Source organism: Phaseolus vulgaris, chromosome 5 (assembly GCF_051622355.1).
Source record: "Phaseolus vulgaris cultivar YP4 chromosome 5, ASM5162235v1, whole genome shotgun sequence".
Lineage (NCBI taxonomy): Eukaryota > Viridiplantae > Streptophyta > Magnoliopsida > Fabales > Fabaceae > Phaseolus > Phaseolus vulgaris.
Window position 1 is genome coordinate 36,894,296 of NC_143502.1, and position 288,358 is coordinate 37,182,653.

At 30.3% G+C, this 288,358-nt stretch overlaps 21 protein-coding genes across 49 annotated transcripts in view; 10 read left to right on the top strand and 11 right to left on the bottom strand.

The window, feature by feature from the left end:
* LOC137835575 (fasciclin-like arabinogalactan protein 15) overlaps window positions 1–1,659 on the top strand; it is a 3,848-nt gene extending 2,189 nt beyond the window's left edge. Inside the window, exons 2-3 of the mRNA XM_068644141.2 lie at window positions 972–1,091; window positions 1,289–1,659. Of these exons, the coding sequence (XP_068500242.1) occupies window positions 972–1,045 (74 nt within the window). The 3' untranslated portion in view covers window positions 1,046–1,091; window positions 1,289–1,659. The remainder of the gene's footprint in view (window positions 1–971; window positions 1,092–1,288) is intronic.
* Window positions 1,660–23,366: 21,707 nt separating this feature from the next.
* LOC137835576 (putative axial regulator YABBY 2) lies at window positions 23,367–32,421 on the top strand. Of its 8 annotated transcripts, none has more exons than XM_068644149.2 (7): window positions 23,367–23,710; window positions 23,891–24,040; window positions 25,884–26,003; window positions 26,147–26,255; window positions 27,158–27,206; window positions 28,263–28,338; window positions 31,990–32,421. In XM_068644149.2, the coding sequence occupies exons 2-7, from the start codon at window positions 23,969–23,971 to the stop codon at window positions 32,092–32,094; spliced, it is 531 nt and encodes a 176-aa protein (XP_068500250.2). In that variant the 5' UTR covers window positions 23,367–23,710; window positions 23,891–23,968; the 3' UTR covers window positions 32,095–32,421. The 8 variants fall into 8 exon arrangements, with proteins under 8 accessions (XP_068500250.2, XP_068500245.2, XP_068500247.2 ...); XM_068644144.2 differs by having other exon boundaries at window positions 23,403–23,710; window positions 26,120–26,255; XM_068644146.2 differs by having other exon boundaries at window positions 23,431–23,710; window positions 26,141–26,255.
* A 5,047-nt stretch (window positions 32,422–37,468) lies between these two features.
* Window positions 37,469–50,948, bottom strand: UBP8 (ubiquitin-specific protease 8). 3 transcript variants are annotated; one of them, XM_068644151.2, is made up of 13 exons: window positions 50,720–50,948; window positions 50,127–50,378; window positions 48,865–49,006; window positions 45,224–45,283; window positions 44,769–44,861; window positions 42,721–43,056; window positions 42,428–42,568; window positions 42,148–42,318; window positions 40,937–41,200; window positions 40,665–40,813; window positions 39,674–40,204; window positions 38,794–39,064; window positions 37,469–38,404 (listed from the first exon to the last, which is right to left on the bottom strand). In XM_068644151.2, the coding sequence occupies exons 1-13, from the start codon at window positions 50,803–50,805 to the stop codon at window positions 38,282–38,284; spliced, it is 2,619 nt and encodes an 872-aa protein (XP_068500252.2). In that variant the 5' UTR covers window positions 50,806–50,948; the 3' UTR covers window positions 37,469–38,281. The 3 variants fall into 3 exon arrangements, with proteins under 3 accessions (XP_068500252.2, XP_090158412.1, XP_090158413.1); XM_090302286.1 differs by lacking the exons at window positions 44,769–44,861; window positions 45,224–45,283; window positions 48,865–49,006; window positions 50,127–50,378; window positions 50,720–50,948 and adding an exon at window positions 43,239–43,466; XM_090302287.1 differs by lacking the exons at window positions 42,721–43,056; window positions 44,769–44,861; window positions 45,224–45,283; ... (1 more) ...; window positions 50,127–50,378; window positions 50,720–50,948 and having other exon boundaries at window positions 42,148–42,281; window positions 42,372–42,565.
* A 7,191-nt stretch (window positions 50,949–58,139) lies between these two features.
* Window positions 58,140–59,153, bottom strand: LOC137834385 (uncharacterized). The gene is made up of 2 exons (XM_090302947.1): window positions 58,221–59,153; window positions 58,140–58,145 (listed from the first exon to the last, which is right to left on the bottom strand). The coding sequence occupies exons 1-2, from the start codon at window positions 59,151–59,153 to the stop codon at window positions 58,140–58,142; spliced, it is 939 nt and encodes a 312-aa protein (XP_090159073.1).
* A 174-nt stretch (window positions 59,154–59,327) lies between these two features.
* Window positions 59,328–59,735, bottom strand: LOC150027606 (PKS-NRPS hybrid synthetase cheA-like). The gene has a single exon (XM_090302949.1). The coding sequence runs from the start codon at window positions 59,733–59,735 to the stop codon at window positions 59,328–59,330; it is 408 nt and encodes a 135-aa protein (XP_090159075.1).
* A 1,526-nt stretch (window positions 59,736–61,261) lies between these two features.
* On the bottom strand, window positions 61,262–62,232 carry LOC137834382 (uncharacterized). The gene is made up of 2 exons (XM_068642438.2): window positions 62,080–62,232; window positions 61,262–62,009 (listed from the first exon to the last, which is right to left on the bottom strand). Exons 1-2 carry the CDS (start codon window positions 62,230–62,232, stop codon window positions 61,503–61,505), a joined length of 660 nt encoding a protein of 219 aa, XP_068498539.2. The 3' UTR covers window positions 61,262–61,502.
* Window positions 62,233–64,982: 2,750 nt separating this feature from the next.
* On the bottom strand, window positions 64,983–67,858 carry LOC137835579 (uncharacterized). Of its 2 annotated transcripts, none has more exons than XM_068644152.2 (4): window positions 67,678–67,858; window positions 67,295–67,393; window positions 66,489–66,649; window positions 64,983–65,283 (listed from the first exon to the last, which is right to left on the bottom strand). In XM_068644152.2, exons 1-4 carry the CDS (start codon window positions 67,775–67,777, stop codon window positions 65,176–65,178), a joined length of 468 nt encoding a protein of 155 aa, XP_068500253.2. In that variant the 5' UTR covers window positions 67,778–67,858; the 3' UTR covers window positions 64,983–65,175. The 2 variants fall into 2 exon arrangements, with proteins under 2 accessions (XP_068500253.2, XP_090158739.1); XM_090302613.1 differs by having other exon boundaries at window positions 67,295–67,504.
* A 14,228-nt stretch (window positions 67,859–82,086) lies between these two features.
* Window positions 82,087–85,600, top strand: LOC137835582 (Protein kinase superfamily protein). Of its 2 annotated transcripts, none has more exons than XM_068644156.2 (7): window positions 82,087–82,420; window positions 82,549–82,813; window positions 83,119–83,171; window positions 83,260–83,327; window positions 84,677–84,766; window positions 84,903–84,963; window positions 85,058–85,600. In XM_068644156.2, exons 1-7 carry the CDS (start codon window positions 82,357–82,359, stop codon window positions 85,360–85,362), a joined length of 906 nt encoding a protein of 301 aa, XP_068500257.1. In that variant the 5' UTR covers window positions 82,087–82,356; the 3' UTR covers window positions 85,363–85,600. The 2 variants fall into 2 exon arrangements, 1 of the variants encoding a protein (XP_068500257.1); XR_016520960.1 differs by having other exon boundaries at window positions 82,108–82,420; window positions 83,558–84,766; window positions 85,058–85,387.
* A 4,684-nt stretch (window positions 85,601–90,284) lies between these two features.
* On the bottom strand, window positions 90,285–92,602 carry LOC137835584 (dnaJ protein homolog). The gene is made up of 6 exons (XM_068644157.2): window positions 92,284–92,602; window positions 91,808–91,976; window positions 91,576–91,714; window positions 91,189–91,465; window positions 90,898–91,096; window positions 90,285–90,810 (listed from the first exon to the last, which is right to left on the bottom strand). Exons 1-6 carry the CDS (start codon window positions 92,431–92,433, stop codon window positions 90,488–90,490), a joined length of 1,257 nt encoding a protein of 418 aa, XP_068500258.1. The 5' UTR covers window positions 92,434–92,602; the 3' UTR covers window positions 90,285–90,487.
* A 4,459-nt stretch (window positions 92,603–97,061) lies between these two features.
* IQD5 (IQ-domain 5) lies at window positions 97,062–104,220 on the top strand. Of its 8 annotated transcripts, none has more exons than XM_068644159.2 (7): window positions 97,062–97,561; window positions 98,538–98,656; window positions 99,528–99,764; window positions 100,186–100,413; window positions 101,796–101,909; window positions 102,473–102,962; window positions 103,707–104,220. In XM_068644159.2, exons 2-7 carry the CDS (start codon window positions 98,573–98,575, stop codon window positions 103,844–103,846), a joined length of 1,293 nt encoding a protein of 430 aa, XP_068500260.2. In that variant the 5' UTR covers window positions 97,062–97,561; window positions 98,538–98,572; the 3' UTR covers window positions 103,847–104,220. The 8 variants fall into 8 exon arrangements, 4 of the variants coding, with proteins under 4 accessions (XP_068500260.2, XP_068500259.2, XP_068500263.2 ...); XR_016520880.1 differs by having other exon boundaries at window positions 97,279–97,561; window positions 102,436–102,962; window positions 103,704–104,220; XR_016520879.1 differs by having other exon boundaries at window positions 97,284–97,561; window positions 102,436–102,962.
* Window positions 104,221–105,728: 1,508 nt separating this feature from the next.
* LOC137835586 (Core-2/I-branching beta-1,6-N-acetylglucosaminyltransferase family protein) lies at window positions 105,729–108,856 on the top strand. Of its 2 annotated transcripts, none has more exons than XM_068644163.2 (2): window positions 105,729–107,412; window positions 108,401–108,856. In XM_068644163.2, exon 1 carries the CDS (start codon window positions 106,302–106,304, stop codon window positions 107,397–107,399), a length of 1,098 nt encoding a protein of 365 aa, XP_068500264.2. In that variant the 5' UTR covers window positions 105,729–106,301; the 3' UTR covers window positions 107,400–107,412; window positions 108,401–108,856. The 2 variants fall into 2 exon arrangements, with proteins under 2 accessions (XP_068500264.2, XP_090158537.1); XM_090302411.1 differs by having other exon boundaries at window positions 105,783–107,412; window positions 108,398–108,856.
* A 4,388-nt stretch (window positions 108,857–113,244) lies between these two features.
* On the bottom strand, window positions 113,245–117,549 carry LOC137835587 (Outer membrane OMP85 family protein). 2 transcript variants are annotated; one of them, XM_068644164.1, is made up of 11 exons: window positions 117,296–117,549; window positions 117,126–117,192; window positions 116,986–117,021; window positions 116,677–116,821; window positions 116,090–116,248; window positions 115,887–115,957; window positions 115,730–115,808; window positions 115,473–115,588; window positions 115,142–115,289; window positions 114,406–114,475; window positions 113,245–113,747 (listed from the first exon to the last, which is right to left on the bottom strand). In XM_068644164.1, the coding sequence occupies exons 1-11, from the start codon at window positions 117,327–117,329 to the stop codon at window positions 113,590–113,592; spliced, it is 1,083 nt and encodes a 360-aa protein (XP_068500265.1). In that variant the 5' UTR covers window positions 117,330–117,549; the 3' UTR covers window positions 113,245–113,589. The 2 variants fall into 2 exon arrangements, with proteins under 2 accessions (XP_068500265.1, XP_068500266.1); XM_068644165.1 differs by lacking the exon at window positions 116,986–117,021 and having other exon boundaries at window positions 117,296–117,519.
* Window positions 117,550–123,823: 6,274 nt separating this feature from the next.
* On the top strand, window positions 123,824–133,381 carry EMB2820 (Cytidine/deoxycytidylate deaminase family protein). Of its 7 annotated transcripts, none has more exons than XM_068644170.2 (11): window positions 123,932–124,063; window positions 127,983–128,048; window positions 128,172–128,273; window positions 128,365–128,416; window positions 128,498–128,571; window positions 129,124–129,245; window positions 130,191–130,273; window positions 131,148–131,244; window positions 131,456–131,905; window positions 132,532–132,644; window positions 132,969–133,381. In XM_068644170.2, exons 3-11 carry the CDS (start codon window positions 128,204–128,206, stop codon window positions 133,144–133,146), a joined length of 1,239 nt encoding a protein of 412 aa, XP_068500271.1. In that variant the 5' UTR covers window positions 123,932–124,063; window positions 127,983–128,048; window positions 128,172–128,203; the 3' UTR covers window positions 133,147–133,381. The 7 variants fall into 7 exon arrangements, with proteins under 7 accessions (XP_068500269.1, XP_068500271.1, XP_068500268.1 ...); XM_068644169.2 differs by lacking the exon at window positions 123,932–124,063 and adding an exon at window positions 124,733–124,866; XM_068644168.2 differs by lacking the exon at window positions 127,983–128,048 and having other exon boundaries at window positions 123,824–124,063.
* LOC150027607 (pentatricopeptide repeat-containing protein At3g18970-like) lies at window positions 125,670–127,067 on the top strand. Its single transcript, XM_090302430.1, has one exon. The coding sequence runs from the start codon at window positions 125,670–125,672 to the stop codon at window positions 127,065–127,067; it is 1,398 nt and encodes a 465-aa protein (XP_090158556.1).
* Window positions 133,382–142,125: 8,744 nt separating the features above from the next.
* LOC137835590 (serine/threonine-protein phosphatase BSL3) lies at window positions 142,126–153,991 on the top strand. The gene is made up of 21 exons (XM_068644173.2): window positions 142,126–143,371; window positions 144,881–144,941; window positions 145,048–145,126; window positions 145,221–145,300; window positions 145,388–145,482; window positions 145,582–145,681; window positions 146,521–146,590; window positions 147,266–147,367; window positions 147,452–147,533; window positions 147,709–147,888; window positions 148,828–149,101; window positions 149,183–149,420; window positions 149,520–149,690; window positions 149,981–150,219; window positions 151,879–151,963; window positions 152,052–152,150; window positions 152,227–152,426; window positions 152,507–152,582; window positions 152,840–152,975; window positions 153,059–153,198; window positions 153,339–153,991. Exons 1-21 carry the CDS (start codon window positions 142,972–142,974, stop codon window positions 153,420–153,422), a joined length of 2,991 nt encoding a protein of 996 aa, XP_068500274.2. The 5' UTR covers window positions 142,126–142,971; the 3' UTR covers window positions 153,423–153,991.
* Window positions 153,992–154,247: 256 nt separating this feature from the next.
* Window positions 154,248–159,176, bottom strand: LOC137835591 (Chaperone DnaJ-domain superfamily protein). The gene is made up of 9 exons (XM_068644175.2): window positions 158,784–159,176; window positions 157,811–157,901; window positions 157,669–157,729; window positions 156,456–156,533; window positions 156,045–156,118; window positions 155,676–155,789; window positions 155,453–155,560; window positions 154,667–154,705; window positions 154,248–154,578 (listed from the first exon to the last, which is right to left on the bottom strand). The coding sequence occupies exons 1-9, from the start codon at window positions 158,882–158,884 to the stop codon at window positions 154,492–154,494; spliced, it is 753 nt and encodes a 250-aa protein (XP_068500276.2). The 5' UTR covers window positions 158,885–159,176; the 3' UTR covers window positions 154,248–154,491.
* A 3,596-nt stretch (window positions 159,177–162,772) lies between these two features.
* LOC137835592 (FAF-like protein (DUF3049)) lies at window positions 162,773–164,666 on the bottom strand. Its single transcript, XM_068644176.2, has 2 exons — window positions 164,533–164,666; window positions 162,773–164,333 (listed from the first exon to the last, which is right to left on the bottom strand). Exon 2 carries the CDS (start codon window positions 164,289–164,291, stop codon window positions 163,020–163,022), a length of 1,272 nt encoding a protein of 423 aa, XP_068500277.2. The 5' UTR covers window positions 164,292–164,333; window positions 164,533–164,666; the 3' UTR covers window positions 162,773–163,019.
* A 20,847-nt stretch (window positions 164,667–185,513) lies between these two features.
* Window positions 185,514–188,884, top strand: LOC137835594 (pentatricopeptide repeat-containing protein At3g18970). Of its 2 annotated transcripts, XM_090302531.1 has the most exons (3): window positions 185,514–185,733; window positions 186,494–188,535; window positions 188,631–188,884. In XM_090302531.1, the coding sequence occupies exon 2, from the start codon at window positions 186,874–186,876 to the stop codon at window positions 188,302–188,304; it is 1,431 nt and encodes a 476-aa protein (XP_090158657.1). In that variant the 5' UTR covers window positions 185,514–185,733; window positions 186,494–186,873; the 3' UTR covers window positions 188,305–188,535; window positions 188,631–188,884. The 2 variants fall into 2 exon arrangements, with proteins under 2 accessions (XP_090158657.1, XP_090158656.1); XM_090302530.1 differs by having other exon boundaries at window positions 185,539–188,535.
* A 6,343-nt stretch (window positions 188,885–195,227) lies between these two features.
* LOC137835593 (E3 ubiquitin-protein ligase PUB23) lies at window positions 195,228–197,545 on the top strand. The gene has a single exon (XM_068644177.2). It carries the CDS (start codon window positions 196,134–196,136, stop codon window positions 197,343–197,345), a length of 1,212 nt encoding a protein of 403 aa, XP_068500278.2. The 5' UTR covers window positions 195,228–196,133; the 3' UTR covers window positions 197,346–197,545.
* Window positions 197,546–212,001: 14,456 nt separating this feature from the next.
* LOC137835595 (E3 ubiquitin-protein ligase PUB23) lies at window positions 212,002–213,656 on the bottom strand. The gene has a single exon (XM_068644179.2). It carries the CDS (start codon window positions 213,427–213,429, stop codon window positions 212,188–212,190), a length of 1,242 nt encoding a protein of 413 aa, XP_068500280.2. The 5' UTR covers window positions 213,430–213,656; the 3' UTR covers window positions 212,002–212,187.
* Window positions 213,657–219,872: 6,216 nt separating this feature from the next.
* Window positions 219,873–224,958, bottom strand: LOC137835596 (BEL1-like homeodomain protein 1). Of its 2 annotated transcripts, none has more exons than XM_090302277.1 (5): window positions 224,652–224,958; window positions 223,224–224,105; window positions 222,173–222,546; window positions 222,012–222,072; window positions 219,873–221,099 (listed from the first exon to the last, which is right to left on the bottom strand). In XM_090302277.1, the coding sequence occupies exons 2-5, from the start codon at window positions 224,055–224,057 to the stop codon at window positions 220,263–220,265; spliced, it is 2,106 nt and encodes a 701-aa protein (XP_090158403.1). In that variant the 5' UTR covers window positions 224,058–224,105; window positions 224,652–224,958; the 3' UTR covers window positions 219,873–220,262. The 2 variants fall into 2 exon arrangements, with proteins under 2 accessions (XP_090158403.1, XP_090158404.1); XM_090302278.1 differs by having other exon boundaries at window positions 224,404–224,882.
* Window positions 224,959–288,358: the final 63,400 nt, after the last annotated feature.

Here is a 288,358-nt window from a genome sequence, read left to right on the forward strand (position 1 = left end):
ACTGATTATTTGTTTGGTTCCATCTTCAAATTTTAACGCCTGCTCGAGTTAGTAGTATTCAGGAGGCTCAAAAGTTAACTGTGTTGTTAGAAGGCATGCAACAGTTTGAATGGCAACAGAGACATAATTTTGGATATAGAATTGATTTTAAGTTAAAGCAACTTTAAGGAACTTTGGTGTAACATAAAAATAACCGAGTTTTACTACTAATTTATTATTAGAATGAAAATATCCATAAATAAATCACATCCTATCAAAATCAATTATATTAAAAATCTATTTTGCACACACTCCCAAATTGTTTGATTCTTGTTAGACAAATGCAGGGATTGGGAATTGGAACTACTTCACGTTATGATGGGAGAACTGTATTATTTTCTAGTTGTTACATTTCATGCCATGCTAAACTTTTTTTACTTTTGCCGTTTGCTATATTGTATGTTTACATGTGTGAGGTGAAGTTTCCGAAAGGTGAAATGGAAATTCTTAAAAGAAATTAAGGTTTTTTTTTGTCTTGACTTTAAATAAGAAAAAGGGTTGAGAAACCCAGTGGCGGGGTTAGTGAATGTATTAGAGTTTTCTGAATTGCCTTTGATGTGACTTTTTGGAGTGGAGTAAAACGTAGCTGGTGCTGATGAAGGTGTAAAGGAAAATGTGGAATGTTGATAAAATTGGCTTGCGTAGCTTTGGCATCTTTCCAGTCAAATCAATGGCCATGTGCTGTGACCGTGTACATTTTCCTATCTTTCCTTTTAAGAAAAAAATGCTTGTGACTCTGAGCTCGACCTACATCCTTAATATATCAAAATGTAAATTCTGTTGTCAAATGATTCTTTTGTTTTTCTGGGGGTATGTTATTTATACATCTCTTTTCACATGCTAATCCGAATAAAGCAACTGTTTATTTAAGGTTTGGTTATTATTTTTGTCGGTCATACCTTGTAACTGATTTCGTGAAATGTCACTTGCAGGAAAATTACAGGAAACAGCATGCTGGATGCTCGGAGCCTTTGGACAACATTCTAGATTCACCACTTGCCAATGAAGAAGCCCACTTTTTTCTGGCTTTCCCGAATCCTGAAAAGAATTATGTGAGATTACAACTTATTATCTCACTAGATTAATTATCTTTTCAATAGGACCCCATTTGTTGGAATGGTGATAGCATATATAATTGGACAAACTATTTGTTTCTCTTTATTATTTCCCTAATCACAATTGTGCTGACATTTTAGTTTTCTTTCTGCATATGTCTATTTACACACTGCTTGCACATGCTTTGATGCAGATCCAGTGGAAATCTCTTCAATGTAAAAAGTCAAAAAGGAAGGCCATGTTTTGCTTGAATGGGATGTTGCCAGCTGCTTTGGGTGTGATTTTCCCACATTTTTGTTTTGCTCTTTTTTGTTCACTATTTTCTTTTGTGCATTTGGGTCCTAGACGTCTTCATACCATATAGTGCATATATGTACTTAGATGCAGCTACTTCAATTTCATAGTTGGTTTGTTGTGTTGCTTGGATGACAAAGTTTTGTGTAACTAATTAGGGAATCCCTGTTAGACATGTGCCCTTTCAATAAGTAATTCCACGGAAGAAATGGAAATACAACAATAAAATGATTCTTTCTTTACTGTAATATGACATTCCTTGCCTGGCAACTGATATTTTTCTGTTCTCACTTTCTTCCTTTTCTATCTGTGTGGGAGACCACGATATATCTCTGCACATTCTTAATCAATATGGGAGTTATATCCTCGTGCTAAATAACAGCTAACCAAAAGACTAAAAGTGATTCGTCCAAGTCTTAAAAGGGATTCAAAACTCTTTATTTGCTCCCAGAAAAGCTGAACAAACAGCTCAACCGCTACTATTTTTATAAATATACTTCTATGAGATTGTAATATAATAAAGGAAAAAGTTGGAAATGAAAAAATGTGATTTCTTAAACAGAATTCTCGGTAAACTGCGATTCGCCCTGAGTGACTTCTGTTGAAAGAATGCAATGTTTTTTTATCATGTCAAGTTATGAACTGCCATAAAAGGCATAAGAGCACTTCCCATCTAAAGTTTATAGTATTTATATATTAATATATGCAGAAGTTTACCTTCCGGGCTATACTTGGTAACTACCCCATGGAACCTTCCTCCAATTTGAAACATGTATGGAATCCTTATTGGTGTAGGTAGCTTGAGTATAAGTTTTCTTATTGGAACAGTTTTCTTTTACACAACCTTTTTTTTATCTACATATACATTCACTTCGCAATGCTTTCCATAATAAAATATTTAATAATAATAATAAATAAAATAAAATATTATAATAAAATAATAATTCATGAAGCTAAGAAAAATGAGAGTCTCAAGTTATGATTACTCATTCTTATTTTTGGGTAGAGGGCACTCCTTCTACAATAGCCACCCAAAAGTCACCATTTCCATAAGGCTAATTCTCCCAGCAGATCATTTATTACCCATCATTTATTTTTAAACCCAAAATTGTCCTTGTTATCTTTTCTAGATTTTCACATTTAGAATAATTTTTTCTCTCTTGATTTTAGCATATGAAATACAAGACACATCTTAGTTCTGAATTTGTATATCCAAAACTGTCTTACTTGTATTACATATATAAATATTTGAAAAAATAAGAATAAAATAGACATTTTTTGTACAAAAAGAATTAGCCTTTTCATAAGGTCTCACATTGGCCCAAAAATAGGGCAGCTTCTTTTAGCCACTACTTACCTAACCAATACAATAAAAGGTAGGCTGATTCTCCTGCGCCCAACTCATTTTAACTGGCACCCAATCACATATAAGAAAAAGACAAAATTACCCTTAATGAATTTCAGAATACTTGAAGTGTGATATGCACTTCTTCTTCCTTTGTGCGTGAAGCAGCTCCCGCAGCCACTGTGAGCCACCTCCTTCTCCATTCGTTTGAAGCCACCTTGAGCCACCTTCTTCTCCATTTGTTTGCAACCACCGTGACCTTCATTATCGCAGGCAGCCGCGACGGAGAGCTTTTGAAGTCGGAGAAGGAACCATCATCGAAGGAACCATCAAGGTACGACATGCCTACCGGATATTTTTATCCGTAATTCGCTATTGCGTTCTGCATAAATTTTTCCGTAATTCATTATTGCATTCTGGATATTTTTATCTGTAGGTGATTAGTGGCTTTCGAATATTTTTATTCGTAATGGAGTTTTGACTTGCGGATATTTTTATCCATAATACACTTTTGACTTGCGGATATTTTTATCTGTAATACATTTTATTCGTATTGGAAAATTTGACTTCTGGATATTAATATCCGTAGTGAAAAAAATAGACCTTCGGATTTTGATATCCGGGATCAGCTCGAACAAAAACTAGAAACGACAGAAAATTGATTACTTACCTCATTAACTTGGCAAACGAAGCTTACATTGAATGTCTGTGCACAACAATGAATGTAATCTCCTCTTTTGCAGCTCAAAGCAAAGCTTCACACAACAATGAACTTCCTCTATCTTACCATACAATATTTTTTAAAGTGAAGAAGACAAGGGCATGATGGAATTTTAAAAAATTTGTTGGGTGCCAGTCACAATTGATCGGGTGCAGGAAGCGATTGATTAAAAGTTAAAGCCAAGAAAGATATTGTCTGAAGAAGGGTGATATTTTCACATCTATAAAACCAAAGACATCCTTTTAACAATTTATAATATTAATATTTTAATAAGACTCTTTTTAACATTTTCCTTTTTTAAATAACATTAGCACGATCTTGGGGGAAGGATTTGCAGCAAAAGTAGAAAGATATCCTAGAGTTATATAATTTGGACAGTCAAATATTTAAATACTATTTATTTTTATTTAATAATTTTTTATATATTGATAATATGACATTATTTATATTTTTTTAACAGGATATTTACATCTTAAATGGATGACACTTAGGAGTTGGAGGAGAATATGAGAATTTTGAAGATCAATATCAACATAATGACAAAAGCAACCCAGAAACTAGAGAACAGAGTGTTTAACATCTCTAATCTAAAGATCTTTTTCAGGCATTCTTTTTTCATATATCAAAGACCTCAGTGACTGCATCATCTTGAGATGCACAGTTGGCTTAAATCCCATCAACCCAGGATGCCATGCCAACTGTTTAAGCGCAAAATCCAGATATTGTAGCCATTACTCAATTACAACTACTACATCTCAAGAACTCATTACTCAATCACAAATACTAAAACTGTTCTCTTATAAAAAGTGACGGAAAGAACTTGTGCCTGCTATGATCGGTTGGTCACTCTTCTTCCTTCCACAAAGATCAACAACTCCATTTCCTTCTAGTCAACTCTCGTTTTTTTAATTCAGTCAAACTCTCAATCGATAGGACACTTGCAAAAGGTGTTCTGACAATCGAGTAAGTGTTCAATATTTAGTGTTTGGTATAATTAATGCACGATAGTAACAAATATTCTTATCAAAACTTGTGATTATTTATATGATTATTATGGATCCATTATTAACCAGATCCGTAATGTTTTGAAGTGATACTAATGTTTTGAAGTTAGATTCAAATTAATCAAAGTGTTTCATATTTGAATTCTATAATTACAATAAAATCCAATATAAATCTTAACTTATTTTGAAAAGTATAATTTTATCTTGTTGTCAAATGAAATTTTAAGAAATGCATTGTATTAATAGGGGTGTAAAAGTTACTTATAGAGTCTATTAATTATTAATCATATTAGTCTTCTCTACTCGACTTTAGGTTTGATGGACTCTATATTGTTATCTCCTATTAAAAGGAAAAACAATTTATCTAAAGAGTTTGTTATTAACTAGAATCTTAACAAAAAAATAAAAGAATATCTTTTTGTGGTATTTGAAATCAGTTGAAGAAAAATTTAAAAATTAAACAATATTATTAATTAAGATTTAGAAGATAAGAGATAATATTATATATTTTTGTGGTACTTGAAATCATTTGAAAAGAATTTTAAGAGTTAAATAATATAAGTTGAATTAGAAGATAAGAGATAACACTATATCTCTTCGTGGTACTTACAATTGAGGAGAATGTTAAAGATTAAATGATATTACTTAAGATTTAGAAGATAATTGATAACTGATAAGGACTTCTAAATACATCCTAATGAACAAGAGGACACAACTTCTATGTTATGGTTACCTTGATGTCATTGACATCCATCATGGGACAAGGTAAAAATATTTCTGCCTCTACAAGATAGTACCGTCATGATTCGTATCCATTTGAGTCATGAATAACCAAATCTTCAATCAACAAAATCTAAAGAATCTCTTCCTTTACTTCTCCTTTAGCATTTTGATAGAAATTTCTTTTATCGAGACTTATGAATACATGAGTTATTATGAACAAGATGACTCAACTTGTATGTTTTAGTTTGAGATTATTTAAACTTTGAACTCAAATGTGTTTATTTTTCACTTTTTTTTTCTCCTTTTCTCAATTTGTGCATGTCATTATTTTTCACTATTTAAACTTTTTCTCTTTTGCGTTTTGAATGAGTTTAAGAATATAAATGTTGTTTTAAAGCTTTTTCTTCTTTCACCTCGTAATTTCTTCTTTTCATAATATTTGAAATTATACAATTTAAAATTATATTTCAGATATATTATAACAATATATGTGGATTATTTTTTCATAATGTGGGAGTGTGAGAAGTAAATACAGAGGTGGAGAAAGAAATAGCCTTCTAAATATGCTACAATGCTAATCATGGTATTTTTAACTAGTGTAGCACAAGCAAGCTAAAAACATGGCAATTGCTTTCTGCAACCAATGATTTAGAACCTACATCCAATGACTTTTTAAAATTTCAGAATTATCCTTCATTCTGATATTGAAAATCTAAAATTGAAAAATACATTTTAAAAGGGAAATCTGGAATAGATTTTTTGGGTGGAAAAGAAATTACAGAATAGAATTAAAAAACTAAAATCTCATTATGAAAAGTCAAATCCAAAATACAAATAATATATTCCAAAAAAAAAAGATTTTAGAAAACAAAATCCAGAAACATATTCCAAAAAAAAAAAATTTAAAAACAAAAATCCAGAAATATATTATGGAAAGACTATTTTGAAAAGTTGTTCCAGAAAGTCTAATCAATAAAGGTATTCTAAAAATCCAAATCTAGAACACATTTTGCTCTACATCCTTAAAAACTAAAGAATATATTTTGATCATTTCGCATCAGGTTTAAAATCATTTGGTGCAGGAAGCAATTGCAAAAAATCATTGAGAAACGAAATTGGGCTTAGCCCAACCCTAGGTACAATTCGTCATGCATCTTTCAACCAAAAACAGAAATCTCAAAAAAAAGTAAAGTCTCAGGTGAAGGTTTATTTCTATTTTTTATCAATATTTAATATAACATTAATCACCCCATGTGTATTAATTTAATGATAAGATAGTCTCGAATGAGCCAGTTCAGATGAGCCAGTCTTCAGACTTGGCTAACGTTATGTGGAGTACAATTTGGATTTGGGTTGTGAGTGAAATCTGGAATCACAAAAATTTTATCGTTTTCAAAACGGGTGTGACTAATGTGTCAGCAGTGTTTGCAATGATGCAAGTACAAAATCTCGTTTTTGCTTCGTTTCGTATTCTAATTGGTGTTTGGAACCTTTGACGTGCATGATGGTTTTTTTTAAGTTTTTTAGGTTTTTAGTTTGGTTAATGCTTTTGTTAGTTAGGTTGACGATTCTAGTTAGAAGTTAGTTTTTGTGTAATTTTGTATAAAGATTGAACCACCCTAAAATAGTTCTTATTTATTTATTGTTTATTGCTGATAAAAAAAATCTCCAATAAATCTCCTAAATCTAGACTTAACCTCAGATGGCAAACCAACCAACCAGAAAGAAATTAAATATTTCTCTCATAGGTCACAAAATCTTAATGTGATTTCCACACTAAAATTGTTATATCGGTTTCTTCACATATAAATAGTACTGGTTTAGTCCATACAACTATTAATAATTCCATACATCTTAATTTGATATATAAATAACATATTTTTAATTTAGTCCATATTATTAATATAATCTCTTTTTACATGTAGGAAATATAGTTAAGACATATAAAAACTAAAATCAAGAATGTGTAGAAGAGTGCTTTATGTTAATTAATTACAACAAAAACTGACACAATCCCCCTTTTTACCCTCTGTCTCTTAATGATTAATATAGGGAAAAAAAAACTAAATGAATAATGCTTACATTATGGAAAACTGATGTAATAAGTTTTAATGTATAAAATCTAAATTGAGGATTTGATTTTTTTTATCATAAAAGAAAGCATGAAATAATATAAGACATTTTAGGAATGTTTTACAATGAAACAAATTATTTATATACATAGTCCAATAAAATCAGAAATCATAGAAACATATATACATTTTTTTTATCAGCAAGAAATAATAAATAAATATGAATCATTTAAAGGGGTGACACAATCCTTATAAAAAAAATAAAAAAGAAAAATAAGATAGGGTCTCACTCCTAAAACCTATCACAAACTCCTAACAAAATCTACCAACAATTCTTTATCCCAAAAACAACAAAAAAAGTTTGTCCTTAGCAACATAGCATAACATCACATCAAACACCGAAATACACACAGACATAACCAGCTCACAAAACATTAACCTCAAAAAGTATATCAACTCTTTTTTAAAATTCCCTTTACAAAAAGCACAACACCTTAAAATACGCAAATACAACAATAACAACGTACATAACTTTTGCACAACACATTTACTCCTCTAAAGAATCTCTTTATTCTAATGTAAGAAGCAAATACTCTTATTACATAATCTTCTTACTCCAACTAAAGAGACAGACTGCTTACAACTAATCTGCAGAAACACATAACTTCTTCCTTCAAAGATTTAACAATACATATCAAGTAAAGGAAAACACGTAGACTTCTTACATCAAAATCTAGTCTATCACGAATCTCCTATATATTCAATACCTACTTTACAATTTGAAAGAAGTTGCAAGCACAACTCAAATAAAGAGAGCAATCCATAATGGCCACATTTATTCCCTTATGTGGGATAGTGTTACATAGAATGAGTTTGTACCCTAAGGCACCTCTGGTTGTTAAGTACACTCCAATCTAGATAAATGGCAAGTTCCCAAGTCCCCCCAAAGAAAGTTTATGGGAATCATTTGGTCTCTTGTGAAAGAAGTTTCTATTCTATCAAAGAAGTCACTTATTCTCTTGGCAAAATTAAAAAAAAAAAAAGTCATGTGGTAAGAAGGGATGACACAAAGGCAACAATTAATGAGGCTCATCCTTCCACTGCAAAAATATTCCCTCCATTCCTTTGAGTCTCTCTACTTTGTCCACAATACTCTCAAAATCCCTAAAGCATGTTTAGTCTCATATCACACACCCCAAGTGTTTCCCAATGCTTCCCCAATGATCAACACCAAGAATCTCACTTTGCCATTCCTTAACTCATGACATGGAACATTTTCTTTCCACCCAACTATACATTCCACACTTATCAATGTTCTCAAACCAAAAAATATCACCAAAACACTCTATAATTTGCAGTTTATAACATTAGGGTTAGCTATCAGCACTGTGTCGTCAGCATGAAGTATGAATGATAAATGAATACCTAATGCATTTTCTGTCTGGATTACATCCCACTAATTATCAGCATTGCCACAATTCCTAATGCAATATTGTTTGTTTTGGTATACATTATTTCATATTTGTGGGGGATTGATAGGTGATGATTGTATGAATTTGATTAAGGTAATTTCTGATCCTTTGGAAAGAGAAAATGAAGTGTGAGATGAGGAAAAAGTATAAATTTATGGAAATTGTTTGGTAAATTATTAATTTATTCTTATATGTATTATTTAATTTTTTTAAATGATTCTATTTATTTGATTTTTTTTATAATTATTATTAAAAATTAATAAATAATATTTTTAAGAAATAATTTATTTTCATTTAATCAACTAATTATTTAATCAAAAAAATTATATTTTAAAAAATATATTTAAGGACAATTTTGATATTATACTTTAAAAAATGAGCCATCAATTTTCATTATTTCAGTCAAATAAATTATGAATAAATTTTCTATTAAAATCTACTCTTTCATTCAGCTTGTCTCCAAATTACTGCAAATCAATCCTTAATCACATCGATCCCTCAACCAAAGAAATGATGACACAAAATCTTCAAGACAAACACACCCTTAAAGATAAGGAAAATGTACTTAATTCATATAACTCAATGATTAAGACATAAAGAAAGATTATCTTGTCCTAAATACAAATCAAGGCTATTTATGAGTTTTCAATATAAAGACGTTATTTTGGATTAATGACTTGAACCTTTGATTATACATGGAGGTGTATCCAGTGATCTTAAGTTCTTAAATTAGGAAACATTGATATGTGACTAGGGACAAAGTTTTGTAAGTAGAGTGATACAAATGAGAAGTTGAAAGTTGAAATGATGAGTAACAGAATTAAGGAGAAGTGATTAAGAGATGGAGGAAAAAGAAATTTATGGTGAGAATTATTGTATTTATGGTGTAAAGTGAAGTAGGGAAAATGGATTTGAAAAGACACGAAGCGTGTTTTGAGGAAGGATGGCATAATGTATGGCATCTTTTTGACAAAATGATGTGGCTTCAGTTATTATTCTACCATTTTTTAAGGCTGTTTCTACATTTTTGTGGGCAACTATTTTCAGAAATTATACAAAAACACCTGTACTTTTCTGTCTTAGCCAAAACTTTCCTTCCATCTCTTTCGGATTTTACAACAGAACATAAATTATGTATTTTCTTTTACTTTTTTCTTTTCCCTTTATTTTCTGGTCTAATTTGCTTTTCCATTTACTTTACTTTTTTTACACATCTATCTTTTATTGGTTACATTTTTTAATTTTAGTTATTATAAAAAAAAATTAACGATGTGATCTCACAAAAAAACAAGATGTCATTTTGGGTTCTCACTAAGATAACTTTTAAAACGAATACTTTTTATTGGGATTAAAATATTGAAGTCAATTAGTTTTTGCTTATAAAATTGTCCCTCTATCTCATTACTGAAGTGAAAAATAAAATACTCAATTTTGTTATGGAATGCATACTTAAGGCATTAACAGTTATAGATTTTTGGTTTGGTACTGCCAATGTTGATTTTGATCAACAAAGGGATTTGTTGTTGATTGTTGGAAGCAAACTGCAGCATCAGAGATAAAGAAAGCTTCCACCACTAAATTTTCACCACTAAATTAGACAAGTTTTTTATTATACTTATTATTATTAATACAATTTATACATATTATTATTAATATAATTTATACATATTATTATTATTAATAATTATTATTATATTAATAATAATAATATAAATTATATTCATATTATTAATATTCATTCATATTATTAATATTTATTCATATTATTAATATTATTAATAATATTTTTAATGTTATTAATAATATTGTTTATATTATTAGTATTATAAAATATTATTAGTATAATTAGTATTATTAATATTATTAGTATTATTAGTATTATTAATAATAATAAGTATAATAAAAATCATAATAATACTAAATAATTTGTTTGTTGTAGTGGTTAAATTTTCCTTTGGTTACTGAAAGAATCTGGGTTTGAATTCCATCTATTGCAAAATTTATTTTATGGTGTCAAAGTTAATTCTCGCTTCATTCATGACGCCAAAATTACATATGGAAAAAATCCGTATGTAATATCTATTTACATACAGAATAGAATCCGTATATAATTCGTGTTTTTCTCGTAGTGTTTTAACATGATTTTGTGAGTCTGGACGTGACAAGATATTTTGTTTTGTATTTGTAAACGTGATTGTAGACTTTTGGTTATAGTATGATTTATTTTGTATGTATTATTTTGAATAAAGACTGGTTGAAAGAACCAGATAGGGTAGTAGGGTTTTTCTTTTAGTGTGGTTTGTCATTCCTTTCAATTGAGGTTTGGTTTAGAAGTTTGTAGAGCCTGTAGATTGTATGTTGGTCAGGTGCTAAGCTGGTTGGCTTTGGCCAATTATTGTATAACAGCTGAGACACTCCTAAAGTGTCTGTATAAGGGTTGGAACACCCCTGAAGTGTCTCATTTTATTTTATTTATTATTTACTGATAAAAAAAGAATATTTTTCTCAGAGGTGAGACTTTAGTAAAAAGATAACTAAAATGGTGAGGATTAATTTTTAATGAATATTTTTATTTTTGTATTTAGGATGTATATGATTATTTTTTTGAATTTATTAAAACTATTTTATAAAAATATTTTTTTCCAAAATAATAAGAATAAGGGAAATAAGATGAGATACTACAAAATACCATCATGAATAGAAAAAAAAATGAAAGTGGAACAACTCAATGTTTTAGGTTCTTATTTTAAAAACTGGAAAAAAAGGTATTTCTTTACTTTTTCTAAAATTTACTTGGATAAAACGAGTTTTTTATGTATAATTTTTTTTAAATATTAAACGCATTTTAAGAATAAATACAAAGAAAGCATTACGGACCATTTGCTTTGGAAAAACTATCTTTTATTTTTATTTTTGTTTTTAATTATAGTTACAAAAATGTAAAAGAAAAATATTTATATTATATTTTAAAATATTTGTGCAGGAAATAGTAAAAACAGATTTTTATTTTCTCAACACTATATACAGTTTTTTGAAGACAGAATGAACCATGTAATAAATTTATAATTAAAAGTAAAGAAAATGAAAGCAGAACCTTAATCTTTCCACAAGGTTTGATTAAATTGTATTATGGCTATCTTTTTCTTTTAAAGTTCAAGGGAAAGTTTTGCATGGGGTTTTCTTTTTTTCATGGTGTAAAAACAGATAAGTTGAAAATATTTGAAAAGGTTGTATATAAAATCTATAACTTTTGTTTATTGAAATTAGTCTATTTTTTTATGAAAACTTTCCTAATAGTGGTTATTAAAGTTGATAGTTTGTCATCTACTAATACTATTATGATTTGTAAAGTGAAATACAATTTTGTCTTATTACATGAATTCAATTGACTTTTCGTGTTTTTCTTCACTCACAAGTCTTTTCACATTTTTCTCCCATATATGTGTTATCATTTTTTCGCTAATGTATAAATTCAAACAATCTACACTTATTCATAACTTGTTTTTTCTTTTTAGATTGATGTCTTGATCTCATGCTATGTATATTTTCGATTAAAAACAAGTTATTTGTTTTAGGTTGGTCAGGTGTTTGTTTTGTTGTTTGTGAGGGGATGTTGTCTTTTGTTATGTTGAGTTGAATGTTAGGTATTTAAGATGTATAAGGATTTGACCACCCCTGAAATGATTTTTATTTATTTATTTTTTTCTTGTTGATAAAAAAAGTCCATAATGGTCAAATGATTCTTATTAGAATTCATGAATTTTTTACATGCATTATAAAGTGAAAGACAACGTCGTCTTATCACATAAGTTCAATTGACTTTTTCTATCTTTCTTTGCTCACAAGTCTCTCCACACTTTTCACACATATATTGTTACCATTTCTTTGCTAATAAATAGATTCAAACTACCCACAATCTTTTACATCTATATCTATAAATAGTATTCAACCAAATACAAACACAACTTAAATCACACATTTTATACTATAATGTTGCTGTCAAAGCAAAAACTATTCCTCAGTGGATGTGTTTTTTTCCTTTTACAAAACTGGTGCATTAATCGTTGGTGCTATTTAACACTGCCCCTTGCATTGTTTATGGAAAATTCTCACTGGCTCTAATGTGGGTTTTAGACAACTTTCTTTTAGTGATATCGATTGTGGCGTGCATATGAATTTCACTGTTGCCTCCACTTTATATATTTTTTACTATTAAAAATTAAAATTAAGATTTATCTGTATAAATTTAAAGAATAAAAATATATAACTTTTTATATATACGTTAATTTATAGAAATTATTTCATATAATTTCTTTTCCCTTAACCTTTAATTTAAATATAAATTAATTTTAACTCAAAAAATAACATTTTTCATTTTTTATTTTTCTTTTAAAAAATTAAAAAATGTACTTAGATACTATGATGTGACGAGAAAAGAAAAAGGATTTGGTTAAAATTTTGGCAATTTCAATAAAGATCAGTAAAATTACACGCCACCTAGTCACCTATATATAGATATTTGATTTTTTAACTCATTAGATATTTATTAATTTAACATAATATAAAGTGGATTTTAAACCTAATTCAAGTCGACATGGGATCTCCAACACACCCCTCACACCGAGAGTGACAACAGCTCGTGCTGATAAACCCAACAAATACTTGTTAGGATAGGCTCGAAATGACTTTGATATCATGTTACGAATTGGACTTTAAGCCTAACTCAACCCCATAAAACCGGCTCATAGGAATATTGAGGATTGCATCCACTTATATATAATGAAAGATTATAATCTCTAGTCGATGTGAGATTTCCAACATAACAATTATTTATTAATAATAAAAATTGTATTAAATATTAATAATTTTTAATTTATAAAATTATGTTTAATTATTTAATTAATTTAATAATTAATTATTTTTATTTAATGATTTTTTTATAAAGAAATAAAAAAAAAAGTTAATTTTGGAAATTAAGATGGTAAACGATCTACGTCAGAGAAGTTATCTTTTGAGGGAACTTTTTGCATGCATGTGGCCACTTCCATAAAAAAGTAACATTATCTTGAACACTAGGCTACAGAACATCAATTCCTGTTGGTCCCCTGGTATCTACTTCTAAAACAAAAGAAATCAACCATCCAACACATTCATAAATCTACAACTTTCTTCCCTTAGATCTCACCTGCTTCATTGCTATTTTCAATCTATCAATTCCTTATCACAATTTCTCCTCTATTAATTCCTCCTCTTTTTTGTTAATGTTACTGTATTTTAATTCAATTCTTTTTTATGTTTTTTGTGCCTATGAATTTGATTGTTGTAATCATATATATATGATATTTGATGTTAAAGGAAGATCTGCAAGGTAAAATTTAAATTTAGAAACTCTAAATTCAACCTAAGGATTCATGAAAGTAAGTTTAGTGGTGTATTATATCGAAGGTCTAGCTAACAGATTTACAAAGAAACCAGACAAACTCGTCATGTTAATTCAATGACTAGTAAAGGTATGTGTGAAACAATATACTTAAACTATTTAATTTGTCTGCTTTCTATTAGTAATAAAGGTATGTACTGAAAAATATATTTAAACTATATTTTGGTGATTTTTAGGAATATTTGTAAGATTAAGGGAAAGAGAAAAAATGTTATGTTTTAAAAATTACTTTAAATTAATAATTTCTTTTATATATATATATATGAATTGGAGTATGGTTGAGATAGAGTTGTTGGAGTTTTTAAGCTTTATTACAGTTTTGTCTTTAAAGGGAATGTGAGATTATATTTTGGTCGTGGAACAATAAATCAATCATCGTATCATTCGAGATATTATCTGTTTGGAACTTTTTTATCTCCGTCACAATTTTGTCCTTAAAAGACACGTCGGCGGATTAAGATAGAAATGTGTATTTAAATTGTCATTGAGATCGACTCCTAAGTGATTGACCTCAACTCCTAAGCGATTTGTAACTGTATTTTGAGTGTATTGAAACCATACTTTTTTTTTATGATAAAAAAAGTATTGAAAGTATATTTTAAAGAAAGTACTCCTAACAATTTTTTTTTAATTTTAAAACATTGTATATAAGAATGTTTTGACTTAGTAATTTTTTTTTTCAAAAGGCTTTTCTTAGTTTGAAATTTGATATATTTATATCACCAAGAAAAGTTATATCACTAGAATTTAAAAAGAATGAAGAAAAAACTTGACAAAACTATATATGAATTTTCAAAACTCCTTAATTTTTTTAAAATATTCAAAATGATAATAGTCGATAAAAATAATAAATTTTGGGTTATCATGTTTTTATTCTTTACTAAAAATTAGGGTATTTGTTTTCTTATAAAAAAATAATTAATAAAGTTTGGATAACACTACACGAAAATCATGAAATAGAAACCAATTTTTAGATACTAAAATAATTAGTTACAATAGTAACTAAATTAGAGACCATTTTAGAAACTAAACAAAAAATTGGTTTCTAAATTAGTTTCTATTATTGTTAAATAGTTTCTAAATTGGTATCTAATTAGCAACTAAAGTTTTAACTACCAATTATTTAGTTTCTAAATTTGGTCTCTAAAACCTTGGTTGCTAATTAAATATCAATTTAGAAACTATTTAACAATAATAGAAACTAATTTAGAAACCAAAATTTCTTTTACTTTCTAAAATGGTCTCTAATTTAGTTACTATTGCAACTAATTATTTTGGTCTCTAAAAATTGGTTTCTATTTCATGATTTTCTTATAGTGTAAAGAAAAATAAAGCAATGCTAGATCTTTGATTATAGCTAGTTGTATATTAATATTTTCTACTTTTTTATTTAAAATTATTGTTTTTGTTATCTAATAAGATTGAATGAGAATTTTTCTCACTACAATAAAATAATTAAATAATAACTAAATGTAGAGAAAAGATAATAATTAATCACTATATTGACTAACACTACAAGAAAATCATGAAATAGAAACTAATTTTTAGATATAAAAAATAATTAGTTGTTATAGTGACTAAATTATAGACCATTTTAGAGACTAACAAATTTTGGTTTCTAAATTAGTTTCTATTATGGATAAATGGTTTCTAAATTGATATTTAATTAGCAACCAAGGTTTTTGCTACCAAATTTAGAAACTAAATAATTGGTAATTAAAACCTTGGTAACTAATTAGATACCAATTTAGAAACCATTTAACAATCATAGAAACTAATTTATAAACAAATTTTTTTAGTTTCTAAAATAGTCTTTAATTTAATTACTATAACAACTAATTATTTTTTGTCTCTAAAATTGGTTTCTATTTCATGTTTTGCTTGTAGTGTAAATTAGATACTATTTTAAAAATTAAAAAAATATATTAATATTTAAAGTAGTTTCTATTATTAATAAAAATTTATAAAATAATTTCTAAATTGATATCTAAACTAATTATCAATGTTTTAGTTACTAATATTTTAGATTCTAAATTAGTCTTTAAGCGACTAATAAAGACTAATTTAGAATCTAAAGTAGTTAGTAGATAAAATCTTGGTAGCTAATGATTAAATGTCAATTAAGATACTATTTTATAAATTTTTATTAAAAATAAAAACTAGTAAGTTTAGATATCAAATATTTTTTTAGTTTATAAGATGGTTTCTAATTTAGTTAAATAGTAACTAATTATTTTAGTCATTAAAATTGGTTTCTATTTAGTAATTTGTTTGTAGTGTCGGTTGATTTAATTTAAATAATGAAATTAGTATTCTTTACAAAAATATTATCAAATAATATGTCTACATCATCTTCAAAGGAACGAGAAATAAAAGTTATGTATGATAAGTATAAGTATATATAAGTATATAATATATATATATATATATATAAGAAAATCATTAAATAGAAATTAATTTATAGATTAAAATAATTAGTCACTATATTGATTAAATTAGAGACCATTTTATAAACTAAAAAATTATTGATATCTAAAATAGTTTATATTATTAATAAAAATTTATAAAGTAGTTTCTAAATTGGTATATGTTCTCGCCAGCTGACCTTGGTCGAGCTTGGAAGTGGGTTCCAAGTTGAAGTGACTTTGCTTGATATTGTTGAACCGAGATGTTAGTGCTTTGTGACGAGGGGAGATCCACCTGTTGATCACACTTCAACGATCAAGTAAGTGAACTATGACTTACCTTTAATCATGGTCTTAACCTCTTTTATAGACATTCCTTCAACAATTTCATCAACAAGAATATAATTTCATCAACAAGAATATTTTGTTAGGATATGCCTATATTTTTTTGAGTTCATGCAACTTTTATCTTTAATTGTTTTTATTTACATAAAATATATTCGTCTGACTAATTCGGGTATTCTTTACATCATTTTACTTTAATTATCTTCTTAACATGGGTTGTTAGCTGCTTGGACCAACCTCACATCACATCATTAGGCTTATGTTTTATCCTAGGCTGAGCTAAGTATTTTTCAAATGGGCCTGACCAATCGAGTTATCATACTAAAGTGTTCGAGACTGAATTCCCGAGCACTCCCGACCAGTACAGTATCTAACTATTATTTACCAAAGTTTTAGTTACTAACTACTTATGTTCTAAATTAATCTCTACTGGTATTTTAGAGACTAACTTATAATCTAAAATATTAGTAGATAAAACTTATAATTTATATACCAATTTAAAAATTATTTTATAATATTTTATTAATAATAGAAACCACATTACTTACCAATAATTTTTTAATTTCTAAATTAGTATCTAATTTAGTCAATACAAAATATTATATATATATATATAAATCTTAGTCATTCTAAATAAATACCAAGATACTAATTTATAATATTTACAAATTACCATTAAATTCTATTTTTGTATTCATAAAAATTGAATACACGTTAAAAAACTATTTGCAACGATAACTCTCACTACAAGCAAATCATGAAATAAAAACTAATTTTTAGAGACCAAAATAATTAGTTGTAATAGTAACTAAATAGAGACCATTTTAGAAACTAAAAAAGAAATTGGTTTCTAAATTAGTTTCTATTATTATTAAATAGTTTCTAAATTGTTATCTAATTAGCAACCAAGGTTTTAGAAACCAAATTTAGAAACTAAATAATTGGTAGTTAAAACCTTGGTTGCTAATTAAATATCAATTTAGAAACTATTTAACAATAATAGAAATTAATTTAGAAACCAATTTTTTATTTAGTTTCTAAAATGGTCTCTAATTTAGTTACTATTGCAACTAATTATTTTGGTATCTAAATATTGGTTTCTATTTCATGATTTTCTTGTAGTGTCTTGAGATTATTACAAATCTTAATACATTTGATTAAGTTTAATTGACATGAAATTAAGAAATGATATAATTAACCATATATAATTCTATGATCATGAGATGAACCAATAGTTATATCAGCACAACTCAATCCTAAAAAAATAGAACAGACCATCTATTTAAACCTGTTGATTTCTATTGTGGTGAACTTAAGGCCTAATTAAGAGACTCTCTTAATCATTTATTTTAGTTATTTCCTCTTTTAATTTTGCTTTATTTTTTTGTTACTAACTTTTTTATAAGACGAGGGATATATTAATGAAATATAGAGTACAAAAGAGTACTTCAGCCCTACTCAATCTAAATTATTTTTTGCTTAATCTGATTATCCCTTTCGAAACATCATCTTTTATGCTATTTGCTATGCTGTGTATTTTTTTTCAGAAAAAAAAAATATATAATAGAGACATTTTAGAAATAGCTAAACCTTAATACAAGAAGCTACCTTAAATTATATTTCTCGCAAAATCCTTAGGCAAGCAAAAAATACATAAAACATAAAAACAACCAACCATAAAATTGTATCACTAAAACCCCACTACTGATAAAATAAAGCCAAGAAAACCATTTACATAGTATTTTTTTATAGATCTCATACATACAAACAGTTTAAGATATCAATCAAAGTACGAAAAACTTGCTAAGCAGACTTTGGTAGTTATCAATAACCAAACCTTTACATGTACAATTGTGAAGATTTCAATATAGTCTATCATATCACTTTTAAAGATCTTCTTGTTTTTATATTTCCACTCTTGTTCTTATATTTCCACAATTCACCTATAATTGTTATCCACACTCAAACTCCAAATCTAATTAATAATATTGTTCACTCCAATACATCTTAAAATTTAAAAAATACTTTTTTTCTCCCAATATTATTCACTCAACATGCTTTTTGTGTGTACTTGTAACACATCAATATCACATAGTCTAAATTCAATTTATGTTGAACTGAAACATAGTTGGTTTCTGCACTGTAATATGATTGAAATAGAGACACCCTATCAAGATGATTTCATGAATCAATTATTAATTAAACTTATAAATATGGCCATTTTGTGGTAGGATTATATTAATTAGAACAGAGCCACTGATAAGGTCTTATCCAAATGGTATAAGGCACATTAATTATACACAAGCAAACAACAAAATGCTCTTTAGATTCTATTTCATTTTTACAAAAATCATACCTAATTGAGGTCACAATCATGGGAAGAAACTCTTAGATTTCATTTTGAAGGTATATTATTATATCTATAATTATGGACCAAGCAAAGAGCTAAATTGTTTGAACTGCTAGACTTGACCAAAGGATCATGTCTTTGAATGAGATTGTATGATGCCTTCGAAGAATAATTCCCTAAAGTATCCATCTTCTAATTTTTTTATAAGTATAAAGAATATATTAAATAGGAATACTTGTTTTACATTCAAATGCTATACAAATGTAGATTTGAAAAAAATTCTGAATCAATCTATTTAAAACAATCTCTCTAATTTTGTACCATTTTAATAGATGAGTCATCTCCATTCAAACCCAAGAATATCTGCATTAAGTATTTATTTTGTTCTCTAATCTTTCAACCATTCAAATAACTTTGTGACATTTGAAGTTATATATATTGCCACTTCTCCACTACAATCATTGCTAGCTACAACATACCTTTTCCTCCTTCCCCACTAAGATAAGGAATAATGTAAGAAAGTTTGTGTATTATTTTCCCCAACCCAATTATCTAACAAAAAAATCTTTCATTTTTGTTTCCTTAATTAATTATTTTACTAGTGATCAACTTTCTAAGCAAACCTTTATTCCTGAAATATGTATTTTCAGTTTTGCGTCCCTCAATCATGTTGACTACTTTTTGAAGAATTTGTTGTTCCTCTCCCTATGGCCTTCATTTCACATACTTTGCTACTAATTCCTATTCCATAAAAGTTCCTTTTCAACCAGTACCCTGCTCTCTTTCTCATTTCCTTAGTAGCCTTAAATTCAAAAGTTCTACCACTTTCACACCCTGCCCTTTTTCCATATACCCTTTTTCCAATTTACCTTCCATCACCTTTGATTTGCTGCAACTAAATGTTGATTGTTTTGCTTCGTTTTCCTATTCTAATTGGTATTTGAAATCTTGTATGAGATTGGTCTTTTGAAGCTGTTTTTTCAAGAGTAGTACGGACAGAGTTTTTTAGTTAGTTTAGTGGTATTTGTTTGAAGTTAACTTTTGTGTACTATGCATAAGGGTTGAACCATCTTGAAGTGGTTTCCATTTATTTATATTTTATTGTTGATAAAAAAAAACATTTTGAATGTTAATAAGAAAATGAATTATATCTTTAAAGTTTTTATGTTTTTTTTCTAACCTTGAATAAAAAAAATATTAAAATCGTATTAAACACTTGCTCGATTGCATTTTTACCCATTTCCTATATCTTTGGAGTTTTGTATGGAAAAAAAAAATAATAAAAGACAAAAGAGTATAGAAATTGAGAACAGTGATACAAGCTCTGAAAGAAATATGCTTGTTTTTCCAAGAGAATAACTTGTTCCTCATAACTACAAAAGGTTTACAAGTGCTTACTCATCTATGCTTAGCTAAAGGCAAAGACACTACTAGAAAGGAAGATCACTAATTTTGCAATTAAAAAAAGTAACCTTTTCTGCCACTTCTTTTGACTTTTTATTATCATATTTAATGCAAACTACTCCTCTAGAAGTTTATCTTTAACCCTTATTCACACCATATCACATACTGAAATTAATTAGAAATTTCAATATACTCTTCCCCAATCTTGTATTTCATAGTCAAGTTTAATCTTGCCATGGTCTCGTGATTTCGTTAAGATCGTCTACCACTCAGTACATATGTTTCAAACATTAATTTTTAGAAAACTTAGAAAAATCTCAAAGAAAATAATGAATTACGCTAAAGTAAAAAAAGAATATAAGAATAAAACATCTTATTTATTTGTTTGAGTAAAGAGATTCGACATTTGACCATCCAGTTGTCGTGATAACATCTCTTATGGAAGGGGGAAAATGCTTCATTCCAGAATCATAGCCTTCAGCGTGTTCTCATCACACCTACAAAAATTGTTCATTAATTCATAGTAATTTATATATTTACACATTGCACTCTACAAATTAAAAGAAAAATGTTAGAACTAATTCCCTTGTAAGTTCTGACACATACATAATAATATCAAATTCATGCTTTGCATCCCTATAGCAAATTTCTATTGCTACATTTGGATCGTCCCAAATGGAGAAAATGTTTGAGATTGCAGATATATATATATATATATATATATATATAGAGAGAGAGAGAGAGAGAGAGAGAGAGAGAGAGAGAGAGAGAGAGAGAGAGAGAGAGAGACTTAACTTGACTCAACAGTTCTAAAATTCTTGCATGACTCAGTATCCTAGGCTTATTGAATAAAATTCTCACAAGTGTTTCTAAAATGTAATCAATTTTAAGTGGATAAATATAAATAGCTCTCATAGACACTTCTGTTGAATAATATTATATATATATATATATATATATATATTTCGAATTAATTAAGCTAACGAACTATAATGATATATTATATCAAAATATGATAAACTGTTATTATTATTATTATTATTATTCTTTTAAGAAAGTATATTTGCTAATCATAATTTTTTAATGACCTGTATAGTTTGACTTCCTTATTTAATATGCTTTTAATTTTAAAAACTTTTAGCCTAACTATTTAATTAATATGTTTGACTTTACCTATGTTTGATGTGATTTAGGGGAAAGCCTCTTATTAGAAAATATTATTAATTGTACAAACAATATTCAAAATAAATCGTAAGAGAAAGGCAAATAGTGCAGCTTACTCGTCCAGCTTCTTGCTCATCAGCTTCTGCTAGAATAGTTCAATAAGAATATATACTTCAAATTAATACAAATAAGGTCTTTGTATGCATTTTCACTAGAAAAATTAAACCTTTTATGTTAGTTTTATAAATGTCTTAAAATTAATATAACAAATTTAAATATCATCATAAATTAAAAATTTTATCGATAAACATTTCTCTTCTGAACGCCTTGGATTTTTCAAATATTGTGTCTGGAATGAAACTGTATAAACATGACCTGACCAAGGTGGGTGGAAATGCAGTGTACGTACACAGAGCAAGCCACATTTCAAAGTTTCAGTTTCATCAAGTCATAGCTTCTTTCCTAAATAACATTTTTTTTCTGTTTAACTAAATTTGATTTAAAAGTCCCTTTTATTTAAAAATGTTCATCAAGTGTTACATTATCTTTGTTATTTAGAAGTTATATTTGTTGATTGAGTTCTCTTATTCTTAATTTTAATTTAAACGATTTTTCATCTCATAGTGATACCTAAAATTTTTGATTTGTATGTATTCGACTAAAAACTGTTTGAAAAATTTAGATTTGTTCAATTTTTTTAAGATCTTTGAGGGAAGCTAGCTATTATGATAGTTTTATGTTAGGAACTTTCCAGTGTTTTATATAGGAATTGAACCACCTTAAACTATATTTATTTTTTTTTTTTTGGATAAAAGAAAAAAAAAATTGATAATTTGTTGTACATTTACGTATGTAAAGAAGTAGAGACAACTTTTTTTGTAAATACCTAAATATGTTTGGATTATTTGTAATGTTTTAAATTTTTTTAGGAAATTATGTTAATATCATAATCTATTTAAACATATCTAGTTTTACATTTATTTATTATTTTTTTTACAGAAAAAACCTGAAGAACTGTGAGGAAAAATATGAATGTCCCACGTGTAAGATGGTCACAGGAAAAAATATGAATATGCACAGTAAAATGTCTATTCACTTTGTGCTAAAAAAAAGATGTGCATTCACTTTGCAAATAGTACAGCGCAATTGAAACCCCGAGGCAGAAGAAAAGCCAATTTACAATCCTTGCTATTTCCACAGTCCTTCGACGTCATTATTATTACTAACCTTTGTTGACTTACTGTGTAATTAACACTCAGAATTTGATTTAGACTTGAAGAAGTTGAGGTAGCAGAGATTGTGAAATCAGAATAGACTTGAAAAAGGTTTATTGAAAAGAAGGGGGAAAAAGTGGTAACAAAAACTAGTGATGAACAATATCAATGTAACCAATAACTAAATAGATTTGATAGAAATAAAAATAGTAAGTAAGGGGTTGAATAAGAAGTAGTAATAGAAAGAAAAAAATGAAGTAAAATTGAGTAGTAAAGTAATAGAAAAGAGAAAAGAGAAAAGAGAAGAGAGTAGTAGATAGGTATTTTGTCTGTGATGATCTGATCTGATAGGATGTTAAACATTCTGAGCATTAATATCTCGCCCCCCTCGTCCGCTACAGAAAGGCAGAGAGGTTAGAGAGAATGGGTGACTCCCACCCACTCATTTTCACAATCATAACACATCCAACCCCGCACACCTTCTTTCCCCACTCTCTGCTTCTCTGTCTTTCACAAACGCGCACATAAAAACACACACACCAAACATTTTCACACTTCCCATAATCCATCTTTTCTTCATAATTCTAAACTGTCACTAATCCCACTCAACTTCACTGGTTTTCCCCGACCAGAATAGTCCCATCCTAACCATTCAGATTTTTGTACACCTCTTCTCTCTCTCTCTCTCTCTCACTCACACAAACACACACTCTCTCTCCGCATTAAAAAAATAATAATAATACCAAAGTTTCTTTTCTTTATTTAACCTTTATGATTCTCTGTCTTATATTCTTCTGGGTCTTCTGTAAATCCTTGATCTAGCTTCTTCGCTTTGTTTTCAGTCAAGGAATTCTCCTCTCTGATCTGCCTATAAATCTACTAAGCAAAAACGAAGGACAGTCACAATTTTTTTTAAAAAAATGTCAATGGACATGATGGCAACCGAACGTGTTTGTTATGTTCACTGCAACTTCTGCAACACCACTCTAGCGGTACAGTTTCTGAATTCTCTCTTTTCTCTCTCTCTCTTTTTCCCTGAATTCTTCTAAGCTTGTTTGTTGTTATTATACCATGTGTTTCACCAGCTAATAATTTGTCGATACCGGTTTTCTGTATCTCTTGAATCGAGATCATGAAAGCAAAGAATTGAAGAAGGGTCACTTCCCCAAGGAGTTGAAATTGAAATCCATCATTGAAGTGAATTTCTTGGCTGGAATGTACTTAGATCAAGAATTAGTTGACTCCCATCTTATATTTTATGGGAAAGTGTAACTGGGTTTTTGTCCATAACCTCTATTTTTTGTGATAAAAAGTTCAGCTTTGGTTCTCGTGAGTAATAGCAGAAGACAATTATTAAACTAGAAACCCAGAAGCTTTCAATAATTGTAAGGCACAGACTGATTTTGAAAGGTGAAAGGCAATTTGTAAGCCTGAATGAGATGTTTTTCAAACAAAACGCATATACCCAAAACAAAATTTGAGGGCTGTGAAAAGGTAGGGCTACTCCCAGGAGTTAGGGTTCTTGGAATATAAGGAGCCCTTTCCCCTCTTTTTTATTCTTTTCATTTAATTTTTCATTAGGATATATATAGCATCGTATGATCTCACTTGCTATATATGTTATGTTGTATAAAAAGTCAACCGTTGTCTTAATTTATCAGTTCTTTTTGTTTCTTGTTTTCTTTGTGAGAAGTACTAAAAGCTCATAAAATGAAATCTATACAAATCTATGTGGTGATTTCTCTTTCCTCAGTCCACTTCGCTTGATTCCTTTTCACTGAGGAGTGATGAGGTTGAAGGTGGTGTATTCTGTTCATCATGATTTGCCAGTGAAGCGTCATTTTTTGATGATCAAGGTTTTTTCACAATTTCAGACTTGTTGCTACCTTTTAAGTACTGAGACAGTGTCCTCTCTTTCTTTCTACAAGAACTTGTGGCGATTATGACGTCCAGACAAATCCATTTACGCACCAGAAAATGCCATGCTCTCTCTCTCTCTCTTTTTTTCCTTTACCTTTCTCTCCTTTCATCATAATATCTCTGTTGAGTTACTCCTTTTGAGAAAGCATTATCTTTCTTTCTTTCTCTACTCCGATCTTGACACTGCACAAGGAGCAGTAAATTTAATCTGCTTCATGATGGTGATCACTTTTCTTTAATCATATCTGTTTGGTAGCAGTAGTGGTTAACGGTGTTTTTGTGTTTTAATTTCATTTTCATGGTTTCCGTTCCAGTCATGTCATTTTCATCTTTCTCTTTCTCTTTCTCTCTTTCCTCCTCGATCACTATGAGCTACAATGTCTATCTTTTTTTATCTTACCTTGCAGTGTCAGCAAAAAAGTGAATGGAGACATTGTGAGAGTGCTAACTTTTAAATTTGCTATGTCAGTTGCTCAGCTTCCTGCTAACATGTAGTATTCAATATGCTAGCTGCACTAACTTGCTCTCGCTCATAATGAAAGAGAAAAGAATCTCTCTCTCTCAACCTCACCAACCAATTTGTTTTCTTATTGCAATGCTGGTGCTTCGAACCACCTTTCCATTGAATGTGATAGCTTCAATTCTCCAATATATATAAATACTTTAACATCGACAAGTGTGAAGCTCTGAAACTATAATTTGGTTATGGCGATGGTCCAAACATTTATGTACGAAACAATTTAAAGCACTCAGAATTCCAATTCATTTTACATACCCTTCTTCAATTCCCTTGTGTTTCTAAGAGAGACACATTAAAATTACATATTCAGCTTACTTAGTTTCTAGATAATGCCTAGTGAAATTGAAAGTGATAATATTTGTTTGCCTTTTGCATTCGAAAATGGGTTTTGGCAGGTTAGTGTTCCATGCAGCAGTTTGCTCACCATAGTTACAGTTAGATGTGGACACTGTGCCAATCTGCTATCAGTTAACATGGGAGCATCACTTCAACCTTTTCCTTCTCAAGAAACTCAGGTACATAGTTCAAAACCCTCCTGATAATCTTTCATTATTTTCATCTTCTTCATTTTGCACTCTTTTTGCTGAGTAACTTCTGGACTTCACATATTTGTGTGTGTGTTTTCTCTTAGCATTTTTCTACCGTTGCTAAGTTACAGAGACAGCACCTAAGTGTTCAAGAAGCATGCAGCAAGGAACTGGGATCATCATCAAAATGCAAATCATTTGAGTCCGACCATGAGCAACCTAGGATTCCTCCCATTCGTCGTGAGTCACACACTCTATTTTTTATCTCATTAATTCTTGTTTAGCTTTAGGCATACATAAATACATAAGTTAATTTGAATGAACAACATGGGTCCTATAGCTAGGCCAGCCTGAAGTTTTCCGTTATACTCTCTCAGAAGGTTTGAGAACACAAAGATTTTGAAACTACGTTATGCCACAACTGGCACAAGTTAATTAATGTAACCAAGCAGAACACTATATGCCATCATTGAGGCCACATTGTTAAGCTCAGTTTTTCATGAGAGTGGGCGTCCATCTTTCTGAGTATCAAGTTTTTTGTGGTACAAAGATACCCAATTTGGCCTATATTTTCTTCATCTCTATTTAAGTGTCCCCAACCAGATGGTGACCTTTCGCAACAAATTGACCCATCCTTAATTGACTGCAATCATGTTGTGCCCTAGCTACATATACATCTCAACACTATGCTTACAAATATGCAAATTCATTGTACATTTTACAGCTACAAAGTTACAACTTTTTAGTTATGTTTATCATAATCACTTAATTAATCAATCAGTTAACACGTGCACAGTATGTGGCTTAAAATATACACACCTTTTCGTGTCAGATTATTGATTTGATTAGTCATAATTAAACTGAGCATAGGTAAGAATTTTCATCTTGTCCTCTCATGATATGATTGATATTCATAGTGGTACTTCATAACTTTTGGGAGAATTGAATTTGTCACTGCAACAGTTTGTCCAACAATGGGGCCAGCTCTTTTAAAAGTTCTTCCTCAACCTGATTTTGATTTTTAGAAGATCTCATTTAGTGTTAACTAATTTAATTGCTAATTTATGGTGAATATATATATAGTTACAGTTTATGCAATCTTTTTGAGTACCATAAACTAAAAAAATTCTTGATCCATACAGCTCCAGAGAAGAGACAGCGTGTTCCTTCTGCTTATAATCGGTTCATTAAGTAAGTGATCTATGAATTTACAATAAATTTCCTTTCATTTACCATCTACTATTTTGTATAATGTATATCCACAATTATATTTAGTGTATAGAAATTTGTTAATGATTAAAATTAAAAATAAAAAACTAGTTGAATATAAGAATTAATCATAATGACGATTCATGATTAAATAATATGATTGTTGGACTGATGGAAAATTGGACGAAATCATAAATACATACATTTGAAATAACTTATAGTATATATATATATATATATATGTATATATATATGTATATATATACATATATATATATACATATATATATGTATATATATATATGTATATATATATATGTATATATATGTATGTATATATATATGTATATATATATATGTATATATATATATATATATATATATGTATATATATATAACATATATTTCCATCATTTTACTTTTCATTTATCTTTAATGATGGTTTACAAATTAAAAAAAAGTTATATATTAAATTAGTTTTTTAACTTCTTAATATTCCCTATTTTCTTTTTCCTTTATGATAAATATGTAAAATATTGGAAATTAGGTAAAATTAAGAACATGTTTAAAAGTAATATTTTTTAAACTTTTTAAAAGATAGGTACTAAAATTTCTTAAAAAATGAACAAATAAAGAAAATGAAGGGAGTAACTTCATTTTAAAAGCAAAAAACATGTTATGGTTTAACAATCAGTGCATGCCATTGTTTTTATAGCTTAATTTTTTTTTAAAAAGGTAACTACTATACATATAACAAGTTATAATTTTAATTAGATCTGTTGAAATATTTTTTCTCAAAAAAGTTGAAAGCATATTAATATACTCCTATTATTTTCTAAAAGTATTTTTTTAGTAAATTATAACTTGAATTTGTTAAATTACTTAAAGATATTTATAATCATATTTTTTTGGAAATATATAAAATATAAGTGATGAACAATCACCATATTTAGGTATATATGTGTGCATTAGATAAGATATTGTGGTTGTTTGTTTGAAAAGATGTGCAATGTATTATATAAATAATTGTGATTGCAGAGAGGAAATACAAAGAATTAAGGCTAGTAATCCAGATATCAGTCACAGGGAAGCTTTTAGCACGGCTGCGAAAAACGTGAGTTGAAGCTTTATCAGTATTTTCCTTTTTCCATTTTTGCATATGCATTCTGGTATATGAATGCATGCAAGTTTTGCATCTCTTGTTTCCCCTCACATGTGATGATTGCACAATAAAAAATGAGTTTGTCGTTTATATTAACATGGTGAACATTGAAATCCAATGCCCTCTCAATTATTGTAGAAACATTACCAATAAAGCCAATGCCTCCTTTCTCTTGGAGGCTACACCTTTATATCAAACTTGGCTGTGCAGTAATGGCATATCATCATCTTCTTCTACGGCTTCATACAATCACTCTTCCTCTTATTTTTCAACAATTAATTCACCAACATGCATGTAGAACTCACAAAATACTTCTCCAAAATCATAAATAAACAAACTGTTTCAAGCTAATATCATGTTTAATCTATAACACAATTTCAGTGTCAGTGTCAGTTCTGCATAAAGTTTGCATAAGCTTAAGTTCATTTTGTTAATAGTTAACTTGAACTTTAAATATAATTTGATTTGTTGTTTCATGACTTGCTGTGTTACGTGATTATTGAATAAAACCACATTTTAGTCTTTATAATAAGATTATAAATCTTAGTTATTTTAAACTCCTATAACATGAAATGTTTACCTTACTCTTTGATTTAACAAAACAAAAACATTTTTTAGTCATGTTTTCGTTTATTTATTTTACTGTCATTTTATTCGCAAAAAAATAACTAAAAGTAAAAGACCTACTATAACTCGAGAGGGAATCAAATAGTACGAAAACTTAAAATATGAAATTGAACTTAAAAATATTAGTTACAATTAATGAGATAAGTTGTTTTTACAGCATTTTTATGCGTTTAGTTCATCAAACTTACTTATTAATATAAGCTTAGTGTTTTGAAGGATGATATGAGTCATAGATGAAAAAAATGGTAAGTGAAAATAACTGAAGCATGAGAAGCAATATAATTATGATTTTGTTTTCTGTCTTTTTGAAGACTCTTGATTCTTCACTCTCTCTGCCTTTTTCCTTCTGTTTCACTGACATGTCTCGTATCCTGGACTTTCCTAATTCAAGTCTACAATGTAGGTGTAGGTATATAGTATGTAATATAAAAGGGTTGTAAAACCAAACCCTTTATCCTTCTTAAACTTGTACCATTTTCTCTTTTAACACCAGTCTTTAAAACTCAGAAATAAAATGGGAAAAGTGATCTGAGATGAGAGGTGTTTTTTCTTTTATCAGTAGAGATGAGAGGTTGATATGTGTGAGAAGTAGGCAATTACCATTTAGATATTCCGATAACTCAAATTTACGAAATTTGTTTGAGACTTTCAATAATTATTTATGTGAGTTACACTAAATTATGAGTGAACACAATAGATTGAATAAATTTTTAATTTTTATAAAAGTTGGTTTTAAATGATTCTGATTTTTTTATCAGTAAAAAAAAATTATTTTAAAAAATTATTTTGAGTCTAATTTAAGTTATAAGATTAGTTTGTAAAGTAGGATTTACACTTATTTATATATTTTGAATTTGTTTTATCTCTCATTTAGGTGTGATATCAAATAATTTATGCATTATGAAAAAAATGATTTTTTTTAGAAAAATATAAATAAAATGGCTTGGGTTATAAGAGAGAAGGATATGAGATGATATTATTGCATGGAGGTATGACTTTGTTGAAATTTTGATTTTCAATGTGTAAAAATAAGTTTTACAACGAAAAGGGCACACATTTTAGACATACAAGATTATGAATCTAAATAGCTTGAAGTTATGAATAGATGGATTATTGTGCTGTCAGTTAATTTTTGGTATGTGAACCACTTGGATTTTAAACTTTTAATTTGTAATATTATAGTCAATAGTTTCAGTTCAAACTTTAACTTTATAAAGGTTAAAGCTAAGATGAGTAACACCAATGATCTTTTCTCATTGATATACATTGATTCTGCAGCTTATTTCTTTTTAATTTTTTTTCATTTGGCCATATATAAGACTTTTATATATGAATTACAGTATCTAGTTAATAAAAAAATTCTTTAAAAGGGGATCCAGTTTAAACTCATTATCATAGTTTCAATTTTGAATTTTTCACATATTTTTTCTATTTACATATATTATATTTTTCATACGATTTAATCTATTATATATTTTTTTTTATCTTATTCATTTTTGTCTCTCTTCCTGTTCCTCCTCTCACTTATTGCACATCCCATGACACAACAGTGTACAAATCATCAATATTTTTAAAATTTGATTAAAATGAATTGATAGCATTTTGTTTCCATTGTCATTATTCTATTATAACTTTTTATTTATCAAAAAGATTTATGACTTTTGTTATTAGTTATTTTTAAGATTTATACACATTTACTAATATTAAAATATTTTATAATTTATAAATAATATAAATTTCACACTTTATAAACTGATGATTTTATGAAATTAAGTTAGAATTCACTTTTGAAATGCGTTTAATACAGGAAAAATGAGACAAGCCAAAAATGAAAAATGTTGAGATCATTATTTTTACAAAACAACAAAGAAACTAATAGTGAACTAGAGATGCAATAAAAATAATGAATTTAATAGTAATGGATGTTCCTAGTTTTTATAGGATACCTACGAACCCTCTAATTGACTTCTGGATATATCAGCATTTTGGTAGGGCTTCTGTAGAGTATATACACACATTCACAAACCTCTATCATCATTTTGCACGGCACAAACACATTATTTCGCATGTCTACTATTAGAAAAACATTTTCTTTATCATATATATATATATATATATATATATATATATATATATAATAGGAAATAGTTTAGTACTCTAACTCATGCATACCTATATCTATATACAACTAAAATACTTGCATAAAATATATAGTTTATACTGATACAGTCAAAAAATCGCAGAATAGAAAATGTAAGACCACACACATTTCCCACCCAAACAGATCTCAGAAGATTCCAAATATTGTAAAGAGAATTTCTTTGAAAGCTGATTTGTATCATATAATTTCTCTTTTGCAATATGAGATCTATAGGTGAAATATAGCAGAATTTATCAAACCTCTTGCTCAAACCAGAACATGTAAATTCAGCAGCATAGGTTTGTGATTCTATTTCAATATTTTATTTTGTATGCACGTATTCTTATGAGTCCAACACTTCCACTCTGATATGCATTAAGAGGCCGTAGTCTGCAACATGCGATTCCATTTTATGCTTTCCTCCAAATATATAACTCCCGAGCATTGAAACAAGCTCTGCACAATATCAATTGGTAGGCCACAAATATAAAGCCGGGTAACAGAAAATGAGAGAGACTTGAACTTGTCATGAAATTGTTGACAGGTTAACAACATGTTTGGTTTCAGTTTTCAATTAATATTAAATGTTACCTCTTTTACAACTTCAAATAAAAAGAACCGTGATTTGAACAATACAATTTCAAAAGCAAAATGTTATTTTTGTTTTCTGTTGTAATGTGTTCATGTTATGAATACTTTTTAAAAATCTTATACCTATATTATAGGGTCTTATTACATACAATAGGGTTTGTTTGAACTGGTATACTAATTGTGGTTTGAAGCACAATAGCTTGATTTGTTTTTCCTTTCTGATATTGTGAATATATATTATGCAGTGGGCACATTTCCCTCACATTCACTTTGGGTTAAAGCTGGATGGCAATAAGCAAGCAAAGTTGGACCAGGGAGATGGTACTCAAAAGTCTAACGGATTTTACTGATTACATATATATAAATGGAAGTTTATTATTATGAGATGTTTTTTTCTGTGCTTGACCTAAATCAGTGAAAAATGAGGTTGATGAAATTTCCCAATCATACAACTGGATGGGAGAGTCTCCAGAAAATTGACCTCAGCCTCTCACCCATGTTTTAATATCATATACTATAACGTTTGTGTTTCCCTTTTCTAGTTGTTATGATATGATTGCTATTCTTGTGATTGCATTAATTACTATGTTGAACTTAGGCACTTAAGTAAACAAACATTGTAAGTTTCATTCTCCTTTTGTTTTGTAATAATCTATATATCTTTCTCTTTTGGGTGATTGAGTCTCTACACATCAAAGGACGATTGCAACATTTTATTCTTTTCATGATAAGCGATCGATGAAACACACCATGTGTCACTCTCTCATCCTCCAAGAGGACCACTTTAACAGTGCTTTTCATCTTTGAGATGTTGCCATTTGACCCTTCTTTCGGAAAATGGTGCTTCATCCAGAGGAACAGTCTTTTATCCACCATGTTATTTCATGAGGGTTTTCTCTCTCTCTCTCTCTTTTCTTAGAGTGTTCTTCATACCTTGGAGTGTTGCGCTGTGGGGCTATCTGAACATTACGATTCTACCACCAAATAGCTGGAATTGTTCATTTTTTTTCTCTTCCTATCTTTGATTGATTCTTTTCTTGTTCTTCCTGGACCGTCTTGTTCAGTTAATGCAGTGCAGCCTTCTGAAAGAAACACCACACAGTGCAGGGTTGCATGCATGTCATACTCTGTCACGTTCTCAGAACATTTTTTTTTAATCTTTTTATGAAAAGGAACTATATAGAAGAGAGTGGTTAACGAAAAAACCCCAGGTTCCCTTGATTAAACCCTAAATTCATAGCATCAACCGAGTTTCATAAGGAGAAAAACCAGCTTCATGCCAACAACACTATTGACTGAAATGAAAAGTTCAAGAGACAATTATTTGATCCCAGAATAGAATCTTATAGAAACTTCTTGATTTTCACCCTAATATACAGAATTATTAATAAACTTTAATTTATGTATAGCTATTTAAGCATATGTTTATTTTATTAAGAAGGGTAAAAACAAGTTGGAGGGCCTAATAAAAAATGCACACAAAAAAATGGCACTCTTTAAAAGAGATCCTCCACAAAGACCATAATCTTTACAGAAAGATTACGAGACAAGTCAATATAGATAGAGTGTATATTTATTTATTTACTTGTATCTCATGTATATGTAGTAAGGAAAATAAAAAAAACTTCAAAATTCTTTGCATATTTATGGTCTCTATCCAACCTATTCTAACCAAAAAAATGCTCAAGATTTTTAAAAATTCATTTCAGTTAAGCTGGATAAGTTTCATCTCATATCAGTCTGCTTATAAAATATTATATTTATTAAAATATTTATAAATATTATATGATAGCATAGAATAATTGTTTAAGCATTTCAATATCAAGTATTATATGTTTGTTTTTTTTATAAAAAAAGTAAAATAAATAAATTGGGACATTTAAGGATGTCCCAATATATATAAAAAAAAATAAGTGAGGTTTTTCTAGGTTGGAATTTTTTTGAAATTAAAATCTTTGGAGCGTCTATACCTTAATTAATATATTTTTTCTCATATTTTTTAATTTTTAGTAAAAAAGGTTTAGCCTTTCTCATTTTTAGTAACTTTATAGACATCCTACTACCTATACACTTGAATATAAACAAAATTAATTATTTTCGAAAAGGTTATTTAATATTTTTGTTTTCATACAAAAAAGATTTTGTTTATCATCGGTTACATTTATTGAAAATGATGTTTAAGGTTAAAGATATATATATATATATATATATATATATATATATATAGAGAGAGAGAGAGAGAGAGAGAGAGAGAGATTATTCGTTATGATTTTATTTTGTTTATCTTATGCCCTGAAAAGTATAAAAGTTCATCATTTTACTGAACATACTTTTATAGAAATGTTAGTAATACACTCTCTAGTTTTATGAATATACTTATTAGTTAAAGTTTAATAGAAAAAAATACAAAATTAAATGAAAAATGAAAAATAAATCCTATTAAAATTGTAATTCTAATCAATTTCAGTCAACAATAGACAAATATGATGAGAAGAGTATGTTTCTAATATTTCTTAATAAGGATAGGTATCAATTTATATAACTTAATACAAATTGCAATAACAAAAAAATATAATAAAGGTTTGGATTGATTTCGGATATTATATTAAAACTAATCCAATATAAACGCAACCAAATTCTCTTATATATTAAAAAATATTAAATAAGTAATTACATAATTATGCATGAACTAGATATTTGTTTTTTATTATGTGTTTTCTTTTTTGGGAAATTGTAAAATTATTTTAACTTATAATTCCGACGTATTTTATGAACTATATTGAGTTTTATTATGTTAGATGACATATCTTTTTATTTTTCATTAATTTTTATGGTTCATTATTTATTTGAAGTCGTGTTTTAATTTGTGCATCACACAGAATTAATATTTATTTTATTTATTTAAAATTTCATACTACATAGATTATATTATATATTTTTTCAATAATAAATAAATAAAATAAAATAAGACATTTTAGAGATGTCACAACTCTTATACAGACACTTCAAATGTATCTTAACCCTTATAAAGATACTTCAAAAGTGTGTAAGTATCCTAAAACTCTTATAGAGACCCTTCAAATGTATCTTAACCCTTATAAAGACACTTCAAAAGTGTGTAACCCTTATTCAAACAAAAGTCATAACTATATTATAATTAACGTTTATAATTATAAAATATTTTAACAATACTGAGTGAATAAAAAAAAATTGTTTAAAAAATGTTATAACCTTTATGAAGTGTGTTGGAGATTCCATCGACCAGAAATTAGAACATTTTATTGTATAAAAATAGGTACAAACTTCACTCCTATGAACCAGTTTTATGAGGTTGAGTTAAGCTTAAAGTTTATTTTGTGATATAAAGAGTTATGAATGTTGTAGATAGGTCGGGGGCAGAATGCACACGGAGTTGGTTGTTCTGAGGAATCCATGGAATGGAAAAATGGTTCAGAAATGTTGACAAGACGTATGTTTAACACAGTGGTCTGAGTGGGATATTGTGTTGTATGTATGCATATATGGTCAAAACGCGCATGCTTTGCTTTGTGCAAAATCCGACTATTTTGTGATGCCCTCAATCACTGTCTCCGAATCATCATACTCATCTCCTTTATTCAAGGGATCATCATCATGCACCACCTTCATTTTCACAAATCTTACTGGCACCAATTCATTCTACATCTACAACTTTCTATAATACATTATTCTTTGCTTTATTAGTTAGGGAGGGTTTATGTGGTAATAAGTTTTAAAGAATTGTAGTTGATTAGTTTGATGAAAAGGGAGGAATTTGATTTGCATGTTAATGTGAAAGTTGGATTTGAATGGTGGTTGAGATGAATGTTAAGATGGGATGAATGAGGAAGAGAGTGGGGAAGAAGAGAGAGATTGTCCGGTGGGATAAGGTTAAAAGGGGAGAATCTGAAACGTCAAATCAAATAGGTTGGTGGGTTAATTGGATGCATGTGTGAGTGTGTGTGGGATGGATCTTGTCTGAAAGAAAGATAGGCATATAGATACATGGGTGACTTGACTTTACCTTGGTTTGCACAAAACAATAAATGAATGTTTCTGACCCAATTCCCACTGTCATTTCACCTATCGCCGTTGCTAATTTCCCACTACCGCCATCTCCAATTTAACTATCATAATCTCACGCTCACATTAAACAAATGGATCATGAAACAAACAATAATAAAGTCGATTATTTGCAAAAATTATGACATTATTTAATATAATTAAAATTGAAATGTTATAAATATTTACCACGGATCTTCATGTTTTACTTTATCTCCTCTCTTTTTCACACAAATAAAATCATGTAATATACTCTTGTGAAGAATAATATCTCTCTTGTTGTCTTCTATGTATGCGTTCAAGAAAAGAAAAGAATAATGAAAGTTTCAAAATATCATACCAAGCATAATAACAAATATGGAGTGCGGATGAAGCAGATGCGTGTGATTTCTGAAAAATTAAGTAAAAAATAAAAACTTACCTTGTTTTTTAATTTACATCGTGAACTCATGCTCCATCTCATCACAAATTATACAATTCTTTTTAGAAATTCACCTAAGTTCACTACTAATGGACACATTTTTGTGAACATTTTGGTTGTGGTGTGCAACAAAAGATTTTGGAGGTGGGAAATTTCAAATTTTTTTTTTTTATTTTCTCAAAGTTTCTAGTAACTTGAGATAAAAAAAAAATACTATCTAACGGTATGTTTTTCTAACTATTCAAAACATAAAAGAAGAAAAATTAAAATCAAAACAAAAAATACGAATTACGTATTAATAACTGCACATTTATATTTAGGTATACTCAGTTTTATTTATAACATAATTATATCGATAATTTATTTTATATTTACGTGTTTCTTTATTATAGTACAATAAATAATTAAAATAATAATATTCATGCTAATCTCTTGTATGAAATTCTTGTAACAAAATTACACAGATCAATATAAATAAGCAAGCCAGTTTAAATTATTGAATTTGTTTATATTTAAGTTCCCCAAATATAGCCTCTCTTTTTTTTACCTATATTTGAGTTCAGAGTGAGAATTTTATCCCAGTTAAATATCATGAATTTATTTATGATGTAAAGATATGAAAGTCTGAACAAAGACAAAGACATAAATAAAAATACGAAAAGCTTTCTAGAAATGTAAATAACCTTATTAAAAGGATGATAAAACTTTGAGATGGTATATTGTATAAAGGAGAAGAAGTAGTTGTGTAGGAAATAAGGGTCCTGGTAAAGGGTAGAGGATGTTTACAAGTAAGGACGTAAATGGTGATGAATTAGCAGAATTTGAAAAGGCAGTGGTCCTGGTTATGCATGCGTAAGGCTGCCTCAAGTACTATGGTACTACAACAATCAATCAAAGGGATCTGGCACGTCTTACACTAAATTGCAAACCAAGGAAGCGTGGTCCATCCTGCTCAGAACTAACAACTGTCAGACATTATTACGGGATTACTCCAATCCACCGTAGTTCATTTCTTCAAAATATATCTATAATGCACTATCCATCTCAATATCGGAATCAAATTCACCAACTTAGTTTCTACCAATTGCATTCTTTTCTTCTGTGTTCTTTTCCACCTGGAATTGTAGAATTTTTTATCCAAGACCACCACCATTTTAGGTCCTTCACTAGTAATCATCTTCTAACACATGACATCAGGTCCCACAGTCACATTACTAAGAGAAACATTTAAATGAGGTACAGCTAATATTCAAACACAAATTTTGTGAACTAGGAAAAATTATTCTCTGTACTTGTGCTATCCTAATAATAGTGTATCAAGAACTTCGAACTATTGCAATAAAATACCAAGCCCGTTAAAAATAATTTCTTTCCAAAACAACTCTTACATATGTGAATTTCTAACAGACCACATTCTGGTCACCATAACAGAAAAAAGAAAATCAATTTGCTGAGGCAAACCTGTTGAATAATCAATCAGTCTTCACTAAATGAGCAAAATAGAAACAAAGAATATAATTGGACGTAAAATTAATTCACAGGCTTTGGTCTAACTCTCTTTAGAATAGATTTCTCTTTACAGGGTTAAACAGCTGTAAACACTATGCTTTCATCTCTCAGGTATGTCCCTCTCCTCTTAAAATGTTACTATGTTATAGTCTTCCTTCCTTTGTACTGCCTGAAGTTTTAAAGTTTCCATTGCTTGCCTTACTGAAACTCCAGTTAGTCTAAAACTTCTAAATGAGTAAATAACAAAAGAATGCTACCTTGTTAAGTATACTTGTAAGACTATAGAAAAGGGGCGGTTCATTACTTAAGCACCCTATTGTGGGGTGTGAAGAGGCTCGGATGCACATAATCTTAATTTGATGCGCAGAGACTATTTCCGCAACTAAATCCTCTGACCACCAGGCCACAATGCAATAATCTTACCTTTGTGCCAAAGTTTACCCGCTGTGTGTAAGACTATGGCGGCAATAATGTTAATAAATGGTATCAAGCTTCAAAAGGCTGTTCCGAACTATATGCTACGCTCATTATGTTGATACTTCAAAATTTCTTCTGTAGAAAAGAACATAGGCAGCTGAAGACTTTATCTTCTCCTTGCTGATGGGATTAACATGACTATCATCAAAGTCATACCACTGATCACCACCTCGCTACATGAAATACAGAAAAGCAGAAAAAATGGATGAACATTAAGAAATTGCAATGAGAGCGCTTTTTAAACAATTTACAGATAATAAAAACCTTCCACAATTTCATAATGATCATATTGATGTCAATCATATCCAATCAAAATTTCACCATCTACAACTAGTAAGCCGTTGGATAGAGGTCCAAAATTCAATCCATAATCCTCATGACAGTAATGATGAGAGTTGTTTGAGTTCTCAAACCATTTCTAAGGTTTACGGGCTTTAATGTGCTCTATAATGTTCTTAAACTCAAATCATTTCAAATATTTCAAAACCATTTCTGATATCCCAAATTATAAACTTAAAAAATAAAGAAAATAATAAGTATTAAAAAAACGAACAGCACTTACATGGACAAATGCAGTATAGTGCCCACCTCCCATGCTTCCATAATGGTTACTGACAGCATAAAGTGTGTAATGGTAAGACTCACCATTCCCGTGGCTAATATAAGCTGACAAGTCGAGATTATCTAAGGGGAAGTCAACACATGTCTCCAGCTTGTTTTTCAAGTACCGACTGTATTGAAACCTCTTGAGATGAATGACCAAAATTTCAGGCAGTCTCCAAAGATCTAACTTCTTACTAGCTTGACGGTGTTTTTTACAGCCAGGACAGTACCTGACATTACAGAAAACTGCTTCTTAGAGAATAGAAAGACGAGAAGATAAGTAATTTAAGAGAAGAATGGGTATGTTCCAAGTGATAACCCTTGTGTATAGAACTTCATAGAACAGAATAGTTGTGTGAAATCTTGGCATAGAAGTATTTTCTGATGGAAAACAAAAGTTTAGAAAAAATATTTCCTAGCTGTGTTTATAAGATTAAAATTAGGAAAACTGACAGCTGCTCTAACTTGTACTAATTGACCCAGGAAAAACTTGGAGAAAAGATTAACATTGAGATTTAAGATAGATGCAAACAAAACTTTAAACTGAAATCCAAATCATTACAAAAAAAAGGCTGTCCCTAATCAGTCTTTAATAAGACACTATTTAGGGTTTGAACTTTAATGGCATTAAGTATCCAACCCTAACCTGCAAATAGGATAATTTAGTGATGGTTATGCTGAATTCATATCAGTTATGAGCTGAATAAAAATGCTGAGCCACTGTGAGACCCGAACTAAAATTATTTGGAAAAGCTTAAATACATAGTAATCTAATTTAAAATATCTTCCACATTTGACATATTAACATGCTTGAAGGCAATAAAAAATAGCTAACTAACCACATGTCTTCTGGTCCAAGAGGTTCTTCTTGTAAGAATGCTTCAAGACACTTGTATAGAGAAACTGACTCTTGAGGTCTCTTTGCTAAAAAACCAGACTTGAAAACCTCAGGCAATGAACTACAAAGCTGTGTATCATATTTCTTAATCTGTTCTTCTGACCAACAAACAAGCACGTGCAATAGCTTCAACTCTCCATTTATTGCTAGAGGCTCGTTCATTGGTATCTTGGAATTCTTGATAGTCCCCTTTTCGTCTGTATGGTAAAACTCCATTCCTCCATCTGAAGGAGTGTCTAACTTATTCACATTTGAACCTAAACTAGGAGTTGTGACCTCCATTTCTGCAACTTCAGTTTCCTTAGACATGAGACAGTTTTCTAAGGCCTCTTCAATTGGATTTTGAAATGGATGGAACCATTTCAGATACAAATTGCGGAGATCAGATCCATTTGTAACATTACAAAACCTAGCTACAACAGGAATTCCAAAGGCCTTCCAATTCAGAGTTTGCTTCCCATAGACAAACTGCCTGAAAAAATTATATCAAACAGAAACTTTATTAAAAGGAAATCACTAGTGACAATAAAGAACCTCATTTAAAACAAGTATATGGATGTGAGCAAGTCTGTGACAGTGAGTATTAAATCCCTGCTGAATCCAAGCAGCATGTTGTAGGGATTGAGACTAGGAAAAAATTATGAAATCATGCAGCCCATCCGTTACTGCATATCCTTTTATTCTTATAAAAGGCTTTATAAATTGGAAATCGCATATTCCACCGACTTAATTTAGAACCTCAATGTAAGAAAGAAAAGAAAGGAGGAGGGCTCCCCTCCAGTCCATATATGTAAGACAGGAAAAGTATATAATAAATAACTACCGAATTCCAATAAGCATTATGATAGATATTCAAAACACTTAAAAATAATAATAAAGAAACGTTCTTACTAAAGAAAATCAATCTTATTACCACAAATATATTGACTTACTCCTCCATGTGCTGGTTTATGAAGACAACCAAAGGACCGTCAGTGTTATTTTTCAAAAATCGGTATGCAACTAATTTGTCAGCATCTCTTATTAAGGATAATGAATCGGTAGGATCTTCAAGAAATCGTATAATGCAATTGTTGTATACCTGTACCAGAGCAATAGCATCAGACATGTGGTTTTCTACAGGATTAAAATGTATCAACAAAGAAACTAAAAATGGAGGGAAGTGACTTCAAATGAGTTTAAACAAATATTAAAGAAAATAAACCTCAGCTACTAATAAGGTCTCATCAGTCCCCAAAGAGCATGCAATGCTAAGAGCACGGGTCAGGTCCTCAAATCTTCCATTTTTTGGAACAGAAATAGTATATGGTGATAATGGAGACATTTTATCACCACTGCCACTAACAACAGTTATAGTCATTGTCCGCATTGTTGTTGAAGGTAGAGGTAATGACAAGTACATGAACGGATCAAATGTTACAGAGACCTTCCTACAAATAGGACAAACTAATGTTGATTTATACTGACCCTGCATAAAATGACGAATGCAATCCATAAGGTAAAGAGAGTTACCATAAGAAAAAAATATTAAAATAGCTCTCATGAACATGGAAAGGACCCCAAATTTCATCTTCAAATGAATTAGAAAAAAAAAAAATAGCAATTTAACTAGGAGATGTATCACTCAATCTAGAAGGATTTCTTATTATTCTAACTCCCTTCACAAATAAATGCTATTGCGAATTACAAGTCTAGGACAAACTTTTCCATAAGACTTTCTAGGAGAGGAAAACAAGAATACAAAAATGAAATAAACTTCTCCATTAGCCAAAATTAGCTTATGCACAAGTTAATAAAGAAGAATTTAGAGAAGTTCAATAAGAGAGCTTTTACAAATTAGTTAATGCATAAGCTAATTTCAGTTTATGGAGAAGCTAATTTAATTTTTTGTTCTTATTTTTCTCTTCTAAAAGTATTTATGGAGAAGTTTGTGCAAACAGACCTTAAATAATTTGTTGGACTATTAACATTATCGACCAACTATGGAAGGTCCAATGGTAATTGTCCATGCTCCTTCATCTCACATGAAACCAGTATCTTCACAATCTTTAACACAATACGTGAGAATTTTTTTTTAAACAATTTCTTTATATTAGATTTTCTGCCCAAATAATGATATGTCTGAATTCATTAAAATTCTCTTAGCAATATTATAGACACGAATCAGGCTGTAATATCCAGAACTTGTGAATTTGGCATAACAGACATAATAACCTGTTACTTATAGTTATAACCAATTGGTTAAAATAGTAGTTTGAACTCTAACTAATTGCTTTTATTAAACTCAAATGCTCAAGGAAATCACTAATTTTCCATCAAAGTTTTTAAAAATAACTACTTAAGAAACTGAATTCTTCACATCATGTGAGTGCATGTAATTAACTCTACATTGCATACAATGAGATGAATACATACTTGGCATACATCAACAATGACAGAATCATTGCGAGCCAAATGATTATGCCAATATTCATCAGCAACCTCTTCATCTGGTCGACCATCTCCATCCTTTACTTCAACATAAGGCTTACATTTAACACGATTCAGATCTTCATGAAGACCATCCAACAAAAAAGCAAGAAGTTCCTATTAAGATGCATGAATATAGTTGACAATGTTAGGGAACACGAGACACCAACCTTTTAAAGCCAAAAATGTTAGCAAAAAAGAGAACGAAAGGGCCAAATGCACCCACTTGAGAATCATGCTGATTAAACCCACTGAACTGGGGGGCAAATCTAGCAAGTTTTGATTTGAATACCCTTGGTGCCACAGGACTTGCTCCAGGTGCCCATAACTTCCTGAGTAAATCTCCAAACGCTAAAGCTATCTCACCCTGACAAAGAAGCATATACCAAGAAAATAAAATAGTGGAAGACAACACAGGTATTGAAGTTTCCATGTCCCAACCAATGGCAACCATAAAAAACTTTAAGATATAAAAAATATTAAATTATTATGAGCTGTTTGAAATGAATTATTACATACATTCATGCCCAAAGGGTTTTCATGATTGATTTCACTAACATAATCTTCCAGAAAATAATCAACGAGCTTTGGTGTATGTGCTAAGCATTGGAGGGAACTGTTCATGAAGCAAGTATTTCCCAGGTTTTGTAATCCAGTTAATCCCAAGGAACCAGCTTCACCGGGGCCTAAAGAGAAGGTCAAAGAATTGGCATGCATACAATCAGAATTCGCACTGTCAAAAGAGCCATTCATCTTCAGTGAAGCACTGCCAGAAAAATTTGCCATCTCATCTTTTTTCCCTTCCCTGCATCTAATTGAGTCTGACAACCCATAAACTTGCAACTCCAAAAGAATCTGTATATCATGCAAAGTTGACATTAATATGGCACATAAGGAAATCCAATCAACAATGACAACAAAAGCCTTATCTCACTGAAAGCTAATTTCATATAACCAATATTTCAGAAGTTCAAATCACTTATGATAAATTTTAGTGAAAGCGACATTCAATCTAGACAAAGTAAATGATAACTCACAAAGAATCACAGAAATTTAAGTTATCTTCAGCGAAGACAACAACAACAATAGCCTCTATCCCATTCGACGACATCAACTATTCGTGGATCACACAATGGGACTTGGTTATTCTTAGGAAGCTTACAACTTCCGAGATATTATTGAAGAAGCTATCATTATCTTTAAGTTCCAAGAAATTATGCTTTTTTCCCAAATCATTCAACCCTAAGGTTCTTGCATCAACAAACCTAGGGAAAAGAGTCAAATCTCAGCAAGAAAATTCTGAGGACAAAAACTTCTTCATCATAAAAAACTTGTGAAAATATAGGAGAAAAGATTTTTTTTTTCTGTGCATAAGGAAATAGGCTGCATCTTCAGAAGGCCACTAAACATTTGCTCCGGGCTGAAAACTAATATCTGATCACATAAGCAATATCATGAATGAACACTCTACAGTTTATGCGACACACAAAATAAATAACATAGGAAGTATAGCAATACTGATATCATGTCCCAAACTATCAATAGAGCAATACCTGATATTGACCGAACCATACAAACATGATAACGTTTTACTAAAATTATAGAAGTCATGTAAACAAGTAAAGGACCCCAAACAAGAAACACAGTGCATTTCATGTAGAGGAGAACTTGTCTTAGGGGTGTCAAAGTAAGCCAACCCAGCTCACACAAGTTGGCTAATCATGAGTTGAGCTAAAAACGAGTCAACTCAACTTAGCTCACTTTTTGGTGAGCTAGAAATTTTGTAACCAAACTCGACCTATCACAGGTTGGTGGGTTAGGTAGGTTGGCTCACTTAAACAAGTTTTGCTCTCCCAACTTGTTACACGTATTTATTGTAATACAATCAAAGTGGATTGACTCGACCCACCTATCTATAGCAATACAAGGTGTTCACTTATTTAACCAAGCATTAACCACAATTAAGAAGTGATATTATAAAGATAGTAAATAAATATCAAAATATTAACTTATATAATTGGGCACACAAATAAATTAAGCATCCAAATCATTCAAACATTATTGAACAACATTCTAATCTTAAAAAATACCGAAGTGATAACCTACAAAATTAAAATTAGAAAATAATTATAATGAAAAAATCATAAACGGTTGATGTTGGTGGCTTATGGGTAAACCCACCTCCAACTTCGCACAAACCCATTTCACCAGCTGGTTAAGAGAGCCAAGTTCAATTTGGCCCACATTTAGAAGACTAAACCAAATCTGACTCAAACCCGTGGTGAATCAAATTAGCTCACTGGTTTGAACCCATTTTGGCACCCCTTGTGTAGTACTAGTCTAAACCTCAAAATAGCCATTAAAGTATCTAACAGTCTTAATATGCAAAAACCATAATCTTTGAAGTATGCTAAGTAGCTATGGCACATAAAATACATATGCTCATCCCTAACACTGGGAAAATGGAATAGTTTGTGATCAAAATATAATCTAAAACTGTGAATATAAAATATAAAGACATACAAGCATAAACAAACCAATTTTAAACAAGACATAATACTACACACCTCCTGATCAGACTGCCTTTGACAGTCAACTGGGATCTGGGTTTTGTCACTCATAAAAAATGTTATCTGACCTGAATAGTCCCAAATGCATAACTGTGCAATAACAGGTAGGAAAATGTCAATTTCTATAAGTAAGAGTTGAATTGCATGTGTGTAAAACATTGGAAGGGACCCACTTAATAACATTTTCTAGAATAAAAATTTGAAAAAGTTAACTGTTCATTCATGTCATATCCTTACAAATGCATATCGAATTTTAGATAAATTGAACATAACCAGGTATGTAATTTTACAAAAAAAATGGACTTGATCTATTTATTGTCAACTCTTAATCCAACTGTTGGATTATGGGATTTACAGTGTATAAAGAGTTATTAGGAGGAATTAGACAAAACTTACAGTAAGTGGATCCCTTCACAGACATAACTATAGCTGTAAAAAGAATATTCTATTACCATATCTGAATCCACACTGAACATTTTGCAGGCTCTTTTAAAAAGCTCAACTGCGTTGTCCTAAAAGGAAGGGAATAAATGGGAACAACAGATTAGAATTTGAATAAGATGATAATGAACAAATAAGTATCACAATTCCTTAATGATTTTGAATATAAAAGCACTTGTATTAAATCAAATTATTGTGTGTGTGTGTGGAGGTATCCTGTTACTCTAAGAGTAACTTTAAGAGAACTCTTGATCCTCATCCTTCATCTCTTTCAATCTAACAAATTACACATTTCCTCCAATGGATACACAAGACCTTGTAATGGACCACCTATATACATAGGATACTTTCCCCAATCAACATCGCAATACCCAGAAATTTCATACTGCTCTACCCTTATGAAACAGCTCCGGTCCTAGGGTTATCTTGAGATAAAGTCTCAAATGTTGTTAAACTCGAGGATCGTAAGAGGATTGGAAAAGAGATAAAAAATCATAACTTGAGGATCGTAACTCGACTTGTAAGAGTTAGTGGTATATGAAAAACAAAATATGTGATACGAAAAATAATATTCAATGTATAAAACAACTAAACTATATTAAAATTCATAAAATTGATGCATAAAATAATTAATAAACTAATAAATATTTAATACAAATAAACCTTCCACAAAAATCCTTTATATTAGTAAACAGTAGTGATGCCTTTATAAAACAAGGCAGCAGGAGCAGAATAGATAAGAGAAAATAAAGGAGGAGCAGAACAGAAAAGAGAAAATAAAGGAGGAGCAGAGTAGATAACAGAAAATAAAAGCAAGGAGCAAAACAGAGAAAATAATGACAGAAACCGCAGTGTGCGCGAGCACCGGCGAATGTGAGAACTTGCTAACACAAGCAGTGGCGAGAGCAAGTGGTGGCGAGGGCGACGACGGCGAGAGGGTGCAAGCGGTGGCGAGCGAGACGAGTAGGAGGATCGAGACGGTCCAACGGTCCTCTAACTCACTGAGCAGCACGCCTACTCACTCCAACCCACGCAAGTGACAATCCGTCGTCCGAGCCAACTCGCCTTTTCCTCCAAACTCGTTGAATCATACGAGTTTGCGAGTATACTCGCGATCTTAGCAACATTGACGATCTCTCTTTCAATATGGTTGAGTCTACTCGTACCTTTCTAATAAATTGAACTCACTAGAGATAATTTCAATGGTTAAGACGACCATCATTAGACACTTGTGGAAGAACAACATTGCTTACTAGAGTTGTCTTGCCAAAATACAGAGATTCCTTAGCTTTAAAAGAACATATCAAAGAAAGAAAAAAATGAGTTTTGTCGTGAAAAATGCTATTTTCAAAGGAGAGACATGCAACCCAATGTAAAAGGGCAAAACAGGGGCAGGTCTGGAACTGCCACCTCAAGGAGACTCTGGCGAAGCAAGCGGCAGCGGAATCACAAGGCACGCGAAGCCCACTCACATAGCAAGAAGACATAGGTGTAGGCACGTGGCTACTCAGATGGCAGTTTGACTCTAGCAGCTGACAGATTGAAGGACAGCAAATCCACTAGTGTGATTGACGATATGATTGGAGGCTCCAAGAGCGACAACGACAGTGGAAAAGGCAGTGATAGAAACGGTGGGCATGAAACACAAATTTGGTGCACTTCAGGAAACCCTAAAAAGGGGATCCACAACTAAGACGACAATGAAGATATGCAGAAGCAAAGCCCCCAAGACCAGGAGGCTCTAGTACCAACTTGAAAGAGATTAAACAGTATCAGAAAAAAGATTTTATTGAATTGAATCAATGAAACAGTATATCAACCTCGATACATAAAAAAATTTAACTCTAAAGTAAGGATTACAAAGAGATCTCTAGATTCTTCCAATAGAACACTTGAAATTAATTACAATATCCTATTGTAGCTTATCAAAAAAAATTCTTCTAAATCAATAGATACATTTGATAGCTGTTACAAAAAGTTTGTTTAGACTTGGAGGAGACAACAAGTACAAAACATGTGCAACCAAAGATCTGACAAGAGACATTATGTAATAATGTTCTTGTGGTCAAATGATTGAATGAGGAATTGTATTTAAAGTTTTAAAACTGTAGATTGAGCTTGAACAACAAAACAGACCATGGCATAATGGTATTGCTTGAAAGATGTCAACTTTTCAGCTGAACCATGTAAGCACTGAATATTGTTGTCAAAGATATTTTGAGCCTTCCTACAAAAAGAATTACAGGTTTTGATTCAAGGTTCCTAAAATGTTGAGCTCTACATATTGCCACAACAAAACACAAAGTTGGAAATCAAGCTTTTTCCACTACTCTTGACTATCTTTCTCTAAATCACATTACCTCTGAACAAGGAAACATAGTTTCACATAAGCTGATCAAGATAGATGGTTTTTGCCTTTGAATTTCATTGATGTTATGGTTGGGGAGTTCCAGAAATGGAAAAAAGGACCAGAATGAGTCATGTTCGAACAAAGAGAAAACTAAACGCAAGGGAGAATGAGAACTTAGACCTATGTTCAATGCAAAGAAGAGACGGATGGCGAGGCAGTTTCTGCCTCTGGGACAGCTAAAATGAGTCAAGCTTGATGATGCAAACTGACTTGAGGTCCACTATAAAAGTTGTCAATGGTAGTGACAGTCATAGTATCCGAACAATGATTGCAATAATAGAGCGGGATTAGAACCCACTCTTTACCAACTTAAATCTTAAGTTTTAGAGAGAAAAGCTTGAGTTTTTCACACAGTAACATATGTATGTGTGTGTATGTGTGTGTGTGTGTGTAACAAAAGTCAAAAGGGTACATTGTGATAGCATGTGCAATTGTTCCACCTGCCAAATGGCTACAGCAGGCAAAGATAAAGAAAGACTAACCCATTACAAGAGATATATATTTAACAAAAACCCTTTGATTAAAAAATAAATAAAGGACGAGGAAGAGGAGTAAACTCAATCACTCCTATATGTATGTATGTATATATATATATGTGTGTGTGTGTGTGTGCGCGCGCGCGCGCGTATCATATCATTTTTAACAATGTCTTAATAAAAATGAAATTCTTAGACCCATCCAAAAACTATGATGCACCTAACCAAGACATAATAAACAACAATATATGGCAAATGTTCAGTTGGGAAATATTTTCCACCTCAAATCTCTCTTTAAATGACTATAGAACAAAAGTGATGGAAGACATATAAATTATTATCTAAATCCTCAGTATCCCGCAAAAAAAAATATTTATCAAAGTTGACTAAATTATGGACTAGGCCCAAGAGAGTGTGCAACTTGTGTTGCCTTGCACAGGGTGATGGAGAATAACGTTGGAAACTTTGAAATAAACAATGAACAGGCACACATTTAAATAGGAGCTGAGGAGGCACACCTAGGTAAACTACTAAAGTATTGTTCACTTGCCTCTTTTCTCCACATATTTGGGGAGAAATTCTAAAGGGTGGGACTCACCTTTCTTTGAAAAATTGTATGCTATTCTAGGGTGACAAACAGACCAACGTCCCTAATTTCCTCTTATTTCTACTGTCTTCCTTCCCTTTCATGGCCATTTTCACTATACCAACACAACATAAAAGAAATTGGAGAGGAAAAAAACCAAGCCAAGAGAGAGAGAGAGACCTTTTTGCTTATTCTTACTCCAACTGAATTTGTTTCCCTCTGAACAGAAAGTCTGAGTTGTAAAGGATATACATCTGCCATATCACTGTCAGTGGCTGAAAAGCCTTTGTCATCCTTCGCTACATTTTTTGAATCACTATGCCTACATGAAATATCAAAGCACGTGATGATGCAGACATGAACAATCTAAATATTCTAGATGTCAGAAAACTTTCATCAGTAGCATCATCAAAAATGAACTATTTTAATTTCAAATTCACATTAAAAAAAACTTGCACGTTATAAAATCTCAGATCTACTTATTACGGAACATGCAATGCAAGTAACCACTTGAAATTCTTTACAAGATACATAAGTTAATAAAACAAAGAGAAAGGAGTAATATGACCTAAAATTATGAATCAATGCATTGAATTATGAATCATTAATATGCTAGTTACTTTTAAGCTCAGGCTTACATGACCTATATAGCATGGTTACCATGAAGGGGGACTTGTTTAGCATATAACGGCCAAGAGAGCAACTTTGATTCAAAATCCGTGGACTGAGCTATTGATACGGTAATATCTAATGGTTATCAAACAACAGCTACGATAGAATATTAAAACCACTAGACCTCTCCTCCATAACATCCTTCGTTAAAGGTGCAAGTCCGGTAAACAAGTAAGTTTTCTTCATGTGGCACTAAGTATACTTAATCTTGCTCCTTCGAAAAGAAGTCCTTCGCTAATATGAAATGTCTGCTTAGACATGTTCAAAGGTTATGGACAACACTCTGCCAGGTGCAAACCGCTTCCCAAGAACTTGTAAACCCTCACAGAAACTCCAACTATCTTGCATCAAATCTAGCATACTTCTGGTAAAAAACCCAATTTGCTCAAACAATTAATTGACTTGTATACTATAAACTCAAGCATAAAAAAGAGGTAGAACTCATTTGCCACGGAAACAGAAAAATCAATGATGACTATGTCCAAGACTTGAAATTCTTTAAGTTCAGCAGGCAACGTGATTACTCGACTATGGAATATGGAGTGAGAAAAACTGTTAAAACTATTAAGCATAAATAAACAGCACAAAGCTGAGCCATAAATGTTCAAAGCTAGAAGAATTTCACACAACACAAAGCACAACACCAACTATCTAAAATTCAAAAAGCCATGGGACCCAAACCTAGGTTGAAGTAGAAAAAAAAAGTTGCATCGGTGCACATTCTAACCTAAACATCATACATTTTAAGCCACCTATCCATCTTTACTCACCACTTGAGTGCCTTCAACCACATATCTCCAGATACTAAAGCAAAATCCCGTCCAGATACACCAACTTCGCCATTTTCACGAATGTGCTGCAAATCCTCCTCTCTCCGAAGACTGAACACAAGATCCGAGTTGAAGATGGTATTGATAATCTTCATAGGACCAGCATAGGACGAACCAGGAAAAGAGGCATACGCAATTCCCTTCTTCTTATCCGAATCCGCAGGCATTGAATCCTGAGCATCCTTCCACCACCTGAAACACACGGAATCAACCACCAACGCTCTTCACGCATTCAATCTCAATCAAACAATGCAGACAAGCTCGGATCACAGCAAAATCCACACGAGGCACAAAAAATCAACACGCCAGCCAGTTCGATTATTCCACGAAAAACATTAAAAATACATAAAACGATAAAATCGAATTCAGCTTCGCCTCGATCGGTCCAACCCTAAAGGTGCATTGTTAGTTCTGTTGCTTCGGATTACGGAGATTCACAGTGAGGAAATGGAGTTACAGATTTAGGGAAAAGTTAAATAAGGCGCGAATTGAATTGAAGTGAGAAATGAGTGGAATCTTGAAAGGGGAGAGACCTGTGAGGAACGAAATAGACTCGCTGGTCCTTATGTGAGTCTGGTCGCTGAGAGTTATCGGAGCTATCTTCGGAGGCACAGTCCATTGCAGAGAGAGAGATTCAGAATTCGCTTCAAAATTCTGCAGATTATTTATAGAGCGAGAGAAAGCAGAAAATGAGAGAATTGCAGAGAAAGAAGTAACAAGTGGAGCTTTTGTGGGAAGAGAAGACAAGGATGCAAATGACAATACTATTACAGGATAGGGAGGGAAAAATATATCTACTTTCGTAAATTTTCAACTTATTTACTGCCCCTCGTTTTATTATTTTCGGAAAATGTTCCAACTATTAATATTCATTCATTTTACCAATTTAATTTATAACGCCAACTTATTTACAATAAACTATTAGTATTCATTATTTCTCTATTATAATCATAAATGCAGCATTTATTTACAAGATTTTTTAATAGTAAATTCCCACAAATTCTTTTCATAAGTATATATTCCCTTCATTCAACGGGAAATGTGTTTCAATTTTGTATATTTGTGGCTGGATTTAATTAAATTTTTATCAAAATATGAATCAAATATTAAATAACAAATTGTTTAATTTGTTTCCGTTTAAATTCAGTATAAAATTTGAACCCAGCTAATATTTTGGAATTATATTTTATTTTTAATTTTTAACTTTATAAGATTGTTATAAAAGAATTACAAAACAATTGTAAAATACTTTTTATGGTTGTTAAATATTTTACGATGAAAAAAAGTCAACTAAAGAGATTGTGAATTATTTTTATGATTATTGTTTTTTTTTTTTCACAAGCTTAACTTTCTTTTATATTTATAAAAAAAGTTACTTAATCTTATAGTAAAAATTAAAATACAAAATTTGTTATTCTATTTTAATAAATATAAATATATAATCATTAATAAATAGATATACTAGTTACTTTTTTCTTACAAACAAAAATTGTGGAGTAATTTATTCATCTACTTCAAATGATAGCAACACCATTACGTGATAATATATCCTAAAAAAATTTAAAAAATCATATTTTAGTTTCTTATTAATTTTCAAAAAAAAATTATCAGTCCATATGTAAATATCCTTAATTTTAATAATCTAAAAAGTTCCAAAAAGATGTGTACTTTCTAATAAAAAAATCTTAATTTGTTTTCAAATTATTACTCTTTATAAGTCTAGTTAGGTAAAAATATTTAGGTAAGTTATATTGTATTCTTATTAAGACATGTGAAAAAAAAAAAAAAAAAACTCTGGTCAATGGGGATGAAATAAATACTAAAGTAAATATAATTTGAAAAATTTTATTGTTTACGAATTTAATTTATAAATTATTTTAAAAAATTATTAAAAATATTATCCATAAAACTGCTGAAGTAGTCATTGAAAATGTCATTAGTTTTATAAAATAATGTAATTTACTGTTAGATAACAGTGTAAGAAATTATATTGTCAGTATATTTAAATGTCAGTGTCCCCATTTTTCAAATATTATTCAATAGTGTTTGTATCTTTATTCAATAATTTTTAAAAAGTTAATTTAAGTTCATGAAGTAAAATAATTTACATAAATTTAATAAGATACGGCCACTTTAGTATCCCTTAAAATAATATAAAAAAAATATTAACTGCTATTTTTACACACTGCAAATATTTGTTAGAAAATAACTTAGGTTACTTTTGAATTGACTTAAAAACATGAATGAATTAAGATAGAATAAATTATAATAAAATATAAAATTTCTTTTTAAAATAATTTAAATGAAATAAAATCATTTTTATATCTTATCCTTGTTTTAAAAATACTGAAAGAAAAATCACCATTTTTTCAATGGTAAAATAAATAAAAGGAGACAGTCAACACATTAAAAAAGTCATTCTAATTATGAAATTAATTATTATGTACGGTTGGTGAAGAGACGTTTACATCATTGATTAAAAATACTTAAATAAAACTATGCATTGTGTAACGGTAACATTTTAACTAAATTCTTACACAATATTTCATTTACTAATTAAAAAAAATTTATATAGTAATGAAATCTATTTAATGGGATAAATTTACTATCTTCTTTACCTTTCATTTTTTAATATTGTACAAGGCTTTTGAAAAATATAATAAAGCACAATATTGTGGCAATAACATTTCAATCTTAACTAAGTCTACACATATAAATCGAATTTAAATGGACAATCTTTGAATTAAGATTGCTCCAAAAGAAATATAGAAAGAAATATTTGATATGAAGAATTCAAAATTTTATTTAAGTAAATCTTGAAATTTGTAAATTTAAATAATTAAATTATTTGTATAAATTTCTAAAATTTTAGCTTCTTTTTGTTTATTAAAGTAACATATTTTATCATACAAAATTTTAAATTTCTATAAAATGAAGAACTCTCTAAAAATTATTCATCAAAACACATTAAAAGAATGTAAAAAAAAATTAATATTATCTTTAATTTTAAAAATGAGAGATAAATAAAATAAAAATATATTAAAATGACAAACCTAAAAGAGAAAAATAGAAAGCAATTATCATAATATACAAAGACGTTGTGAATTGACACATCTTATCATGATAAAATTGAATAAATATTTTAAATAGGATGTAAAAAATTGTTCTAGTAAGTTTTGAAAAGGAAAACGGATCCAAAAAATGCTGTGGCACGAGACTGTGACAGATAAAATGATGGTTGTGGGTCTGAAGAAAACCCTAATGGTAGCAGCTTGCACTATTTTATTACTGTAAAGTTGGCGCTTCACTCATTTCTTCACGTGATGAACCAATCTCATGTGTTGATATACTTTTCATCATGTGCCTCTTATGTTATTAGTATCCTAATCCTATAACAATCCCCAATTATCTTGTTGGTTTTATCAAACAAAATTAATACCAAATGGAGTATTACGGTATCATACGCAACCGGAACCCCATTAAAAACATTGACCGCATACCTTTCAAATGATGAAATTGACATCACTTTTAAAAATCCAAAAATATATTCTTAATACTATTATAAATAACATAATGGAAAGTAAGTTAATCCGATAAATTATCTTAATTTAGGTATAGTATTAGAGGTTTACTATAATCATATAAATATATATGTCAATTAAGATAAGTGTATATATTAAACAATATTTATTATTTTCACCTATCTCATACTGGATTATGACGATATTAGAGTGAGTCAAGTCAAGTCAAGTCTAAATGGCATGCAGAGAGTTCAATCGTAACAACAAAAATGAAACATCCTTCTTTTTCTCAAGTTTTTCAAACTCGACGAATCAAATATGTTGAGGGTCTTTCATAGATAGGGGTAGAATCAAAGAGGTTTTTATTCCTAAGAAGACTAATTGACGGGGCAGAAGATTTGATTTTGTTCACTTCTTACACGGTTAAACAAGGTGGGATCTCCTCTATTAAGTCTCTAAACTCCTCGATTATTGAGTCCTTCGACTCTTTGTCTTTTTGTTCTTTCAATATCTCAATGTCTTGGTGGTGGGTACCTGCAAATATACTTTGACACTCAAGTCAATGATGATATGTCAAATTCACAAATATTGTGGTTATAGATTCAATACATTTTTCCTTTAAGGTCCGTTTGTATCAAGGAGTGGAAAAGCGCTTACTCCCTGAACACATAGGAAAGTTGGAAAACCAAACCAAAACATTAAGAAAAACACGAAAATCGAAATACTTTTGGCACTCAAAACTTTCTTTGCAGAAGTGCGAAGAAAATGTATATGTACATATATATATATATATATATATATATATTTAATTAATTTACATTTCTATCCATTTATTTTAAATTCAAATTATTTTTATTTTTATTTAAAATAAAATTATAATTTAAATATAATTAAAATTATAAAAAAATAAATTATTATAAATAACATAATTAATCATATTATAAATATAATAAATTATAAATATAAATAATAATAAAAATAAATATTTTTTGATAATAAGAAATAAATTTATATAATAATTATATTAATTAAAAGAGTAAAGATAAAAATAATAATGTTATTTAATATAAAATAAGTTTTTATCAAATATTTATAATTATAAATATTTAAATAATATTTTAATTAAAAATAATTATAATTTATAAATAAATAAATCAAATTAATTTTTTAATAATTTTTAAATATAAGGATAAATTTGTAAACTTACATTTTTATCAATTAAAAATAATATTATTTCAATCACACCTATCACATCACTCACAAACTTTTCTTACATTTTCCACTCTATTTACCTTAATCCAAACACTTACACTTTCCCTTCAAATCATCTCAAATTCACTTTTTCATTTTCACTCCCTAATCCAAACAAAACATTAAGGTCGTCTCATGAAGGCCCAATCATCTTCTTAATCCTATTTAAAGAATGATTAGTTTATTATGCTTTGGGCACATTCTCCTTACACCTAACACATTTTAACTGGCACCCAATCACCTATTAGTAAAAGACAAATATACCCTTAATGAATTTCAAAATAGTATAATTGTGATATGCACCCAATTTCCTGCACCAACCCTATTCTTCTCTTCTTCCATTCCATTGTGCGTGAAGCAATGCCGCAGCCACCGTGTTGTCCAACCACCGTGAGCAACCTTGTTGTCCAACCACCGTGAGCCACGTTCTTCTCCATTCTTCTGCAGCCACCGTGACCTTCATTATCGCAGGCAGAGCAGCAGAGCTTCTGAAGTCAAAGGTACGACATGCTTCCGATTTTTTTTATCCGTAAGTGAGTTGTAACTTGCGGATATTTTTATCCGTAAGTGAGTTGTGACTTGCGGATATTTTTATCCATAAGTGAGTTTTGAGTTGTGGATATTTTTGTCCGTAAGTGAGTTGTGACTTACGAATTTTTTTGTCCGTAAGAAGTTGAAGTGGATGATGAAGGCTATCCAGGAGGGCCATTGGATAAGTCCTTACTCGTTAATTATGAACATCATGTAGCCAGACAGTTGTGGAATGGTTTGATAAGTAATGAAAGATAATTTTTTGAATTTAGTATGTATCTATTTATTGATGATATATGTTGATTATTGTAGGATTGTGGTGAGTTGAAGGTGGTTTCACATGGGAGGAAGATAAATAAGTTAGGAGAACCTCATGAACGCATACAAGCTGTTGTAGAATTGTCTGGCTTAGGTGGTTTGCTTCATGCTAGTTGTGAGAGTTTAGACCGAGGACTGCTGTGTGCTTTTGTAGAGAGGTGGCATGCAGAGACAAACAGTTTTCACTTACCGGTTGGGGAGATGACCATCACTCTTGATGATGTGTCTAATTTGTTGCATTTACCCATTGTCGGTCATTTTTACACGCAGGAAACCTTAGATTCAGATTCGGCGAATGATTTATTGGTAGAATCCCTCCGTGTTGATCGTGCACTTGCATCTGAAGAAACAAGACACTGTCGGGGAGCTCATGTGCGCTTGAGTTGGCTAAGGTATGAAGACGCATGCTCAAGGAGGCAGTGGACTGTGGCTGCCAGAGCATACTTACTTCACCTTGTCGGTTGCACTATTTTTGCGGACAAGAGTGCTACATCAGTCAGTGTCTTTTATCTTGGATTTTTTGTTGATTTGAGGCTTACCGGGGGATATTCTTGGACAGTAGTTGCCCTAACTCACATGTATTAGCAGCTAGGAGATTATAGTTATGCAAACACTAAGCAACTAGCTGGTTAAGCGACATTGCTGCAGGGGTGGATTTATGAGCACTTCCCGTCTATAGGGATGAGACGTATGCAAGCATTGTATTCTGAAGATCAATCTCGGTGTAGGTTGTATGATGCTGGAAAAGGTACTTCAATTGTTGTTGTTCGATCACAGTTGGATATATTGACACCAGTTTCCATTCGGTTTTGTCCATACAACGAGCATAGGGAAGAACGTCCATTCGAGTGGATTTCCTTGTTCTGTGGTTATTTGAGACTTGGAAATTGGACACAGTTGCACATGCCAGAATGTGTTCTGCGTCAGTATGGCTATACACATATCATCCCTTGCAACCCATCTGTACTTGGACATGGTCATCCGGATACAAATGAAATGGATCGTCGATGGTTACATTTCAATGATTATGTCATAAATGACTATGCCATAGCACCTCATCCTGGCGCTTGCATTCAAGAGTACATGGCTTGGTTTAGATCTGTATCACATCTATATGTGATTAATACGGATGAGGATGACCGTCCTGTACCGGTACCCTCAGATGCACGTGATCACGAAGCAGTGCCAAGTCATCCTGAGGAGTGACATCATGCTCTGGTATGCTTCTAACCTTGTTAACGTATTAATTTGTATTATTTTTTTCTAATAGTATGCCATTCATGCTTGTAGGGTATTTGTCGTAGAATTACAGAGACATTGCAACCATTACTTGATCATGGCGATGTCGTGGAGGGCAGCCCTGTTTGGGAAGGCATACAAGCAACCATTATGTTAGCACGAGGAGCGACTGATGAAAGAGTTGTTTATGTCAGGAGACATGCACGTAGGAATGATTGACAATGTATTAGGATAATGTATTAGGATTTCTTTTTATGTAATATTTTTATCCATGACAATGTATTTGAACCTTATCTATATGTTTCAATATGAATTTTATAATTGAACCTTATCGGTTTTTGCTTCATGTTACTTCTGTTTTAGTAGACACCTCACTCACTTCCGGACATTGACATCCGTAGACACCTCACACACTTCCGGATTTTTTTATCTGCACGCGCAAATGTGACTTATGGATATTTTTATCCGTAGCCTACTGCTTGAGTTCCGGATATTAATATCCGCAAGCACTTCACTGACTTTCGGATATGGCCATCCGTATGCTCCTCATAATTGTGTAGGACAACTCCAAAATCTATTCAACATTGCTAATGTACTGAATACATAACCATTTCAAATATACTAAATACATAACCATTGCAAATGTACATTCAATTACGCTAAACATGCATCTATTACAAATGTTATGATTACAAATATCGTCTAATGGACATTAGTTGGGTATAAACTTGTATCTGGCTAGTGTAGTATGTTGACCAAGTTTGGCCGCCGGATAACGATGTGATGCCCACAATATATCCGTAGGTGGAATTGGACAACCATCTTTGAGCTTGACCTATAAAGGTAATAAATATAAGGTACATAAATCTTAATTTAGCACATAAATCTTGATTGGTTTAGTTTATACCTGCACAAAATGATTTCCGTGGGCATGCCCAATTGCAATGATTCGGTGATGACGGAAGTTACTTGGTGCTTGGGTTCTTAAAGGAAAAATACTCAATGATTGTAACATGGACAAAGAAACAAGAATGACATTATATCGATTTGCAATAACATATCCCATGTCTGGAATTGTCATCCACTTATTTGTTCATGCCTGCAAGTACAATTGAGAAACAAAGTTAAATAAAGAAATGCAATGTAAAAATGAAATGGTGTGAGTGGTTTGTACCATAGACATGTGTTCCACTAGAAGTGACTTCTTCAAGTATTCATATCTATCATCACCACCAAAGAGTTGAACATATTCTTGTCTCCATTCACTTAGTTCTTTTAACAAATTCATTCGAACAACAACCCATGACTTCTCTCCCATTCCCAATTGGGCAGCAACAACACGGTAGCTACAATGGCCATCAGCCTTAAAGTCAACAACATCAACAATATATGGATGATACCCTATAGGGAACTGATCAAGGAAAGGAATACATTTTGCTGGTACAATTTCTGGTAAGCTTTCTTCATTAGATTTTTTGCTTGCGCACCTATCATGTTGTGAGTGTAAGAAATCCACATGTTTAAAATAAGAAGGGATTTGCTTAGTTGATCTCATGAATTTGGTAGGACGAGACATCTTTACAGCACCTTTTGTTTTCACCTTATGATCTGGTGCGTAAATAGATGTCTTCTCTGGAAAGGCAATCTCCTGCAATTTACTTTTGATGTTAACCTTACCTGCAACATCCAACTCTTTAAACCGCTTCGCGATGACCTCAAACTCTTTATCAATTGACAACTCAGATGAAGATTCTTCAGTTGCAATGTCTTCAAAGCTTAAACGAGTCCACATCACATGTACTGATTTAAGTGGTATGCTACCAACACCAAATGAAGCCAATTGACACGCACAAGGAAGACCATGAGTACATGTAAGACTACATCCACACCTACTTTTATCAAACCCCACTGATTTAACCCTATCAAGCTCTTCCGAAATAAGGTTCAAAGCATACTTAGACACAAAACCTAACAATTTTTTGTAAGTTGTAACCTTAAACCGATGTCCAACCACATGCAAATTCTTTTGGAATGAAGCTTTGATTGCATTATGTTGTAAAATAATCATCTTATTGATGGAATCCCAACAGAAACATAAATCCCCCATCGAATTCTGAAGAACTCTCTTTAGGCTCTAGTGTGCCGCCTCAACTCTGTTACTTGTTGTGTTTCCTAAGTGCATCACCTTATCTATCCATGCCTTGACAAATTTTTCTTTATGTGGACGTAACCATGTATTCATCACATAATCAACAAATATAGGCCATGGAGAACAGACAACTCAAAGAGCATTGACACGATCTTCGAAGGCCTCAACAATATCACAATCCACAACAGATCCCCACACTTCCATTACTTGATCCCATGCCTCTCTTGGATGCACCAACATTTTACATTTTGCTTTCACATTTTTATCAATGTGAAACCGACAAAGCAAATTATAAGCTTCGGGAAACACCATTCTAATTGCATTCATTAAGGCAACATCTCTATCACATACCACCACCCTAGGGCATGAATCAACTCTCAAAAACAACCCTTTAAGTCTGTCAAGGGCCCAAAAAAAATTATTTTCCTTTTCTGCTGCTAGTAAACAAAATGCAACGGAGAAAGTCAAACATGTAGACGTAATCCCAACAACCTCAAGTAACAGCATCCTATACTTGTTCGCCTTGTACGTACTATCCATTAATATGACAATATTAAATGAGTTCACCAGTTTTACTGAATCTGGGTGTGTCCAAAATATATCTTGCACAATATTAGAGACCTCATTGTTGAAGATGGTTGCTGGTCCTTCAAGATTGTGTTTGATGAAGACTTCAATGTACATTTCATTTGTATTTTGCTTTGCTTTAAGTGTGTCTTAGGTAGTGCTTAGAGGTTGTCTAACAGTGGGTTTTTTGCTGAGTAACTCACCTCATAACCACTGGCCATGTGATAAGAACAAACATAAGTTTTCTTAAACTGTTTTTCACATGTTTTACAAAAAACACGTTTACTGCATAAAAATAAATCTGTTCTTTTCTAAATAAACAGATTCTTTTTTACACTGATGCCTTGGCTAAGTCTTGTAAAAATTAGATTTTGTGCATCATGTATTTTGACTAAGTCTTCGATCTTTCAAAACGACTGAGTTTTAAACAGTTAAACTTTCTCTGTTTTCGTTTTGAAAAATAAATCTGTTCATCTGTAAATGAATAGATTCTTTTTGTCTCTGGTGCCATGTCAAGCTTAAACGATTTTCAGTTTTATCTCAGCACCAGAATGGTTGACTAAGTCTCATCACTTAACAAATTCTCTAACTGTTTTTTGAAAATAAATCTGTTCATTTTATTTTCAATCTGTTCATTTTATAACAGCTTTAACTGTTTTTCAAAAATCTGTTATAAGTTGGTTTTCTATAAAATGCAAACTTGTTTCTGAGTTTAATATTCATTCAATAGTTCATACATTTGTAAAAACAAGTTTTACAGCAGAGAATCAAAAGTTTACAAAGGATTAGCATTTGTTCTTCAAAGATTTCAAAAATCACAAAGTGCTTGTTCTTGGTTTTGGTTCCAAAAGCTTGGTGTGAGGTGCAGCTACTGTTCTAGCAATCTTGCCTACTGGTTTAAGGCAGATCTTAGTATCCTCAATCAGGTGTAGTCGTTTCACTTCTCATTTCTTGTAATAGTTTGGTTGAACACTCTTCTTGATAGGTGTTCTTGAAGAGTGGGTGTGTGTGTGCTGAAATAGGTTTTTTCAGCAAGAGTACCTAAGTTCTTGTAGGTTTCAAGAACAGTGGGAATTGTACTTGATTGTACTGTGTTTTAGTGATTTCCACCTGGTGTTGGTGAAGACTGGATGTAGCTCAGTTGAGTGAACCAGTATAACTGCTTGTGTTCATTCTCTCTCACTCTCTGCAATTTCGTTTATGCATAATTGATAAAACAGCAAAGAAATAAATCTGTTCAATTGAAAATAAATCTGTTCTTTCTGGGCGCTGTGCACATTGTTCTTAATTTCTGGAAAACTGTCTGGTTTCAATAAGAACACTGATAATCTGTTAAAGGCTAATAAAACAGGTTGTATGTGATAGATTGTCTCACAAATTGTCAAGCCCTTAACTGAACCTAAATCACATTAAGTGGAATTAAGGTTTGCTGTTTTCTGTGTTTCACTGTTTTTCAATCTGATATCTGTGTGTGTGCATCTGGAAAATCTATCTGCATAATCTTGTGATTAACCTTGCTGTATTAAAAGCTTTTCAAACAAAAACAGTGCTGAAATAAATCTGTTCATTTTTACATAAATCGATTTATTTTCTGTAAAACTGTGTTAAACACTGTTTCTGCGAGAAAGTTTTAAAAGGTCAATTCACCCCCCCTCTTGAACTTTGGCACTATTAAACCCAACACTCATCACACCTACACCAATGCACGTATCTGTCTCGCTCCAGTAACAACATCAGTTGCTACATTTCTGTTCTATGACCTTTTTGTGATCTTCGGTGAACAGTGATTGCATTATAAACCTGCTTAATAGTTGTCACATTCTTCTCATTTCTCTCTTTCATGGTTAGTAAAATATTTCTTGGCTTCACCGAAGTTTTACTCATATCCTCAACCATAACCTTTTCCTCTATACTTAACCTTCCAGCATACGGATGACCCACCATTGTCTCTGCCAAGTCATGATTGTGAGAACCACAAATTAATTCAACCATCCACCCTTGACCACCTTTGACTGGTTTGCCTCGCAATCTGAAAGGACACTCACACTTCCTACTTCCAGTTTGACTGACATCTACTTCTTTTTTATACCGTCTATATTTACCTCCTCTCTCACAACCTAACAATACATAGGTCATCCTTCCTCGTTGGCCCGTCCATGTATCTGACCTTAATATAACAATGACAAACCCATAACTATAGCCAACACTTCTCGCCCACTCTAACAGCTCATCTCGATCACGAAATACCTACAATAACATATGCCAAATTTAAAAATAATTCATAAAAAAAACATTCACAACCCAACATTGACCATACCTCATTTGTAGAAAATGCCTCACTACATTCATGTGCCTTGTGTTCATTATCTAATGCGTTATAACTTATTGACTGCTCTAGATCAACATCATCTAATCCATCCCACACATCAATCTCCCCTAAAACTCCCATGTATGACTCTATTGTATCCATTCGGATGTTGAAAAAAATGAACACTTAGCTTCCGGATAAATAAATCCATAACCAAAAAAATATCAACAGTTAGCTTCTGAATATATATATCCGGATTGCATAAACTAGTTCCAGATATTTTCATCCGTAAGGCAATGATGAACTACGGATATCAGCGTCCGGAAGCAACGAGCCACAGTTCCAGATATTAATATCCGTATTGAAAATTTTGACTTCCAGATATTAATATCCGTAAGAAAAAAACAGATTTCCGGATACCGATATCCAGGACCAGCTGAGCTCGAACAAAAACCAGAAACTGAACGAAAATGCCTGAAAATGGATGACTTACCTCATTAACTTGACAAACGAAGCTTACACTGAATGTTCGTGCACAACAATGAATGTAACCTCCTCTTTTGCAGCTCAAAGCAAAGCTTCACACATCCATGAACTTCCTTTTCCTCACCATTCAATGTTTTCATAAGTGAAGAAGACAAGGGCATTGTAGGATTTTTAAAAATATGTCGGGTACGAGTCACAATTGATCGGGTGCAGGAAGCAATTGCCTGTGCTTTGTCCCTCTATGCCGAATGACCAACATGACGGGTAGTTATTAAGTACTTGACAATACAGAGGACGTGATTCGGCATGTATAGGTGATGTATTTTTTATCTTCTTGTTTGTTTTCCTTTCACCAAATATGAAAAATCATATTCAATAATTGAAACTATTGCAAAATAAATATTTATAAAAAAATAATTTTTTACATATGCACATAATAAAACTAAAACTATTAAAATTAGATAAATGGTAGCTAAAAACTTAGTAACTATTTAGATGTCAATTTATAAATTAATTTATAATTTTCTATTAATAATAGAAATTACTTTAGATATCAATAATTTTTTAGTTTTTAAAATAATATCTAATTTAGTCAATATAGTAACTAAATATTTTTTTTCTATAATTAGTTTATATTTAATTATTTTCTTGTAATGATAATTGTTTATTCAATTATTATTTCCTTTTAAAATTTCTTTTAACTCCCCATATTTTCTTCCTTTTATAGGTCTAGAATAAGTTCAAATTATTCCTGAGTTGGAAATATTTTGGATTGTATAAATTAAAAATTTATTTTAAATTGCGCAATCCATAATTTAAAAAATTATTATGAATTGTATAATCTGAATATTTATTATGTTGTACAATATTTGGATCCAAAAATATATTTAAGATTATGAAATATGAAATAAAAAATCTTAAATATATTTTTAAATCCAAAAGTATATTTAAAACCATAGAGGAAGAATAACTTTCTCTTAGTCTAGTGTGCATACAAAACCTACTTGCAATGAAGGCTTTAAAATGCAAAGGCGCATATTCCTTCACAATATTGAGACCATTCATAATCATTGTTAGAATTTCTGGTTGGGCACTAGAGAGAGAGAAGACAAAATTAGAGTCATAAATATAAATAAGGTTTTTTCACACAAAGCTTTAATAATAATTAATTTTAAATGAATATTTATTTAAGGATGTTGTTGGAAGACCCTTGAGGTGCAATTAACTTCGTCAATATCAATTGATTAATATGAATTCTAACAAATATGTGTGTTATTATGTTAAGTCCTCATTGTTATTGTTTGAGTGGTGGTATGTGTGTTTTCGGGAAAAGTTTCATGTGAATTTAATTCATTTACTAAAAAAAAGAGTTTAAATCTAAGTTGGAGCATTTTCAATATAGAATATTTTGTATGTATACTCATACATTACATGACTTCTTACACTTAAAGCAACTCATTTTCTGTAATGGTGGAATCGAATATTTGCACCTTACAATAATGGTTAAACAATTATAATGGTGTAGTTTCTTCATTTTTTTTTCTTTTTATCTACAACAATAATTGTACTTTTATAGGTAAAGGGGCCTAGATAATACATGTGACTGGGTGTACAATTACTCATGTGTCATTAATCCTCTATTTGCTTCCTTCAAGACTCTTTCCTTAAATGTTCATACTTGATAATGGATAACTTGTAAAAGGCACTCCAATGCTTAAGTAAGTACTCTTGTAAAGAGTATATTCTGGTAAATGGTAAAAATATATCTGGTTCATGTGTAAAGAGCTTTATTTATAGCACAGGTTATGGGCTCTGCCTATGATGGACTCTGTCCATGATGGGCCAAATATCAGTTATTAACTGACTTGCATCGTGGTCCCTTATTAATAAGAATGAACACCCTTTAGTTAATCAGTTATTTAGTTGCTTCGTCGGAAAAACCTCCCGCATATTTTGGGATATTAATTATGAGTCATTAAGTGCGGTTGTAACTGTCATCACTATCTTTTATATCTATATCTTTTATTGTGTGTCTTGATACATTCTTTCACTCGATCAGTGACCAAAATCGAGATCGACTTATCTGGTACCAACCGGTACAATAATTATGTTTTCTTAAGTATTTCTTTCTCATAATATATCTATCAAATATAATATTTTCAAAATATAACTCAAATATTATATAAATAACTTATCATCCACAAATCATTTAATAACGATAATAACCTACCAATTCAATTATTTTTTATATTATTTGAGAATTTTTTTTATCATTGAAATCTTAGTGAAAGAGTGGATTTATTTTCTTATGTCTGTTTTTTCGTGAAAAAATATAAAAGGAAATGGAGGGTCATTAAACTCATATTTACTCTTATGATTTACATTATTATACCTTTAACGCATTGAAACTTCATCTACACATAGACTTTCATTCATTAAATTCTTACTTATTTTTCATTAGAGTTGAAGTCATTCCTAATTGTTGTCCACAACTTCACTCATAGAAGCTTAAGATTTCATCTTATTAACAAGAGTTTGGCCAAAGATGATATATCTTCGGTTAGAACTTAGAACAACCAGAGATAGTTGTCAAAGTAGCTAAGTAGAACAATGGCCACTTCAGATATTGGACACCAAAAATCCCCAACCGATTTTTAAATTAAAGGTGATGCATGTTAATGGCTTGTTCTTTTCATTTTTTAGTGTCATCTCCACGGTGTAGGTGCCCTGTAAACATTACAGACAAGGAATTGATCTCAGGTCTCAGTATACTGTTCCATATTCAAAAAGTAGAAAAGGTTTACATCCCAGTAAACTGCTATCGTAGAAAAAGCATGCTTGAAACAAAAACAGAAGTACATAAAAGTTTTACATCAACAAAACAGGTAATAAAATTGATGAAAAGCCAAGTCCAAGATCAAGAAGAGAATATCAAGAATAGACAAGTCGTCCTTAAAATTAGGGTAGCTACAAATAAGTCCTTAAGAGGATATAATGCAAACTTGACTAAGATACCACAGACACACAAAGAAAGAGTAGATAGGTCTGACACTACATCATAATTAGTAATTGAGTATATAAGAGATTTGATGTCACCTTCAACTCAAAACCTCTTAAAACCTTAAGATGGTGAATTTGTAGATTTTTCTCTTTATATATTATTCATCTCACTCATCTCCACCTAATGTGAGACTTCTAACTCTATACTTCAATTCCTCTCGATCTTCCCCTCAATTGTAAGTCCGTATCACACATTGCAAACTCTCCTTCGAAATCCAAGTTATCTATCCACGAGTCCCTTTCTTGTATAGTTGGGTTGGCTTTTGCAAAAGCTAGCTTGGGTGGTTATTAGGATAGAACTCTAAGGATTTGATTCATAAGCGCAAAAGCAAGGCGTTACACACAAAAACACCAACTCTAAGAGTTGTCCATTTTACTGGATTGATTTTACCTGTCAGTTTAAATTACTATTGATACATAACCGGATACCAAAGGGCAATTACAGATTTTTACAACTCTACACTAGCTAGCTTCATGAAATTCCATAAATTATATAAGATTCAGAAGCATATTAGATAGAACAGAAGGAAAGAATAATACAATATCAAATACGTTTAATCAGATAACTAATGTAATCACATGTTAAGTTTTTCAGCTTATATAAACCTACATGTATGGGCACATCACATACTTTGCACTAAAGGGTGCAAAATGAGTTTGGAAGATGAGATGAGAGACCAAGAACATGCATTGCTGCTAAACAATATCTCTACTGCTCGACAGAAGATTAATCTCTTTGTCTTACTCTATAATTGCAAAGTTATATGTTAAGGGCCTCTTCATAGATGTCAATGGAGACTTCATTCATGATAGGGTATGATTATTTATAGGCTTCATAGCTAAAAGCTTATATTTGGTAAACTGAAACTAACCGGTGGGGCAAATGCAGGTAATTTTTGGGTGTGAGCAACCACAAAACTGCCAGTAGCAACAGGACAAGATACTTCCTCACAAAAATCATGGATTTCTTTATGGACAACAAAGCCAAAGTATGCAACTATAATTACCCACTTTCCTCCATAAATAGCTTCACCTGCATTCAAGATAGACAGCAAATCTATTCACAATCAACTAAAAATAATTACAATAAACCATCAATTTCATATCTAATGTATTACTCTCTCCTAAATAGTCCTTGAAGTAAACAAATTATATAACTAATCCCTCGAGTACTAAAAACAATACTGAATAGTCTCCTAAGCATTAAAGATTCCTTCAAATTGGTTTAGTTAAGTAGGGATTAAATGGACATTAAACACTTCAAGAGTGTTGATATGTTCTCAACCCTGCACCAGATTACAATTTAATCTGGAAACAGAAATAACTTTTTGCTGAAATGTGAATTCCATATGAAAAGATGGAGCAATTTCAAAATTGCATTGTGACACATCATAGTTGTAAACGGTTGTGCTCAATTGTGAAAGTAACATTTTACTTTACATAAATCCTTGAGAAACTAGATTGATTGATGGTTTACTCAAATAATTAAGTGACGTATTAAAATGCTACATAAGATAAGTATACCATGATTTCGTCTATCCCTGTAATCACCACACGGGGTTATAAATATAAGTACAGTTTGTTAACATAAAACACTTGGTCCCTGCATGAAAGAAAAATCGAATTTGGGGGGGAAAAGAAAACAAAATGAAATAAAGATACAGAAGATAGGGTTTACCAGTAGCAGCTGAAATTTTAAAGGTGACAGGCCTAGCACGTACAACAGGGTCTGGTGTGATTTCAACTCCAGACACCTTTACATCATAGTTCACATCAGCTGCATAAATTTTCAATGGAAAATTAAACACAAAAAGAAAGTCACTAAAGTTCAACGAGACCATATCATGAGTAACTGGGCGCAATTAGCTGTGAATTCATTATGCATAACCTGTGCATGACATAAAAAACAGAACAGAATTTATCAACAAATTGAATCCGATTAAAATTTATCCCCACAAATAAAGTTTAGAATTTTAATCTGGAGGACCAATGTGATGAGCTAAAAAATCAGAATTGCAGGATAAATTTTCAAAGAGAATAAAAGGGAGAGTGAGGAAGTACCGCAGTATCCGAAGGTAGTAGCTTGAGCGTGGGCAAATGAAAGGGTAAGGATGAATAAGCATAAAAGATGGTTGAGCTTTGGGTGAAGCTGAGACTCCATGGAAAAGGTTTTCGAAAGACAGGGAACAATGTACCAGGATGCATCCCGTTCTCATATGACTTGTTTGGTTGGATAAAAATTGGAGGGGGAGAATGGATACACATATTATTTAATTGATAAAAATTAGTAAGGTGGAAAGAATTAGAACTTTGTATTTTAATTTTTAAGAAATTATTTTTTTATTTTTCATACTTTTTACTCACTTTATTTTCTTTAATTTTTTCACTACATAAACATGGAATACTTTAGTTGGGATTACCATGTCAACACAACTCACCACTCCAATCATAGATAGTATGGAGAAACAAAACTCTTAGGGTGTGTTTGGATTAGAGGGTGTGGGGGAGTGGAAAGTTGAGGGTGAGTGGGAGTGGAAGTGTGAAGAAAATTGAGGTTGTTTGGATTGGGGTATGTTAGGGTGGATGTGTGAAGAAAATTTATTGGAAATTGTGAATGATGTGATAGTTGTGAGAGTATTTTAATATATTTTGAATAGTAAAATTTGTAAGATTACAATTTTACTCTTTATATAAAAAAAGAATAAAGAATGATTAATCCTATTTCATATTTTAGTTAATTATCATTTAAAATTAAAGTATAATTATATTATTTAACATTTTATTAATTAAGAATTATTTTTTATTTAAGTTAATTTATTTACATAATTTTAATATTATAAATGATTTTATAAATTATGTTATGTTATATATATACAAATATATATAAAATTAATTTTAATAATAATTTCCATTATTATGAATAACAAAATGAATATATTTTAAAAAGAAAATAGAAATTTAGAATATAACATTAATATTAAGTAGGTGTCAAAATATATAATATAAAGTCATTACATGAAGAACATAATAGTGTTAATAACATTTGAATCCTCCTAGTGGAGACCTTCAAACGGTTTTCTAGAAGACATATCTTATTCCGTTGTATGATAATAATTTCATCTTTTTCATCGGCAACGTCTTCAATGCACCATTTGAAAAAATTACAGCCTAGAACCATGTCACTTCTAATCTGTTTTGAAGAAAACAATAAAATTGAACAATGAATAAGTTTAAAATAACATTCTTAAGTTTATTTGAAACCTAATTGAATAAATTTTACCTTGTAGTTGGGACAACCCTAAAAAAAATTTCCAGCATTTTTTTGTGTTGTCGCTATTCTCAAAACAGCAAATTGTCCACGATCACAAATAGGATCAACGAAGGCACCTGTGGTCCCAGTAGCATGGGTAAAAGTACCACGTTTTTGCACACTACAACCAGTACAACTAGATGACGACGTGTTGTGATACGCAGACATTAATGACACTTAACCAATGTTGTCGAAGTAATAAGATGGTAAAAAGTTGCATTAAAAACAATATGATTATGTAAATAAGTAGCATGAAAAGTAGCATAAAACCTTAACAATAACAATGTCAACGTCAAAAATAACAAACACAATTCATCAATGTTCAACATGAAACTTAGAAATAAAAATAACAATGACAATAACATAATAATAACACACTCAATGGCCTTAATGACGTCGAATGTCAGCCAGAGTAACCTCCATTATGTCCATTCGGGTATTCATCTTTTCTATGTCGGACAAAATTTGATTTAACAATTCCCTTTGAGTGGGGTTTTCCTCCTCAGGTTGACCACCTTCATCATCTTGTGGTGACAATTCATCCTCTTCATCATTTTTTTCGTTTGCATGTTGTGGTCTACCAAGTTGCCATATGCCATTGACCTGGAATATATTTAATTTTTTCATACTTTTTTTGCCAAAGTAATGATTCCAGCCTAGCATTGTTGTTTGTTCATTGGACAAGTCAAAGCCATACACCTGCAAGATCCTCGTTATCAAATTTGCATATGGGAGAGGCATCTTGTTATCCCGGCATTTGATGATCTGTTGCATTATGTAATGAGGCCAATTAATGCGTACATTATTCTTGATTAACCACATCATGAAAATATCTTCATTCAGCAGTTGTGCATAATTGCTTCCTCGAGGGCACAAGATATGCACCCATGTGTAATGCAACAGTCGGTCATTCATCTTCAGACTACCGACATTTTTCAGATTTTGACCATCAACATCTTCACGAATCATGGTGGATAGTGCTAGTGCTCGATCAAAATTCACTTCCTCAGGGATCGTCCCGAGGGTTAACTTAAGACCGTCATACTGTAGATGAGCAATGGTCATCCAATCCACTTCTTTGATGTGTATCATTTTTTCGCAAATCTCAACGGCAAGGTGACCAGCAGGTGTGAATTTTGCATTTGTATAAAAAACCCTTACCAAATCCTCATAATACGGAAGATTAATTCCGAGGAAAGGTTGTAAACCTTGCCAATTCAGAAGATTTTGGAATTCAAATCCTGGTCCAGCAAAAAATGGAGTATGCATCACTTTTGGTGGTAATACTGCTCTTGCGTGAAAGTTCTTTTCAAAAACCACCATTTGACGCCTGATACTGAAGTATCTTGAATAATCAAGAACTTCTGGAATCCTCATTGGTGGAGGAGGAACGTCAACATCTTCTGCTGTAATCATGTTCACGAGCATGGGTGGTGCTTGGTTGGACATCTTGTTCTAACAATTCATTATCTACTTCTTCAAGCAGAGACTCATCATTGTCGATCCTGCGTAGAAAGTTATGCAGAATACAACAAGCTAAAACAATTTTTGTCATAGTATCCACATCATAATGTGGCTCAGTCCCACTGGCTATAATTGGAAAACGTTTTTTAAGCACCCCAAAGGTTCTCTCAATTACGTTCCTAAGTGATGAATGTCGATGATTAAACAACTCTTTTGCATTTTGTGGCCCTCTTCGCGAATATTCTTTCAAATGGTATCTCACCCCGCGATAAGGTGTTATTATATTTCGTTTTAACATAAAACCTGCATCACCAAGATAGTATTTTCCTACAAAGATTGTGGAAAACTGGGTTAGTATATATTACTACAACCTTTTAATTGTTTTGCACACCCAATCCCCTATAACTAACCTTCTGGAATAACCAAAGGATCGCCTCGTACCAAAACATCTTTCAATATCCTTGAATCGGAGGCAGTTCCTTCCCAACCGGCTAAGACATATGTGAACTTCATGTCAAAGTCACAGGCTGCAAATATGTTTTGGGTTGGCCAATCTTTTCTCCCTCGAAAACGAGGCGCATCAGCACGTGCAACCTTAGCACGTACATGACTCCCATCTATGGCCCCTAAACAATCCTAATGTAAACAAAAATTCATAACTTTAATTAACCACAAACTACAGAAGACATTACACATAATTTCAAGTAATGTTTTTATCAACAAACCTTAAAGTAGGGGAAAAATCGACTGTTGTTAAGGATGTGTGGTTCTACAACCGTTCCATTTGGTTGAATTAAGAATTCCCCCTCCAACCTTAAAATGGCACTCAAAACATTATGAAAGTGACGGGAAACTGTTTCTCCAGACCGATGGAAAAAGAATGACACACTTCGATTCTTCACATTATGCCCAATAATGTGCAGAAATTTCGCTACTTGTTCTTCCACGGTTGATTGATATGCATCTTTAACAAGTCCAGTTCCCCGTATTCGTTCACATAATTGAATGAAAGCTTTCGGTCCCATGCGAATAATGTGACGAGATTGTTCAGTGTGAACCAAGTACTCCATCAATTCTTGTCTACGACGCTCTTTTCGTGGTTGGGACTCACTGATACAGTTGCTTGTAGTAGGCATTGTGTGTAACAATTTCAATCCAAAAGCAATCATACAAAGAATCATGACTGATGCACCTTCATTATTTTTTTTTATTTGTTCTTCGATTTGTGAAATTAAGTTCATGTTCGCCGCAACAAGATCGTCATAAACTGCAACTGTTTCCTCAAAGTTTACCATCTTTGCCTCGTCATAATTTCTTTCCGAAGTCATACCGAACGCGGTTACCGTATCGGTGTAAAAGTACACCAATACAGTTACCCTAAAACGTACTTTTAATTAATTTTAATAAAAAAATTAATCAAAATTACTATATCATTCAATAACATAATTTAATCAAACAACAAATAAATATAAACAAATAAAATAAAATAAAACCTAAAATTTCTATTTCTACTTCTAAAAATATTCATTTTAAATACATATATTTTTATTTGGATTCTGTACACTTATTTATCTTTGTAATAATTTATTATCAATCTAAAATAAAAATTTTCTGACAATTTAAATTACTATAACATTTTTTATTAACATTTAATTCTAACACCAATAATTTATGTGAAATACAAATTAAAAAAAAAAAAAAACTCAAAATGATATTTCTACTTTAAAGTTTTACTGTTATTTTTAATTAATACAACATTTTTATAATTTTTTTATTATAACATTAATAAATTATGTTTAATTTACAAAAATGAAAACCCTATCACAATATTTTTAAATCTGTTTCATAAACAATTTATTTTAAAATAAATAATTACTTTCTACATTTATAATTAAAATATCAATTAAAAATAGCACTTCTAAAATATCAATTACTTTTTAAAAAACCTACAAATTTCTATTTCCACTTGTTAAAATATTCATTTTAAATACATATATTTTTTTCTTATAACAATTAAATCTTATAACAAAAATTACAAAAATATTTTTTTAAATCTTTTCAACTAATAACATTAATAATTTATGTCCAATTTAAAAAAATATTAACCATACAGAATACAAATATTCATTTAAAAAATTATCTATTCTCTTATAAACAATTAAATTAAATGTTAAAAAAAATTAACTTTGTATATTTATTATTATACAATATTTATTATTAAAAATTCATATTTCTTATGTAATGTTTTTCTGACTTTTTAAATTAGTATATCATTTTTTTTATAACATTTAATTCTAACACCAATAATTAATGTGAAATACAAATTTTTAAAACATTTTTTTAATTTTTTTAATTATAACATTAATAAATTATGATAAATTTACAAAATTGAAAACCCTATAAATTTTTTTAAAAAAAATTGAATTTTATTCTGTCTAAATTAAATTTTGTAAATCTTTTTTATAAACAATTCAATTTTAAATAAATAATAACTTTGTACATTTCATACAAAAATTTAAAAATTCACTTGTCTTTAATCACCTAAACTTTAAAAAAATTTGTTTCCATTCTGAAAATCATTCATTTCATACAAATAAATATTTTTTTTAAATCTTAAAAAAATTATAACTATCTACAAAAATTAAAACACCCAATCAAATAATAACAATAGTTTACTAACTCCTTAAAATAATTAACTAAACTAAAGTCTAAACAAATTATATTACAACCAACCAACAATAATTTAGTAACTCCTTAACATAATTAACTAAAATAAATTCTAAACAAATTATATTACAAAACCATAATCATCCAATCATAAATATAAAACAGAAATAAAAAAAAATAACTTTACATAAAAAAAATTAAAAACCTAAAGACAAGCAACAACAACAGCACAAGCAGCACAATAGGATGACTTAGGATGAAGAACACTGCCTGAAAATCACATAATTTTTTTTTCAGAAACATAGAATTCCAAAAAAATATAGAACATAATCGATTATGCTCTCAGTTATGCACAGAGGATAATCGATTATCCAGGGATAATCGATTATGTGTGTAGGCAAAAATACACCATAATCGATTATGGCACACAATAATCGACTATGGCCCATTTTCAACACACCAGATAATCGATTATGCCTGTAAACTTTTACAGATAATCGATTATGTGTGTAGGCAAAAATACACCATAATCGATTATGGAACACAATAATCGATTATGGCCCATTTTCAACACACCAGATAATCGATTATGCCTGTAAACTTTTACAGATAATCGATTATGTTCGTTGAAAAATCGATTATCTGTCCCATAATCGATTATCTGACTTGTTATAATTAAGGCATAATCGATTATGCACCATTCCAGACTTTAGCTCTCACCTCAGATGAACCCAGATCAACCCAGATTAACACAGATGAATCACAAGAACAACCCCAGGACGTGAGATGAACAAGGTATACTAACAGAAACGAAGATGGCTTATAGGAATCTCTCCAACCACACTACAATGCACTCTCAGATGGCTCGGTTGCTTTCGTTTTCTGTGAATGGAGGAAGGAACTTCATGCTGTTATATAGTCACGCCCACCTACCTCACCCACTCACCCACCACTGCATTCACTCTCCATTCACTCTCCTTTCACAGATTCACACAGAGTCAAACGATTCCTGAGCCAAGTCAGGAATCTCATGGCTTCATGTGGCATGCATGCGCAGGGGCACTGTTTCTTGATTCCAGCAAAAGCAAGGGTAACTTTGTAACTTGCTTCGGATGACTTGGCACTCCCCATCTACAATGCAACTTTCTCTTCTTCTTTGCGCAGATAAACAATTCACTCAACTTTCTGCTCCCCTCCACACTCACCCGCACCATGCATGGATCCAAACGGGGTGCTGTTGTGACATCCGTCGTCGCCAACAGTGGCACCCCTGGATCCAAACGAAGCCTTAATATAATATTATTCGTGAACCCTATTTATGAATTTTTTCTAAGAAGTATTTATGTTTGATTATTTTATTGAAAGGTTTGATAATGGGTTTTTGGTAAAAAAATTGTATAATTTATTTTTGTATTTATTAGAATAGAAAATAAATTAAATAAAAATTTGGGTAATTCGTATCTCGTTGATACGTTTTCTATTCTATAGAAGTTGTCATAATACAATAAGATTTCAGGCTAGTTTAAATGAGATAAAGAAGTTGTGTTAGGTTAAAACAACTTTGATGAAAAAAATGTGGCTAAGTGAAATTGTCTTTTTAGAACACGACTTTGATTAAGATGAATTAATATTTAATTAAATTTGTGAGGATGTGACACGACTTCTGTTCAAAATAAAAACAACTAAAGTCGTGCATAAGTGTGACAATTTCCGTTGTTTTTATTTTACATTGAAGTCATGTCATACTCACACGACTTTTTCACTGAATTTTTTTTAGGAAGTGTGTTTAATAGAGTTGTGTTGATTAAAAATGAATGGAAATGTAAAAAAAGAGTGTAAAAATTAATAATTTACAGAAAGTAATCAAGTATTTAAAATTTGTGTATAAGAATATATGAAGTAAAGAATTGATGTATTAAATTATTTTGTTCTATGTGTATTTGTGTTTGTTGAATGAAAAAAAGGTACAAGTAAACAAAGTAAATAAAGAAGGAGAGTATTAAATGAAGTATAAAAAAAGTACATTGAAAATAAATCTAGATCATAACATTGTTGATATTACATAGACTGAAATTAACTATCTATGAGACAATGTGATCTTCTTTTTCTTTGCCTTCGAGGTCATCCTTGTGAATCATGTTCGGTATTAGGAGGCGACGATAGTGGATTATCATCACTATATTCTGGTTGGTTGTCCTCAGGTGGATTATCGGACTCGTGCGAAGACATTGTGGGTCGATAACAATGCATTGACGATACTGGATGGAATGTGGATGGTGTCATCATAATGGAAGTGTCAAATATATTTGATGGACCTGAAAAAATATTTTTCTAAGATGGAAAGTGGTGTAAGTAGACAAAACTTGTTTGAACAAAAAATAGGAAACATGTTGTGGTGATAGTCCATATAGTCGAACATCTCAATTGGTTGAGGAAAAGTCTATTGTCGAGCATTTGAAGAAGACTAGATGAGATAGCTATGTTGAGTTTTGAATGAGATTGTTCAATTTATTATACCGTGTCGTACTTAATGATGGAAAAAAAATGTTAGTTTAGTTTGAATAATAGTACACTAATATAAAAGAATTAAGAAATGAACTTACATCATCGATGATGATGTTAGTTGTAAATGCATTATGCAACGAGTAGTATGTCCAATATGTTATTGTGTGTACGTATTATCATGTAAGTAATCGTTTTTTTATAACTAAATTCTTTCAATTACACAACTACTCTCATTCATTTCACATTGTTATTCACGTTATTGTGAATTTCTTAGGTTGAAAGGAAAATGATTTTAATAATATTTATTATCGGACATATCCAAATATATTAAGTGTAAAAACTTGCATCAAGAACTCAAAAAAACCACGACACACTAAATAATAATTGTAGAATTAAAAAGAACGAACTATAAGAGGAGAAAATAATTAGTAAAAAAAAAAGTGGACAAAGATATTTATGTGGAATGGAGAAAGAAAATAATACATACTACTTGGAGAGCTTCCCAATGTTACTTGAATTAGCAAGACATTACAATACCCAATTGGAAAAATAACTTTTTCTCTAAAAAAATCATTTCCTTTCATTCAAGTTCAATGTGAAAATATAAAGGATGGAGGGTCATGTTTATAAAGGATGGAGGGTCATGTTTATAAATATGTAGGCTAAACAAAAAAAAGAAAAAATTCAAATTATTCCCATGTACTTCTTCTCCATGTATACCTCAAATAAATTATCTAAATAATGTATTTTGATTTAACTTACTTTTTAATTTAACATATGTTAAACATGTTTTAGTCTTACTCTATATACTTTATACGTGCTTTATTTATACGTGACTATGTATATTTATGCAATGAGTTTACAAAAGTAATTTAAAATGCTCTTTATTTTCTTTATCTTTTATTATTGGTATCTCTTAATTTATTGAACTTAATAGAATCAAATACAATAATGATTATTTGGACATATTTCATAATTAAAGTTAAATTTTACTTGTAATAAAAGAAAATTATAAATGTACCATAAACATGTATGTAAATTTAATAAAGATATTGGTTATCATTCTATACATTTATCACAATTTAGATGAAGTTTGCATATGAACTTTAGTTGGATCCAAATTTAATTTGGATAATAGAGTAACCAATTTAAAGTTACTTTACAGTTTTTTAAAGCTTTTGAAAATGGGAAGTTACATTTAATGCATATTATAAGGATTTATAGTACGGGTATATAGAATTCAATGAGGTGCAAGCAAACCTCTAAACTAGACGTAGACTATTTCTTCCTGCACCTCCTTAACTTCTTCTATCACCCCATACAAAATGTAAAAATATTTTTTGTATTCTTCTTGTGCCACTCTCCTAAAGTAGTTTCTGAATTATGTAATCCGGACACGCATTTAAAAAAAGATTTTCTCATTATGTAATCCAAACACTAAAAACGACTTCCGGACTATATAATCCAGAAACTAATTACGTATATGAAAAAAGAGTTTTAGATTATGTAATTTAGAAGTTAATTACTAATACTTCCAGATTATATAATCCAAAAGATTATAAAGGGGTATATTTAGAAATATAAAAATTTATGAAAGTAAGAGAAGAATATATGGAATTACACGAAGAAACAGCCTTAGACGTAACATGTTTCTCTTACCTATGTATGTACCCTCCGGTTTTCAAGAAAGAAAAATAAATACTTTTTGAATATCTAATATAGTATATTTAATATCAATGATAATATATATATATATATATATATATATATATTTGATTTTAATTTTTTTTTAAAATAAAATCTTAACAGAATTTCAAATTTTAAAACGAATAATAATTAAAATGTAATGATTAATTTTAATATATAAGAAACCCACTTTCTTCTGCATAAAGAATTAATTGGCATGGAGGCTTAAGATTAGGGTAGGTGGTGAGTTTTTTAACTTGAAGGTGGATACAATATAAAAGGTGTTGGTGAGTTGGATGGTGTAGGAGAAGTTGACATTAATGGAGTTGCATAGCATTAGACCAATTCAATTCACCAATAACACATAATCTAAGGAAGTAAAGTAATAATAAAACTCTAATAATTTTTTTTTAATTATTAGGTACTAAGTATAAAAAGAACACCAACATAATGGAGTTATTTAAAATTATAATTTTTATACAAGTTGTGCTTTTGTGTTGACCCTACTAAATATGACGAGTATTTGTGTTTTAAATATAAAAGAAGTAGTGAAAATAAGTTTTTAAAATATTAATATTGAAAAATATTTTAATGTATTGATAAATTAAATTAAGTGTTTTCATTGTTGTATGATTTATGTTAAAAGTATATTAAAGAATATTTGTCTCGCAAATAAGTTATGCAGCTGTTGTGATATATATATATATATATATATATATATATATATATATATATATATATATATTGTTTAATTTAAGAGAGTAGGTCTAAATTATTTTAAAACTCCTTAACTGTGTTGGGCTGGCATATGCTGTGGACCATTTTGTTTCCAATAAATAATTTATTGCTGAACTAATACACTAAAATTCAATTGAAATTTAAACGAAGGATAATATTTACAGATTTAAAATCTTCCAGAATGTTAGAAATAATTAATGAAATATGCGTAAAAATGCTAAATGAAAGCCTAAGAAAGCCACATAATATTTTTTTGCATAATTTCACTTTTATGTCTCAAATTTTAGTCTATATGCAATTTTTTTCCTTAATTCTAATTGATTGTATTTAATACTCTAGTTTTTTTTTCAATATTTAAATAAGAATCCTATATCATTCTAGTATATTAAATGATGTATTAAACTGTATAGATTAATAAACGAAAACTGTAGAAAATATTAAATAAACATAAAAATATAAGGGAAGTCTTTTTTTTTATCTTCCATATTTTTTTTTTATCGTAATATTTACTTTATATTCTATTTAAAATAGAAGAAACTTTTTTTTCATCAAAATTCGTGAGTTAACCTAAATTAAGAAATCATTCGACTGGATTAATCATATTATTAAATTGACGATTTAGCTGCTGCTAAACAGTAGTGACCTAGAAGTTGTGCTGAATTTTGTGAAATTTATGTAATTGTTTAAAAGTAGAGTCTTAAGTTGGATAATATGTTGACTCACACTATAAATGAAGTAGCTATGAACCCTATTTAAACATGTAAATAGTTCCAACAACCTCCATAAAAAAGAGTAAGAAAAACATATCAAATACTTTTAGTTTAAATTCTTTCCAATATACTTTACTATAATTATTAATACATACAAAAAATAATAATTATGTCATCATTTTTAATTAGACAATTTTAATATTTAATAAATAAAAAGTAATTTATTTAATAAAATAAATAATTGAATAATTTCTCTTTATTTTAAAGTAATTAAATTAGTTATCTTTTTAAAAATTAACAGTTATATATGTAATAATTTACCTTTTAATATATATAGCTTATTATTTAATAAATAAAAAGTAAATGTTTAAGTCAATACAATTTATTAGGTTGTAATATATTTTTTAATGTGTTTAAAGAATATTTTATACATTTATCTGATAAGAAATATTATTATTTACTTAATAAAATAAGTAATTGAATATTTCCTTTATTTAAAATTAATTAAATAACTCTCTTTTTTTTAAATAACATCTACAGAAGTTTTAATTGTGTCACATATTTGCCTTTCTATAAAACATAAAGAGCCATAACATCTAAAGGTAATACATCTATAGCATAATATTAAGCTTTCCAAGTATGCTCCAACTTTAAGTGCATGTTATGAAATACATGTTGGTGTGTTTTTTCCCAAATATTGTAACACTTAGGGAGAAGTATAAGTAGATTATTAAAATATTATAAATTAAATTTTGGTGATAAAAGTGCACTATTGACATGAATTTACTCTCAAAGCAATAATTTGAGAGGAAACATCTATGATTAACAAATATGCTTTGAAGATATTAGATTGATTATTAAAGGATATTCTAGATTGTGATATTCCATTTGAGATTAAAAATAATGATATAAGGAGGAGAATTTTGTTAAGTACGTCACTTGTTCAAAAAAGTAAAGACATAAACGATTTTCACATGTATTGAGTAACACAAAGGTATTGCATTTACAACAAAATATGTGATCATTACAATATCACAATTTTGTTGAATATCTCGTGCGCATTGGAGATGAGATTGAACCTACACATCTTGATGACATGGTAAAAATAACCCATGACTAGCAATATCATGGGAAGAAGATGATTGAATACAATAACTTATATATAAACATGTACCTATATAGGCGAAGTGGACCTATATAGTACCTGAAACTAGTTGTACAATTGTTGACATGTCGGTGATCTCCTAGCTCCTCCCTTCAAGTTTCCTTCCTCAAATGTTGGTGCTCGGTCGGGGGGTTGACCTGAAAAAGTTACTCCGACAATCAAGTAAGTACTATGTGTAAAGAGTGTATATTTGTAAACTGATAAGAACATACCTTACACCTTACCTTTGTAAAAAGGTTTATTTATAGTGTTAGTCGTGGACCCTTGTTATAATGGACTGAATATCAGTTGTCCACTGATATGTAGCGGGATCCCTAATTTATAGGGAGATATATTGGTATATGAGTATGTTGGTATATTTGAAGAATATCGTAATATCTTTTAGTTAATCAGTATTTAGCTGATTTCTCATAGATGTCATCTGCATAATCAAGATATGATTATTTGTAACTGTCATTGTTGTCATTTATTAAGTATCTTAAAGTGAATGCAGTTAGTCGGTCACCGAGGTCGAGTGACTGACTTGTCTGGTACCAACGGTACAAAACATATCCCCAGTTAGAATTTCATAAATGATATGCCTTTTATGTGGTTCAAAGAATCATATTAACTTAAAAAATGCAGATGTTCAAAAAATTAATGACATAATTATCAATATTTTTTTTATTGAACAACATAAATTGTTTGCATTTAATGAGGTTAAAGGAGACACACATCATTTATACAAATAAGAGTGCCTCCGCCTCATTGCTCTAGTTGGCTTACCACCCTATTTTAAAGGTTAAAATAGGTGTATTATTAATGTTGTTGCGAAACATAAACCCTAAATATGTTATGTAATGAACAAGATTATTGTGTCGTGGGTTCTAAATGAAGATGTTGGATAAAAAGGTCCTTCTTACCAAAATTAAACATAAAACAATAAAAAGTGGTGGTCTCCCTTTGTGCTTATTAGGAAACAATTTACCATGAAGTTAAGTTTTGCAACAACTATAAATAAATCACTAGGACAAATTATACCCAATGTTTGAATTTACCTTCCACTTCATGTTTTTAAGCATGGTTAACTATATGTTGCTGACAATAATCTTCATTAAAGAAGAACACTTTGAAAAAGAAGATGAAACTTTTGCCAAAAATATTGTTTATAAAAAAATTGTCATATCAAAATCACGTATTATCCTCTTAGTTTATTTGTGACATATAAATATATGTATGTCTTAGTATTTTATTTAATTATACATATTTTTCAAAATAAATAAAAAATCCGATATTTATCTACATAAATAGATAGTTATCAATATATGTATATATTTTTTATTTATTTTATAATTTTTAATAATTAATATTCTTACATAGTAAATTGAATTTGTAAGACAATAAAAACACTTGAAAGATAATAACCAATCACTCAATTTATAAATTATATTTTCTACTGACATAATATAAATTCATTTATTATAATATACTAATAATAATAAATTTTAATTTTTATATTACATAGATTTTACTTTTTTATATTACATAGAAACTCAAATAGATCCTGAATACTACAATTCCACTTAAAAAAAATTATTGTTACAAAATCATAAGAATATAAAATAGTGTTTTTTTCTTTAGAATAAAAATATATATTAAAATTTCTAATGAGATTTATAAATTTACTTATATATTAATTTAATAATATTACAATTATTAAAAATTTATAATATAATATTCATAACAAAGGAAACATAACAAACTTTTAAAAAATATTTAAAAAATGGAATTTTCATTAGTCATTATATAGATGATATGTCATTTTGAATTTATTTATTTTAATGAAATAAGTAATTGAATCTTTTTTTATTTTTTAAATAATAGTTATATAGTTTTTAATATTATTTTTACAAAATTATGTATATATATATATATATATTAATGTAATAAAGAAGTGAATACACGTATTAGGAAACCCTGTACTTTCGCTATTATTAGTAAAATGTTTTAAGTGATGAAATGGTTCTTATTAAAAATGTTGATGATATGTTTTTAATTTCTTTTTATTATTTATTAAAATTTATTCAAAATCATATAATTATTAGTAAAATTATTGAATAAAAAATGAGATTCATACATTATATAACTTTTAATTATTTGCAATTAATAATAGAGAACATCGTTCGAGATAAAAAAAAAAAAAAAAAAGAGCTAGTTTTTGTTTACTCTTACTCTGACTAAAAACTGAATTAAGAAAGAAACTGATTGTATTAGATTCCCGTTATTAGTTTTGGGCGGTGACGTTGACGCACGTTGAATCCGTTCCACAGTTCTGTTATCGGCTATGTGTCTCACAACGCGCTTTTTCTCTCTCCTCAAGACCAAAGGTAACAGGATTCCGCAGATTCGTTTTCATAAAAAGTCCGTGCTTCCCGTTTGGCAAACACCTACAAAGCGAATGGAAGTTGACGGTGTTACATCTCCTCTTAACTCCGTTATCCTAGACCAACATCTCCATGGATCCCTTCATCCACAGGCTCCGTCGCCACCTTCTCACATGGCTTCACCGATCTCGCTCCGGTAATCACAATTCTCACTCCACACTCCTTCTTCTCAATCACTCCTCTCTCAATTTCACCCAATTTCAATTCAATTATCAAATTGAACTCCACGCTCGAAGTTCTCCATCGCTGTCTTCAATTCTTCAGGTTCAGTGCTTTTTGTTCGGAGAGTTTCGTATAAAGATGTTCGAAGAGCAACGGATGGCTTCCTCAGAGTTATTTATAGCAATTCCAATGTTTCTGCGTATGCTGCCAGGTTTGAAGAGAGTGGCAGCGTTTGTTTGGTGAGAGAAGTGAAAGGCTTCGATGAAGGAAGCGATCATTTCTACAGACACGTGCAGTTCTTGGGACGCTTGCGACATCGCCACCTTCTCTCGCTTAAGGGTTTTTCCGTCGGCCGCAATCGCAAGAGGTTCGTTGACCATGCTCTGTTTTCTCATTGTGATTTATAAAAAGAAATGTAGGTCTTAAATTGTGATCATAATTTTTTCTTGTTTCTTGATATTATGTAAAATTAGGATCAATAGCCATGGACCGCTTTTTTATAAATCTTGAAAAATGTGATATATTTTGTCTTCTTGATTTAATTTTTCAACATGTACTTGTTGAATTCTCTTGTGTAAGAAGTGGATGTGGATCATTGGTATAGTTAGTGTTCTCGGTATTGGTGTGGAATAGTATAGCAATTTTGTGATTCTTTTTTGGACATCTCTTCAGATTGCTCATATTTGACAACATAGAAAATGGAAGCTTGAAGGATCATCTAAATGGTAAATTTAGAAAGCTGAGAAAAAAATGTTTTTGAGGAGCTTCTCAATTAAAAGTTTTGATTTTGTTTCAATGATTGGGTGTTGGCAGACCCTTTGAAGACTCCCTTAAATTGGAGAACGAGGTTACAGATAGCCAATGGCGTTGTGGCTGCACTGGTAAGTTCTGCAAACTAAAGCATGTCTGAGACCATAATAGCCTAATATTTTCCGCATGAAATTGCGATCTTATTAAATTTTCATGGAAATGAATTTGAAGAACCTGAAATTCTTATGTGTTGTTGAGTTTTTAAAATTGATTGTTGATGCGGGGAAAACTCATGATAACTTACATAGTCACATGGCAAAGTGAATATTGGAAACTCGCTCACTTTGTTCTCCATACACAGGGAAGAAGTTAGCTTCTGTGTGGATTCAATTGGCGATCAGTGTCCTTTAGTATTTCTGCTAACTACTAAAAATATGACGTGAGACTTCTGACTATTGTCATGGTCAACAAGGTTAAACCAACACAGTTGAACAGGTAAAACGACGGATCGTAATAGAGTCATGTTGAATGAACTCATGATCCCATAACTTCGGGAGAAGAAATACTTTTTTATAAATATTTTTTTATTAGGAAACAACACACATTAGAGAGGAAGGTCTCCACTCGTTGCTTATCCTGACTATTACTATTGCTTTAACCATAATAAAATTAAAAAAACAACACACATTAGAGGTTAGAACTGTATTAAAAACATAGAACTCTTCTAATTGGTAACACACTGACACTGTATAGAGTATGGGGTTCTAGTATTGGAAGGACAGGTTGAAGTATTATAAGCGGGTTTTTTACCAAATTGGAGCAATTTTTTCGCTTATTACCAAATGAGATCTTTTTTAAAGTTGGAGAAGTGTGATTACTTTGAACTCTAAACGACTTCTTCACAATGGAAAACTTTTCCTTGTATAGTACTGGCAACGTGACACTCCCCAACTTTAAAAAGCTATTACATTTTGGTAATAAAGGGCAAAAATTGTCCCATGTCAAAAACTCCTTATAAGCTTTGAACGGCAACTCTGTAAAGCCCAAATAAACGGGGACAATTGCTCAATGCTAAGATCACGAAATTCTTTGTTGCATAAGTAGCAAGTTGCACAAATGGTGTTCTCACTTCTACCTGAACTTACATTGTGATGGCTATGAAAGTTATGCTTAACGAATCATACGTGCTAAAGTCAAGTAGGGTGATAGTTATACTCTCCTTTGGTGCTTTAATCTAAAGCCTTGAAGGAGTGAAAGAGTGAAGAATACGAAGTAGAGATGGACAGCAATGAGACAGGATAAAAACACTGCGATAATAAGAAGGGTGAGCAGAAAAACAAAAGTATTAGCGAAGAACATTGTGGTTCCAACAATAATTGCTTGATGAAAAACAATTTTTTTCATATTTGGCTGAAAGATTAAGAGTCTCTTTTCGGGCATGGTTATCTGATTTTTGTCCATATGTTGATTCTGTAAGCAGGAATATTTGTTTCTCTTCAGTGAACCACCTGTATGTCATGTCTCTATCACCTCAAGCAATATTATGTTAGATGAGAACTTCACAGCCAAAGTAAGGAAATAGTTCCCTTTCTTACTGTAAACTCTTGCCTTCTTTATATTATATCTCGTTTCAGATTGACATGCCAAGGGCAAATAAAACACTGGTTTAGAATCGTATTAAATTAGATTGAATTCTGCAATTACAGCTATCTGATTTTGGCCTTCTTCCATCCGGTGGAAATTCTATTATGTTGCCATATTCAGAAGGTCACTTCTTGTAAACTACTCTTACAAGTTTCATCAAAATCAAATTTGAAATTTGTTACTTCTCATTTTTGCTCACCATGGTCGTCTATTTCAGATTGCTTGAAGCAGAAAAGTTGTAGGATTATATTTCAACTTGGAGTGCTAATACTGGAACTGGTCACGGGTCAGTCTTCAGAGATGGAAGGTTCCGATTTAATTGAATGGATCCAAGAATCACGATTTTACAATTCCATTGATAAGATGATAGACCCTGATCTTGGTAACAATTATGACTGTACGGAGCTTAAAAGTCTTCTCGCTGTGGCAAAACTATGTATCAAATCATGGGACAAGCCCTCATTTACAATTCCTCAGTTATTCCGGCATCTCCAAAAGAAGATTGATATTACTCACGAATAGAACTGTTATCTGATTTGCTTGAAAACCTTGTGGATTCTTGGGAGAATATTTACCACTCCCTTGTGTGCATGCTTTCACTTTTCGTGTCGGTTTTGATAACTGCGGTGATGTTCATTTGAAATTACATCAAGAGAGAAAAAAAAATGTTAGTAGACTATTTTTATAAGAAGCTGTAGTGTGAAATTCAATGTAAGCTCTAACTTATATTATAAAATAAAAGGAAGGAAGTTTAGATAAATACATTTCCTTAAAAAAGTAAGATTTTTTTTTTTTTATAAATATACATCAAATTAAATAAATAAATAAAATAGCAAATATAAAAAAATTGAGAATAATAAAATATTGTTAACTGATTGAAAATGAAAACGTCGCCTATAAAAAGAAAATTCTATTAATTTGACAAAAAAATAGATAAGTATTTTTATAATTACTCAATACATTAATTACAAAACAAAAAATATTTAAAACACTAGGTAATTATTTTTTATTATTTTTTAATATGTTTATTACCTCCTATTTTTATTTAATTTCGAATTGAAAAAAAAAAACTCCCAAAAATATTCTTTATTTTTCTTTTTATGTTTTATTTACTTCTCAAGTAACTTTCATCAATGATGTCGCGTAAATGTAAATAATTATTATTAACTTTTTTTTAAGGGAGAATTCATAGCACTTAGCGTATTATTTTAGCATGTTTTATAATAATTTAAAGTATATTTAAGATTATTGTATTGTAATCTTATAAAAGAAAGAGAAATTGCCATAAAATTTTCTCTCAAAAATTAAGGTTATTTTTTAATATAAATTAAATTAAGTAAATTAGTGAACATACAAAAATTAAAATTAATATAACATTGATAATCAATAATTAAAAAATAGAAATGTCTCGTTTAAAAATGAAATTGCATCAATTTAGCGTAAAAGTTATGTTAGTATTTTTATTAATCACTTGATACATTAAACATAAAAACAACAATAGATCAAATTGCTCAAAAAATATATATTTAGAAATTAGTGTTGATAGTTGTCGCAATTTTAAGTATGAGAAAAAAATGAATTCAATTGTCAATACTAGTGTAAATTCAATGTATACTACTAATTTAGGAAATTAATGTATTTTAAAATATTTTACAGTACTCCATTGTATATTTGAGAAATTAATTTATAAAATTATTGTATTTTAAAGTAGCTAAAAAAAAGATGAGCTTTTTATTGGAAATTATGTTAGAAAAAAGAAAAGAAAAAACAATAGGTAATGCAAAAAACACATTATAATTTTTTTCATATTCTTGTAAATTAATATTGAAAACTATTCATAGGATTTGTTTTACCTGTGAAAATGGGGGAAAACATCCCCGTAAAAGTTGAAAAAATTTGTATGTTTACAATGTCTAAGCTAACATTTTCTTCTTATACACTCTTAGTTTTAGGTCTTTTAATTTTTTTTTAAATTAAGATTATTTTAAATACTAATTTGATTATATGTCTTGATTTTTTTTAAAAAATTACATTTTTTGGTAAAAAACTGAAATATTTATTTATTTGTCTTGCTTTTTCAATTCTAATGAATTTCTTTCATAATTTTTAGTTCAGATGCTAGAATATTTAATAGTATAATATTTGTAATTGAGTATTAAAACTAAAATTTACATTAGACTTCCTCCAATTATTGTAAATCTTTTAAACTAATTTCTTTTATTCTTTACTAGTGGGAACACAGACATGTGAGTGCTTGTGTATCCGCATTTTTCATTTTTACTATTTATATATTCATATAATTTTAATAAATATTAAATTATATGAGAAGATATGTAAATTATCTAAATGCACCATTGATAATAGTTTTATTAAGATTTTATGTTAATTTTTTTATATTTTCATTTTATTGTTTTTGAATATTAAATTTTGATTTAACTTGGTGTTTATCTTGAACTTTGTAAGGTTATCAAGATTAAAATTAAGGTTTAAAAAAAATGGACCAGCAAACTATGTCAAAACATAATGCAAATGCTTGTATGTTGGAAGTGGTAGAATCTATCACCATATCAATTGAATCCACATCTTCCATGAGAAAGAAGTTGAAAAAAATAAAATAATAAACTAAATACAAATTATCAAACTTCCAACTTATGTAATATCTAATAGATCAAAGCATCAGTAGACATAAAAACTTTGCCCGCAAAGCTGGGCTTAGGATTCATACAAAAATATAAAAAAAAATTAAGAAAACAATAGAAACAAAAATGTACAAATCCTATAACAATGAGACACGTCTCTACTTCGAACACTTTGGAAAGTGCGAGAAGGAGGAAACAATGGTGGTTGTTGTTGTACAGTGGTGATTGAAGAGGGACTAAGATAGGTGAGAGTAGGAGAAGAACATAGAGTGTGAAGGAAGAGGGTTCAAAATGTGTCAAAATTTATGAGCATTTTTTTTTCTTTGGATGCAACTGGTGAAAACTACTCCTTATAAGGAAGTAAAAGAAAGTGGTAACCGCTCAACTACTCCTTATAAGGGAGTGAATGTAACTGGTGAAAACTACTCCTTCGTAAGAAAGTGAATGTAAATGGTAACGGTGAAAACTACTGAAGAAAGTGGTAACTAATAATGAAATGGTTCACATTTCCTAATATTTATTTCTCTCTCATAAATCAAACACTCCCTCTCATTATGCAATTAATTTTCAAAATAAATTATCTCTTTCAATTCAAACGTTGCTCCATTTATTTCAAATATTTTATTTAATTTATTTCTCTCATACAATAGACACTCTCTCATTATGCAATTAATTTTCAAAATAAATTATCCCTCTCTCACATTTCCTAATATTTATTTCTCTCCCATCAAACAAACACTCACTCTCATTATGCAATTAATTTTTAAAATAAATTATCTCTTTCAATTCAAACGGTTACTCCATTTATTTCAAATATTTTATTAAATTTATTTCTCTAATACAGCAGACACTCTCTCATTATTTAATTAATTTTCAAAATAAATTATCTCTTTCAATTCAAACCCGCTTTTCCACCTCTCTTTCCATTCAAAACCGCCCCACTAGGTATACCAAATATTGTAGAAAAAATAAGAAAGGTACAATGACCATAATACAATAATAAAATTAAATATTAATAAATTAGAAAAAAATTAAGAGCATTTAAGAGGGGAATAAAAAATGACACAATGACCATAATATAATAATAAAATTAAATATTAATATAAGGATAAAATAGGAAAAAAAATTAATAGCAGTTAAGAGGGAAAATCCCATTTATATATAGGTATAGATATTGTCTCATAATTTTTTAAGTTTTACTATTTCAAGTAAAATCAAGAATAAATCTAATAATTCAAAAGTTTTTTTTTTCATTGACATGTATATTTTATAAATGATTTTAAAATACCAATAACATACTACGGAGAATTAAGTCACTATGACTTCAAATTTGTTGATAATATTTTTAGAATTTGTGATAGCGAAAACATATTTAATTTATTGTATATTTGGCTTAAAAGTTATTTTGTATTGTCATAACACACGGCATATTACATAATATTATATATTTATGAATAGATATTGATTATAATAAAACATGATGTATTTCGCTTTTTTGATTTATGAATAAAGAAATTATTTAATTGGTATTATTATACAACTTATTTATAAAGGATTTTGTAACTTAAAATTGCCATTTCTTTTCTCTTAAGAGAAATTAGATAAAATGTTTATTTACACAAAATTTCTGCTGGATTTGAAAAATATCCCCATTTATGTATGTGAAATTATAAAAAAATTCTATAAAGGATTTTATTTAATTTCTAGTTTATATTCAATTATTATGTATTCTCTTATCTGTTTCACCAAAATTGATAATACTTTTATTTTTTTATCCATATAGAATTAACAAATAATTTTTTATATTTTTTATATAAAAAATTAATAAATAGATTTGGAACATTTAAGAATATTTATATCCTTAAAATAATCAATTAGCCAATTTAATATTAATAAAATTTAAAAAGGGTTGAATGGTATTTCTTTGATGACAGCTAGAAAACATTTTAGAAAAATTCAAAATTGATAAATTAATACAATCCAAAATATATATTCTTAAGTATATCGAACAGAAGATTGTTTTTAAATTAATAAATAAAATTTTACTTAAATATACTTTTAGTCTTAAGTTATTTGTTTACAGTCTACTAGACTATATTTAAATTCGCAATTTTAGTCAAATTATTTTATTTTAATCTCAAAGTAAAATTTTAAGTTAAATTACTATTCAAGATAATATAATAAAAAGTAAAAGATAAAAAATACTACATCAGTTATAATACTAATCACTTAAACTACTATTACGAAAAAAAAAAGAAAAATGAAGAAGAATATTAAATCACAATTAAAATTGTCTTTTCAGAGTAAAGTTATATTTATAAATATTTATTAATTTCAACTTTAAAAATAAAACAAATTATTTCAAAATTAAAAAACTTAAAAACAATAAGATTAAATTTAAAGGGCATCGAGTTTGAGAGATTCAAAAATTCAATTTTAAATGTAAAGGATTTAAATAAAATTCTCTAAACTTTATTTTGATTTGAAAAATAGAAAAGAAAAACTAGTTCAAATTTCTCTGACCCTTATTGTATTAAAAAAAAAATGGGTTTCAATTAAGAATGTGTAAGAAAATGTATATGTACGTGTGTATATATATACATATAAATAACTTTCCCCCCCTATTTCCAAGGTAAAGTTAAATAAATAGATAATTTATATTATTTGTAATCTTGAAAATTTAATTAAAATATGTGTTGGTCATCAAATGCAATACGCACATGAAATTTGAAAGCAACACAACAACAACAATTCCTAGCATAGCCATATATGAAAAGAAAGAGATAGCGATGCAGGCAGAGTGAGTACAAGAAGAAAAAAGTTGTATTTAGTTGTCTTCTTCTGTAAAATAATTTGTTGAAGAATAAATGTAAAGTGTTTGGTTGTCAAAATCGATTGAGCAAACACTAATTATGTTTAGTCCCGTAAATATACGGCTAAAAAAATCATAATCAATATCATCATCACACCACAGGTCCTACTCCTGCTCTGCTCCTGTGGCTCATCCATTACTGCTGAGCGCACTGTACTCTCTGAGCACCGCCATGCATGTCGTCATCCTCCTCGTATGCCTCCTGCGGAATTTGTTGCCTCCTCCTTAACTCTTCCTCCATGTTCACACCATGAAGTGTAGTCTCCTCACACTCGTCTAGCTCCATTTCTGTCAACTTTTGTGGTGAAGTTTTCGCTGGCAAAACAGCCTCTATGGCCGTCACCTGATCAGGGCTCAGAGAATCAGGAAATTCCACGGTAAAATGAATGTAAAGCTTCCCCTTCATGAAGGGCCTCTGGTACATAGGCATTCCCTCATCGTTAATAGCCTTGTAAGAATCTGCATGCAATAAATAACATATTCCAGGTCAAAAACATCCAAGTTTCAATCACCAAGTACAACCAAGACAGACACAATTTTGCATACCAGGCTTGACAACCTCCCCAGGGTTTGATTTGATAAGGAGTTGTCGACCATCCAAGTGAGTCAGCACAAACTGGAAGCCACATAGAGCCTCAGTGAGAGACAAAGTATGCTCAACAAAAAGGTCTTCAATCTTTCTTTTGAACTTTGGATGTTCCTTCTGTTGCAGGACAAATACAATATCCCCAGTGATTGTATCAGGCTGCAAAACACAAAGCTCAAAGTCAGTCTAAGTCCCATAGTGCAGTTCAATATCAGTATAAAAAAATTTATACTCAATAGCTCTCCACATACTGCTTCATCAGCTTCACCAGGGAATGTAATCTTCTGCGCATTTTGCATTCCCTTCTCCACAACAACTTCAAGTACTTTCTTGTCCTGAACAACCTTTTCTCCCTTGCACTGAGTGCATCGGTCTCTGTCACTGATAGTCTCTCCAGTGCCCTTGCACTCATTGCAAGGATGTTGCATTTGCTGAATCATAGAAGGACCAAGATGCCTAATGGACAACTTCATACCAGAACCCTGGCAACCAGCACAAGTCATTGAAGCCCCGGACTTTGAGCCCTTCCTGCAACCATACATACAACAAATTAGAAACCGATTACCATAAGGTAGCAAAACAAAGCAAAGCAATAAACATGCCCTTCAAGATATAAAACCTAAAAGCACGACACATACCCATTGCATTTTGAGCACAACACATTTCGTGAAAGAGAGAGTTTCTTAGAAGTTCCAAGGTAAAGGTCCTCCAAAGAGACCTTTAGAGGGTGAACCACATCTTCTCCCCGTCTCTGCCTCCTTCCTCTACTGCTACCACCTGTTCACACTCCACAAGAAAAAAACTCCTCTTAACACTCTTCACACAATTATCAATTGAAGGAAATACCTTTCAAGAATAAAGAAACCACACCTCCACCAAACGGATTTCCACCAAAGAACGAACTGAAGATATCAAACGGGTCATGGCCACCACCGCCACCACTCATTCCCTCCTTAAGAGCATCTTCACCGTAAGTATCGTAAATCTCACGTTTCTCAGCGTCACTCAGAACCTCATAGGCTTGAGCAAGCTCTTTGAACTACACAAAAAAAAAACAAAAATTCATCACCACAACATCCTATTCTCAACATCACGAAATAGAAACACAACACCATCCAATCACATCAAAACCACTAAACACATTTTCTAACCCTCTTTCGTCCCTCCAAATTCCCCTAACCCTAAATTAATCAGAAAAACTCATCACCACATATCCCATCATAAATTGAATAATTCTGTAATCGATTAATCAATCAATAACAATTCAAACCGCAACATTGTTATTCGGAATTACCAAATCAAATACAAAACAATGTTCATGTATCAGAAAAATCGACGACGGTTACCTTCTCGGGATCACCACCTTTGTCGGGGTGATTTTTTATGGCGGCTTTCTTATAAGCCTTTTTCAAATCCTCCGGCGACGCATTCTTAGCGACGCCAAGAATTTCATAGTACCTGGTACTGTCGCTTTTCTTGGGCGCTCTCCCAAACATTGTGTTCTTCAACCTAGGAATCCGTAACCCTAATTTTCAACGAGTTTCTGCACTGGATCTCCAATGAATACGAGGAAGGGGAGATACGCTCTCTGAGGCAAATGTTATTCACTAACTCTTCTTCTCCCGTGTTTATATAGTATCCGTACTTGATTGGTTAGAAAGCCACGATTGGCAGAAGGGTCTAGAACTTTTATTCGCCAAGTTTTTGTGAGTAATTGTGGACCGTTGGATCTATCGGAAGCTTTGACGGATTTAGGTTATTCTTCTAATGCTTTTTTAGCGAAAAAATCATAAGTTTTTTAATTTTTATTTTGTCTTTTAATTATTATTATTATTTTTATCTATAATCTATTGTAATTGTTATTTTAGTGTATATATTTTATTTTTCTTTACATATTTTGTGTACATATTTTTTTCACTTTTATCTTTTACTATCGAAAATACATACATGTATGAGTATCTGTATTTTTTAATTTTATTATTTACATATATTTATATTTAATATTAAAATTTAAATAAATCATATCATTATTCATATACGTATATTAATCTTATAAATATATAATTTATTTACAAAATTTTATAATAATAAATATTAAGACACTAAATAAATATTGATATTCTATATGTTTGTATTCTTTATATCATTCAAAAAAGTAAAGTTTCTATAAATGAATATATTTATTATTAAATTATAATAATAATAATCAAGTAAATTCATAGAACACGTTATTCAATTATTCATATATTTACAAATGATGAATTAAAAATAAAGATTGTAATCCTTATAAATAAAAAATATCATTATCATTATATAAATTTTATATGAATATTATACACTTACACATGTATATCTGATTTTTTTATTTTTAATTTAATATTAAAATTTAAATAAATGATTATTCTGCTATATTTTAAAAATAGGAGACTATCAAAAGGTTATCATAAAACTAAAAATATGGATATAAAAATTATATATCCATATTTTTTATTTTTATCTTTATATATATATATATAAAATATATATATATATATTAAATATTTATTAAAATTAATTATAAATATATATTATAATATTCTAATTTATCATAAATTTATAAGTATTCACATTTTTTTATTATCTATGTATTCATGTATTTTATTTTTCTCATTATATATTTATTTATAACTATAAATTTATTTTGTAATATTTTAATTTATTATAAATGAACTTTTTTATATCGTAATAATATTCATTATAAATTTAATAACAATTATATTTTTTCAATTAATATATGATAAATTTATAAATATAATTATAAATTATAATATATTTCTATACATCATAAATTTATAATATTTATATTAATATTTTATACAATACACATGTCAAATCGACAATTTGTAAGTTTTAATTGGAGAAGAAAAACTACTTATTTATTATAATCTTTTAATAGGATAGTTTATTTTTAATAAATAATTACTTTAAAAAGTTAAAATATTAAAAATAAATTTTAAATTTAATTAATTTTAGGAGTATCATTTTATCAGAGCCACTGACTAATTAATTACGTATTAACCATATTATCATTAGTACCAATAAAAAAATGTAATTTTAATTTCTCACTTTTTGTTATTTTTTTCATGAAATATACCGGAGCAAGCAACTTCATCATGTATAATATTTGTATTAATATTTTATACAATGTATTTTAATTTATAATATTTAGTTAGAGAAAAAAAAAAGGCGTTATAATTTTTTAATAAAATAATTTGTTTTTAATAAATAATTACTTTAAAAAAAATTATTAAATTAATTAATGGTAACATCATCATTTTATCAAAGTTACTGGCAATACATATGTATATTAACTAATTAATTATGTATTAATTATAAAGTATCATCAATACCAATTCTTAAAAAATATAATAACGATATTTGTATTAATATTTTATATACTATAATTGTAAAATTGAAAATAAAAAAAATAAAAAATTGGAAGCGATGATGCATTAAACATTCAGATTTAAAAATATTAAATACTTTACATATTTGTGTTTGATAATATATATCTTAATTAGAAAAGTATTTAAATAAATACTTATTGTGAATTTGTTTTATAAGAACAATTAATTACATCATAAACTTATTATCCCTGGATTAATAATACAAACATATAATGAGTAAAACAATTGTTTTCGATGTATCACACCCTATGAAGCACAAATATTGATATGGACACTGATACGACACGTACATAGACATACATCAAATATCTAAAATGTAAGATACGGGAACCCAGATCTATATATTATATAATTATGAATGATATAAATTGACAATAAAGATTTATGTGCACAAGTATGTTCCATATTATTTTTTGAAGCAGAAAGATATTTTTCATGATTGGTTCACAAGGATTTGTTTCTTATTTTTATAATTATGATAACAATTTATATAATAAAGTTTGAATTTTTAGAAAATTAATGTATTTTTTCTTTTTAAAATTGTGTTAGAGCCCTACTAGAATTGTCAGAAATCTAACAAATACTTTTTGAATTGGACACTTCACGGATATGTATCCTACAAGTGTCATACGAGTGTCAGTGTCCTATACGAATATCGAACACTGACACGCCATTTAAGAGGAGTGTACGAGCCTCATAGATCACACCCCAATTTTCAATTTTCAGTACATGGTGTGCATATTTTATTTTTTATAATATTTTTTAAAAAACATGTAAATAGGATATGAAAGATAGTTAATACTTTTATCATCTATTTATTAAAAGATATCTTTTTGAAATATATTAAACAAATATTTAATTCGAATTGAACTATTAAAATGTTTTTTACTTATGATTAATTTTTTTTTAAATCAATACAAAAAATATAATAAAATTTTAAAAGGATAAAATCAAGAAGTAACACGCACATATAAGGATCTTAAAATGCAAACATACATCAAAACTCGGTCTCCATATAAAATCAAAGAAAATCAAGTCAAAAACTGAAAACAGTTAAACTAAACAAATACATATAAACAACTTAAAATGCAAACATTTAGTTATGAAACATATTTAAATCACCAAAAAAAAATGTGCATACATTATCAACTTGAAATGCAAAACATATTCTGAAACTTATTCTCCATGTAAAATTAGAGAAAATCAAGTCAATCTAAAAAAATTAAAATATAATCAATTCATATGAGTAGTTTAACATGAAAACAAATTCAAAAACATATTCCTTTTATAAAATCAAGACAAAATCAACTTATATTAACAACATAAGCACCAAAAGTTGTTATAATCACAAAATGTAATAGTTTAGTTCATACTTCACTTATAATCATGAAACAAAAGTAAAGTACGTACATAAAAATTGTTTATCATGCAGGGAACACGAAGTAAAGCAAACTGTCACCATATAAACATTCCTAACAACAAAATGACGCACTTATGAGAATAATCATATGCAAATTGTAAGAGGCACAACATGGAAACATTTATTCTTCAAGAGTAAATCCTAAAGTCTCACATTTTCTCAACATATATTACATTCCCTAGAAAATGTTGTGAGTATCAGAACATGAAAACATTTTCTTTACCTAGTATAAATAGAAACATAATAAACTTATATCATAATAAATAAATCTAGAAGAACATTTAAGAATCACAACATCCAAGTATTTTTTTTTCTTGAACAACGGAACACACTAACCAAACAAAAAAAACCATAAAGTCACACTTTTTCTTGAACTTATATGACAATATTCCTAAGAACAAAAGCATAAATAAAAAACCATGTAAGTATCAAAACATGAAAAATATTATACTTCGTATAAAATAAAAAAATAGAAGGAATTTATGTAAAAAATAAACAAACCCATAAAATCATATGAGAAACACAACTTCAAGAACACAATTTCTTCAACAACCAAATATGTTAAAAAAAAACCCAAAATATCACCTTTTCTTCAACTTAAATTAGAATAATTCTAAGAACAAAAGCACACGTAGAACAAAAAAAAGTAGAAAGTGAACACATGAATTTGTAAAACAATTTTTTCAACCACTTGAGATACATAAAACACATTAACCTCAAATAGAATGAACCAAACAAAAATACTTACAACAATGGAGTAAGCTCTTGTGTATGGTTGCATACACAACATTCACACCAAAGAAAAAGGAGAAGAAGAATGAAAAAGACCTTACAAAACTATGAAGAAGAAAATAGATAATAAAATAAATAAAAAATTCACAAGTGTCAAAAGAGGAAGAATGAATCATTTGGAGTTTTTTTTTCCATAAAAGTAGTAAGAAAAGGAATACTGAAAGAAAAAACCAATAAAAAGACAAGTTTCAAAATAAATAAATAAATAAATAAAAAAATAATAATAATAATAATGATGAACATTTTGGAAAAGTCAACCTTCAAAATAATAAAAAAAATCCATAAAAAAACATGTATCAGCAAAATAATAATGAGTATTTTAAAAATTTCCCTATATCATTCTTTTCTTAGAGTCATAGTTGATTTGATTATACATTACCCAAACAAATGATTAATATGATGTACATAAGTTGGGGGAATAACGCACTAAACTCTCCTTAAATCACTCCGTAGACAGCTACACGTCGTCGTTTTGCGTGCTGCTACCGTCCCGGTGCACGTTAGACCACACCTGTCCTAAATCCTCATCTTACACTCGTGCTCCCTCCAGTCTTTTTTAAACCAATATTTGTTATTCAACATCATTAAAATATTAGCATAAAGTATCCAACGTTTTCCTTATTTATTATCATAATTATAATTTATATCATAGTTATAATTTATTCTAATAATTATTACATCCTACTTCATTCACGGTTCATTTCCTTTTCGCACACAATTATTTTTTTTCTAGTTTTGTTTTACATCGTTATCTACTTTCTTTGCTTTTATTATTATTTTTAGTATTATTTTCTATTGAAAATCAGTGCGGAGTGATAGAGAACGAGCTTCACATGGAAATCTTCTGAGTAGGCACCGAGTTTGCGTGAACGAGAACTCGGCATTAAACTCAGTGACGGTTCGCCACATTCTCGTGGCTGATGGTGAATTTTATCTCTGTGATCATCCCTCTTGCTTGACTTTAAGGTGAATTGTGTCTCAACTCTTCTTTTTCTGGATCTGAGTTTTTCTTGCTCGGAATTCTAGGTTTTAATGCCATTAAATTGAATTGTTGCGAAGTTACCAAATCTATTGCGCATTTATTTATGTTGCACGAAATTCTTTTTTCAAGCAACCAAGTCAACTTTAATTCAGGGCAATTGTCAACATCCTTGGGTATCATTACTCATCTTATTTTCTTTGTTTGACACAGAATCTCGATCTTTGTAGCATATGTCGTTTTTCAATTTTCGTGGTCGTTTTTACTTCAGGTTTAGTGCACTAGTTCAAGCTTCGAAAGTACTTTCATCTTTCCCATGAGTTGAAAACACATTTTCGGCAAGTTCTTAAGCAATTCTATTTACTTATGTGTGTGTGCGTGTGTGTGTTTAAACCATTTAGCATTATAACTGACTTCGCAACTCCGATTAACCCGGTATTCAAGTACACTTTTTTTTGTGAAATTTAGCGCGCCCACACAAATTTATACGAGGTCAATGTCTTGATCAAGTAGTATTAGTCACGAAGCCAAAATAGAAATAAAAGAGTAAACACTAGTAATTTCAGGTGCATTTTCATCACTTAATATGCAGTAACTGTGTTATGGCAGATTTCCAGATCCTCTTTTTCACGCTTTACTTCCCCACTGTTCATGGTTGCTTAAAAGTGAAAACTCTGTTTCTATAGTTGTAACCAATTCAGTAAAGTACTAGTATTTTGGAAATAAAATTAGAAATTAGACCAATCATAACAACCAATGTAGACTATAAAAATCATAATAAGGCATATTACTGTGACATATTTGAATTAGTTGTCATTTTAAAATAAATTTTATATGTTAAGCTTGCTCACTTTGATGCTTTGTGCTTGTCTTGCCATTTTTGTTTCCATAGCTCGTAGGCTAGTTAAGATTGTGTATAATCAACTACTTTTGCATTGACTTTGCCATATATTTCTGTGCCAGGTTTTGTGCTAGATTGAGATAAACCTGCACTGGCTATGGGTGTATCAGGGAAGTGGATTAAAGCATTGATTGGTCTAAAGAAATCAGAAAAGCCAGAGTCTTCCGTGAAGGATGGAAATGTAAATTTCTCTCTCTCATAACATTTCATACTCGTATTCCTGAGTTTTAGTATTTCTTTTCATGTTCTGGTGGCAAAAATTACCATCAGATACGGTGCTTCTTAACTAAGGTTCCGTATTACCATGTAGTTATTTGTATCCACAGTACCCCAAAAGAAAAGCAAGATTTTTGTTGCTTGGGTTCCATCTTAAGTGGGAAAAAGTGTTTTTTTTTTGTGTTTGCGAGTTTTATTCTCAGAGGACATTTAGTATAGTTGTTTTGAGTCTTCATCAGAGCATGGCTCACCTTGTTTAACTAGTTTTGTTATTGATAGTTTCAATGTTAGTATGCACTCAAGGAATTTTCCTCTTGAAAACTATATAAACTGTTAGTAAAATTTAAACCAGGTCCACCAGAGATGAGGTAGAATACTACATCCCCCAAATCTGATGGCAAGCCAATATTATTGCTGTCACATGAGAGAGTTATTGTAAATTCGTGCATTGCCTGTGTCAGTAACTTGGGCGCAGTTTAAATACCTGTAGTGTAATTTCAGTTTATACCAATTGGTTTTTAGATGGGATACGCCATCTCCCAAACCTGATAGCAAGCCAATGTTAAGCCTTAGCATGTGAGAGATTTGTTGGAAAGTCTCACATGACTTACCTCAATTACTGGGGTGTGATTTAAATACCTATTGGGCAACATAATGTCAATAAGGTTTAAGATTAAATCTGAAAGAGCCACCAAGGAGGTGGCACATTTACCATATGAGAGAGACCAGGTCACTCAGGATTTGTCCTTATCCAAATAAGTACTTCTGGTTCCGTTCCTGTATAAAATATTACATATTATATATTGTTAAATAACTGTGTACTTTTCAACTGTTAGAAGGTTGGCAAGTTTCATCATCAACAAAGGCAAGCTGTTGAATTTGATAATGGTAAACTTCTAAACGAATTGGATTGTGAAGCTACTCCACCTATTGGAGATGATAATGTCCATGCAAACCTTGATGCCCATTATTCGTCCTCTTCTCCACAACAAGCACCTGATGCTGCACATGATCAACAGATGAGGGAGGAATGGGCTGCAATACACATTCAAACAGCGTTTCGAGGGTTTCTGGTAAATTTCATATTAAATGCGTCTTAATTTACATGAGCTGAACTGAAATCTTTTATTACAATAAATCGTACAAACTGAAATTGTTATTATATTTTTCAATGTGACCTTACGGCAGTGTTTATATGATGCTGTTTAGTTCTGCCCACCCCCCAATTCAGGAAACTATCTTTTTCTCTAAAATTATTTTTGCGTTGAAGAATCAGATATTGTCATAATTGACAAAAGTGACTTATCTACCTCTAGGTGCATTGTTTCTGGAATTTAATTTCTTTAAGATGCACTTTGGATTTTTTTTTATTGTCTTTTTCTTCTTTTTACTCTTTTATTTGTTTGAAAGTTGTTAACAATCAAAATTCAGCAGTTTTATTGCCAACATGATATCGACTTTGACTTACCTGGAAAATTGTGTTTTATGTATCAGGCCAGAAGAGCATTACGGGCTTTGAAAGGTGTGGTAAGGCTCCAGGCCCTTGTAAGGGGCCATGCAGTGAGAAAACAAGCAGCAATAACACTCCGTTGTATGCAAGCTTTGGTGAGGGTTCAAGCTCGTGTTCGGGCAAGACGTGTTTGCATGGCATTAGAAACTCAAGCATCACAACAGAAACTTCAGCAAAACCTTGCAAATGAAGCTCGAGTTCGAGAAATAGAAGTAAGGACTAAGTAGTACTGTTCTGAAAGTGACATTACCTTTTATTTGTTGTGTAGTTCTTCACCTCTTTCACTATTATTTCCTTGTTATCCATTTTCTCGGGTGATGAAATTGAGCATGAATTTGAGATGTCTGTTTGATAGTAAGTTTAAGAAAGAGGATATACCTTTTTCCTCCTTGCTACTTGTCACTTGGGTCTAGTTGCAATAAATTTCTGTTTAATGTAGTATTTTGGATCCATCAGTTCGATGCTATTTTCTGAACAACCTGTCATTCTATATTTAGTTTCACTTTACTGCGACTACATGCTTTCTTGTTTCTTATTTACCAATTTATTTTCAATAATTATCATATGGCTCATGATTTACTTAAGCAGGATACTAAATTAAGACTGCTACAAACTATGTGCCTATAACAGTTGAATGTAATGAGCTGGTTTAATTTCTTTGAGGCATTCTGATGGGGGTGTATCAGGATAAGAGACATAGAATTTGGAAAGGGGTGAAAAATTAATAATCCACAGAAGATGTGAAGTGGAGACTGGAGGGTGTATTTTGGAAACAGTAAACAAGAGGGGAAGATTTTGGGGGCTTGGGTAACAAGAGACACGTTTGAGAGTCAGTAACTGAAGCTAAAGGAAAAAACAAGAAATAACTGGAGCTGAGAGAACTGCTCTTCAAAAAAGGAAGTAAAATGAACAGTTAAAGAATAATGCCGTCCCAACTCCCATTCTAGTTATAAAGTTGCCGTGTCTCTTAGGGCTTTTTACAGTTTCTTAGCAGAAATTTTGTCAGATAATGAATTGAAAACGTAGAATGCTAGGAACTAGGAAGTAAGGAAAAAAAGAGGGAAAAACTTTCACATAAAAGCCCAAAAGAAATATCTATGATAATGCCATTTTGATTTTGATCTAGATGCCTATGCTTCAAATTTCTATTAGAAAGTTTTCATAAAGGAAGTAATTCCATAAATGTTCTAGTTCTTGGTATGTTATTGAAAGAAATCTACCTTCTAAGTGGGACAGGCCTTTTAAGACATATCATCGGATGTCCAAACATCATGAGGCCTAGTATTATCTGTTAGTGGAGAGTTAGTTAGAAGAGAGAGAAGGAGTGCTCTGTGGTTCTCTTATATTGGGATTGGGGAATCGTTTGTTGGGTTATGTCTTATTTGGGAATAGATATTGGAGGGTATTGATCTCATTCCATTTCCCATTCTTCTTCTTTCAATATTATTTCCTTGTTTTTCTGCAGCTCCTCTGATACATATTATATCATATATAATGTGATTATATTGCAGTTTCTTATCAAATTTATCTGTTTGAGGGACATTGTGATTTAATAATGATGATTAATAATCAAATTTTTAAAATTTACATATAGGAAGGATGGTGTGATAGTGTAGGATCTGTTGAAGATATTCAGGCTAAGATATTGAAGAGACAGGAGGCCGCAGCAAAACGTGAGAGAGCCATGGCATATGCTCTATCTCATCAGGTGAGTTTACAATAGCATGTTGTTTGATTGTGTCTGTTGTAGTGAGTATTATGCATTAGTTTATTTTTTCTGCAATGTGCATAATAAGAATTATACAAAATTTGTAATTTCATTAATTCACAGGAGGGTGTGGTTTCTAGCTATTCTCCATCAGGAGACATAAGAAGTTAGTTTCTACATCCTATTATAGTGTTGTAAACTCAATCGGATGTTTTGAATGGTCCATCTCAAACACAAGTTTTTATATAGAATTATAGAAAAGAGTACTACTAACAACTTTGGAATTGTTTTTTCCCAAAAAGAAAAATACTAGACCAATTCAAACATTATTCAATCAAGCCACTTAGTTTTTGTAACTAGTAATGATTTACATTGATAGTGTAACATAGTACTATCATATGCTACTGAACTTCTAGAAGTAAAGTGAACTCAGAATTTATCCAACAATTTCCTTAATCACATGGTCCATGGCTTTTGCGTTGGTTATAGTATCCATTTTCCTTTGATACATCGTTTTGGTCGACAGGCTTGGTGTAAGATTTTTCAAATTTTCCCCTTGGCAGTGGCAGGCAGGATCAAGACAACAGCCAGTTTCCTCTGGATTTGAACCAGACAAAAGTAGCTGGGGTTGGAATTGGTTGGAAAGATGGATGGCTGTGCGGCCTTGGGAGAACCGCTTTGTTGACATTAATGTGAAGGATGGGGTAACGGTGCATGAAAATGAAGCTAAGGATGGTAAAAGTGGAACTACACCTCAGTTGAGCTCTGCTAACAAGAAACCATTCTCCTCAAACACTCATCCAAACCCAGCAAATCATGGATCTGGTCCCACTATTTCTGATGAGTGTGATTCTTCACCTAGCAAGTCTGCTGGTTTGCTAGAATCATCAAAAACGCAATCTGTTAAGCTAACTTCTAAGGGAAATGTTGAAAATAATGCTGAAGAAGTTAACTCAAAACCTAGAATTGGGTCAAGATCTCACAGTAATCCAAAGGAGAGAACATCACAGGCAGATAAGCAGGCGAAAAAACGGTTATCTCTGCCTAACAATGGTGAGTCTTCTATTTATGATCATTTTATTGCTTTTTGTACACTGGGGGTCTGACACCCGCTTCACTAGGTTGGAGCAATTGTTAGGTGAACTATAATATAAATAGACTAACCCAATCGATGCATTCCACTTCCGACTAGTTTGAGTTTGAGATTGACAACTAAAGTTCAAGTGTACCTAGGTGCATTCACTCATTTACAGAGATTGGCCAGCATTGTAGAGGACCCTAAACCTTAAAATTAAATTAATAACATATACCCCGTCGCAATAGCAATGTTACTTTTTACGAGTTTTTTTCATGAAGGGTTTTACGGAAGTAAAGATGACCAATCACTTGGAAGAGTTATGTTAAGCCATAAAAGAAGGTTTCTAAATAACTACATCCCAAGTTGATTCTTATGGCAATGTTGTACAGAAGTTTTCCCAAACTTCAGCATTTCTTAATTTGCAAAAAAATGTTGGCCAGCATTATAGAAAGCAGAAATCTCTTCCGCTGTATTCACCATGGTTTAAATTATCCATTCTAAAATGTTACTCTCTGGAATAACATCTCTGATGTTTCTTAGTAAACCTCCTTTGAAATTAATTTGCAATTTTGATTAGAAGTTTTATGTAATAATCTTTATTTCTAAGATTAGTGTGTTGTCGAAAGCTCAGTAAGGAATCTGAAAATCCAGTTGTCTGGATTATATGTTAGGATAGAACCAGCCTTTGCTAAATATTATTTTTTATCTATGCTAAGCAGGGGGTAGTGCAGGATCTCAAATAGTCAAACACCCTATTAGTACTACTAACGTGAAAGGGACGCTAAGCACACAAAAGTCTAGTAGGGATAAGCCGAAGCTCAATGGAAGAAGGGACATGAATACAAAATCAGATCCATAGCTCAATGGAAGAAAGGATATGAACATAAGCAGACGTAAATGTAGTTTCGAGAATCTCGAACAAGGGAAATCACTCTTTTTCTCCATTGTTATATACCGTGCATATAATGGGAAGCGGTGAGGGCTTTGTTCTAATTTCATCCTTGAAGACAGTGATGTGGTTTTGCAGTTTTGAGATTGGCTTGGGTGGTGATAGGAATAAGATTTGCCTGGTTGATAAAAGTTTGTTTTTATTTATGAAGTATTTGTTGTGGTCAGAATGTATGTGAGAACATGATTTATTTATATCAAAATGTACACCTTTCAGTGTGCGATAGCCCTTTGAGGCATTGTATTATTGTTGCCAGTTGTTATTTGATGAGCGTATTTTACCTAGATTTTATTTCATCTTAATTGGTTATGGCTTGTTCTATGTACACTTCTCATTCTGATTAATGTGTCATGTTACCAAATGTTGAAAGCCTGAAATTGGGGTTAAAATTGTTTAAATTCCCTGCAATCATGATGAAAAGTAGATCCAGTAAAGCAGGTACATGACGTTTCCGTTTATTTATGTGAATAGTATAAATCAATTCAGAAATTTGTAATATTATCTTAATGATTATATCTATCAAGTTTCACATTATTTATAATTTTACAAAAATATTCTTTATCAGTAAAAAATTATATTATTTGCTAAAATTAAATAATTTTGATAAATTTTAAATTATTTAAAAATTATATAACAATTGTAGATATTATTCAATAAGTAAAAATATAAAATTAAGTAATTAAAATAGTAAAATTTATATTTTATAAAACATTTATTGAAAATATAATTTGGCATCTGATATAATCTAATTAATATATATATATATATATATAATACACAAACATATATGATAAGATTTCTTATTTATATCTTTTATATATTAAGGGGATTTCCTGTAAGTTTCAAATCTCATTCACGCTTCTTTTCCAAATATTTCCAAACTCATTTAGATTATAATTAAGCCAAGCGTTGTTGGGAGAGATATTGGCATAACATTTACTGGAACAATATCTTGTTTTATTTTGTGAGTTTGAGACGAATTTTTAATTTTAGAAATTCGAGATAATATCTCTATAAAATATTTGCTTTCAATGCTTATGAGGTATTGCAAATTTTATTATACAATTCTTTAACTCACATTTCATTTTCCATTTTAATTTAAGGACACAATTTGGATTTTTTTGCGTGATTCAGTTCATTCTTATGAGTAGACGATTACGTATGTTATGGTAAATATTAGACTGTGTATCCTAAAAATAATGAATTAATAGAAATAACGGACAAGATCTAACTAAACTTAATTAAATAAATTTTAATTAAAACAATTAATTTATTCACGATTACAGTCTAAAAATATATAATTAAGACTTTAAATGTGAATGATACTCATAAATTATTTAAATATTTTATGTTAATTAAATATTTTAAAATAATTTTATACTAAAAAAGTTTACGTATAATTATTGTAATAGTAATAAATATTTTTTAATAAATAATTGAATATATTTTTAATATAATAAATATTTTATTATTATTTACGCGTGTGTCTATATATAATTGACTATTATGAATTTTTTTATGTTTTTTTTGTCTAAATAGTGAATCATGCTAAATAAATCCTTAAATTAATAAATTGATGGATAAAAAATCAATACATTATTATCTATTGGTGTATAAAGAATCAATATATTATTATCTAACTAATGTATTGGTGGATAAAGAATGAATATGTTATTCTCCAATTATAAAAGGCAAAGTATTATTTTTTATTAGTAGTTGATGATATATAATTTTGATAGTGTATAATAAACCTTTTATTTTTTAACACGATAGTTGAATTTTCGGGTAACACAGTTGATCTCTTACTATGGTTTTATCTAAGAATAGAATGTTAAGGTGGTGAGTTAGCGGATATTGTTAAGGCTAACTCCTCTTTGAAGTTAGTTTGGTATTGTTAACAAGAAAAGCAAACTAGTTACTTGGCAGAGTTGGAAAAAAAAAACTGCAAATTTTGTTTTGCAGATATGATGCATTCCTCATTGCGAATTTTGAATTGTGAAAAGTTAGATGTGGTAGGGTACAGCTAGCAGTTACAGTATATCGTGAAAGAAGATAACAGAACAAGAAAAATCTCAACCCCAACCCCCTCAAACAAACAAACAAACCCTCTCGCCAAGCCCAAACCCTTATTCTTCTTCTTCTTCATCTTCTTCGTCTTCGTCTTCTTCAGGAGAAAACATTCTAACCCTAGAAAAGCAGTGTGTGTTTTTGTCCCGGAAACACACACAGACAGAGAGAGAGTTGATGAGTTGTGGAGGGAAAGAGGAATCGATCGTTCGCAATCACAATTCCAGACCAGAGGAATTGGGCAGGAGGAGTGTTGCAGTGGAGCATTATACCTCAATTGAGGATAGCCCCAAATTCAATGTTCTCAACCCCATTTGTCCTAACCTTCTCCCTCCTCCTCTCCCTCCCAATCCTCTTCTTCCTCGCTCCAAGGATCCTTCCTCCCAAACCCCACTCCCTACCAATCTCCCCTTCCGATGAACTCGATGACATCAACCTATTCAACCGTGCCATTACCCTGGCCAATTCACACGCCACAACGAACCCCTCCAAATTCTTCCACCTCTCCTCGAAAAACCCCTCTCTCAAAATAGCGTTCCTTTTCCTCACCAACACCGATCTCCACTTCTCACCCCTCTGGGACCTCTTCTTCCACGACACCCCCTCCTACCTCTTCAACATCTACATCCACGCCGACCCCTCCGTCAACATCACGCGCTCCCTCCTCTCCCCCCTCTTCGCCAACAAATTCATCCCCTCCAAACGCACCTTCCGCGCCTCCCCCACCCTCATCTCCGCCACGCGCCGCCTCCTCGCCACTGCCCTTCTCGACGACCCCTCCAACGCCTACTTCGCCCTCCTCTCCCAGCACTGCGTCCCCCTCCACTCCTTCCCCTACACCTACCGCTCCCTCCTCCTCTCCCCCACCTTCGACTCCTCCGATCCCGAATCCTCCCGCATCGGCATCCGCCTCAAGTACAAATCTTTCATCGAAATCATCTCCCACGCTCCCAAGCTCTGGAAACGCTACACTTCCCGCGGCCGCTACGCCATGATGCCCGAAATCCCCTTCGAACAGTTCCGCGTTGGTTCCCAGTTCTTCGCCCTCACGCGCCGCCACGCCCTCCTCGTCGTCAAGGATCGAACGCTCTGGAGGAAATTCAAGATCCCCTGTTACCGCGACGAGGAATGCTACCCCGAGGAGCATTACTTTCCCACGCTTTTGTCCATGGCAGATCCTGATGGCTGCACCAAATACACGCTCACAAGAGTTAATTGGACCGGCACCGTCAACGGCCATCCCTACACTTACCGGCCACCGGAAGTTTCGTCGGAACTCATTATCCGGCTCCGCCAGTCCAATAATTCCGAGTCTTACCTATTCGCGAGGAAATTCACCCCGGATTGCTTGGAACCCTTGATGCGCATTGCTAAATCTGTCATCTTCAGGGATTGAAATTTCAACCACGGTACTTTTTCTTTTCTTTTCTTGTGTTAATTTATTTTATTTTAGTTTTTGTGATTTATCTGAGTTACCGGCACTTAGCAATAGATACAGTGAGTTGGGGTTTGTTTGTGGTAGAATAGTCAAAAGGATTGGATCTTTGTTGTTGGAGGGTGGGTGTTTCCATCTTCAGCTTTATGTATTGGAATCTGAGTTTGATGCTTGTGTTATGTGCTTTCTTACGTTTGCAGCATCAAAATGTTGCATGATGATATTTCTAGGGGTTTAAAGTTGAGAGTTAACTTTTGTGAATTTTCAATGCACAAAATGAAGGAGGAATAATTTGTTGCTATGATAGTAAAAGTAATTTTGATATCTCTCAACGGAAATCTGAACATGCTCTTAGTCCTTAGGTGGAATAAAATGGAGGGCACTGCTGCAAAATTTAGAGCGACCTCCTCAAGTTGCTTTTTTAAGCAACATATGTGTGTATGGGTGCATTGGTGCTTCTAGGGAATGGGATTCTCTCGCTGTTTATGGAGGGTATGTTGCTTTTGGCATTTGCAGTGTTCATGCCCTTTCTGCTTTGTGATGCGAGAAAGGTTTATGACGTCTACTTATCCTCTTAATTTCAAAATCATGGTGGTGCTAGACTAGTTAGTTACGGCGTTTAGTAAGGACAGGGACTCCTGGTCTTTTATGTTGATGTGAGTTTGGATCTGGTTATGAATGTAAAGACTTAAATGATAGGTAATATACAAGTATTGATTATACCTAACTCACATTCACACGGGTTAATGATATATGAATACGGGGGTGAGTCTAATCTAAAGTGTTATGTAGTCATTTCCTAAATTCTAATCGGCCTGTTGGGTTTTTTTTCTTATTAATTTGGTTTCTCATACACAAAATATGGAGGCTTGTCTATGCTATTATGGGTAGATTTTCTTATTAATTTCTTTGTCTGTTTCTTCTGTTGAGTAACTTTGTTCAACCAAATTTTATTCTAGCAGGTGGAAAAGGTCAGTGAAAAGATCATGTTGCTTTGACTATAGCTTGATGGTGGTGTGTAGTTTGAAGAGGCACGTACAGCCCACATCCTATATACCTTGTACTTTCAAATTAAGAGTCTTGGAACTGCACAAATGAGGGAATCAAATGAAAATAGAAAGAGCAAAGAAACAGGTAAACACATGCTTGAGTTGAAAAAGAAAGGCGGGTGCCCTAGTAAAGTGTATTTAGTATGGTGCAAGTGCTCAAGTAATTTCGAATTTGTCATAGAAAATCATGTAGGTAGTTTTTCCTTTTGTGGGATGGTTTTGTACATAAGAGTTGTGTAAAACATTGTTTAAAAGCTCTACAGTGTTACTACTTTAAAAAAAAAGAAAAAAGGAGCTGTTGTCTAAACGTGTGGCAACAGTGACTGCAATTATAACAGGAAAAAAAGAATTCTGTCCACATTTGGCCAATTGCTTGCTTCCCCATTCTCTATTTTGATACCTTTGGAACCTTGTAATTTCCACCGCCTGTTTCTTCTTTCCGTTTGACCTCTTTTTTTGTGTGCCTATTGTGTCTTTGTGTTGGTCTATGATCTCTTTCTTCTGTGGAAAGTGTCACAGAGTTGCTTTACTTTCATTCCGCTAGATAACATACATAAAAGAAAAGAAATAAATATTCTTGTAGAATTTGTGTGAAGTAGTCACGGGATCAGTTTCTTGCTATGTCTTAATATTTATCTATGCTTTACCAAGATTTGACTTTGTTCATTTAAACATATTTTGCTTGAGAGGAGTCGGTGGCAGTCCAATAATTGTTATTAGTTATGAACTGTTCAAATTCATATATTATTATTATATGATTGATGATCATGTGGTCATAGATATGCATAGTTGGCTTCTATAATCGCGACAAAATTGGAACTTGTCGGTGCTGGTTAATTCTTTTCTCTCTCTCAATAAAAAATGGACCCAGAGGACAGAAAAGTCTCAGACTTTTTGTGTGTGCGGGACCACAGCCCACATAAACACTTTTGGCTTCCATTTTTTTCTGAGTTATCTAGACACGTGTGTACACGAACACTAGATAAACTTCTAGTTTGTATGTCTGTAAATTCACTGGGATTTCCTTTTTAATTTTAACCTCATTCTGCAACCTGACAAAAATATGGTAAGGTATTTTGTTATTTTTGGATGTTGGTGTTAGTTCATCCGAACTATATTAAAATGTTTTAATCTACTCAATACAGCATTTAATATGATTGAACCCCCACCCCCTCTGTACAGCGACATTTTAGCTGCAACTTTCATATAAAAAAGAAGAAATGGTTTTTAATATTATAATAATGGAATACTTTAATCAGCTGATGCTCTTGATAAGTTATTTGTTGATAGGAATGGGGATAATAATAGCATAAAAGAGGGAGTTAGTAAGTTGTTAGCTTACCACCAAATTTTGGTTGAAAAAATAAGCATTATTCAATGTAGTTTACATCTAAATAAAAAAGTTGGTAGGTGCAGTGCTAGCTCGAGGAAAGGTACCCAAATTAGTTGGCTTGGCTGCTTAGGAATTTTTTTAACATTAGATTGCAGTGATAATTGAAAGAGAGGGGTGAAGAATAATCTCTCACCTTTTTGTCGTGTTTAGCTACTTCCTTGAGCTCAAAGAAATGTATGGCTCTGTCAGATGCACATGTGATCTTCACATTCCTGTAAACAGAAGCAAAACATCCACATTTATGCATTTAATCATTAGTCCTGTTCACAGTTGACAATTCTGCTTTTCGTAGTTCTGACAAATCATAATTATTCTTAAAAACATTAATAGAAAATATTCACATTATTCACATTAGTGGAATGAAAATTTACTTAAAAGCATGTGTTAAATAAATAAATTACTACTGCTCAATAAATAGTTTTAAATAACAGATAGGCATTTTGAAAAAGTAAGGATATTTTTCATTCATAACACTTGTCTAATAAAAATGAGTTAAGTGTTTATTATCTGAACTTTTAGAGTACAAATAAAGAAAATAAAATGAAAAGTACATATTTTTTAGAAAAATGTCTTGAGGAAATCTAACCCCAATACTTTTGGCTATTATATATGCTTTCTAAATTCTAACTCGAAAAACATGTGTACCATAGTTTCTGTACGATGGAATCTAATTATTTTTTAGTTGTCTAAGATACCCTTCAAAGGTCCTTAAAATTTGAAAGCAAATTACATCATGATTGATGGCTTGTGGTAAGTATTTTCCTTTGTTTTCATCGCAATGTGAAGTAGTATATCATATGAAGGACTCTTTGTTCCTACACCTCCTCCATACCTTATTGTGTCACCCCATACTAAATATGAAAATACCATTTTATCCTCTTTTTTTCATCCCCTTGGATTTGAAATAATAAGCCTATGGATTAAGTAATCCGGATAAATTCTGGATTACATAATCCGGAAGTCAATTTCATATTTAGAAAACACTTCCAAATTATGTAATCCGGAAGCTAATAACACATCTGGAAAAAATACTTTCGGATTACATAATCCGGAAGCTAATCTTATGTATAGAAAAAACTTCTAAATTATGTAATCTGGAAGCTAATCACAAAAGACTTCTGAATTATATAATCCGAAAGCTAATTCTAAATCTAGAAAAAGACTTCCGGATTATGTAATCCGGAATATTGAAAATGGTATTTTTGAAATAAGAAAAATTTATGGGGTGGCACAAGAAGGTATGGAGGTGCAAGAAGAAGCAGCCCATATGAAGAAAGCCAGCCCAAACAACAAAGTAGTGTTAGCATTTCTTAGTGGGCCGCTTCTTCCAGCACCTCCGTACGTTATTGTGTCATCCTCATAATTTTTTGTATTTCAAAAATGTCTTTTGTACAAAAGTTAAACTGTAACTTATATTTCAGGTTATATAATCTGAGAATCTTTTTCCATATTCTTGATTAGCTTCTTGATTATGTAATTTAAAACTTTTTTCCAGATTTGTGATTAGTTTTTGGGTTAAATAATTTGAAAAAAAAATTTGGATATGAGATTAGCTTCTGGATTATATAATTTATAATATTTTTTTTTTCAAATTGTTTCTAGATTCTATAAATTTGGAGAACACTTGGGAATCCAAAAATATCTTAATATTTTTGAAAAAAAATAAAAATGAAAGATACTCAATTCAATAAGAAACCAACGAAAAAAAAAAGAGTGGGGGTCTTTGGAGTGGCGGAATAAGACAAAATGGAAGAAAAAAAAGATGGAAAAGGTCTATGGAATTTTAAAAATTAATTTATCTTTTTACTAAAGAACAAAATGGTATTTTCATTTAGTAGGGGTCGTAAGAATTGAAGACTTGTTGAATAAATGGTTATCATGTCATGTAGGTACTGACACATAACTTAGTTTTATAATCAAAATAAAGATATACAAGAAAATAAAATGAAAAAAAATACAGTAATAAATTAGCAATCGATTTTCAGTAATCAATCTTTGGATACTCCAGCTCATGACAAACCAAGTTGATACAAACGTATTATTACCAGCTCTGTACCCGTGATATTATATAAACAAATATGATAATAAAAAATTATAATATTACATTTATTACAATATTAATAAATTAAATAGATTACGTAATTCAACATTATTCTTGAAAGTACATCTACAATAAATAAAAAATTAAATTAAAAATTAGATGCAATAATAAATAAAAATTAGATGAAACAATAATAATTTATGTAAGATTTAAATTATTGTAGAAACAAATCTCTTCTATTTTCCACTACATATCTCTTCTATTTTAAATTCTAAAATGGAAACAAAATTAGCTGAATAAATTTATAATTTTAAGTGAGTTGTATTTGCAGCAACATTCATACTTTTATAAGCAGAACAATTTATGCAGTCTAACATTACTCCTCTTACTTTTAAATAACCAACCTTTAGAAAAAATGTTGAGACAAATGAATGAGAAAATAATAGAATCTCATCACAAATTAAGATGATTAGCGAACTTTTATTTGACAGCAAAAACGACATCTTAATTTGATGAAATTTTATTCAAATATTTCTAAAAATATCTTTTATTCAGCTCTTTTCAATTCAGAATGGATGATCTAGACAAAATTTGGAAGATATTTTTGAATTTGAAAATATCTTTAGAATTCTATAATCAAAATATTTTTTTTAAAAAATAATAATAATTTAGAAGATATTTCCAAATTCATAAATATCTTTCCAAATGTAAATTAAAAAAATACATTATAGATTAAAAAATCCAAAAAATATTTCTGTATCTGAAAATACATTCCAAATTTTATAATCCATATAATATATTTATTTTAAGGAAAAAAAATATTTCAAATGACAGAATTCAAAAAATATTTCCAAGGTATTCCAAATTTTACAATCCAAAATTTATTTCTTTAGGGACAAAATGGTATTTTTGCTGGGTGTTTGGAGAATGAAGGTGCATGGAGAAAAAGTCGTTTTAATTAATTTGTTTTCAGAGCTTAACCTTATTAAGTTTGAATTCCAAATTTAGAGTTTATTGGAATAAGCGTATCTATAAGCATTTATAATAATAATAACAATAATAATAATAATAATAATAATAAATTTCTCCATAAAGTAAAACTAATGCGTAAACCTACTAATATAATTTTTACGTTAGCATTGGACTTTTTAGCATGTTTGCATCTTTCAAGATAAGCACCTGTTTTTCAGAAGCACATTGTAAAACTCGATGAAAATAAATTTCAAAACAAAACAATGTAAAACATGCACTCTGTTTATCTCACAGGTACCCTTTCAGTACTTCTTAATTCATGGTACGAACTTTAACCAAAAGAATTCAATCTTGTATGAAGTTTTGTGTGCTTTTATTCATATCGAAGAATGCAATCCTATTTCCTTTCCAATGAAAGCCATTTACAATAAACAATCAACATGTCTGCATCTATTTGCCAAAATCCAAAAGCCTTACAAAATTGCTACCCACCAAATTTCCAACTATTGTAAGAAAAATAACATGATAGTGATTTCCCACTCCACATGAAAAACATACCCTGGAGTTAGAAAAGGTGAGAATGCATGCTGCTTCTTAACTTTGAGAAGCTAGAACTGAAGGCAAAAATATTGTAGCTTCAGAAGCCTCACCATTCCATCTTCCATAGGAGGAATGCACGAGAGATCTAGAATCTCCTCATGAAGGAAGGTTGCTGAGTCCAAAATACAGAGTTCTCTGCTGAAATGCATTAACAGCATAATCAACTTGAAAATGACCAAATTGTGATTTAAATCGAAGCCCATATCCTAATCCAACTCCAGATCCTGGTTTACCCTGCCTCAAAGCTGGATTTCCTGAATTTGTATGACATCAACACAGTCAGAGTTCATTTCACATAATAGCTTATGCACAAGTTAAGAAACCAGCTAATAAAAAATGTAGCACAAGAATGTTTCCATAAATTAACTTATGCATGAGCTGAATTTAGTTTATAAAAAAAATATTACTTTTTTTTCTTTAAATTTTACTGTAAAGTTTATCCGAACAGACCATAAATTTTACTGACAGATGTTGGATCACTTGCATCGATTAAGAATTTATATGACCATCCCACTTAAAAAGAGAGATTGTTTCAACTTTCAAGGCTATTGAGTACCCACACTCATCATAAAACTCAGTAATGGAACTCTGTATAATGAGGAATATTTGCCACCCCAGATTATGGTCTAGCTTTTCGTCTTATGATAGTAGCCCTTATTTTACTACATAAATTATTCTTAGCGATTTCCTCCTACCACTGGAGAGAAAGAATAAGAATCATTAGCACAGTTTTGTTTTGTCCAATCCTAGCTCCGGTATTATTCCACTAAATCCATAGAATGGACTTACACAATTCAGTCCTAGACACCAGAACACACAGTAGAATAATATGAGGAAGACCAGGAATCAAGTGTCCTACTCCTACCACAAACGTAAATTTGCAAGTAATTTGAGCAGAATGATATTACTCACCTGGTACAAGATGACCAGACCGCAAGTCTGTTCCACAATCCAAGAAAATGGCACCCTCCAACATTTTATTCTACATTAGAAAAATACATCAAGTACATTGCATTTAATTTCAACAATAAATGTAATAAAATAGAAAGGAAAGGTGCATGCGTTCAATTCTGTTTATCTGCTTGTGTATGTATAGCAGAAACAATTTTAAAAGGAAAGTGACGAGGTTAGTTTGTCAATAACTTTCATGTTTGTTAAAAGGTAAGGTATGCTCATAAATGGCAGATCCAAGAATATTAAACATCAGTCATATGGAAAAAGTGAAATTTTCAATAGAAATGACAATCCAAAAAATGCTAACTTATTAGGAAATTGCACTTAACATAGCCCTTTAAAGCCAATATGCCATGAGCTTAGCAGAAGCACAAACAAAACATCAGAGAAGATGGTGATTATGATCCTGTCAACTTCTTACCAGATGGGGAATATATTCCCACATATGCCCAAACATTCACTAAAACCAGGGAAGTCCAACATTGCAACAACTAAAGTAGTAAAAGCAGTTCTTGCCAAAGATGATGAATATGGGATCATGCTTACCAGATACAGTAGCACTAGACAAAACAAAACTTTGAAGAAAGATCAAAGGAAGTGCAGTTTAGCAGCACCAGTATATTTTAGGCAAAGGAGGTTATAAATCTGACTGGTTTTACATTATAGGAATGCTGTTAATTATGCTACCACATACCAAAGGGAGTGTCAGTTCACTATTAGCCACCAGACATGATCGCCCAGATCCAACTGCTCCTTCTCCGTACCCTCGCACACTCCCAAGCCCTCCAATAGAAAATGCTTGGTATGGAGCCATGTCCCCGACAATTGAGCCACCTGTTAGTCTGTCACAAGAAAGGGTTGGATGATAGCCAACTGTTTGTCAAACAACCAGAAGAGGAAATAAAAAAGGAATTTTCAAAGCACCAATGCATTATAATGTATTTCCCAGCTCCACATGGTTGTGTCTTAGAATGCACATAATGTTTTCCCTTTCATGTCTCAACTCAACCATGTCAAATACCAACCTTGACAAGAGAAATGCTGGTCCGAGTTTGATTCCCTTCGAAGCAACAAATTTAAATCGATTGAAGATTATCCACTTAGAAAGAACTGGAATACCCTGTTCTATTTGAAGATTAAACTGAAAAAGACAGGCACTAAATCAGTGGAATACAGACACAATAATTTATTGTGATAAACCCACATGCAACTCTAAATGATCCACAATCACAAATCAAAAGGAACTTGGAAGCAAACTGGAAATAAGAAAATATCTTATTACATGAAAAAAGCTATTATCATTCGCCTTCGCAAATTGAGACTCTTGCTTTAACACTACCATACTGTCGTGTGGATTGCCACTGCATCAAGCAATGTACATCATATGATCAAAATCAGTTCAACATCAAGAGAACTGGAATACTAGAATCCTTAATTACCTGCATGTCAAAGGAAATCCGTCATAATCTCTACTTATAGCGCGACCATCATCATTCAATGGACGAACATGCTGCACAATGGTTTACGTCACAGTATTAGTTTCCCATTTTCCTATAACCAAATCAAAGAATACGTAAACCAAAGAAACTAGAGCAAGTAAGGCTTTAATATCATGACAAGTTCATGAAATGTCCAGCTGAACCTCAAACTTTATGCTGGTTGTGCTGCTCCATTTTGAACTAGCTGGTTCCTTCAGATCCATTCCCACTGACAATCGAGATAAATTTATTCCTCCACTACCTGAGCGGGAGAAATTGTTTACAGGGATACCATGGATTCCAATCTCAGGTGAAAGAGAATGCTGGAAGAGGAAAAAGACAACAATTAGTATTTAAGAATGTGCTATAGATTAAGGTACGGTCTAATAAACTTCTTCCTAAACACTTACAAAGACTTCCAAAGAGAGAGAGAAAAAAAAAGTACAATGAATTGAGCTTCTCTAATGTGTTAAAATCAATTTATGCACTTTAACTATTATATAAGTTCTTTCATCTAATCTTCTGAAACTTTTGGAGGAAAAAGTTGATTTTAACTTCAGAAAGAAATTGAATTCATTTACCTTCTTAATTTCTTCTCCTACAAGTGTTTACAGAGAAGATGATCTAAACATGAACTAAATAACGTAGATTTAACCAGCTGAAACAAAGAATCCCATTTAAAAAGAGGCTCGTTGCACAACACTACCTTGCATCATCATCATAAAATATAATGATAATTATAAAAACCAACCTGTAATACAAAAGACTGCTGTGCAAGCCACTCTGGTCGTGGCCTTCTATACGCAACCAAGACATTTGAATCATATAGACCTTTGTCCCACGAAACATCGAGCTTCTCACTTCCACCAAACAAATTTGGGTGTTTGATGCAAAGACTGTTCAGCAAACGAAGTTAAACTATTCATTACACAATCACAAGAAAACCAACCAACACCCTCCAACCAATGCATAACACAAAGCCATCAAGTTTCAAAATTTCGCCATTTAGATTCAACCAAGATTCCTCTCACAAAAAAGGCCAAACTGAGACTCTTCTCACCTCCCAATTACCAATGAAAATGGGCTGCCAGAACTCCTATTAGGGGGAAATGCCAAATAAAAACCACAGAGATATTTGTGAGTTCAAAAATCAAACAAATTAAATTATTTTTTCAAAGACAGTGCAGAAGGAAAGGAAACCTGAGAGTAGGGAGCATCAAAGAAGCGCATAGCTTGTGAGTAAAATCAACATTAACGTCAATCTTTGCTGTAAAACCACTCAAACGAGGAGAAAAAACACGGTCACGCAAAATGATGGAACGAAAAAACAAGAAATGAAAGCTTCTGCAATTTGCATCTTAAGTCTAAACCTTTGCCAGCATGGATGCTCTTCTGAGCTCCCATCCCATCAAACACGCATCAACCATTAAATTGAAGACACAATAATTGGGCCAACACAATACACCCCAAAATGTTAGAACGATTATATAGTAGAGACAATGCACCGTTTTGTTCCGTAACGTTGGCAAAACAACAACCAACGACGGTGTCGTGTTTATTCTGTTCCTAGCTTTCTACTTCTGTTATCCCTTTCGTTTCTCCACACTCCACGACCATTGCACTTGCACGTGACACGACACTCCCGTTGCTATTTGGGCCTTAGATTTGCCCAAACTCACTATTGCTTCTTCCACCCCATAATTTCCAGCGTACCTCCATTAGACTTTAAAAAATCTAAATTGCTCATGTTTAATTTTTTTAATTGTGACATTCCGAACTACATTCCTGTGTCTAAAAATATAAAAAAATATATAAATTAGATTATATAATTCCGAATATATTTCTAAATCTAAAAATATATTCTACATTTATTGATTAAGTAATCTCGAAACAGTATGTTACATTGTAGCATTCAAATTTGTTTGTGCATTGTACCATCTAAAAATATATTTTAAATTATACAACTTAAAATATGTTTTCAAATTCTACTATTCATAATAAATTTTTAGATTATATAATTAAAAAATGTATAAGAGTATATTTTTGAATTCTTATTGTAAAATTTAAAATAGATTCCAAATTATCCCATTTGAAATTTTTTTCTAAAAAAAACTGCTCCCAAACTATTGTTAGTCTTTCAGCATGAAAAAGTCTTCTTACACCTTTTTCAATAAAAAGAAGAGAGTATAATTACCTATTTCTTTAAAAGTGTACTAAATAACATTTATATTTTTCTAATTTTAAAATAAAAACTTATTTTTCTTATACTTTTCATTTCTTTTTATATTGTTAATAAAAGAACACTCACATTCTATATTTTTTAAATAAATACTAACAGATTTTATATTTTTAACTAATAATATTTATCTTGCTTTTATTATATTGACATTCATCTATCTTGTTTTATTTATAAGAGCAAAATTAGTATTATATCAGTGTATATTGTTAATAAATTGAGGTTACTTTAGTACATATATATGATGTCGTAGGATCAAGTCTTTTTTCATGCTATTTTTTTAGCTTATTTCATTAAATACAATTTTTTTTAATAGTATATAAGTTGCTATACATATAATTTTATAAATTATTTTTATAAGATTAAATTACATTATAAAAAAAATTAAAAAATGAAATATCTTACAATCTAACAAAACTATAATAAAATTTATAAATTCTTTTGTACATAAATATGGAGACCAAATATTGAGGTGTACTGGAGAATGATAATTGAATTTAATAAAAGTTTAAATTTTTTTTAATGAATTAGGTTATTTTGTACGAGTTAGGACTATAATGATGAATAAGTGTCTTTTATAGAGTCGCATTCTCATTTGCTACAAAATGAAAAACATAAATCATGTTACGTGTGAGACAATAATTATCAACTAAATGAATATTCAAATAGTCTAAACTATAGTCTTGTATTTAAATATTAATAAACCAAAATTGAGATTATATGACACTTGATCATTATTTAATTTTTTTTAAATGTTTATAAGTGATGTTGGATTTATAGATAGTTTATTTTGATACGATACTTTTATTATCTACTCGATAATTTATAATAGTTATGTTTTTCTTTTTATTATGTATTTTAGATCATCGTAATTTGTAATTATTATGTGAATTTGATAGTATATAATATTGTGTTATGATTATGGTTATCTGGTTGTGTTTGGATTGTGCAATGAAAGTTTGAGAATTTGAGAGAGTAAATGTGTAACTATTTAAGAGAAAAGTGTGAATAAAGTGGGTGAGCTTAGGTTGGAGGCATTTTAGAATGAATTTGTGAGAAGAGTTGACTGAAGTTTGTGAGTGATGTAATGGTTGTGGATAATTTTTTAATTTTTATAAAAGATGTAAAATGTAAGTTTACAAATTTACCTTTATATTTAAAAATATTTAAATAATAAAATATTATATATTTTTGTGTAGGTTTGACTTAATTAAAATATTGTAAATTATTTTCGGTATAGTTGAATATTTATTTTAGTATCGTTGAATGATTATTTTTAAAAAATATGAGTTATTTAATATTGTCGAAACATAAAAATAATATTATCCAAACATATATATATATATCGTTATATTTATTTATACATCTTGAAAGTTTTTTGTATTAATTGAATTAGATTGTATACATAACCATATAGATTTTTAGAAGACATTGTGTATAGTGAAATGTACAATAAATTCATTGTAAATAAAAGAAAATATATAAAACAAATGAAATATCATACAATGATTGGAAAACTGATATTATTGCATGAATGACACATCTATTTTATAATAACATTTTCTTTTAGGTGTTGTGTCACCCCAATATATTAGTTATTAATAAATAATACAATTTTTCTTAACCTTCCAATTAGTTAGAACATTTTAGACCTTAAGTCGTCGCCACTCGCTTTCATCTAATGACTCAAAATCAACAAGACCCAAATTTGGTCCTTAAACTTGTTTCGTGCAAAGCAAAAATTAAGGATAAAATAGGAAAACACCACCATCCTACGTAATTTCGCCCTCCAATCTTTGTATATAAGGAGGGAGAAAGAAATCACTGTTCACGCGGATTCACTCTCCCTCATTTCCTACACGCTCCTTTATCCAAACCATGAATATCTCTTCACATTCTTCCTCTTAACCCTTGAAGCAAATAGAGTTATAAAATTCAAAATTTTGCTTCTTTCCGCACCTCTATAGATTCTTACGGCACCCCCATAAGTTTTATAATTCCAAAGTTACTTTTATGTAAAAAGTTAAAATGTTTGAAGGTTTGGTTAATGAGATGTGCTTTTTTATATATTATGCACTTTGCTGAATTACACCATCCATAATTAATTGAAATGTTTGTGGACATTTTGGATTAGGCAATTCATAACTTGTTCTTGAATCCAATAAAATGTTATGGATTAATCAATCCATAATGCAAATTTATATTTCAAATTATCTAATTCAAAACATGTGTTATCTTAAAATATATTTTGGATTATGTAATCACAAAGCCAATTTATAATTCGGAAGCCTTTTTTAGATTGATAGAATCTCTAACTTTTTTTGAAAACACACATTATGGATTACATAATCCAAAATATTTTTTGAATTAAAAAAACATTATGGACACGTAATCCATAAGCCTCTTCCACATACAAAAATAACTTCCATATTATGTAATTTGAAATGTATTTTTTTTTACCGAAGGGTTAAAATGTATTTTCACATAAAGTGGGGTACCATAAGAATGTATGGAGGTGTCATCCCGTCAGAGAAGAAAGTAATTCTCGTTTTTTTATTTTAAAATTGATAATCCGTAATATTTGTGGAAATAACAAATTCAAAATAAAATGGGAGAATACATGCATATTATATTGCAAAAAGGGATGTCCGTAACCTATTTATAGGAAGGACAATACATAATCATTTCAGAATATATTTTCTATAATACATTTTATGAATTATGGATTTTTCATTCCGAAATTCAAAAAATGTGTTATGAAAAAGGTATTCCATAAATATATTTTTGTCTTGGATTTTCTATTCCCAAAACACCATTTGCTTACAAAAAGTCCCATATTCCAAAATCACCCTAAATTGTCAAGGATTATTTGGGTATTTTGAAAAAGGCAGATTCTCCCTGCACCCAATCAAATATGATTGAGACCCAATTATGTGAAAAAACCAAACTAACCTTAATAACATGAAAATTAAGGTTTTTTGTAGCCCCCTTAGTTTTCCTTGCACCCAACACACTGCAACCCCCTTCATTTTCAATCTTTTTGCAACTTTTTTCTTTGTATCGTTTCCCGTTCAGTAGCGGTGCTTACCTGTGGCGAAGACCAACCAAACAACGACGTCGATTGTGGTGGTGGTGGTGATCAGTGAGGCGGCATCGTCTGTGACGGAGTTGGACGGCAAGAGAGAACGAAGTTACCAAAGAAGAGACAACACACAAAAAAAGTGAGTTTTCTTGTTGTCATTGCCTTCTGGATATATTTATGCGGAATACCTTTATGTGCTGCGAATAATTTTATCTGGAATTGGTTTTTGTTCTAGATGTGGATTATCCAAAAGTGTGAGTTTGTACTGCGGATGCCTATGTCCGAAAGTTTTTTCATTGTTCCGAATATGGGTTATCCAGAAGTGTAACTTTGTGTTGTGATGTATATGTCCGAAAGTTTTTTCAAAATCCTTAACTCTGAATATTAATATCCATATTACACTAAAAACGGCACGTCCACCACCACACTAAAATCACCTACGCAACTCTAACAAGCACCAACCAAAGTTTCTCTCTGCACCCTACACCTTTTTCAAAATGAAGAAGACAAGGACATAATTGAGTTTTAAAAAGTTCGTCGGGTGCAGGAAACAATTGTCTTTGAAAAATGTAGGAGTGCAGGAAGAAACACCATTCCATATAAACACCACTTCCTTTATAAGAGTTATTGGGCCCATCTGTTTGGCCCATAGTTTTTACCAATTCACATGCATTTTTTACATCCACATCCCACCAGCTTTTGCCTTTTGTAAAAGGCAGTCCACACTCTTGTGAAAAGACTAAATCGCCCTTATTAGTTTTTAAAATTCCAGAAATATCCTTAACCTAAAAAAATTCTAAAGAGGCGCAGGCAAGGATGCTCTCTTGCGCAGCCGTGTCTTTCATGTTCCAACAACAACACACTTTCATGTTCTAGCAGTAGTGCGGCACCTCCAAATCCTTCTCCTTCAGTCTCACATTTTTTGTTGGTGATTTAGAGTGTTATTGACAAAGGTAAGTAAATTTCTTTGCTTTCGGATCTGCACATCCGTTTTTTTTTATGGAATTTTGTTTTCGTAAGTGTTTTCTTCCATTCTATATTATAGAATCCGATAGAATTTATGATCACAAAATACGGTAAAATCTCAAATTTTTGCTTCCAGTAAAATCCTGAATTTGTGAATCCATGAAGGTTTCGAATTTGTGGATCCAGGAAGCTTCCAAATTTGTGGATCCGGATTTGTGTTTTTATGGTCATCCTTTCTTCAACATATAAAACTTCATCAAAAGATTTTTTCTATCTTCAAATATGATTTTGCAATGAGCTTCTTTTTTTCTTCTTTTAATATGTTTTTTTGGTTTATAGTTTATTTATATTTGTTTAGTAGAAATGATACAATGCTTTTTTTCTCTCTTTTGGTTTCAATAGAATTTTATATTTGCTGTTTTTTGTTTGTATTGGTTCAACATCTTATTCATTAGTTTGTAATTTGGTTTAACTTGAATGGTGTAATTGAACAGTAATGGTTAAGACTAGGGGAGGAGGTTCACAAGGTGATCGTCTGCGTCCCACAGTCTTTGTTAGAAGAAGACATGTTAATGAAGATGAAAAACATGAAGAACATGGATAATGACTTCTCAATATCATCATCATCCCACAGATCAACCCCATCATATAATTCTTGTTCAAATTCATCACTACTGTCTATGCTTCAACAAATAAAATAAAAAATGAAACAAAATCATTACATTTCGGATCCATGAATCCATAAGTCAAAAACATTATTCCGGTTTCCAACAAACCATAATTCAAAAAAACCATTTCGGATTCAGGAATCCATAACACAAAAAAATAATTATGGATTCATAAACCCATAATGCAAGTGATGCATTCCGGATTCAGGAATCCATAACACAAAAAAACAATTCCGGATCCACCAATCCATAATGCAATTTAGGCTTCCGGATTCAACACTCCGAAAAACAACAATTTATGACCTTTTACCTTCCGAAACACCCCTCATTCGGAAAACACAATTTAACCAATTCCAGATTCATGAATCTTGATTATATTACCGGATCCCGATATCCCCTTTTGAAATTAAAGGTCAAGGTTAATGTTGGAATATTTAAAATTGTGGGGGTGCAGGAAGAAAAATGTGGGGGTGCAGGAAGAAGAAGCCTTTGTAAAAAGCTTGGGCCCATTAGATTAAATTAAAAAGAATAATATAAAATAATAATTTACTAAATATATCGTACGTGTGTATCTGAGCAAAACAATTGTTAGCGACAACCCTTCCAGTTCAAGTATAAATTTTTTCTTTCATGGAATTACTTTCAATTAAAATTTAAAAAAGGAAGAATTTTTTAAATATATAATTTTATTGTTGTATTAAAAATCAGAGTGCAGAATTTGAATTCTCACTCTCCTATTACACTAAATATTTCTCCCCTTCTCCATCTCACCCCCTATATTCACAATTATAAAAATTTCTCTCAATTATCTCAAACTTTTTTTTTACTTTAACATGTACAGTTAATATTATTAACTGCTGATTCATTTTAATATAATCTATTTTATCTTTTTCTTTAATCGAAATTCAATAGTCTTTTAAAAAATCTAATGAGTTAGAATTGGGCCATAACCATAAGTCCATGATTCTTCAATCTTCACAATAACCAAGCTCAAAAGTTCAGCGGTGTTGATCAGTTGTTGCAACCAAAAACCCTCCCCTGCTTCAGTCACACTCTTTTGCATCTCAATTCTCGAACAGGTTGTAGTTTGTCTGCAACAATATTGCTTCCGCTATCGTCTTCTTCATCCACTGCAATTCCTTCCAGCAACTGCCAAGTTCTCACTCGATATTTGTACCTGACAGAGGTAATTTTTCTCTTTTTTCTCCGATGATTCCTTGCAATCTGTTATTTATCACTTACCTCCTACATTAATAGTTCATTGATATCTGTGGTCCTGTTGATTTAGTTCATCTGCGTTTCATAGTTAGTTAATATGCTTAATTGGATGTGTCACGACGATTAAGATTTGATGCATCTCAATCATCATCTCCATCTTCATCAGAATCTATTAACATAAAAGTTATTTTCAGAGTATTTAAAGTATTTTTTAATTCCTGGAAAAATATGTTTGAATTTAAATATTCTTCTACTCATATTTTTTTGAACAATAATTATATTTTACTTTTTTACCATTTTCATCAATATCTATTCATACTTACATTTAATATCCCATCTATTTTTATTTTTTGAGATTTTTACTTCTATGGTGATAGAATAGAAGATGCACTTGGATTAACCTAATTGAATTTCACCTGCTCCAAATCTAATTTCTGTTAAAATAAAATAAACTTCATAGTAAGTTTTCTCAGTTGAAAAAAAACAGAGAGCATTCCAAACAACAAAAAGTCTGCACCTCAATTAAATAAAAAAATTAAAAAAAATCAATTTGGAATCATCTTTATATTCTGCAGCGCAATAAAAAAAAAAAACAGAATCCTATTACCCTAAATCACACCGCAATTGCCGCACGAACGTACGAACCGCCACCACCCCGCGACCTAACCGCCACCACCGCCGCACTCGTTCAGAGAAGACGCACCACCTCCGCGCACTCCACAGAAGACGCAAAGTGAAACCAAAACGAAAACGAAACGCGAAATCCTAAAGGTCAGTTTATTTCATTTAATTTTCCCCATTCAGAAGGACACTGTTGTGAGTTAAAACGAAAACCCAGTTGAACTGGCACCGAGTTCATTACCTAGCCGGTGTATGACTTGTATACACAAATTTTATGTATATGAAAATAAGTCATTTTCAAGCAATTAAGTGTATAGCTTAAAAGAGTACACACAAATTTAATGTGTATGAACAGAAGTACAAGGCCCAAAAAGGATGGGAAAAAGCACGAGCAAATGTGCACTGCTTGAGTGATGGAAATTGCTTATTAGATTTTGTTTTTTACTGTGGCTTGTTCTTTTGATTAAAAATTAACTTGTATAGGGTTGGGGATGTTCCACATTTATTCGTTTTAATGGAAAAAATGAATTTCAATTTTATATGGCACTAACTACTAAGATCTAATTCTGGGGTTTTTTACGTAATTACTCGTGTCGTGATTAGTTTGTTTACAAATGAAGAAATGACTGAGAAGCCTCGGAGCATTCTACTAAATTGAGTTAAGGATATTCTTGGATGAATGAGGATGAATTCCATGTAGAAGTTATTTATCAGAATTGGATAGACGACCAGAGTGCTTGGGTATGGGGATGGTGCTACCCTAACAGATTTGTAGGGTTCTAAATCATCATCATCTTCCTTTTGTGATCTGCACATTAAATTTCAGGATAAGTTTAATGTTTGGTGTCAAATGAAGGTGAAAGGCGAAATTTGATAAGGCAGAACTCTCAAACATCAAAACTGATCTCTTGAGCTGAGAATTTTAATATTCTTTTATGGGCATAATTTAACTCATGCGCCTTCCAAGACTTAGATGTATTTCTTTCTTATATTCTTTTCGCAAAGAGTCCGAAAATATAAAGCAAATTCATGCCCAGTTAATTACTAATGGCCTGAAATTGCCCGCCTTCTTGGCCAAGTTAATTGAGCATTATTGTGGCTCACCAGACTCACACATTACTAATAATGCACATTTAGTGTTCCAGTACTTTGACAAGCCAGACTTGTTTCTCTTTAATACTTTGATAAGATGTGCTAAACCCAATGATTCTATTATAATTTTCCAAGATGAGTTTTCTCGGGGACTCCTGTTTTTTGATGATTACACTTACAATTTTGTTCTTGGAGCCTGTGCTCGCTCACCGTCAGCTTCAACATTGTGGGTAGGTAGACAACTACATTCCCTGATAGTAAAGCATGGGGTTGGGTCAAATATTTTGGTTTCGACTACCAAAATATACTTTTATTCGAGTAACAAAGATATTATCTCAGCCCGACGAGTGTTTGATGAAATGCCAATGAGAACCAGTGTTACGTGGAATGCTATGATAACAGGTTATTCTTCCCTTAAAGAAGGGAACAAGCAATATGCTGTCAATGCAATATCATTGTTTAATGACATGTTGGTTGATGTACGTGGAATTAAACCAACAGATACAACTGTAGTTGCTGTGCTTTCAGCAGTTTCTCAAATGGGTTTGCTGGAAACTGGTGCTTGCATGCATGCATTTGCAGAAAAGACATTGTGTACTGAAGATGATGTGTTTATTGGGACTGTTCTTGTTGATATGTACTCAAAATGTGGATGCCTTGATAGTGCCCTGTCTGTCTTCAGGCGCATGAACCAGAAGAATATCTTGACTTGGACGGCATTGACTACTGGCCTAGCCATCCATGGGAAAGGAAAACAAGCCTTGGAGGTTTTATATAAGATGGGAGATTATGGTGTGAAGCCAAATGAAGCAACTTTTACTAGCTTCTTGTCTGCTTGTTGTCATAGTGGGCTTATGGAAGAAGGCCTTCAATTTTTCCATGAAATGAAGAGAACATTTAGTGTGACACCTCAGATACAACATTATGGTTGCATTGTTGACCTTCTTGGCCGTGCTGGAAAGTTAAAAGAAGCATATGAATTTATCATGCAGATGCCAATTAATCCTGATGATGTAATATGGAGGATTCTGCTAGGTGCATGCAAGATTCACGAGGATGTTGTGATGGGAGAGAAGGTGGGGAAATTTCTTCTCCAGTTAGAAGAATGGAGTCATCCAGAGTTGACGTCAAAGAGTCAGGACTATGTAGCTCTGTCAAATGTTTATGCTTTAGCAGAAAGGTGGGTCGATGTTGAAGCTGTAAGGAAACAAATGAGAGCTAAGAGTATCTCAAATAAGGCTGGTTGTAGCACTGTTTAAACTGTCAGCATGGCTATGTTGGAATGATAAATTGATATTTGATTCTTTTCAAAAAAGTATCCTAGCAAGACAATAAATCCATTTGGCAATGAATAGTTGGAGCGGCTGAGACTAAAAGCAATAGCATAGAAATAGTAACAATGGTAAGTATACAGTGCAGGAAAAAGTACTATTTTCTTCAACAGATTGGAAATACGAGATGTTCTAACAGCAATTTTTGTGGGATATAACGTAACCAAATGTGTATAAATGATGCAGAGGCATGCTACTAGTATTAGTGTTATTGACTTATTCCTCAGGTTAATTGTTTATTTAGGTTTCCTTAGGTTTTCTTTAGTTTCGTGATGGTAATGAGGCATAGATGATAATTTTATTTTAAAATTATTATTTTTATTTGAGTTTATATTTTAACTAATTATTTTTAAATAAATTTATTTAAAATTAAGAAAATATCTATAATTATTTATGGATATAAAAAAATATGCAAAAAAATTTCATGACTTCTAGATAAATAGGAATGGCAAATACATGAACATTATAAGTGAATGTCACCAAATTTTATGGCTCTTTCATGTTTAAATATAATCATAAAGAAAGATGACTGAAAATGACACTATGTCTATGCAGCTCCATGAACATTTCTACTACATCAACTTTACTCATTTTAGTAAACTTTGTCAAAGTTGCACAATGTAATCTACTTTACCGGAAATTTCCATTATTCTGTCTTTCATTTCTTCTTATTTATGTCGCCAAACTATTTTTTGTGCTGACTTCATTTTCTGCAGACCTTCGCATAATTTAAATATTCACTTTGTCAAATTTTCTAACATAATGTTGATGGTTAAAGAGTGATCAGTTTTATATTTTGTATACTTTTCATAATGTTTTCTATTTTTTGTGTACTTTTATTAGGTAATTTTTTCTATTCTTTTCTTTGCTTATGGTTGGTGGGCCAACTTGTTTAATCAACCAACTATGGTGAGTTAGCCAGGTTGTATATATTTTGGCTTGTTACCAAAGTGAGCTAACCCAATGTAGACTAAATTTTGACAATCTAATGTATGGTGATCCAACCTACCTGTTAACTCCATTCGGCTTCAGGCTCCAGGGGAAAAGCAGAACAAGATCAGGGAATGACGAATAACTGCTTGATTGTGCACATCCCGGACCAGCAGCCATATGACCTTCACCACCAACCCACTGGTCACTTTATCAAAACCCATTAGTTGGAGATTTGGTTTCTTTATTTGGAATTCATTGAATTGAAAAAATCATTTTTTTTGTTTCTATGCAGAGAGTGTTTTTGCTTCTGCCATCAACCCTAAGCATGCCAACCAAATTGTGAGGTTAGCTCCCCACCAAAATCTTCATGTCTTTGCTTCAGTTTTGTGTGCTGATCAATGGAAGTTGTTTGAATTTCTTGTTAGGCGTCTGAATCAGATAGTACCGCTCGATGATCTCCGTCATGTGAAACGAATTCAAAAGAATGTTCTTGAAGGAGGTGAATGGTTGTCATTGTAGAAACTCTTATTCCCCCTTTCCAACCCACAATATTATGTGCAAGGAAAATTTGTCTTTTTCTTTTTTTCATTTTTAAGAAAATGTAAGATTAGAGTGTTTTATTTTTGTTTCAGCTTACAAACATAAGTCAAATATTTTTTGCACACTCATTCCCAACTATGTGAAAGTGAAATAAATAGAAAAAGTTCATTGATTTTAAAACATGGTTTGAATGTGAGTCCTACTAAACTATGCTTATAAAAAATCATCAACTGTTATGGAATCTTTTTGTTGTTGTAAATTTTAATGAAGCGATGTATAAATGTATATTAGATGGTTTGATTAACACAACATTCTTCATCGTTGCACATAGAGCTAGGTCTTCATTGCTTTATTCAGAACATAAAGGTTAACTTTTACTTATAGTTGTTATATAGTGTCCTTATGTGCCTATTTGTATAAGCATATTTAAATTGCTTTATTATTTGTTAATATGGGATATGGATTGGAAACCACCAATAAAGTTGCTTGTGACATGGGGAATGTTTGTCAGGAGAAATACAGCTATTGGTGATCTTGTGCGTGGCCTCTGAAGGCAACAATCAGTTGGATAGCATGCCACCTCATCTTCAAGAGTTGATAAGTTCCTATCAGTTGAGTCCTTTTATCACAAAAGTGGGTCTTTCTTTGTTTTGGTGTTTCTTTTTACTCTAATTAATGCATTCTTCGATTATGGTTTGCTCTAAGGTAAAATATAGGATGAATTTATCATATATTTATATTGATATATAAACAATCATGAAAAGTTTTGTCGTTTTGGTTTGATTGTTGTAATTATAATGAAGCTTCAAAGCTATCTGATATTTATAGCAGAGTGGATGATCAGTAGCTTTTATGTGAAAATAATTCCATATGTTCATTCTCGGTTCTGCATCTATTATTAAAATATAATCTGACAGTACCAACATTTTTTCTTCCTTTTTTTGTCTTCTAAAGCTCACTAAGTACCTATTTGTTTGATCTGCTGTGTTGATAAAAATTGGGTTGGAGTGATTAGAATAGATTTTGTTTAATGCAAATTCTATTTAGTTTTTTGATAATTCCAAATTCAATTCTGTGATGAGTAGAATTGATTTTGTGTGAACTGAAATTTTTTAACTTTTCCATTAGGCAGTATCAAATATTGGTGCTGGGTGTGGTGGTACCCAGAAATGATTATCTACACTCTAAAGCCAATTTTACTTTACCTACTAAACAACCCATTCTGAACTCACTACTGAAATATCATAGTCAATCACAAATCAGTTTTACCATAGAACAAAACAAAAACAGAGGATAAATGATTAGATTTGAAAGAAACAAGAAACCTTGATGTTGGAAATCATTGGTCTATATGCGAGTGGAGTTTTAGTTTTCTGTGCTGATCAAATGACGCATACAAATATCTAGGACTGTGTTAGTTAAATGGCCATCATTTGATGGTCCACTATTAATGAAGACTAAGATTATTGATTAATTTTTGAAATTATGGTCAATTCTGGTTAGAATTCTAGGAATCTTGGTCTTATTGTGTTTGCAAAAGTTATAGTGTGCATTAAATTTGAATTTAATCAACATTAGGTCTGCAAATATGTTGCAACATCAAAAGAAGAGTGGCAAGAACAATGCAAATTTTGGCCAACATCGTATCACCCAAGGACCTAGTAAGTTTCATTTCACTATCTCTTTATTTATTTGCTCATTTATATTGTTTCAAACACATCGCTTTCTTGTATCAAATTTCATAAACTGTTTGGTTTAGTTTGAGTATATTCAAGTCAAGTAGTATATGTGGTGGAATCTTTTATCAAATGAACTGACCAATCCATGTTAAATGAAAAGTCCATGGAAAACATCCTTCGACTTGATAAGCTGATTTGCAAGATGCTCAGACACTTATCTGTTAGGCACTAAATGCACGCAAGCGGTTTTTAAAAGGTATTTAGCAATTATGTGTAGTTGGTTCAGTATACAATAGTTATAATTATCGGCCACTTCCTAGATGAAAACTATAAAGTGGCACAAGCATCCTTGTGTTTATAACATCGACTTTGTAGTTATTACTTTTAGTTTTTATAGCTGAAAAAGATTCATAAATAACCTAGGTATGCTTACATTTTTTTTTATATTTCTTGTAGTTATAGTATCTGATGTATATACTATGGGTAAAAACAGGGGTGTTATGTATTGACTAGGCAAGTGCCAAAAGGGGATTTTAGAAATTTTGGACTGTTTAGATTTTGGCTGGATTTTATAGAACCCTTTGGTGCATTGAGATATTATAGTCTTATAGTTGTTGGATACACTGGAAAAATTATGATAATCATCAAACTTCTACCAAACTCATCAACATGTGCTGTTTTTTTTTGGGAGGGGGGAATGAAATCTTGTTGATAACATGTGTTGCATATCTCAAGTCTCAACATTCTATTTGGTTCCTATTTAGTTAATAATCTCATTGAATGAGAAGAAAAACCTTCTCTTGTATGGTAATAGCTGTCTTTGCATGTTGGGTTTGACATTTTTAATCAACTACAGCAACATTGATGGCATTACTGGATTTAGCGAGGAGGACTCACAATCAGTTTTGAAGTTTATGCAATCGGCTGTTGAGTTGGCAAAATCTAACGACTTGGTAAGTGTGCAAATTTTTTCCTTTTCAAACAATTTGTGGACATGAAATAATGCTTTTGTTCTTATTAGTTTTCGCTTGATGTGTAATAGCTAGAGTTATTTTTAATTTGGTCCCTTTATTCTTTGCTGAATTAGTAAGGCTAGCTTTGGTTAAAGTGGTCCTACTAGTAAATTTCAAATTCAACTGTTGCATACTAAATTTGATGTTTTAGGTAGTCAATGCTGCAGTGATAGTGGATCCTTCAACTAAGGAAATCATTTCAAGTGCATGTGATCAGATTTATGCTTGGAACTCTTGCAAAGATGACAGCTGTTATGGAAAGCCGGAATCATTTAGTTCCCATCTCAATATTTCTAGTACATGTGATCCCCATGAACCATTGCATTCAAACAGTTCCTCCAATTGGCTTAAACAACCATATACAGGTGTTGCCTGTTTATATATTCGGCGATGGGCTGAGCATCCATCTCATCCACACAGTTCATATTTTTGGCACCCTTTGCGACATGCTGCCACTGTAGCTATAGAATCATCTGCTGCCAGGGATAGAAACCTTTTTCCCAGTGAGGGAACCAATGAAGCAAGTTATCAGGAATTGGATAGTGAGAATGCTTCTTGGACTAGCTCTCCTGCAAAGAGACAGAAAACTGTGTGTGGAAATGTAAGTTTGCCTACACCTGATATAATTTAAGGAATCTGGATGGTGTATAATTTAATAATCAATTGCAGCTACCATCTGTTTTTAGTGTTAACCACGTCACTCCAATAAAAATATTAAAAACTCGCTAAACTCCTTGTGTGACTTTCTTAGTTTGAGTTCATGTAACTTATTCTGTCGTAAGCTTTATGGAGTTTTCTTGTGACCTTAACCGATCACGGTGTTCCTGGTTTTATCAAGCCTGCAATATTGTTTGGGTGGATAGGTGTATGTTGAGTTAGGCCTTTTTAAGCAGATATTGATCGGGATTAGGTTCTTTTTAAGTTGGTTCTTTTTAAGCCCGAGTTCTAAGAGTATTATATTATGCAGAAGGCAAAGAAGGTAGAACCATGATAATCAATTGTTCATATCTTTACTTGGTGTGTTTAATATCATTACAAAACAACTTTCCAAATAATGCTCCGGGTGAAAACTATGATAAGGAATTGTTCATATGTAGACCCCTAATGAAGCATCTCACACCAAATCCATTAATTCGCCATTGGCATTTCCCTGGAGTATATGTGTTGATTATTGCGTTGAATATATTTTGTGAAAAGCTTTATTTGTGTTCAATTATGGTGTTTCAGGATGTGGATGATGATAAATTGAATGCTTGCACTCAGCCTTCTGGGCAGCCGTCAGCGCGACCGTACTTATGCACTGGTTATGACATATATCTTGTTTGGGAACCATGCGCTATGTAAGCTTATAGACAAGACAGTTCTATAACTTTGAATCATTTGTATGTATTTGGTGAATTCCTTTGAGGTCTAAATTGGCCTCGTTTACACCCGTCAAAGAAGGGGGAATATCAAGAAAAGAGGCTGTCAATTCATTCTGAGTGATTCTCCTTTCTTTTTGAATGGCATGAGGGAATTCCCCTTGTTGATTCATAGAATAGAGGAAATTCTTTAATTCTGATTCGCCCTTGTTTACATTGAGTTTCCCTTTCAAATAGCTAACTTTTTCCGAAGTAGTTATTTTATGACATGCTGACCTTAATTTGCTTTCCACTGTATGTCAGGTGTGCAATGGCCCTTGTTCATCAGAGAATTAGACGAATATTTTATGCTTTTCCAAATCCTAATGCGGGTGCCTTGGGCAGTGTTCACAGATTACAAGGACAGAAAAGCTTAAACCATCATTATGCTGTTTTCAGGGTTTTGTTACCTGAAGAAGCCCTGCATAAGTCTCATGTTTAAGTTGCAGAGGATTTATTCCTGAATTTTGAATGACACTGTTTTCTAATTATTTGGACTGCTTTCTGATATTAATGACTAATAGGAAAGGCTAACGAGACTTTTTCTAATTTATTCTTTCTAACAATTTATCTATATTTAGTTGAAATTTGTTGCAAATGACAATTGTGGAATGAACGGTCACTTGTAGTTTTGTAATTTTCAATAGTTTAGCTTAAAAAATGTTTAGTTCTGCAAATACGCCTCTGTCTATTCTCAGTCTTGCATAAATATATAAGTTTTGAATTTATGATATTTTCCAACCATCTTTTTAATCCATACTGCGAATTATATTTAGTTTAATACGAGCAATACTAAATATTAGTTAGTATGATTAATAAAACAGAATTTTTACTTTTATCATTTTATATTTTACCTAAATATTGTATTTTTTAATTAAACAATATATTTAACTTAAAAGTTTATTTTTTTTTCAACATATTAATTTTGATATTATAATATTAAATTATTATAAAATATTTTTTAATATATTATAAATAGGAATTTTATTTCTAAGGGCAATAAATATTTTACATTTTAGAATTAATAATTATAATATATTAAATTGCGTGCAATATTAAAAAATAGTAATTACTATTTTTTTCTAACCTTCAAAATTTTGAAATTAATATAACATAATTGACTTGTTTATCTTTTAAATTCTGACATATATTATCTTGTCTTATTTTAGTTTCTGTAAGTCTCTTGTTGCTTTTAAATTGATTTGTATACGTTATTTTAGTAAAAAAAATGGACTCTTGATTGCTTTTACATTGACTTCTATACCTTATTTTATTAAAAATGTAAGTTTGTTGCGTTTAAGATTTGAAGTTTAGGGTTCACGATTTTGGAATAATCCATCCATTTATGTTTTTTATTAATATGTTCTTTTGTGTTTGGATGAGTCAGTCATTCGGTCACATCCGTGTTAAAATATAAATCGGGATCATACTATAAATCAGTTAGTAACTGATATTTGATTGATTCAGTCCATCACAACAAGGACCCACGACTAAACACTATAAATAAGCCCTTTACAGAGGTGTAAGATACGTTTTAATCAGTTTACAAACATACACTCTTTACAGAGTACTTCCTTGATCGTCGGAGTACCTTTTTCATGTCAACCCCGACCGAACACTAACAATTGAGGAAGGAGACTTGAAGAGAGAAGTGAGAAGATCATCGACACGCCAACAATTGTACAACCAGTTCCAGGTACTATATAGGTCATCTTTGCCTATACAGGTACAATTAGCGTCCACCATGGAGCTGAGATAGCAATTAATTTCATATAAGTAACAATGGTGTTAACAAGGAACACAATCAACCATGATCGGGTCACTGAAGAGCAAATTGCAATAATTCAAGCACTCCAAACACAAATGGAGTAGATGAGTCAAAAAGGCATCGAAGATCAGCGAAGGAATGAGGAGGAGGTGCTTCTTCTCAAAGAGAAGAATAAAGAGTTGAAGCAACAACTTGATGGAACCGAACGAGAAGATCAATCTCGATTGGGTGATCACACTTACAACAAGGAGAAGACGACGACAACTCAGACGCAAACTCATCAAAGTTCTCGAGCGGATCCACATGACAAGGATCCCAAAGGACATCCTTCTACCGATGAGATTATGGAAGCACAACTCCCCTACAAATGGAAGGGATTTAGCATCAACTCTATGATGGCTCCACAGATCCTGACGAGCACCTTAACATTTACAAGACGCAGATAAATCTCTATACTAAAAACAAAGTCGTGTGATGTAAGGTTTTCCCCATTTTTTTTCCAAGAAGAGGCACTCAGTTGGTTTACCCAACTCCCACCAAACTTGATGGACAATTTCAAAACCCTAGCGAAGAAATATGGGTCCACCATTGATAAGTGCCTAATTTCAGTAATATTTTATATTAAAATATAGACACTTATGAGTATTAATTGCTAAAATACATATAAAATAATCCTTAATTTATGAATTTATATATTTTTACATTTTTATGATCTTTATTTGAATAAGAGCAATTTATTCCCATATTTGGTGTTAATTTCAGGTTTTTAGGAAAAAATTGAGATTTGGACTAAAGAAGAATGATATAAGCTAAAAGGAGAAAACTGGAAGGCTTAGAAATGCATAAAAAGAGAAAAATACTCCCGTGAAGTTTTTGAAAAATAATGCCTGTGAGAATGCATCAGATTAATTAGGCTAATTTTATGTTTTATGAACCAGCCCATCAACACAACGCAGGAAGTCACCTAACCCTATTAAATTAGGCTAAATAGGGGGCTAAAGAATTAATCCTAGTGTGCTAGATTGAAAGGAAAACATCATTGAGTGATTTGTAACCAATTGGAAGAATGGAAGGTGCTAGAAGTATGAGTGACTAATTCTACCCTTTGAGATTGAAAGTAATTTGTTCGAGCTTTTATGTATTGAGGTGATATTTAAATATGATATAATATTTTGTTCTTGATTGAGTATTGATATTGTTGTTTTGTTTCTCACTTTTGATCTAGAATCTTAAATCTAACTGAGAGGTATTTTTAGGGTTCTAACCTGAACAACAATACATAACATATTTGAGTGCTAGAGATAGACTTGAAATGTTAATTGCTATTAACGTTTGAGTGAGACTCTAAGTTGTTTTCATAAGTGTGCGAGAGATCGATATTTAGGAAACATTCTTAATAATTTTATATGTTTATATGCGAGAGATCGATATAAATGAATTTTACGGGCATCAATTTCAATCAAAGAACTTAATATTAACATTCTAATCAAAATACATGAGAGTGAGAGAGATGAAACATATTCCCTATTTTCCCAACTTGAAGCAACCAATTCTTTGTATGTTTTCTTATTGATCATTTCCAAGACACTTTTTATTGTTCTGTTTTATATTTAGCAAGCATTGTACTTGATATTTCAATTGTTCCTTGTAGGATCGATATCCGTTTTTAAGAACAAATTATTACTTATGACAATGCAGTGCACTTGACGTAAAAAGTCATCAGCCACCACAGCGACCAAGTTCCTCTTTAGTTTGCCCCCAATATATGGGTCACCACCAGGGAGCGACTTAGCATCTCAATCAGTCCCTCTACCAAGTCATCTGTCGAGATAACGGTTAATATGCTTTCTTCTTCAGGTGTCATCCCGATTTGAACAACTTGGGCTAACTGTAGACAACTGCCCATTATTGAGGGTGTGGAAGACGACCTGATATCCACTTGAGGCTGGGATATCTTGCCCGAACGACCCATTTTTCTCAAGCTAAGAGGAGGCACGGTTGTCTTAGAAGGCACCACTTCAACGACCGGGGACGAGGTTCCCGCACCAAGTACCTTCAACGAAATCTTTTGGCGCTTGACGTTTCAACTGCTTTAAATATTTTGTCGATCATGGGTCGACATGAGACATTATTTCTCCAAGACACAAAAGAATTAACAATCCAGTCAATATGTCGAATAAAGTTGTACATACATTGAAATGTGACATACCGGTCAAATCCGTCCACCTCTTGGACGAGTCAAACAAGGAAACAAACTTCCTAGTTGGAAGCCTGTTGGGATGTAAGGGTGGCAATGCGGGGTGAGCCATGCGGACCGGCCCACGACCCATTATTAAAAAGTGCAGGCGGGCTCACTAATCTAGCCAGCTTACTTGTTTTGGCCCGCCTCGCATAACTTATAACCCGTGCAAGCAAACAGTGGGGCAGGGCGAGTTGTCTCGCTGACCCGCATAAATAAAAAAATAATTATTTAATTATTTTTTTGTAAAAAAAATCATATCTCATTCATCCATTATTGCAATGTAACTTTTTTTTGTTTTATTTTTAAAAAATTGAATTTAATGTACTAAAAAAATGAATGTTTTATTTTAATAATCTAAATGAGTTAGTATTAAGAGTGACAGTGGATTTAGTTTTAAGTAAAGTCTTATATTTAAAATTTGTTAATAAAAAAATAATATAAAAAAGATATTTCAATAGAATAGTTAAAAAATTAGTCATCTTCATCAAAATATTTTGTAGCAAAACTTTGATAAAATACTCTTATACATTTACATACATATATTTGAAAAACTACATGCAAAACAAAACTTTAATTATTTTTAATCAAGCCTTCTAACAACCCTCATACTTGAATTTTTCAGTAGTAAAAATGATTTATTTTTATAATTAATGAAATTTTAATTTTTGAAAGAAAAAAACTTATGTGGGTTGGCCCGTAGGCCCGCAGGTTACTTCTTATCCGAGGCGAGCCAGTGAAATGAGTCCCCACTCCTAGCCCGGGGTGAATCAACTTGCATTTTGCGGGTCAAAGTAGGACATGCCTATGTGGGGCGGGCCAACCCGCATTGCCACTCCTATTGGGAAGTTGGTCGAGAATGAAAAAGATTTCTTTATCTTGGGGAGTCATTGAGGACCTCACCCAGGAGACGTAACGTCTAGGATTCGGAGTCCATTGAAACGGGAACTTCGACCTCCCTTCGGAATCGTAAAATTATGGTTTCTCGTTTGATTCGATAAAAACTTTAAAATACCTCTCTTTAAAGTGTTTATAGGACAAGGTGTAAGGAGCAAAACGGATGCTACCTAGACGACTAGTCAAGGATAACCAACTCACGGGGGTAAGTTTGAACGAGAATTATAATAGAAAAGGAAGCATTGAGGAGTTTGCCTCAACCTAAAAATACACAAATCGCTTTAAAGGCTTGAAGGGCTACCCATGAATTGGGATGCAATTGAGTTGGGGCAACATTGAGGATCTGAAGGACCCCCATCGTAAACTCATCAAATGGAAGAGTGACATGTAAATCATTGAGAAAAGTAATATATACATAAAAAAACTCTTGAGGAGAATTCTCCCGACCATGACAGACTCGGTTGGAGTGATTGCAACTATCAGCTGCAACCGCATCCGAGGGAGCGTTAGGTTTCAAAATGGACACTTTAGACAAAAAAAACCATTTAAAGCGGTAGGACCTCTAAAGCAAGTAGCGACGTCTAATATGCGTGGGTCAACCCACTCATAGTCAGGAATATCAGACACAACATCGATCAAATGGTCCAAATTATTTTTCATGCCACCAGATGCGGAGTGTGTAGGTTCAGAAGACTCAAGATTCACGATAGATCTTGAAGACTCAATAAGGGAAGACATTACTAACCCTTTTGAGTAAAAAATGGAAAAGACAAGGAATTGCTTGAGACTCGGCACTCGGATCATGCTTGATGAACTCTAGCATAGAAGATAAAACAACAAACTCATCAACGTTCACAAACACTTCTATTTATAAAACCCCAAAAAGGATAAAGAATACGAAAAGTCACCTCTCGGACTGTTAGATCACTTCACATCTAAGGGTACCCAACACTTGGCATATGAACCAGCACGGATCAGGGACCGTTAGATCGTTTGGATTGAATAGTGTCCAATAAACAACGTTTCAAAAAAGCACAAGTCAGATCTCACCTCGGGGCACCCAATGGTCACATCTCGACTCTTCAGAAACTAGCGATTCTTCAAGTCTAAGGGGCAAGTGTACTAGTCAGTATTAGACGAGTTAGTCACTCGGCCACGATGACCGACCAATCGTGTTTAAACGTACTTTGAAGCTAATAATGACAGGAGTGACAATGACAGTTACAAAGAGCTCTTGATGAGTAATAATAAGATCCCAAATTATGTTATGAGAAATCAACCAAACATTGATCAACTAAAATATATTCCAGATATTCTTTAATATACCAATGTACCTCCCTATAAATCGATGACATGCTATAAATTAGTTAGCAATTGATATTTGATTGATTCAGCCTATCACAGCAAGGGCCCCTCGACTAAACACTATAAATAAATCCTCTACAGAGGTGTAAGGTACACTTTAATCAATTTACAAACATACACTCTTTACATAGTGCTTACTTAATCGTTAGAGTACCTTTTTTATGTCAACCCAAACCGAGCACCAGCAATCGAGGAAGGAAACTTAAAGGAAGGAGCAAAAAGATCACTTACACGTCAACAATTGTACAATCAGTTTCAGGTACTATTTAGTCCTGGTTATACCGGTAGTGTAAATTTAGATAGTTAACTGTGACGCTACAAAGACAATTTAGGGAGACCCAAAATTGTATGCACATGAAACTATTTATAAAAAAATAATTTTATTATTTTCATTAACTATTTATAATTTTATTAACACAATAATAATATGTGTATATATATATGCGTGTTTAATAAAGAAATCAACTTTATAACTTTCATTAATCTTAATAAAAAAATTAAAGTAATTTTGTTTTAATATTTTTAATTATATTTTATAATAATTGCCTTCAACAAATTAATTATTGGGTAAAGAAAACAAACATAAATAATTAAAAGGAATAAATGTTAATTAAAATATAAAATATCAATACCTAATCAGGTGTAGTAGCATAAAGAAATTAAATAATGTAATACCAGTAATAACTATTCTGTCTCTCCTTTAAATTATATAATGATCTCTTTTATTAGAACACCGAATATATTGTTCGTTTTTTAGGGTTTATCAGTTCTATTTATAATCAAATAACATCTTAAACTTATAATTATTTTATTAAAATTAAGTTCCTCGTCCTTAATTCATATAGTTAATTATTATTTGACCTACTTCCTTTATTACTATTTAATCCATGTAGATGACATAAAACAATTACTCAGGTGGATGAGAAAATGTTTGAAATTGAAGAACACAAATTTATCCATGTGAATGACATAAAACAATTACTCAGGTGGATGAGAAAATTTGGAAATTGAAAAAACAATTTTTTTGCTATCACTGCTGAGATTGATTGAAAAAAATAATTTAAATGAGAATAAAAAAATTAATATACACAAAAAGAATATTTATATGCACAAATAAAAGTTTATACAAAATTCACAAAAAGTCAAATAACAAAATAATAGATTAAATTTTGTAGGATGAGTGTTTTATTCTTTTAAAACATAATTCGAATATTTAATGTTCTAAAAATATCCCGATAGTCGTGTTCAATACCATTTGATTATTTTAATATTTTAAAATTTAGATTAAAAACCACCACAGACTTTAAAAAAAAATCTTTTAACTTTTTTTGAAATCTCAATTAAATAGGTCTACTAAATTATTTTTAATTAATATAACCATTGATTAAATAAAAAATATTCTTTATTATTATTTATATATATATATATATATATATATATTAAGGATGTACATTTTGCTGTTCTTTTCACAATAGTAATACTTCTCTCAACTTTATCACATTTTTATTTGTATATTATAATTTCTTTTATGTCATATTCACTTTATAACTTTTTTCGTGCCAACTTTATTTTACGTAATTTTCAGTATTTTTTAAAATCATTAGTAACTGAAGAGCAACTGTAAATAATAATTTATATGAACTTTTATAAATCTAAAAGACATTTTATATAATAAAAATTATTTATTCTGGAAATTAGCGTTATATAAAAATGATAAAAAAATCTCATTTTCTACAGAATACAATTAATAATTGTTATAAATTAACTGAAAATAGAAAATTACAGACAATGAGAAGCCAGGTTTTAATTTCATGTTATTGTAATATTAATTTTAATTTAAATTAAATGTATTAAAAATATAAGAATTATTTAATATTTGTTGTATAAATAATTTTAATTTAATAATACATAAACTATTTTGTAATTATATGACATTTATTTTTATTTTTATATAAAACATTAATATTTTATAGTGAATCCATTCATTTAGGAAGGTTTGCTTCCCTCGCACAAAGCACCATAATAGTGTAATTTGAATTGTAACTTTATCAAAGAATTGTTCCAGCAGAGGAGTTGGGGGTATAGAGAAGTTTTAAGAGGATTCTTTTTTCTTTGTCTGTCAGTCGTATGGTCCTTCAGCTCCCTTCCTTGTAAATTTTTCGCTCTTCTTTCCTAATCTTGATTTTTGGGTTTCTTGTAATCCAGACTCGGATGGTATCTGCAGAATGCACTCTGACGCTCAAGTCAGCAAAGACGTTAGGTACTCGGTTTTCAGAGCACCGTATATAATGACGAAACCTGATTCTTGGAATATGTGTTATTTATATTATCTATGGTGGACTTTCCTTATTGGGTCAGGTTAAAGAGTTGTACTGCGTTTAGGGTTGCATTACCTAGCTCTTAATCATGGATTAGCTTCGCTGACCTTGATTGAACATAATTGGACTTGTATTGTCGATCGACCTTATGGACGACGTGAACCTTAACCTCGATCGGTCCAATAATAAAGACCGAGACATTACATCATTTATACGACCCACACCGGCACAAGAACTTTCAAGCATGATTTACACAAAGTTGAATATATTTATTATGTGTATTGTACTTTTTTTTAGAAGGAAAAAAAAGCATTTAACACCTATTTTTGTTTTCTCATACAAGCAATTAACAACTCAATTTAATAATAAAATATTAAATTAAAATAATTATATAAATTAAGATAAATGGTTGTGAACCGATTAATTTTAAATCACAATTTTTTTATATATTCACTTTTAAGGTATTTCAATCTGAACATAATTAATCTTTTATATTTTTCTCACAAATATTTAAATATCTACTCTCTCAATTTCTCACATTTTATTCTCAATTCCAAACACAATCAGATTTAGTATTTCATATTTTTTACATTTTTTCTCTCAAACTCCACATACATTCACTCTCTCAAATTTTCAAAACTTTTACTATAAAATCAAAAGAGAATAAATGATTTGGTATTTCACCATATGAACCCACATATTCAAATTTTAATGCGCAACTTCATTTTTGTTGAATAGTAATATTTTAGTAGATGGTACCAGCTATCCAAACAGGCAAACATGTGTATAGAAAAAGAGTCAAAAAGGGTATCAATTCAGGTGCAGGTTAATAATAACAACGAAGAGAAGCATACTTACTCACAACCCAACAACACACATGACAGAGAGAATCAAAAGCAATATATAGCAGCATAGCGCTTTCTTCAGCGCGTGCTTTCACATTCAGCTTTGCTAACTGAGCCGTTAAATAAACGGTTTAAGCAATCCCCGGTAACCCATTTCCCATTCTCCGCCGTGAGACGGGGGCCGCCACCGCTAGCCCCTCTCTACACGTCCCAATCGGTTCATTTGGGTCACCCTCTAAACTTTTCTAAAAAAACAGAATATACACAATAAAAAAATATTTTATATAAAAAGTAGAAAACCAAAAAGGCAAATAAAAATAAATTCTAGAGAGAGAAAGACACAACACCTTCAACTCAACCCCAAAGAAAGTGTTTGAATTATTTATTTATTTTAATTTTTTTCCTTTTTCGGCTTTGGGGCTGCGAGTGTGTGTTTTTCGTTGTTGCTGTGGTTTCGATATTGTCTCCGTCCCCGTTTCTTCGACCGCTTCTTTTTCTTTTCTTTTCTCAGAGTTTCAACTTTCAACGCAGAAGAGAGAGAAAGAAGAGAGAGAGAAAACCTAGAGACTAATTTCCTTTCGCTGGTTACTGTTTCTGAAATTTTCTCGTTTCGGATTTTCGTCTTCGAATTGGAGAATCGTCCGAGCCGAGGCTTTTCTATTGAGAACATTGATTTTGTTGGCTTATTTGTTCGCTGTGCGTGTTATTGAAGGTAGAGAGTTCGTTTGAGGCGTTCGGATTCCGCGAAGCGAATTCAAATGTTGGTTCGAAATTTGATTTCGCCGGAATTTTAGCTCCGATCTTTTGAAATTGCTCGAATCTTAGGGTTGAAGCAATGGATGTCGATTCCTCGATGGTGCCGGAGACCGATCACGATCCGGCTGTGCAGAACCACGCCGCCGCTGCTCCGCCGTCGGCTGAGACGGAAGGAGAGCAGCTAGAGGAGCCTCCGTCGTCTGGAGGCGGATCTCCGGCGCCTGCTGCGGCGCCGCAGAGTCCGTCGGGTGGACCGAGGCTGGCGCCAACTTATACTGTGGTGAATGCAATTTTGGAGAAGAAAGAGGACGGACCGGGGCCGAGGTGCGGCCACACATTGACGGCGGTGGCGGCGGTCGGAGAGGAGGGGACGTCGGGGTACATTGGCCCGAGGCTGATTTTGTTCGGCGGTGCCACTGCTCTTGAAGGAAATTCTGCCGCTTCAGGGACTCCTTCATCTGCTGGAAATGCGGGCATACGTATGTATTTAATTATTATACCTTGGTTTCATTTTCCCCAGCATATGTTATGAAGTTAATATAACATTCCTCCGTATTTTTGTGGCTGAGAATTGAGTTTTGGTATTGTTAGTTTGTTAACTACAGGCTTTGCATGCTTGATGTGTTTTGAAGTAAAACCATTGTAGAGTTTTCTTTGGATTTTCTTTACCCCTTTTAATGAAACTATCTTCAATTTGATTTACTTTTCTCATTAGCCTTTGTTGTTCTTTTGCTCTCATGATCTAACCACCTCAGTCTAGTTTATCTTGTTTTCTATATATTAAGTGAAACTCCTACTTCTTTGCAAATATTTCATTCCCAATCTTAGGGAAAAAATGAGTTTGTGCGATGCAATTAAATGGAATGAATTGAATTATTTATATCACAACTTTGTTTCTGTTTTATGGTTGTTTGTCATTTGAAATGTCATAAAAAATTATTTACAAGACTTTCCATAAATCTCACTTGTTTTCCTATTTTTGAGGGGAACAATAAGTAAAGGAAAAATATGTCGTAGAGAACACTTTTGTTAGTGTCTGTTCGGTTCCACTTCATAGCAATTGCATTCACTCAAACAAGATGTCAAGAACTAATGCACCTAGCAGATAAGCTCTCTTGGGTGGAAGGCCATGGATGGTTTTATATCTAACGCGCCCTACAAGCAAGAGAATCTCACTTTTGAATTTTAGACAATGCACAAATTCAATTTACTTATAAATTACTCTAATTTTGGAGAATGGTGATTGCAACTGGCAAGGATTGAATTCTTGGCCACGTGGTAGTAGAACTGTAAAAGCTTTGGTACCTTATCAAGACCAACTCTACTAAAGGGCTAAAAGCTAAGCACTTAGGAGGTGGAGGTCCGTGAATGTGTCAATGAGTTTCGATTGATACCTTTCATTTTTCATATAATATTTTTGGTTATCATATATGATAAACCATATGAAGTGTTATCTTTGGTTCAGTGGTATAAGGAGCTCAATGAACCCTGTTTTATTAAAGAAAGAATGGTTCTGTTTCAGTATGTGTTGTGAAAAGTATACATTTCAAATAATGTTCTAAGTAAGTAGTAGTTCATGGAAGTAATAATCGATTATTGTTTCCACACCCTATATCGTGTTTTTATTCATTTGAAGCGCCAAATGGTTTTTGTTCCTTAAATCTCAAAATTAGTCATCCTAGTAGAAAAATGTTCAGAACAATGTCTTATTTTTGTGGTGCATATCGATGTTGGTAAAAAACCTTGATTTCACACCAACATTCTTGATTATTTAGTAATTGACTACATCTGCGGATCTTCCTGAGAGGAGTGGTACAAGACAAGCTATAATTTATATAGATTTTTGCATGTTTCCCTTTTAAGAAGAGTTCATTTTGATTGGAGTAGAGGAGCTTCTTCTGTGATAAAATGGCATTAATTACCTTTAACAATTGAGTGTTATAATGTGTTTTCTTAAAATTTATCATGGTATATGATTTGCTTTTCAGGTTTAGCTGGTGCCACAGCTGATGTCCACTGTTATGATGTCTTGACTAATAAATGGTCTAGGTGAGCTTAACCAATTCATTCTTTCTCACCTCCTTTAAGACTTAATTAGTGTTTTTATAGACTTACCTACTTTGCATCAGTGCTTGATAAGGGAAATATCATGCAGGTTAACTCCCTTTGGAGAACCTCCGACTCCAAGGGCAGCACATGTGGCGACTGCTGTGGGAACTATGGTGGTTATTCAGGTAGCATGAAAAGGGTATCTTATTGTTTCTGAACTTATTTCCTTTCTTTAAATGATTAGCTTACTTCATAAGGGAATATTGCAATGTTACACAGGGTGGCATTGGTCCTGCTGGTTTGTCAGCTGAGGACCTTCATGTTCTTGATCTAACTCAGCAATGGCCACGCTGGCATAGGTTTGGATTGTAACCTGTGTTTTTTCCCTTATCGACTTAATGTGACCAATGTTATTTATCTAATCTAGGGTTTTGAATTTCATGTAGAGTGTCTGTTCAGGGCCCTGGACCCGGACCACGTTATGGACATGTAATGGCTTTGGTGGGGCAGAGGTATCTAATGGCAATTGGAGGCAATGATGGTAACTATTCAAATGCCACTCCTTTTGCAATGTGTGCCTTGGTTGTTTTTGTGAGTAAAAATTTATTGGGTGTCACACTTCTTGGTCTTTGCTTTCCAGGAAAGAGACCTTTGGCGGATGTATGGGCCTTGGACACAGCTGCCAAGCCTTATGAATGGCGCAAGTTAGAGCCAGAAGGAGAGGGTCCACCTCCATGCATGTGTGCTTCTACCTCCATGAATTCTACTTTATTTGACTGATATTTTGTTGTCCCTATCTGCACAATAATTTTAAATTCTTAAAAACACGTGATAGGGTTTCTGTACTTTTTACCCTTTGACATCATGAAATACGTTGTGAAGACTGTCTGCATTAGCCAAACTGTTAAGTGGCTAAATCAAACACTTCATTCCAGTTTGCTTTTATATTAATTGATTTAAATGATGATTTTATAGATCTATTTTTTATTCATTAAATTGGTTTCATATTCATAGTTTTTTTAATATTTTCATGTCAAGTCCTGGATTTGATATTTTTCACCCGCTCTCTTTTCTTCAAGTAAAATTTGGCTATAAATATACAAAAATTAATGAAAGTTGAATTGTCAGAAATATTAAGTAGTCTTTCCATGTGGCAATAATGTCCATTTGTTTATTATTACTTTGTAAAGTTGGACTGTGGTGTTATTTGGGGTTTGCTTTAATCTTTATTCCTTGTGTGAGCAATGTGATTATAGAGTAGGCTCACATTCCTCTTCTAGTTGGTTTTATGTACGAAAACTAGAGTTAAACTGCAGCTCAAGTGGGGTTGTTTGAATTGAACCTTCATCTTAATTTGGTAGTTTTGAATAGCTTTAGTATTACTGTTCTCTGAAAGGAAGTTATCTCATTATTGCTTTCTTTTCATCAGTACAAGAGAACACTTAAATATCTTACCTTAGAACATATAAGCAAATGGATTATGTGTAGTGTAGACTTACCATATATTTATGAAGTTGGCTATTGTTTGGTGCAACTTGTCATGGTGTGATTGTCTTAATTTCCATTTAATCATGACTAGGTACGCAACTGCAAGTGCACGCTCGGATGGACTTCTTCTGCTCTGTGGAGGGAGAGATGCCAATAGTGTTGTGAGTTATTATCTATTCATTCTGTTGATTCATGAGACTTCTATTTTTTTATATATTTCTAGTATTCGACTTTCCTTTATATAGGATTGAGTTTGTTTGTGCTTTATTTTTTAAAATAAGTTTTTTTAATAAAATAAGCAGATTTTTTTTACCTTTTAATGTGTTTATCTAATCTGTTTATTTTAAAAATAAACAGTTTTCTGCTTTTTAAAGTAGTAAATCCTATCTGCATATTAAGTTAGTGATTTTCTTAATTTATTTCAGAAACACTTATTTTAAGTTTAATGAAACTGGTCCATAATAGAACAAAATCTGTTAATGGTTAATTGAATGTTTTTCATATTGATGTTTGCATTTAAATGATGAGAAACATTCAAACATTCCAAAACTACTGGAGTGCTTTTTGAGTTATTGAGTGTTCAAGTTCCAGTAGCTTTTCTTACCTGATTGTAGAATTCAATTATTTACAAATGGCATTCATAGTTGTGATCATTTTATGTTTGAGTTCAAATGTTGGCAGGCAATTGCTCCTATCATTGTTGCTTTCTGTTTTGGGCCCATCCTTATTCAGACTGACTCTAATTTTATTCCTATTTAATGTCAGTTATTTGTTGTGGCTGAATTATTTCTTCCTATACTTTGCTGAGAATATCATTTTACCACTTGTGTTTGCAGCCATTGGCAAGTGCATATGGACTTGCTAAACATAGAGATGGTCGTTGGGAATGGGCAATTGCCCCAGGTGTCTCACCATCATCAAGATACCAGCATGCAGCGGTTTGATTCAGTTTATTTTATTTTATTCTCATTTTTCATAGTTGAATATACATTCAGGGATCATGCTTAATTTAATGATTATAGGTATTTGTCAATGCAAGGCTCCATGTGTCTGGTGGGGCTCTTGGTGGAGGAAGGATGGTAGAAGACTCATCAAGTGTTGCAGGTGCTGATCATGGTGTAGCTTAAAGTTTTTGTTTGTTCACTACTTCTGTGCTTTTTTTGATATAACATGGATTGTGTGTTAATGGACTATTATTTTAATTTATTTTTACTTGGAGGCAACTTTTAGCATTATTCTAATTTAAGCTGTATTTTTGGATTCCTTTTCCTGTTTATAGTATTGGACACTGCTGCTGGTGTTTGGTGTGATACGAAATCTGTTGTTACCAGTCCAAGAACTGGTAGGTACAGTGCTGATGCAGCAGGAGGAGATGCTGCAGTAGAGTTGACTCGACGTTGTAGGCATGCAGCTGCTGCAGTTGGTGACTTAATTTTTATTTATGGTGGTTTACGTGGGGGTAAGATATAAATATAACATTTTGTGGGTTCATCCTACTGAATTTTATTTCCAATTTGATTGATATCATATGATATTTTTACCACTTCAGCAGAAAAAGAAATTTGATATTTTTTTATCAAATTATTACTTTGTGCTCCTACTTACAAATACTGCATGAGATTATTTTTCTGTTATCTTTGATTTACATGTTCTGTTATATAATAAAACTAGGTGAGAGAAAATTCCAATAATCTGAATTGCTGGATAATTTCTTCTTAGATGAAAAACAAACCTCGTGATCTGGGATTACAGATTTATGATATAATTTGACCATGATTGTGTTTTACCTAGTTTTTTCCTAGCTTTCCTTTTCTATAAGAGAAATTGGGCAAAAGACATTTGAAGAAGTCATAAAAAATTAAGGATCTTAATTTTTAAAGAAAAAAGGAGGGAGTAACTTTTGAAAAAAAAAGCTAACTGAAAGGGTTTTTAAAAATAAGTTTTACACCTTCTTAGCCTTACTCTCCCTCTCATCAAGAATTAGCCAAGGAAGGACAAATTGTTATTTTTTTAGTTTTACAAGGTTTCAAGTTAAAGCTCTCAAATGACTTTTATTTTTTAAATTTATGAAGTTATTGAGCTTTAACTTTAAAGTTGCTTTAGCCTAAGATTTATTTTATCAACTTTCTCTAACAACGAAAGTGATTTTCCTTTTGATCAAGTGGATAAAAGTTTTGCCCCAATTACTACTGTTCATGAAAATGGTCCTTCAATCCATGTTCATCTTGCAAGCTGAAATGTACGACTTCATCTGATGTATTTACTAGCTTTATGTTTGTTGTAATCGTTTTTAGTAAATACATATACTTTAAATTTTATTGTATGATAGTTTAATTATCTAATCAATTCATAACTTCAAGAGCTGGACTGACTGCAATGTATTGTGTTTATGCTTCAGGAGTCTTGCTAGATGACCTACTTGTTGCTGAAGATCTTGCAGCTGCTGAAACAACCGCTGCTGCTTCACATGCTGCTGCTGCTGCAGCTGCATCTAATGTACAAGCTGGGCGCTTACCTGGACGATATGGATTTGTTGATGATAGAACGAGGCAAGCAATTCCTGAGGCAGCTGCTGATGGCTCTGTTGTTTTGGGAAATCCAGTTGCACCCCCAATGAATGGTGACATTTATACAGATATCAGCACCGAAAATGCCATGCTTCAGGGACCTCGGTATAATAGCTGTTTTCATTTTATTGGGCAAGTATTTTGTGTTACTTGTTTGGCTTCATTCATCTGAAGGACTTTGAACAGGCGAACTGCTAAAGGTGTGGAGTATCTGGTTGAAGCATCAGCTGCAGAAGCTGAAGCTATCAGTGCAGCACTGGCTGCTGCCAAGGCACGGCAGGAGAATGGAGAGGCTGAAGTGCCTGATAGAGACCGTGGGGCAGAGGCTACCCCAAGTGGGAAACAAACATCTTCCTTGATCAAGCCTGATTCTGCTGGTGCAAATAACGTTACCCCTGGTGGAGTTCGGCTGCATCACAGAGCTGTGCGTAATATATTTTCATTAACAGGGAAAGTGTATTCTGCGGAGAAGTTTACATAAAGTATTTAGGCACATTTTTTTGTTGTGTTGAATTTTCTCCAGGTGGTTGTTGCTGCAGAGACTGGCGGTGCATTAGGTGGCATGGTTAGACAGCTTTCAATTGATCAATTTGAAAATGAAGGCAGGCGGGTTAGTTATGGGACTCCAGAAAGTGCAACTGCTGCCAGGAAGTTATTAGATCGGCAGATGTCTATCAACAGTGTACCGAAAAAGGTACAGATTCATCTCTACAACGAGTTATCAAATGAACATAAAATAATTGTATTTCATATTAAAAATATTAGAAAAAATACTTTGTAATTTGTCACTTGGTTGGTCAAGTTTATTAATCTTTCATTCATTTCCATTGCTTACTCCGCATTGCATTTTTTGGATTATTATTTTTAGGGGGTTTCTGTCTATGTTTACATTTATATTCTCTTTTGTTGGATTGCGAAGCATTCTTGCTTTGGCTTGTATTCAGATTCAGAATTGTTTGTAATGGATTTTCCTCACTTTTACAGGTCATTGCACACCTCTTAAAGCCTCGTGGATGGAAACCACCAGTACGGCGACAGTTTTTTTTGGATTGTAATGAAATTGCTGATCTTTGTGACAGTGCTGAGCGGATATTTTCTGGTGAACCAAGTGTTTTACAACTTAGGGCACCAATTAAAATATTTGGTGATCTACATGGACAGTTTGGTGATCTCATGCGCCTTTTTGACGAGTATGGTGCACCATCAACTGCTGGTGACATTGCGTAAGTTTCATAGCTTCCATTAATGGTTATTTGTTTATAATGGATATGGTTATAGTGGCATCATGTTGCTAGTGGCAGACCCATATATAGATGAGGGTGGGCAGTTGCACCCTGTCATTTTGTGAATTTACAATTAAATAAGTTAAATTTTCACGTTTTGCAACTTTTAATTTATATATTGACCCCACTATCAAGTGACAAGTTCATATATTAATATAAAAATCTGTGTAAAAATTGAGCAGACCCATTATATTATATGATAATATATATTTTTTTATATATAGTCCGCACTGTTCTTGGGTCCGCCACTGATAGTGACAACTATTCATTTAGCTGGCTATTCTGGGTCAATAAGGGCAGTTATTTTATTTGGGCTTGTTTGTTGATGTAAAAGATGTTCAATCAAAACCACAACCAGCTTTCTATATTTACCACCATTTTGTTTCTGTAGTTGTTTATTCTTGGTGCATTGTTGAAATCTTTGAGCAATTTTTACAGTATATAGATGTCTCATTTGATTTTTAAGCTTAACTCATTCTTACAAAACTGGCGTGTTAGGGAAGGATTACCCCCACTTATATACTGTAAATTGGCTTAATCTCTAGTCGACGTAGAATCTCCAACACACTCCCCTCACCTCGAGGCATATACATCTCAAGCATTGAACTAGATATTTGTGGGTGACACAATAGGGTCATCAAACCTTATTTTGATAGGTTCTTATATCATATTAAGAAGTAAGTTGAAGTCTAACTCATTCTTACAAAACCGACTTGTAAGGTGAGGATTGCTCCACTTATATACTATAAATTGACATTATCTTAAGTTGATGTGCGATCTCTAACATACCCCATTGTGTCAAGGAATGTATATCTCGTGTGTGGGTTTAGATATTCATGGGTGGTTCGATAGACTCATCAAATCTCGTTATCGGGCCATTATTGGACCACCCACGAATATCTAGATCCGTGCACAATATGTACATGTCTCGACGTGAGAAGAGTGTATTGGAGATCTCATGTTAACTAAACATAAGAATGATTTACAATACATAAGTGGAGACAATCCTTAACTTACAAGTCATTTCACAAAATTGGATCTAATTTTTTTGGTTTTTCTTCCCCCAATTACCTCATTCTAGTCTGCCAGAATTATGCTTCTTGGTGGGGTGTAGTAATTTGTCTTGCATGCCTAGTTAGCAAAAAAATGCATGATTCGCGTATTCCCTTTAAACTAAATGTAGAAGGCTTCTTGTTGTGTGAAGTTAAGGGGGGAAGTCATTGTCTTGTATATGGAAAAAGGTTGTTCCTGGATTCAAAACTATGATCAACCGGTCACCAAATCCCAACCTTACTACAATGATATAATGCATTTTTCTAGATTTTATTTCAATTCATATTAAAATTATTCCAGATTTCTAGATTTTTCTAATTGTAGTTCGCCCAAAGTTTGTAATTGTCTTTTCATAGACATGGTTTTAGTATAAATACAGGAGTTAGATTATTTATAGAACAATATTTAATCTCATTTGTAAAATACATCTTCTGTAAAATAATTTATATCTAATCTAGTTAATATAACACCAACAGGGCTATTATAATACTAGTTACTTGGGCATTTGATTTTCTCTATTGCTAATTTTGTATAAACGACTATCAGATATATCGATTATCTATTCCTAGGAGATTATGTTGATCGTGGACAGCACAGCTTGGAAACTATAACCCTTCTTCTTGCTTTAAAGGTACTCTTGATTGTTTAGGTTGTCTTTCTCTGTTTTTGTGTGAAGTTTGGTGGCCTCATGTTTATGCATAGTTCTGTGAATATTACAGGTTGAGTATCCCAACAACGTACATCTAATACGTGGAAATCATGAAGCTGCAGATATAAATGCACTCTTTGGTTTCCGAATTGAGTGCATAGAGAGGATGGTAAGGAATTTAACGTACCAGAAATTATGTCTTGTTTATATTGAACTCATCAACAATCATGTTTGTTGCTTATCAGGGTGAGAGAGACGGAATTTGGACCTGGCATAGGATAAACAAGCTGTTTAATTGGCTTCCTCTAGCAGCCTTAATTGAGAAAAAAATTATTTGCATGCATGGTGGTATTGGTCGTTCAATAAATCATGTAGAGCAGATTGAAAACATTCAGCGTCCAATTCCAATGGAAGCGGGATCGATTGTGCTTATGGATCTATTGTGGTTAGTGCATGTGTGCTATTGCAAGTTTATTGTGACTGTGTTTCGCCTTTCTGGTTGATAACATCATGAATTGTTTCTAGGTCTGATCCGACAGAGAATGACAGCGTGGAAGGACTGCGGCCAAATGCTAGAGGTCCTGGATTAGTTACTTTTGGGGTGAGTGCTCCTTACCTGTTGTCATTCTAGAAATAATTTTTCAATTTTCTTCAGTAATTTGGTTGTTTGTGTTTGTAGATGAAATAAAAAAAAATGTAAATAGAAAGTAATATCCTAACAGCTGTTTGTAATGAATGCCGTCACTTGGAATTTTCCACATGGTCTTGTTGAATGACTATCGTAATTTTTGACTTATCTTACCTGATATTCTTCTTGAACATCTTTTGTGATCATTTAATCATTATTTGTTACTTCAGCCTGATCGGGTGATGGAATTTTGCAACAACAATGATCTTCAACTAATTGTTCGTGCACATGAATGTGTGATGGATGGGTTTGAGCGTTTTGCCCAGGGACATTTGATCACGCTTTTTTCAGCTACAAATTATTGTGGTATGTTATTGACTTCTGTATTGCACTTTCTCACTCCTTTGATTATCTTCTCATCTAAATGTTGGCACTGCTTGCTCCAAAAGGTACCGCAAATAATGCCGGGGCAATATTAGTTTTGGGTAGAGACCTTGTTGTGGTTCCTAAACTGATTCATCCATTACCACCAGCAATTTCCTCACCAGAAACGTCACCAGAACGTCATATTGAAGATACATGGATGCAGGTACTCCCTCAAATATTTTTCATTAAATAGTAGTGTTTTTTAATAGTGTTGCAGATATTTAATTATTAATAATTTTGAGCTGATGTGATTTCAATGGCGCTTTTATTGTAAAATAAACACGTTTTTATTAATGCACACAGGAGTTGAATGCTAACAGGCCACCAACACCAACTAGAGGCCGCCCCCCAGTAACAAACGACCGAGGTTCGCTGGCTTGGATATAATGATCGATCATTAAAGAATGTGTCCAGAATATTTATGCCCTACTGGCTCGTGCTAATCAGCCTAGTTTTTAGTGTTTTGTAAATAGCATGATGCCATTTACGGGAGTCTCCGAACCTGTGAACTTAATCCCCGCACAAAAGTTTTGGTTCTCACTACTCCGTCAGCAGGCCTTGATAAGATACACGCTCGGTGTGCAAGGTTGGCAGCCACCGCTACGTTTACTTTGACCAGGCTATCAGTTCCCCCACCCGTTTGTAAATTGAGCATAGGTTACCAAATCAAGGTTATGGTTCTGTCATGAAGGCTATTTTTGTCTTCTATTCTTACATATTTTTTATTGCCCTTAGGCTATTGTTGAGGTTTTGTTAATCAAGAGGACAGGAGGGTTATATTTTTTTTTATGTGATGGTGAGATATATAAATCAGAAATCTTCTTTGGAGGGTCATGTATCATAGGTGTTGCTCTGTAATTTTCATCTTTGTACAATTAATTTTTGCGTGGATAATATTGTCCTACGAAGAATGTGAATTTTGATAATAGATTTTGCATTTTTTTTGCACTGTTAAACCTCTGTATTTTTACTTATCTTCCAGTTGCGCTTTTGATATTAACTATTGCTGTGCCTGGTAGCTAATGATCGAGTTTTCAGCCGACAAATAAAAGTTATTTATCCATTCATAGGATACAAAAAACAAAATCTTCAATTTTTCTCACTGTTTTTTCATCTTACTTTGTGCGCAAACGTTGATTTGTCATCGTATAAATGAAATTCTCCATAAACACGTCTAACCTAACATTACAATGCTTCAGTGCGGATGGCCAGTAGTCATAAGTTTGTTTTTTATATTTAATAATTCCTATGTGTCAGTATGGGGATGTAACGACGTCCTAGCATCCCACGAAAAAGGGACATTCATTCGCTGGAGGTGTACATTCCATTAACATAAATCGTATACAGGTAACAATCAAACTGATACAAAAGATAGCCTACATCAATGAGTTCTCTCGAACTCCTGGTTTAATTGATAGCTGTCATCATCTTCTAACAAATGGTAGAACCCATACCCCTAACCTCTTTTTACAGGCCTTTGAACGTAGGATTTGTTGGGGTCCTCCGTCTTAAGCTTCGGAGGGCGAATTTCCCCTTTCTTATTCTGCGAACATACAAAATGGTACATAATATTATTAATCTTAGTTCCAATACATGTCAGACGGAATAGTCAAGTATACGAGATATCTCACCTTCTTTCCACCCTTCATAAAATCTCTCCAGCTGGATACCTGATGATGAATTGCATTAATTTATAAGAAAAAAGTACGGCATGCCAAGAAAATTCAGCTTATTTTTTAAACAGACGATGAAAAAGCATGATAATATTTAAACAGCTTCAAGGCAAGTAAATGCAAGAATCAAAACAAGTCATGCCTATAAAATTCAGATTATCTTTTAAACAGCTTCAGATAAAAGACAGGTGTAGGCTTAAAGTGCAAGAATTAAAAACGGAACCCTTGTATCAGTTGAGAGGAGAGGCTGCTCATCAGTTGTGACTAAACTTAGTAATAAGAGGAATGATACATTGACAACCTGCTTCAGTATACAACCTCTATGATGATATAAAAACTCTATGATAATATAAAAAAGGGTATTGTCATATCATACAAAAGTTGAAATTTTAGACAAAGAAAAAGGGTTGTATGCTAGAACAAGGTTGTCAATGTATCATTTTTTTAGTAATAACTACTAGACCATTTAACTATTTTCTACTGTATCCCCAGCGATGGTGTTACTTATGTTAAAAAATTCTTAATAAATATCTCATTATTTTACCAGATATACTGGCACTTTAAAGATAACCATAATACAGAAAACCAGAAGAATATGTTGAACGTGAACAAAATATTGCCAAATTCTGGAAATCTTTATAACTTCATTGTAGATATCAAAGAAACACATCAGAAAAAAAAATGCTTTAGCCAAAGGTTTGATGTATAAAATGAAGTTTAAAGATGAAGTCATAGAAAACTAACCCTCTTCTCTCGTGTTCCTTCCCATTCCTCCTCGTGTTCACGCTTTCTTTTCCACATTTCTTTTTGTTCCTCTTCATCCTTTTTCAATCTGCCTTCCTCCTCAGATATCTAAATAATATCGAATAACTTAAAAGGAATAAATTATCTCCAAATGATCCCGCTGACTTGTTACTAACATTTTCAAAGACACGTGAAAATTTGGAAAGGGTGGATTAGAGCATACCCTCATTTGCATTTTTCTTCTCCTCCATTCTTGTTCTGTTAATAGTTCACGAACTTTGACCTTGAGATCCTGCTTGAATTCCTCTGACTGTTCATATTGTTTATCATATTTTCCCTGAGAAAAAAATAAAATGAATTTCTTAAAAAGCAAGGGTATTGTCTCTTAACAAATAGTGATAGACTGAGTTTTCAATATCAAAGTCTAGTAATCGTAGCATTGAGTGTGTAATCGGATCACTAGGGAGGTACAGACAGACACCACCAATAAGCAACACACACACAAGGGGAGACTATTCTAATATTCTAGGTTGCAAATTCTGGTGTTAAAGATCTTAAAATTGCAAAAGAACCTTTATAAAATTATGCATACCTCTTCAACCAGAGACTTAATTTTTGAAGCTGTATCTTTCTTGAGCTGTTTCTTCCTCTTTGCTCTAAGTTCTTCTGCAGTTCATATCGATGATAAAATTAGTTCTTTTCTTTAATATGTACCTAGCTTTCCCATGAATAAGCATTTCTTCTAGGGGGGGCGCATAAAAAGAAACAAAAATAAGAAGATAAATGGGAAAAGAAAACACAACAAAAGAAAGCTTGATCCCAAGTCACAATTTTGGGGTTTGCAATGAGGGAAAAACACTACTTTTGCTAGAACGACAAAGATAGTAAACCAGGTATCACAATAATTCAGAACAGGCTACAAAGCTTAGCGGAAACAATAAGCACTTTTAAGACACATATTCAGAACTAGATTCCAAGCACAAAAGACAAATATAAAACTAACCTTTGGCTGAATTAACTTGGCTAAGAAGGTAATCTCTTTCATTTTGATCCAGTAATAACTGTTGAGCTTTTGCTAATGCTGCATCCATTCAAGTAAATACCACAGCAAATATTAAAAAATATAAACTTCTATTTTTCTGAACCCTATAGCTGAAAAACTACTACTTTAGATCATTATGTTAGAAATCACATTCAAAATACAGAATCAATTTGATCACACAAAGAGTAAAAAAATAGGATCCAGCTTCAGACTCTCCAATATTGTAGTTGTAACCAGTAAGTAAAGGGGTAAATATCGAACCAAATAGCAGTTGAATGACACATAAAATACCAATGGTAATAGGTTAAGCTGAAGTAGATACAGAAGATAGTACAAAGTGGTAATTAATAACAGTATCTACTACAAAAAGGTAAGTACAAGAATACGTTGAAAGAACTGTTTATAAATTCACAGTAGTATGTCTCCTGAAGCTATATCAAAGTAACTGTGAGAAAAAGGATGCATTCATAGGGGCACACACTATTACTAATTTTGAACCCTATTTTCCATCATATATGCCGAGGAAAGAAGTAATCTCTCCCAATATGTCAAAGCTTTTAGTCAATAATTATTCTAAAAGTAACATGGCTCAGTACATTTATGCACTTATTTGTCTTCCGGAAGGAAATTACAAGTTTTGGACTCAAGCTATAGTCCCTAAGTAAATTATGTCTTTGATTGGAGAGGTATGTAGAACTTTACTAGTGTTTTACCATTCTCTGCTGTATGATCACAGCAATTGCTTTCAGGACTCTGGATAGTAAATAAAAAAGACATGTTTTAAACAATAAAGTAACAAAACATAGTTCTATTTGAAATGAATGGGGCCCAACTCAACCCCAAAAGCTAGTTCAAGAGCGAAAAATTGCTTAGTCTAATGCAAAGGTTACTTTGTCTATTTTCCTGGCTGATGTGGGACATCTTAGCTCAACTCCAAGACCACTGGACATCGAAATGTGGCTCAATATCTAGATTGAGTATGCCGCGATACCATAATAGATATAAACTATGCCTAACCAAAGAAGCAAGTTCACGGGGTGAGGATTTTCTGTCTTATAAGGACTACAATGGCAACGTTCATAGAAAATATGGGACAATCAACAAGTTCAAATAAAGATAAACAAGTAAAATATTTAATTCTTCGGAGGCTATCATAAAGCATGTAGTCATGTACCTCCAAAAGCCTCCTTTGATTGTGGATGCTTACATTTGTCAGGGTGAACCATCAATGATAACTACACAAGATTGGCAAAAATATGTTAAGAGATAAGCCAGCAGACGAGTTGAAGCAGCCCTCAGTACGAGGAAGACATTACCTTGCGGTACTGTTTTTTCACATCATCAATTGATGAATCAAATGATAGGTTTAGATACTCAAATGGATTCAGCTTAAAACAAGAGAGAATCCTGTGAAGAAAATCAAAACCCAGAGAATGTTGATTAGAAAGTAGAAACAATACCAAATTTATTGTTTTCAACATAAATATTTGGTAATAGCGATTACGAATCAAGACTATCTTTAAAATTGCAGATTGAAGAATATATTTGTTTAAAGTTCACAACTACACAAGCTTGCGCCCTTTCTTCAGCCATTGTTCATCATTAATGAATGAACCATCAATTACTAATTTCAGCTCCATCCTCAGGCCTCCTTGCAAGTTTGTTACATCTTCCGTCAAAGATAATACTCAATTTATTCCAGCCAGCGAAGAGCACAACATACAATGCTAGCATTATGTACACTTCAAATAATTCTCTCAAGTTGTAATCAAAGGCCAATCATATACTCATGCGAATGAATTTGCTTCTTCCCGGCATAAATACATAACGGCAGACCAAACGTTGATACTAAAATTCGCCGGTATTACGAAAAATCTGACAAAAATATCGCATCTATGAAAAACTGAAATTCAAACACGAAAGCAAAATAAAATGCCAATCACATATCTCCATCCTCACGCGGACGCATATCATCAACGTTCCAACAAATCAACCGACAGAATTTTGTATCACGCAAAAAATCTCAGCTGGAAGCTTCGGCGGTCCAAATCAAAATAATTAAAAAAGCAAACACTTCAAAACCACAACATAAATTCTCCAACAGATACAATAATTAAACAGGAACAACTATCCAGAAACCCTAACCATGACCTAACCTAAACATGTAACATCAACGCACGCATACATTAAAAAAATTACACGAAATAAAGAGAGATTGCAGAAAAACAAATTCAGAAGCACACAACGAGACAGCGAAACATACGCAGACAGAGAGAGACGTAGAAGTACCTGAGGACTTCGTTGTCCCTCTCAACTTCGCTAACTTCGGCGAAGAAGTTTTTGAGAAGCAAATCGTCGCTGACGGTAGCCGCGTGGTTTATGTCTCCCATTTCGCTTCGGTGGAATTCACTATTCAATTCAATTTTAGCTTTGAAAACGAGATTCGCCGATCGTAACTCTCAGAATCCTCTGGAACCTCTCTACTCACGAACCACAGTTTTTGACGCCGTATGTATGGCTTACAATTACATAATATTCTAGCGCAGTGTTTGTTTTATTTTCCCTTTATTCCTGAAAAAGGGCTTTTATTATCTCTAGTTCAACAATCAAACTACGCTTATTACTCTATATCCCTTCCGTCTCCTATATCACTAAAACGAAACGTCGTTTTAGAGCTGGTTCAAGTTAGTATCAAGTAATTATTATAAAAAAGAGATAAACATTAATATGCACTTTTAATATCTCTTATTAATATTTCATTTTTTTATTTTATTTCCGAAAAAGGAAACACTTTAATGGTTGGTGTAGTTGTTTCTTAAACAATCATATTACCCTCATTAAATATCTTTATATATAATTGACATTACCCATTTTATTTTATCAGTTATAAATTAGATGATACATATAACAGTTTTCTTTTATAAATGATAAACCAATCTTTAGAACCAACCTCTGGCACCACTCCCATTTTTTTATGAAGATCATATGGTTTCTGAATTGGTTGTGCAATCGAAAAACCAAAAATAAATTGCTGATTATGTAATTATTTTTTAAAAGGAAATGATCTTCAGATTGCAAAAATTTTTTTTTTTCCAAATTATACCATTCGAAAGACATTTTTAACTTTCAAATTATCTAATTTGAAAACGATAAACATGAAAAAAAAAATCTGAAAATGACAAACATGTTTAGAGAGTGTAAAAGAAATGTATGAAAGTCATGAAAGAAATACTCTTAAAGCAATGGTATATTGGCCCACTTCAATTGAATTTGGGCTTTTGAGTGTTTCTTAAGATTATTATATTTTTAAAATGATTATGTGCCTTGAGGGCACATGCCAACTGGTATTAAATACCCATTTTATTTGCCAACTCATGACGATTTTTTTTTCTGCTCTTCCATGTTTTTCTTCAATAATACCATATTTTAAAAATATTTAAATTATTCTTTAATGTTTTTAATTAAACAATTGAAATTTGGAGACTTCCTAATTATAGAATTCGAAATTAAAATTTGTGATTTTTATATATTTTGGATTGTGCAAAATATGCATTTTTGAATTGTACAATATGAAATGCATATAGATTATACAACTAGATTGCATAAGTACTGTACATTTCAAAATGAAAATTTTGTATTTTAGATTGTACAATCTAGATAAATATTTTTAAAAAAAATTATGCCGGACAACATCATTAGGTGTAGAAAGAAATCACCCTAACTCACAAATAGAAAGATACAAGATAATAAGTATATATATATATATATATATTCACATTTTTCTTCTTTCTTCCTCTCATTATTTATTTTCCTTAAAAAAAAGAAACAAGAATAATTTTTAATTCCTCCCCCTCTTTAAAGCACTTATGTTTTGTTTGGATTAAGGGATAAATTTGAGGAAGAGGAAAATGACGAATTTGAGAAAAAAAAATGAGGTTGTTTGAATTAAGAAAAAAAAGTGAAAAGTAAGGAAAGAAAATTTTATGAGTGATATGATGAGTGTACTTGATGAATTGTTTTTTATTGATAAAATTATAATATTACAATTTTGCCCTTATAATTAAAATTAATTTTGAAATGAAATATGACTATTTATTTGTGCATGCAATTCGAGTATGATTAAAATATATTTTTTCTGGTCTATATGAACTATCTAACATTAACATTGTAGATACATGAAAAAGTTATTGAAAATATATTTTGATAAAATTAAATAAAAATTATAACATAAATAACTATAAAAGATTTAAGCAAAATCCTATCAATTTTGACCGTAGATGTTTGGTCTAATAATGAAATTCAATCATATTGTGATCTTACTTACTTCAAAATATTTGAAGATAACATGTAAATGTGTTCTTAGTTAAATATAAAAAATATAAAATATAAACACAATGTTTAAAACTGAAAATTAATTTGGACATTCCAAATAATCTAAAAACACTTTTATTATTGAACGATTATACATTCATAACTGAGTTATAAACTTTTTGGAGGTTTAAGACTTTTTCACTTATATCAAAGTAAGAGCATTTTAGTGTTTATTAGTCTTAACTGTTTGATTCATTCTTTGTGGATTAGTATGCAACATTTCTAAAAAGAAGTATAGATATTTTTGAAAAATTTCTTGATTGATTGAGCAGGTGGGTCAATTAATCGAGATATGTGATTAGTTATTAGATATAGATATTATGAAAGAATAAAAAAAATAAAACTTGCTCATATTTTTCTCATTTAATTGGACAAAAGTAATATATAGTTTTGTTATACTAAAAGTAAAGTTGAAGAAGCTAACTAGCAAAATATAATTTGCTTTACACATGTGTGACAATTATACTATTTTGTGTAATTTCGTGTTGGATACTACTAGTATAAAGCAAAGTTATGGGCATCAAAATCTTTGTTAAGAGAGCCTTCTCGAAACACTTATATATTAGTTTTTATTACCCAATGTACAGTATTTAGTTTTTGCACTACTATTGAGTAGTAGTTGTTTTTCTTTCGTCAGATCCATTTTGTTTTTACTGAAAAGGCTGAAAAAGAAAAAAAATAATGATAATGTGGGGGAAATGGGTGCTATGGACCAACATTATTGGTGAAGGGAATTGGGTGGGTGGGTTAAAAAAACAAAAAGTAATTACACTTTATTTTCCAATAATATATCCTGCCATTTTAAAACTAAACAAAAAAATAATTAATGCATTATTACCGATTTTAAAATCCCATTAGACATCTCATTAATCCTAAACAGCAATAAATATTACGGGTTATAAAATTTTCTCTTACAATCTTTTAACATAGGTATGTTGGTATTCGAGATCACTAAAGTAAAATGCAATTAAGAGTCTATCTAACAGACTTGTTCACAAATGTTTCTCATAAATAAAAATATTTTTTAATATATTCCTATGCTAATTCTTTATATAAATACACATGTATGCTTTTAATTATTACAAAAAATATTTTTTTTGTTAGTTTTAAACTCCTGACATTTTTCAATATTTTTTAAACACTATTACTTAATTAATAGAGTTAGTTTAAAACTAAAACTAAAATTAATTATTTAATTAATATAATCAAGCTAGCAAATAATATTTGAAATTAATATATATAGTTACGTAATTCAATTAAGTAATATATTTTTTTATTTAATAAAAACAAGACAAAACAATTATATTTTTTTTATATTGTGTTTCATTTAAAAATATGACTTGCTGAGATTTTTACAATTTATTTTTTCTATATATTACTTTTGAATGATGGTAAAATAATTTGTTTTATAATATATACTAAAAATCATTTCAAATATTTAAAAAGTAAAATCACACTCATGGCTAATTTAATTTGTGGTGGTATTGTTTTTCCACCCGCAGAAATAGAAGTTAAGATATAATTGAATTAAAAGTTGATGATGTTGTCATTGTTCTCTCCATAATTGTTTTTCACATTTAATCACATCATTAAAAGATGGTGGAAAGTTCAAGTGGTGATAATTAACTTTAGAGATGACACACATTAGAGAAATTGAGGAGAAAAAACTATAAAGATCAAGTTCAATATCACTTGCGATCTTTCATGTCTCTCTAATCAAGCACATAACAGCCACTATCTTTGATTAATCTCAGGAGTGGTGGAGAGGCAAAAATATCACAGGACAGATCACGTTGTTCCCAAAACATAAGACCACTTAGAAAGGGCACGACCAATTTTGAAACCCCATTGGTCTATATTTTGCAAAAGGATGGTCAAAGAAAAACTTTGGTTATGGAGTTGTTGATAGCATAGACAACACAGATATAATTCATGACACTGTCCAAGAAATTTTTTTTTTCTGATCTTACAATTACAAACAAAAGTATTAAAACTCTTTCACTATCTTTTTCTCACCCTCTCAATTTTGTATTATTTGACTACAGTTCCCTGAATGAGTGGAACCAGGTGGAGAGAGAATGCTACAGCAGTAAACAGTGATTGAGTTGAGTAACAAGTTTTGAATTAGCAATGAGACCAAATCAGGATCTCAGGTTATGTAGCAATGCAATAAGGTTCCCCGAACAGAAAAGACCTCCTAGAATCCTTGCAACTCTTGAAATTGTTGTGTTGTAAGGTAATCGTGGTAGGAGAAGGAATGGTTTTTGAGTTGGGCTTGGTTTTGCAATAGTATTCATAAGAACTGAAAGCACCCGAAGATGAGGGAACTATCCGAGCCCTTGGCCTTGGTGGCAGAGGACTATGTTGTGCCACATCAACATCCTTAAAATTGACCACATTGTTGAACTTCTCCGACCATTTTGGACTTCTGTTAGAATCACCTACTCCACTTGGTTTGTTCATCATTAATGCTAAGCCAAACCCACTAGACAACAACATGGGTGCATGCTCTTGCTCCTTCACACAACACTCAAATTCCTCTGCCTCATCATCACCTTCCTCGAACTCCTCTTCTTCTTCTTCTGCTTCTTCTTCGGAGATTTCAGTAAAACTGAGGACAAGGCGACCATTTTCTCGTTGAGCAGAAAATTGGTTCAGAGAAGGAACAGACACAGCTTCTATGAACAACCTTCCGTTGTCACGGTGGGATCGCATGTGAAGTGAAGGGAGTGGCGGAGGAAAAGAACGAGGAGAAGATTTTTTCACTGCATGGTTTTGTTCTTGCACTTGAAAATCTTCCTCGTGAGAAAGCTCCACTTTCTCTCTCTCTTCCTCTTCTTTTTCTTCCTTCTCTTCCTCTGAATCCTCTGTCTCAGACGGTGAATAAGAAGAGAACCCATCTGAACCAGTTTCGGATCCTAGACTCTCCGTGCATATCTGGAGACTCTTTTCACTCAGACAGCTCTTTGACCTTCTCACAAGTGGATGAACATAAGGAAGGGTTGTTAATTTGGAGCTTTCTTCGTTTCCTTTCTTCGACAAAATTGAACTCCATACGTCAAACTCTCCCAGTTTGTCCACATTCTCCTCCTTCTTTTGAACTGTCTTCCAAATCTGGCACCGGTTTTGTTTCATTTCTTCGCTGTTGTCATCTTCTGACGAAGACGATGAGTCAGCGGCAGTGGCTTCTGTAAGCGAGCGAGAGATTTCTTCCGAGGAAGCGATCTTTTTCTTGGGAGAAAACCCATTTTGAGAAAGCCATTTCTTGGAAGACATGTCTGCGGATAGAGTGCGTCGAAGAGAAGTTGCAGAATCGTTGTTAGATCCCAAAATGGTGACAATGCCCTGCTTCTGCATCAGAAGAGTCTCTTCGTCTATTCTCCGAGACTTAGGTAATTGGATTTTCTTGTTCGTACAAGTTGACATCTTTAGTACCAAACACAAACAGAAGCACAAACACTTACTTATCTGCATGAAAGGCAAGAAAAACCAATAAGAAAATGCCAAACAAAATGTATATAGCCTGAGAATCAGGTAAACTAAACTAGTGATGATACCAGAATTTGAAGTTACATATTAGGTACATACGCATGCAAATTTAAAGAAAAAAAAAACAAATGGGAAGCTTAAAACACTAAAAAAAACAATTTCTTGGATGAATAGTTACCTTAAGCAACAGAACAGCATTCAACAGAGGTCTACTTTGAGATGAGTGGGGGTGAGAGTTGTGAAGAAGGTGGAAAGGGTGAGGGTTGTGACGCTTGAGATGATGTTAGAGGAATGGTGGTGGTTGATGGTAGTGAAAGAAGGGGAAATGGGGGGTATTTGTAGGTGCCAAAAAGCTTCTTCAACTGATACCCTACGCCACCATGAAAAGATCCCTTTATTGCTTTCCTTTTTTTATTCTTTTATATATTTTCATTATTTCCCATTTCATAAAAAGGCTTCATGCAATCAAACTCTTATTGGTTCATAATTTTGCTGTTTAGCCATAAAAGAATGTACTGACTGTTACACCACTGAGACATGAACTAAAATGAAAAGGGTATCAATGATTAATTTAAACATTCAAACTTAGTTAGAATTAGAATCATTACTTGGGTCTTATCAAACCTTCAAAATGTTTATCTCTTATTTATATGTATATGTACTATTCAATCTATATCAATACTTGATTTATACTTATACTACTAACGACTGTAACTCAAATACACAAGTTATAAATTATCATTCCTATTTAATACTTCTTCTTCAAGATCTTTTACCTAAACTTATAAAAATATGGTTTAAATATATATATATATATATATTTTTTTTTTTTTAAATGTTCCTAATTTAAAATTTTCATGCAAAATTGATTTTCTAAATTAAAATTTTAAATCTACGAGATATTTATAGTAATTTTTTTTATGTTAACATATCATGCTGACGTAAATGTAATAATGTTATAATATATTATCATTTAAAATAAAAACGATAAGAACTCATTTATACTTCTTTTAAGACAAGTATTCAGGGGACTCTAAAGATTAAATTAGGGATAAAAACAAATTTTAATTTTAAGTTACAATAACAGAAAACATATTTAATCCTAAAATTATTTAATTTTTTAAAATAATTTTCTGTGTATAATAAAAATAGAAAAATATATATTTAAAAATGTTATCTTAAAATTAAAAAAAAAACAAAGGGAATAAATTTGCCTTTAGAAAGCTATTATGTGAGAAAAAAAATAGTGATTAGATTGAAACATGAATCAGTAGTAATTGAAATTTAATTTTTAGTTTTTGAAAATATTAAAAAAAAAATCAAATTAAAAAAAATATCATTTATTTAGTGTTGGTCAAACTTTATGGATAAATTAATTTTTGCGTTCAACGTAAAAAAGAAGAAGTTTATAAGACATTATTTATTGTAGGAATTAATAACATGTATGCAGTGTAATATTACACTTAATAAAAAACAATCATGAGATAAATCCTCATATTATCTAATCATGTATCACTACACAATATAATATTCATGTCATACTTTCTGGCATAACAAATTGGTCATATCAAGAATTCAACTTCTACAAATTGATCAATAACAATTAGTTAAATATGGCTAATTGACAGTAACTACTAGATACTGTGATTAATTTAGTGGTATGAACTCTAATCAGTGTGAAATCTTTAACAGGAATAATATAAGCGGGGTACAGCTAAAAAATACTTGTAGAACAGTCAATACATTCTATTGGATTATATGGAATTTGCTTAGCCAACCCCCAACATTTTCTTCTTTTTACTCGGTGTACTGGGTTGGCCGGATTGCTGGATTATTCACATACTTTCGATACATTTAAATTCAAACAATATTCTAAAATATTATTTAGTTAATAATAAGTTAGTTTATTTATAAAGCGTGATTAACGCATAATTGGAATTTTTTTAACCCTATGAATAGACCATGATAACAAAGATTCAATCAAAATGTATAAATAGAAAAGACAAACAAACACACCTGCAAATTCTACTCGAACTGACTTGAACATCGAAATATCTTTACATATTCATCCTTCGTCATTTGGTGAAAGCAGAAGAACTGAAAGGCTAAAAGACCTTAAACTTGGAGGTTGAGAGAACCATAAGCTGAAGAAAAAGAAATCATTATTGAAAGAATTTAGTGTACTCGATATATATATTAAAAATTTTATTGAATATCAACTAATGGAATGATAAAAATAGTTATTCATTATATTGATTAAGTTAAATATATTTTATAAACTAAAAATTATTGATATATAAAATAGTTTTTATTATTAATAAAAATTCATAATAAAATTAAATATAATATTTTCAGTAACTAGTAATTGTAAACAAATATTTGTTTGCTTAGAAACAAGTTTTTTAGTTTTTCATTAGTTACTTTAAGACTAATTTTTGTAATAAAATTAAAAACTATTTTTTAGCTTTTAATTATCATATTATTAGAGATTTAAATTTTTATATATTTGGTCTTTAAATTGGTTTCAATAAATTTGGTTGTTAAATTAGTTTCTATATAATTAGTTACTAAATTAGTTTTTATTCTGATATCAAGTCCATTTAGATGACATCGATAGGGTTAATCACCGTATCCGAGATATTTTTCAGAAGTTCAAAACTCTGTCAAGATTTTGTCCTTAAAACGCATTAGAGGATTAATTTAAATTTCCCTTTGTTGTACTGGAACAAACTGTTGGGGACTAAGGAAACTAGGATTCGTCTTGGAATCACTCTTCCATTTCCAAGGATAGAGCTCCAAGCTTCAAAGTGGACAATTCATTTAATACGATGATTGATTTTATCGATACTATCTCATCGAACTTAAGATCAGAACAATTTAAATATAATTGGTAATGATATATATTACTAACATTATTATTCATTTTAATTGCAACATAAACACTAACTTGAACCAATTGTCTTTTGAGATGTAGCACCCCTTAAAAATAAAAACATGTTGAAATGAACTTAGAAACCCTGAGACATTAAAAAAAATAGAAAAAAAAATCAATCCTCAACTTCTAAGAACAAAATAAATAGTTCATGTTAGTTAAAATGCTCATGCAAATTTCTTTTTCTTACACATTTATAGAATTTATGATGTGATAAAAGAAAAAAAAAATAGAAGAAAAGAAGAAGAGGTGTCTAATAAATATATGTATTTGTATGTGACATGCAATGTCGTTTTCATTCATTATGTTATTCAACAAAGTATGGTTGATGACCTAGTGGTTTAATATCATAAACTTACTTTATTAGGAAGGTAAAAAGCTATTCCATCATATATAAGAACAAGAACATGCCATGATTGGAAATGATAATTGTATTTATATATGTTGGGACATAATAAAATGTTCATATTGTATGGTTTAGGTCGAGTCTGATAGTATTTATGGTTAAATAATTTTTATCATATTAGGAACTGATCCAGACAGGGTAAAAATTTGAGTTTTGAGGAGCTTTTACGTCAGAGGTTGAGGGATTGTATGGTCATGGATAGAGTCTGGTAGAATTTATGGCCAAATCATTTTCGATCATAGTATTTACGAATGATGGGACCCAAATCATTAATTGACAGATACGCGGATTAAAATTATTATAACTTAATACGACTAGGAAACGAAAAGGAACGACTTGACATAAAAGACAACAGAAAACAATTATCAAGAGACAACATTTCTTAAGATTAGAAATCACTCTTTGTGTCTTAACTGTATACTCTAGAAAAAGAGAAATCTCTCTTGACTAGAACAATAAAAAAAAAACATCTCTCTTAACTAGAACATTAACTACAACAATAAGAAAGAAGAAAAAGTAACCGTTAAATTGGATTCAGGTTTGTGTGTATACAAAATGGTATAAGAATTATAACATTTTTCATATTATTATTTAGCTTGTCTTCTTATTTTTGTGTGACTGCAGGAAATCCACATCTCATTGGTAGGATACGAATTAGGAAAGACAAAGTGACATTTATGGGGGTGAAAATGGCTTAAGAAGGAAGCAAAGGAATCAACTTTGGGAGAGAGCAATCTGATTGGGCGGCTAGAAACCCACAATCCCACTGTCTCAGAGAGAATCTCACACTTATATCAATATTAATTTTAAACTCACATATTTTAATCACAAGGAATAATGTATGTGGAAACGAATGAACGCGCGTCATGTCTTGCTTTTTTCGACCTCCTTTTCGTTACAATACTTCCTTCATTTGTCTTTCACTCCCTTTAAATTGGAATTTTTGGCAAACTAGGTCAATTTTTGTTTTCTTTTTATCAAAATAAGTATATTTTTATCTATGTGTTAGAAATATCGCATCAATTATAAATTATTATTTTTACAATATATAAATAAAAATAAATATTATTTTATAAGTATATTTTATAAAATTAAGTTAAATTTAAAATTTAAATTTTAATAATATAAAAAAATTGTGTCAATATAACATAATTTTTAATTTTTAATGTAATCAGTTTAAATTGAAGTAGTATCGTCAAAACACGACTTCACATTAATTTATCGAAAATTATGTCACCTTAATACGATTTCTTATAATAAAATTATATCTTATTAATATAAATTTTCCATGTCAATAATTTTAAAAAAAACAACTTCAGTTTAATAAAAGAAAATTGCCCCACTTTTCTTAGAAAAATCTTTTTAAATTCCTTCTCCTTCCTCGTGGAAACTCATCTGTCTAATACTCTAATATACGTATAACAATGGCAATTACATGCACAAATTAATAATACACACAAAAAGGTGCTGACGTTGATCAAGGTTTCAGACTCAGGGAATAGAATAATACACTATAAAATGCCAAATAACGTAAAAAAATGAGGAATAACTTCTACTATTATTTGCAGGGGCCGAGCTAAGAGAATTTTTAAAGGACCAGCCTAAAACAATATGACTACAATAAATCAATTTTCCCATGCATGATATTTATAAAAAAAAAATAATATATTTTTTATGAGCAGAAAAATATACAACTATATTAAATATTATAAAAGAAAAAGAAAATATTATCTTTAAAATTAAACATGCTAATCAACGTATTAAATCTAAAATAGAATTAAAATATTAAGAAAATCATATTATTTGTTGTACATGATATAGTAAATAAATTACAAAAAGTGGGATGATCATCAGCTTTTTGACCATCCCACTCCCTCACCCACCCCTAATTATTGATATCCTAAATTTATCTATTCTATGAATTTAGTTTATTCATTTTTAATTATATAAATTCAATTTCTTAACTTTTATCACTTTTATAATTAAGGTTTTGTTAATGTACTACTTATTTTGATGTGTGATAAAAGCTTGAAGGAAAAATATTTTACATTTTCAATCGCAGTTTGGATTTTTTTTTTTCATTTTTATTAAAATAATTTTGCTATGTATATTTATATTTTTAAACAACCATATTACTTAAGAACGTTAGCAATGAATTTAAAGCAAACAGAGTATTAATTGTTGTTTCAAACACTACACCATTGCATTTAGAATATATTAAAATTAGGTAATCATGGAAGATTCTACTAATAAAAACATGATTAAAAATATAATGGATAAATTTAAAGATATTTGGATATACTTTGACATCCTCGTGTAAGATGAAGTCCAACATTAAAATATAACTCATCATTTTGAACTTACTCAAATTAAAATTAAAATATATAAATTTTGTTAACTTTATTTCTATGTCTCATATGAATTTAGGAATTGTTGTGTAGCAAATATGATATTAGAACATGGAAAAAATTCATTTCTTTTCACTCATATAATTTTAATGTAAAGATAATTTTTTCGAAGAGTAGAAGTTGTTTCAACGTGGTAAAGTTTGATTATTTATTAATTAAGTTAAAAAAATGTAAGTATTCAAATTTTATTTCATAAAAAAATTATTATTTTTTAAAAAACATATTTCGATTGTCTTCTCTCTAAATTTTTGAGTGATTTGTCTATTATTTTTAAATTTTGAGTTTCTTATTAGTGAGAAAATAGTCTATCCATCAAAATTTTACTTAGAATAAGTTTTTTTTTACTTTTTCTTATAGTTGCTTGTTGATTTATTTATATGTCTAAGGATATTTGTTTGCATGTGAACTTTTATGGATAAATATGAATTTATGATAGTTTTGAGTTGTAGTCATAGAGTTTGATGATGAAAGTTTTCTTTGTTAAAAAAAAAATAATAACTTGTTGGAGTTTGACTTAAATAATTGAATTTTTTTTATAAGGAAAGTTAGTTAAAAATTGATAATATCTTAATGTAGAAGATCAGGACTACATGGATGTGACTTTGTCATGGTAATGTATTTTATGTAGGAATACTATATTGACATGGACGGTTGGACTTTTATGTTTTCAACATGTAAAAATGTATAAATATGATAATTTTTATATTTTAATTATGATTGGGTATTGTGAAAGTTGTTAGAAAATGTTAAATAAATGTGATTGTATTGTTGATGGATGAAAGATTAGTTAAAGTTGTTGACAAAGGTATATTTTTTTATTTATTTTAAAGAATTGATAAACTGATTTAAATTAAATTTTGTAGTTGTATTTTAATGGGATCAAGTTTGGATTTGAATATTTAATGACATTAAGTGAATATTAAATTTTGTTTGACCATTTTAGGTTGACTTGAATGTGTTATGTGTGGTAATTTGAGAGATAAATGTATTTAAATAAATTTTGTTTGATGTAAATGATTAAAAGTTTTAGAAATTTATATATGTTTTTATTTAGGTTTGTTGCATGATATGTATTTGGTATTTGATGTGGAATGTTGTAAACTTGAACCAATTTGATATTATTGAGTTGGAAACGTGTAGATTTTTTTTTTTAATAAAGATGGAGCATATTAGTTTTGGTTGGATCAATTTGGTACAAGTCTTATGCATGATTGTAGGTATTTATAGTCTACATTTTTCACTTAAGTGACACTTTGGTAGATAAAAAAAATGCAATTAAGAGGAGAGACTCAAATCAAGTTGATTTTTTTTCTCAAGCAAAGGTATTTTCACTCAAGCAAAAATCTCTCAAAGGATAGAGAGGTTTGATATGACTTAATTTCCGCTCAAGTAATAATCCCTAAAAAAACTAACTCACAACAATTTAAAGAGGTGTTTATTTGTTTAAAGACATATGTTTGTTATTTATATAGAAAATATGATTTAATTAAATTACTTTTTTGTTATATAAATATTGTTGTATAAAAATTGTATTCGTCAATTATGAGTTGTGAAAAGTAAATTGTTGAGACTTAGGGTTGATGGTGTGATATGATTTGAGATTGATGGTGTGATGTGAATATAATGTTTATCAAAGAGGTAACACTAGGTGTTATGTAATGATGAAATGTATTGAATTTTGGGATGTTTGTAAAAGGATTATCTTGGTTCTATTGTTTAGTGAACTCATATAGAGAAATATATTAGATGGTAAGAGTTGATGAGTGTTTCTATGACTTAGCTTGTGACTTAAAATAAAAGTTGGGTCTTATAATTCATAAGAATTTACTTTGTCACACAAGTGGATAAAGTTTCTTGTAAGTCAAGTTGTTAAAAGAGGAAAATATTATGCATTGTGCAAAATCTTTTGTGTCTAAATTCAACATATATGTATCTTATGTAACACTTGGACTATTATATATATAATTGTTCTTTAATTAGAAATTTGGAGTAGATTTTTTTTAAATATGATTTTCTTAAGGAGAATATTAATCATAACATAACCTCAAATATAAATGTATGTCAATATTTGACATTTCCAAGGCTTCTAGAATCTAGGTCAAACCTTGAAATTCCGCACCATTTAGAAGTTCTTATAGAAGCTAGGTTAACCTAAAACCTAGGGTGACACATGAAATGAAATGTGGGCTTGGCACAAACCCAATTTATACTAAGTACACTCTAATCTACTGAAATTAAAAATAAGGAAACTAGCTGGTGCTTAGCTCCAATCATGTGGGCTCTACTTCTGGTAATCCTTTCAGGAATGATAGGCTCTGAGGCACTGGCTATGGAATGATCCTGACATAGCCTTGGGTTCTGTGTCATGCTCATGGTCATCCTTATGAAAAGGTGGGCTAGCTCAGTGGATGCTCTATCTCTCAGGGATTCATTAGTAAGCCTTAAATATCAATCTTAATAAACTCAACACACAATAAAGACAATGATGACCTATGACTTGACCTCTAACCGTAATAATTGGGGCATTTGACTTGACTCACAACCATAAAACTTAATCTTACTTTATGAAACTTATGATTCGTTCTCACTTTATCAACAAGTGACTCAATCTCACTTTATGACACATATGGATCCATATTCCACTTTTGATGATCCCCACTGAACATCAAAAGTTGCTTGAGAAGTGATTATGTAGTTAAATATTTCTCATAAAAAACATTGGTATAATCATAATCATTTTTCTCAAAAAATTTTGCCATTTGCCAATAAAAAAAAAAATACTGACTACCTAATCTTGGCTATGTTGAGTAGGCATCGAACAATCCTAAGTTTGGCTTGTGAAATATTCTAGTCCAAGACACTATTATGAACTATCCAGATATTCACTTACTTGACAACTCCTTTAGACTCTAATCGATCCCTACCTTTCATCCCACATTATACCAAATTGTAACTTCCTAAATACAAAGACAGATACATTAACATGGTGGTTTTAACTCAATGTAATAAATGATTTTTTCTCAAGTGGTATATTCTTTTACACTTTCAAAAATCACAAAACATGATGACTCTTAAGATATGTCACATTTGTCTTACCAATGATCCATAAATCATATAAGTAACTTTCTTTTATCCAAACACATTAAATAAAAATAATAATTAATTTTACTCTATTTTTATTCTTACTTTCTATGTATATTTAAGTTATAAAAAAATTATATTTTAAATAATATAATATGAAATGAAATAAAATAAAAATGAACTTTAACAATTAGATATGGATCAATATATTATAAGAAAATAAAATAATAAAAATAATAAACAAAAAATTAGGACCAATGCATAACTAGAGATAAAAATAAATAAATAAGACCATGTAATGTAACTGGAGGTAAGAATAAATAAATAGGATCGGTGCAATACTGAAAATAAATTAAATGACATAAAAATAGATAGATAAATAATAAATAAATAGAACCAATGTATGTAATTGAAGATAAAAATAAATAAATAAATAAGATCAGTGCGTAATTGAAGATAAATATAAATAAATAAATAACTTAAAAAAACAATACAATGATATATGAATCAAATGATTAGTAAAAGAAACACTTAAATTTATTAAGATCAACTCTCCATTCCCTTTAATTGGAGAGATATCTAGAAGTAAAACAAAGTGTAAAGATTTAAAACCTTTTTACTCCAAATCCCCGCTCCCCCTCTCTCTCCCTCTCTTTCTATCCCTCTCTCCCTCTCATTCTCTCCATGTCTTCTCTAGGTATGTTTTCCAATTTTATCATTTATAATATTAAAATATAAAAAAAATTAATAATTATTTATTTTAAATTGAAAATTTGAATTTTAGAAAATTTAGAGAAATTTGAATTTGAAAAAAAAACCCAATTTCTTACAACTTTACCCTTTAAATAACTTTTTTTTTAAAATCAAATAATTCTTTAATAAAAAACCACATACAAAAAAAATTATATAAAAAATATATTTTAATTATTATTTCAAAATTATTACATTGCAAATTATTTTTTTCTTCTTTAAAACATAAGTATATAGAAATATATATTATAATTTGAAATATATTTGTAAATTTATTATATATTAATTAAAAAAATACAATTGTTATAAACTTATAATGTATATTATTATGATGTAAGTTAAAAATTTAGATACACAACTTTGTGTTTCCGTTAGTATATATAATTTAAATTTAATTTAATTTATTTTTCAAAGTCATCATTACATTCATTAATATAATCTTATTCTTTCTTATCTTTTTATTTTTCTTATTTCTTTTTATCCATAAGAATGTTTCCTTAAATAATTAATTATTTATTTATTTAATAATTAAATATTATATTTTTGTAATTATTTATTTATTTTGAACTTTTTAGTATTATTATTATTATATTTATTTTATTTAGTCACAATATATAAATATATATATATATATATATATGCATATATTTTAAATATGATTTTAATCATAAGAGATAAAAACATAAGATTTTATAATTTTTATTTGAAATTAAAGATAAATAATTAATATAATTTTCTAAAAGTCGAGATAATACATTTTACAAAAGTCATCAAATGTCTATGTGGTGGGATTGACTGATTATCTTTAGGATGTAGTAAGTGATGTCAGATTTTGACATGAGATAGTGTGATTAGTTGTGGGATGTGAGAAGTGATGCTTGTTGGTTTTGACATGAGATGAATAAACATTTGAGTTGATAATGTGAATGAACCTATGTTTGGTATAAATGTTTTAAGTATTTATGACATTAAATGAATTGTCTTTTTTATGTGTTATGCAACTTTTTTTAATTACAACTTACATTTTGTTGTGAAGAACATATTTTTACATGAAAACATATGATGTGATAGGTGAGGAGAAAGTCCGACAGAGATGCGTTAATGCATGAGAAGAATATTTTGTGTTATATGTAAATCAAAGAAAAATTAACTTGTTTAAGATATTAAATAACTCTTTAAAGTTTACATAAACTTTTGATTCAGCAATTTCAAGTTTATAGTATTTTTTTAGAAATTTTTGTGATATAACACTTAAAATACAAACTCCTTAATTGAAATAATGATATTTGTTAGCAGTTGGACTTCCTCAAACCCAATATCAATATGTTGAACAAATTAATCAATAAAAGTAATCTCAATGCAACAAAAATATATTCGGAAATTATACCAATCATAATACTAAGGCACAATGAAAACTAAAAATTTCAAAAATGTAAAAACAAAAATGATAAAAAAATACAAGAGAACTTACCTTGTAAAGAGATAAGCAAATGAAAGCATTGATGGTGTTGCAAATAAAAGGAGAAACACAAATAGCACCCATATAAATCAAAGGTAAGTACGACGAAGACAATATATGTAGGTGAAAAATGAGAACACCAATTCAATGGCGAGCCATAACAATGATCACATGACTTATAGTGATAAAGTAAAACAATAGAAAAGGAATAAGAAGAAAACAAAAATAATTTGTTCTCAAATTATTTTAAATTACTATCATAAATTTTATCATTGTACAACTATTAACCTTGAATTCTATAACCATTTTTATATAACAATATTGAATAATATTGACTAAGTGTGAATAAACTTTAAACTACCAAAGTTACAATGCTATACTGAAATTTGAGTTATACTTTGTTTAGTTAGAGATATGAAAAGTGAATGATTGATTAGTAGTGATTTGAAGAGAAAACGAATTAAAGGTGGAATAGTTTAGTTTGATGAAAAAATATTCAATTTGAGTAGAAAGTTTATTGATATGCATTGATATACTTTATTAATTTAATTTAATTAATAAAAACTGATAAGTTATTTAAGGTGTTATGTCAAAACTATTTTTAGATGTACTTTTTAAAATATAAATACTTTTTATTATAACAAATTACTTGAGAAAATAAAATAATTATTTCTTAAAAATATTATTTATTGATTTCCAATAATATTTATAAAAAATAAATAAATAATCAATAAAAATTATTTTGAAAACCAATTATTAAAGATAAAACTAAATTAATAATTTACTAAACAATCCCAAAAAATTTACCTATTTTTCTTAATATTGACACATCTTCCACTACAAGAAAATCATAAAATAGAAACCAATTTTAGAGACAAAAAATAATTAGTTGTTATAGTGGTTAAATTAAAAATTATTTTAGAGACTAAAAAAAATTTTGGTTTCTAAATTAGTTTATGTTATTATTAAATAGTTTTATTTAAATTCTAAATTTGGTAGAAAAACATTGGTAGCTAATTAGATACCAATTTAGAAACTATTTAATAATAATAAAAAATAATTTAGAAACCAATTTTTTTAGTATCTAAAATTGTATCTAATTTAGTCATTATAATAATTAATTATTTATTTTTTATCTCTAAAATTAGTTTTTATTTAACGAATATTTTCTTATAGTGATATCTCAATCAAAACTTTTCCTACAAATCCTCACATAAATCATATAAACCTAAATACGCACCTGATAATTTTAAATCAATCTCCATAAATTCATATAAATAACAAATTACTCTTACCAAAGAAGCCATTAATTATGTATAGCTCAAATAGATGGATGGATTTGGACTTGACTTGTCAGTTTGTACATTTTAACATTCTGGGAATTCGAATTTTTGGTTCAATATATTCCTTGTATATAGTTATGAAAATGATCGATTGATTCGGATAGCAATTATTTTGCAACTTAGCTATCATGTTTGCAAAAGCATAATGTATTATTCACTATTCACCTTATTATATTATATATTATATTCATAAACATTCCAAGGTTCATAGCGCTAATCAAACGTCTCGATTAATTAATCGGTAACCAATTAGAAGTTGGTAATTAATTAATTAACACCATTCGCGATAATTGGATTATTTTACTTTAAGATTCCGTCAACCTAAGTGCTATCTTACTTAAACCTCAAAGCAATACCATTAAAATGAATATGTGTGGTCCTATGTTTGAAATACTGCTTAATTCACCCTTGGAATTTTTCAGCAATTATTTTTTAACCTATAAAAGTTGGAAATAGCATAGTGTTTGACCTAACCTTGTTTTGAAATGGCTATTCATTATGGAAGTATAAAGCTAAAGTAGCATGTTCGTCTTATAATTTGTTGTATTTGTTTCTTAAGTTTTTTTTCTTTTAATACTTTTGGCTGTACTAGAAGTCACTAAACAGTCAGTCCAAATTTGTATATGCTTGTGTATTATAATTTATAAAAACAATTAAAATAAAAATTGTTTAATCTATAAAAGTAGCAATGAAAGTGTTCTTGTATAAAAGGTTGACTAATATCTCATACCGGTTAAACAAGTTATTCTTTCAATCATTATCTCTTTTTTTCTTCAGACTCCTTTCCTAATGTTTAGTTTCGACTCTCGCTCGATAATGTACTTGCAGAAGATTATTCGACCCTCAAGTAAGATGCTCCGTATAAGAACACAATAAATATTGTAATAATAACATAACATTATTTTGATTGTTGTACCAATTTATATGTTGGATTAAGATTTACATACTTACTATGATTAAGATTATATTAACTTTACAAATTAACTTATGTTAATATACTTTTTAATACATTCTTTTTATGAGGATTGATTGGTATCGTCCACTCTAAAACCGTTCAATATCTAATAATACAAAAAGATTATCTGAATGAAGTATTGTTTAAGTTATGTTTTTAAGGATGTGATTAGAAATCCGGAATAATGACCTTTATATGCAGTTATGCTTCTTTGGATGCTTCGTAATCATTGAAATACTTGTCTTAATTACTGTGCAAAAATCAGGTTTAGGGTTACTCATATTTTTCGTGAAGGGAATGCGTGTGCTAGTAAGTTGACTAATTTAGGATTTATTCATAGAGAATTCTTCCATTGGTATAATAGGTTTCCATCTAGTTTGTTCTTAGAATTCTTTATTAATAGGTATAGTCTACCTATGTATCGTTTTTGTTAACATATGGACTTTTGTCTAATCCCCCCATATTTTTGTATTTTCTTTCTTTTTCTTTTTTTAATAATACTTTTTTCATGTGATGATAAATGATGGTTGTTATTTGAGATGTCAAGTAGCATAGTAAATTTTTTTATAAAATAAAATAAAGTAAATACTTATATATATTTTATTTTAGATTGAAAATAACACTACATCACCGAGGAAAATATACCTAAAATTTAGTCACTCCATTAAAATAAGTTTGTAGATTAAATTTGGAAGACTATAATTGAATCGAGACCTTTCAATAAATAAATAATTATTACAGGCACATTGAAAAAATGTCAACCTTCTATATTCTTATTCTCAATTTTACTAAGAATATGCATAACTCATTTTTTATGCAATGCAAAAATATTGTTTATCGGCTACTTTTTCTCTCACATTTACTTTACAATTAGTTTAGTTAATAAAATATTATGATAAAATGCTAATTTATAGTTATGCAATGGTATCAAAGTAGCATCTCTCTTGTGCAATTATCTTTACTGTATTTTATTGTAATTCTAACACGTAATGAGTAAGATGCACACACGAGTTGCAAGAGTATTGAAGCAAACAACCAACAAGAAAGAGGCACGTAATATAAGAACATGAAAACTTTAGCCACAGAGCTGCATTACCTTATAAACAATTGCCATAAAAAGAGAGACCAATGGTTATGGAAAATTGGTAATTGGAGAGCATAGGGTTCTGTCCCTGATTCCCACTTGTTCTTACTCTATACACACAAAAACAGAGAGTGGACAAATTCAATATTTAATCTTGCTGTTCTAACATTTGTACCTACTTTCGGTGTCGTTAGAATTTCTTTGGTTAAGTTTCGGTTCCTTTTTATGATTATTTTTGCATTTCCTCCTCCAATATCATGCATGATAAGACATTTATTGTGTATTGCTTGTGTATACATGTGCACACTTTTATAGTAGGATAAGTACACCTTTACACAAGACAATCTTTTGTGTTCTCATGATACATTGGTAAAATAGGTATGTGCAAGGGGTGAGAGCCAAATCGATAGGTTTGGTCAGAACAAGAAAAAGGTTCGACGCAGTGGCCACTTGTCAACATTTTAGCACTTTGTATAGGTCTGTAGTTTTTTTTTTTTTTTATCAAAGATTTAGGGTTGCTAGTGGGTTGAAGATACATGTAAATAGAGGTGGTAGATAACTCGAATTAAGCTCGACTTTTCAGTTGCTTGAACACTGTCTTCTATAGAAAGGGTACAACATCGTACATTGTTAGAGAATTGATCTCACATGTTGTGTAACATTTGTATCTCTCATCCTCACATGTCCATAACATGTCTTCACATAATCAGAGGGGGAGAGAGATAGGAATACATTGATATGTCATAAAAAAAAGTTAACATAAGTAAAAAAAGTTAACATAAAAGGAAGATATACATGCGTCTACACTTTTTTACTCAATATCCATACTACAAGAAAATATGAAATAAAAACCAATTTTAGAGATAAAAAATAATTAATTGTTATAGTGATTAAATTTAAATTTTTGGTTTCTAAATTAGTTAAATAGTTTCTAAATTGATATATAATTAACTACCAATGTTTTAACTACCAATTATTTATATTATAAATTTGGTAGAAAAACATTGGTAGTTAATTAGATACCAATTTAAAAACCATTTAACAATAATAGAATCTAATTTAGAATTTTTTTTAGTCTTTAAAATGATCTCTAATTTAGTTACTATAACTACTAATTATTTTTATCTCTAAAATTGATTTTTATTTAATATTTTCTTGGATATAGAAATTTATTAAAGATGAACTCTAATCATAATTCAATTTTATAATTAATAATAAAATAAGATTTTGACTTAATTATATATTATAAATTAATCTTATTCTTATTAGAATACATTTTTAAAAATAACTTTAATATCCAATAAAGTAACCTTATTCTTATTGGGATAGAGTTTAGATAGATCATATTAAAAAATAATAAGTTTATTTCAATTTTAAACGTACTTATACTTAATATAAAATTTGCATCCATCTTTATACTATAAATTCATCTTATATTTGGTAGATATGAAATATCCCATTATCTACCTTCAGTTATTTCAGTATATATAAAATTTTGATTTAGAAAAGGTGTTCGATATTAGGAATGAGTGAATTTGAGAACTTTTATTTGTTTTTACTTCTTGGGGTAAAATAGACATATGCTCTAGTTGCCTATCACAGCCATGTTTTGTAAGGGAATTAAAAAAAGGAAAAAAAAAATGAAGAAATTTGTGGTTGAAACAGAGTATTATCCATAAATGCAGCGTGGATTTTCCACCGAATAACAACTAAGACGTACCAGATTCCAATATATATATATATATATATACACTAAGGTTTTACCATCTTACAGTGGCTGAAATGGTGGTGGATATATGAGCAAATTGTTCACGGCAAAATCTAACAAAAATCTTGAATCTATTATATACGTGTCTCTGAAACATTATTCGAAGAAATCACGGTGCATGAAATGATCAATTGACAAGGAACAATATATGTGGTTGCTGACTATGGATTGGACAAATGAAAATGGCTAAAGTTATGGGTGGTACGAAGAGAAAAATGAGGATGCCAACAGATTTTGTTGGATACTTGTCCTCTTAGTTAGGGTTGACTCAATATATTGTTTCAATCTCATTTTTTTGTGTGTTTTTTGCTGTGGTTTTTTTTAGCCAAACTCAACACTTTAAAACATTAAGTACAGGCACAGAATTGAGTTCTGTTGGCATATATCTTCTATATGAGAAAATGCCTTTAAAAGATCAAGGCTATAGTTGTAATTTCATATTGAAATATTAGTAATTTATCTCTATATATATGATAATTGATGAATTAAAGTCAACTCCGTCAATTTTAAAACCAGATTCTGTTTCCATCCACCTAGAAACAGGACTCATTACTTTAGAAAAATAAAACGTGCAAATATTATATAAGAATCAATTTTTTTTATGTCACGTTAATTTTTAGAATGAGTGTAATAAACATATATTTTTATAATATTTAATAAAGAGTTTTTGTTTTTATTTTTTATTAAAAAATTTAAAAAAATATAAAACACAAAAAAGTAAAAAAATAAAAAATAAACATGGATCTACCAAGGCTCAATTCCCTATCTAGCACCATTTACATCTTTATTTCCCTATTTAGCACCCTTTTGACTTTATTTCCCTATCTAGCACCCTTTTGTTTTTATTTCCCTATCTAGCACTCTTTTATTTTTTTATTTCCCTATCTAACACCATTTTAAAAATAAATAAATAAATAATAAATTATTATTTTTTTAATAATTTTAATTTTGAATGGATTAAAAAATAAATATTTTTAATGTTTAAAATAATTAGAAATATAATTAATGAATAAATAAATGATTTTTTACAAAATAAAAATAAAAAAGTAATAAATTAAAAATGTTTACTTTAAAATTATTTTTTTTTAAAATGAAGAAAATAAAAAATTAAACTCTACAACAACATAAAAGTTGAATCTATAAACATAAATTAGTATTTATTTTTATTATTATTGATGATGTAATCATGTTAATTTCAAGTAAAAAATACAGGACATATTTATAAAAAAAACCAAAGTCAATTAGTATTAATTAATAGTGGACACATAAATAATATTGAAGTGTTTACCTAAATGTAAAATTCTAAAAAAAACTAATACAAATGTTACACTTAATGCTTAAAAATGAGACCAAAAAAATAAGTATAGAAAATAAAAACAGCAACAATAAAATAAAAACAAAAAAATAGATATAAATAAAGAATGACAGAAAAAAAAAAACAACTAAAAACATAAAAGATATAAAATAAAGGCAAAACAAAATAAGATAAAGATAAAAAATATAAAAAAAATTCAAACAAAATAAAGATAAGAGATATAAGGCGATATTAAATAAGTATATGTTGATCATAAAAAGGAAAATAAATAAAAGATGATCATTCATTTGATATTTTCATTAAATAGTTTGTGCAAAATGAAACATAATTAATGACGAGAATTGCACAATCCAGTAATTTTTTTTATAATTTTAATTTTGAATGCATTAAAAAAATATATTTTTAGTATTTAAAATAGTTAGAAATATAATTAATGAATAAAAACATAAATAGAAATAAATAAAGAATGCCAGAAAAAATAATAATAACTAGAAACATATTAAATGAATGATCATCTCTCATTTATTTTCCTTTTTATGATCAACATATACTTATTTAGTATCGTCTTATATCTCTTATATTTATCTTGTTTTGATTTATTTGATTTTTTTTATATCTTTTATCTTTATCTTATTTTGTTTTTTCTTTATTTTATACCTTTTATGTTTTTAGTTATTATTATTTTTTCTGCAATCTTTATTTATTTATTTATGGTTTTTGTTTTTATTTTATTGTTGTTGTTTTTATTTTCTAGACTTATTTATTTTTGCATTTTTTTCTTCTCATTTTTAAGCATTAAGTGTAACATTTGTATTAGTTTTTTTTAGAATTTTGCATTTAGGTAAACACTTCAATATTATTTATGTGCCCACTATTAATTAATACTAATTGACATTGGTTTTTTTTATAAATATGTCCTGTATTTTTTACTTTGAAATTAACATGATTACATCATCAATAATAATAAAAATAAATACTAATTTATGTTTATAGATTCAACTTTTATGTTGTTGTAGAGTTTAATTTTTTATTTTCTTCATTTTAAAAAATAATAATTTTAAAGTAAACATTTTTAATTTATTACTTTTTTATTTTTATTTTGTAAAAACTTATTTATTTATTCATTCATTATATTTCTAATTATTTTAAACATTAAAAATATTTATTTTTTAATACATTCAAAATTAAAATTATTAAAAAAATAATAATTTATTATTTATTATTTATTTTTAAAATGGTGCTAAATAGGGAAATAAAAAATAAAAGAGTGCTAGATAGGAAAATAAAAACAAAAGGGTGCTAGATAGGGAAATAAAGATGTAAATGGTGCTAGGGAATTGAGCCGATCTACCAAACCTATGCAAAGAAAAACAAAAATCAAAGAAATTCTGAAGAGAAAACACGAGTAACTAACTACCTTGAGAGTTTAAGAAAAAAAGAAAAATAAACATAAGAAGATAAAAAAAACATTATCTAGATGGAAGTCCCTAAAGATAACAAAGAGTAATGTCCATTAATTTTTTTTTAGATTAACATATTTTAGAAGTCTTTTTATTATCTTTTATTATAATATTAAGAGGACATACCGTTTTTTTTAGGTTTATACTTCTTTATCATTTTTTTCATACTAAAACTTAGCTATGATAAAAATAATAAAGAGTTTATTTGTCATTAAAATAATTTAATTATATGTTAAAGTTTTGGATTATATTAACAAAACTATTTGAGTTATCACACGAACATTATCTAACCCGATAATGACAAAAATCAAAACTCAACATTACGTGTTTATGCATGAAAGTATTCATTATGGAATAAATAATATTTTTACCTAGTATTATATCATGTGAAAATTGTGGCTATATTATTTAACATTTTAAAAAATATGAATTAATACATGTATTAATAATATAAATTTATTATGTAAAGTTTGAAATTTTTTATTTAAAAAACATTAGACATCTTTTACAGGAAAAGATAATTCTCTTTTAGTTGAATAAGATTATTATCTACAACACAATGTTTTATTTAATATAATTACATATTCATAACTCGATGGAGTAAATTTACTACTTACGTTCTTGGTGGTATAGTTTCTTGTTATCTTTTACATATATAAAATATGTTTACTAAACTCATAGATTGAATATAATTCAACTTTTTAATATTTATAAAAAAAATACATAATTTTACGTGTTGTCATATGAAAATCTAGCGTGAAAGGATTCATATTCATTCCCATTCTCTTCACATATATTATTGGGTAGCTGAGATTAGACATCACTTTACTTTGTCTGGTGCAGTTTTTGTCTCTCATTTTGTATGTCTGTTGCATGCTGGATACTCCTTAATCTTAAAAGATAATTTTCTTGGTTATAGCCCAGGACATGATGAAGATGTTGCAAGAATTTATCCTTATTGCACAAAACATTAATAATTAGTTTTTGACAAAAATAAAAGTTAAAACAGTCTCATTACTGGTTCTGGTGAACAATTTAATGATGCAATCTTATCTTAATTGTCTCATCAACTATTTACACGGATAGGTACACTGACACGATACGGATATGGACACAAAAATACGTATAATTTCTAAAATGTAGGATACGGGGACACATATCTATATATTATATAATTTTGAATTATATAAATTGAAAATAAATATTTATATGCAAAAGTATGTTTCAGATTCGTTTGGGAGCATATTTTTCATGACTAGTTCAAAAGAATTTGTTCCTTATTTTTATAATCATAATAAAAATTTATACGATAAATTTGAATTTTTAGAAAATTATTGTATTTATACCTTTTAAAATTGTGTTAAAATCGTGCTAGAATTTTAAAAAATCCAACAAATATTTTTTGAATTGAATACTTCACCGATAAGTGTCCTACAAGTGTTGGCACCGATACGTGTGTCCGACATGGATACGTCCATTCAAGAGAAGTGTCTGAGTCTCATAGCTCATAAAAGAATTAAAAAGTGTTTTCAAACCATTATGACGAGTCCTCCAAAAAATATGCCACTTTTCATTTTTGTTTACACATTTTTAAATGAAAAATAAAAATAATCAATATCAAATAAATAGTTTAAATTAAAAAGAAAAATAATAAGAATAATAATTTACTAAATATATCATATGTATCTGATCAAAACAATTGGTAGGGAGAACCCTTCTACTTAAAATATAATTTTTTTTCTTTCATGAATTACTTTTAATTAGTATTTTATTACGGAACCGTATTTACGATAAATGGTTGTATTTGCTAGTTAATAGAATAAATTTAAAATAGGAAGAATTTTTTAAATATATAATTTTATTCTTGTAATAAAAATCAGAGTGCAAAATTTTAATTTTCACTCTCCTGTTATCTTAATATTTCAACCCTAGAAGTGCATCTCACCCTTTATATTCATAATTATAAAATTTCTCTCAATTATCTCAAACTTTTTTTACTTTAACATGTACAGTTAATATTATTAATTGCTTAGTTATTTTAATATATTTTATTTTATCTTTTTCTTTAATTGAATTTCAATAGTCTTTTAAAAAAAATGAATAGTTAAAAATTAATGCTTATCTAATGAGTTAGAAACTGGGCCATAAGTCCATGAGAAATGGACACCTTACAAAGATGGGCCCATTCTTCAATCTTCACAATATACAAGCACAAAAGTTTAGCGGTGTTGATCAGTTGTTGCAACCAAAAACCCGTCTTGTCCCTTCCCTGCTTCATTCACACTCTTCTGCATCTCAATTCTCGAACATGTTGTAGTTCCTCTGCAACAATATTGATTCCGCTATCGTCTTCTTCATCCATTGCAATTCCTTGCTGCAACTGGCAAGTTCTCACTCGATACTTTGTACCTGACAGAGGTAATTTTTCTCTCTTTCTCCGATGCTTCTTTGCAATCTGTTATCTGTTATTTATCACTTACCGCCTGCATTAAGAGTTCGTTGATTTGTGTGGTCCTGTTGATTTAATTCGTCTGCGTTTCATAGTTAGTTAATATGCTTAATTGGATGTGTCACGATTAGGATTTGAAAACACCGGTTTTCTTTAGTTTCGTGATGGTAATGATTCGTAGATGATAATACAGCAAAATCAGAATGAGCATTTTCAGTGAGGTGGAATGTAGACGTATATCTAAATGCTGTCATTTGTTGTCATGTGAAGAACGAGTTATCATGTATTTAGCTGCGTATGTTTCTTGGATGGTAGAACTAATAAATTAGGAAGTTATTGAGTGAAGTTAAAAGTTCGTGGTAAAGCATCATAAAATAAGTCTGCAAAATTACCTAGACTGTGTATGACTTAAAAAGAGTACACACAAATTTTATGTACATGAAAATAAGTCATTTTCAAGTAATTAAGTGTATATAGCTTAAAAAGAGTATAGACAAATTTAATGTATATGAACAGAAGTGAGGCCCAAAAAGGCTGGGAGAAAGCACGACCAAATATGCACTGCTTGAGTGATGGAAATTGCTTATTGGATTTTCTTTTTTACTGTGGCTTGTTCTTTTGATTCAAAATTAACTTGTATAGGGTTGGGGATGTTCCACATTTATTCGTTTTAATGGAAAAAATGAATTTCAATTTTATATGGCACTAACTACTAAGATCTGATTCTAGGGATTTTTTACGTTATTACTCGTGATTAGTTTGTTTACAAACGAAGAAATGACTGAGAAGCCTCGGAGCATTATACTAAATTGAGTTAAGGATATAGTTGGATGAATGAGGATGAATTCCATGTAGAAGTTATTTATCAGAATTGGATAGATGACCAGAGTGCTTGGGTATGGGGATGGTGCTATCCTAACAGATTTGTAGGGTTCTAAATCATCATCATCTTCCTTTTGTGATCTGCACATTAAACTTCAGGAGAAGTTTAATGTTTGGCGTCAAATGAAGGTGAAAGGTGAAATTTGATAAGGAAGGAGTATCAAACATCAAAACTGATCTCTTGAGCTGACATTTTTAATATTCTTTTATGGGCCATAGTTTACCTCATGCTAAACTGCCTTCCAAGACTTAGATGTATTTCTTTCTTATATTCTTTTCGCAAAGAGTCCAAAAATATAAAGCAAATTCATGCCCAGTTAATTACTAATGGCCTTAAACTGCCCACCTTCTTGGCCAAGTTAATTGAGACTTATTGTGGCTCACCAGACTCACACATTACTAATAATGCACATTTAGTGTTCCAGTACTTTGACAAGCCAGACCTGTTTCTCTTTAATACTTTGATAAGATGTGCTAAACCCAATGATTCTATTACAATTTTCCGAGATGAGTTTTCTCGGGGACTCATGTTTTTTGATGATTACACTTACAATTTTGTTCTTGGAGCCTGTGCTCGCTCTCCGTCAGCTTCAACATTGTGGGTAGGCAGACAACTACATTCCCTTATAGTAAAACATGGGGTTGGGTCAAATATTTTGGTTTCGACTACCAAAATATACTTTTATTCGAGTAACAAAGATATTATCTCAGCCCGACGAGTGTTTGATGAAATGCCAATTAGAACCAGTGTTACGTGGAATGCTATGATAACAGGTTATTCTTCCCTTAAAGAAGGGAACATGCAATATGCTGTCAATGCATTGTCATTGTTTAATGACATGTTGGTTGATGTACGTGGAATTAAACCAACAGATACAACCGTAGTTGCTGTGCTTTCAGCAGTTTCTCAAATGGGTTTGCTGGAAACTGGTTCTTGCATGCATGCATTTGCAGAAAAGACATTGTGTACTGAAGATGATGTGTTTATTGGGACTGTTCTTGTTGATATGTACTCAAAATGTGGATGCCTTGATAGTGCCCTGTCTGTCTTCTGGAGCATGAACCAGAAGAATATCTTGACTTGGACGGCAATGACTACTGGCCTAGCCATCCATGGGAAAGGAAAACAAGCCTTGGAGGTTTTATATAAGATGGGAGATTATGGTGTGAAGCCAAATGAAGCAACTTTTACTAGCTTCTTGTCTGCTTGTTGTCATAGTGGGCTTATGGAGGAAGGCCTTCAATTGTTCCATGAAATGAAGAGAACATTTAGTGTGACACCTCAGATACAACATTATGGTTGCATTGTTGACCTTCTTGGCCGTGCTGGAAAGTTAAAAGAAGCATATGAATTTGTCATGCAGATGCCAATTAATCCTGATGATGTAATATGGAGGATTCTGCTAGGTGCATGCAAGATTCAAGAGGATGTTGTGATGGGAGAGAAGGTGGGGAAGTTTCTTCTCCAGTTAGAAGAATGGAGTCGTCCAGAGTTGACGTCAAAGAGTCAGGACTATGTAGCTCTGTCAAATGTTTATGCTTTAGCAGAAAGGTGGGTCGATGTTGAAGCTGTAAGGAAACAAATGAGAGCTAAGAGTATCTCAAATAACGCTGGTTGTAGCACTGTTCAAACTGTCAGCATGGATATGTTGGAATGATAAATTGATATTTGATTCTTTTCAAAAAATTATCCTAGCAAGACAATAAATCCATTTGGAAATGAATAGCTGGAGCAGCTGAGACTAAAAACAGTAGCATAGAAATAGTAACGATGGTAAGTATACGGAGCATGAAAAAGTACTCTTCATCAACAGATTGGAAATACGAGATGTCCTAACAACAATTTTTATGGGATATAACATAACCAAACGTGTATAAATGATGCAGAGGTATGATACTAGTATACGTGTTATTGACTTCTTTCTCAGTTTTATTATTTTATTAGTTACTGATTTCGTTTTAAAATTCACATGACTCTGTGTAGAACAAAGACCGCAGAAGGAGAATTTTGAGGCTGAGCATTTGAGTGAACCAACAGAGATTGACTGTTGTGCGGGATAATCGTACATTTCCTTCCCGTAAGTCTTCTCTTTTTGTCGAAGTATTTTCGAAGATTACCTTGCAAAATGTTGTTTGAGTTCTTAATCAACTAACCCTTAATTATGGAAATTGAAGGAAAAAAGACAATGTAAATTCAGACTATAGAAAGCTGAGTGTTATAGTTGTTTGAGCTCTCAATCATATAAACCCTTAATGATGGAAGTGGAAGGTAAGAATACATTTAGGCCACAAAAGCTGAGTGTTATAATTTATGTTCTATCCGGATCGAAAACTTCAACAGCCCAACACACAACCGCCTCTGAAATTAAAACGATGAAATAAAATAAAATATAAAACTTTCCATTGCGGGGACTGAAAAAACCTGTCTCACTTTTGATTCCAAAATGTAGAAGATTTTCTTAGCGCTCATCTTCTATTAGCTTTTAATTGTGTCATTTTCCTCTGGGTGCTTAAATGTGGCTAAATTCCAAAATCCATATCATAAAATGTTTGTCATTATACATTAGGCTTAATCAAACTAAGGACAATAAGGAAAATGATTCTTAAAACTATGAACTAGTTTTAATAAAATGTTTATACACTAAGAACTTGCACATATAATTGTGTTAAAATTTAGTGCAATAATTTTAAATATGGATCTCCTAAAATATTTTAAAAATTTGTGAATGGGGCTTTTGTGATCATGCATGAGTTTTATTAAGATGCTATGTATTGTCACAAATTGTCATACTCATACAACGTTATTGAAGGCTTCAAACATTGCCATTCGGTTATTCAAGTAGACTATATTTTTCTGATAGACAAATATTATGCAACTTTATTGATTGCAATTACAAGATGAGAATAGTAACATATTTTCACCAACATTTGTTGAAAATAAAACAAATGATGTTTGGATACCGTTTTTTGAACAAAATACATGCATGAACACATATGGAGGCACACCTATTATGAGTCTTAAATATTTGAAAACGTTGGTCGGTAATTAGAAGGGTTTACATATCAATGTAGTGATTAGACTTAGATGTACTGCGTCAAACTTTTAACATAATATTCAAAAACAATGTAGAGATGAAGAGACAAGTTACTAACATAGTTATTCGTATATTTCTACTTCTATAAAAGTTTAGATTAATTTTGTGACATTTTATAAAGTAATTTACTTTTTTTTTATTACAAGGTTTCACGATAATGTAATTGACAATCTAAGTGGATCCAAGCCATGTCTTGGTTATCAAATATCAGCTCCTTCCTGCACTTCCATGATCCCATTCTAAATATGAAAAATACCATTTTGCCCTTCAGTAAAAATAAATTAACTTTTGAAATCCCACACCTTTTTCACCTTCTTTCTTCTTCCATTTTATCTTGCATTGGTTTGTCACTGATTTGAATGTTTTTCATTTTTTTCGTCTTTTAAAAGCATTCCAGATTATATAATTTAGAATATATTTTTGAATTTGGAAGTGTTCTCCATATGAAAGCCAATCTCGGATCCCGTAATAATTTTTGAATTATGTAATCCTAAATATATTTTAAAAAAATTGTATTTTGTATTGCATGATATGGAAGTCTATGAAGTCTTTTTTGGATTTGGGATTAACTTATGTATTATATAATTTGAATATATTATGGATTACATATCTGGAAGTTAATCTCATATCCAGAAAAAGACTTATGGATTGTAATTCGAAATCTAATCCCGAAATTTGAAAAATGTCTCAAGATTATTACATAATTTGAAAGTTAATCTATGGTTTGAAAAAGACTTTTGAATTATGTAATCTAGAATATAAACTACACCACACCATAAATTTCATATATTTTAACTTTTTTACATAAGGACATATTTGAAATTAAAAAACTTATGAGGGTGACACAATAACATCTATATGGAGATGTAGAGATGTAGGAAGAAGCTGTCCAAATATCATTGGTAAAGTGAAATCCAGATAAAAGATATAGGCATACGAAATCAATCTTTAAGGGCAAATTCTTCCTGCACCATACCAATTTGAAACTACACCCCATCACCTTTCAAATTTTCTAAAATTACCCTCTATTCTGAATTTAAAAATCTGGAATTCAAAATAAAAAATATATTTTTAAAAAGAAAATTCAGATCACATTATCTGGAAATACAAATCCATAAATATATTCTGGAAAAGAGTTATGGAAGTATCATCTGGAAGTATTTTTTTTTTATCTGCATCTTCTTTTTATATAAGGTCATTTCCTCATTTTGAAGGAATGTTTTTGTCATTTTACTAGCAAATTGGTGCAGGCTCAAATTGAAATGGTGAAAAAAAATATTTGCCTTCTTTAAGAAATCATGAACTCCATTTGAAGGGAACAAGAACTTCGTAATTGCTTCCTGCATCCAATCAATTTTGACTCGCACCCAACAAAAATTTTAAAACCTCATTTTGTCCTTTTCACACATTTGTTTACGGATATCAATATTTGGAAGTCATTTTTATACATTCTGGATTTTAAAATCTGGAAGGTTATTTTCATATTTCATTTAAGCTTCTGGATGGTCATATCCAAAAGTGAGTTATGAGTTTTGGATTTTCATATCTAGAATGGTGTGCTGTAAATGGTGTTGAGGATTGAGATCCAGAGCTCATTTATGTTTGTTTACGGATCTTGACATCCAGAAGGTTATTTATGATGTCCAAATAAGCTTCTGGATGGTGAAATTCATAAGTGACATTAGTTCCAAATTTGTATATCCAGAACTTTGTAATTTGACTTACGGATATGAATATCCAGAAGGCACAAATTTAAAATCTTTAAAGACAAAATAGATATTTGACGTGAATGTGTTGAGTGTATATCTGAATTGTTATGGTAGAGGGAGAATTAGCCCAAGAACTTTACCCATAATTGTATTTGTCAAAACCATATTTAAAATAACTAAAACGTTGTTTGTTGAAAAAACAAAAAGAGATTGCATTTTATTATATAATGAGTATCCTAAAAAATAACTACATTGTTCAAGCAAAATCTACAATGAGTGGGCATGTGTCACATCGAACAACATTCACTAAAATTTTGAGTTTGCTATTCAAGGGCTAGAAATTTTAAAACTTAGTAGATGAACAATAAGTTGAATAGAAGTTAAATAATTGGTGATAGTGATTCTCATTTACAAATTGACACATTTGTTTATCTCATCTGTAGGTTGAACACCTTTTATAAGATTTATTAAGTTCAGTTTCACTTCTTCGAAATTATAATTATTAGTTTATGTATACATGTGTACATTTTATTCTTGACCCTAGTATGAAGAGACAATAATTAGGAAAGACAACTATAACTTATAAATGAACCTTTTTTAAATAGGTCGAGAAAGTGTTATTTTGCCAAGTGAAAGTTATAATTATGGTGATTGTCGGTATATCCAATGAATGTCATATATTGTAACATTTTACTTGTGTAAAATTAATTTACATTGTACCATATTTGAATTTTGATTTCCTGTGATAAAACAATACATATATACACGTTTCAATTAATTTTAAATCAATAAATTTAGTTAATTACATAAATATTTTTATCTATATATTAATACATTATTTTTAATTAAAGTATACTTTAAAATACGATGTGCACTTTACTTTATTTTTAAAAAGAAAATATAATTTAAAACATTTGCCATAATTTATTTTAATATTTTTGATTTGAATTGTGTTAAGTAAGCCTAAATTAAAAAAAATATAGATTAAAAAATGAGTATCTAAAAAAAGGTAATTATATCTTTAAAATATCAAATTTCTAAACATGATTTTTAAAAATAACACTATTATAATTAAAAAAGTATAGCATTTTTTAGTTAATTATATCAATAAGTTTAGTTTATATGTTAATAATTAATTTATAGTTTATTTTACATTTTTAAATATTAATTACACTTTTATAATTGAAATATGCCTATATAAATATTTAAAAACATATAAAATTTGAAAAATAATAATGTATAGAATTTTTTAAGTAACATTACTTACTGTTTTTATTCTTTATTGTTTTTATAATCACTGTTGGTTTATCAGAGTAAGGAAAATTAAAGAAAAAAGTTGTTTATAATTTTATTTATTAATCATTAATGAGAGGCATCTGAGAAGAATGAAACAAACAAATAAGCGAGCACTATAATTTTTCAAAATATGAATTTCTACACTCAAATATATAATTTTGTAACATCTATGTGTTGTATGGGAATCAAATATAATTTAGAGTTTATATTGATTAAAAACAAATAAGAAAAGTAATATTTTAAAAAGTTATAAACCTATTTTTTAAAATCTTATATTAAAAACTATATATTGTTTTATATAAATTAATTCGTTGATGTCAAAATCTTTTGAGCATCTCTTCCTAGAAAGAAAAAAATTCCAATTAATGCGCGTATTGAATTGTTAGGTTGGTATAAAATAATAAAAGAATGAAGTTGTGGTGATTAGGATCACGAGGTACACAGCTCACAGCGAATTCAGCAGCACTGGAATATATAATTCCTTGTTAGCTCATACCCATATATCTTAGCCTAATCGCAGCTCTCTTTGACCATTCCCTCTTTTAATTTCCACACAATTCAATGTATCTCTCAAATAAAATCACCTAAACACAAACTACACACAACTAAGAAACTCTCTTTATTTTTTAAGTCTCCATTCATTGTCTTCACCTTGCTTCACCCAATTTCCACTAGTTACACACATTTAATATTTCAGATTTCATTCACTTCAATTTTTATTTGCTGAGGGAATATATTTTTTTTTTCTATATAATTGTTTCTGTATGTCAATATAGTCTTACATCGCTCACGAGTCGAGGTTAATAATAGTTTATATACTTCTCCTCCCTCAATCTACCGAGACGTCTTTTTAGAACAAAATCATGACGAAGCACCGACCTTCAAAGCGGATAATACCTTGGATGCGGTGATTGACCTTAACGATGCTGCCCAACGGACTTGAGGTCGAAACATTGACGCCCATCGTGGAGCCTGAAAAGGCTCCTTAGCCCCTCATTTAGGGAGAATCCACTTCCTTTAGACCTCGACTGGGGGCTTGTTTCCGTATGCTAATATAGTCCCACGTCGCTCAGAAGTCGAGGCCAATGACAGTTTATATACTCCCTCCTCCCTTAACCCACTGATGTGTTTTTTCGTCTTTTTCGGACAAAACTGTGACAGAACTCCGTTAAAATGATTATGATAAGTATTATCATATATAATATATACTTATATATAAATAAGTGGGTATAAACCCATCTTATGAACTGAAACTGGTAATCATCTTTGAAATGTTAGGGGTCCAACAATGTTGGGAAGTTTCCAATGCCATGTGAATGACGATAATCATAATTTTTAGCACATGGATTTCTAGATCAGATCTTCAAAATTGACTTCTATAACATAAACTTGTTTTCCAAATTATGTTTCTTTAATCTTTACCTTTTTCGAAAAGATTGATGGCAATTTTTTTGGTCGAAATGTAAGAAAAAGTTCATACAGTTCTATCAATGCGAGCGACAACTGTATTAAAATATGTTGAGGCGTTATAACCCTGTTGACGAGTTTAATTTTTTTTAATATATCAAATTCAGTGTATTTTAAACCTAAACTCTAAATAACACTAACACTTTAACAGAAAATTGGTTATTTATTTTACTACTTTTCAAACATGATATTCCTTTTACAATTTGCATGCCCCAACCTTTATCATCTGGTTTTATTAAATCCACGGCATTGAATGACTCCAAATACAGTCAAAGATTAGCATCCATACAAGACAGAAAATAACTATATAAAAAAAAGTGATCACAGTATGATCTTTTGCACATTCAACATGTACAACTAAACTTTTTATTTCATAAAATTTTACTGCATATTTGCCTACGAAAAAACAAGTGTGTTACACACACACACACAAAAACTTATTAAAAATAAATTAAACAAAAAAACCTATTAGAGTCAAACAATTTCATAAGTTTCAACAAGTTACTATAGCCTCTTTCAAATACTACCTTAATAGAGTATGGATAATAACTGTTTTGCCATTTGTACAAACCACAATATTTTCGACAAATTCATATTTGATCATGCATTTTGCAATCAATTATATTTAAATAGTCTTGTGTTAACATCTCTTTACATAATTGATTTCTAATAAAAAAAAAATTCTGAATTCGTTAATCGTATCTTTACACATATTTTAACATTACCTAAACTTAAAAGTCTAACATAAATATACTAAATTTTTTTATAATAAAAAAAAATTGTACCTTCTTATATATTATATACTATATATATTATATACTATATATATTATATACTATGAAATATTTATAATTAATAGAATTTTTAATACATTTCCTCGTACTGAGATTCTACAACTTATACATTACACATGTGATTATATATATATATATATATATATATATATATATATAAAAGTAATTTAATAACAATAGTAGTTTAGTATAATATGTTCTAAATTACTCTTATACTATTAGGAAGTAAACTTCTATAAAACTGAGTTATTCTTAATTTCTCTCTATCAAACTAATTCTAATAGCAAGAGAATAAATAGTGTATGAATTTAAGAAATTGAGGAGATGTATAAAGTAAGGGTAAAAGAGGGTGGACGAAATTAATAGTACTCGTAACAAGAAAAGTAAGAATAGTCATTACTTAGCCCTTAGCTAAAGCAATTCCCAGAATCCCAGCTCCCAACACGTTTATGAGGAAACAATGAAAAATGCATTAATGGATGCAGCCGAGAAAAGCGTGAGAAAGGATCCAATCATGGCAAAATGCATGAGCCTGATCAGAAGTTGTCGGCAACAACCATGCAAACATTAAGGTATCCTCAGAGATGTTAACTAATGTACCTAAATAACAATACTATTTTATTACATAAGTGGAAGTCAAAAGCCTCCATAAAAGGCTTTTTTTCCTTAGCATTGCAATTTCCTACACCGACGTTAACTCCCTCAACACCTTATAACAATTACTATACACTTCATCATTTATATATCACCCACATATCGAAGCTAATAGAAGTCTCTACCAATATTATATAACACCTTTTCTCCTTCCCAAACATTGGAAAAGACCCTTTATTAACTCACCCTCCTCATCTCTCTCTATTTCCGTGTGTTGACTTTATCGTTTATAACAACATCAATTAAAATTCGCATCTTCCTCTACCACAAATTTCATGACACAACTAAATGTGCCACAACCAGAAGCAGCTACTTCTTCTCACCAATTCACAAATTTGACTTCTTATCCCCATTCAATTCTCTACACACTCTTCACATTTCTATATCTCATCCTTCTTCTCACATAACCAAATCATCAAACCCAACTTTTGCTTTTTCTTAGTTTAGGACATTCCATTTCCAGCCTTTCAACATGGATGAAGTTGAAATTCCTGCTCATTTTCTCTGCCCCATTTCCCTCCAACTCATGAGAGACCCTGTCACTGTTTGCACAGGAATCACTTATGATAGGGAGAACATAGAGAAATGGTTGTTTTCATGCAAGAACAACACATGCCCCGTTACCAAGCAGAGCCTACTAGACCATGATCTCACCCCAAACCACACTCTACGCAGGCTGATCCAATCTTGGTGCACCCTCAATGCCTCACTTGGAGTTGAGCGCATTCCAACTCCAAAGTCACCCATTGACAGAACTCAGATTGTGAAACTCCTCGCAGAAGCAAAGAGGTTCCCAGAGAAGCAACTCAAATGTCTCACAAGGCTTCGATCCATTGCCTTTGAGGGTCAAAGGAACAAGACCTGTTTGGAGTCTGCAGGAGTTGTTGAATTCTTAGCCTCAACCATGAAGCACAAGACAGAAGAAAACTCAACCGTTCTTCTCTGTGAAGCAGCCATCGAAGTCTTATTCCACCTTAACCCTTCCGAGGCTCAGCTTAAAGCTCTCATATATAACGAGGGGTTGCAGTTTATTGAGTCATTGTTCCACGTGTTGAGGCTTGGAAACTACCAATCTAGAGCTTATGCAACCATGCTGCTTAGATCAGCATTGGAGGTTGCTGATCCTATCCAACTGATCAGTGTCAAAACAGTGCTGTTTGTGGAAATCTTGCGCGTGCTGCGTGATCAGATCTCACAACAGGCTTCAAAGGCTGCATTGAAGCTGATTGTGGAGCTCTTTCCGTGGGGCAGAAACAGGATCAAAGGGGTTGAGGGTGGTGCAGTTTCGGTCCTCATTGAGCTACTTCTTTGTACCTCTGAAAGAAGAACATGTGAACTCATTTTAATAGCTTTGGATCAACTTTGTGGGTGTGCAGAAGGGCGTGCAGAGTTGTTGAACCATGCTGCAGGATTGGCCATTGTGTCCAAGAAAATTCTAAGGGTCTCTCTCGTGGCAAGTGATAGAGGGGTTAGAATTTTTGCCTCCATTTGTAGGTATTCCGCCAATGCCAGAGTGCTTCATGAAATGTTGCAGGTTGGTGCTGTGTCCAAGTTGTGTTTGGTGCTTCAAGTGAATTGCGGTTTCAAGACTAGAGAGAGGGCCAAGGAGATACTCAAATTGCATTCCTCAGTTTGGAAGAATTCTCCATGTATTCCTGTGCCTTTGTTATCTTCCTTTCCTTGATCTAATTTGGTCATGCTTTCTAAGCTTTTCAAATTTTTGTGTACATGCATCTCATGAAACTGTCTGGTGCCAGAGGTTTTGGAATTATACAAATGAATCACGTAGTTATTATGGAGGGGAAAATCCTTAGATAAATTTTTGTTCAACATTGTACTCATCTAAACAGTAGTATTAGTTAACTATAACTTCTTTTTTTCACATGGGTATTCCTTGATTGAAAGTTGGAGATTAATGTCTTATGTTCCAAAATCATTTAAGTTGACTTGATCTAATAAATATTTTTTTATATGAACAGAAAAAAACCATTTATAAATTATCTCAATGTAATGTTGATATAATAATTAACCATAAGTTGCTGACAGTTATAGATTTCATATTTCGTTGCCTAAAGGTTGGGTTGGGTGATATATTATATTATATATTTGTTAATTACTACATACCAATGTCACTTCCAAAGGTGAATATGCATCTATTATCCATAATTAACTTGAGCCTAGAAATGTTCTTATAAGGATCTTGTTCATTTTTTCTGCAATTTGGTTTCCTAAGAAGTCTTACATATTTTTTATTGGTGATTATTTTTGCTAATGACTCTCCCAATTGTTTCAAAACCCCTTCTGGAATAGTATCAAATGTAAGGGAAAATACTGATTTTTTTCTTTCTTTTCTGGTGACATGGAAAGTTCAAAATAATGATAAATAAATTTTAATAGAAATTCAATATTTTTTTACTAAGTATATGCTCTAAGTGAAATATAAATTGAATATATAACATAATAGAAGTCAGCTTTTGCTTCTGGCAATCATTCAATTTTGAACCTGCATTATATCACAACGATGAAATGACTGAAATAGCCTCATTAATTTTTTAAAAATTGTTAGGGTTGTCTTGTTTCACGTCTGAAAACTCCCCCATAAGCCAATATTCCTCTTCCAGAATGGATTTTTCAGAATAGAACTTTCTCCATTTTTCCTCTTTTTGAATGCACTTTCCGTTATGCAAATTTCATCTATTCCATAATGTCAAAACACAAACTATACATAAAAATACTTCTGGATTGAATATTTCGAAAGGTCTTTTCAAAAGTCAATTTTCAAAAGCCATTATTTTCGTCATTTTCATCCAAAATTCATATTCAATCATCCATTTTTACTTCAATTACCTTCCAATTACACGATCTCTGATGCACCTTGTCGGAGTTCATCCCTACCTCCACTTTCCCTGAAATCAACCACTGCCAAAAATCAAGTTATGCACTCAGTTCTCTTTCAAATCAAAATTGCAAGGATATTTTAGGTATTTAAATGTTTTTGTATAGTATAGGTACCAAAATAAGGCAATTGCTTCCTCCACCCCCACTTTTTTCTTCCTGCACCCCACACTCTTATACAAAGACAAAATTTACCCTTATTAATTTTTAAAATCCCAAAATTACCCCTAACCTAATAAAATCCTAAAAACTGGAAATGGGTGCCGTTTTATGTGCAGGCAGCGTCGTCTTCATTAGATTGTTGATAGCAGTGATGCAACACTTTCAAAGGTCATTCTCCTTCCAAATCTCACACATTTCTCTTGTGATTTAAAGTGTTGTTCATAAAGGTAAGCAAAGTTTCATGTGTTTCGGATTTTCACATCCGTTTTTGTTATGGATTCTTGTTTCCGTAAACCTTTTTTCACATTCCGAATTACAGAATCCGGTAGAATTTGGAATTTGTGGATCCGGTACTGTCCCGGATTTATGGATCCGGTAATATATTCTGGATTCATGAATCCAGAATTAATTACATTGTGTTTTTCAGATGAGGGATGTTTCAGAAGTGTAACTTTTTGCCTATGCAATTTAAACGAAGCAAAAATAATAGAGAAATAGGAGACAAAGGTCTAATGGTTTTCCTACTTCAATAACCATCTACGAATTAAAGCTTTTGCTACATAAATCATAAAGTATAAACACTACCGGATCCACAAATCTGGAATACTACCGGATCAACAAATCCAGAACACTACCGGATCAACAAATTCGGAACACTACCGGATCCACAAATTTGAAATTCTACCGGATTCTGTGATTCGGAATGTGAAAAAAGGTTTATGGAAACAATAATCCATGACAAAAATGGATGTGAAAATCCGAAACACATGAAACTTTGCTTATCTTTATGAACAACACTCTAAATCACAAGAGAGATGTGTGAGATTTGGAAGGAGAATGACCTTTGAAAGTGTTGCGCCGCTGCTATCAACAATCCAAGGAAGACGACGTGCCTGTACGCACAAACGACACCCATTTCCAGTTTTTAGGGTTTTATTAGGTTAAGGGTAATTTTAGAATTTTAAAAATTAATAAAGGTAATTTTATTTTTGCATAAGAGTGTAGGGGTGTAGGAAGAAAAAAGTGGGGGTGCAGGAAGAAACTGCCCCAAAATAATATATGTTGCAGGAAGGAAAAGCCTAGAAGTCCATCATGTAGGATACGAAGATTTGAATAAAGCTCAAAATTTTAAGGCTATTTCTTCCTACACTCCTACTTTTTCCTTCCTGCACCCCATAATATTTTGTAAAGACAAAAATAATCCTATTTTTTTTTAAAAACCTCAAAATGAACTTAAGACCCACACTACTCTTTCTTCTTCATTTGCCGTCTTTCTTCTTTATTTGCCGACAGATTGTACACACGGATTCCATTTCTCTTTGAATAATGGCTGCACTACTCCATTTCTTAACATAAGAAGGTGTTTATTTTGGTGGTGGTCGATAGTGTTTCGGATTATCGTTTCCACAGTTTATATTTAGTATTCCAAACAATGCAGTTTGATAATTTTACAGAATCAGGAATCTGCATTTTTGGTTTTTCACATTCTGGATTTGAAATGCATAAATATTCTGGATTGGGGAATTTGTAAATCTTCTGGATCCATCAATCCGTAACAAAAATTAGGTTTCTAGATTCAACAATCTAGAAATCAACAATCTATTAACAATTTGCTTCCAGAACACCTCCTCATCCAAAAAAAATATTCACTTCTGGATTGATGAATCCGTAGCACACTCCACCGCAGTTCCCTTTTCCAAATAAAAGGTCAAGGCCAGTTTCAGGATTTTTAAAATTGTGGGGGTGTAGGAAGAAAAATGTAGGGTGCAGGAAGAAGAAGCCGAACTTCAATGGTAGGTATATTGGGCCCCATCTTAGTCAACCACTGGGTCGGACACGGAAAAGTAGTTTGCATTAGTTGGGCCCAGACATTGACCCATTCAAGCTAACCGCCGCCTCGAGATATAAAAGAGAAGCATTAGATAAAATTATTACTAGGATAACTTTCAAATTCTTGTTCTTCGTTTTCATTCTTTATTTATTCTGATCTAATAGTGAATGATATTTTATTCGATAAACTAATTAAATTATGGAAAAGTAAATCACGAAAATATAAATATCTTCAAATAACTAGATCTAAAAGTAATTCTAGAATAAATACTCTTTATTTTCATATTTTATTTTTCTTAATCTAGCTATCACAAATTAATTATTATTTTTTATTTAAAATTTTGGATTAAAATAAAAATATGAAGAAGATGAAGAGTAATTATTTCAAAATTGTTATTGGAATAAATCTATTCTTATATTTCACTTTTTAAAATGTAATAGTTTTAGCAAGTGACTTATCTTTAATATTAGATTAAAATAAAATAAAAAGTCAGGATATGAAGTGACTTTTTTTTGTTAATGTTGTTAGTGGCTTGATCCATGGGGTGATTTCATCTTGTAACCTGTAAATATATTTAAACAAATATAATAATAAAGGCATTAATTTAGTGGAGTAATTGATTTTGATTTATGTGATAATCTAGTTAATAATTATTTTTTGTTTTGAAAAAAATTGAGGAAGTAAAAATGCTTAACTTTTTGAAAAAGGCTTTCAAAAGTACAATTTTTATTATCTAACTTGTCACTTTTAAAGATAACAATTTTTGAATCAAACACTACTTATTATATATCTACAGATTCATTATATATATATATATATATATATATATATATATATATATATATATATATAATGAATGATATAAAAAAAATGAAAATTTAACAATTTCTTAATATGGAAGATGGAAGAGATCATCCATGGTTTGAATTCTGCAACCAAACATTGACTAAGAAGAGTAAAGGTTCAATTACTTCCATTTATTCCAAACTTGACTTTAAGTAGTACTTTCCAGTGAAAATTAGAGATTTAAATGATCTGTTTAATCTAATTTTTAATTTAGTTTAATTTAATTTAATTTAATTTTGAGTTTATTCTAAAAGAGATTTTAGAAGAAAAAAAAATGAAACTATAAGTTAAAACTAATTTGTACGTCAACCAATGTTAATCCATAAATCATTTTTATTATTTCTTCATATTTTCTTCTCCTAAAAATTATTTCAAAAATATTTCCATAGACAATTGAGTTTATATGAGTCGAGTTATCTTTTTAACAGCCAAACTCAATATAATACGTTGAGCAATTTTTAAAAAAACCATTTATCAAACAAACTACCTTAAAACAAATATTTCTTAATAATTATAAATTGAAAAATATTACTATACATACATAATATTTATATGATAAAATATAAATTATTTTTGTGTAGTGGAGTTAGGTAGATTCTTTTTACTTATAATGAATAAAACATAATTTACAAAAATATAATTGGACTGAGTCTTTAAAATTGAGTGGAACTAGCTCTATGTATTATGATTGCTTTGGAGTAATTTGAAAAGAAAATAAATAAATAAATAAAATGGTTTTGTTTAATGTAAAAACGATGAATTTGAGTGAAAAGTTTAATTGAAAATCAATGTTGTTAAGTTATTTTTTTAAGTATAATATCAAAATTGTTTTTTAAGTGTAATTTTAAAAATATTAATACTTTTTATTAAAAAATTAGGTTAGAAAATAAAAACAAGTCCTACAAGAAAATCATGAAATAAAAACCAATTTTTAGAGACCAAAATAATTAGTTGTAATAGTAACTGACCATTTTAGAAACTAAAAAAAATGGTTTCTAAATTAGTTTCTTAAATTGGTATCTAATTAGCAACCAAGGTTTTAACTACCAATTATTTAATTTTTAAATTTGGTCTCTAAAACCTTTGGTTGCTAATTAGATACCAATTTAGAAACTATTTAACAATAATAGAAACTAATTTAGAAACCAATTTTTCTTTTAATTTCTAAAATGATCTCTAATTTAGTTACTATTGTAACTAATTATTTTGGTATCTAAAAACTGGTTTCTATTTCATGATTTTCTTGTAGTGAAGTTATTTATTAATATTTAAAAATATTAGTAAGTAATTGAAAATAATAATTATTAAAAATTGAAAGAAAACATAATCAATGAAATTATTTTAAAAAACAAAATGTTGCCTATAGAAAAAAAAATCACAATTCTTAAAATAAACCAAATAAGATATTCGTTTAATGAAATCGAGATAATTTCAATAATTAATGAAGTAATATTTGCTATTTATGTGATAATATAGTTAATTAGTTATTGTTGATTTTGACAAATTTGAAGAAATAAAAATGCTACCTTTTTAAAAAATGTTTTCAACAGTACATTTTGTTTTATCTAGCTTTTTTAATTTTCAAAGATAAAAAAATTGAATCAAACATTACTTATTATATATATCTATAGAAAAAACTTAAGTGTGGTAAGGAAAGGGACATCATCATTTAGCAAACTTGACTTTAACTCGTATTTTCTAGTGAAAATTAGAGGTTTAAATGATCTGGCTCAGGTTTAGTTTAATCGAATCTTTGATTTAAGTTAATCAAATTTAGAGTTCATTCTAAAAAGGACCTTTTAGAGAGAAAATAAAAATATTTTTACTATAGAATTAAAATTAGTTTATGTATTAGTTAATTTGTATATATAGTCCTTTTAATTTTATTAGTTTTTAATATTTTTTCTCTGAGAAATTATTTTTAAAATATAAAATAATTATATCATAATTAAGTTGGATTGAATCAAGTTTACTATTTGGCAATCAAACTCAATAATATAACGGGTTTGTTGCAAACATTCATAGTAACTAAATTAAGAATATAAACTAAAATAAATAATTAACGGAAGAACTATTTAATTAATTTTCAGCGTTGCAATGATAATTTATATTTAATAAGGAAACATAAAATAATGGAAATTTATCTTTTGTATATAACCCATTAATTAATTAATAAAGGAAATAGTGGTTCTAAATATTTGATGCAAGTGCTACATGCAAATGAGATAAGACCTGGTGAAGTCAAAAAAGAAGAAGAAAGTTTGAGTGTGTTATGAATAGTCTAAGAACCACAGCCTCAGAAATGCCGTCGAATAAGAGCCATTCAAATTGATTCACATATCAATTCATTGACTACTTATCATGATTCAACTATATATTATCCTTGTTCAACTCATCTATTATTTTTTATTACTAATAAAAATAACTTTACATATTTTCATTCCTAAATTAATATTTAATTAATATAATGATTAATTATTTTTATTTATAAATTAAATTGTTATTTATACTGCAAAAAGAAAACCTTTCAATTGTCACATGAACTTTCATTTGTCATGGATAAGAGTCGGAATGTTTAAACTTAATTTTTTTTTCATATGATTATTATTATATTTATTAATAAGATTATAATATTAATATAATTAATAATATAAAAGTTATTAACATTATTCATATATTTAATATTATTAAATATTATATGTATTAATAAATATTATTAATATTATTAGTATTATTAAATATTATTAATATTATTAAATATTATTAATATTATTAAATATTATTAAATATTATTAATGTTATTAAATATTATTAATATTATTAAATATTATTAATATTATTAATGTTATTAAATATTATTAATATTATTAAATATATAATATTAATAATATGTATACTTATTACTTATGATTATTATGTAAGAAATTATTTAAATTAATTTCTATAAAGTGACTCACATGACTTAGAGTTTGGGCTAATATGATTTAATAATAATAATAGAATAAAGGTCCATTGGTGTTAATGTGAGAAATATATATCTGATGATATACCTAATGAAAAATCTACATCTAATGGAGATTGGGTACTAAAGGCTATAAGGTTCTGTCTCTGCAAATAATAGTTGTCTCACTGTTAACCATCACGAAAGTGTGTGTGACAAGAACGAAATTGCAAGAGATAGATTGGGATAAATGAGATAAAGTAACTGCTCAATTAGGATCACTCATGGAAAGGTAAGTGCCTATTTCTTCCTCACTTTTATGTTTTGTGTGAGAATCATGATATGATAAGATCTATATGTGAACTCATTATTGTATGTGTTCACGTTCATTCATGTTTTGACTTACATGTGGTATCAGAGCCTTGTTGCTCATTTTTTGTGATTCTCCATTAATGTTTTTCCAAAATTTGAAGAACCCTAATTTTAAAAATTATTCCCAATTTAAGAACCCTAATTTTAAAAATTATTTCCAATTTAAGAACCCTAATTTAAAATTAGGGTTTATAAATTAAGGTTTTCATTCCTCTATGATAGTTCCCTAATTGTCTTAAACCATCAAAATTAAAGAGCCCTAATTTTAATTAATCCCAATTGAAAAACCCCTAATTTTAAAATTAGGGGTTTATGGAGTGTGCCTCTTTATGTCATTTTTTAATTCAATTGAAGAAAGATGAAACTCCAGTCATCTTTTCCCGTGGCACATTTAGTTATGGTTGACACCCTTTGATGATAAGGTGAAAAATGGTGGCTGTGTTTTTTTCTAGGGTTTCATGATAAAGTGAACGGAGAATTATATTATAATATAAAATAATGATATTTGTATTATAATATAAAATAATGATAATTGTATTATAATATAAAATAATGAAACAATATATATAAATAAATAAAATAGTGAGAGTAATTCTCTGCACCTAACCTAACGTCATGTTTTTTTTTTTATTATTTATTTTATTTTGATTAATGTTTCATTAAAGTTTTAATTAAAATTTTATTATGTTATAATGTAATGCAATTTACATTTAAATTAAAGTTTAATTAATTAATTAAAAGTGAGTAGCGGAAAATTAATTTTTCTGTTTATTTGCATTAAATTAAAGTTTTAATGATTATGTTCATTAAATTAAAGTTTAATTAAAGTTTTAATGAAATTTTATTATATTTTAATGTAATTTTATTTGCATTAAATTAAAGTTTAATTAAAGTTTTAATGAAATTTTATTATGTCATAATGTAATTTAATTTGCATTTAAATTAAAGTTTAATTAATTGATTGAAAGTGAGGAATGAAAAATTATATTTCCGCTTTAGGTATTTAATTTTAAATTGAAATTTTGGAATTACTTGTATGATGGATTTGTAATCACCAAAGTGATCAAATCTTTAAGTTTTATTTAATTCTAAATTATGGATGAAATTTTATTTCATATAATGATATTATTTATGAAATTATTTGTATGATAGATTTGTAATCACCAAAGTGATCAAATCTTTAAGTTTTATTTAATTCCAAATTATGGATGAATTTTATTTCAATTAATGATATAATTTCTGGAATTATTTGTATGATAGATTTGTTAATCACCAAAGTAATCAAATCTTTAAGTTTTATTTAATTCTAGATTACTGATAAATTTTATTCCAATTACCTATAGAATGAATGCTAAATTATGAAGTATATGAGTAAATGGAAATTCATTATTATAGGGCATTATGGATCACCCAAAGGTTGATTAGTTGTCCTTATAATTAATGGATATGATTGTTGGTAGTGAGTATGTGTTATTAGTTTTTGCTTGTATATCCAAAGATAACAAGTGTTTCTAGTTAATGCATATATCTTACCAAATAAAGTTAATACTATTAGCATCATTATGTTTTGTGTATTAATGGATCTCCCAAAGGAGAACATTAGTATACATATAATGTTTTCTGAATTTGTATAGTATGTTTAGTTTATGACTCAAAGTATTAATGTTAAGCATGTGTGATCAAGTATTGTTCCTGTATCTTTATGCGAATGAGCATAGCAAGTAATATTAAGTCTGCTCTTCCCAAAACTAATGGTGCAAAAGAATTTATGAAATTTGTGGAAGAGCGCTCCCAAACTACTGATAAGTCTCTTGTTGGGACATTAATGAGTATATTAACCAACATGGAATTTGATGGTTCTCGTACTATGCACGAATATGTCATTGAAATGACTAATATTGCGGCAAGACTTAAGTCTATTGGATCTGGTACTCTTTATGATGGATTATATAGATTGAATCTCGATAAACTATATGCTGAAACTCTTATGACCTCGCATCATAATGTTGGCACTAAACGAAGTTTGGTGAATGAATGTTCTGTTTTCTTGTGGCACAAACGTTTGGGACATATTTCCAAGGAAAGAATGGAGAGATTGGTAAAGTATGAAATACTTCCAAGTTTGGATTTTATTGATCTGAATGTATGTGTGGATTGTATTAAAGGCAAACAAACAAAACACACAAAGAAGGGAGCCACAAGAAGTACTCAGCTTCTTGAAATTATACACACATGTGGACCTTTTGATGCAAGTTCTTTCAATAAAGAAAGGTATTTTATCACCTTTATTGATGATTTTTTTCACGTTATGCAAGCGGTGAATGCCTTGGAAGTTTATATAAATGAAGTGGAAAGGCAATTAGACAGAAAGGTGGAATTTTTCAGGTCAGATAGAGGTGGTGAATATTATGGAAAGTATGATGAAAGTGGACAACATCCTGGTCTGTTTGCTAAGTTCCTTGATAGACGTGGTATTTGTGCTCAATACACAATGTCAAGTACACCACAACAAATGGTGTTTCAGAAAGGCGTAATCGAACCTTAATGGATATGGTTAGGAGAATGTTAAGTAAGTCAACTATACCTGTTTCATTGTGGATGTATGCTTTAAAAACTGCCATGTATCTGTTGAACAGGGTTCCTAGTAAGGCAGTTCAAAAGACACCTTTTGAATTATGGACAGGAAGGAAACCCATTTTGAGACACTTGCATGTTTGGGGATGTCAGGCAGAAGTCAGAAAATACAATCCGCAAGAGAAGAAATTGGATGCAAGAACAATCAGTGGATATTTCATTGGTTATCCAGCAAAGTCAAAAGGGTATATGTTTTACTGTCCTGCCCATAACACAAGAATTGTTGAATCTGAAAATGCACGGTTCATTGAAAATGATGAAACCAGTGGGAGTAATACTTCACAAAATGTGGAGATTAAGGAAGTTAGAGTACAAGTTCCTTTAACTAGTACCTTTACTTCAAGTATTGTTGTTCCTAATGTAGTTGAGTCACTCAACGATGAAGAAGAACAACAAATTAATGATCATGAAGAAAACAATGAACCTGTAGTAGAACAACCACAAGAAATAGTATTAAGAAGATCTCAAAGAGAAAGAAAGTCTGCTGTTTCGAATGATTATGTGGTTTATCTACAAGAGTCAGAAAATGACTTAAGTATTGATAATGATCCAGTTTCATTTTCAGACACCGTCAATGATGATAATTCTGATAAGTGGTTAGATGCCATGAAAGATGAGCTTAAATCAATGGCACAGAATGATGTATGGGACCTTATAGAATTGCAGAAGGATGCAAGAGAGTCGGGTGTAAATGGGTCTTTAAGACTAAACGTGACTCTCATGGCAATATCGAACGTTACAAGGCCCGACTTGTTGCCAAAGGTTTTACTCAAAAATGATGGCATTGATTATAAAGAAACATTTTCACCTGTTTCTAAGAAAGATTCCTTTAGAATTATCATGGCATTAGTAGCTCATTATGATCTTGAGTTGCATCAGATGGATGTCAAAACTGCTTTTCTGAATGGGGATTTAGAAGAGGATGTTTATATGGACCAACCAGTGGGGTTCATTGAAGAAGGAAAGGAACACATGGTGTGTAAACTTAAGAAATCAATATACGGGCTTAAACAGGCTTCTAGGCAATGGTATCTTAAGTTCAATGATACTATTGTGTCCTTTGGGTTTAAGGAAAACATCGTTGATCGGTGTATATACCTGAAGATCAGTGGGAGCAAGTTTATATTCCTGATTTTGTATGTTGATGATATCTTGCTTGCAACTAATGATCTTGGTCTATTAAGTGAGACTAAGAAGTTTCTCTCTAATAACTTTGAGATGAAAGATATGGGTGAGGCATACTATGTGATAGGAATTGAAATATTCCGTGACAGATCACAAAGACTGTTAGGTTTGTCTCAGAAAGCATATATTAATAAAGTTTTAGAGAGATTCAGAATGGATAAATGTTTGACATCTCCTGTTCCAATACAAAAAGGAGACAAATTTAGTCTCATGCAATGTCCAAAGAATGACTTGAAACGGAAACAGATGGAGAATATACCTTATGCATCTATTGTTGGGAGTTTAATGTATGCTCAAACTTGTACACGACCAGATATTAGTTTTGCAGTTGGTATGCTTGGTAGATACCAGAGTAATCCAGGATTAGATCATTGGAAAGCTGCAAAGAAAGTTTTAAGATACTTGCAAGGAACGAAGGATCACATGCTTACTTATAAAAGATCTGATCACCTTGAGGTGATTGGATATACAGATTCAGATTTTGCTGGCTGTGTGGATACACGAAAGTCTACATTTGGTTATGTGTATCTTTTAGCCGGAGGAGCGATTTCATGGAAAAGTGCGAAGCAGTCAGTCATCGCTGCGTCCACTATGGAGGCTGAATTTGTGGCATGCTTTGAGGCCACAGTTCAGGCTAATTGGTTGCGAAATTTTATTTCAGGACTTGGAATTGTTGACAGTATTGCCAAGCCGTTGAAAATTTATTGTGATAACTCCGCATCAGTCTTCTTTTCTAAAAAACGATAAGTATTCCAAAGGTGCTAAACATATGAAATTGAAATACTTTGCCGTTAAAGAAGAAGTTCAGAAACATAAAGTGTCAATAGAACATATTAGCACTGATCTTATGATTGCTGACCCTTTAACAAAAGGGTTACCGCCCAAAACATTTACTGGTCATGTTGTAAATATGGGCATTATGTATACTAGTGAATTATGAATGTTGTTAATGCTTATTTGACACTCTGAGCTCATTGATAAATAAAGTTTCTGAAATTTATGTTGTTTTCTACTTTATGTATATGCATGCAAATTATGTTATTATGGTTTGGAAAACAAATTATGTTGTTATTGATGACAATGACATTATGTTTGAACCTATTATGGATTTCTCACTATAAAGTCATATTAAGGAGAAAGAATGATATAGTAGTACATGGAAGGAAATGTGTTGATTCAAATGACATGTAACCGCCATGACTCTTATTATTTATGTATTCTTGATTATGAATAATGATAGAACCAATTTATGTAAGGCCTTTTAAATGCGCATTTATGTCATTATTAAATCATGAAAGTATTATAACTCATATATGAGTCAAGTGGGAGAATGTAAGAAATTATGTAAATTAATTTCTATAAAGTGACTCACATGACTTAGAGTTTGGGCTTTGGGCCCAAATATGATTTAATAATAATAATAATAGAATAAAGGCCCATTGGTTAATGTGAGAAATATATATTTGATGATATACCTAATGAAAAACCTACATCTGATGGAGATTGGGTACTAAAGGCTATAAGGTTCTGTCTCTGCAAATAATAGTTGTCTCACTGTTAACCATCACGAAAGTATGTGACAAGAACGGAATTGCAAGAGATAGATTGGGATAAAGGAGATAAAGTAACTGCTCAATTAGGATCACTCATGGAAGTGCCTATTTCTTCCTCACTTTTATGTTTTGTGTGAGAATCATGATATGATAAGATCTATATGTGAACTTATTATTGTATGTGTTCACGTTCATTCATGTTTTGACTTACATATTATTATTTATGGATATTAGTTTTGATTTTATAATTATTCATATTATAATAATATTTTTAATATTTTGTATAGAGATGCGTAATAATTAGTAGGTAATAGAGATTCGTGAGTAAAAATTGGTAGGTAATGCTGAATTTACCTACGGATTCAGATCTGTGGATAAAATCCGTAGATAATGTTGGTCATAGGTAATATCCGTAAGTAATGCTGAATTTATCTATGGATTCAGATATGTAGATAATATCTGTAGGTAATGTTGGTCGTAGGTAATATCCGTAGGTAATGCTGAATTTTCCTATGAAATTCAAATCCATAGATAAAAATCCGCAAATAATACTAATATTTTTGTAGTGAGCGGTGACACACGATCATCCACAATCTTTGTTTTTCTTCAGCACTATGATTACTGATTATTTGAGAACCAATACACCAAATTACAATATTTTTACTATGCATCACTATTTTACAAAAATATTCTTGCCATGTAAGTAATCCAGACAATCATAGAAGTTGTATTCTGGTGTATGGAAAGATTGGTTGTCAAAAAATATTTTCAATATCTCATGGATAGCTATTACTTTTGTAAGACCATATTTAAGTAATACAAGGTTTACCCAATTTTAGTTGTGGATACTTAGTACATTGAAGATGTAACTTTCTTTTATTGGATCACATATTGAAAAAATGAGTGGGATTTTTTTTTCAAGAACTAGAGTATATCTAAAATACTCTAATTTATTCTATTTATTCATTGTCGATTAAGAAAATATAAAAATAATTGTATTGGCATTGACTAAAATAAGTTTACATTTTAATTTATCTATTTTACAAAAATGAGGAATACTATCACTTAATTCTCATAAAAAAAAATCCACTACAAGGATTATTTCTTAGTCAAATATTAATATGAATCAATTTTTGATTCATGTCAGCTAATTCGGTTAAATAAAACCAAACTTAGTTTTTGGAATCCAAAATTTATATCCTTATGCAATTGGATTTGATCCCTTTCTTAACCCATGCTCACAGTGATTATCAGAAAGAAAGTAGAAGAGAAGGAACATAGCAGATTTCACCCAGCACCACAGCAAAATAAGAGGTTAGATAATTAAAGCACATGTAAAAGGCCACCGCATTGATGAAATATTAAAGTGAGATTTTGGTTCTGTCTTTCAAACAATTCATCCACCCAAGTTAATCTTTAGCCACCATTTTTGTCATACTTGCCGGCTGCTCATCAACCGCCCAATCAATCAACTCCCTCTTTAAACACAAAATTGCCAACTGTATCCAATTGCTACCTACTAACACAACACAAATTATTGAAAAGTATGAACCATTTTGATTCCCATTAATTATGTCATTTATCATTGCTTTTCTTAGTTTCTAAAATGAGTTATCCAGACTTCATTCCATATCTTAGTAGAGATTAGGGTAGTTTGAACTGTATAATAAATGAACTAGAAATTGCTATAAAGAGCATCCCAGATAAAGAACAGATTAAGATGGCTTATACTCTGAACTTTACATATACATCCAAGGACCAACTACCATACTTAGATACAACATTCCATTTGAGATCAATCCAAAACAAATTTCACAGAAAAAGTTCAATTCTAATATGGATTCCCAGTATACTGATTAGATAACAATACTTCCATATTAATCTCCAACAAATGATCACCAGAATTTGATAACCTTCAAAATTTGTTCCACAAATGATCTATCTTTCCACAATTAAACTGGGTTACAACAAATGATCCATTCAAAATATGTACACTTGATTTGATACAAACTATAACAGATTATGAAGGCTGAAAAATAAAGGGTATGAAAAGAACCCAGCAATACTTTTGAGAACAAAAAAGGATTTGGAGCTTCAATTATATCAATCACCTTTGGAATCTGGTAAACAAATATACTTGAATGCAGGGAGAATTATTCCATGTTTTGGAGTGTAACCTAAGTACACTTCTTGCCTTTTCTTTCAAATAGGAAGCACTATCTGCTTGTAGCACCATGCAAAGCTTTGACACAGCACCAACCCTCAGCATCTCTTGCACTACTTCATGAGACGCTGAGAACTTTGAAATCAAGGAAAATATATGAAGAGCTCGATCATCGATGGTTGGAGAAACCCTAAGGATCCTTTTGGAAACCACAGCAATGCTTGCAGCATGCTGCAGAAACTGGTCTCTCCCATCAGCACATGAACACAGATGCGCCAAAAGGATGAATACGAGTTCTGTTAGATTCTTTTCTGGGTTTTCAAGTGCAAGTTCAACGAGCTCCTCCACGGCACCTGCATCAACTATCTTCGTTCTATTCCTCCCCAAAGGACACGTTTCTATGAGCACATACAATGCCGATTTAATAGCTTGCTGAGAGAGTTCTCTATTTTTCATCACCTTCACAACCACTCTGAAGAATTCAAGCCCTAAGTTCCCTAAAGGGGTTGAATCTTTGGCTTCAATTGTCAATTTCAATATAGGCATTGCTTCATTTATTACCTTAACGTTGTTCTTAGTTTGAAGCTGCAAAACCCGAGTCAACGAGTTCAGAAAGTCAAAGTTCTGACCCAGCAAGCGCTTCATGTAGTTACTGTCCATCACATTGGCATTGCTCCAAAGCAAACGAAGAATCCTCAGAGACTCCTCAATGCACGACGACGTTTTGTCCTGCGTGAAACTCTTTGTGATGACCTGCACCATAGCTTCTGCTACACCCGCAGAAGCCATACACCTTCTGTTCCTCTCGTTCTCTACTGCAAGGTCATGCAACTTCTCGATTGCGTTTTGAAAGCGTGGAGGAACTTCAAGATCCTTCACGAGCTTCTCAACGTTGGCATTGCTAAGAGGGGACTTCGGTGTCGGAATCTGATCAACACCGTTTGCTTCATTCGCTGAACACCACGCTTGGATTAGCCTCCGAAGCGTGTGGTTTGGGGTTAAGAACTCTGAGTTTCGCGGCAATGGTTGCTGTGTAATTGGACACGTGCAATTTTTAGCTTTGAGCAACCAGTATTCTATGCTTTCTCTGTCGTAGGTTATGCCCGTAACAGTTGTCACAGGGTCCTTCATGATCTGAAGCGAAATGGGACAAGCAAAAAACTGAGGAATTTCAATTTCTGTCATTGTATCAGATACACAGCATAAGAAATATGGTATAGGAGTATTTGAAGAAGGAAAAGGAAGTAGAAGAAGAAAAGGGTTTGTTTTCTTTGGTAAGACAAATCGGCTCTATTGAATATAAAGTCCCCAATGACGATTATCTCTAGCTAGTATAATATATAAATCTTGCTGATATGTGTTGGCCACAGAGCATTCCACACTTTTTGATGAATGTGTTTTTTGTGTGGATGAAACTTGATTACAGTGTTAAGTGTTATATTATATATATATATATATATATATATATATACATACATATAGTTAGATACATACATTTTGCCTTCTTTTACTAGTCTAGATGCTTGAACATTTTAAATGGTGAGTTGGGTGGTCAAACGTAGCAGTAATCGTTTGAAAAACTACAATATGACGGTGTTCGAATTCTAGACGCCTGAAATCTTTGCCTCTCTCCATAGAAACTATATATTAGATAGTTTTAAATCATTATTATATGAAATTAAATACTACTAAAAGTTATATATTAAAATGTTTAATACATATTATTTCTTAACGAGTTTCTCGAAATTATATCGTTGTCAAAATAATATTTTTTTTATTAATATATTTCGTTGAATGTGACATAAGGTGGTATAAATGAAGTTGGAGGCCACTTGTTAACGTTGGCGGCTTAGAGTGCAGCTTGATGGGTTGATTTGGATAGTGACATAATTTTGAAAAGAGAAGTGATTTACAAAAAGAAAAAAAAAAAGAGACAAAGACAAAATAGGTTTCAAAGTTGGTGATGCCCACGTAGGGAGTGTCTAGCATTGAATAAAATAATATGCATGGATGATAATATTTTTAGTTCATTCATATATTTTATATAAATGTATTTATTTATTTCATTTTGGACCCAACTTCGAGAGTGAACTATAAATAACGCCGGCTTGCAACTAAAATTAGTGCGTGGAACTTTCAAAGATGCAAAAGATTGATTTTGAATTCAAACTTAACTTTTTTTTTTATAAAAAAAAAAAATTAAGTGAATTAAAGGGACATTTAGTAGTATTTCAACGTTTATAAAAAATTATATATCAAATTCTTTAAATAACTACATAACTTGTTAAACCATAACATAACTCCAAACTTACATAATTTTCAGCATTATAGAGATCCTTATTAATACAAACAGATTCACTCTTCACACCAAGATCAAATTCTACTACCTGACTACAGCCAAGTATTCTATTATTATATTATTCAATATTTAAAATAGTAAAAAAATGGAAATTAAATTGTATCAGACAAAAAGACTTTGCCATCATCATCTCATACTACATACATAGCCAATACTCCTTGAAGACTTCAAACTACTTTGCTTAATCTTAATCTTATGACCGCAATATCACACTTCAAGAAAATCATCAAATAAAAATCAATTTTTAAAAATAAAAATAATTAGTTGTAATAGTAACTAAATTAAAGAACATTTTAAAAAAAAATTAGTTTATAAATTAGTTTATATTATTATTAAATAGTTTTTAAATTGGTATCTAATTCAAGGTTTTAACTACCAATTATTTAGATTCTAAATTTGGTAGCAAAAACATTGGTTGCTAATTAGATACCAATTTAGAATCCATTTAACAATAATAGAAACTAATTTAGAAACCAAAATATAACTAATTATTTCACGATTTTTTTTAGTGTGAAGTATGTGCTTTCTTCAAAAAGCCTCTCCATAATAGACTCAAATATGTCAAATATGATGACACATTATTAAATAAAGATTAAAAGTTGATTTTGAATATTTCAACTGAAATTCAAATAGGTTCATATATGTTGTATATTTACGACAAACATGGTTAGTATGTTTGACTTAACTTCTAGTTGTCTTTATAATTAAGTTTCTCATTGAATATTATTAAATTTAGGTAAATTTTATAAAGGTAAATTAGAAAAAGAATAAATTACATAGAACAATGTATTATCAGAGAAAGTTTTTTTATTTTTTTTTATTTTTTTAAACTCCTAATATAATTGTTTAGATTATTTTTAAGAATTTCTTTGTTTTTTTTATTTTATTTTTTCGGAAGTATTTAGTATAGTTTTCCATATTTCTGTTTTCTATTTTTTTAGTTTTATAGATAATAAGTGATTTAGTTTGAGTTTTAAAAAAAATTTACAGTGAAAATAATTAATTTCTTCAACTCCTCGATCATGCAGTTTAAAAGGTAAGTAGATTTTTAATTTTTTTAATATTGAGAAGTTTTATTTTCATGGATATGTGAATATAAACATAAAAACTTAAATATTTGATAAATTATCAATTTTATTTTATGATTCTAGTGGTATTTTATTTTATTTGTTTCCAAAAGGAGTTATCTAAGTCATTTTATTTCACTGTTCAAATTTTGACCTAAATTATTTATCGGTAAAAATAAAATAAAAAATTATGAGGAAGTAAAAAGTGAAAAATGATTAAAATACCGTAATTTATAAGAAAGAAAAACATATTAGAGTGAAACTGAAACAAAATAAAGTTTTGCATTTTCAATTTATATGGGCCCAGTTTACCCGAAGACCCAAAACAGGCTGCTTCTTCCTGCACCTCCATACCTTCTTGTGCTACCCCCATAAATTTTTCTTATTCCAAAAATACCCTTTTCAATATTCCAGATTACATAATCCAGAAGTCTTTTTTTAGATTCAAAATTAGCTTTCGGATTATGTAATTCGGAAGTCTTTTGTGATTAGCTTCCAGATTACATAATCCGGGAGTCTTTTCTAAATATGAAATTGACTTCCGAATTATGTAATCCGGAATTTATCCGGATTACATAATCCATAGGCTAATTATTTCAAATCCAAGAAAGTTAAAAAAAGAATAAAATGGTATTTTCATATTTAGTATGGGGTGGCACAAGAAGGTATGGAGGTGTAGAAAGAAAGAGTCTCCAAAATAACGCTACAAAGCCCATTAAAAAGGACTAAACCAGTGCTGTGATCGGTCCAGCACTTATGAACATGGACATGCCCAATTTTTCACGAGGATTATGTGTTCCATTTTTTTGACTATTTCTTTCTGTACCTCCATATCTTCTTCTGCCACCTCCATACACAATATAAAAATACATTTTTATTCTTTTTTGTCATTCCCATAAACTAGTTTCCGGATTATGTAATCCGGAACACATTTGAAAAAAGACTTATGGATTACATAATCTGGAAGTTAAATAAGACTTTCGGATTATGTAATCCGGAAAGTAATAATGCATATGAAAAAAGGTTTCTGGATTACATAATCTGGAAGCTAATTATAAATTTGAAAAATGACTTCTGAATTACATAATCCGAAATATTATAGAGGGGTATTTTTAGAAATTAAAAAATATATGGAGATGAGAGAAGAAGGTATGGAGGTGAAGGAAGAAACAATCCCATTTTTTATTACCTTTTATTCGAGTCCATTTCTTTTTACCCATTTCCATTCTGAAGTAATCCTGGTTACTTCTTATATATGAATTGAGAAATATTACCAGAACAAAAAAAATATTCAAGAATTTGCACAATGAGAAAAGAGGAAAAAAAAGAACAAAATAGGAATTTTAATTGTAACAAATAGTGCAATAGAAAAAGAAATAGACACATAATTGAGGTTGAAAAAAAATAATGTTTTAGTTATAATAATCATAAGGCACAAAATAGTTTAATTGAAATTGTAGAAATTTTTTCTTATTATAATCTCTGTCATAACTACATATCTCTAATTTTAATCAAACAACAAAAGAAAATAAAATATAATTTATAACTTTAAATAGAAAAAAAAAACACATAATCGAAAGAGATTAATGAAGAAGAGTTAAGCGCCGATGGAGTCGCCAAAGAATGATGGTGGAGATACTAATCTAAACAACGAAGCTAATGAAATGACAGGGATGAAGAGAAAGTAAAGGCAAGGGAAGCATGAAAAAAAACAATGGCGGATAAGACAAATTCAACGTTCGAATGTATGACATTCTTAAGAGGCAAACTCAAAAGATTAAGAGGCGAACTCAAAAGACTGAAACAAAACCTAAAAGTTTGGAACATAGATGTGTTTGGACATTTACACTTGAAAATACATGATATCATTAGGATGAGAAGAAGTTGGAGAAAAGAGAGTTATTTAGTGAACTCAAAGTGCTAAGTCATACACATTAAGCGTTGATAAAACCTAAATCAAGGGTTAAGTGGATAAACAAAGGTGATTCCAAGTCTAAAATATTTTCATTCAATGATTAATTGGAGAAAAATCAAGAATGTTATTAAATGAGTGGAACTTTTAGGGTAATGGTGTGAGGAACCAACATTAAATATAAACTATTTTTAAAAATAAAAAATAATTAATTATTATATTTACTAAATTAGATATTATTTTAGAAGTAAAAAAATATGGTATCATAATTTTTATTAATAATAAATAGTTTTGAAATTGATATCTAATTAGCTACCAAAATTTTAGTTACTAACTTTTAGAATATAAATTAGTTAGTAGCTAAACATCGGTAGTTAATTAGATATCAATTCATAAACTAATTTATAATTTTTTTTAATAATGATAGTTAATTAGATATTAATTTAAAAATTAATTTAATTTTTTTAATAATAGAAATTACTTTACATACGTTTTTATTATTAATAAATAGATTTTAAATTGATATCTAACTAGCTACCAAGATTTTAACTATCAAATTTTAAATTCTAAAATAATTAGTAGCTAAAATATTAGTAGCTAATTAGATATCAATTTAGAAACTAATTTTTTTTAATAATAGAAATTATTTTAGATATGTTTATATTATTAATAAATAATTTCTAAATTTGATATCTAATTAGGTACCAATAGATATCAATTCAGAAATTAATTTTTTTAATAATAGAAATTACTTTAAATACGTTTTTATTATTAATAAATAGTTTTTAAATTGTATATAATTAATTAGCTATTAAGATTTTGGCTATCAATGTTTAGAATTTAAAATAATTAATAGCTAAAATATTAGTATCTAATTAGATATGAATGATTTTTTTAGTTTATAAAATAATATAAATTTTAATTAGTTACTTTTTATCTCTAAAATTAATTTTTATTTAATAATTTTCTTGTAAATATAGTTAAGAAATTATTTGGAAAAGATTGAAAATGTAAACTGCAATAAAGAAGTTTTGTTATACACTAAAGTTATGTTTGAGTATCAAATCCACATTCTTTCGTTTTCTTTCCACTACATTACTGTGTTATGGTATATTTCATATACAAAACATAATGATTTTCTTGTATTCTTATAGTGTAAAGTCGTGTGTTTGTGACCTAGGCAAGAAACATGCGTTTGGCTCGACACCTCTGACATTGGTTCGAATCTTCGAGATACTCACCAGAAAAACACTTCTACTCCCTCAAACTTCTCCCTCGGATAATGTCTTCACTCCCTACTACACTTTCCTGTTCCATGCTTCCAACAACCTAACTGTCTTTCTCTTCTCTTTCATAGGTTGTTCCACTCATTCACCGACTTGGGAAATCGTCCAATTCGAACCCAGCACGAGTTCTCTCGCTCTCGTTATTCTAGAATTCAAGAAAAGCATCTGGTCCCGTGAAAGTTCTCGCCACTTCAGGACTTTCCAGAGACAGTGTTAAGAAGTTGCTTTTGGCTTTCGGATTGTGCAAGTTGCAAATGGCGCATCTAGGCTCACTCACTTTCTCCTCCAATTGCCAACCTGCCATGCTTCAGACTGTTTCTGATTCTTCCTTCCATTGACAACCCAAATGAGAACTAATGTTACTAAATTACAATTAACCCCTTCTGTATAATAATTAATATATTAAAGATAAATAAATTAAATAATGTGTAAAGTGATACCATACGAAAGATAACAAATTACAAGAAAAACATTAAAACATGTTTTAAGAGAAGGAAACCGGAAAAATCTCCGTTTCTCATGTTACATACAAAAATTATAACATAGTTCGAGAATACATATTTAATATTCTTGAACAATTTTAATGTAGCATAATATTAACTATTTTACATCAACTAGAAAATGTAATGGATATATAAAACAAGAAATGAAACGGTTATACACAAGTATAGTTCTATAAAAATATGACCTCACGTTAAACTCCAATGAAGAGGAGTTTAAAAAGGAAAGATAATGATTATTATAATTACATTCAGAAGGTAGCTTTGAGGTTATAATCGAGGTTAATTACTTTCGCATGCATGCAACGTACTGGTAGAGTGTCAAAAGTAAATACAAGACAAATTACGCATGCCCTTCTATTCCCTCTCATGCATGTCGCCCTTTAGTATTTCATCCTTCAACCACTATTTATGTACCCAAGGCAATCCAAATAACCACATTCACCTATATATATATTATATATAGATATCATATATATTTAATATCAATATCAATATCAATCATGAAATCAAAAGAAATCTTCAATCCTTCTGGGTACCTGGCTGCATCAATACAATATACAATATATATATATATATGTTCCCTCCCCAACTTTATGGATCCTATAATTAAGCTAACTTAAATTTATGAAAGTATAATCCTATATTACTATCAATCTTTACAGGGAGCAAGCATCCCCTCCCATGCCAGGAATTTCAGTATACCAGAATCAAGATACATTTCTCAATTAGTGACTGCATGTGTCTGTGAAAACAACATATACCTCTCCATTTCTTTTCTTGAGCAGCTAGCTAAGTCTTCTGCCAAGTTAATAAGTGTCCACAGAAATTAAACACTCAGAAGTGAAAGATTTTTCTCATAAAATTTCCAATATTCTAGCTAGCCATCAGATCTCAGGCCACGAAATCAGGTAATAACTGAGCAACAAACCTCTTTCTGTTTTGAATATCAATGCTCTCATAAGTTGTTCCCGAGTGGGATGAAGGTGGAGTGTTGATAGCACAAAATTCATTCCCAGTCGTTCCCATCTCAAGTCTCCTTCCCAGATGAATATTCTGTGAGAGAAATCCATGCTGAGTTCCTGAGATAGAAAGGTTTTCATTGTGGGGAAGACCTAGTGTGAGAGAAACACCATTTCCATGGAACCTTGAAGCCAGTTGCTCAGTAGTGACGTTGAATCTGTTTCCAATGTCTTCCATGGCGAACGTTCCAAAACCCCCACCTTGGTTTGTATTGCCACTCATCAAAGGGTATCCATCTTTGTGGTGCCTTTCAATGCCAAACTTTGTGTTGGCTTCTCTAGTATTTGCATGTTCACCATTATGCTTCATTTCCATGTCCACTGAGAGGATACTACTTGGAGAATTTTGCATTTCCAAACTTCTTGGTTTGTTTGGACTCCTTTGCACGTCAGATGATCCTGCAAGATGGAAACCAGAGTGGGATTGAAGGGACCCTCCGATGGGAGACATTGAAGAATTTGTTGAGATTTCATTTGGAGAAGTGTTTTGGTTGTTGAAGCTATCTTGTTTTGATTGAAGATTATCTAGTTTAATGGCTCCTGATTCTGGTGCAACATTTGCTGTTGACCCCAATTCCTTGCTCAACTCTTTTGATCTGCTGTTTTCTGAGCCATTCGCTTGTTCATGATCCTTCATTTCTTCCAGGTACATTTCTTCAACCATTGGCTTCCACAGCCGAACCCGGGCATTGATAAACCAGTTTGACACCTGCATTAAACTTATTAGTATCAGAAACCTTTGATTTTGAGATTTACTTGTAAATTATTTAAAAACCAAAAAGAATGAAAAATTCACGTGAAAAATAAATATAACAGTATATCATAAAGTATATAGTTTTAATTTTTATTTTGTAAGCTAAAATAATGAATTTGGGGGAGAAAATACGGATCTGTTGTTCTGGATTATTGTCATGGGAAAATAGTAAGTTTCACCCTATTTTAGACTGAAAGATGAAAGTGTCAGGAAGAAGAAAAAAAAAGTAGAGAGAAAATAATAAATTTGACAACAATAAGAAATAAAAACAAAATAATGTGAAAATGATAAATAAATAAACAAAGGATATTTTGATAAATATAGAATCATTTGCCAACCTATTTATATGGGTATTATGGTTTCTAGAAAAAATAGTAAATATAAAGTGCTGGTATAAATTTATTGGGTAGAAAATATATGATTTTCCTAGTTCATATTTGTGTTTGTAATCACCCTTTTATTCTTTAGCCTCTGAACTGATTCTAAAACTCCACCATTAAGTTCTCAAAAAGAATTTCATCATGTATGGCATGATTTACACATTGAAGTAAAACTGCAGTATTGTTTACATTATTTCTGATCAAAATCATCCACCAACACTTAAATTGTTACCCGACACCTAGAAAGAGAAAGAATAAAGGGAAGGGCAATATTGTTTCAAAAAACAATATAAATATATAAGATATTATTATTTAATAAGAAAAAGTAATGGGTGAATGTTAATAAAGCAGTTGATTTATAAAACAACTATTTAAAAAAGGTAAGATAAAATTATGGGCTATCTCAAAAGCTTTGAAGAAAAAGTAAATATTTTTCAAACTCAAATCACACCAATGAAAAGCTTTGATAATCCTTGATGAAACATACCTGGCTTCTAGCCAGTCCAGTTTGTTTAGCAAGCATGGCTTTATCTGAGTCCTTTGGATAGCTGCAGGTCACAGTTAGAAGCAGTTATAAGTTGATGCGAAGAATATGCAATACCTAAAATAAAAGTAGTAATACAAAACGCAAGGCTAATTGTAACATACGGGTGAAGAAAATGCTCAAAAAGCCAAGCTCGAAGAATGGAAACGGCTCGTTCTGGAAGGCCTCTTTGTGGCCTCCATGCATTGGGTTGAATCATTCCTAGCTGCTGCAGTGCCCTTTGTTGCCTAAGATGGTGATCAACATACCTAAGCCTTGACCCTTCTACTTTCACTCCTAAGCAATCATCTTCACCCAATGTCTTGCTCGTGGCTTTGATTTGTGCAGAGATTGCATCTTTCAGGCACCGGAATTGCTTTGAGATAGTCTTTAGGGCAAGGGCAGTGTAAGATTTTGCCGCCCCATAACCCGCAGCTTGCTCAAATGATGATACCACAATTTGCATTTGGTGGTGATATTGCCTGTACCTTTGTTCCACCTGCAGGTTTTTAAATAAATAAAAATTTAGTTAGAATCATGTGATCATACAGATAACATGTATGTAATTAAAGTGCACCTAATTAAAAAGTTAGAAGGGCTGTTAAGATGAATTATGAAACGAGACAAGGTATATAGTAAGGTAATTGGAGGCTTATAAGTTATAAACTATAAAGTTTGTAATTTAACTGTCTACGACTTCCTCAATCCGAATGTATAAAGGGTTCTGCAACTGTGCGGATTGTCATGGATAAATGCTGAAACTGACCCAACTGGGTCCAAACACAAATTATTCTCTGACAGTACTCATCAGACCAGATTACTTTTCCTGCCAGTTTACTTTCCTCTCTACACATAATTTCAGGGTACAGGAGAAAGAACTGAAAACGAGAGACAGCATTACTGTCAATTTCACTGACCCTCTGCCACTGTCACATTCTTGATTATTGCATCCTCCAAAAGCTGAATATCGTACTAGTACATAATTTTCCAATTACTGAATCACCAACACAGACCGAATAATAACTCATAAAACCAAACCAAACCACAACACGCTTAACCGATTACTTAATTATAGTGCTTCCACAAGATCAAACACACACTCATATATTATATATATACGCACACTATTGCATGAAGAGTAAAAATCACTATGCGTAATAGTAACCAAATTATTACCTCATCCAGCATGTTGACGAGCTTGGACTTCTTCATCTGAAGTTCTTGCCTCTGGGCGGTGCTGAGTTCAACCATTTGCTTCCCTGCACTGTTTTCGCCTCCACCACTTGAACCAGCACCAGCACCAGAATTTGTAGATTCTTTATTCGCTTTCACCTTCTCTGAGAACTTTTCATCTTTGTAGATTCCTTTTCCTACGTTAACAACTTCATCCAGAAGCTCCTGCGTCGCTTTCAGATACTTCGACCCCAAAATCAGGCCGGAAACTCCTGTCGACGCAGCCGATGTCGGCGAGTTCCCAGTTCCGGCGACGTGGCCCTGTCCGGCAATCTCAAGCTCTCCAGAAACTGACCTGAAATTTGTTTGCTGTGAGGAAAGGCTGAGAGACAACCCCTGCTGACTGGGCCGCCGGAAACCGCCGCCGCCAGAGCTGCTAGAAGGCGTTCCAGGTTGATCAACCCCCGAACCCCAGAGGTTATAGGGAACGCGAGGGGCGGTGGAGGAGGCTCCGCCGGAGAAGCCGTGGAAGGCGGCGATATTTTCCCCAAACAAAGACTGTCGGGTGTGAGCGTGTTCATCGGAATTTCCGGATCCAAGGACGTTTGACACGCCGTGAATAACTTGGTGGTGGTGGTTGGCGGCAGGTGATACCGGAGGCGCGTGGGTGAGACTCGCGAGGTTGAGCGCGTTGGTAGCGTTGGGATTGACGAGAAGTGTTGGGTGGTGCGGCGCGTCAGCATAAGGTACGTAAGACGGGTTCATAAGGTAAAGCGTTTGCAAGCCATCTGCAGAAGATTGAATCTCCGAAGTGCTTCCATGAAAGTACGTCGCCATGTTACGCTTTTGCTCTTGTATTCTATTTTCTCTCTCCCCTCAGTGACACTGTCACAACACAACAACAACAACAACTTTCTATTATTAGCCTTTCAATTCAATTCATCATCCTTTTCCAGGATCTCTATATATAGACACATATATTCTTATCACTTTGATCTTGAATAGCCCATTATGCATGTATATTGAAAAGTTATGTTGGATTAACACACAAGCTTCCTCCACCAATGTTGGGGGTTTGATTAAATTAAATTAAATTTCTCGTTTGTTTGTTACAGATCCTGAAAAACAAAAGCCAAACAGGCAGCCTCGGAAGCTGTGTTAGAGAATCCTAGAAACTGTGTACCTTAAAATTGGGAAAATCAATCTGGACAAGTAAACAACAATTTAACATATGACAGATGGAGGAGGTGAAAAGGAAGTTGTATCCTTGGATGATTGTTGATGGGAAAAGTGAAAAGTGATGATGAAATGATATGAAATTACAAAAAATATATAAAAATAGAGAAATGGAAACAGATCCCGTGGGGGAGGAATCACATGAATATAGGTGAGAAGAAATTAACTAAGGAGTTGGGTGTGTTGTGTTCGTACCATTTGGTGAGTTAATAAATGGATTGAGGAAGATAAGAGAAGATAAGAAGGTAGAAAGGTGCTATCTAGATAGAGAAAGTGTCCTTCATCGCGGGGTAGAGGATGAAGATAAAAGGGTGGTTCGATGGATCCGTTTTGGTTTGAGTTGGGAGAGCTTGAGGTTGATTTATGGCTTCTTGCTTCCTCCTGTCATCACTATTCTCTGCAACTCTCTGTCTGTCTTCTCCAGACGGAAATTCTATATATATAAACTTTTTTAATATTTAAAATAGGCAGATGAGTGATGAGTGGTCACTGCTGAGATTGTGGTCCTATTTATTTCAATAATGGTAATTAAATAGGCTTAAAATTAATATCACTCTAATTGCTTTTATTTGAAACAATAATAGATACTTCAAAAGTGTTTTAGCTACAAGATCTATAGTTTTTTAAGTCAGAAGTGGGTCCTATTTTTTTTTTTTATCTATGTTCTATATTGTTTTTAATTATTAATATAATTTCATTAAACTCAAAATTTATATTAAAGATATATTTTTTTTTAATTAAGTTTGATTATAGGTAAAGTCTTATCTTAAAGATCAAAATTTTATTAGTAATGTTAATAAATCAATCCTAGACTGATTGAACATGATTCATGATCTCATCTAATTTTAGGTTTGAGACTCTAAGTTTAAATGTTTAACTATATATTTAGAATACAATCGATTAAGTATAAGTGTTTCGTCGATGTTAAAATTTAATTATACTATCTTTGATATTGATCATGTTTTTTAACATACACTATTTAATTCTCACAAAGCGAAGGTTAGAAAAATCCAGCTCAAAGTATTTTGTTTGCTAAAGGTCTCCCTTAGATTTAGCTACCACAAATCCTCTCATGCATTTATTCCAAAATCCAATCAGCTCTTGACATTCAGGATCTCCATACTTTCTTAAATCACCAATCGATGATTTTTCGACTTCTTCATACTCGCTAATTTTGATAAGAGATTGACTTTTGCATTCTGACCCCTAGGGACATATATCAAATTAAAACTTTCACAAAAATGAGTCATCTATCTTACCTTTGCCAAATATTTGAACAATGAGGATCCCTCACTTTAAAATTCCCTGTCAACTGTTCTATTACTCTCACGTTTCATGTTAGACACATTTCAATAATCAATCATAACAACATTTAAGACCCTTCAAAGTAATTTTAGTCCCACTTACTTTCAAATTAGAAGTGTTGCCTACCAACAAGATCCATCTAGGCTCTACCTCCAAACTCCCCCGAGATTTCTTGTTTACCGAGAACGTCAATTCAACCACAAAATCTGCAAGTGCCTTCACTGGCCTCTTAATTCATAATTTATGTTGTATTCCGACAATTCTACAACTCATTTCATTATCCTCCCAACCAAATATTTTTTTTTGCAATACCTGCCTAATAGGAAAATCAGTTTTCACCACAATCTTAAAAGTTTGAAAGTAGTACCTCAACTCTCGTGTCGTAATTACTTTTGTCAAGTGACCTTCTTCAATTTTTTGATATTTGACATTCGATCCTTGAAGAGTTCTACTAACAAAATAAACTCGCCCCTTCTGCTTCTCGATTTCTTGCACTAGATCTATGTTGACTACTTGTTGAGTTATACAAAGATACAACAACATAAGTAAACTCACAATTGGTTTTGTCAAGATTAGAGGATGCACGAGAACCTCCTTTAACTTGCGGAAAGTCAGGTCACGTTCCTTTCGACCTTATAAACCTATCATATCTCTTTAAACACTAGAAATAAGGATAGCCCGTATCTTTCACAACAACAATAAACCTCACAATTGAAGTCAACCTTGTTATCAACTACTATACCTCCTTAATGGTACTCAGACTATCCATGTTAATTATAGTCGATCACTTCTCTGGATTAACTTTTATTCCCCTTTAGGTCGATACCCAGAAGCTTCCTTATTCTCACCCCAAACACATATTTCCAGAGTTCAACTTTAGTTGATACTTCCCTACCACTTAGACGAACTCTTCCAAATCATCAATATGATTAATCAACTACTTAGATTTCAGCACCATATCATCCACATAAACTTATACTTTACAAGCAAACGTATTATTCAAAATACAATATACGATCCACCAATTTCTGATAAGTTATCACTTAATATTCTTTTGAACGAAAGATATCACTTAAAAACAATAATTCAACATGTCTCCCATAAACATTGTTTTCTCTTCATTCATAGGGTGTATTCTGACTTGATTGTACCTTGAATATGCATCCATAAAGCTTCAACCTCACATCTTGAGGCTCCACCTACCAACAAATCAATATTCAATAAAGCATATGCATCTTTTGAACATGCCTTCTTCATTTTCCATTAGACTTTTTAACCAACACCACATTAGATAACACGAATGGATATTAAATTTCTTTTATATGACCCACATTTTTTAATTTCTCCACCTCCCTCGAAATAACCTCCATTTTTTCCTCTCTCAACTTTCTTCTCATTTGCACCACCGATTTAGTCCTAGAATCCATTACGAACCTATGTCACAAAATATTTGGGTTAATCCCATTCATATAAGATGTCAACCAAGCAAACACACTAACATCTCCTTTAAACACTCCACCAATCCTCGTTCAAACTCCCGTTCCAAACTACCACCAATCGACACTTTCCATTTTCTAATTTCACCTTTTTGAGTTCTCCTTCTTCATAATCTACCCCTAGGTCGAAATCCAACTCTAACATATTAATATTATCCCTCTTATCCTCTTGATAAGACTTCCTTTTATTTCTCAAACTTCCTTCATAACATTTTTTTTGCCACCTACTTATTCACTTTTTTAACACCAACCAACCCTTTATTGATTGGATACTTTAATTTAAGATGAACACTAGAAGCCAATGCTTCCAACCTATTCAAGATGGGTCATTCCAATAATATATTGTAAGGTAAAGGTGCATTTACGAACACATACTTGATCATGTTTGTTTTTGCAAGATCTCCCTCCTTTAAAGTCATTTGTATCTCCACATGCCCACAAACTTGAACATGTTCTCTAGAAAAACCAACCAAAAATCATTAAAAGGTTTGAAATCATTCATTGGAATCCCTAGTCCCACAAATGCATCCTAAAAAATCACATTTGTGGAACTTACTTGATAAACTAGAACTTTATGCACCTTTTGACTCTCCATTATTATTGATACAACTATCTCGTGCGAGAACACATCCCTCAAATCCTCTTAAAAAAAACTTAAAGTAATAGTTTCAACTTTTTTTTCTACTAGGGTCAGTACAAAAAGATCATACTTTTTACGATCCAAACTCAATAATCAGTCCCCTGAAAATCCACCATAAATCAAGTTAACTTCTTCCATTGTTGGTGTCTCATGCTTTTTCTCTCCATGATCATTATCATCTTTTCAACTAGGCTTAGAACTTCACACTCTAAAAATCTCCAATAGTCCTTGCTTCAATAATTTTTTTGTCTGTCATGACAATGTAAAACAATTATGTGTCATGCCCAAATGCCTTATGAAAATAACACCAAGCATCCCTATTTGGACCAACCTGTCGATTTTGAATTATGTGGAAAGCATAACAACTTCACAACATTTACATCCCTCACCAACTCCTTCTAAACACATTTATCTTAGAGAAGTCTGGATTCATTTCCCTCTTCTATTTAACACTTGACCTGAGTCTTATGACTTATATTGTCTTCTTTCTTCTCTATTTCTCATCCTTTAATTTTTTCTTGATCTACTCTCTTGAAATGACCAGTGTGACACATTAACCCCTTCATATCTTTTTTCATCTTTTCTTTTTTTAATCTTAAACTCTCCAGCTTCAATATATGAAGTTGCACAAAGTTTAATCTCCGACATATCCTCTGGCTTTCTTGAAACCAAGGATTCCCTGAAAGGCTAGACTTGAAGCCCTTTTACAAATGCATCTACAAATATTCTTTCATTTGGTTGAGCAATTTGCACAAAAAATTCACAAAAATGCCCCAAAAATTGTTTCAAAGATTCTTTCTTTTCTTGTTTCACATAAAAAAGACCTCCTACTTTCAAATGTTTAACTTTATTCACTAAAAAAATGTGTGATAAAGAGTCTTGAGAAAATCTCAAAAGGCGTAATGGCATCTTCAGGAAGATTGGTGAACCAATCTAAAGCCATTCTTGCCAACGTTCCAACAAACATTTTACATCATATTACATTCGACATATTAACATTTGAGCTCAAAAAGTTTGGACATGAGCATTTGAATCTTGTCTTCCTAAGAACATACTAATTTTGGGAACCACGTAATTAGGTGGTATGGGTTCCATGAAAATTTCATTTAAAAAAGGTTTAAAATCTTGATAAGCCTCCTCTTGATTTCGAACATCGACCAACTGATTTCTAATTACTTGTTGCACCTCTTCATTTTTTTTCTTCTAAATTGGTCTTAAATTTGAAGTGAATCATTCAACACCTCTCGTGTACTCTTCTAGACTCTTCCACCCTCTCCTCATTTTGTCTTCTCATTTCCTCCATCATGACCATCATATTTTGTAAAGAATTGGGCATTTTCTTTTCCTCTCCATTAGCCATCGTCTTTCTTGTTGTTCACATTTCAAAAAATGATGCAATATTAGTTTACCAGCCCCACAATGATCGTAAAAAATGTTCTAGTCAAGAGTAGGTCTGAGAGCATTCAATGTGTCGTCTTTCTTTTACCTTATCTCTCCTTTATATGGTTCAATTTTCTTGTATTTGTTTCATTGTTATGACCATATCATGTGCTATTTGCTATCCATATTTACTTGTTAACCTAAATATTAGATTTTATCCTCTTGTAAAATTAGAAACTACTTAGAACATAAGAGTGTAGCTTTAATGAAAAAAAAAATGTCTAAGAATATCTTTTCATAATCTTTTAAAACAAACGTAATTTAGAAAAATAAAAGAGGTCAAATCAAGGTAAATAACATTCTAAAATTCAATCAAATAAAACACTTTATACCACAAACATGTATCTGTCAAATCGCATTACATATCATGTTTAGATTTCTCTGTCTTCTCTCTTTTTCTGTCAAGCCTCAAATAACTTACAGTGTGTATACATATTTATCCTAAAGGAAAACTTCGTTGACATAGTGCACTTTGTTTGATTAAAAAAAATCAAAACCCCATCGCCTCCAAACCACACACTTAAACAAAAAAAAAATGAATTTAATTAAGATGTCACGATTACGTATATCTTGTTACAACTTTATAAACCGATCGAGTGACATAATTATTAAACCCCAATAGAGAAATTTAAGTAAATAAAAGAGCAGGATAGGATTGGAGATGAATTGGTTTTGTGTGTTTGAGTGGATATTTTGTTTGTCCGTATTTTTTTTTCAAAAGTAAGTTTTTACATCCTTATTTACGTAAAGGATTGTTGATTTTTTTTTTATATATGAATTTTTACCTAATCTTCTTACACTCGTTTTAAATTCATTTTTTATTTTTTTAATAACAGTTTATTAAAAAAATTATTAAATAACAATTAAATTTAGAGATTAAAAATAATTAGTCACTATATATTGACTAAATTAGATACTATTTTTGAGAATACAAAATTATTGGTATCTAAAGTAGTTTATATTATTAACAAATCATACTATTTGCTTGGTAAAGTTGCTCGATTGGTAGAGTTGCTTGATGGTTGAACTTTAATTTTGTTCTTCCATAGATATTAATATATTTAAATATTTATTGGTGTCTTTTATTTTATAATTATAAACATTCAAAATTATTAACTTAAAATTATTTATTTCAGGCATTAGATATGGAGGTGGTGATCCATCACATAATCAAGTAATAGAATCAAGTGCTACTAATTAGGGATGAACAATGTGTGTTTTAATTTTAAATGATGTATCAATTTTTGAACAATTATTTGTGTTTTAATTTTAAATTATGTATCAACTTTTGAACAATATTATGTGTGTTTTAATTTTCAAAACAATGAATGAATGCTTATAACTTTATATATTATTTCATTTTATTAATATTTTATTTTTTTTATTATGAAAATATATTATGTTTAGTTTAATTGTAAAAGTCAAATTATAAAAAAGTGGTGGCTAAATTGCATTTATTTAGAATTAAAATTACTTCAGTTGAAATTGACGTATTATTTTTATAATTTTATTATAATATTGACTATTAAAAACGTCACATTATACTCTATACAATGACGCTAAAATCTGTTTTAATGAATTAAATTTCAACAGGTATGACTGACATTATTTACATATAAAAGCTGTCACTTTAAAAAATTGTTAAAGTGACCGGTGTTACAATAGATAGTGTAAGACCGAGACATTAAACTTTGTGACATTTATAAACGCTAGTTTATACAAAATAACCTCCATTTTATAAATAATTTTTTTTAGTGTAAGAGTAATTAATATAAAATCATGTGAACTACAGAAACGTCCCCACAAATGTTGCATTACACCAATGAATTATTATCTTTGCTTGGAAAGGTAAAAGAAAAAGTTGGTTTCAATTAATTGCGCTGTCGATCCCTTAAATATATGCTTCTAGTTAATTTTTGCAGATTACAACATGTCTGGGTATTTTTCTTAATTACTCAATCACATTCATATCCATTCCTTAACAGAGAAAAAGTTAAAAACAAGAATGATTTAAGAAGAAAAAAAGAGATTCATAACTAATTTTATATTATTGTTTATAAGAAAAATAGCCCAAATAGCTAAACATGTATTGAAAAAAATATTTTTTCATGTTTATTTAGAAATTTTCATCACTGAAATAGTGTATAATTTTTTGGACAAGTTTATATCTCTATCTAACACTTAGATGAGATAAGAGTGCTCACGAGAATTATAATATTATTCTATTACGTATGCACATGACTTTTATGTTGTTTAAAATGTTAAAATTTTATTAATTCTTTTTTTTTTATAAAAAGTAAAGAATCCATACTAAGTTGAATCTACAGATAGGGAGTGGTTTTTTTTTTATCAGCAATGAATAAATAAAATTTAGGGGATACTTCAGGGGTATCCCAACCCATATACAGTAACCAGAAGTGGACTTCCTATATCGTCCACAAAAGAAACTCTCCTTTATGGTTGGAGCAGAACAACCTTAAAGTGAGAAAACCAAACCCAAAAATATAACCAACAGGTTACCTCACAGCAACATTCAACTTTACCGAAACATCCAGAACCGAGGCCACCTACATTCACCTCGCCAAGCGACGAGTTACCCATGCATGTTGCATAACTTCGACGACCACTGCCTACACACATGTGGAGAAACCGTTTCATCGACCGGCGATCATGTTGACCTTTGCATAACTTCGACGACCACCGACTACGCACGCATGGAGATCACCGTTTCATCGACCGACGATCATGTTGACCTTGTATAACTTCGGCGACCACCGACTACACACATATGGAGAACGTCGCTTCATCGATCGGCGATCATGTTGACCTATGGAGAACGCCGCTTCATCAACCGGCGATCATGTTGACCTTTGCATACCTTCGGCGACCACCGACTACGCACATGGAGATCGCCGTTTCATCGACCGACGATCATGTTGACTTCAGCAACCTCCGACTACACACATATGGAGAACGCCGCTTCATCGATCGGCGATCATGTTGACCTATGGAGAACGCCGCTTCATCAACCTGCGATCATGTTGACCTTTGCATACCTTCGGCGACCACCGACTACGCACGCATGGAGATCGCCGTTTCATCAACCGGCGGTCATGTTGACCTTTGCATAACTTCGACGACCACCGACTACGCACGCATGGAGATCGCCGTTTCATCGACCGGCGGTCATGTTGACCTTTGCATAACTTCGACGACCACCGACTACGCACGCATGGAGATCGCCGTTTCATCGACCGGCGATCATGTTGACCTTGTATAACTTCGGCGAATCACACAGCCTAGCACATGGCGGAAGTTGCCTCATACAAACCTTGCTGGATTTGAATCTGCACTCATCAGTGAATACCTACAACATATCATGGCCCCTTCTTGCAACGTTTCCCCCTTCAAAACCCTATACCTTCCTCTAGATTCAGCACCGCATCGAATCAGATATGCCCCCATTAAAATCTACAGTTGGGCCAAGACCATAACTCTCAATTAGGGAGGCATCTTAGCCTTTTCAACCCCTCACCGACCTGGCTAAGCTCCCTCAACCCTCTCTTCTTTGTGCTAATAAACCCCTGCAGCTATTTTTGCTCCACCTGCTACCTTCGTCACACCGAGAAGCTGCCTTCCACCCCACTTACTTAAAGCATGTGATGCATACCATTGAATTTAGGATCCAATCCACTAAAGAGTAAGTGAAAGAGTTTGATTTATGTTTTAACCATAACCATGCTTTGATTTGGGCTTTTTGGAACATCTCCTCTGCATCTACTACTCCCTGCTTAAACACCACCTCATTCCTTTGATCCCATATACTCCTCACAATTGCTGCCCAAACTCCACTCCATACCAGATTTTGTTTATAATTAACATGGTACAAATGGAAGCTCTCAAAGTTGATCTTTATGTCATTATGTTGGACAATCACTATACCAATCCATCTGAAGCACATCGACCATACACTCAGCGCATGTTTACATTCCATAAAGAGGTGTTGACTGGATTCTATCTTGGTCTGACAGAGTGCACAAAGTGGGTTACTCAACACCACCCCTTTCCTACTCAACCTCTCTCGAGTTGGTAGCCTATCCAACAGGGCCCTCCATGCCGTGGTCACCACATTAGGGAAAGCTTTAGCCTTCCAAAGAAGATTAAACACCCCAGGGTATGGCCCTCTTCCTTGGTGAGCCAAACAATCATATGCAGAACTTACGGTAAAACACCTTTCATCTTTACTCCCCCACGTATGCCCATCCTTCTCCTCTCGTTTCAGCCTGATCGTAGCCAAGTGTTCTAACATTTCTTCTTCCAGCTTGGATTCCCACTCAAATCTTGCACGTCTCCACCTTAAATTCCACCTCCAAATCACATCGTCCCACCTACCAGCCTCTTCCACCTTATGCCCTTGATTCAGAGACAGAGAAAAAAGCCTAGGAAACATATTTTTAAGGCTAGAATTCCCAGTCCAGACATCCTCCCAAACAGATAGGGAGTGGTTATTGGGACAAATTTTTACCCTCTTTGCCAACAATAAATAGAGACTACCCAACACTTGTATTTTGAATGCAAAATTACTTGTCAAGTTTGGAATTTATGTTTAAGGTGAATTGAAATTTCAAATGTGATGCATAACACTATTTTTGGATTTTTTTTATCAATTTAGTTGTCTAGGATTAAGTAATAAGCAAAACTTAGTATGGAAATCTATGTGGACAACTATGATGTCAGAAATTTGGGATTATAGAAATATAGTTGTATATAGAAATGAAATATATGATGGGGAGAAAATTTTTAGTGTAGCACAAATCAAAGAGTGGATATGGATCACACATTTGAATAAAAATTTGTCGTTTTTACATGTCCAATATGGAGCTTAAGTCCAATAACATGTTACAAATTATCTAAATTCTGCTCTTCATTGGGGGCTCTAAATATATATTTTATTTGCTCACTTGATTTAAGGTATCTGTTCACAAGTAATTAAAATGCAAACATTTATAAAATTTGTTTTAAATCTCAACAATGACATGTGGATATGGAGGTAGAATTTCACTCTAGGAAACGACCTACACTTTGCTAGCCATTATTTTCTCCTGGACAGGAAATCAGTTATAGGAGTGGGCAAATCATAAAAGTTCAGGAGGTCGAAAAGGACCAGTGTCAACTGTTTATACCTTAGACAAATAAGTGGATTATCTGTTTGAAGGGCAGTTGAAAACAAATAAAATTGATTTTAGCAGTTCACTCTGGGTTGGATGTTTTTTGGGCTTAACAACAATACAACTTGGTAATAGCAATGTAAATATGCCTATATGCAGTATCTATGATGTGAATTATATCTTAGATAAGTCTTTTTGGGAGAACTGTGTAACTGAACTAGGGTGACGTGAGATCATGATTTTTTTTTAAGTTATCAATGAAAATCATAAAAGTTTAGGAGGTCGAAAGGCACCCATGTCAACTCTGTTTACCTTAAACAAATATGGAGATTGTATGTTTGAAGGACAATGGAAAACAAACAATTAGTTGTGCACCCTAGTCCGAAAGTTTATTTTGGCTTAACAACAATACATCTTAGAAGTCATAGCAATGTGGTGGTGCTCAAAGTTTGAAGATAAAACTAAACTCATGTTCTCTTTGCTTACAAAAAACAATTTGTAAATATAGTCATATGCACTATCTATGAGGTGAATTATATCTTAGATGAACCTTTTTGGGGATAACTGTATAACTGAACTAAGATGAAATGATGTCATGTTTTTGTGAAGTTATCCTTTTTTGAAAAGGTTAGTCTTTTTATATTACAAAAATTTCCTCATTATGTACATGACTTTGTATATGAGTAGGATACTTCATGTACCCTTTTATATATATATATATATATATATATATATATATATATATATATATATATATTCTATATAAGCACCCTTATGTTTTTTTATTTATTTATTTTGTGTTAATTATAAAGAAAAACAAAATATTTGTTGTTCTTGCAAGGGTCTAGATATAATCTTCTTTCTTATGATGTTATTGACTTCTCGGTCTTCTTTCTCGATGTGAGCTCTCGGTCTGGGCTTTCGGCTTGGACTTAGACTTGGATATGATTTGTAGACTCTCACTTCTCTGGGCTAGGTCATCTAGATCTCTCGGTTCTTGGTCTCGGTCTCCTCTCACGGATGAGTGTGTACCTGAAAGGTGCTCCGATGCCAAAGTTAAAATTGGTACTAGTTAATTATCAGATAAATTCACTCTACTTACCTCTTGAGTTTATCACCTATTTATAGTACTTTCTTATTGGGCTTAAAACCTAGTTGAACTTTTACTCTTTGCACCTGATCTTCTTTAAACACACCCCTTATGTTTTGGACCCTTTAGATGAACTTTGCCACAATGATTATTTATTTATTTAAATTTTACCTTTCAGTTAATTTTTTAACTTTCCTATCGGTCCACCTCTCGCCTGTAAACACTACATTTTCTATCTTAATTTTGGAATGGAACTCATTAATAATTTCGAAACTACACATGCATATATGTTTAGCCAAAATAATGTTTATGACCAAAGCTTTCTCAAATGAATAACAAATCTCTCGCTCATTCTACGATTAATATGAAAATATAATTAACAAAGAAACTTATAACACAAACATTCTCCCTAAACATATTCTATCCCTAATTTCGTTGATAATGAAATTTCATGAGTTTGATTAAAGTAATTTAGCAGCAACTTCGTTTTAACCAAAAACTAAGGAAAATTGTTTACAATTTATTTTTTATTCGTATATATATCAGTGCCAATCACTTTAAATAAAAAAAAGGGTTAATAATATGCCAAATAAAACTAAATAAAATTATGCGATTAGAATAAAGTAAGTTAGGTCATATACCTTTTTTATATAAAAAAAAAAACTGATTCCGTCGATATATTTATTTGAATCAGAAAAAATGTTATTAATAGAGTTTTTTTTACCCAATCTTTATCCTTCATTTTTCAATTCATAGTAAAAAAAAGTTACTTAGAAATTATAGATTAAAAGCATAAAAAATAAAGATAAAAATTATTATTTTTATATCACCCGTCAAATAGTTTAATTCCTTTTTTTTAAAAAAAATTATATTAAGTTAAAATTCCAGCAAGATTTGGTCTAGCATATCGACTTCACAACTTAATAAATAAAATTTTACTAAGAAAAGGATTATGTCGAGAATTGTTTTCCATATAAAAAAAAATCAAAAAAATCATATCATAGAGAAAATTTTGCAATCATGATTCGAATTTGACTCTTATGAAATATACTTGTGACTGAGAAATATAAAGACTAATGATTGAAATACATTCTATCAAGCGAAATGATTCTCTCACACTATTTTGTTAGTTGAATAATGACTATTTGACTCAAGAAGAGAAGAAAGATGCAAGATAACAAAAATAAATGTGATAAATAAAGTGGAGAAGGAAAACAAATACATGCAAAAGGAGAGCTAAATAATTTATATAAATTTAATTATATTATATCAATATAAATTATAATCACCTTTACATATTTTAATTATTTTTCTCCACCAATAATATAAACTAAATATTTCTATCATTTTGAAAATTTTTATATTAATATTAAATTATTTTGTACATCATTCATTTAAAATTGATGTAATATACGAAAATAAAAACTATCTTATTATTACTATTTATTTTTGTACAATATTTAAAAATAAAAAATAATATTCATTTACTATTCAAATATTTGAATGCTGCATTTACATTGATGTGATATAAAATAAATAAAAAATAATGAACTGAATGGAAAAATATTATGAAAATATATAGAAATTTGTTTGGCTATCATATATTTTTTGAGAAATAATTCTTTGACAATTGGACAAGAAATCACTACAATAAAGTTATTAAATAAAAACTAATTTTAGATACCAAAATAATTAGTTATTATTTGATTAAATTAGATACTATTTTATAAGTTAAAAAAAGTTATTGATATTTAAAGTAATTTTTATTATTTATAAAATAGTTTATAAATTAGTATCTAAAATTTTAATTATTAGTTAATCTATATTCTAAATTAGTATCTATTAGTCTTTTAGAGATTAATTTAAAATCTAAAATATAAGTAGCTAAAACCTTAATAGCTAATTTAGATATCAATCTAAAAATCATTATATAAATTTTTATTAATAATAAAAATTTCTTTAAATACTAATAATTTTTAATCTTTAAAATAGTATATAATTTAATATATATATATATATATATATATATATATATATAGTTAGTCTTTAAAATAATATATAATTTAATATATATATGTATAGTGACTAATTATTTTGATATTCGATGAGATAAAGAGATACGTTTAAATAGGATGTGAAATATATTCGCAGGATATTTTATGTTATGTTAAGTAAATGTAATATTGTTTTTATAAAGATTGAGATATCTCTTAAATATTTTTATTATTTTTTATAAAAAAGTTTATTATTTTTATATTTTATATTTCTTATAATTTAAAAATAAGGTATACTTAAAGCATAATTCCTTTGTATATAATGTCTCAATCTTTAATAAAGATAAAACTGCTCTAATTTCATCAATGATATTAGTTGGAATGTAGACTTATAACTGTATCAAATTCTTTTTTTAAACACTATTTAAATTTTGAATCATCTTATATATATATATAAAAAAATCACATCTGTGTTTTCATTCACTTATAAATGACGAAATGCTACAGTTATGGATGTGTTTGATACTTCATTGAAATGGTCTATTTCGTAATGGATTAGGACGTTGAATAATTTTAAAAGATAGAAAATAACTGTGAAGTAAATGTGGGGAACTGAAAAAAACAGGTGGGATTTCGTTTTAATTACGTCTAAGAACTTGCTTAACATCGCTTTTAGCGACAAATATCTTATCAAGAAGATAATTAAAAGAAGGAATCTATTAGTTACCCTTCAAAAAGTGCATGAGAAGAAGAGATGACTGAAAAACACCATAATCTCTCTCATTATTTATTATTAGAAGTTTCATTTTTGATACCCATGATGGGCACAACCTACCTTTCTCATTTTTCATTTTTTAATACTCAGATGCTAATTTTGCACCTACCAACACATAACCAAGATATTTATCTATATCTATAATGCTTTTTTATTTTTATTATATCCAATTATTTATTATATCTTTTTGCTCCTTTTTTTTCTGAAGGACACAATTAAATCGTCACATCTTCACTACAAACAACATGAAACCACCACCACTGAGGAACTCACAGAAACCATCAACAAAGAAACTCCAGAGAGAAAGAAAGAAAAAAGAATATTGATCTCACAGGAATACTTCCATGCACAAACATTTCACCATTGTACTTGCATGCAGTTTTATCAGGCCTCCAAGATCCTTTCATTTTGTTGCACCCGTTGCTCTTATACCTTCACCTTCTTATGTTGATCACTCAAAATCTTAAAATAACATGTTTTAATTTATTTTTTCCTTGTATATTATTTAACTTTCTTATTTTTATTTGATATAAAATTTAATTTTACATTTAGATTCTTAACGTAATCATGTATATATAATATTTTATTAAAAAACTTTAAACCTAACTCAACCTTATAGACCCGACTTAAAATGTGAGGTTTGCACATCACTTATATACTATGAAATGTTTTTTTATTAACAAAGAATAAATAAAATAAAATGAAACATTTCAGGGGTGTTTCAATTCTTATTCAGACATTTTAGGGTGTCCCAACCCTTATACAGAAAGTAGTTAAGGCCAACCTGTCCAATACCTGACCTACAAACATACTTCAGACTCTGCAAACCACCAACCAATCCTCAATTGAAAGGCATAGTAAGTCACATTAACATAAATCACCATCTACCCTATCAGAGTTCTTATAACCATTCTTTAGTCAAACCAATACACACAAACTATCCCCTAATATAACCAAAACTCCACAAACACATTTACAAAACAAAATCCCTCACCCATAAACAAATCCCACAAAACCCCCTCCAAATTGAACCTGCTTTCTTCAAAACCTAAAGAAACGTTAAGTGTCTACTAACCAGCTCGGGAGCCACAATACCTGTTCATAGCCTCAACAACTATATACCACAAGAACATGCACACAAATCAAACAAACCTGACTGGAAGTCACATTCTCTTTTCATAACCACACAAACAGTAGAACAATAACCTGCACACAAAAAAATCCAATTGTCTTGGACAAATAGTTAGAACATTTTGCAAAACATCATTTTTTCAAATACTTCATTCAACACAAGGGATCCAACCACCAATCCGAATAAGAGAAGTCTGCCAATCTTTCCTTGACTGTAACCCAAGACCAAGATTTCCTTTGAGCCATAGTAAAGACCTCCAAAGGATCCACTCTCCCATTCTTAAAAATACATTTATTTCTATGATTCCAAATTTCACCTACAATTATATAGTGTGGAATGTTCTTATCATTAGTCGATGTGAGATCTTCAACACACGACACACTGAGGTTGCCAACTCTTGTATGATACTATATATATAATGGGTGGTTCGATAGCGGTGGCCTGATCAACTCAACAAATTCTCGCTAGGATATGTTATAAAGGACTCTGATATCATATTAAGAAGTAAACTTTAAGCCTAACTCAATCTTAAAATCTGTAAAACAATGTTTAGAATCTATTTGCAAGCTAGAAAAGTTAGGAATAACAATAAAGATAAAAAGGGTTGAGATTGATTAGCATAAAATAGAAAAGAGATTAAAACAACAAATAAAAATCAGTTGATCCCCAAGTTCCACCAATGAATTCTTCATAGGTTATCTAAAGATTATCATCCTTCAATTCTCACACAGAGCTAAACCGGATTGAAAGATTGAACATGCGTCAATCTAATTCAAGTTGAAGCTCATCAGTAAAGCATACGTCTATTGATTTAATCACTACCCACTTTGTTCCATGTGTATACTCCATGGGAATGCAAACTAACTAAAAAATCAAATTTTAAGAGAAGGAAGACTCTCAATCATGCGTTCAAGTACAACTTCTCACAAAATTAATTTTCCAAGAGACTAAAAGATAAAAACAAATGCCATAGAGAATTGAAAAAAAAAACTTTTATTGATCAAAACCTCATAACTCAATGAGGAATTACAAAGGAATCAACAAAAAAAGTCTACCTTTCCATGCGAAGACAAAATAAAAGAAGTACAAAAAAGAAAAAAAAAACTAAGAAAATCCTCTGAAGCTCTCTCCTTTTTCCTTGAGGCTTGTGTCTTTTTATAGGTTTTTCTGCTCCAGGGATATTAGGAAAATATTCTGGTTTAGATTTGTTAATAGTTTCTCAATTTTCAACTTTCCAAAATTCTTGGATTTGTTTCATTGTATTTTATAGAAGATTTGCTTCTAATTCAGTTTCTGAGAGATATTGTAGATTTTATTTTCTCAATCTTCTCTTCATATTTTGTTCAATTTTGATTTAAAGAAACAACTTGAACTTTTACATATTTGACTCATTTTTAAAGGTAGACACTTGCTTCACACTAATCTAAAAAAAATTAACACAAAAATAGTTAAGGCCCAAATAAATCCAATTATATGAATCTGAATTAAAACAATAAATTTGTTTATTATTATAGTTCAATAATCTATGAGTAAAAGCTATTGAGTGTGAATAAATATATGTTAATCACATATTACAATAAAGAGTCCATTGACAACCCAACAATGAATTGTTCCACATTTCAACTGCCAGAAGTAAAAAGAGAAATATCTTTTACCGAAATGTGGATTCATGTGAGGAGACTGAAAAAGAAAATTGTTACTTTGACAACTTGTATATTGAAACGCATAAATTTACAATTGTAATTTTGGTCAATACATATTAATAAAAAAAATATTTTTCTATTAATACGTATGGTGGTTAACATGTCAGTAATCACTGAATTTTTTTAAAAAGTTGTAAACGGTGTATTTGACTATGCAATCGTTAAAGTAGAATTTTTTTCTACAATAAAATATACATTTTAATATAAATTTACAGTAAATTAATATAAACACACGTTTTAATTATTTTTAAGATTTTCATAAAAAATATTTTAAAAAATTAAAATTAGTTATATCAACATTATCCATACTTAGTTTAAAAAAATAGTAATTATAAGAGTGTATTTTGAAACCCTTTTAAGCATGTTCAATGAAAGTGTATTGAAGAGAGATACAAACACACACTAAATTGGTTTGAGGAAAAGTTTAGTATAGGGATACATAGCTCCCTTGGTAGGCTTTAACCACTATATATGCTTTTCACCCTGATTTGATACACTTGATTAGTAATAGCTCCATTTAAATGAGTGCTCGTCCAACCAACCTATAGTGACTTTTGCATGGTGGCCTAAATAATCATTGTGTTATAGGTCCACAAAAAGTGTCTCCATCCTCACTGGTCAATTAAAAAAGAAAGAAAAACATCTGGAAAAGTTATTTTATCTACCTCAGCCCTTGCTTTTGCACATCCATATATGGCTGTTACTATTACTATTACCCCCAACTGAAGTAGACCCATCACAGTTATATACTATTACTTACCATACACACACCACTGTCAATTCTCATTAACGAATCTCCATTTTGAACTCTAGCTACTATCATCCAACTATTCCATTCATTTTCTTACCTTGAAATATCAGTGGAAAATGGGGTTAGGTCATGACTGGTATGATATAATGAGAAATTCTTAGGTGATGTTGGATCACAGTAGAAGTTTTTCTTTCTAGTTTCTACCAATGAATATCTCATGTGAGCAAGATGAGAATTAAATGGCATTTGCTCCTCCGACAGTACCTCAAAAGGAGCAGTTGTGGCCATGGACCACACAGGGTAGTTCTTGGCTTGGCTCATTCAATAGCCACAAATTGTGGGCCTATATATGTGGGTGCGTCAATATCACACGCCATAATGACAATGCTAAGAGCCTCCAAACACGCAAGTATGTATCTATATTGTTTCGTCTGGTTCTCCCCCTATACACCCACCAACAGAGTTAAAGCCTTGGTGGGTGTCATCACCCTCCAAATACAACTATTCCAAAACTTTTTCTCAATCAATTATATATCTTAAACAACCTGTTTATGGTTCATCATTTACGTTAACTATCCCAGAAGATTCAATCTAGTTCAACTCCGATTAATCAATCTTTCAGCATGTACTTTATCACATTAACTATCTTCTCTCTCCCCTCAAGATCCATGAATAACCATACATAAGAAACTTACTATATATAAGCCTCTGGTACACTCTTATCAAAAATAATGAAGAGTTATCAAACATCTACTATCCACTCAAAAACACTTAGTAGTTTACAAAGCTATATGGAATCAAACAATTTCTGCTACGGATTATTTTTAATGTTCTGTAGGAGATAATTTTCTTTTTCTTCTGTTCAGTCTTTTTCTTCTGAAAAGAATATAATCTTGGATGACTTTATTTTTACCCAATATATTTGCTGTTACAGTAGTAAAATATGAAAGAGAAGTTTATAGGTTTATGGTGATTTTGGATAAACATTTTTGTGATTTCATTTTTGTATAATCGAGATGGATTGGAATACAAAGTATTTATTTATTTATTTTTTTACTAATAAAAAATTTTTGTAGTTTACAAACATTTGTTATAAAAATTAATGTTTAATAATATAAAAAGACTGCATACTACTATTGCGGCTCTGGTCTGTTAAACAAAAGTTTAAGGAGAAAGAGATATGTAATGTATTCTACAAAGTCAAAGCATGTTGAAGTTAAACCCCCCAACAACGTACAAGAAGGATTAGAATAGTAGATTTTGTCCATGAACACAGATTGACGGTGGAGAAAGTGAACATAATTAAGCTTTTCCTGTAGCAAAATTTTTGAATTCGATCCATCTGAACAGGGAATTAACCAATCACTGTTGTGATCATCATTTTAACCCTATAGTATCAGTTTCAGACCTAGCTTCCATAGCTTGTCTTGAAATGATTGTATATTATTGAACCACGCCAGCAGAATCAATTGAGTTTTGTCCATTCCTACACCAAATGGGGTTGTTCATACCGAGTAACGCGGCTGCGGTCGTAGGTAGCGGGCCATATTTAACACCTTCATTATTGAGTTCAAAAATAATGCACACAAAATACCATTTCTCTTTCTGTAAAACTCTTTTCTTTTTAACTTCAATTCTGAAAGAGGTTAGAAAGTAACAAAGTTATATTAAGGGGAATTTTAGAAGAGAATACACAAAGAGAAATGTCAGAAAAGATACGTGATATAGTAAAGATATGTTAAAAGATGATTTACATAAAAAGTGGTCTAAAGAATAAGAAAATTATAGAGCACATGATCACTCTCTTGCATTGCATCTTAGAGTGTTCTGCAATAGATGGAACACGAATAATTGTGAAGAAAAAGTTCCTGATACAAAGAATAAAAGAACCTACTTAACTAGTCCTCGAATTGACCTAGCTAAAGCCAAGTGCATGGGACAGGTAAAGGTGTCCGTCCTACGGTTCTTGCTTCATATATATATATGATAAAATAAGAAAATATCCATAAAATGATTGGTGCAATGGAAGACATATGTAGAGAAGTAAATTATAATATTGCAAAAGTATTGTAACCCATTTTTTTTCCCTGTTGAAGTTGTACATGTAGCTTTTTCAAGTACTGAATTGGAGAATCGAAGTCAAATTGTAAAAGGGGTGAAAAGGTACAAGAATATCTGTAAGGTAAATTGGTACCTTTTGAAGGAAGTCACATAAATGTACTATATATGGTTCCTGAGTAGTGAAATGAGAGGAACGAATCAGAATTCGTTCTACGCCACTTCTTGGACGCCATGCTTTCTTCAAAGTCAAATTGTCTTTTCAGTGAGTGTTTATAATTAAGTATAAAGTTTGAAAGCCATATATATATATATATATATATATATATATATATTATATATAATTTATTAATGGATTGATGTTGAAATATGAATGATGATGCTATCTGATCGGAGTATCCTTCTTTTGCTTTCAAGTTTCAACTATAGAAACTCATTTTGCAGCTAGTGTACATGTCCCACACGAGTTCAATACAATTTTATGGCAACAGTTCATGAAGTCGAACTAAAAACATTATATCTTCAAATCTTGATAACTAGAGAAACTAATTAAGAAACTAGCTATATTCCCCACCTTTCATGAAATTGATGGGATCGATGGAAAAGTTCAGGTTGCTTGAATTTTCAACATATATTTTTATAGAAAAAGATAAATGAAAAATAGTGCATAATGAGTCCAATCTTACTTTTGTATACATCAATATGACAAACAATTGCAAATATCTTTTGTAAACAAACCATAGGCTTCTTCTCCTACCTGTACTAATTCAAGCCTTCAAATTAGAATGGAGAAAGTTTAAAATGGACTTTAACACTTAAATTTCTAAAAATACTCTATTCCAAAATAATAGGACACTAACAAAAAAAGATAATCAAGTAACACATATTTTAGTCGCATTAATTATATTGATTACTCGTAATTACATTCAAGAAGTGTTGACTCTCCAACTCAATTAATTATAGAATTCACAACCTAACTAGTCATCTCTCAAGCTTAACCTTATGACTATCTTTTGATCCTATTAGTCAACTAGTCAAACTATTAGGAATTAGTTTGCAAACTCATATCCTCTTATTGATAGTGATTCATTTATTGTTACTTCTAATGTTGATCAAAATAATAGGTTTTTTCTTATCAATACTCTATACCTCTCAATACCAAGAATATGGTATTTTATGCTTGAAGCATAGCAAGATGCAACCTCATAAAATATTTCAAAAAAATAATTGTTATGTTATAGACATTAGAATCTATCACATATGAAACTCATACAGAAAATACATAAAATCTAGATAAACTTCATTTACTGAAAAACTGATTACAAAAGTTTAAACCTCATGAATACATAAGGGTCTCTTATTTAGAAAGTGAAAACAGAATAGTCATAGTAAGCAGTAAGTAATTGTCACACAATGAGTTATAGGATAAAATATGGGAAATATGATTTTACCTTAAACTTAATAGAATTGTTAATTTTATGATGATAGTCTTCTAGAAATCTATCACATTTGTTTATTCTTTTAGAGCATCTAAGAAATTCAACATTATCATATTCATTCTGTCTTTGAAAAACTTTTGTATTGTTGTTGTAATTTGATTCTTATGTTTATCATCTTCTTGTCTTTGTAAATGAGTTTGATCTCTATCAATTCCAGTTTCAACCTAGTCTTTGTCATTACTCTCATACTTAACTGGCTCAAGAAGAAAACTAAAATTTTGTTGAGTGAAGCCTTTGTCAAGTCTTTCAATATGAAAACATATACTCATAAAAGAAAAACAACATTTATATTAATAAAAATTTTCTGATTAACTATTAAGGAACACATATGCTTTATGCCATTCTTATATCATAGAAAAACACACTTTCTAGCTCACAATTTAGTTTGGTTTTGTTGCTCTCTAGAGTAGAAGCATAGTAAAAAGATCTGAAGACTTTAAGATTCATGTATGTAGGAGGTTTATATAACATCACATAAGGAGATTCTCCATTAAAAGTAAGAGAGAAAAGTCTACTAACAATATGTATAGCATGAGCAACAACATATGACCAATACAATCTAGATAAACTAGATTGAAATAGAAAGCTACGTGTGACATTCAATATGTTATGGTGTTTTCTCTCCACCACAAAATATTGTTATGGAATTTCAACACAACTTTTATGGAATAAGATCACAAATTCATCATATAATTTGTTATACTCAAATTTCTTCCCATTGTTAGATCTTATGATTTTAAAACATTGATTGAACTGGTTTCCAACATATAAGACAAATTTAGATAGAAGAAATATATGCATTCACCTACAATATGATTAGTCTTGTTGTAATAGGTGCATTGCTTACCTTGTGTGGAGAATCATCCTCTTCCACTACCACGATTCCTCCTCTTCCTTGGGATTTCCAGTATTTTCTTTTTACATTTCTCCATTTTTTTTGCTTTTCCACGACATTTACAATAGACTTCAAGTCTTGCAGCATATATACTCTTATTACTAGTTAATTATTGTTCTTGTTGCACAATCAAAGAGAACACATGATTTATATCTGGAAGGGGTTCCATAAGGATAACCCGAGTCTTGATAGTGTTCTAAACATCATTCAAGTCTTTTAAAAAGCACATAATGTATTCCACATCTTTATACTTCGCAATAATTTTGGATAAAGCGCAACAAGGTATGTCACACACATTCTGGAATGGATCTCAAAAGCTCTAATTCTTCCCAAAGAATCTCAAGATTTGTATAAAATAGTGTGATGCTTCTCTCCCCTTGCTTAACTAAATGAATTTCTTGCACCAAGTCTGAAATTCTGAAGTAGTCTCCTTTTGAAAATCTCTCATTTAAATATTCTTAAAGAACCTTGACAATGTCAATGTAAACGAAACTTTCAACAATTTTTGGCGATAGATTACATGTGATCCAAGACGAATTATCATATTGCGCCTTTCTTAAGCTTCATACATGGATCATCTCACTCAGAATTTATTATGCTTCCATCAACAAATTTTAATTTGTTTTTGGAGAGAAGTGACGCCTCATACTCTAGCTCCACGAATGATAATTGACTTCACTCAACTTTGGTGAAACAAGAACCATACTTGGATTTTCTTTAGAGTGCAAGTATTATGGACTTGAGGAATTGGAAGAGCAGCACATTATGTGATGGGTTTTTGTTGTTGAAGACTCCATGCAAGAAGACAACTAAGAGAAATAAAGAAGAACTAAGAAACAACAAGAACCTTGGGAAGGAAGAAAAAATGGAAGCAAAGCATGATTTAACCTCTCTTGATACCATATTGAATATTATATTTCACACTTGAAGCAACACAAGATACAACTCTATAAAATACTTTTTATGTTGCAAGCAACACAATCCATCCACTAGATAATTTTCATTTACTAAAAAATATAGTACAAAAGCTTAAACTTCTTGTTTACACAAGGGTCTCTTAGATGATACTCGTTAAACGATCCGCTAAATAATACATGTTAAGATGATACTCACTAGACAATATTTTATTGTTGATAAAAAACACTCACAAGACAATCTAAACCTTCAATTCATTTTTTTATCAGCAATGAATAAACAAATATATTAAGGACATTTAAAAGATGTTTCAACCTTTAAAAAAAAAATTAATTACTAATTGTAGCAAGAGTACATAAAAAAATAAACACTAACATTTCACGCAACATATAACTTATTAGTCTTAACATGAAAAACTTTTATGAGAGAATATTATTTTGTAGACTTAGTAGTTGATAAAACATAAAGGCTAGTGCTTCCAAAAACATATTTTATATATATATATATATATATATATATATATATATATATATATATATATATATATATATATTATCGGCTCCAAAAACATTATATACATCTGTCTTGTGACACTTATATATCACATCCACGAACCTATAAACCTCCGGTTGGTAAGCCACTTGAAGGTCTAAACCTTTAAACCTCTGGTTTAAAATCATCAGCCACAAATGACATTGCTAAAACATGTATGTTCAAAATCACATCAATAAAGAGATAAAAAAAAATCGAATATCTTGCATCACTTTATACAACAATTCATATGAATTAACAACCAACAATAACATATAGGAAAATATTAAGTAAACTTTCTCACTCACTCTTTTTCATTAACTCATGACACGCATCATGGCTTTCGAAGATTTTGAGGTGGTCGAACCCTCCGTTGCTACTTAGGCAGTGTCATGCTTTCTGACAAGATAGCGAGACATGCCATCTAATAATTCGAAACCTAAGTAAGGCGAATTTTATCTTATCATTTATGCCCTCAAAAGATGGTGATGTGAAAAGAATTTCAAATCACAGCTATAAAAAAATCCACTTTATGTTTCTTCAAAATTGTTAAGATTAAAACTTTTCCAATAATTACTAGGGCTACACATACTTACCCTAAATAATACAAACCATTCACATTGTGTTTAGTTTCTTCCTGTTATTTACGTCTGTATTATGACACATCTCAACAAGCTTAAAACAATTATTATTTCATAAATTAAAAATAATTTATCTAAAATTAAAAAATGGTATAAAATTAATGTAATAACTATTATTTTAAAAATTAAAGAGAAACTCGTTAAAATATTTGTGATAACTTTTATTGTCGTAACTTATATATGGACAGCTTAAACTTTGACAGAGATGCTATCGAATACGCGAGGCTTTTCAAGTTTAAGCTTAGAAAATTCTTCTCCATGCATAGCACATACAAGATGCGTCTGACGTAAAAATTAAATAATTTTTTATGATATTTTATTCTCAGATATTATATTTCTCAGAATAAGAGGAAAAAAAATAATTTAGAGATTTAATTTTATTAGTGAAAATAAATACTTTGATAAAGTTGATTTAACTTCTCATGACGGATATTTTAAATGAAGAAAGGGAAATTACATTTGTTAGAGTTATATGTATATAAAAAAATTTTAAAATATTAAACGTTATATGTTAATAAATTTGAAATATGAATTTGTTAACAACACGTAAAAACTAGTAATTAATTCCTTGAGAAAGGTTTGAAGGTGATGAAAAGAGAGTAGCTTGAAATAATATTCCTTAGCGAAACAGAAAGAGCGGTTTAGATGTAGCCACGCTTTAAAACGCACTAATGAAAGAGGTTAGGCAAGTGAAGCGGGTCCCACGCCTCCCCACGTGCCAGCTACCGTGACTTTTCGAAAGTAGTTGGACTTTAGAGAAAGCGGTGGGTCCCGCAGCTTAAAGACATCGACACGTGTCGTTAAAACAACGCTTGCTCTCTTTGCGGGCCCCGGCGTGGATAATCACTTCTTCAACACGCGTCCACTTGCGACCCGTGCGCGTGAGTGCGGGCCCACCGTAAGATTCGTGCAACTCGCGCGTGCGGGTCCCAGGGATCATCAATCAGAGAGGGAGAAGGGGAAGGGCGTGTTTGGATGCACAGTGTGTGAATTCACGAACTTCATTGGGACCACGCCGCTGCCTGATAGGTCAATGTTGCAGCCAATGAGGTTGTTATGGGGCCTCCGGATTAAAAAATAAAACTTTTTTTTCTGTTTCTTGTTTGTTTTGGAAGAAAATTATAATTTTTTAAACAAATATAATATTTTGGGATTATCATATCTCATTGCTAATTAGTTGAGCTATAAATTTCAGTTAATTTAATTTCTATTATTTTTAGTTTTATTTTAAAAACTATTTTTTAGGGTCATTTTTCATTAAAGACATAAAAAAATATACTTCTGTTTAATAAATTTAAAACTAAAACCATAATTTTGTAAAGTTGATACACATGCAAATAATCTTAGGAGTATAAGAGAAATTTCTTTTTTTTTTATTATTGTTATTAATAAATATGGACTTGGGAGAGAAGGGAAAGATACTAACTCCGGCCAAAAAGTTTGTGTGTCCCAGACTAGTCGGATAAGAGAATATTAACCATACTATAATTTAAATGCATTTTGTTATAATTAGCTCAAATTTGTTAAAAACCACAAAATTATTGAGATTTCATTCATTAACTAATGGACCTTACTATTTTATCAATTTTAACTAATGGGAGAGAGTGTAAACAAAATGTATTAGAAAATTGTTTTGTCTCCAATTAGTTAATTAATCACTAGAGTAAAATTTGTTTCTTACATAAAAAAAAGTTTATGTCAACTCCTTCCTTTTAAGGATAATGAAAATGATATTTCTTAAAGTCTTAATTTTAAGCATAAGTTATACTAGAAAATAGTGTTAAAAAATATATGAGTGACACATACAAATGTTTGGTGACATGTGTGAAATTACAAGGTGTTCTTTTTGTGCTTAAAATAAAGTGTAGTTTAATTTTGCATGGATACTACTATTTCAATTTTTTTTCCAATTCACTAGTAAATTTGGACTATACCATATCACATTTAAAAAATGTACTAGAGTAGATAAATAATTGTAAAATCTAGACTTTAAATCAAAATCTTAAATTCTAGATAAATAAGGCAAGTAATCTTAATGAAGTGTCTTAATATATATTTATAAAACAATTAATATTAGGTATTCTATGATATAATATAGGAGAATGAGGCATTCTCCTCTAGGATAGTAGATTTAATTTTTGAAATTAGAACTAGAAATGTCGATAGATGTGGTAAAGGATAAGTTTTGTCACCTTTGTTTTAAAGCCAAGCAAATTAGACAAGTGTTCCTTGCTTGTGATAATAATAAAGTTAAAGGAAGGTTTTGTCTTGATTCAGTGTAATTTATGTGGAATTTATAAAGTTTTAGGTTCTTGTGTATTTATTCATCTAACAAACACCAAAATGTTGGTTTAACAAGTTGGCAACAACTCAATGATTATAGACTTCAACAAATCATATTTTAATTACTCCTGATTAATAAGTGATTACTCCTGATTAATAAGAACATTCCAATTTATATTTTTTATTATTTTGATGATTTAATTATATATGGTCATGATGGACCGACCGTGAAAAAATTCAAATATTATTCGAGTTAGTGTTTTTCTATCAACGTAAGTATGCTTTAGATAATTTCTAAAGTTGGACTGCGATTAGACAAGTTGTCCTTTTACAGATTAACTTCCATAGGTTATTTCATTATTTTGGGTCATTGACTCATTTGTCAATCTTTTAAGAGATCAAAAATAATAAATAATTAATAATGTCTTAGTCTTTATAGAGAAATATAAATCCATGACTAGTTGTAAAATTGAAATGATTGAAAGACTTGATGTGTAGGCATGATGCATTCAAAATGTATATATTCTTACTAGATATATAGTAAGATAACTTTAAAGATAACTGTTATTTCAATTTTTCATCATAAACATATATTTTCTATAAGATATTATATAAATAATTTATTTATTCTTTTAATAAAAGATTTTATATTAACCATGTAACTTGACATTTGAATTAGACCACACATCAACTAACAATAATCATCACTTATTATTAAAAAAAAATACAAAAATAATTTGATAAGTGTAGATTTTTTTTCTTTTTCTGATAATTTTATTATATTCCTTCTTGATGTATGTATATTTCTATAACCATCTAATGATAATTATATGAGAAATTAATCATATACATTTTTTTTGAAGACACGTTAATAATATGTTGAAGTTGACAGTGAATATAGATAACCCATTATATCAATCTGCATATAATAAAAGTACAACTTACTATTCATTTTCTCTCTTTACCTTTTAGCATTGACTGGAAAAGGAATTTTACAATTTTCAGAGAAAATTCAAATATATTGAATTTGATGTTAACTAAAAAATGTTTTGTATACAAAAAAAAAATATTAAATTTTTATTTTTTTTCTTATTTGAATAAAGTATTGTGATTACCATCAAATATTAAAATATAGTTAACATCCACCAATTGTGAAAGAATAGAATTTTACAATTTTTAAATGTTTTGTATAGATAAAAAAACTTCAAAGTTATTAATTTTTTTTATTTAGATAAAGTATTTATTACCATCAAATATAAAAATTATCACTAAATATTATCAGTAAATGTTCTATAACAAAATAATCCTTATAAACATTAATAAAAAAAAAACTCAAACATAGCTATCATTCACAAAAAAATTGGCCCCAACACTAATTAAGAAAATAATAAAATACATCAATCAATAAATAGTCCTAATCTATATCGACAAATAAATTATCCCAAAAATATCAATAAAAAAAAAACTTCTATCAATATTGACTAAAAAAGCCCTTATTTTCATTGGTAAAAAAAAATACTCTCTGCCATTTATAAAGAAACACGACTAACGACTAACAATGGCTGAAAGATACTTTTATGAATGTTGGTGGACAAACCATTGATTAATATTGATGGAGAAAATTCTATTTAATTTAATGTTGATGGAGAAATAATTTTGACTTTTTTCTCTAAATAATACGTTTTTGGAAATTAATTAACTGGAGCAATTGATATTTAATTTTCTAATTTTTTGGATAACACCATTCTTTTTATGACGAGGATTTGGATTTTAGGAAAATGAATTCTCACATTTGTTTTTTATTTAAGTAATCAGAATTTGGTTTCCGGATAATCAAATTTGGGGTAATTAATTTTTTTATAATAAACTGGAGCGGAAAAGATTGTTTGGTGGGTCATTGAAATCTAATTTTTGAAAAATTTCTAATTTTCAATTTAAGTATTTAAATGTTTATTTGAAATTAATTGTGCGGTAACCAAATTGTGGGATGGTGTTTTGGTTTTTATTTTAGAGTCAATGAGAAATATAAAATAAAATAAATTTTAAGAAAATAAAATAAAATAATTTTTAAAACTTTTTATAAGTAAGAAATGTTTTAAAAAATTTAATTAAAACTGGGAAGAATAAATTTTAAATGAGAGAAAAAAATTATTAAATTATGTAAGATTAAATTATTAAATTTTGTTTTGTAGTGAGTTTAAATATTTATAAAATTAAAATAGAAAAAATATAGAATTTGAAATTTAAAATTTAAAATATTAAAATTTATAAATGATACCATTAATATAAAGAGAATGAAATAAAATATTGTATTGATATTATGGGAAAAATAAATGAAAATCAATTTGAATTGTGGAGAATAAATTATAATAAATTTGTAAATATAATTTTATAATAAAATTTAAAATGATTGAAAAAATTATAATAAATTATAATATTTATAGCATAATTAAGTGTTGGTATTTTTTTTTAAAAAAAAATATCAAAATAATTAATAGTAAAAATTAAATAAAATTGTTACAATATTTTATAAAAAGTATTAATTGAATGGTTTAAAAAGTTATAAATAAAAATTACGTTATTTTTATTGATATGTATGTAATTATTAAAAAAATAAGTGAATAAATGTATCATTACATAAAAGAAAGTGTATAAGTTATAATTTTAAAATTCTGGAAACTCTTTTTTGCAAAAATAAAAAACAAAATTGAAATTTTTCATGGTAAAAAAAATTAAATAATTTTTACCTATAATTTTATCCATGCTGATCTAAAAGCATTTCTCAGCCGAAAACACTAAGTAAAATATTAACAAAAATTATACTGACCTATATTGAAAAAAAAAAAAAAATGATCACTGAAAAATAAACACAATTCACTTTACCAAGAAAAAATCACTAGTGACATCACCCGAAAAAGAAATTCAACTAACGACTCAATTAAACTAATGATAAGTTTACCAGAACGGAACCAACCTATTATTTTAGATATAAAAATATTAAAAAATTTAAAGAATACGAAGAAAAAAGACAAATATTTTAGATATAAGAAACATGAATTTTTTTAATTTTTAAGTAGAATTTAACATTATCTTACTTTTAAATAATTATCATGAATTTTTTATTTTTCAAATTTTTATACTTTTTTTATTCAAATAACTTATTTTTTATGATAAAACCTGTATTTACACTCTACCCATGGATGATGTGCCACCTTCTTTCATTCTTACTATATAATGATTATATCATTTGATTTTGATTTCATTTTCAAACTCTAGCTCTTTTTTTCAAAAGTATTAATCTGAAAAGTTACTATATAAATAATGATGATGTATTTTGTTGGAAATGCTTCAAATAATGAGTTCAAATGCTCCAAACATTATCAATAATGCAAATTAATTATATATAATAATAAAGAAACAACGAGCCTTCTCTTTTATCAATGGTAAAAAATGTAAAGTGATTTTTAAAATGTGGTATATAACTTATGTATGATTTGGTTGGTCTTTCATACATTGTGATGCATTGTGAAGGGATTTAACAACACTTTGAACATATAAACATCATGACCAGTAATATAGCATGTGTAAATGTATGTGAGTGGTTGTTATCTAGGGAATTTGGAATTTTAGGAATAGAGTAATCATTAATGAGACTATGGTAGATTCAGTAGAACTTCTTACTGTAGCTCAACTCAAGGCATGAGCATGAGTAAGTTTTTAATTTCCTAACACAAAAATCTCATACTCTTATTGGTGCATTAATTTGTTTACATGTCTAAATTCAATTCATTGGCAGTCTCTTTTTCATCACCTATCTACATATATTTGAATGACTGACATGTGGATATGAGGATGTTCAAAATGGTTGGTTGCAAGCATAAGCTGAAAAATCTTTGTTTTTAGGAAAGTGGTTGACTAAACAACTCTAAGGACTTTTGTGAGTAGCATGCAAACATATAGACTTTGAGGAAAAAAACATTGTAATTGTTATGCACATAATGTGTTGTTTCAGCAAAGATAGATGCATGATTTGAAGTAGTTTAATATAACTTTTTATACTAATATTCTCATATTTGGATTGTAGTTTTTGTATATGGGTTGGAGTACTCCAATACTCATATTTATATAATTTTTTATTATTGATTGAAAGAAAAATCTATGACAAAAAAAATCTATTGTTGACCCGCTAGCCCGCAAAAAAAAAAATTGTGTGTTGACTTGGGTTGGGCTTGATAGTGATAACTTGGACTGGAAAAAATATTAATGTTTTTGAATTAACTATGTTAATTGTAGTGGTGTTTATATTTAATGTTTTTGAATTAACCATTTTTAATGCTTTTGAAATGGAAGGATATTGATATTTGATTTTTATCTTAATTGAATTATTAATGTTTGACTATGCTGATAAGTTGGCTAATTTAGGATTTATTCATAGAAAATCTTTTCATTGGTATAATAGACTCCCAGCTAGTCTGTTCTTAGAATTCTTTATGAATAGGTATAATCTACCTATGTATCGTTTGTGTTAACATATGGGTTTTGGTCTAGTCCCCCCATATTTTTGTATTTTCTTTCTTTTTTCTTTTTTTTAATAATATTTTTTTTTCATGTGATGGCAGATGATTGTTGTTAATTGAGGTGTCAGCTTAGCTGAGATGTCAAGTTGCATAGTGATGCCTAACACGAAAACTTTATAAAAAAAAAAAAAAAAATGGAAGAAAAAAATATTGATGTTTGATAGTAGCAAATATATAGGTTCAATTTGCCAATTTTTCAAAAACAAAAAGTAAAAAACATTTTTATTGAATTTCTAAAAAATAAAAATAAAAAATGCAGGCTAGCTCGCAAACCCACGGTTGGCCCTTATGCGGGGCGGGGCAGAGAATCTAGCCCGCGTTCATTATGCGGGGCGGGCCTATGCAAGGTGGGTCGGCCCGCTTTGCCATCCCTATCTCTGGTGGAGAGATCTGAAGGAGATTTGAATGTTAAAGGACTGGGGAAGACTTTTGAAGACCGCTTTAAGTGGGTAGTGGGTAATGAGAATGAAGCTTTCTTCTAGGAAGATAATTGGGTGGGTTTCGGTGATTTAAAGAGTAGATTCCCAAGACTTTTCTCTCTGTCTGTGGTTAAAGATGCTAAGCTTTTCCGATGTGGGGATTGGGTTAGTAACATTTGGGTGTGGAATTTAATTTGGAGAAGGGGTGTTTTCGAGTGGGAGGAGAACCAAGTTAGGCAGCGTCTTGAGGAGGTGCATGGTTTGAGTCTCGTCCTAAAAAATGAGGAGAAATGGGTTTGGAATAATGGCGAGTCTATTGAGTATTTTGTTAGTTTTGCCTACAGTTTCTTAAGGGGAGAGGAAGAAGGAGAAACTAAGCGGTTGTATAGTTCTTTCTGGATGATAAAGGCTTTGCCCTCAACCCATGTCACGTATGCAGGGTGCTGGAAAATAAGTTAGCTACTAAGGTCAACTTGGAGAGACGTGAGGTTGATTAAAAAGTATTTCATGTTGCTTGTATGGGGCAAATGAGGAAACAACAAGTCATTTGTTCTTTAGCTGTAGAATTGTTTGTCTAGTTTAGAACCTTTGCTTCAAGTGATTAGGGTTGACTCGACTATTCATCACACTTTTGTCTCATATTTCCCGCAGTTTAATATACTTGAGGCACCTACTTCTGTTAATTTAATTTTAGGAAGTGTCTGGATTGCAGTGGTAAGTGAGATTTGGAGACATAGGAATAAGCACATCTTTAAAGGTGGAGTGATTGATCATTCTGAAATTTTCTCCATGGTTCAACTAAAGGTCTGGTCTTGGGTAACCTCTAAGGTCATTTCTGATTGTTTTTCCTTTTCTGATTGGTGTCTAAAAACCCTGGTTTAGTGATTTATTTAGGTTGATCAAACTATATTTGTTCTAGGAAGTTGGTGGCAAGTTTCTAGAAGGAGGGGTTGTTCGTTTCTGTGTGATTTTGTACATGGGTTGGATCACCCCTTAAGTGGTTCTTACTTATTTATTTTTTATTGTTGATAAAAAAAATACTCCAATTCATATACAAAAACTTGTCTCCAAAAAAATATCAGGATACACAACATGTGACATGTGACTCTGCCTTAACAGGAAACTCTCATCCTATACCAAAATCACAAACTCTCTCATTTGTTATCCACTAAATACTACAAAAAAAGATATTCCAACTGGCCAATCTATTAATTTGATCTTCTAACCCTTTCACAAAACGGTTATTTCGTGGTTCAGTTTGTGATTGTGTTTCCCTTACAAATCATCCATATCAAATATGTTTACATGTAAGCAACATATATGAACTACATGTCCCTGATTGTTAAGAAAAGTAAATTAGATGGCAATGAATGTGTGAAGGCAACAAAAGGCACAGTAACTTTTGCAACCACCGAGCTGTAGAACACTCCTTCCTCAAAGCATAACACTCTTCCAAGGATGTTGTTGTCATCCCAGATCTTACTTGCCTCCAAAATTTATTCCTCCTAAATTGAATTAGCACTTAATTGTTACCCTCCGACATTGAATGCCAAATGTCCAAGAACTAGTTTTATGACATGCAAAACAAGAAAATATTGATATTCATCGTGACAACTAGTTTAAATTACCAAATGAGTTTTTCCCAACAAACTAAAGAAGAAAATCTTAGTTGTAATTTTTTTGCAATTTTTTATAGATTTCAAACAAGGTAGGTCGGTCAATGCACCATTTTACATAGGAAAAGCTAGTCCATTTGTTTTTACTTGTTATTCATAATCAAGTTTTAAGTTTTAAGTTGTGCAATAGTAAAAATCTATACCAACTCGGCTCAGTAAAACATTCTTAAACGCTTGCTGATAAAAAAATAAATAAATTCTTAAACGCTATTTTCTATGTCTCCATATTGTACTCACTAAACTTACTCACATATAACCCCATACTGTGTTTTCAGATTTAAGCTGTCTTAAAGATGTAAAATGAGAACAGTGATATCTAGAAAGAATGTGTTGGACTGTGATTTCACCAAACCAGTTATAAAATTGTTGATAATCAAATTGTATTTATATTAAGTTTGAATATAAAAATATTTAGGTTTTACAAACATAAATTTATTAAAATGTAAAATAGTTTTTATATTTTAATTTTAAAAAACACATATTTGTGGAGTAAAAAATAATTAACTTGTTTTCTTTTTAAAATGAAGCAAATTTTATTCCGCCATAATAATTTGATTTCAATTATTTTTTTCTTTGATTAAATTTTGTTATGTTTAAAATTCACCGGTCAAAATATACACCAAATTCGATTCAAAATACATAAAAAATGACTATATTTTTCCTTCGACATCTTTCAGTTTAGTTTTGAATTATAAGTTGACCCCTATGTTTGCATCGTCATTAAAAAAATTTGTCAATATGCAACAACACCTTGTGTTGTGATCAGCTAGGGTTTCCAAGGTTGCCATTAATGCGTTTCAGTAATTAAACACTTTTTAAATAAGGGAAAAAATTGTCCTGTTTAACATTGACCCAGACCAAGAGTTGGTGGAATGTTTCAATTAAATGTGCTTTTGATTGAATTTTAGGTTACTTAAGACACCTAAGTGCTTGAGATTTGGTACATGGTTGAAATCAGAACAATATAAAGGATGACATTTCATAAAGGTAGACCCTAAAGGGTGTGTTGAATTGTATATACACACAAATTTTATTAATTAACCTTTGAATTTGTTAAATTTGAATATTTTCTGAGCAAGATTCTCATCATAAATAAAATGAAATAAAGAACTTTCAAGAATGACGATTTGCAAGGACAAGATCCAAGTACTATGTTCTTGCGATGATCAGTTTAGTTTTTTAATCCAATTACAACTATTTTCAATATATATACATATATATAATTTTAAATTATAACTTTTGTTATAAATTTAATAATTCTCAATTAAGTTTTTACTAAAACTTTATGTTTAATTTGTTTTTTATATTTTTATTTTATTTTATCATCTGTGATAATGACTTGGTCCTTATCTAACATCATTATTAATTATGTGTTTATATAAAAAAATAAAAAAAAAGGTAAAATTAAGTTTTAAGTTTCTATAAATTTGATAATTTTTATTATAAATGTTCTTTCTACTAAAAATATAAAGTTTTTATATTTTATTTATTTATTATATTTGTTCTTTCTACTAAATTTTTTTTTTCCATTTAGTCATTATTATTTGACTTTGTGGTGAGGTGAAGTGATATGAGTGTTTGATTTGCAGCTTTAATCGCAACACAATAGACTTCCACAACAACAAAAATAAATATTTAAAACTTTAATTCTCTTTATACAAAAAATACATTGTTTCATTTTTAAATTAAATATTAAAATCAAAATCAAAATTAAATAAATCACTACAAGAAAATCATGAAATAGAAACTAATTCGTAGAAACCAAAATAATTAGTTACAATAATAACTAAATTAAAGACCATTTTAGAAATTAAAAAGAAATTTGGTTTCTAAATTAGTTTATATTATTTTCTATTATTGTTAAATAATTTCTAAATTGATATCTAATTAGCAATTAAGGTTTTTGTTACCAAATTTAAAAACTAAATAATTGGTAGTTAAAAAATCTAGTTGCTAATTACATACCAATTTAGAAACTATTTAATAATAATAAAAAATAATAGAAGTTAATTTAAAAATCAATTTTTTTAGTTTTTAAAATGGTCTTTATTTTAGTTTTTATTATAATTAATTATTTTGATTCCTAAAAATAATAATAAACTACTAAAATTAATATCTTTTTTAAAATAATTATGGTGTCAGAACTTTATTGTCTCTGTCACCCTAATGGACGTAAAAATTTAATTAAGAAAAATAAAGATATTGAAATTCAATAGAATAATTTTTTTTAATGGAAATCTAGTTAAAAATACTTAAAATTATAATAAACTTTGAAACTTATTTATGTCATTCTTTTTCATGGAAAGATGTAAAGAATTTTTTTAAAAAACACTGAAATATAGAAACAGTTATATATATATATATATATATATATATATATATATATATATATAAACAGCTTTCTAGTTGGACCTGAGAAAGTAGAAAATTATGCATCATTGCCGCCTGAAGACCGTAGCTTTGGAGATTTAGAACCCTAAACCCTAAACCCTAAACCATCTTCCCTCATTTCAAAATAATATTATTTTAAGTTTTTCAAGCTATTTTTTTAACAATATTATTATATATAGGGTGGATAAAATCTATAAACTAAACTGAACTATTTTATTTTAACTAATTTCTAAAAATAGACCGAGAAATTTATGTATAATTTAATTATATTTGAAAAATAAAATATTTTTAAATCAATTATATTATTTATTAAATTATCCTTTTTAAGGTAATAATAGCCAACCACCGTTAAAGAATTATTTGTTAAGATAGTTCAAAGCAGTAAAAGAGAATTGTTTGACTACACACTATAGTTATTCATATTTTTAAAAATTATTATTATAATAATATTATAGAACAAAAAATGTTCAAAATAAATAACATTCATATATAAACAACGAGATCGTATTTGTTTCGAAATCTATGTATTTGTCTTGTAGCATTTATGATACTATGCATAAAGTCTAAATATAATATAATATAATATTATATTATAAATGAATTTCTTTGTCAAAGTAAATGTGGACCATGAAAACTTTTGTTGGTACTCTAGTTTTGAATTATATGTACATTGATAATGATAGTCGAAGCCACTGCAACATGAAACTTTCAATGTTAAGAGTTTTCTAACTTCAAATAACAACTCACTTTATATATATATATATATATATATATATATATATATATATATAATGGATATTGACAAATTTAATATTGACTAACATCAGAAAGAAAAAAGAGAGTAAAAAATTAATATAAAATAAAGAGTTTATTTGAGTGATAAATATGTTAAAATGAAAGTACAAAAGAAGTGAGTACTTTTTTTATTAACAATAATAAATTAATTAATTTTATATGAAATATTTGGGTGGTAAAAAATATATATTTCATGTATGTTGTTGGAGTACATGCCTACATCATTTATGCTTCATGAATTTTTTTTTTAATTTTATTGTTGTAAAAGCTGTGTATTTAATACTAACCTTGAATAATGAAAATAGCAAAATGAAATTTTCAGCATTCATAAAAAATCTTTTTTATTGTTATGAAAATTTAAAATTTGATCTTTAATCTAAAAGTAGGTTTTGTTTAAAAAAGACAACAGAGGATATAGAAGGAATATTTTGAGTTTATGTTTGGAATTCTGTGTATGATGCCAAAGTTGATAGTTTTGTTGGGTTAGTGTATTTGGAGGTGGTGAATGGAAAATGATATTTTAAAAAGTTTATTGTCACTTTGCTAGCATAATTTCAGATATACTTCATCTAATTTTGCCAAGCACATCAAAATCAAAACTATATGATTTTGTGACCCAAATTTAAATTTAGTGTGATGATGTAACAACCAAAAATAAGGAACATGTCAAACAACTGTTAAGCAACTTCATTTTACTACCATGTATTGAATAAACAACATTATTCTAAACCATAATAATTTGTTAATATATAGTTATTTTTTATATTACTTGTACCAATTCTGAATAATTAGGAGATAAATTGTTACTATAAATATAAATAATAAATACACAAGTGAATTTATTATTAAAACAATGATCGGTAAACTAATTTTTGAACAATTATAAATAAATAATAATAAAATTAATATGATTTAATGTTTTTCTAAATTAACAACGAAAAAGTTATAACTTGAGACACCATGTAAACTTACCAAAATTTCATTGATTCTAATGAGTTGTATACCTGTGTATAAAAAATTTATATTTTAAAATATATTATTACAAATAATTATTATAGAAGATAATACCTAAATATACAGATATTAAAATACAATTTAATTTTTTAATGTATATGTTTATCATTTTTCAGAAAAAACAGTTCATGAAAATGATTATATTGACATACTAGTCAATCAACGTAATAAGATTTAGGAAATTAAAATCACAAGAGACAAGTATAAAAAAACTAAAATTGTAATTAAATCTAAAATTAAACTACCCCATTAATTATTCATGTATATAGACTTTTCAGGGACCAGGTCAATCATTATTTGGAAATTTTACACTTGTTCGTTTGTCGTGTTAGGTCATATCTATCTAATCAAGGTAGAATTAGCATTAGAGAAAGCAGTTTACAAATTTCTTACCATTTGGCATTTGAATTCCGTTAAGGTAAACGTATATAGTAATAAATAAAGTAAAATAATATTTGTAATTAAAATATTAATGATTGAGATTATAATTAATTTTAAATTACAATATATATGTATTTTAAATTACAATTTTTTTATCAACAACAAATTTTTAAACTACATAAGAGTCTAAATCAACTTTCTCTACTTCACATAAATTTTGATAAATTAACCAATTCTTATATGCGATCACATATTTATAGGTAGTCTGATAATGATTTAATAGTGAGTGACATGATAAATTTAATAAATCATTATTAAAATAGGTTCTAAAATCAAAAAGTGGACTTTAAACTTAACTTAATTTTACAAAATTGACTTATAAAATGAAATTTACAATATTTTATTGGTAACAACTTAAATAAGAAACAGAGAAGCCCCCCTCGGTTCTTTTTCTTTCTTTCTTCCTTCACTCTCCATCTCTCCAACCCTCTTCCTTCTCTCATTATTTCTCACTCAATACATCATCTATTTCAGAATCTAATCGCACCACATTGTAGCTGAGGAGTTAAGAAACATTTCTACCAATCAGATTTTCAAATATAGTAAGTCATTTTTGCTCTAAAGACCATTTTCTATTTTTCTCTATGATTTAGTTATCAATATTAGTGAGGTCAGTTGAGAAAAATGTTTCTTTCAACTTGATTAAGCTCATACTAAAATTTGGTAATATTTGGATAACTTGCTCTAGGTTCCTAAATTTTGGAGTGGTTCCCTTGTTTGAGGTAAATTTTCCATTAGTGAAATTTCAGGTAAAGGAAACTAACTTTAACTTTCAATAGTACCTTATGCTAGAAGATCTAAATGTGGAGGGGACATGGTCCCAAGTTTCAATTTCTCTTGCAGGGATGTTAGTTGATAAAATTGTTTGATCTTATGTTGTGTGAACATGTATAAATATTATATTTTGATAGTTTGAAAGTTAAATATTGTTTTTGATGTTGGAAAGGTTCTTGAATGGTATGAATTTTTAAATGTTGTGATTGAATGATATGTATTATATATGAATGATGAAAATTATATGAAATTGATGTCATACATTTAGGATAATGTATGAGTTGTTGTTTGAAGGCATTAAGTATGAAAATCCTATGTTTAACAGATATTTTCTAGCTTCACTGATGATCTAAGTCATATAGACTAAGATATTAGGTGGTGAGAAGCTGAGAGGGAGTTCATACACACCGGGTCCCGCTGTAGACACTCAGTATTGGATGTTTGAACTTATCCTGATCCTTTCTCTTGAATTCATTGGTAATCTTTGGATCAGGTGTTAGTTTATGGTAGGGGCATAGTTAATGAGTCTTCCAGAAGACGATGAATTCATGTATAGTCAGTGGGATTGAAATGAAATTCAATGATTATGATTGAAAATAGATCCATGTGTGGTCTATGTGAATGATGGAGTTTGTATTGAAATTTTATATGACAACATTTAAAGAAATGTTTATAAATGATTAATTTGATTGGTTCTTTTTGCATGAATTAAGTATGTTATGGAATTTCTTTTCATTAGCTTACCCTTTTTTTGTGTGTTTGAACTGCGATGATTGTACTACGTACATGAGCAGAGATGATCATACAAGTGTCGAAGGGTCTGGAGGGCTTTAGGATGTAGCTTTGAACCTTATATTATTAATATTTGTATTTCTATAAGTCATAATCTTGTACTAGAAATATTTTGAAAAACTTTACGCTTATATAGAAATATGTAGAATGTGTATTGTAATAGTTAGATGTATTTTCGGGGTGTTACATTATAAAATATGAAATATTTTTATATCTAACACTACAAGAAAATCATTAAATAGTAACTAAATTTAGAGAAAAAAAATAATTAGGCACTATATTGATTACATTAGATACTATTGTAGAGACTAAAAAATTATTTGTATCTAAAGTGATTTATAATATTAATAAAAATTTATAAAATGTTTTCTAAATTAGTATGTAAATTAACTATCAAAGTTTTAGCAACTAATATTTTAGTTTTTAAATTAGTTTCTAAAAGAATAATAGAGACTAATTTAAAAAGTAGTAAATTGCTAAAACTTTGATAAATAATGATTAGATACTAATTTAAAAACTATTTTATAAATTTGTATTATAATAAAAATTATTTTAGATACTAATTTTTATTTTAGTTTATAAAATAATTTTTAATTTAATTAAATAATAATTAATTATTTTAGTATTTAAAATTAGTTTCTATTTAATCGATGTAAAATTGTTTGATATAAATTATATACACGTATATTAGAATATTGTATATACATATAGCATTAGGATATGTAGCTTAATAACTCTCCATCCTTTTACTGCTTCAGATTCTGCTATATGTAATGTATATTCTTCCTTCAAACCATTAGTATACACAAATGCCTCATAATTGATGAACATGTATGTGGTGACTAAAATCTGGAGTAAAAATGAAAACCACCATCATTTCTGTAACTGTAATAAGAACCATATTTTATATGTTGGAAATCTCACTTTTCAGAAGTGAGGATAATTCATTGTATATAAGAGAGTACAAACCTCATCTCATGAACCGGTTTTATAGGTTGAGTTAGACTTATAGTTCACTTTTTAATATCGTATCAGAGCTATTTAAAGTTTATCCTAATGATAGTTTGTTGAATCTATCGTGTCACGCACGAGTTGTCATTCTCGACATGAAGTGAATGCAAACTTCATTTCATAAGCCGATTTTATGGGATTGAGTTAGACTTAAAGTCAACTTAGTAATATTATATATGAAACTTACTATTCCGGGGCCTAGATTATCTTACAAGTCTATTAACTGAAGTGACAATAATAAAGCAAAATTATATAAAAAAATTCTAAAATTAAATATTAATAAGTATAAATCATATTAAGATAGGCTCATCGAGACAAAAAAAAAAAAAAGTTTATCAAGACTTAATAAAATAATTTCCAACAAAATACACGAAAACCTCACCTGCGGTTGAAAGGGAAAGAATAGTTAAAACAGGTTTATGTTGTTCTGTATTATCTTTTATCACTTCAACTGTATTCACAGTAAGATGTATGAGCATTGAATGGCATGAGACATAAAGCAAGAGATAGTTGTTGGATTAGTTGCACTTAAAAGTTTTTGGATAAGAATCCAAGACAAGTAACAAATAGAATTCCATTCTTTTTTATATAATTTATCTTTTCCTTTACGCTTTCCTCGTTATCATAATAATGACCAATAGTCATGCAAGTAAAAAATTAATGAAAGGGATTGGAGTTGATGCTTACATTATAAAGTAAAGGGGTCATTTGCTTTCAGATTTTCTTTTTTATCTTTTTATTACAAAAATTGCTACCTTGTTTTTACTTTATTTTCTATGAAAATCTTTGAATTTAACAAACAAACGAATATTTTTATAATTGAATTTAAAATAAAAACTAAAACTAATTTTTCTCCACTAAAACAACTCCTAAAATTCTATTAAAAAACAGTGAGATTTAACACACACACAAAGCATGTGTGTGTATGATAATAGAGCTATTTGCTCACTGGCTGCTAGCTTTATTTTGTGGTGTGTAGAGTAGCAAGGAATTGATGAATGATGTTGGTGCGTGAACCAATAAAGTTCTATTTATTTAAACTTGGAGGAGGAAAAGGCTCACAACTTTGCTTTTCATTTGAAAGAAACTTGACTTCTATTGTTTTCCACGCGTAATGCATTGTGTCAAAATTTTCACTTTTGTATATTGAGACTCCAATAGTATTTTTAGTACAGAGTATACCTAGCTATGATATGAGGTTACTTAGGGTGGAATCATTTGAACATGATGACGAGAAACAATGTTCATTTCCTTCCTTCTTAATATAGAGAAATTGTCTTTTACTTTTTTCTTCTTATCAACGCTTAATCAAAGAACTTCAAATTTTACTAAGCCAAAAAATGCCTATTTCGATCGATAACCGTATGGTTCTTTGTGAGAATGAAATATACGTCAACTTAATACATCAATTTCGTTAAGGATGTAATTTTCAACTAAACTTTCAACTAATTGTTAATCCACATATATATCTTACTCTAAATAGTTTCAACTTTTATAATTTTGCCATTTAGAGAGTTTTTCCTCATACCTCTAATAAGGCCTAGTAAGAAATATTAAATTTCAATGACCATTAACATTATTTTACTACTATTATTTTACTTCAATATAGCTACATGCTGAAGATTCCATCTTCTACCTTCACCAACAAGACTTTAAAAGAGGGAGAAGGTATTATAAAGTGATTATGTGTGTATAATATGTTTTTCAGGTTTCAATCATTTATATGATTTGATAATTTTGTTGGATGACCAGATTTGATAATTTTGTTGGATGACCAAACATAAGATAGATTATGATAAACAAATATATAATGTTAGTAGAGTTTCTTTCATGTATTGTCGTATATTCATTTTTGCAAAAAGGAAAGGATGTGACTTCACTAATAACACAAAAATTGTGATATAAAATTTATATATATATATATATACATATGTGTGTGTGTGTGTATGATATGACTTGTGTGTGAAAGATATAGTGTTGGAAGACACACACCGCATCAAGTGTGTATCTTGTCATGTGTAGACACGTTATAATAGGTTTTTCTTGACAAAGTACACAAATGATGGATCATGGATGCTCCCAACAAATGTGTATCAGTCACTCACAACATCATTTTTTGGTATGTTAATCATAATATATGTTTATATTTAATTGCTATGCTTCTTAATTATCCTTTATGTTACCTAATCACAAATCAAAATGTGTATCTTTATATACCTTCATTTGTAACTTTATTCTTGTTGTTCAACTTATTTATACCTGCTCTAACAAATTTGCCACTTTAGTGTCAAGTATTAATTTGACTTTGAGTTAGTTGAATGTTTTAAGCTTATATGTTTTTTTATCAGCAAATAATAAATGAAATAAATTGAACTATTTGAGAAATATTTTAACCCTTATACTAAACTCATCTTTCTTTATGCTTTTAGTGAGGTTTTTTGTTTATGATTGAAAAAAAAACATTACCCTCATTAAATAATCCAATCCAAAACATAGTTATAGTATAATCAAGTATGACCTTATATAAAGTAAATAAATTTCCTATTTTGAGGTTGAAATTGTAATTTTATCACTATAAAAAGGTTTTTTTGACCGTGATGAGGTTTTTTTTTTGTTTTTACCAAAATGGAGTCCGTTTAAAAAAAATTTATAAATTTAGGCAAGTCGTGCCAATTCGGCACGACTTCATGTGCAGAAGTCGTCTCAATTAGGCACGACTTCTGCCATGTCATACTAAAGTCGTGTCAACTTGACACGACTTATGCCCTGTCATATTGAAGTCGTGCCAACTTGGCACGACTTCTGCCCTGTCATACTGAAGTTGTGCCAACTTGGCACGACTTCTGCCCTGTCATACTGAAGTCGTGTCAACTTGGCACGACTTCTGCCACGTCATAATTTTTTAATTTTATTGTTTATATATTGGGTAGTAAGTTATGTAATGTTAAAAATTAATTTGATACATAATTTTCTAAGAGTGTTAGTTTTAAGGAACAAAAAATTAGATAATTGTGTATGGATCATGTTTGAATTGAATGAATAAATAAATAATTTACTTCTAGTTCAACTTTATAATTTTATTTTATATCTTGTAATGAATTTTACTAATTTGTTTAGTTCTAATTAATCTCTTCTCATCATTACGTGTTCTGTAAAATCATTACTTCTCAAGCTATTTATTTTGCAAATTCACAACAACAATTCTCTATTTATTTTCCAAATACAATAAATTTTCATTTATGTATTTATTTCCAAATTCAATAACAATTTTCTTCATTTTTTAATTAATCAAATAATCAAGTTATTGTATTACATTATCGTCAAACATGATCCATACACAATTATCCAATTTTTTGTTCCTTAAAACTAACACTCTTAGAAAATTATGTATCAAATTAATTTTTAACATTACATAACTTACTAAAAAAAATAAAAAAATTATGACGTGGCAGAAGTCGTGTCAAGTTGGCACGACTTCAGTATGACAGGGCAGAAGTCGTGTCAAATTGGCACGACTTTAGTATGACATGGCAGAAGTCGTGCTTAATTGGGACGACTTCTGCATATGAAGTCGTGCCGAATTGGCACGACTTGTCTAAATTTGTAATTTTTAAACGGACCCCATTTTGATAAAAAAAAAAAAAAAAATAACCCCATCATGGTAAAAAAAAAACCTTATAAAAACTATTAATTAAAGTAAATGATATTAAGAGTAAAAGTTTTTTGTTTGAATAATACATTTCATTCTATCATGTTTTCTTTTGTTTTAAAAGCTAATGTTTACAACTTATGAATTTTAAATTTTCAAGTTCTTAATAGGTATGACTATTTAGTATAATATGAATTTACAATCAAATTATACTCAATGTTTTAGAACAAATAAATTTTTCACGTTTTTTAAAAATTGAGGGCAGATAAACTTTCAAACATTATAATTTCTAGCAAAAAATTGTTATAGAAATAAATAAACAAGTTAAGTTTTGCCAAAAAAACACGCTATTTGTAGAAAGAAATTTGATAAATTGTTGATAACGGAATCATCTTCCTAAATATATTTAATATTAACTATTTTTTAAAACAAGAGGTTTTACGGTGTCAATAGATTTTGAACAATTTAAAATGCATAAAGATATTTTAGTTTTTTTGTTAAATGTTAAGAAATTTTTCTTCACTATAATATGAATCTTCTCTATAACCTGCATAATCACTATATCAACCCATCAAATTATCTACGTAAGTTGAACTAGCCAAATTGTAGAATTTTAAAGAAAAGTGTATAATTTTTGAAAAATAATTTTTTGGCCCAACCTAGCTACTTTCAATGTGGTTTGCTTCTTCGTGCACCACCATAGGTTTTTGTAGCAACCCATAGTAAGTGGAATTACATTTTTATCTTTCATTAAATAATTAAAAACTCAAAACTCTACATAGTATTTTTCTTACTCTTTCTTCTTTCTTCTCCTACTGCAGCATCCCAAGCCCCCTCAAGTTGATGTTTTTTTCTGGCTGAAGGAATTTGTGATGGTTCTTTGACAAAGTTTTAAAGTTTTTGCAGTGTCTTTGTGATTGTTTGGTTGAAAATGTTAATTTTTGAGTTTTTTTTCACTCTGCTTGTTTTTTTTTTTTCAAAGCCTTACACATTACGTAAATTGGAAGAAAAATATGAACTGCAAGTGGAATTTAGATTATTTAATCCAGAATCAATTATTTTTTAAAAAAAAACATATACCGAATAATTCAAAAGTTAATTTTGGATCTAATTTTAACTTTAGGATTATTTAATCCAGTATATTTTTTTAAAATAATTATTTTCGGATTATTTAATCCATAAATCTATTTCATATCTAGATAAAATATTTTGGATTAGGTAATCCGAAACACAAAATTGTAATATGGTTTACATAATTTGGATTATTTATCCAGATTTGGAGGAGAGTTTTGGATTATCCAATCCATAAGGCACATAAAATTTGAATTTGATTATGAAATTATATAATCCAAAGATTCACCGGATTATTCAATTTGGAATACACACAAACGTACCACCAAAACACATAAATGAAAAATCCAACGTTGAACATTCACCTCAAACAACAACGACCACGACCAACCATCGCCAATGACCGTCAACTACCACAAACACAACTCAGCACCACCACAAACACAACTCAACACCACCACACATTCAACCCAATACCTCATACTTTTTTTACATAACGACATTTGTGGAATTATCAAATTTATGGGGTGCCAGAATAACATATGGGGTTGGAGGAAGAAAGAGCCTTCAATGTGTTAGTGGGTAAGAGTGTTTGTGGGTTGGTTGGGTAGGATTTGGACAAATTCATTATCCATATGTACAATCTGAAAGGTATTTCTGGATTTGAAATTACATTTTGAATTATATAATTCAGAATACCATTTTAATTAAGGGGATGTTACGAATTGTACAATCCGGTATACACCAAAAAAATGAAAAAAAAAATTTAAGTGAACGAAAACATAACTATCACCTATAAAAATACAACAAAATTTATCTCAATCACCAACGTTTACCACCAGTCATCACAAGCAACCATCACTAAAGAAGAATGTACAACACTCTTCATCATACTTAAAAGAATATTGTTAAAATTAAAAAAATATATATGAAGGTGTAGTGTGATACCCCTATACTCTGCTAATGAAATTAGGGCTGCTTCTTCCTCCACCTCCATACCTTCTTCTCTCACCTCCATAGATTTTCGTATTTCCAAAAATGCCCCTCTGTAATATTCCGGATTACATAATCCGGAAGTCATTTTTCAAATTTGTAATTAGCTTCCGGATTATATAATTCGGAAGTCATTTTTCATATGCATGATTATTTTCTGGATTACATAATCTGGAAGTCTTTTTTAACTTCCGAATTATGTAATCTGGAAGTCTTTTTTCAAATGCGTTTCCGGATTACATAATCCGGAAGCTATTCTATGGGGGTGGCACAAGAAGGATAAAATTGTATTTTCATGTTGTGCATGGAGGTGCCAGAAGAAGATATGGAGGTGCAGGAAGAAACAGTCTAAAATTAGTTATGGACTATGATTTATATTTGGAACTAGGCCCAAAATTAAGTCCAATTTTAATAATTCTACCCACTTTCTGTATTGAAGCATTAAGCTCAAACTTAACACATAATAAACTTGCATTATTTAAAGCTTTTACGTTCAATGAATTTAGGCCTTGAATTTATAATCTAATAATAATTTTTATTATTTTATGTATTTCGTTCAAACAAATTGCTTATTTTTCCAGGGTTTATTTTATCACCAAATGATAGCAAGAGGACTTTAATTTTTTTAAAAAAAAAAACTGAAAACAGATGGTAATATTGTCTAAAAAACAAAAACAATAATAAAATATTAATAATATTAATGTATTAATAAATTTCTTCGTGTATATATATATATATATATATATATATATATATATTAATAAATTAACCGGGTGAAATTTTAGTTTATGTATTGAATTTTTAAAAAATTGTCGTCAATAAGCAAACAATGGAATCCAATGGCCCAACCAGCCCATATTTTTCGAATGGCCAATCAAGCAAGACTTTTGCTTTATACACCCAATCAATTATTACCGGCAACCCATGACTGAAGTGGAATGACAAAAATATCTTCTTTAGTTTTTAAATAGGAGTGAAAGTGCAGGAATGTATTATATAGATTTGAGTTTATAGAATATCTTTTTGGATTCGGCTTTCCAGAACAACTTTCCAAATTAGTTTTTCTGGAATAACTTTTCTTAATAGTCTTTTTTGAAATATGTTTCAGTATTTTTTTTTTATGGAATCTCTTTTCTAAAATTTATTATTTGTATTTTGGATTAGATTTTCCATAACAGTTTTCTATAATAATATTTATGGAACATTTTTCCAAAATAGTTTTTTTTAGAATATGTTCCAAAAAAAAAATTCCATATAGCTGGTGTGTTAAGGAAACTTGTCGAGTTGAATTTGGTTGAGAGTTTGAAGATTGTGGTTAAGAAGGTAAATGTTAATATGCTTCAATTCGCAAATGAAACTTTGTTTTTTGTGAAGCTAATACTAAAAATGTGTTTATAATCGAGGTAACTTTGAATTGTTTTGAACTAACCTCTGGCCTTAAGGTCAACTTCTTGAAGAGTAGGATTGGTGGGATGGGAGTTGATCAGATTATAAGTTTTGCTGCAATTCTCAAATGTGAAGTGATATTCCTTTTAAGTATTTGGGGATGCTTGTGGGGGTGTCATAAGAGAGGTGCGTTTTGGGTTGGAGTGGTAGATAGAATTAAAAACAGATTGGGTAGGTGGAGAGGTAGATTTTTGTCGATGGCAGGGAGGATTTGTTTAATTAAGTATGTTCTTTCGTCTATACCGTTGTTCTATGTTTCTTTGTATAAAATGTCTTCTTCAGTGTTGAAGGAAATTGTTAAGTTACAAAGAGACTTCTTGTGGGGTTGGGGTTCAGAAGGGAGGAAGATTTATTGGGCTTATTGGAAAAAGGTATGTGAGCCACGAGAAGCTGGTGGTCTAGGTATTCTAGATATAAGGCTTTTCAATGTGGCCATGTGGGGGAAATGGATTTGGTGTTTGAGCTTTGATAAGGATGGCTTGTGGAAAGAGGTCCTTTAGTCTAAATATGGAGGATGGAGAAACTTGAAAGTGAATCATGTTTACAACAAGGACTCTCTTTGGTGGAGAGATTTGAAGGGGATATTGGAAGATGGAGGAGTGGGGTAGGAGTTTCGAGAATTGTTTTGAGTGTGCAGTCGAAAACAGGGAGAAAATTTCGTTCTGGGATGATATTTTGGTAGGTACTGAAGATTTAAGGAGCAGATTTCTTATATTGTTTTATTTGAGTATTAGCAAAGACGCAAATTTGGCTCCTTTTGGGGAGTGTCTTAACGGATCTTGGAAGTGGGATCTAGTTTGGAGAAGGGGCTTGTTCGATTGGGAGAAGACTAAGGAACTTCAGCTTCTACAGGTGCTTAATGGATAGTCTTGTCTTGGATAAGGAAGATTGTTGGGTTTGGAAGGGTGGTGTGACTTCTGGGTACACCATTAGTTTGACCTACAATGTATTGAGGGGTTCTTCTGGAAGAGTTTGTTCGCCTGTGATTGAATCTTTTTGGAAGATCTTATCTATACCCTCAACTCATTTTACTGCCTAGAGAGTGTTGGGTAACAAAATTGCTTCTAAAGTGAATCTGTTAAGAAGAGGGGTTGTGGTTGATTTTATGTCTTATTGTTTGTGTGGGGAGGCAGATGAGACCACAAAGCATTTGTTTTTCAAATGTAGAATTCTTCGGTTAGTTTGGAACCAATGTTATGCTTGATATCGGTAGATCATATCGATCATGTTTCACATTTTCTGCATTTTAAATTGTGTAATGTTCCAACCTATATTAATGTCATTTGGGAAAGTGTCTGAATTCCAGTTATTGGTGAGATCTTGAGGCATATGAATATTTTCATCTTTAAAGGTGGAATGATAGATCATTCTGAATTTTTTGTTTCTTTGGTCCAACTAAAGGTCTAGTCTTGAGTTACATCTAAAACTGCGCACGCTTGTTTTTCCTGATCGGATTGGTGTCTAGACCCATTGATGTGTTTGTTTATAATTAAAAGCCTTTAACTTTACAAGTCATATGACTTTTAGTTAGAGTAGAACGCGTGTGTGGTGTTATTATGTTTCTCTGTTTAGTAGTTAAAGTTTGGTTGAATGGATTAGTTAGTTGTTTCCAGTTTAAATTACAATAAGATTCAACCATCCCTAAAGGAGTTCATATTTATTTATTATTTTTAGATGATAAAAAAATTGTATATATCCATACACTATTGTTTATTATTATTTTTACAAATCACAAATCTTTTCTAAGAGAAAAAGTATTTCAAGCTATATAAAATTATTAAAAATCACTCATAACTGAAAAATTCGTATGTGCGTCTACTCTAACTAACTGAGTATTTTCAATACCTGTCATATATTTTATAATTTTCCTTCTTAATTCATAACAGTGTCCTTTGTCATGGTTGAATCTTCCCCAATAGTTGTTTCCACCACATCTTGTCCTTATTTTTTTATAGAATAAAATGTAAATTGGGACTCTAACGCTTGGATAAAATGAGTTGGTAATCTTCTAAAATATTTAAAGTTTTAATGTTGTACTGAAGTAGTGGAAAACATATTTTTCTTCCTTAATAATGCATCGTACGTTGTTTGGAAAAGAATTGCACTTTAGCCTCATTTAATTATTTGTTGAGAAGAGTGAGATGGTAGCCTCTTGCACGCAATAAAACATATTATTCTCATTTGGATAAGCATAAATATGCTTACTAATCACGTTTTAAATAAACAAAACCTTCAAAAAGAAGACAAGCACAATAATATTTTTTCTGATATGTAGAGGAATAATCCTTGCCACATGTTAAACTAGTGCCAATTTCTATTGTCCTTTTAGGATTGCATTTATCCCTACTCAAGGTTCCATATCCTTAATTATTCCTTATGCTTATCCTTTTTTTCTCTTCCCTAATGCTCCATCACACATAAATAAAACTCATGTGTCAAATGCACTTATTAATACCATTAAAATTTATGCTTATAAAAAATATTGAGATTCCAAATCATAGTTGAAAAACTTCACAAACTCATTAATTTAGGTTCGTTAGGGGAAAAAAACCTTCACAAACTCATTAATTTAGGTTAGTTAGATGAAGTCTACAAAGCAAATACCAAACCTATATTTCAGATTTTTTTATTAATAATTTAATTTCATTTGATATTTTTAAAAATTGATAAAAAATTATTATAAAATTAAGCAAGTTGTACTCAACATATGTAATTTCAGTTTCACTTTAAAATTGTAAAACGGAGTCGTACATAGTGATGACCGACTTCAATTATATCAAACTTTTTAATAAAGTTTTACTCCACATATATTACTTGGAATTAATTCCTCATATAGTATTATTTAAATTTTTATTTTTTCATTTATCCTTTTTTTTTCTATCAAGCATCATTTTGTTTTTATTTTCCTATCTAACACCATTTTAAAAGTAAAAAAAATTAATAATTTTAATTTTGAATGCATTAATTTTTTTTTAATATTTAAAATAGTTATTAATGAATAAAGAAATGAGTTTTTACAAAATAAAAATAAAAAAAAATAATAAATTAAAAATATTTAATTTACTTTTTTGTAATAATGAAGAAAATAAAAAATTAAACCCTACAACAACATAAAAGTTGAATTATAAACATAAAGATTAATATGGACATAAGAGAACAATATGATCGAACAAAAAATGTTCATATTGTCAAACACCAGGACACACAAAAAGAACGTGTTCCAACATTGATCGTCTATTTCTCGTCATTAATTATGTTTCATTTCGTACAAACTATTTAATGCATCATTGAAGAAAATATTAAATGAATGATCATCTCTCATTTATTTTTCTTTTTATGTTCAACATATACTTATTTAGTATGGTCTTATATCTCTTATCACTATCTTGTTTTTTATTTGTTTTTATATATTTTATCTTTATCGTATTTTGTTTTGCCTTTATTTTATATCTTTTATGTTTTTATTTTTCTTCCATTCTTTATTTATTTTTGTTTTTATTTTTATTGTTGTTGTTTTTATTTTCTATATTTATTTATTTTTTCATTTTTTTCTTCTCATTTTTAAGCATTAAGTGTAGCATTTGCATTAGTTTTTTTTATGATTTGCATTTAGGGTAGACACTTCAATATTATTTGTGCCCACTACTAATTAATATTAATTTACTTTGTTTTTTTTTTTATAATTTTGTCATGTATTTTTCACTTGAAATTAACATAATTACATCATCAATAATAATAAAAATAAATACTAATTTTTGTTTATAGATTCAACTTTTATGTTGTTGTAGGGTTTTATTTTTTTTATTTTTTTTCATTCTTAAAAAAAAAATTTAAACTAAACATTTTTAATTTATTACTTTTTTTTTATTTTGTAAAAACTTATTTTTTTATTCATTAATTATATTTCTAACTATTTTAAACGTTAAAAATATTATTTTTTAATGTATTTAAAATTAAAATTATCAATTTTTTAAAATTTATTAATTCATTTATTTTTTTTAATTTTGAAATGGTGCTAGATAGGGAAATAAAAAAAATGGGTGCTAATAGGGAAATAAAAACAAAAGGGTGCTAAATAAGAAAATAAAAATGTAAATAGTACTTTATGAGAAATTGAGTCATACTACTTGTCTAATTTTAAAAAATATTTTTTTTTATTTTAAGAAATACCAAATGGAATTTCACTATTTGAGAGGAAAAATCAATATTTCATCCTTTTATTTTTTTTCATATATTTTAATTCAAAAAATTACTCCTTTTTTATCGGTTTTTTTATAATTTTTTATTTTTTTATTATACTCTTAATCCTTAAAATAATTTTTAAATAATTTAAACATATATTTGATGAAAAAGTATATTTGTAAGAAAAAGGAGAATTATATGTTGTTGTTTGAGAGATGAGTGTTAGGGAATGATTGATTGAGGCATGAGTTCCATGCTTAAGCTAAAGCTTTGGCGAAAGAAGCCGTCATCAACGGTTTGTACGGAAATTTGTAGGACCAACCGTATCAATTCTGATTCACTCATTCCAACCTACTTCATTCATGTCACACCACACTTTCACCATATAATCAACACCAATTTTAATAAATGAAATTATATCTAATTCAATTTTATAAAAATGTTTCTCATATAAATTTTATATTTTATTAATATATTATAATTTTATTTTTAATTTTAACCAGAATATCTATTAAATATCGATGTTCAAAATTTAATCATAAATGACTAAAAATTAATTTAAAAATGACTAAAATTGAATTATTTTCATATTTCTTTGATTTTAAAATTTGATATATAATAAAATACTTCAAATAACTTAAAAGGTTTGTATTTACGTTCAGATATATAATTTTTTTATGTTAATAAATAATCTCAAGTCGTAATTTTATCAATAAATGTATCGTTTTATATTAACAAGAAAATTTAATATAACAGTAATATATCACTGATTGTTTTTTACATTACTTGTTTTTCAAGGCTAAAGAGATTTTTTAAATGGTTTCGTTTTTACTTTCTTTCAATATTATTAGACTGACTTAAGTTGTTTTAAATATTTAAGAGAAAAATAAACAATTTGTGTGTGTGTTTTGCATATATCTAACTCAAACTGCATGAAAATTTATGTTATAACCAAAATCTAAGAACTGAAAGCTTTAATTATAAGTTAACTTATTGACTTTAAAATGTTTTGTGAGATAATTAACAATTTAGTTAATAGATGCAATTTGGTAGAGAATTTTTAAATTTTAAATTAAAAGAATTTGATGATTTTATTTGATCTTAAATATAACCTATTACATATGAAAAGTAGCCGTACAAAAATGTTATTTTTAATTCGGTTTGTGACTAATTTTCGTTTAATTCTATTTTAAAACAACAACTTTTTTATTTTTTTAGCGGATTAAGAATATATAATTCATTTTGGGAGGTAAAATTATCAAAATATATCTGTATTTAAAAAAATCTATTTTATAAAATTAGTTAGGAATTAAATTATAATCAACATACGGCGTTAGATTTTATACTTGAAGAAACAATCAATCTCGATAAGTAATCCCTCAAAAATCAATATTATCAAATAAAATGCAACGATATTCATCTTTCACTTCTACAAATGTTGTGTACATTTTTAATTAAATTTTAAAAGTAAGATTTCATGCCTAATCAAGCCTTCTAACTATATTTAGTAATAATAATTATAGTTATTCTCTGGTTTTAACTTAATATCGTATAAACATAATAGTGAGATAAATTCTTATAATTGAAGAAAGTTGCCATATCTCCCAATCATCTCCATGATTGCTCCAAAATGCAAGCAATCATTGTACGTTAGCTAAAAGAATGACTTTCATGCTTTCAAACTTTTACGATTTTTTTTTCTCAATTATCTAATCATAAATTCAAATTTTAAATTTTAAAACAATATATAAATTTTAAAACTATAAAGGTATTGCTGGTGTAATCTAGGTTTTTTTAACGTTAGATTATTGTGTATAAAGATTAAGATATTCCTATTTATTTGATTCATTCTTTACTTATAGAAAAATATAAATTTTAAAGTTAACATTCAATCCTCCATCTTTAGAGAGACACAACTAACTTTTAAGTATAATTAAAAATCTCAGATGGAAGATTAATTGAAGCCCAATCATAAAATATTAGTAAATAAGTGGTATCACACTATTTAATATTTTATATATATATATATATATAATATTTGAGCATTGGCACTTAGCTAGAGTCAATGTCATGGTTATTTCGTCCAATCATACTCTAATCTAAATAATTTTAGATCCTTTTTCTATTTTCTATTTGCAATATGCAAATTACAATCTTTGCAAAATCCCCATTTTTCGGCACCATTCACCACCAAATTACAAATTACAATCCCTGCAAAATCCTAATGAAAGATCTTTTTGTCTCTATTTTTTCCTTGTTCTTCTTTCCCTTTTGTTTTCCCCCTAATATTGTGTGCATGTGATATACAGAAGTTTTGACTTCTAGTTAAACTTTACGTTGGAAATTTTCTACCCTTTCTAGGTTTCTTTGGTCATTATTATGCTTAGATTCTTGATGGTTTTGGGTCCATCTTAGGTATTGTAGATCATCATTATAAGTATAGAAAATATGCTAGGGATACAATGGAGAATTTTGGGGTACATGTGATTTGTTCACAAATTTTAAAATAAACAAACATAACCCTCTTTCAATAATCAACACTTGGACCTAAACAATAATTACATAAGACATACATATGTTTTTAGATTTTATAAAATTAGATAGTTTTATTTTTTATTTATATGCTCTCTTTTTTCTTTTTTATTTGCAATAAAAAAATATTTTTTTTAAAGAATATCTCAATCTTTATATAAAAAGAAAAATTACTTAATAATAGTCCATTTTTTTTATTAGCAATAACAGATATATAAATGCGAACTACTTCAGGGTGGATCAACCCTTATACAATAAATATATAATCCAACATCTAACAATACCCTCCAAATCAAACAGGCAAAAACATAGTCCCCTCTAAGAACCTAAAAACCTAAAAAACATCAAATAATCAAACACATACATTCCAAAGGTTCCAAACACCAACTGGAAAAGGAAACCGAAGTAGTGCGAGATTTTGCAGAAATCCAAGACCAAACATTTGCTTGCATCAGGGTACAAACTTCAGACACGTCAATCACACCCTTGTTGAAAATAACAGAATTTCTGTGATTCCATATTTCCCCCACGACCCCACCCAAATTGTATTCCACACTTCATTAATCAAATCAGAGGACGTATTCATCCTAAATTGAGCAAAGTTTGACTTAGAATCATTGTGAGACATGAACGACATCTACATGATAGTAGTCCATACAAAATCTGACTATATATATATATATATCTATATGGATCTACATCTACATGATCCAACTTAACATTAGTAAAAAAAATTAAACAGTTCAATTTTTTTATCATAAATAAAATACAAGCATCAGTCAAAGCTATAAAAAAAATGCATCTATTAAGTGAAAAAAAAAAACACATTATACCATAGATTATTTCGGAATTCCTTTATCATTAGTTTTTTTTATAAAATTTGAAATCACTCACTAGTTTTAGTAATTATAATATATGTAAATTTTAGTTTTATTATACATAAAAAAATTATAAGTTTTCATCATTCTAAAAATAAAAGGATTAGACCCAGAATTTAGGTTTGGCCAAAAATATGGAAGAAAGAGCTTGTGCTATCGTTTTCACTGCTTGATGACACCAAACATGGAGCAGAGCTACATAAGTTGTTGGAGTTTTAGAATTTACTAGTTTTTTTTTAATAATGAGCTGTAAACCCTATCCTAACATGAAAGGTCATTGTATTGTACACAATTCTACTAAAAATTCAGAAACCCAAAACAGGTTGAAAAGTGGCTCAATTGCCTAAGCTTTAGTGTGTGACTGCTACAGGTACCAATAGGTCTGCTTCTGCCTCCAAATCTCAATGTATCCTTTTATGCAATGAGAGGTAAATGAAGATAAAGTCCCTTGTAGATTCTCAAACTTTCCTTTTACATCTCTGTCTGTTTTACACTTCTATACTTCTGTTTTTTTTCTTGTGATCAGTAATTAGGTTACAGAAGAATTTGAGAACAAGGAAATTCATTGAAGCCCATCATATTAATGGTAGCATCACACAAGAAATAACTTCTTTTTATAACTGTGATTATTATTTATGGGTTTTCTCTAAGATTTTATAATTCAATTACATTTTTCTACTCATTTAATGGTTTCAAAATCTGTAGTAGACACATAAGAAGCTTATTGGCGATGATGTAATAACAAGCTAAGATCTGGAAGAAATAATCAATCATTTGTTAAATTGCTACTGAGACCTTAGAACTTATTATGGTGGACTAAACTAATGTATGGTATCAGACACATGTATAGATATCAGACACAATTAATGTCACATAGTGGAAAGTATACTCTATATTTAATTGGTGTTTGAAATTATTTTTTTTAGGTTTTTTTTTATGGTGGACTAAATTAATGTATGGTATCAGACACATTTTTCTAGTTAATCTTTTTAGAATTATGTAAAATTCATAATTTATATAGATGGTAATAGGATTGGAACATCTTAAAATAATCTATTTTATTTATTCATTCTTGTTGGTAAAAAAATAACAAAACGATATAAACATAAATATTTATGGTGAATTCTCTTAATTATATACAACCTATAAGTAAATGGGTTCTTAAAAAATTTAAATATTTATGTTAAACATGGAAGTAAAGTAAACTTTAACTACGAGAGTTTTTAATATTTTAATATCTTTACAATGAATTTTGATGTTAATGAAAATGAGTGGAAACAATAAATACTTAAATAAATTAGTAGGTTATAAAAACAACACACGTGTATAAAATCATCTTATAGTATACAAACCATGGTTATAGATATTAAAATTACATACTAATTTTAGTTATTCAATAATTGAAAATATTGATAATTGGATTAAGAATTAAAAGTTGGTACTCAATTTATTCATCATAGAATATATGTATATATTTTTATTTACAGTTATGAAAGATCTAAAAATCTATAAATATATACTGAAATTATTTATTAGTTAGTTATTCATTGTTTTTTTACTAATACTTTGTTTGGATTGAGAAATCAAAAGTTGAGGGTGTGGGAAACTGGAAATTTGAAGATTTGAGAAGAAAGTGTGAAGAAAGTTGAACGTTTGGATTGAGGTAGGTTAGAATGCATCTATGAGGAAAATTTATTGAGATATCTGAGTTGTGTGATGATTGTAAGAGTATTTTAAATTATTTTTAATGGTGTAAATTGTAAAATTACAAATTTACCCTTGTGTATAAAAAATATAAAAAAAATACAAAATTATTAATTTTATGCATATTTTAGTTAATTAAAATAGTTGAAAGTTTCATTTATAAATAAAAGAAAAAATAATATAAAATTCAAATAAATAAATAAATAAAATTTAAAATTTAAATATAATTTTATTATTTTCCATTTTATTAATTTAAATTAATTTTGTTACTTAAATTAATATATTTAGATAATTTTAATATTATTTATGATTCTTTAAATTATGTTATATATATATAATTACTATTAATAGTGGTTTTTATTATTATTATTATTATTATTATTATTAATAAAATTAATATATTTTAAAAAGCAAATGAGTATTTAGAATATAGTATGAACATTAAGTAGTCGCCAAAATATATAAAGTCATAACATTTGATCGGGAAAGAGATAACGACATGTTAATTTCTTCGTAATTTTAAAATTATGTAAAAATTAAGAACATAATAATGTTAATTAGAAAAAGAAAACACATCCCCACTAATAACATTTTAATCCTTGTTGTGGAGACCTTCAAACGTTTTTTTGGAAGACATATCTCATTTTGTTGTCCGACAATAATTGCATCTTTTTCATGGGCAACATCTTCAATGCACCGTTTGAAAAAATTATAGCCTAGAACCATGTCATTTCTAATTTGTTTTGAAGAAAAGAATAAAATTAAACAATGAATAAGTTTAAAATGGCATTCTTAAGTTTGCATCAAACCTAATTGAATAAATTTAACATTGTACTTGGGACAACCCCAAAATCGTTTTCTGACATTTTTTTTTTCAGTTGTTGGTGTTCTCAAAATAGCAAACTCTCTACAATCACAAATAGGAGCAATGAAGGTACTTGTGCTCCGAGCAGCATGGGTAAAAGTACCACGTTTTTGCATAACAGAACAAGGCCAATTAATTATTATATCATTTTTTATGCACCACAACATGAAAATATCTTCATTCAATAGTTGTGTAAAGTTCCTATCACGAGGGCACAACATGTGCACCCATGTGTAATGTAACAGTTTGTCGTTCATATTCAGACTACCTGCATTTCTAACATTTTGACCTTGAACATCTTCAAGAATCATGGATGATAATGTTAGAGCTCGATCAAAATTTACTTCCTCAGGCATCATACATGAGATTTGCAATATGTTCATCCAATCCATTTGTCTTATGTGTATTAGGTTTGAGCAAATCTCAATAGAAAGGTCACTAATATGTGTGATCTTTAGATTTGTATAAAATACTCTCACCAAATCCTCATAATACAAAAATTTCATTCTAAGGAAATGTTGTAATCCTTGAAAATTCAGATGGTTCTGGAATTGAAACCCTGGTGCGACAAAAAATGAAAAATACATAGCTTTTGATGATAAAATTTGTCTGTCATGAAACATTTTTTCATACACCATCACTTGACGTTTTGTAATAAAGTATCTTGAATAATGAAGAACTTCTTCAATCCCCGTTCCTTGGGTAGGAGGAACGTCATGATGACTGGAGCTTTACCCTTATGAGTTCTCTGGCGTTTTTAGGATGATGATGTCATGGATAATGCAATTATAACCTTGTATAAAAAGAATGAAATGTTCATGACATCAAATATGAACAATAATTAACACTCTGTTATATTTAAAATGGATTTTATTTAACACTTAAAAAAATCCCATATTATATCTTAAAATATATCCCGTTTATATAGGGATTTTAATATATACACAAAGGTTTAAAAATAAAACATTCAAAATAAAAAATATAATCCTCTAGTTGATCACCGAGGAGCTCTCTCACATGCAGCTTCATCTTCTCTCGTGTAAAATATACAATAATCATAGATAAAGAAAACAAAACACAATAAACAACAAGATAAAGGGTAAGCTAACTATAAAAAAAAATTGCTATATAATTTCAATTTCAATTAACAAACATAAAGTCATCAGCTCTCAAACATTTTCACAAAACCATCAAGTTTCTATCATAATTCATCTTTCTCATGTCAGACTTCTACTGACTCACAATACATAGACACTTGACTCTACTTCTGGAAGACTCGTGTATTGAAATTAGCATCCAAAGACCTGCACTTGTCATACTACTCCTTGTGAATTCACACAGTCATGTGCATAATCATCTCAATATCTCATCATCTCATATGACGGGGTAAATTCATATAACCTAAAAGATCATATTACATTTCAAACTGCAAACAAAATCATATGAACCTCATTCGATTTTCACCAATTGAATAACTTCATCTATGTGATTTCATTATATCAGGATCGTCTCATTCATAGGAGACTCACAAATCAATACACCATAATAACAATCTCGACAAGGTATTTCCTTTCCTAAAAATACCATGTCTTGATCACACTTAAACACATAACAAAGTTCTTTTAGTCATATTTTTTAAAAAAAAATAAAAATTTGCATTTAAAAAATATAAACAATAATAAACTAGGTTCTCAAAAGAAAAAAAAAATTAAGATTTTTTGAACTTGCTTGAGCGCGATTGAACTTGAGAGCACCCCAAAATTCACACCATTTTCGCTTGAGCAAGATTCTCTCTCGTTTGGACAAAAATGGGTCTCGTCTAAGTGATTCCTTCTCTCTTGAACGAGAATAGACCCGAGAGTACCCCATTTTTTCTCTCTATTCTCACTTGAGCGATAATTATCTCGCCTAAGCGAGATATGCAGAAAAATCTACATAATTCTCTCAAAATACATGATCTCTCCCTAATTTCATCATACATATACAACCCAATTTAACAATTCAAACCACAAATATCTTATTAAACATGGTAAACGTACTCTCATCACTTCACTTTATCAATCTATATATCATTATTATATCTAACCCAATTTAAATCATTCAGAGTCAAACAAGAACAAATTCAATATCTCATTCACTTCAAGATTAACTTACATTATATCAACTACACAAATCAACCAATTTTTCATATTCAAACAAAAACATCTATCATATCAAAATCAACATATTCATATTTGATTTCAAACAATATATTACATTACTTAGAAACAATCAATCCTGCCAACAAAATTTGGAACTGGTGACCACGTCCCCACATCCAAATATTCTAGCATAGGGTTCTATTTGACATTTAAACTAGTTTCCCTTACCTAAGTTTTGAGCAGGTGCTCACTAAGAGTTTTGAACCTACTAAAAGTTCAAGGGTAACTTAACTTGCAGCATAGAGTCATGATAAAAATATCTAACTACATCATTAGAACCCTGAGCCAACAAGGACTAATCCCGAAGCTAGAAACCTCACATGCAACAACATCTACCAAAACAAACTTAACATTTGAAAAACTGACTTAAAGGAAAAATGAGCAAAATTGAACTTACTATGTCTAAAACTCTGATCGGGCAGTCTTATAATGGCGAACTCCATCATTTTGGTGACAAAGATATTCAAAAAGTTAAAGAGAAGGGGGAGGAAGGAAAAAGGAAAAGTTTATAGAGATGGTGGTTCTTTTAAAATGAAACCCGATATTCCCTTACCTTTACAGGAGATGACTCATTTTTTTGAACATATCATGATTAGGCAGGAACAGGATATTCCTAATTGGATTCTGGACGAGTCTGGTCGTTTCACTCTCAAATCGGCTTGAACTTTTTTCTTGGATCCAGGAGTTCCATGTGGTTGGTCCAAACTCATTTGGTCTCCATCTATTCCTCCTTCCAAAACTCTAGTACTCTAGAAAGTTTTTCATGGGCGACTTCCTACAGATCAACACATTTAGCATAAATGTTTGTATATATGTTCTATGTGTATGTTGTGTGAAAAGTAGGAAGAATCCATTCAACATTTTTTTAATGTCCTAATGTTTTGCATATTTGGAGTTAAGTTCGGAAAATTTTTCTTAATTCTCATTTCTCTAATGTGGATGATTTTCTTTCTTTTATTAAGAGTGATGATAGTCCTTTGGTTAATTTGATTAATCTTGTTGTGATAAATTATGTTAGATTTCAGGTTAAAATTGATGTTTCTAGATCTATTTTTCAGTCATTAAATATTTCACTTGTCTACTGGGGAATTCATCTAAAAGTTGTATGCGCAATGATATGTTTGATTTCAATGTGCTTAAGTTTTTTAATATTCATACTCGTATTGGTAAAGTTCTACATCCTTTTCTTGTTAGATGGGATTTCCATCACCAAGTTGGGTTAAAATTAACACTGATGGTGCTGCTAGGGGTTCTCCTGATTTTGCTACTTGTGGAGATATTTTTCGTGGGAGTATGAGGAAATTTATTAATGGTTTCTCTGCTTTCCTTGATGTTCAAATTGCTTTGATTGTTGAGTTTTATGGATTTATACATTCTATTGAAGAAGCTCAAAAGACGAGTCTTACTAATTTATGACTTAAATGTGATTCTGTCTTGGTTTGTGCTACATTTACATCTAGAACTAATTTGCCTTGGATGCTTCATAATAGGTGGAACACCTGTCTTAATTAAAATCAGGTTTAGGGTTTCTCACATTTTTCGTGAAGGGAATATTTGTGATGATAAGCTTGCTAACTTAGAATTTATTCATAGAGACCAATTTCATTGGTATAATAGGCTTCCATCTAGTATTTTCTTAGAGTTCGTTATGAATAGGTATAGGCTACCTATGTATCAGTTTTGTTAATATATGGGTTTTGTTAATATATCGGTCTTTTCTTATACGAATCTTTATGAATAGGTACATACTACCTATGAATCTCACTAATGAAACATGCGTCTACTAATTTATTTAGTACCTTACTCATCTTCATGTTTCATAAATTTTTTAATCTTTTACCTCTTGAATCATGCACCCAAAAGATTCTTTAAAAAACTAAAAAATGTTTAATTAAAGATAAAATTGAATTATCAACATGTGTTCAAAAATAATTCTCAAAACAACAATTAAACTCATAAATTGAATTATCAACAGTCCCACCTGTTTTGCCCCGACCCACCACTGGTTTGCCAAAGGTTACAAGGGTTGGAATTAGTAACCCGTCCAATCAATTTTTTCTTTTTTTATATATATTTTTATTTTAGATCTATTTTCTTGGTTGTAGTCATTGATATCACTTTTTGGACAATAAAAATGTAAAGAAGGTTTAATGCCTAACAAAATAAAGTAAATATCAACATTACTTTAATGAATCAAATGATGCATAAAGAAATTAATGTAAATAAGGTTCTATATAAAACATTGACCACCACCAATTTTAATTCTAAAGCATGATATTCCTTTTTAAAAGTGTAAAAAATAAAGAAGAGTGGGTTATCCCCTCTCACCCCGCCCATGGCCTCTTGGGTTGGCGAGTTAGGCGGATGGAGCCAATACGAATTGTTAGGTTCAAAAAGTTAACTTGCTCGTATATAGGTTGGTAGGTTGGCCCGCCGAGCCCGACCCACTTTGTAATCCCTAATAAACACAAAAGAGTTTAACCTTTTATATGAAGGTAAACGAAAGAATTACAATGAAGAAAATAATTTTTTTTTTGAAGAAGTTCTCTAAAGCTTAATGATTCCTCCTTCAAGCTTGCATTTTTTTATAGGTCTCTCTTCTTCAAGGATCTCAAAAAAATATTTTGGTTCATATTTTGTTCACATTTTATAAGTTTTTAACTTTCCTGAATTTTTGGATTTGTTTCCAATTTTATCGTGAACCCTATTTCTTCATATTTTGTAAAAGATTTGTTTCCAATTCTATTTTTGAGATATCATAAGTTTTATCTTTTAATTCTTCTACTATTAGATTTCGTTTCCCGTTCTAATTCAAATAAGCAACTTGAAATTTCACGTATTGTAACTCACTCGCGATGGTAGATGCTTCATTCAGATCATATACCCTGACACTTTATCATATCGTCTTTTTTGAAAAATATTAAATCGTTTACCGTGACTAAAACACAAAATTAACAAAAATAAAAATTAAATTAAAATAAACTTAATTAGATAAATTTTAATTAAAATAATAAATTCATTCATCATTTCCGTTCAAGAATCGATGATTAAAATTTTAAAATATAAATAAAGTTATATTCAATTAATTACTTAAGTTTTTAAAATATATATTTTTATTTTTAAAACTAGACAAGAATCATCTATGGATTCGACTTAGGATGATTTAAGTTAAAAATTAAAACCCACTTAAAAAAACTAAATTGACTTGATATAATTATACAGTCCATTAGGATAGATCAGACAGAAGCAACTCATTCAACAATTCTAATTATGGCTAAATAGCATTAGAAATAAGAGCTAATCAATTAAATTTTATATCTTAAGAAACATCTGTCTCAAATAATATTTATTTTCAAGATATTAAGTGACTATAACTAAGTAGAACAATAATTTATTTCATAAATAAAAGTGAAATGAATATATTTTTAAAGTAATAAATTACATTAAATTATATTTGTAATTAAAATGGAAATAAGATAGATGATTAGATATTGAATTCATTTATTGAGAACCTTTGGGAACTGGAATCTATATTTTCTCGTTCCCCCCACAAAATTACTTTATCCCACAGTTAAGTGAAATAATAAAAGTAAGAAAGGAACCACGTAAAGACACGGGAACTCGTGTCTCCAACTAGTGCTCCATCTTTTTATGCCTTTTACCTGTTTGTTTATTTGTCACACACAAAATGAAAGAGAGAACAGTGACCAACCAATCATCTACACTGCCATTTTCATTGCCACCTGGTTTCTTGGTCCACACATGCTCCTTTTTTTATAAACCAGACGGCTTAATTAATTTCTTCAATCCATCATGAGAACCTCTCATACGTGACCACATACCCTATGCTCTTAGTTGTTTAAGATTCATAATTAGTGATAATTTCGAATGATCATAAGATATTAAAAAATAAAGGTACTCAACCGCTCAAGAAAGTTAATTAAGTGTCTCAATTAGCAAAAGATACTTTATGCATTAATATAATGAAAAAGTTTGGGACAATAACTGGGGTGTCAGCCAAACCAGTCACACAAAACCAAATAAAAAATTGCACTGTGGACTGTTACCTTAAATAAATAAAAAAACAAAGCACTAGGACAGGAAAAGAATAAACACAGCCACAATTATTATACAATTAAAACTAGGTAAATAGATCCATCCGTTTGTATGGGATG

Bases quoted from the DNA above. Each gene is read 5' to 3' on its own strand.
- LOC137835576 (XM_090302283.1), top strand. From the start codon at position 25,031: ATGCTCTCTCTCTCTCTCTTTTTTTCCTTTACCTTTCTCTCCTTTCAT. The intron at 26,004-26,119 runs GTACATAGTTCA...GTTTTCTCTTAG, and splicing joins TTCCTTCTCAAGAAACTCAG to CATTTTTCTACCGTTGCTAA. The intron at 26,256-27,157 runs GTGAGTCACACA...TGATCCATACAG, and splicing joins TAGGATTCCTCCCATTCGTC to CTCCAGAGAAGAGACAGCGT.
- UBP8 (XM_068644151.2), bottom strand. From the start codon at position 50,805: ATGGACTGTGCCTCCGAAGATAGCTCCGATAACTCTCAGCGACCAGAC. The intron at 45,284-48,864 runs GTCTCTCTCTCT...CCTTCCTTTTAG, and splicing joins GAGTAAGAATAAGCAAAAAG to GACAACGCAGTTGAGCTTTT. The intron at 42,569-42,720 runs GTATGTAATAAT...CTTCTTTGTCAG, and splicing joins AAAACCCTTTGGGCATGAAT to GGTGAGATAGCTTTAGCGTT.
- LOC137834385 (XM_090302947.1), bottom strand. From the start codon at position 59,153: ATGGGGGATTTATGTTTCTGTTGGGATTCCATCAATAAGATGATTATT.
- LOC150027606 (XM_090302949.1), bottom strand. From the start codon at position 59,735: ATGGATAGTACGTACAAGGCGAACAAGTATAGGATGCTGTTACTTGAG.
- LOC137834382 (XM_068642438.2), bottom strand. From the start codon at position 62,232: ATGGATACAATAGAGTCATACATGGGAGTTTTAGGGGAGATTGATGTG. The intron at 62,010-62,079 runs GTATGGTCAATG...ATGTTATTGTAG, and splicing joins AGGCATTTTCTACAAATGAG to GTATTTCGTGATCGAGATGA.
- LOC137835579 (XM_068644152.2), bottom strand. From the start codon at position 67,777: ATGGAGTCTCAGCTTCACCCAAAGCTCAACCATCTTTTATGCTTATTC. The intron at 67,394-67,677 runs GTACTTCCTCAC...AAATTTATGCAG, and splicing joins TACTACCTTCGGATACTGCG to CTGATGTGAACTATGATGTA. The intron at 66,650-67,294 runs GTAAACCCTATC...TCTTGAATGCAG, and splicing joins TAAAATTTCAGCTGCTACTG to GTGAAGCTATTTATGGAGGA.
- LOC137835582 (XM_068644156.2), top strand. From the start codon at position 82,357: ATGGATCCCTTCATCCACAGGCTCCGTCGCCACCTTCTCACATGGCTT. The intron at 83,328-84,676 runs GTAAGTTCTGCA...TTCTGTAAGCAG, and splicing joins ATGGCGTTGTGGCTGCACTG to GAATATTTGTTTCTCTTCAG. The intron at 84,964-85,057 runs GTCACTTCTTGT...CGTCTATTTCAG, and splicing joins TATGTTGCCATATTCAGAAG to ATTGCTTGAAGCAGAAAAGT.
- LOC137835584 (XM_068644157.2), bottom strand. From the start codon at position 92,433: ATGTTTGGGAGAGCGCCCAAGAAAAGCGACAGTACCAGGTACTATGAA. The intron at 91,097-91,188 runs GTATGTGGAGAG...TGTGTTTTGCAG, and splicing joins CTGGTGAAGCTGATGAAGCA to CCTGATACAATCACTGGGGA. The intron at 90,811-90,897 runs GTATGCAAAATT...TATTGCATGCAG, and splicing joins TGGGGAGGTTGTCAAGCCTG to ATTCTTACAAGGCTATTAAC.
- IQD5 (XM_068644158.2), top strand. From the start codon at position 98,573: ATGGGTGTATCAGGGAAGTGGATTAAAGCATTGATTGGTCTAAAGAAA. The intron at 100,414-101,795 runs GTAAGGACTAAG...ATTTACATATAG, and splicing joins CTCGAGTTCGAGAAATAGAA to GAAGGATGGTGTGATAGTGT. The intron at 101,910-102,472 runs GTGAGTTTACAA...TCCCCTTGGCAG, and splicing joins CATATGCTCTATCTCATCAG to TGGCAGGCAGGATCAAGACA.
- LOC137835586 (XM_068644163.2), top strand. From the start codon at position 106,302: ATGTTCTCAACCCCATTTGTCCTAACCTTCTCCCTCCTCCTCTCCCTC.
- LOC137835587 (XM_068644164.1), bottom strand. From the start codon at position 117,329: ATGGGAGCTCAGAAGAGCATCCATGCTGGCAAAG. The intron at 117,022-117,125 runs GTTTCCTTTCCT...TCCCCCTAATAG, and splicing joins TTGATGCTCCCTACTCTCAG to GAGTTCTGGCAGCCCATTTT. The intron at 115,589-115,729 runs GTAATAAGATAT...TGTCTTTTTCAG, and splicing joins ATGATAATAGCTTTTTTCAT to TTTAATCTTCAAATAGAACA.
- LOC150027607 (XM_090302430.1), top strand. From the start codon at position 125,670: ATGCGCCTTCCAAGACTTAGATGTATTTCTTTCTTATATTCTTTTCGC.
- EMB2820 (XM_068644168.2), top strand. From the start codon at position 128,204: ATGACGAATAACTGCTTGATTGTGCACATCCCGGACCAGCAGCCATAT. The intron at 128,417-128,497 runs GTTAGCTCCCCA...ATTTCTTGTTAG, and splicing joins CATGCCAACCAAATTGTGAG to GCGTCTGAATCAGATAGTAC. The intron at 128,572-129,123 runs GTGAATGGTTGT...AATGTTTGTCAG, and splicing joins AAAGAATGTTCTTGAAGGAG to GAGAAATACAGCTATTGGTG.
- LOC137835590 (XM_068644173.2), top strand. From the start codon at position 142,972: ATGGATGTCGATTCCTCGATGGTGCCGGAGACCGATCACGATCCGGCT. The intron at 149,102-149,182 runs GTATAATAGCTG...GACTTTGAACAG, and splicing joins GCCATGCTTCAGGGACCTCG to GCGAACTGCTAAAGGTGTGG. The intron at 152,151-152,226 runs GTAAGGAATTTA...GTTGCTTATCAG, and splicing joins TTGAGTGCATAGAGAGGATG to GGTGAGAGAGACGGAATTTG.
- LOC137835591 (XM_068644175.2), bottom strand. From the start codon at position 158,884: ATGGGAGACATAAACCACGCGGCTACCGTCAGCGACGATTTGCTTCTC. The intron at 157,902-158,783 runs GTACTTCTACGT...TTTTCTTCACAG, and splicing joins AGGGACAACGAAGTCCTCAG to GATTCTCTCTTGTTTTAAGC. The intron at 154,706-155,452 runs GTTAGTTTTCTA...ATTCATCATCAG, and splicing joins AAGGAACACGAGAGAAGAGG to GTATCCAGCTGGAGAGATTT.
- LOC137835592 (XM_068644176.2), bottom strand. From the start codon at position 164,291: ATGTCAACTTGTACGAACAAGAAAATCCAATTACCTAAGTCTCGGAGA.
- LOC137835594 (XM_090302531.1), top strand. From the start codon at position 186,874: ATGCTAAACTGCCTTCCAAGACTTAGATGTATTTCTTTCTTATATTCT.
- LOC137835593 (XM_068644177.2), top strand. From the start codon at position 196,134: ATGGATGAAGTTGAAATTCCTGCTCATTTTCTCTGCCCCATTTCCCTC.
- LOC137835595 (XM_068644179.2), bottom strand. From the start codon at position 213,429: ATGACAGAAATTGAAATTCCTCAGTTTTTTGCTTGTCCCATTTCGCTT.
- LOC137835596 (XM_090302277.1), bottom strand. From the start codon at position 224,057: ATGGCGACGTACTTTCATGGAAGCACTTCGGAGATTCAATCTTCTGCA. The intron at 222,073-222,172 runs GTATGTTACAAT...TGTGACCTGCAG, and splicing joins TTTGAGCATTTTCTTCACCC to CTATCCAAAGGACTCAGATA. The intron at 221,100-222,011 runs GTATGTTTCATC...AGTTTAATGCAG, and splicing joins CTGGACTGGCTAGAAGCCAG to GTGTCAAACTGGTTTATCAA.